The sequence below is a fragment of the Symphalangus syndactylus genome, chromosome 1 (assembly GCF_028878055.3).
Source record: "Symphalangus syndactylus isolate Jambi chromosome 1, NHGRI_mSymSyn1-v2.1_pri, whole genome shotgun sequence".
Taxonomy (NCBI): Eukaryota; Metazoa; Chordata; class Mammalia; order Primates; family Hylobatidae; genus Symphalangus; species Symphalangus syndactylus.
Genome location: NC_072423.2, coordinates 114,931,099 through 115,183,263, shown reverse-complemented (window position 1 = coordinate 115,183,263; position 252,165 = coordinate 114,931,099). Strand labels below are relative to the sequence as shown.

Below are 252,165 nucleotides of genomic sequence, written 5' to 3'. Positions count from 1 at the left end.
AAATGTCTTCTTTTGAGAAGTGTCTGTTCATGTCCTTTGCCCACTTTTTGATGGGGTTGTTTGTTTTTTTCTTGTAAATTTGTTTGAGTTCATTGTAGATTCTGGATATTAGCCCTTTGTCAGATGAGTAAGTAGGTTGCAAAAATTTTCTCCCATTCTGTAGGTTGCCTGTTCACTCTGATGGTAGTTTCTTTTGCTGTGCAGAAGCTCTTTAGTTTAATTAGATCCCATTTGTCAATTTTGGCTTTTGTTGCCATTGCTTTTGGAGTTTTAGACATGAAGTCCTTGCCCATGCCTATGTCCTGAATGGTATTGCCTAGGTTTTCTTGTAGGATTTTAATGGTTTTAGGTCTAACATGTAAGTCTTTAATCCATCTTGAATTAATTTTTGTATAAGGTGTAAGGAAGGGATCCAGTTTCAGTTTTCTACATATGGCTAGCCAGTTTTCCCAGCACCATTTATTAAATAGGGAATCCTTTCCCCATTTCTTGTTTTTGTCAGATTTGTCAAAGATCAGATAGTTGTAGATATGCGGCATCATTTCTTTTTTTTTTTTTTTTTTTTTCCGACGGAGTCTTGCTCTGTCCCCCAGGCTGGAGTGCAGTGGCGCGATCTCGGCTCACTGCAAGCTCCGCCTCCCGGGTTCACGCCATTCTCCTGCCTCAGCCTCCCAAGTAGCTGGGACTACAGGCGCCCGCCAACACATTCGGCTAATTTTTTGTGTTTTTAGTAGAGACGGGGTTTCACCATGTTAGCCAGGATGGTCTCGATCTCCTGACCTCGTGATCCGCCGGCCTTGGCCTCCCAAAGTGCTGGGATTACAGGCTTGAGCCACTGCGCCCGGCCTTATGCGGCATCATTTCTGAGGACTCTGTTCTGTTCCATTGATCTATGTCTCTGTTGTGGTACCAGTACCATGCTGTTTTGGTTACTGTATAGTTTGAAGTCAGGTAGCGTGATGCCTCCAGCATTGTTCTTTTGGCTTAGGATTGACTTGGCGATGTGGGCTCTTTTTTGGCTCCATATCAACTTTAAAGTAGTTTTTTTCAATTCTGTGAAGAAAGTTATTGGTAGCTTGATGGTGATGGCATTGAATCTATAAATTACCTTGGGCAGCATGGCCATTTTCACGATATTGATTCTTCCAACCCGTGAGCATGGAGTGTTCTTCCATTTGTTTGTATCCTCTTTTATTTCATTGAGCAGTGGTTTGTAGTTCTCCCTGAAGAGGTCCTTCACATCCCTTGTAAGTTGGATTCCTAGGTATTTTATTCTCTTTGAAGCAATTGTGAATGAGAGTTCACTCATGATTTGGCTCTCTGTTTGTCTGTGATTGGTGTACAAGAATGCTTGTGATTTTTGTACATTGATTTTATATCCTGAGACTTTGCTGAAGTTGCTAATCAGCTTAAGGAGATTTTGGGCTGAGACGATGGGGTTTTCTAGATATACAATCATGTCATCTGCAAACAGGGACAATTTGACTTCCTCTTTTCCTAATTGAATACCCTTCATTTCCTTCTCCTGCCTGATTGCTCTGGCCAGAACTTCCAGCACTATGTTGAGTAGGAGTGGTGAGAGAGGGCATCCCTGTCTTGTGCCAGTTTTCAAAGGGAATGCTGCCAGTTTTTGCCCATTCAGTATGATATTGGCTGTGGGTTTGTCATAGATAGCTCTTATTATTTTGAGATACGTCCCATCAATACCTAATTTATTGAGAGTTTTTAGCATGAAGTGTTGTTGAATTTTGTCAAAGGCCTTTTCAGCATCTATTGAGATAATCATGTGGTTTTTGTCTTTGGTTCTGTTTATATGCTGGATTACATTTATTGATTTGTGTATGTTGAACCAGCCTTGCATCCCAGGGATGAAGCCCACTTGATCATGGTGGATAAGCTTTTTGATGTGCTGCTGGATTCGGTTTGCCAGTATTTTATTGAGGATTTTTGCATCAATGTTCATCAAGGATATTGGTCTGAAATTCTCTTTTTTGGTTATGTCTCTGCCAGGCTTTGGTATCAGGACGATGCTGGCTTCATAAAATGTGTTAGGGAGGATTCCCTCTTTTTCTGTCGATTGGAATACTTTCAGAAGGAATGGTACCAGTTCCTCCTTGTACCTCTGATAGAATTCGGCTGTGAATCCATCAGGTCCTGGACTCTTTTTGGTTGGTAAGCTATTGATTATTGCCACAATTTCAGAACCTGTTATTGGTCTATTCAGAGATTCAACTTCTTCCTGGTTTAGTCTTGGGAGGGTGTATGTGTCGAGGAATTTATCCATTTCTTCTAGATTTTCTAGTTTATTTGCATAGAGGTGTTTGTAGTATTCTCTGATGGTAGATTGTATTTCTGTGGGATCAGTGGTGATATCCCCTTTTTCATTTTTTATTGCATCTATTTGATTCTTCTCTCTTTTCTTCTTTATTAGTCTTGCTAGCAGTCTATCAATTTTGTTGATCTTTTCAAAAAACCAGCTCCTGGATTCATTAATTTTTTGAAGGGTTTTTTGTGTCTCTATTTCCTTCAGTTCTGCTCTGATTTTAGTTATTTCTAGCCTTCTGCTAGCTTTTGAATGTGTTTGCTCTTGCTTTTCTAGTTCTTTTAATTGTGATGTTAGGGTGTCAATTTTGGATCTTTCCTGCTTTCTCTTGTGGGCATTTAGTGCTATAAATTTCCCTCTACACACTGCTTTGAATGTGTCCCAGAGATTCTGGTATGTTGTGTCTTTGTTCTCGTTGGTTTCAAAGAACATCTTTATTTCTGCCTTCATTTCATTATGTACCCAATAGTCATTCAGGAGCAGGTTGTTCAGTTTCCATGTAGTTGAGCGGTTTTGAGTGAGTTTCTTAATCCTGAGTTCTAGTTTGATTGCACTGTGGTCTGAGAGACAGTTTGTTATAATTTCTGTTCTTTTACATTTGCTGAGGAGAGCTTTACTTCCAACTATGTGGTCAATTTTGGAATAGGTGAGGTGTGGTGCTAAAAAAATGTATATTCTGTTGATTTGGGGTGGAGAGTTCTGTAGATGTCTATTAGGTCCACTTTGTGTAGAGCTGAGTTCAATTCCTGGATATCCTTGTTAACTTTCTGTCTCGTTGATCTGTCTAATGCTGACAGTGGGATGTTAAAGTCTCCCATTATTATTGTGTGGGAGTTTAAGTCCCTTTGTAGGTCACTGAGGACTTGCTTTATGAATCTGGGTGCTCCTGTGTTGGGTGCATATATATTTAGGATAGTTAGCTCTTCTTGTTGAATTGATCCCTTTACCATTATGTAATGGGCTTCTTTGTCTCTTTTGATCTTTGTTGGTTTAAAGTCTATTTTATCAGAGACTAGGATTGCAACCCCTGCCTTTTTTTGTTTTCCATTTGCTTGATAGATCTTCCTCCATCCCTTTATTTTGAGTCTATGTGTGTCTCTGCACGTGAGATGGGTTTCCTGAATACAGCACACTGATGGGTCCTGACTCCTTATCCAGTTTGCCAGTCTGTGTCTTTTAATTGGAGCATTTAGCCCATTTACATTTAAAGTCAATATTGTTCTGTGTGAATCTGATCCTGTCATTATGATGTTAGTTGGTTATTTTGCTCGTTAGTTGATGCAGTTTCTTCCTAGCTTTGATGGTCTTTACAATTTGGCATGTTTTTGCAGGGGCTGGTACTGGTTGTTCCTTTCCATGTTTAGTGCTTCTTTCAGGAGCTCTTTTAGGGTAGGCCTGGTGGTGACAAAATCACTCAGCGTTTGCTTGTCTGTAAAGTATTTTATTTCTCCTTCACTTATGAAGCTTAGTTTGGCTGGATATGAAATTCTGGGTTGCAAATTCTTTTCTTTAAGAATGTTGAATATCGGCCCCCACTCTCTTCTGGCTTGTAGAGTTTCTGCCAAGAGATCAGCCGTTAGTCTGATGGGCTTCCCTTTGTGGGTAACCCGACCTTTCTCTCTGGCTGCCCTTAACATTTTTTCCTTCATTTCAACTTTGGTGAATCTGACAATTATGTGTCTTGGAGTTGCTCTTCTCGAGGAGTATCTTTGTGGCGTTCTCTGTATTTCCTGAATCTGAATGTTGGCCTGCCTTGCTAGATTGGGGAAGTTCTCCTGGATAATATCTTACAGAGTGTTTTCCAACTTGGTTCCATTCTCCCCGTCATTTTCAGGTACACCAATCAGACGTAGGTTTGGTCTTTTCACATAGTCCCAAATTTCTTGGAGGCTTTGTTCATTTCTTTTTATTCTTTTTTCTCTCAACTTCCCTTCTCGCTTCATTTCATTCATTTCATCTTCCATCAGCGATACCCTTTCTTCCAGTTGATCGCATCTGCTACCAAGGCTTCTGCAATCTTCGCATAGTTCTCGATACTTGGCTTTCAGCTCCATCAGCTCCTTTACGCCCTTCTCTCCATTGGTTATTCTAGTTATCCATTCGTCTAATTTTTTTTCAAAGTTTTTAACTTCTTTGCTATTGTTTTGAATTTCCTCCCGTAGCTCGGAGTAGTTTGATCGTCTGAAGCCTTCTTGTCTCAACTCGTCAAAGTCATCCTCCATCCAGCTTTGTTCCGTTGCTGGTGAGGAACTGTGTTCCTTTGGAGGAGGAGAGGTGCTCTGCTTTTTAGAGTTTCCAGTTTTTCTGCTCTGTTTTTTCCCCATCTTTGTGGTTTTATCTACTTTTGGTCTTTGATGATGGTGATGTACAGATGGGTTTTTGGTGTGGATGTCCTTTCTGTTTGTTAGTTTTCCTTCTACCAGACAGGACCCTCAGCTGCAGGTCTGTTGGAGTTTGCTAGAGGTCCACTCCAGACCCTGTTTGGCTAGGTGTCAGCAGCGGTGGCTGCAGAACAGTGGATTTTCGTGAGACCACAAATTCAGCTGTCTGATAGTTCCTCTGGAAGTTTTGTCTCAGAGGAGTACCCATCCGAGTGAGGTGTCAGTCTGTCCCTACTCGGGGGTGCCTCCCAGTTAGGCTGCTCAGGGGTGAGGGACCCACTTTAGGAGGCAGTCTGTCTGTTCTCAGATCTCCAGCTGCGTGCTGGGAGAACCACCACTATCTTCAAAGCTGTCAGTCAGACGGGGACATTTAAGTCTGCAGAGATTCCTGCTGAATTTTTGTTTGTCTGTGCCCTGCCCCCAGAGGTGGAGCCTACAGAGGCAGGCAGGCCTCCTTGAGCTGTGGTGGGCGCCACCCAGTTCGAGCTTCCTGGCTGCTTTGTTTACCTAAGCAAGCCTGGGCAATGGCGGGCGCCCCTCCCCCAGCCTCGCTGCCACTTTGCAGTTTGATCTCAGACTGCTGTGCTAGCAATCAGCGAGACTCCGTGGGCATAGGACCCTCCAAGCCAGGTGCGGGACACAATCTCCTAGTGTGCCGTTTTCCAGGCCCGTTGGAAAAGCGTAGTATTAGGGTGGGACTGACCTGATTTTCCAGGTGCTGTCTGTTACCCCTTTCTTTGACTAGGAAAGGGAACTCCCTGACCCCTTGTGCTTCCCGAGTGAGGCAATGCCTCGCCCTGCTTCGGCTTGCGCACAGTGCGCTTCACCAACTGTCCTGCACCCACTGTTTGGCACTCCCTGGTGAGATGAAACCGGTACCTCAAGCAGAAATGCAGAAATCACCCATCTTCTGTGTCGCTCAGGCTGGGAGCTGGAGACCGGAGCTGTTCCTATTCGGCCATCAGTCTCAGGTAGTTCTTTACAGCAGCGTGAAAACAGACTAATACACAAAGGAATGCATGATCGTCATAGAAAAATTAGAGTAAGCAAGAATATCAGTAGCTTCTGCAATCTTGCTTTCCAATTATGATCACTTAAGAAATTTTGTATCTCCTTATAGTTTTTTTTTTAGTTATAGAGAAACCCAGGGAAATATTTAGTAAAGTGTAATGTCCATAAAAAGGTGTCCCTCACCTTCAAATTGTCATTTGTTTTTCAAAATGCTGTGAATCCCAGCTGATGTGGGAAAATATTGCTTATTAGAAAATGACACCTCCACAGGAACGTGTCAGCATGAGGGAAATAGTGATGGAAACACGTTGGTACCTAGTGATGGCAGCAGTGGGCCGTCTGGAGTGGCTGCTGCCATTGTGCCGGGGGTAGCAGGGAGGTGTGAGTGGTGGCGGCAGGAGCAGCAGTGGTGATGGTGAGACCCCTGTGCCCCCTGTCCTTGCGGCAGCCGACCGCCGCTCCCACACCTGTGTGGCCTAGTGGGGCCTGCCTCCAGGCCCGGAGCCACCACTGCTCTGGACCCTGGTCCGCGTTACCACCACTGTTGCTTGTTGTTGCCAGGAGGGCGGACAGTCCCGGGAGCCTGCCGCAGGGATAGCCCTGGAGCCTGTCTCCCTGGGGGCTGCTGCAGTGGGGCCAGGTTGAGTTGCCTGCCGGCGGGGGAGCAGCATGATTGTGCATGGAGGAGCAGGCAGAGAAGGGCCACAGGCAGAGCTGGGCCTGGGGTGGTGCCACGCCTGCACATGGAGCACGGGGGCCGTGCCTGGGGCGCAGAGCTGGGGCTGTCCTTTGGGGGCCTGGAGTGGGAAATGGGAGCGGTGCTCACTTTGGGGACCCAGCCAGTGGCATGGCCACTGCGCCCTCCCTGCTGACTGGCGCCGGATTCCTGAGCCTTGGGAGGAGGCTCTGCGCAGGGTTTCCCAGGGCTAGATCCCCAGGGTCTGCCCCACAGCGGGGTGACCGCTGAGCCTGTTGCTCCCTAGGACCAGGCCCAGGGCCTGCAATCCGCTCCTGGAGGCACTCCTGCTGGGCAGGGCTGTGAGCCAGGCAAAGGAGAGCCCTAGGCCACTCGTGAGCACTGGGACCACAGGAAGAACTTGTGATGACGTCACTCTTGCCTCAGATGCCAGCATGGGCCCAGCAAGGAACAGGAACCCATACCCCAGACTGCGAGGAGGCGTGGCCAGAGCTGCCTGCACGTTCCATGGAGCAGGTAGGAGACTCGCCTTCCCAGGCACAGGACCTGGGTATCTGCACTGTGCACCCTCGGGAGCCAGATCTCAGAGTGGGGTTGGGGCCGAAGCCGGGTATTGTCACAGCTCAGCAGGGTGTGTGCACACTTGGGGCAGCACTGAAAAGCCAGCTTCCTGCCACGTCGGCCCCCTCTGGACTTTGGGGACCAACAAGCACTGGTGGAGGGGAGGGGAAACTGAGGGGGAGGCTAAGGGTGTCTTGGTGCTGACCTGCAGGTGCCCCTTGGTGCAAGCAGTCTGGGCACCATGGATGGCTGCAGGAGGCAGACAGGCTCCTGGGCAGAAGGGGGCAGGTCCCTGGTGAGGCCCCACCTTCAGGCCACGGACGGCCTGGAAGCTGGGGGCTGGGCTGCCAATTCTGTGGACGTGACTGGAATGGGAACTTGTACCTTTTCTGGTCCCACCTATGGCTGCCCATGGGCCAACTGGCATGCAGTTTCTCCCTCCTGAGGCCCAGAAAGGCCCTGGGCTCAGCCAAAGCAGAGCAGAGACAATGGGACAACCAGCTGCAGAGAAGAGCTACCCACGCTGCTGATAGCTGAACACTTGGGATGACCTGCCTGGAGACAGCAGCTACCGTCTCTGCTAGAAGCTGAACACTCATCGGAACACCCTGGCTGCGGAAAGGAGCTCCTCTCTGCAGGTCTCCTCTGAGCTGTTCTATCACTCTATAAAGCTCCTCTTCATCTTGCTCATCCTCCACTTGTCCACATACTTCATTCTTCCTGGCCACAGGACAAGAACTCAGGACCCGCCAAACGGTGAGGCTAAAAGAGCTATAACACAAACAGGGCTGAAACGCCCCTTGCTCACCAAATTGTGCGCAAAGGAGAGAAGACCTGCAGCCCTTCAGGGAACCCAGACCTGGGAGTTCCCTGAGTCAGGGCTGTGACTCCCTCTTTGGGGCCCTGCAGTTCCTAGCATCTCCAAGCTTCTGGGCACTACCATCTTCCACACTGGCAGCCGTGGAAGCTGCTTGCATGCATGCCTGGTCCAGCTGCATCCTTGCAGAGAGCCCGCACCCATGCCAGCACTTGGAGCTGCCTGCCCCACTGCAGCAGCCGGTGTGTGTAACTGCAGTGGCTGAGCCCCACGCTTACACACCCCTTGCTGCTCCATACCTGACTTGCCCTTGGCAGGCATGGGATCCAGGCCCGTAGTGTGAGCCGAGCAGGCCTGAACAAAACACGGGCAAAGGCACCACTGGCCACAGAGGTTTCCAGCTATAAAACCAATACCCCAAAGATCCTGTAACATTAGGAGGACCCTCACTCATGTGGGAAGTGAGATGAAATTCCTTGGAAATGGCTCGCTCTTATGCCCATGTGCTCGATGTCGTTCTCTCTCTCTCTCCAGCTGAACTTTGGAGCACTTTTGGAGTAATGTGGGTTCTCTGTATTAACATATATATATAAACATATATTTTGAGGATAAATTTATATTATAATTATATATATATTATATATATATATCTCAGGATAAATTAGGGTAAATATTTTAAATATTGTCTTCCCATAATTCATTTTTCCAGTTTCTTAGTGAAATAATTTCAAAATTTGGTCATTAATTTGAGAATTAATGAGGTGTCATTGTGCTCCCAACCAGGGACTGCAGGGGATGTGTGATACGTTCCAGCTCTGAATGACCTCAGTGCATCTATCACTGCATAACAAATTACTCCAAAACTTACTGGCTTAAAGCAACCCCTATTTATTCGTATTTATCATCTCACAGTTCCTGTAGGTCAGGAATTTGGGCACAATTTAGCTCTGTCCCCCATTTCAGGGTCTCCCACAGGCGCCAGTCAAGATTCAGCTGGAGCAGGATCCACTTTCAAGATCACTCTCGTTGTTGGCAGGTGTATTAGTTCGTTTTCACACTGCTGATAAAGACATACATGAGACCGAGCAATTTACAAAAGAAAGGCTTGGGGAAGCCTCACAATCATGGCAGAAGGCAAGGAAGAGCAAGTCACATCTTACGTGGATGGTGGCAGGCAAAAAATGAGAGAATGAGGAAGACTGAAAAGTGGAAACCTCTGATAAAACCATCAGATCTGGTGAGACTTATTCACTACCACTAGAACAGTATGTGGGAAACCACTCCCATGATTCAGTTATCTCCCACTGGGTCCCACCCACAGCACATGGGAATTCAAGATGAGATTTGGGTGGGGACACAGCCAAATCATATCAGCAGGATTCAGTTCCTTGTGGGCTGTTGGACTGGTCCACTTGCTGGCTGTTAGCTGAAACCCTCTCTCAATTCCTTGCCACATGGGCCTGGTCAACATGGCAACTTGTTTCATCAAGTCAGCAAGAGAGAGTCTGCTAGCAAGGAGGAAGTCACAGTGTCTTTTTTTTTTTCTTTTTTTTTTGAGACGAGTCTCACTCTTGTTCCCAGGCTGGAGTGCGATGGCGCGATCTCTGCTCACTGCAACCTCCGCCTCCCAGGTTCAAGCAATTCTTCTGCCTCAGCCTCCCGAGTAGCTGGGATTACAGGCACCTGCCACCATGCCTGGCTAATTTTTCTATTTTTAGTAGAGACAGGGTTTCACCATGTTGGCCAGGCTGGTCTCAAACTTGGCCTCAAGTGATCCACCCGCCTTGGCCTCCCAAAGTGCTGGGATTACGGGCGTGAGCCACTGCACCCGGCCAACTGTTGTTTACGTTGAATGAATATATTACAATATATGTATTCATTTGGATCTACTTATGACGGTCACAAATCATTTTTTGTCTAGGCTAATATTGATGGATATTCTGGTTGTTTTTGGTGGTTTGTTTTTGCACTAAGTACTGCTGTGAGCATTGTATATGTCTCCAGCTCACACAGGAAATTATTTCTCTATGCTCCATGTTCAGTAGTAGAATTATAAGCCTGAAATATTATATAAGGTAACATGAAATTCTTTTCTAAATTGCTTGTGCCATTTATATTGTTCCCAGTTCCACATTATCACCAATGCTTGGCACTGTCAGACTTCCTAACTTTTTAATCCAGTAGGTATAAAAATCGTATCTCATTTTGGCATCTCTCAGATCACTAATGAGATTGAGCATCTTTTCATAGTTTTGACATTCTTTATATTTTAGAGAATAATTATCTGTTAGTTAATATACTACAAATATCTTCTCTCTGTTTTTAGCTTGTCTTTTCATTTTCTTATGATGACTTTTGATGAAAGAAGTGTATAAATGGTGTTCAATTGACCAGTGTTTTCCTAGCACATTTTGTGCTTATGTAAGACCACATGATGTCATCTGACAGAGTCCAGCGTTCTTTTTCCTGTAGAGTTAGCCAGTTGCTGAGAATGTTGTTGAATCTTGTCCCTCCCGGCCTGCAGTGCCACCCCTATCGTCTCTCAGGTCCGCTCTACTTGTGGGTGTTGGGTCTTTCTATTCTCATCTATTTGCCGGTATGTTGTCACTGCTGAGAACACATCTTGTTGGATGGTTCTGTCCCTGCCATGAGCCTGGGCTCCTCAGTCTGCTAGGCAGAGAGCTTGATGCCATGCATTTTCCTGACCTGCAGTGCAGTTTTGGAGTAATGTGGGTTCTCTGTGTTAACACTTGTTTTCTGACAGTGGATCTCTAGTGAGAACTGTTTGCAAACACTGAATTACACAGAGTTATCTAACCTGCAGGACTTTGGTCAGAGGTTTGAAAAATGACTCTCCTAGAGGAGGTATCGGCCGTGCAGCGGCACCCAAACTTTGTAGCCTGTGGAATCTTTTGTGCCTAGAGCATCTCGTAGGACCAGCCTTCCATGGGATTCATTTTGTGAAAGGCCAGCATGGAGGTGACTACTCTGGCCTTGAAGCTGAAAAACATGGGCTATAATCTATTTGGACCTCACCTGAGTGTTGAATCTGATGGCCCCTCAATTATAAATTTTAAAAATCTCATCCAGGTGGCAATTTCCTAAGAGCCATGCACACACACATGCACATATGCACACACCTGCTGAGAGATCCGGGTAAGTCTACGAGTGGGAAGTCTTCCCTGATGTCCAGCTCTCATCCTTTCCTGCCTCTGGCCTCATTCCTCTGGGCTGGACATCCGTGCAGAGGCTCCGTGATGTGATCTCATGGGGGGACCAATTAGTAAGGGGCTGTGACACATTCAAGTGAATTCCCTGGTCCCAGGTGAAGGAGTTAGATGGTCTGTTTGTTCCTTTTTTTTTTTTTTTTTGAGACAGAGGAGTCTCGCTCTGTCACGCAGGCTGGAGTGCAGTGGCGGGACCTCGGCTCACTGCAACTCCCAGGTTAAAGTGATTCTCCTGCCTCAGCCTTCCAAGTAGCTGGGACTACAGGCGCCTGCCAGCACGCCCGGCTAATTTTTTGTATTTTTAGTAGCGACGCGGTTTCACCATGTTAGCCAGGATGGTCTCGATCTCCTGACCTCATGATCCGCCCGCCTCGGCCTCCCAAAGTGCTGGGATTACAGGCGTGAGCCACCGTGCCCAGCCAGTCTGTTTGTTCCTAACACTTGCCTTGATAGATTATTCTGAGCATGAATTTGCTTTTTGTTTTTGTTTAGTCAAAGGTCCAGCTGTTCATCTTTCTCCATTCACCATTTTCAGTGATGCATGCCTATTTCCCTTTATTCTAGTTGTACAAACCTAAAGTATCATCCACTAAAATACTGTGTTAACATTTTATGTCCTAAATCAAGCTCCTATTAGAGTTGGGTTCAAATATAGACTGACATTAGGAAAAGTAGAAAGTGTAAGTGGTAAGTCATATTTAGCGGAATTTAGGATGTTCTCTCTGAGCTTCTGGGACCACACATTCTCCTGGGTTTTGTTTGTGTTTTTTGTTTTGAGACAGGGTCTTGCTCTGTCACCCAGGCTGGAGCACAGTGGTGCAACCTCTGCTTCCCAGGCTCAAGTGATCCTCTCATCTCAGCCTCCCGAATAGCTGGGACTCCAGGCATGCATCACCAGGCTTGGCTAATTTTTGTATTTTTTGTAGAGATGAGGTTTTGCCATGTTGCCCAGGCTGGTCTCGAATTCCTGACCTCAAGCGATCTGCTGGCCTGGGCCTCCCAGTGTTGGGATGACGGGCGTGAGCCACCACACCTGGCTGTTCCATTCCTTGTTGATCTCTCCTCTCTGCTTCACAGTGCTGTGAGTCAGGAATTCAGGCATAGTTTGGCTGGGTGATTCTTCTGTTTCAGATGGCACTGATGGAGGTGACTCAGTGGCATTCATTTGACAGATGGGCTGGTCTGGTGCCCAGGCATGGCTGGAAGGTGGACTCGGCTGGTCCTGTGAGCTGGAGTACAGCAGCCTCAGGGTGGTGGGGCTTCATTCGTGGCAACTTAGGGCTCCCCAAGCGAATGTTCCAGCAAACCAGGTTGAAGCTGCATGGCCACATGATCTAGCTTTGAATGTCAAATGGTGTCCCTTCCATCATATTCTTTTGGTTGAAGCAATCACAAGTCCACCTAAATACACAGACCCTATCCCTCCGTGGGAGAGGTGGAAAAGCACATGCGGCCATGTCCGAAAACACGTTGGAGTTCCTGTAGGCCTTGGTCACAGGCCCTCTTCATGTATACCCACCCTGGATGACCTCATTTAGACCTGTGGCATTAAATAACATCTCTCCACTGTAACTCCCAAATTTATGTCTCTGGCCCAGACGTAACCCAACCTCCAGATTCTTATGTTCAACAGGTTACTGGGTATTTCCACCTAATTCACAGACATCTCAAACTTCACACGGTCAAACCACTCTTGATTTTTACTCTGTAGGCCAGCTCTGTTCCCTGCTTTCCTCATCTCCAGAAATGGCACCAGCATCCCCCCAGCAGGTGAAGCTCTTTATCCCCCTTTCCCTCAGCTGGGAATCCAACCCATCAGCAAGACTTGGCAACTTTCCCTCCAAAGTATAGCTCAAGCTTGCCTATTTTTCTGCATATCCATTCCCACGTGCATGCTGCCATCATCTTCCATGGGTTTACTACAGTAGCTTCTGGAGTGATTTTCCAGCCTCCCTTTATGCCCCCCTCCCATCCATCCTCCATGGCAACAGTGATCTTTCAAATATAAATCAGATCTTGCCAGACCCCACCGTGAACCCTCAGTGGCATTCTCTTTCTCTTCAAGGAAAATGAAGCTCCTTGCTGTGGCCCGTGAGGCCTTATATGATCTGGCCCCCGCTCACTCCTCCAAGCTCACTTCCCATGGCTCACTTTCCCATTCCAACCACAGACCTCGTCTCTGCTCTTTCCCTCCTCAGGGCCTTTGCACTTGCTGTCACCTCTCCTGGACAGACCTTCTAGGAATTTTAATGACTTGTTCCTTCTTCTTCAAATTTCAGTTCACAAAGCTCCTCAACCGCTTAAAGTACTGTCCTATTAACGCCACCACATCGGGCTATTTATTTCCTTCTTAGACATGACCACAGTCTGTAATCATATCATAATTTGTTATGCATCATTGTCTCTCTCCTTTTCCAGAATGTAAGTGCCATAAAGGCCAGCGACTGTGTCTATCCTGTTCACCATGGCCCCCGGCGCATACCAAGGTACTGGTTTGTAATATACTAGTTGGGTAATCTCAAAAAAGGCTGATCCACCCACCCTGCAGGAGGGCGAATAATAGAAAAGTGATCCACATGTAAGAGACTGGTCAGGAAATTTGGGTTAAGAATTTACTATTTGTAGATGCACTTTTTGCCTTGCAAAGGGATGTGTAAATCTATTATTTTTTTCTTCCCCTGACTGATGTAGGGCAGAAAATCAGCTTAGTTAATTCTCTACCCCAGCTTTTCTACCTATAAAGTGGCATAAGTTAATTTTTCCAGGTAAAGTAACTCATACAAAAATCAAATACAATAGTTTACACACTCCCCTCCATCAGGCGAGGCTCTGAGGTCACATTCAAACCTAATGTGGTTCTGCACAGCCCAGGCCAAAAAGAGACGCTGAGATGGGCAAGACTGCCCGGCACACTCTCAAAAGGAGTGGCAAGATTCTGCAGCAATTCCAAGGGGCTCACATTCTGTTTTAAATCCAGCCGATTAGAAATTTTTTTTCTAACTTTTCTTGTGGACTCTGTCTCTCATCTTCCCATGATAGACTTCATCCACTGCATTGGTGCCGTCTCACGGGTTACATGAGAAGGTAAATGCAGAAAAGGGTGACAGAAAAAAAGGTTGGATGGATTTGCCCCCACTTATTTTCCATTTTTTCAAAATTAGCTTGTTTCTACGTGAGAGAAAATCTTGTGTTGAGAGAAGTCTTAAACTGTATCCAGTAAGTGACAAAAGCAAAACCAAAAACCAAGAACTGTGGATACACTTGCTTAGAGTTTTATTTACTATGACAATTGCTAAAAAACAAACAAATATTTCCCTACTCAATTTCTTGGAGCTAAATCAAGGTTTGCTACGTTTCCAGTAAAAAACAGAAAGCTTTCTGGAGTCCATGATCTGGCCATCGTGTCATGGCTACTACTAAGGGTACAGGGATGGAATGTCCCTTTTTCTCTCCAGCTTATTGGAGGGTGGGTGGACAAATGTTGACATGGCCACTTTTGTGCAGTACCTAGGAAATGGCAAAGAACATTTTTTGAGACAGGATTGATTACTGGCTCAAGAGGATTCTCGAGAAATGTTCTGTTCTTCATGAAATTCACAGAAATGAGACATTTTCATTTGGAGCATGTTATTCTGTAACAGTTGTGCTTCATCTGTTTAAGTTTAATGAGCAAAAACTATTCTGTAGAAGTAATTCTTCCATATAATTGGAAATGCTCAAAAATGCTTTCAAATTTTTAAGTCATTTTATAAAATGTAAATATTCCTCAATGTACTACCCATGTTCTTTTTTAAAGGGAGCCTCTCAGATATGGCTGCACATCAGAATCATCTAGGGAGTTTTTGGGGGCTATGGAGACCCAGGTCTTGCTTCCAGAAGGTCTGATGGGTGGCCCCAGGGTGTGGTGTGGGCATCTGGAGTTTTAAATGCTCCCAAGTGGTTGGAATGGGCTGCAAGGTGGGGACACTGAATAAGGTAATTATCTAGGACATTTATCTTTTCACTTCCGAGGCTACCTGGTGTTCAAGGCTTACACACCCCGACTGATGACTGATCCCAGGTGGCCCCAAGTTGTAAGATGGTGACTGTAAGTGGGGGTTGAGAGGAGGGCCAGATCCTCCAGGATTCAGAGCAGACTCGGTGCTGTGTTTGCCATTGAGTGTGCCGGCTCTTCAAGCCTTGACAGCAGATTTTTTGACATAAAAAAACCTTCTGATAAGAAGACTGAATCCACGGGGTAGATAAGATTGAATCCATGGGGTACATGCTGGTTCATACATTTGAAAGTCAAGTGATATTTATTTTGATAACTGGACAATCAGGTGAAGCTGGAAGTATTGATGAGATGGTCACTCAAGACAGTAGAAGACCTTTCTAAAGCCTATTTTTGCTATAAGAGAATTTTACAGCGTAAAAATAAAAAGATGGGGGTGGAGCTAAGATGGCCGAATAGGAACAGCTCCGGTCTCCAGCTCCCAGCCTGAGCGACACAGAAGACGGGTGATTTCTGCATTTCTGCTTGAGGTACCTGTTTCATCTCACTAGGGAGTGCCAAACAGTGGGTGCAGGACAGTCGGTGAAGCGCACTGTGCGCGAGCCGAAGCAGGGCGAGGCATTGCCTCACTCGGGAAGCGCAAGGGGTCAGGGAGTTCCCTTTCCTAGTCAAAGAAAGGGGAAACAGACGGCACCTGGAATATCGGGTCAGTCCCGTCCTAATACTGCGCTTTTCCAACGGGCCTGGAAAACGGCACACTAGGAGATTGTGTCCCGCACCTGGCTCGGAGGGTCCTAAGCCCACGGAGTCTCGCTGATTGCTAGCACAGCAGTCTGAGATCAAGCTGCAAGGCGGCAGCCAGGCTGGGGGAGGGGCGCCCGCCATTGCCCAGGCTTGCTTAGGTAAACAAAGCAGCCAGGAAGCTCGAACTGGGTGGAGCCCACCACAGCTCAAGGAGGCCTGCCTGCCTCTGTAGGCTCCACCTCTGGGGGCAGGGCACAGACAAACAAAAATTCAGCAGGAACCTCCTCAGAATTAAATGGCCCTGTCTGACTGACAGCTTTGAAGAGAGTAGTGGTTCTCCCAGCACGCAGCTGGAGATCTGAGAACAGACAGACTGCCTCCTAAAGTGGGTCCCTCACCCCTGAGCAGCCTAACTGGGAGGCACCCCCCCAGTAGGGACAGACTGACACCTCACTTGGCCGGGTACTCCTCTAAGACAAAACTTCCAGAGGAACTATCAGACAGACAGCTGAATTTGTGGTCTCACGAAAATCTGCTGTTCTGCAGCCACCGGTGCTGACACCCAGCCAAACAGGGTCTGGAGTGGACCTCTAGTAAACTCCAACAGACCTGCAGCTGAAGGTCCTGTCTGGTAGAAGGAAAACTAACAAACAGAAAGGACATCCACACCAAAAACCCATCTGTGCATCACCATCATCAAAGACCAAAAGTAGATAAAACCACAAAGATGGGGAAAAAACAGAGCAGAAAAGCTGGAAACTCTAAAAAGCAGAGCACCTCTCCTCCTCCAAAGGAACACAGTTCCTCACCAGCAACGGAACAAAGCTGGATGGAGGATGACTTTGATGAGTTGAGAGAACAAGGCTTCAGACGATCAAACTACTCTGAGCTACGGGAGGAAATTCAAAACAATAGCAAAGAAGTTAAAAACTTTGAATAAAAATTAGAAGAATGGATAACTAGAATAACCAATGGAGAGAAGGGCTTAAAGGAGCTGATGGAGCTGAAAGCCAAGTATCGAGAACTACGCGAAGATTGCAGAAGCCTCAGTAGCAGATGCGATCAACTGGAAGAAAGGGTATCAGTGATGGAAGATGAAATGAATGAAATGAAGCGAGAAGGGAAGTTGAGAGAAAAAAGAATAAAAAGAAATGAACAAAGCCTCCAAGAAATTTGGGACTATGTGAAAAGACCAAACCTACGTCTGATTGGTGTACCTGAAAATGACGGGGAGAATGGAACCAAGTTGGAAAACACTCTGCAGGATATTATCCAGGAGAACTTCCCCAATCTAGCAAGGCAGGCCAACATTCAGATTCAGGAAATACAGAGAATGCCACAAAGATACTCCTCGAGAAGAGCAACTCCAAGACACATAATTGTCAGATTCACCAAAGTTGAAATGAAGGAAAAAATGTTAAGGGCAGCCAGAGAGAAAGGTCGGGTTACCCACAAAGGGAAGCCCATCAGACTAACAGCTGATCTCTTGGCAGAAACTCTACAAGCCAGAAGAGAGTGGGGGCCGATATTCAACATTCTTAAAGAAAAGAATTTTCAACCCAGAATTTCATATCCAGCCAAACTAAGCTTCATAAGTGAAGGAGAAATAAAATACTTTACAGACAAGCAAATGCTGAGTGATTTTGTCACCACCAGGCCTGCCCTAAAAGAGCTCCTGAAAGAAGCACTAAATATGGAAAGGAACAACCAGTACCAGCCCCTGCAAAAACATGCCAAATTGTAAAGACCATCAAAGCTAGGAAGAAACTGCATCAACTAACGAGCAAAATAACCAACTAACATCATAATGACAGGATCAGATCCACACAGAACAATATTGACTTTAAATGTAAATGGGCTAAATGCTCCAATTAAAAGACACAGACTGGCAAACTGGATAAGGAGTCAGGACCCATCAGTGTGCTGTATTCAGGAAACCCATCTCACGTGCAGAGACACACATAGACTCAAAATAAAGGGATGGAGGAAGATCTATCAAGCAAATGGAAAACAAAAAAAGGCAGGGGTTGCAATCCTAGTCTCTGATAAAATAGACTTTAAACCAACAAAGATCAAAAGAGACAAAGAAGGCTATTACATAGTGGTAAAGGGATCAATTCAACAAGAAGAGCTAACTATCCTAAATATATATGCACCCAACACAGGAGCACCCAGATTCATAAAGCAAGTCCTGAGTGACCTACAAAGGGACTTAAACTCCCACACAATAATAATGGGAGATTTTAACACCCCACTGTCAACACTAGACAGATCAACGAGACAGAAAGTTAACAAGGATATCCAGGAATTGAACTCAGCTCTACACAAAGTGGACCTAATAGACATCTACAGAACTCTCCACCCCAAATCAACAGAATATACATTTTTTTCAGCACCACACCTCACCTATTCCAAAATTGACCACATAGTTGGAAGTAAAGCTCTCCTCAGCAAATGTAAAAGAACAGAAATTATAACAAACTGTCTCTCAGACCACAGTGCAATCAAACTAGAACTCAGGATTAAGAAACTCACTCAAAACCGCTCAACTGCATGGAAACTGAACAACCTGCTCCTGAATGACTATTGGGTACATAATGAAATGAAGGCAGAAATAAAGATGTTCTTTGAAACCAACGAGAACAAAGACACAACATACCAGAATCTCTGGGACACATTCAAAGCAGTGTGTAGAGGGAAATTTATAGCACTAAATGCCCACAAGAGAAAGCAGGAAAGATCCAAAATTGACACCCTAACATCACAATTAAAAGAACTAGAAAAGCAAGAGCAAACACATTCAAAAGCTAGCAGAAGGCTAGAAATAACTAAAATCAGAGCAGAACTGAAGGAAATAGAGACACAAAAAACCCTTCAAAAAATTAATGAATCCAGGAGCTGGTTTTTTGAAAAGATCAACAAAATTGATAGACTGCTAGCAAGACTAATAAAGAAGAAAAGAGAGAAGAATCAAATAGATGCAATAAAAAATGAAAAAGGGGATATCACCACTGATCCCACAGAAATACAATCTACCATCAGAGAATACTACAAACACCTCTATGCAAATAAACTAGAAAATCTAGAAGAAATGGATAAATTCCTCGACACATACACCCTCCCAAGACTAAACCAGGAAGAAGTTGAATCTCTGAATAGACCAATAACAGGTTCTGAAATTGTGGCAATAATCAATAGCTTACCAACCAAAAAGAGTCCAGGACCTGATGGATTCACAGCCGAATTCTACCAGAGGTACAAGGAGGAACTGGTACCATTCCTTCTGAAACTATTCCAATCGACAGAAAAAGAGGGAATCCTCCCTAACACATTTTATGAAGCCAGCATCGTCCTGATACCAAAGCCTGGCAGAGACATAACCAAAAAAGAGAATTTCAGACCAATATCCTTGATGAACATTGATGCAAAAATCCTCAATAAAATACTGGCAAACCGAATCCAGCAGCACATCAAAAAGCTTATACACCATGATCAAGTGGGCTTCATCCCTGGGATGCAAGGCTGGTTCAACATACACAAATCAATAAATGTAATCCAGCATATAAACAGAACCAAAGACAAAAACCACATGATTATCTCAATAGATGCAGAAAAGGCCTTTGACAAAATTCAACAACCCTTCATGCTAAAAACTCTCAATAAATTAGGTATTGATGGGACGTATCTCAAAATAATAAGAGCTATCTATGACAAACCCACAGCCAATATCATACTGAATGAGCAAAAACTGGAAGCATTCCCTCTGAAAACTGGCACAAGACAGGGATGCCCTCTCTCACCACTCCTATTCAACATAGTGCTGGAAGTTCTGGCCAGAGCAATCAGGCAGGAGAAGGAAATAAAGGGTATTCAATTAGGAAAAGAGGAAGTCAAATTGTCCCTGTTTGCAGATGACATGATTGTATATCTAGAAAACCCCATTGTCTCAGCCCAAAATCTCCTTAAGCTGATTAGCAACTTCAGCAAAGTCTCAGGATACAAAATCAATGTACAAAAATCACAAGCATTCCTGTACACCAATAACAGACAAACAGAGAGCCAAATCATGAGTGAACTCCCATTCACAATTGCTTCAAAGAGAATAAAATACCTAGGAATCCAACTTACAAGGGATGAGAAGGACCTCTTCAAGGAGAACTACAAACCACTGCTCAATGAAATAAAAGAGGATACAAACAAATGGAAGAACATTCCATGCTCATGGGTAGGAAGAATCAATATCGTGAAAATGGCCATACTGCCCAAGGTAATTTATAGATTCAATGCCATCCCCATCAAGCTACCAATGACTTTCTTCACAGAATTGGAAAAAACTACTTTAAAGTTCATATGGAACCAAAAGAGAGCCCACATCGCCAAGTCAATCCTAAGCCAAAAGAACAAAGCTGGAGGCATCACCCTACCTGACTTCAAACTATACTACAAGGCTACAGTAACCAAAACAGCATGGTACTGGTACCACAACAGAGACATAGATCAATGGAACAGAACAGAGCCCTCAGAAATGATGCCACATATCTACAACTATCTGATCTTTGACAAACCTGACAAAAACATGAAATGGGGAAAGGATTCCCTATTTAATAAATGGTGCTGGGAAAACTGGCTAGCCATATGTAGAAAGCTGAAACTGGATCCCTTCCTTACACCTTATACAAAAATTAATTCAAGATGGATTAAAGACTTAAATGTTAGACCTAAAACCATTAAAATCCTACAAGAAAACCTAGGCAATACTATTCAGGACATAGGCATGGGCAAGGACTTCATGTCTAAAACACCAAAAGCAATGGCAACAAAAGCCAAAATTGACAAATGGGATCTAATTAAACTAAAGAGCTTCTGCACAGCAAAAGAAACTACCATCAGAGTGAACAGGCAACCTACAGAATGGGAGAAAATTTTTGCAACCTACTCATCTGACAAAGGGCTAATATCCAGAATCTACAATGAACTCAAATATATTTACAAGAAAAAAACAACCCCATCAAAAAGTGGGCAAAGGACATGAACAGACACTTCTCAAAAGAAGACATTTATGCAGCCAAAAAACACATGAAGAAATGCTCATCATCACTGGCCATCAGAGAAATGCAAATCAAAACCACAGTGAGATACCATCTCACACCAGTTAGAATGGCCATCATTAAAAAATCAGGAAACAACAGGTGCTGGAGAGGATGTGGAGAAATAGGAACACTTTTACACTGTTGGTGGGACTGTAAACTAGTTCAACCATTGTGGAAGTCAGTGTGGCGATTCCTCAGGGATCTAGAACTAGAAATACCATTTGACCCAGCCATCCCATTACTGGGTATATACCCAAAGGACTATAAATCACGCTGCTATAAAGACACATGCACACGTATGTTTACTGCGGCACTATTCACAATAGCAGAGAGTTGAGACCAACCCAAATGTCCAACAACGATAGACTGGATTAAGCAAATGTGGCACATATACACCATGGAATACTATGCAGCCATAAAAAAGGATGAGTTCATATCCTTTGTAGGGACATGGATGAAACTGGAAATCATCATTCTCAGTAAACTATCGCAAGGATAAAAAACCAAACACCGCATGTTCTCACTCATAGGTGGGAATTGAACAATGAGAACTCATGGACACAGGAAGGGGAACATCACACTCTGGGGACTGTTGTGGGGTTGGGGGAGGGGGAGGGACAGCATTAGGAGATATACCTAATGCTAAATGACGAGTTAATGGGTGCAGGAAATCAACGTGGCACATGGATACATATGTAACAAACCTGTACATTGTGCACATGTACCCTAAAACCTAAAGTAAAAAAAAAAAAAGGAAAAAAAATAAAAATAAAAAGACATCTCCGGCCAATGTCCCAAGTGAGTGTGTCTTCAAAGATATCTGTGCGAATATATCCACAGAAACTCTCCAGAATTCCATGATCTCAAGGAAGCACTGGACGTTAGAGCAGGAATGGACTCGCTCACTTTAGGGGTAACCTTGACCTACTTTATTGAAGTTAAAAAAAAAAAAATTTTTTTTTGAGAAAAGAAATAAGACACAGAGACAAAGTATAGAGAAAGAACAGTGGGCCCAGGACCGGCGCTCAGCATATGGAGGACCTGCGCCGGCGCTGGCCTCTGAGTTCCCTCAGTATTTATTGATCATTATTTTTACTATCTTAGCGAGGGGAGTGTAGCAGGGCAACAGGTGGGGAGAAGGTCAGCAGGGAAACATGTGACGAAAGGAATCTGTATCATGAATAAGTTCAAGGAAAGGTACTGTGCCCGGATGTGCACGTAGGCTAGATTTATGTTTCTCTTTAGCCAAACATCTCAGTGTAGCAAGGAGTAACAGAGCAGTATTGCTGCCAGCATATCTCGCCTCCAGCCACAGGGCGGTTTTCTCCTATCTCAGAATAGAACGAATGGGAATGGTCAGCTTTACACCGAGACATTCCATTACCAGGGACGAGCAGGAGACAGAAGCCTTCCTCTTATCTCAACTGCAAAGAGGCCTCCCTCTTTCACTATTCCTCCTCAGCACCGACCCTTTACAGGTGTCGGGCTGGGGGACGGTCGGGTCTTTCCCTTCCCATGAGGCCATATCTCACGCTGTCTCAGTGGGGGGAAACCTTGGACAATACCCAGGCTTTCTTGGGCAGAGGTCCCTGCAGCTTTCCGCAGTGCATTGTGTCCCTGGTTAATCGAGAATGGAGAATGGCGATGACTTCTACCAAGCATACTGCCTGCAAACATATTGTTAACAAGGCACATCCTGCACGGCCCTAAATCCATTAAACTTGGATTCATTACAGCACGTTTCTGTGAGCACAGGGTTGGGGCTAAAGTTACAGGTTAACAGCATCTCAAAGCAGAAACAATTTTTCTGAGTACAGATGAAAATGGAGTGTCTTATGTCTTCCTTTTCTAGATAGACACAGTAACAGTCTGATCTCTCTTTTCCCCACATGGACTAATGCGATATCATAGATATGGTGTGTCTTCAGTTACAAGATGCGCTGTTTGAATTATAGACATTTTAGAAAACTTATGTACAGATGAATAATTTAAAATTAATTGTAAGTGGTATTTGTGGTCTTGATAGAGTTGGCCACGATGTCCAAATGTAATATTAAGCCTATGGGAAAGTCAGATCCACTTTTTTTTTTTTTTTTGAGTCAGAGTCTTGCTCTATCACCCAGACTGGAGTAGAGTGGCATGATCTCGGCTCACTGCAACCGCCACCTCCTAAGTTCAAATGATTCTTGTGCCTCAGCAGCCAGAGTAGCTGGGATTACAGGCCTGTGCCACCACTCCCAGCTGATTTTTTTGTATTTTTAGTAGAAATGGGGTTTCACCATGTTGGCCAGGCTGGCCTCGAACGCCTGACCTCAAGTGATCCACCCGCCTTGACCCCCAAGGTGCTGGGATTACAGGCGTGAGCCACCGTGCCCAGCTGAGATCCACTTTCATTCTCACCTCACAGTGGCTCCTGACTCCTTTTCCAATGCACCAAGACACCACGGAGGGATGTCTGCACAGACTTCTAATGTGGTTTGGGGTTGCAAACTGTAGTTGGGGCCATTTTTTGTAGAGAGGTCTGGTCCTGGGCCCACTGTCAGAGACCTTAGAGAAAGGATTGGGGCGTCCCAAACAAAGATCTTCTTTCTTTATAACTTGTCATCCTAAGATTTAAAGGGTGGAAGGGGAACACAGAAATTGCATATTCACTACAACTCAAAAAAGAAGAGAATTAATTTTGCACCACTGACAAACATGTCATCTTAGGCACTTCAAAACTCCTTAAATGGATCTAAAAATATTTGTCCTCTAATATTTTGGTATCTCTTCAGCCAAAAACAAAAATTGCTTAAATTTGGTCCCATAAGAATTATAGTCATATTTCAGTTTGTGATGTCCCTAATTCTAGGACTTTCCTGGAATGAAGGATGCAGTTATCTTTGAGACTGGCTTTCATAGCCTGCCCCCTTCGATGATGAGGAGGCAGGTGACGGGGAGGAACAGCCACCTTGGGAGGGTGTGCGTTCTCCCAAGGGAGTTTTCTTCCTGCATACCTTCCTCATCTTCTTTAGACACTCAGGAAGTTGACGGGCTGAGCACTCCTGGCTTAAGCATTTGAAAAAGCAGCGGAGGAGTTTCTGCCTGTAAATAGTATCTGTAAAACCGTGAGCGGCTGGGAAGCCCACATCTCAGGCCACGGGGGCTGCGTCTCCCCTTTTGAGGCGACGCCGAACAAAAGTCCCCAGGGCCACCAGGGGGATGCACATGGTGGAGGAGGCCACAAGCAGCCCGATGACAGCCAGTGCATAGGCCGGGTAATCTTTGGTCACGAGCTGGCCCTGAAAGGAGAGACTGAGTATCAGCAGAGAGCACTTGCTGAGAGCACTGCCCCTGGGCCTCAGGGCCCATCCGTGATGGGGAGGCGACATGACTTGGGCAGAGAGCATGTGGGGCCGGTGTCCTCACTCCTGGGGCCACCGGCTCTGCAATTCACTAGCAAATGTGCCAGGAGCCTAACTGCCCTCACCTTCTTTTTCTTCCATAAACTAGGAATAATAGTAACTACTTGAACCAGTGGGTGTAGAGCTATTGTTTGGAGCTACCCATAATGAATAACCGTGGTAATAATCAAGCACCTATGTCTAAGGCAAATTTCAGGGAACCTAAACTGTAGGCGACTACTCTTAGCCCGGAATGGAACTTTCCGTGAAGGTGGCAACGTTCTCTATCAGTGCTGTCTGCTGTGGTGGGCGCGGAGGAGAGCGCTGCTCAGGAGGTAGGAACTGGCGCCTTTGCAGCAGGAGTTTTTCTCAGCTTGCAGGGGACAGGTGGATGGGGAAGCTCTGGAGGAGTGCCTTCCTCTCACCCCACTGAAACACATACCTAAAAGCTCAAAGCCCAGCTCCTCCGTGCTGGACTATTTCTAAAATACCTCAGTGATATTTCCATGTCGTGACAAATAACCTACCCACACCATGGAAATAGTTCCCTGGTTTCGGAAAACGAATGGCCCATGCTTTTGAGTGGCCATGGGGGCCCAGCCCCAGCCCTACAGAGACAGCAGATACCTGGGAGGCGTCCCAGGCTTGATACTTCAGGGTCCCCGTGAGGATGTAGTCGCTCAGGTAGAAGACAAAGAGGCTGACAATCAGTAGTGGGCTTACGCCAGCCCACATCACCTTCCAGTACCAGCTTACAGCTCGGCCAGTCATGGCCTTAAGGTCACTTTCAAATCTATTTGGAAAACAGGGAGAGAAAGTCTGGATTATCTAGGCTGCGGAGGTTAGGGCGTCCAGCTTGCCTGTCCCTATTCACAAAGGAACATTCTGTTTTAGGTGGTAACTGATGTCTGAGCTTGGCCACTGGACTCCTCTGTGACACCTTCTTGAGAGACGAGTGCTGCGGTGGGGAGGGGAGAAGGGCTGAGGCTGCCCAGGAGGGATGACGGAGCAAGCAGCCCGCAGAGAGTGGACATCAGAAGATGCCTTCCTAATGCCAGCCTTCACATGAAGGCTGCTGGCATAGCCTAGAGGGCAGCTTCCAGGAATGGTGGGCACAGGCAGCACGGGATGGACATTTGTCGGGCTGGTCATCAATGACAGGGACTTCTTGGGTGGCTTTGCCCACCCCCCTACCCAGCCCGCTGCTGTCAATCAGTGACTCCCTTTCCCAGTAGAAACGCCACGGAGCAGAATCACTTGGTCCATTGAAACCAGAGTAGGTTTTCTGGGACAGAGGAAGAGCCAACCTCGGACTGAAGGACCGTAGCCCTGGCCTGTTGGAGCTGGTCTAGAGTGGCCAGGGCAGTGAGTCCCAAAGGCGTTGCCCACAGACACCATCACCATCTCCATCATGCCTGTAGCTCTCTCTTTTCCCTCTTCTTTACTTTTAAACCTACATTTAGCAGCAGCACAACAGCAGCCAGTTTCTCATAGACTTGACAAACTAAGTACATGTATTTTTGAATACACATACACAGTATAGAAAGTATCTTTGGCATTTTGGGAGATGTTGGCCCAACGAAACTCCCCATTTCACACAGAAGGAACCAAGGCCCAGGGCTGTGATGCCATCTTCCTTAGGGCTTGGTAAAGATCAGGCCCAGAACCTGGGTTGGCCTCCTGCCTCCAGCCCAGAGCCTTTAAACCTGCTCTCTAAAGCAGGAGAGGCAGCCTTAGCGGGAGGGGCTGGGGTGGTATGGGTGTGATGTCACCAGCTGCAGCCACAGCCCCTCCCTTCCTGGGACCTGCTGCATGTCCTGGGTGTCCATGCAAGGCTGTGTGGCGACCACCACCTGCCCTTTGCTGCTGCTGACGTAGTTGGACTCTAGGCTGCAGGCCATGAAGGCTCATGTATGTGACGTGAAAACCTGGGGCTTTCAAAATCGGACAGGTGAAAAAGTGTTGGGGGTCCTCTTGTCCCTTCACACCCCCATAACCTCCCACTTTCCTGGATGGAGAAAGTTGGGAAGAGCTGGCTGCAGAAAAGCCCCAGGACACTGTCGCTGGGTGGTCACTAGATGGCGGTATCCCCTGAGCAAGCCGAAGCACTCCCCTCCTGCCACTTACACGGTCAGTCCACCTACATCTCCAAGGCACGTTTGTTTCCGCCTCTGTCTCCCTTCACCAGCCTCTTTTTGATGGACTTGTGCCCCTCATCCATCTAGTGACCTCCAGCGGGCCCTAGGTTCTGTTCCTCTCTCCCAACCTTCTCTTTTTATCCTGAAACACTCACCCTCTCAGTGACCAATCTCTTTCTCCCTCTAGACTGGCATTTCCTAGGTGACCAGGGATTTTCCCAGTTTTAGCACTGAAAATTCCACATCCCAGAAAACCCCTCAATCCTGGGGAGACAGGGAGAGTTGGTCCCCCTAACACTAGTGTCCTCAAAATGTTAGTAGCTAAGGGTGGGAGTGGGGTGAGAGAAGGGTGAAAAGGCATTCCTTGACCAAGTAAGTCTGGAAATGCTGCAATTCTAACCCTCTCTTTGGGATCCGCAACTGTCTTTAAGACTCTGAGAAGTCCTACGGGAAAGACATCAATTTGGCTTTGTTTAACTTATGTCCTGATGGATCATGGGAGATCCCTCAGCATGGCACGGGACCCTGGCCTTTCCGGGAACACAGCAGGGAATGCTGCTTCAGGGATGCCTGCCTCCCAGTGTTGTCAACGTCTCCCTCCCCACCCCGAACCAACATGGAGGATCAAAAAGACTGGGGAAGAGGGCAGAAAACAACGTGGCACAGCCTCCTCTCCCAAACCGGCGCCCACTCGAGCAGCGCTGCCCAAACTGTAATGTGCCTCAGGCCCCCTGGACATAGTATGAAGATGCAGGATCTGATTCAGCAGGACAGGGTGGGCCTGAGCTTCTGCAGTCCCAACGAGCGCCTTGTTGCTGCTGCCCCCACTCTAGGGACCACACTTGAGGTAGCAAAGCTCTCTAGGCCAGTGGTTCTCAAAGCGTGGGCGCCAGACTCATCTGGGAACCTGCTAGAAATGTGAATTCTTAGCCCTCCCCTGGACTGCCTGATCAGAACCTTGGGGGTGAGTCCCGCAGCTGTGTTTGACCAGCCCAAGGGACTCTGAGGCACACTCGAGTTTGAAGGCTGCTCTAGACCGGTGGCTCTTGCCCCAGCTGCACATTCCATCACCTGGGGAGAATTAAAACATTCCAGTCCCGTGCTGTGCACTGGGATTGAGGACCTCACCGACTAAATTTTGAATCTGCCAGATTTTCTAAGGTCTAAGTTATCAACTGGAGTTTGGTCAGGGTTCTTGGAAAATACTGATGTTGGCCGATGATCAGAGCATCCAGTGCCTGGAGGCACAATTCCCTGCCCCAGTAAGCTGTGGGGGTCCGGCAGGGTCAACCCTAAAACAGCCTATGATACAAAGCAAAAGTACAGGGAATAGAGAGAAAGATATCCGCTGAAGCAAGCTGAGCATGGGATAGAGGCAGAGCATTAGCTGAGATCTGCCAGCAAAGAACAAACGTTGTCATGATGAGAAGCTTAAAGAAGAGGTGAAGATGTGCCTCAAGAAACAGCTGTTTTCCTTGAGGGACGTGGCCTCTATGGCTGTGTTTTCCATCTGCAAATGGGGGTCCTGGGCCTCCTCACCTCCTCAGCCCGTACACGTAGCACACAGCAATCGTCTCCACCAGCACGATGAGCAGCAGGGACAGCGTGGCCGCGTAGTCGTTGAATATGTCAAACCAGTAGTTCCCAGCCTCCATGGTGAACACCATGCCAATGGCACAGTTGACAAGGCACACCAGACCTGGGGGCCACAAGACCAGCTGCTCACCTGCCCGAGACCCCCCCCCCCCACTACAGCTCACCAGTTCTCTACAGGACAGTGGGGCCATCGGTCCTCAGGGGACTTTGGCTGATTGGTTCATCCACATGGGTTGAAAGAGCTGTCGTGGTTTGGACTCTGAAGGTGTGTGCCATGTGTGTGGGGCAGGGGGCACAATGGTGTCCCAAAGCATGTTGGCAGGGGTCACTGATGTTGACTCACTGAGCTGCCCTGCAGGGGTGGCAGAGCTTCAAGCTCAATGAACAAGCAGACGTGGTGGGCACTGCTATTCCAAGATCCTGCCCAGGCTGCGGGTCTTCAATTATAACCCTCTGTGTTTATCCCAACAACTCAGCCCTGGAGCTCATGAGAAATTAATTAGGGGAGGAGGCTTGAATATGGGGTGGCTCCATAAGGACTTCCTAGAGGGGACTTGCATCCACCCAGAAGGGGCTGGGGCGGGGAAGAGACAAATGTTCACCCGGATCCTCCCATGTGCCAGGCACTTGCAATGCGTTGGACACTTAGGCCTCCGAGGCAGGTGTCCGGAGCCCCCCTTTCACAGATGCGAAGGCAAGGCTCAGAGATGTCTAAGGCTCCCCTGACGTCCCCTAGCATGTCCGTGGCAGAGTGAGGATTCAGACCCAGCCCTTTAGCCTCCAGAACCTGGGCCTTCATCCCAAGCCCCTCCAGCTGCCTCCCCTGGGGACCCCATGCATGTCTGAGTCTAGAGCCCACACCTGCCCTTTCCACTACCACACTGTACACTGCCAGCTACCGAGCCCTCCTGCTATCCCGACGGGGACACACAAGGAGAAAGGGGCCATGGGCTGGCTGAGGGCTATGGGCACACCTAGTGTTGGCTACAAAGACCAGGCCTGAGGAGGGGGTCTAAGTGCTGCAGGACTCTGAAGAGGTGGGGGCAACTCCAACTGGAGTGGTCGGGGCTTGAAGGAGATGGCCTGGGAGCTGGGTTTGATTTGTCCTGCATGTCGAGGAATGGTGTTTTCAGAGGCAGAGTAGTGTAGGCCACGGGGTCCTCGAGGTACTGCCTGGTTGGAGTGGAGCAGTTGGGCCAGGGAGTGAAACCATGAGAGATGTAATTGGAAAAGCCAGCTCATTTCCTAATATCTGAAATGTCCACCAACAGCAGAATAGATAAAGAAACCGTGGTATGTGATCTTACAATGGATTATTATATAGGCAGAAAAAGGGGCAGACGATTGCTGCTCGAAACAACATGAGCGGGTCTCACAGGTAGATTATGAGTGAAGGCAATAGATGCGGAGTGTGTACAATAGGACTTCGTTCATACGAAATTCAACAGGAAGGCCGGGCGCAGTGACTCCTGCCTGTAATCCCAGTACTTTGGGAGGCCAAGGCAGGCAGATCACTTGAGGTCAGGAGTTTGAGACCAGCCTGGCTAACACGGGGAAACCCCATCTTTACTAAAATACAAAAATTAGCCAGGCGTCATGGTATGCACCTGTAATCCCAGCTACTCAGGAGGCTGAGGCGCGAGAATAGCTTGAGCCTGGGAGATGGAGGTTGCAGTGAGCCAAGATCGCACCATTGCACTCCAGCCTGGGTGACAGAGTGAGACTGTTTCTTTAAAAAAAAAAAAATAGGAAGAAAAACCCCTAAAATGTAGAAGTCAGAATAGAGGTAAACTCCAGGGGTGCATACTGCCTGGGAAGGGGTGTGAAGGAGCTGTCTAGGGTGTGGGAAAGGTTCTGTATCTTGACCTAGGTGGTGGTTCCTCGGGTGGATACATATGTAAAATCCACTGAGTTTGTACTTAAGAAATGTACACTTTATAATGGTCACACTTCAGGCCAGGTGTGGCTCACGCCTGTAATCCCAGCACTTTGGGAGTCTGAGATGGGCGAATCACCTGGGGTCAGGAGTTCGAGACCAGCCTGGCCAACATGGTGAAACCCTGTCTCTACTAAAAATACAAAAATTAGCCAGGCGTCATGGCGTGCACCTGTAATCCCAGCTACTCGGGAGGGTGAGGCAGAAGAATCACTTGAACCTGGGAGACGAAGGTTGCAGTGAGCCAAGATCACACCACTGCACTCCAGCCTGGGCAACAGAGCGAGACCCTGTCTGAAATATATATAATATACTTCAATGAAAACGAACAAAAACAAAATCGAGTTCTCTCCTAGCCTGGAGAAGTTTGAATGTCAGGTTGGGAAGTTGGGTTGGGGTGGCCACTCCACTTCCCTGTGATGTGGAGAATGGAATGCACAGGGTGAATCACGTGGCCCAGGTCCCAGGTTGTGAGAAGACATGGCAGGACCGTGGTGAGGTGGCTGCAGCCCCCTGTAGCCACCTGAACCAGCCCATGACCCCTAAGGGAGCTCTCCCCTGCTCACCCCCACGTCCTGGCCCTCCTGACCCCTGCCTCCTCCACTGGCTGACCCCACTGACCTGAGATGGCCTCCTTGGGCAGGTGGCTGGAGATGATCTTGCTGTCTGTCAGAGGGGTGAGGATGGCCGCTGTGTTCCCCAGCATGCTCCCAAGGCCCAGCATCAGCAGCATGAAGAAGTAGAGCACCGACCACAGCTGGGACACCTCCATGTTTTTAATGGCCTCCGTGTAGACGATGAATGCCAAGCCAGTGCCCTGGACGGCCTGCCCAGGGTGAGAAGACACCAGTTACATGCAAGAGGGACTTACAGTCTTATTCACGCACTCAGTGCTAAGCAACGTGAGGGACCTTGGAAGTGGCCATGAGAAGCCACATTGTGAGGTTGGAGCTTCCATCTGCAGACCAGCCCCTTACACTCAGCTGGGCTGAAACGAAATGGGAGCTGCCAGGAGCTCATATATGCAAAGCACTTGAGAACTTGAACTTGCAGCCAGCCTGCAACACTGAGTTCCCCTCTCCTGCCCCAACTTACGTAAATTCTGGATGAAAGATAATAAAACAATGGATAATTTCTGCTTCTAATGTGATGACCGACTAGGTGTCCTGAAATCTCTGTGGCTGGGACCTGAGGAGGGAGGGTGGGGCCAGGGCAGCAGGAAACAGAATTGTAGGGAGCCAGCTTGGTCAGCAGGCAACCAGGACGAGCAGGTGCTCAGCGGTCAGGTCCCTGTACTGGTAACGCTGTTGCGGAGATGTTAAACTATGGAAATTGAGGCTGGAACTCCTGCTTAAAGACAAATACCCCAAGAGGCTCAAAAGGGATAATAGGTTGTGCGTACTCTCTGGCTACCCACAGAAGAAGCAAAAACAAGCCCTCCCTGGGTAGAAGCCCCCCAGTTTAGACGCATAGGATTCCCAGGGATTGAGCAAAGTGCTCATAAACAGGGATTTACAAACCCACAAGGAGAGAAGTCACTATGAGTGAAGAACTAGCAAGATAAGAAATCAGATTTAGAACACCCCTTCCCGAGGTGGCAGATGTTGGACTGTCAGATTCAGAATTGCTATGGACTGAACCATGTCCACCCGAAATTTGTATGTTGAAACCCTAGCTCCCAATGTGACTGTATCTGGAGATAGGGTCTTTAGGGGGTAATTAAGGTTAAATGGAGTTATAATATTGGAGCCCTAATCTGACCAGACTGTAGCCTTATAACAAGAGGAAGAGAGAGAGAGAGAGAACTCTCTATCGTGTGAGGACACAGTGAGAAGATAGGTTCATGAACAAGGAAACAGGTCTTCATCAGAAACCAAACCCTGCTGGCCCTTGATCTTGGACTTCTCAGCCTCTAGGACTGTGAGACATAAATTCCTGTTGTTTGCTGGGCACAGCGGCTCATGCCTATAATCCCAGCACTTTGGGAGGCTTAGGTGGGAGGATTACTTGAGCTCAGGAGTTTGAGATCAGCCTGGGCAACATAGCAAGACCTCATCTCTACTAAAAGTAAATAAAAGAAAATAAATTTATGTTGTTTAAGCCACCCAGCCTATGATATTTTGTTATGGCAGGCTGCACTGACTAATACAAGAACACAGGTCAATTCTATAGTATACCAGTTGCTCAGGGGCATACTGAAAATAGTTGGCTTTATGTGCTGACAACAAGGGAGTGATCACTTGTAGAGAACTTAAAAACTATAGTAAAAATCTACAAAAAGTTGATATACTTTTTATTATTATCATGAGCCAGCAATTCTAAAGTGTTAAAATACTGCTTTCCTTCTCTTGCCTATGGCCACCCCTGAAACAGTTATGTATGAAATGTTTAAAGAAACAAAGGATAACATTACAAAAACAAACATGTATCAGGAAACTATTGGGATGGACAAGTAAATTTGAAAAAAATAGCATCTATATAAAAAATATAGTTATTGAATTAAAAGGCTCAATTGACAGTTAAATACCAGATTAGATGCAGCTGAAAAGAGACTTAGTGAACTGAAAGATATATCCAGAAATGAATCAATAAAATAAAAAAGGATAAGAAGATGGGAAAAATAAAAGAGAGGTTAAGAGACCTGTAGGACAGGATGAAAAAGTCACGTCTAATGAAGTTCCAAAAGGAGAAAAATGAGAGAATCAGAGACAATGATTATGAAATAATAGGTACGAATTTTCCAAAACTGATAAGAAACATTGGACCCATAGATCCAGGAAGCCCAACCTCACCTAGGCCTAGAGTGGATAAATAAAAATATATTCATGCCATGTCTAGATTGCAGAGGCCAAAGACAAAGAGAAGATCATGAGAAAGAGAAAAAGCTGCTTGCTTACAAATAATAAAAGAAAATTTCAAGAGCAACAATGGAAGCCTGAATCACATGGCAAACATCTTCAAAGTGTTGAGAGAAAATAACTGTTAACCTGGAATTTTCTACTCCGAGGAACAATGTCTTTAAAAGATAGATGCCAATTATAGAACAAAATTTAAGAAAACTGTTCTAAATGAAAGTATTTTAAGGAAAAACCTTTGGAGATGCTGGGATGCAAGAAAGAATGGTGAACAAATAAAATGGCAAACATGTAGGTAAATACAAGAGCTGTATAAAATAACAATAATGTCATGTCCAATGTATGGGGTTAAGGAGACAGAACTAGACAACAATCATTTAAAATGGGAGAGATAAAATGAAAGTACCCTAAAGTCCTTTTGAATTTGGGGAAGGAGGTCAAGATACTGTTTAACTTTAGACTTTATTAAGTTAAATATGAAACGAAAGTTTCAAGAAGAGAAATCAAGCAACCAAATTCCAAACAGCAGGGAATAAAGTGGAATGGGGAAAGAAAAGAAAGAAAGAAAAAAAGAACAAAAGCAACAGGAAAAACAAAGTCTAGATAAATCAATAACCAACCATGTAATTCTTGGCTGTAGAGCCAAGCTCAAAAGTAAGTGAGGAAAACTCCCAGGTGCCAAAACCATAAAGGAAAGTTGAAGTGAGAGCACTGAACAGGTGCTGAAGCCAAAGGACCTCATGGGTCACCTGAACAGGACCTAGGCCTTGAAGGCTGGGGTTTGGGGGCTAGGGTCTGATGCCTGCCTGGGGAAGCAGGCTCATGCCACAGGCCAGTACAAGCATGGAGCTAGGGCTGAACAACCAGGAGAAAAAAGCATTGCTTCACCCATGAAATGACCTACAGTGGTTGTACCCATGAAACAAAGTGCCAAACAAACCAAACCCAACCAACCAACCACCCCAAAAATATCAACCTGCAAAGTAGCTTACTGGCAACCAGAGCCACAGGCCCTCCCTACTCCCTATCCTTGAAAAGCATTACCTAGGAACACTCTCTAGAAATAATCTCTAGAAGTATTTACATTAAATATACGAATTAGACAAATATGCCCACTATCACTTCTACTCCCATATGCTAGAAGTCCTAGTGAATACAATAAGAAAAAGGGAATGAGATATAAGCATTGAAAAGAAAAATGCAAAATTCGATCTGCAGGCACTATGATAGTTTAAACAGAAAATTGAAGCAAATCTATAGATAAATATGAGAATTAATAAGAGAATTCATCAAGATTGCTAGATACAAGGTCAACATGCAAAATATTTTGCTTTCTTTTGCAACAAAAACAAACAATGATAGAAATGAGGGGGAAAAACACCATTCCCAATACAATAAAACAGTAAGGTAATAGAAATCTAATGAAAGATGTGCCAAGGTGTTCATAGAGAAAGTTAGCTGAAGACTATTTTAAAAGACTTGAGTGAAGGAGAGAAAGTATGTTCCTGAGTCAAATGTCACAATTCGAAAGGTACTAATTCTCCCCAAATTACACTATAAAATCAATGCAAGTCTAGTCAAAATTCCCTAGGAGATTTTTTTTCCCAACGAAACTTATCAAACTGATCCTCCAACCGATGTGAAAAAATAAAGGTCCCAGCACAGCAGAGATAATTCTGTAAAATATAAAGATGACTTTCAGTAGCAAAAATTAAAAAAACCCTCTAAATATCTATTAGTAAGGGAATGGATACACAAATCTCAGTATACTTGTGTGATGGAATAAAATGCAGCATTTAAATGAACAAATGAGGTTCCACATGCATTATTACGGACAGATCTCAAAATTAAAATGCTGAATGAGAGAAGTATCTTTCCAGACCATTTATGCCCATTTAAAAACTGCCGACATAGGAGTGCAAAAGGCTTGTTGAAAAAAGAAAAGAAAATAAAAACTGCCAACAAAACAATGATATTATTTAAGAACACATAGATGGGTAATAGAAATATAAAAATGAAGGTTCTTGCCTTTGGTGAGTAGGGAAAAAAAAAAGGGGGACTTTTTAACTTCATCTCTGAAACGTTCTTTTCTTTTATATAAAAAAATCTGAGCCCAAAATGACAAAATGTTTACAATTGATCTTTCTGAGTGGTATATATGGGTGTTTGTTATTCTCTCTACTTTCCTGTATTTTAAAAGCTTAGAAAGACAAAAGAAACGGGAGGCTGAGGCAGGAGAATGGCGTGAACCCCGGGGGGCAGAGCCTGCAGTGAGCCGAGATCGCGCCACTGCACTCCAGCCTGGGCGACAGCGAGACTCCGTCTCAAAAAAAAAAAAAAAAAAAAAAAAAGACAAAAGAAAAAGAGAGAAAGGACAGAGAGTTCCGCCAGGAAGTTTATTATAACTAGCATCCTCGAGCAGCCCTCAAGAGAGTGGTGGTAAAGCCTCTCTTCTCCTTGGAGTTGCAGGAAAAGTAATTCAGGATCTTTATTTTTATAGACCTTGCCTATCTCCCAAGTCAGCAGCTCACCAAGGTTCCCATGAGTGTGTGGAGAGAAGCCAGTCCTCAACCTTGCCTGGGCACCTTACCGTGTCTAGCTCCGACTCCAAGCTGCAGTTTTTGATGTGCGGGAATATCTCGCTGTATTTGCTTGGGTAGGCAGATGCGAGGTAGTCCTTCACTTGTTCCAGGTTGCTGGCTGTCAAAAAGCCATCTTCAAGTTCAAAAGTGTTGGTCAGCAGCAGACTCACCCTGCAGAGCAGACCATCGGATCAACTTTCACTGATCAGAAAGGCAGCTGTCACCAAAGCCTCCCATCAGCCTCTTCCTTTCTGATTAGGTGAGGAAAGGGAGTCTGTTGCTTGGTGATCTTTTAAAGGGCAGGGTAATTTTGAATGGCACTGAAGAAGCCTCAGATATGAACAGTGATGACAACAGGCACCAAACTCACACAGTGAGGCTATTTTAACCTCTGAACCAACATAGTCCAGCAGAAGTTTCTGTGCTGATGAAAATGTTCTCTATCTGGGCTGTCCAATTTGGTACTCACTGGCCACATACGGCGACTGAGCACTTAATGGTGGACACTGAGCAACTGATTGAAAGTAACAAGGGAATGTACTGAAATATGAATTAAGTTGTTTAAATGTGAATTAAGTTGCATTGATTTAAATGTAAATTTGTAAATAGCCACTTGTGGCTAGTGACTACCCAACTGGACAGCATACCTCCTGGATGATGTCTTTGTAATTTGGGCAAGGGGCCACAGAAAGTGAATCCTGTGATCTCTGTGGCTCAGCTAGAGGCTTCTTGGTTACTTTTGAGGTGGGGGAGATGGGGTAGAAGAAACAAAATTTGATTGTTGTATGTCCTATTACGCTAAGTGCTCGCAACACGTTAACGTGCCCTCATTCCTGCCAGGCAGATGTTGACATGCCCCAGGCCCCCCAGCAACTGGTGGTGGTGTAGGGAGTCCGAATGTGAGCCCTGGATTGAGGACTCTAAAACTGGTGCACTTTGCCCCAGCCCTTGCCCAGGCGACCCTTCAGCTCAGAGCTCAGGGAGGCCTGGGAATCGGTGGGACAGCCCAGGCTTACTTCTTCAAGCAGCTTTCATAATTGAAGGTGGCCTTGAAGCCATAGATGGAGAAGGTGACGATGCTGGCAAATATGGAGGTGAAGCTGTTGATGAGGGACACGATGATGGCGTGCTTCTGGCAGTTGTTGGATGGCTCATTGTAGCTGGCGAAGGCGATCAGGCTGCCGAAGCCCAGGCCGAGTGAGAAGAAGATCTGGGTGGCTGCATTGATCCAGGCTTTGGGGTTGGCCAGCTGCTCTATCTGGAAGGCCAGCAAGGACAGGGCTGATGATCCCTGGGTGGGATCCCAAATGCTCAGACTGGCAACAGGAGAGTGGCCCAGAGAGGGGAAGGAGCTCACCTACAGCACACAGCCATCAGGGGCACCCCTAGGGCTGGAGATCAGCTCTCCTGGCTCCATCCACTCCCTGGCAGATGAAACACACAGCTCAAGCTGCACACCTCCCAGGGCTAAGGTGCTGTGGAGAATACAGGTGCTATGTGGAGGATATAAGGTGCTACATATCCTCTACAGCACCTCAGCCATAGGAGGTGTGTAACCAGAAGCAGCTATGCTCACCACTATATGCCAGTGCGGAGGTGTGCAATGGAATACTGCAGGGTAAAATAGTTAAAACACAAATGGAGCCCTGATTCATAGGCAGTTACTGCACAGGTCTGGGCACTCAAAGAGATGGAGGGGGTGTGGCCTGGCAGGGGAGGTCTAGGTGTGGGTTGACTCTTGGCACTGACATTAGGGGGCGTTTGGAATGGGGAAGGGGAAGGAAGACACAGTCATTTTATTTCCAGGGGCTAGATCTGTCAAATGAAGAACTTGCCCCATCCCAAAGTCAAGAGTGCACCCTCCATGGATGAACCCTGGGTGTGGGGTGCATGGAGAATGGGTGGTTGAGAAACCCTGTAGGGAAACAGGTGCGTGGAACCATGTGAGCAGGCAAGCAAGATGACCAGAGTGGTGCTCATGGCGAAAAGCTTGGTCCACAGTCTGAAAGGGGCTTGAGGTGAGGCGGTGGCAGGGGTGCAGCAGATGGGGGGCAGTGAGGATGAAGAGGAGAGGCTGAAAGACTTAATGCTCCAGAATTAACAGGGAGTGGGGATAACCTGGCTGAGGTGGTGATCCAGCGACTGCAGGTACTCCACACTCCTGCCACACCCTGGTGGGCTCACATCAGCTTCCCTAGGTACAGCGTTGGCCCACTCTCCATCTTTCCCTCTTCCCACCCATCCTGGAAAGTGGCAGAATGAGTGAGGGGTGCCCTTAGGGCCCTTCTGCTTCAGCCCATACCTTGGGAGTGAACATGTACATGAGGCCATTGGTGGCTCCGTGGAGCGTGAGGCCCCTGACGAGGTAGATGATGAGCACGCAATAGGGCAGTGACGCCGTGAAATACACCACCTGCGGGCATGAGAGGGCAGAGTCGGCCTCCCGAAGCAGTGGGGTCCACGGGACAGACCCGCGCCCCACAGAACACCACCACATCTGGGGTATTCAGGCTGCACCGCCCAGCTGCTGACAGCTGGAAAAGGCATGGAGATTCTTGGTCACACACAGGCTCTGGGTGAGGGCTGGGGGAAGTGGGCTAGTGGAATGTGGTCGCTCACAGCTGTGACCAGCACGACATTTCTTATTCAGTAGAGAAGAGGCAAACAGGTACCGAGCCTCTGCCTTCCACCGTCCCTTCAACCTGACCTTATTCCGGAAAGGATTTGAGGTTACCCACAAAAACACATCAGTCACATTAACATTTCAAATTGCTAGATAAAGAAATCAGCATGAAAAAAAATATATGGGCAATCCAGTAATGAGCCCACAGGAAAAAGCAGCCCATAGAATCTGTGCATGAGTCTCTACCCAGTTTCTGAGCCAGATTCAGCTCTGAGCTTCCTGGTGGCCTACACACAAAGCAGCAACACAATTAAAAGGAAAAAAAATATCTGCAGCTTGGAGAAGGACAGATTTCCCCAGGATTGGGGCCTGAGAGCAGATTGGTCGTGAGTGCTCATGCAGGAAAGCAGAGACGTGTAGAGTAGAGGACAATGTCCCCATAATAAACACAATAGGAAATTCAGATCTGATTTTTATGGCAACCCTCCAGAAAGGGTTTACTTCCTTAGGCTTTAACATTACACCTGAACGGACATTTTTGTCAACCAGATCTTCTTTCTCCACCGACATGCATTGTAAGTTCAATGATGTTTTGTTAATATCTTCGGTGTTCATGGTAGCTTTAGTAGTCACCTGTCATGCTCTGGGTGATTCTGTTACAAAGCCATAGAATACAGACCTTCAAGTGCACGTGTGCCTATCCAGGAATGGATATTTTTCTGTAAATCAACTCATATGTGTACCAGAGCCTCATTTGTAAAGCAAATAAATATTTTGCAAGATTGTCCTTTGTGTAAGAGTTCCCTTAAAGTTTGAGTCTCTCTGTGAGAAATATGGCTGGTGGCCCATGTTCAGATGGGCTTGAATTACACTTGACCCTCCCTTCCTATTGAGGTGTGGTGTCATCTTCTTATCCATTTTCAAGGCCACCAGAATGGCACTCTGTACCCTGTCACCCAGGGGACGGCAGGTGGAATGTGGGGTATGTTTTTTATCACTGCTTTTATCACTGCTTCTTAGCTGAGGTTGTTGTAACTTGAGAAGAGTAATAAATCCACCCAAGATTATAAGAAACCAGATAACAGACAGAGATGAAAAGACAGAGCACTCGCTCATGACCAACATCTATCACAATGGGCACTAAGCAGGCTTTTAGGGCCAGCCCCGAGAATTTCCCTCCTTCCCCCAAGGTGAGCAAGTTTCCTGGAGGCTCATGGAGTCCCTACCAAAGTGACTCACTTCTCCCCAAGTGGGCACAATTGCTGGACACATGATCCAGCCTAACCTGTTGGAAGAAACCAATTCTGACCACTCTGCAGAGATTCTGGCAGGAAACAAAGGCGATTCCAACAGAGGACGCCAGGAAATGGCACATGGTCTGTGACAAGATTAGCTCCATTTACATAGAGCTGTTGGGGGCATTTTTCCCATGGAGAAGGGTGTGGCTGAAGCAGAGGAAATAGATGATAAGAATAAATACGTGTTTTATGGCATGACATGGTCTCATGCAACACATTTCTAAGTGATCAGCAAAAGGAATGGTCTCTAATCTCTACCTCTGCAGATGTTGCCCTCTGATCTTTTGGATCACGATCATAATAATCTGGCAAAGATAAATTACAAAAACATTTTTTATGAGCATGACAGTATGGCCAGGCTCTACGATGGGACTGAGTGGGCTGCTGCAGGTTCTAAGCTCTCTTGGGGAAAGAGCACCTGTGCTCACTCGTCCCTCTCCTCAGCCATGGCACAGGGGGCTTTGGGGGCTAAGAGGCTGGCCATCAGGGGGTCTTAGAAACCAAAATAAAATGTCCTACCAGGCATGATACTGGAGTTGTCCCATGGGCCCCGGAATACCATGGGTAGCTCTGGTCTAATGCCTCAAGACATACATGGGGGGTGGGGGGTGACTGGAGGAGGCAACTCAGGTAGTCAGAGGGTGAGGACATGTGGGCTCCTAGGACTCTCATCAGGTGACAGTTGGAATTGATGACATCATTAAGGCATAGAGAGAGCTATGTGGCTACCAAACCAAGACAATGGGAAGCCTTGGGGTGAGGCTGGGCTTTGCCCTCGCTAGCTGTGCCCTTGGGCAGGTCAATTTACCTCTCTAAGCTTCAGGTGAGTGGGATCATGAAATCTACCATGAAGGGCTGTTGCCAGAAAGAGACAATGTGGGCGCTCAAGCCATGGTGGGTCTACTGCGAGAAGTGACAGTGAATGAGACAGGGCGTGCTAGGCTCCGAGACATCTGCTGAAGCTTCAGGCAGGTGGTGGGTGACGGGAACACTGAAAGCAAACCTTCTACATGGAGCAGACTAGAGCTGAAGGAACATGTCAGCCCCAGTGAAAGCGTGAGCCTTGGGATACACCAAGAAAGGATTATGGAGATCAAGCCCGACAGCTCTGGAGGGTGATTGGAAGCAGCTTAGAACAAAGGGTCTCAAACTCAGCTGCACATTAGAATCACCTGGAGAGCTTTTAAACCTCCCCCCACCCCTCCCCGCCCAGTGCTCAGAACACACCCCAGACTGGTTACTGCAGAACTTTGGGGGCGGCAGGGCTAAGGCATGAGATTTTTGAAAGCTCTCCAGAAAATACCAATGTGCAACTGAGTTGGAGAGCCAGTGGCTAGGGTGTCCCCAGGACACATACAATCTTAAAGAAAAGCAAACTCATTGTCTGGTTATCTGGGTGGTATGGATTTGGGGCTGACTGGTAGAGAAAAACTCTTTTTTTTTTTCCTAAGAAAGTCCCTGTTTTGAGATTTAAGGTTGCAACTTTAACCACTTCTGGCCCTCTCTATAGTCATCTAGTAGGTGACTTGTCCCAGCAACACCATCTGTGCCCTCTGCCCTAACATAGCTGCTGCCTCTCCACTGCAGAGGGCACTCCCTTGGCATTGCCCAGGGTTGGAGACAGAGGCAGCTGCCCCTCGGTGCACCCTCCCACCCACCAGGAGCACCGGGCTTCTGTGCCTCGCTGTCCCACCTTGCCAGTGGACTCGGTGCCACGCAGGATGCACAGGTACACCACCAGCCAGGCCAGAAGGAGACACAGTGCCGGCTCCCACTGCACACCCCCGTTCTCCTGGAGGGACGGCGAGATATTGAGGGTTTTCCTGTACCAGAAGTACTGTGTGGAGGACGCCTTCTCGCACTCCTCATCGTAGCCCGTGTGGTTACCATTCAGTGGGCAGACAGACCACGGCAGGGGATCCTGTGGGACCAAAGCGAGTGTTATCTAGAGAGGTGAAGGCTGAGGACAAAGGCTGTGGCAGGGGTGAGGGAGGTGGCCCTGAGCGGAGACTCTTGGAAGAGAAGGGTGCTGGTTCCCGAAGGGCAGGTGGCTGGAGCCCCTGAAGGCAGACTGGGAGTTGCAGAGTTTGTCAGGGGGCACGGGTGAGGCAGGAAGGGGTTGGAGGAGGGGGCTCTACTCTCGTTGCAATTCTACAGGTGTTCCTTGAGGACTACTGAACTCTGTGGTGTGTCCCAGAGACTGAATAGCAAATGGACCACGGCCAGGCCAGCTATGATGATGGAACTCCGACCCACAACCTGTGCACAATCAGCTCAGGCAATTAAACCACACCCTCTGCAGCACTGGCCCAAATTGCTTAGGACTTGGTCAATGATTGAGAGAGTCCCTATTTTTTGGCCAACCCAGAACCAACCAGAGAAAGTGACAGAGAGCCCAGTTCAGAGTAGCTTAAGCAGATCAGAGTCTTACTGGCTCCACCCTGCAAAGTCCAGGAGTCTAACTGCTTCAGGTATAGCTTGACTCTAGCTCAAAGAAGTCACTAGCACCAGGTTCTCTCGGGCTCAGACAGGCAAGACAGCTGTGGGGCCTGAACCTCATCTCCTGCTAGCTTCCAAACCCAATGCAGGAAATGCCATTTGCCACCAGCACTTAGTGAGCACAGAACCTGAGACTTACGCATCTCAGGACTTGCTAGGGACTTGTGGAAATCAACAAAGACCACCCAAGTGAGAACAAGCAGAGGCTGTTTACTTAGGGCTTGCTACAGCAAGGGAGATAGCAGCATCGCTTGCATTTGGCAGGGACTCCAAGGCAGGTGGGGATTGGGAAAGCTTGTTAGTGAGAAAAGAGAAGGCTCCAGGTGTGCCCCATAGGAGGCTGCTGGCACGTCACTTATGAACAAAGGAGCCTCAGTGGTGCATGCGTCGTGACCATGACCCAAGGCCAAGTGGTAAACAGTGGTGCTGAGATGGGAGGGAGGGGAGGAAAAATTACTTCTGACTGTGGGGTAGGAGACCCCAACCCTGCTCTTTGAGGACCGGCCCCACATTGATCAGTTTTGCACATATGTGGGTTCTACAAGCCCAGATTTAATTAGACAAAAATGCATCATTAATGGAAGCAAGTCTGACCACCCCACTGGGCTCAATCTCATATTTCACAGGAAACAGAACCAAGGCCCGGGGTATCACCTGATGGGTCATGGCTACCGTGCCAGTAGGCAGCTGGAGCCCAGGTCTGCACTCCCAGACAGTGCTCAGGACTGTCCTGGTGAGGACCTCCATGCCCACCCCTGCAATACGTCCCCAGGGCCACCCTAGCCTATTGGAATGTGTGAGCTGGTTTCTTGCTTTGACCTATATCGTGTTCAAAGCTGACCACCAACAGTCCTTCCCCTTCCCACGTGCACATTTCTTCCATCCAGAAGTGGCGTCTCTTGCCTCACCCTGTGAGTCTGGGCTGTCCTCCGATGCATGCTGACCAACTGAATACGGTGAAGAGATGCTGTGTGAGTGACTTCCCGGCCCGGGCCTTCAGAGCCCTGTAGCTAGCCTCTCACTCTCTTGGAGACCAGCTGTGGGACATTCAGGCTAGCTTCCCGAATGATGCAGGTGCAGGGAGAGGGAGGCACATGGAGGGAACTGAGGTGCCTGGTGGCAGCCAGCACCAAGTCCCAGGCAGGTGACAGGGGTCCTAGTAGACATGAAGCCCAGTCGAGCTGCCCCGGCTGACATTCCCTTGGGCCATTTTACAGCCTGTGTGGGACTGACCTGAGTCTGTCCCCTGGACCACCTGCTGATGCCAGCCCGGGCCTGCTTCCCAGGCTTGGCTACATGACCTAAGGCACCTGGGGGTGATGCCCAAGCTGCACCCCCAGCGACTCTGATTTCATCTGTTTGGGATGGGGCCTGGTCATTGGATTTTTCACACCTCCCCACCCCACCCCCCACACTCTGCAACTTCATCTCCCCAGTGTGCGGCCAGGGTGAAGAAGGTTTAGAGCATAGGAGAACTTGTTAAATGGGCCACTTCCCAGTCTGACTTCCCTCACCTACCTCTGAACCAGCAGGTGAGGACAAGGATCCCCACATTTGCGTGCATAACAGCCCAGGTGCTCCTGCTAAGAAGGGCTGGACACAAGGCTGGAAAGCCCGGCCAGGGAGTGAGTAGACAGGAGCACAGACTCCAGGGCCAGGTCCCTGAGTCCAACCCCACCAGCTACGAGCTACTCGGTTCCCCTCTGCTCTGTGCTTAGTGTGCTCAGCCTCGTGAGGTGGCTGTGATGATTACATGAGTGAATGCTTCTAAAGTGCTGGGACCTATGTCTGGCCCAGAGCACATGTAAGTGAATGTCTGCAGCCACTATTCCTCTCATTATTATGGGACCATGGAGGAGGGCTTCAAAGCAGAGGGACTAAGGGATAAGTCCACAGACCTATGAAGGAGGGAATGAATGAATATTTAAGTGATTTTCAGGAATTGCTGGCCCCCATACTTCTATTAGAAAAAGGTACCCCTTTCTTAAGGCACTTTACTTTTGCTTTTGGGGGATGAGCAAATTATCCTGATTTTGTTAGGACAAGACAGATTCCTTCCACTTTTGGAAACTTGTCTAATATACAAATCTATAATGCTTACAATGTGTATGGCAAGCCCTTAGTTGGGGGTACTGTTGTTCAGTGCACAACCTGCCCAACCATACATGGCAGCCGTGCACAGAGGACAGGAAATAGTCACCAGGCTATAGAGTAAGAAGAGTTGCCCTGTTTCTACCGAGAAGGCTTGGGAGAGGCAGAGTTGTGGCCAGTGTTCATGAAACTCTAGGCTGAACCAGGGAAAGAAGGAGGGACTGCAACTAAGCTCAGGGCACATCTTTCTTGCCAGAGATATGTGCAATGGGGCAAGCTTGATGGAGCTCATTGGGAAGCCAGAGTGGGGTATGCCAAATCAGGATTATTGAAGTCATTCACCCAAGCATTCCTCACATCCCCACAGAGTCAAGGCTATGCCCAAGCACCCCAGAGGCAAACCCAGTTCAGTCCATAGTCCATGCCAGCCCTATCTTGCTTGTGGACCTTGGGGACAGGCATGTCCCATGAAGGCCTGGCTCAGGGGCAAAGGGTAAGGCATTGGCCTGGTTAGGTCCTGCCTCCTCCTCTGTTCCCATCTGGGAAGAAGCCAAGGTGAAGGTGGTTCCTGGAAGCAGGTGGGGGCAGTGGAGGATGGGGTTCCTGAGAGCAAAACGGTAGGAGCCAGGTAACAGAAATGAGCATGAGCAGGGGAGAGGAAAATTCCTCTTGTCCTGAATATAACACTAGCTCTCTGTGTAGAATTGGAGTTCTTGCTTCTCTACAATTTCCAGCCCCTTCCACGTTTTCTACAGTGTCAGCTGTAGTTATCATCAGAAACATGTGGTTTAAAATGTTTAGGAATGGCCCTATTGTGTTACACACTGACAATGGTCCTTCTAGGAGAACTTAGGGGTCTGCAGGGAAAAGCAGCAGCTCAGGCTGGAGTCAGAAACCTGGAAGCACAAGTGGCCCTGCGGAAAGTGGGAGGAGGGGACGGGGAGGAAGAGGACAGGCTGCTGCTGTCCTGCTGGATTGAGGGAATCCCTCCCCACCAGTCCTCTCCACAGATTTCCTCCTAGGCACACTGTGCAGTAGTTCTTAATAGTGTGTGTGGGGCCACATCTCTCAGAGAGAATCCACTGAATGCCATGGCCCTGCTCTGCAAGAACACGCACGCTCTCACCGGTGGACTCTGCTTCCAGTGTCAGGGGCCCGGGGAGCCCGGGTGCAGAAGCCCTCCACGTGGGTTGGGGTGCATGGCTTCCCCTCCACCTCACACCACCCACTGGCTCCCCATCCCGAGGCTGCTCACCTTGCCCCACACCCCCTCCCCCGAGTGGGTGGCCCTGTTTTTCTCTCCCTTTCTCCCTCCCACTCCTGTTCTGGCACGGGCCCCGGCTCACCTGGAAGGAGTGGAAGAGGTACCAGAAGGCCCAGGCGTTGACGACGTTGTAGTACATGGAGAGGAAGAAAGAGACCACCACGCTGGCGACCCCTGCGAGGAAGCAGAGGGCCGCGCTGAGGACTGAGGACGGCCCTTCCCCCTCCGCCAGGCCCAGCGTGTGCTCCCAGGACACACCTGTGGCAACCGCCCCGGGGACGGCGAGGCCTCCCTCCACCAGGTTTGTGTGGTTAGTATTAAGCGAGACAAGGCACCTGTGAACACTTAGTAAGGGTGATTTCTTTTTCTCCAATCTTCCTCCTCACCTTCTGGGACAGGAGGCTGATGACAGGTTTTTGAGATCTAACTGCCAGGCACTGTGCTAAGTAAGTACTTTATTCACCTTTGGTCCTCGCAACAGTATTATCTTCATATCACAGAAGAGAAAACTGAGGCCTGGAGCCTGCCCAAGACTACCCAGCTGGTCAGTGACAGAACTGGGTTCACAACCTCATGCTGTGAGAAGCACTGTTGCTGTGAAGTGCCACCTTGTGCCAGATGTACAGTTACACTCCCTCCTTGGCTCACCAGCGGTTGAGTCACCTGGTAGCCAGGAGAGGGGGTGTGAGGAGGCGGTGGGGAGGGGGCTGCCCGTAATTCAGTCAGGCCTGCACAAAACCCAGGGTGGGGCCTGAGAGCACAGAGAGGGGTGGGAGCCAGCAGGGCTCTGGGGCTGGCCCACACCAGCCCTTGAGAACCAGCGTCCCCTCCTGTCCCCAACCTCAAGTGCTGGGACACTCAGTAGTAGAAACTGGCCATGGTGCCCGTATTTACCCCACAGGCATCGGCAAATGCTATAAACCAGGGCTTCCCCTCCCCACTCCAACTCCACTCTGAGTGCTGGTTGTTAAATATTCACCAGCATCCCCTGGTTGGCACAAATATCTGGTATCTTTCCTATGATGCAGAAGATGCCTCTGAGAAGTCCTCTGTGATTGCTTATTCAGGCAGATTGTAAAACCACACACTTCTGTGTTAAAAATTAATAGCCTAGTGAAACCCCATCTCTACTAAAAATACAAAAAATAGTCAGGTGTGGTGGCGGGTGCCTGTAATTCCAGCTAATCAGGAGGCTGAGGCAGGAGAATCGGTTGAATCCGGGAGGTGGAGGTTGCAGTGAGCCGAGATTGTGCCATTGCACTCCAGCCTGGGCAATAAGAGCGAAACTCCGCCTCAAAAAAAAAAAATTAATAGCCATTCAAGACAAGGGGGCATTCTGAGTTCAGAGATGATTTGTGAGAACACTAGACACATTTCTTCTGCATCTGCAACCAGGTCACGTATAAGCTTCCACCCTCTTTGCTCCTGAAATTTCACTCTGCTTTCCTGCCTGCCTTCCTTTCTGGGGCGGGAGGGGTGAGCATCACAGGCCATGGCCACTTCTGGTCAGGGTTCCTTCTGCATGCAGAGGCAGCCCTGGGTCATAAGCAATGTGCAGGGCAGGTCGAGGCTGTCCTGGAAGTGCCTGGGGCTCTGGCTTAAGGTCACTCAGGAGAAGCATGAGATGAAACAGTTCTCTCCTGCTGTCCGTGCGGGCCTCAGCCTCACACCCCAGAGACATTAATGGCACTCCAAAACACCTCAGCGGTGTAAAGAAGATTAAACGAGCTCATGCACATATATCCTATAGGCTGGCTCCCAGCATGTAGTAGGTGCTCGCTAAAAGAGAGCTGTTATTTAGCAGGGAGCAGTTGGGTGAGTTTCCAGAATGGTTGTTAGCTAGGACTTGGGGTTTCAGCTGTTTCCCTTTTACAGGTAACCAAGCTGAGGTCCAGAGAAGAGAAGGAGGCTGGCATCTGTTCCCCAAGGGGCATGCATCCTCCCTGTCTTACTGCCCTGTGGGTAGGAAACCCAGCTCCTCTCAGCCCACATTCTATGACATCCCCACCAGGCCATTTGTTCACTCCAGGGAAGGGCTCTCTCTTGGGCCTTGTGCTCACCCCTTGATCCCGAAGCTTTGCTGATGGGATCCCACCCACACCTCCATGCTGCCCAGGTCTCTGGGTGACAGAGGACTGGAGGGGCCCGACTTACCGACACCACTGAGGTATGGGCTGATGGTCCTCCAGGCGCCGATGCTGCCCTGCCGCATGCGCTGCCCCACAGCCAGTTCCAGGTACAAGAGCGGCATTCCCTCCACGATAAGCATGATGATGTAGGGGACCAGGAAACTACCTGTGGATGTCCAGAGCTGAGAGCCAGGCCACCACCAAAAGGCTTTTCTCCACGACCACTCAACCTCTGTGCAAACATCCTTCCATCCTACTGTCTTTCCATTTGTCCATGCATTCTCCTACCTTTCCATCATCCATCCTCCTCTTTCTACTTATCCTTCATCCTTCTTTCATTCCACATTTTCATCCATCCCTCTTGCTGCCATTCCTCTCATCTGTCTACTATTCATTCACCCACTTTCCATCCATCCTTCCATGCATCCATCCATCCAACCATCCATTCATCCATCCATTCTTCCATCTATCTTTCCATCCTTCCATCTATCCACCCTACATCCATCCATCCTTCCTTCCTTCCATTCATCTATATTTCCAACCTTCCATTCATCTATCCATATTTCCATCTTTCCATCCATCCAACCATCTATCCATCCTTCCATCCATTCATCTGTCCATCCTTCCATGCATCCTTCCATCCACCCTTTCATTTTTTTATCTTCCTTCTCAGCCACCTGTCTGTTCGTCCATCCATCCGTGGATGACATGCAGCCATGTCAGTTGTTAAACTCTTTAAATTCATACTCCCTGGGAGGCAAACTGCCACTGTCCCAAGCTTCTTGAATGCCCTTCTCAATGCCTCCACTGTCCCAGCCCTTCTGCCAAACCCCACATTCCATCTTCTATTTCAGCAACTAATAGTTGATCAGGGCCAAGACAAGTGTGTTGTTAAATATGTCAAACATCATGCCTGGATCCATGCATTCAGCTTTCCACCTCTATGCACTTCCTTTGGGCTTTGTTCACAGCCCTGATGGTGCTCCACATGAGGTAGTGTATGAAACAGACACTTACTAAGCACTTACTCTGGGCCAGCCCCTGGCTGGTGTGGAATGGGAGAGTAGCAACCCTGCTCCCAGCCCTTAAGGTTCCCTGCTGTTGGTGATGGTGGGGAGCCAGGGAGTGTGAATTTTGTCAGGGTAAGCCTAACAAAATGTCCAGTGGGAAAAGAGGGCAGGACTTCTGATCAAATAAAACCCAGACACTACAACTGCAAAGATTGAGGGCTGATTACAGAGCAAACTGGATCCTCAGTTGTTAAGGTAAACAACAAAATAACTCTGCTTACATGAACATCTAATATTTACCAAAAATGTCTCCATTGTACACACGTACTGTCCTGTAACCCATTCTTCTCATCCTATGGCATTCCCCAGGCACTCTCCCAATCACAGACCTTTGCATTACCCCTTAAAGAGCTGCATGATGTTCTGCACTGAAAATGAGCCCAGAATGCATTTAATCGATTGTTAGACACTCAGGCTGTTTCCAGCTTTCTGCCATCCTAAACAAAGCTGTGAAATGAAGCCTGGTCCACTTGTTTGCATATTTCCTTGGGATACAAATCCTAGAAGTGGAATGGCTGGGGCAAAGACCAGGCAGAGCCCCCATGGCCACACCACAGAAAGAAAGGCACGAGCCGCTTGCATGGGCGAATGAGTGCCCAAACCACCAGGCTTGGAGTTCCTAGCTTCGTCCTGTTCATGTGGGGGCCTGGAACAAGTCCTGCCCTCTCATGTCCAGACACTGCTATAACTCCTCTAGGCCAGGCTCCCTTCCTTTCCTTCAGAACCTTGTTTCAGCACCTTGTGAGTTTCCTCTCAATATCAAAGGAGTCCAAGAGGTCATTGGTGGCTCCCAATTGTGAAATAGTTGACAATAAAGATTGGGCTCACACACTGAGGCTTTGAAGCCACATTCAAACCCTCAGTGGTTATAAGATAATCCTGTTTTTACGCAGGGTGTTAAACAGTAACTATGTAAGGCCTGGCAAGGTCCAGGGATGACTGTCTCTCTGACAGGGTCTGACTGCCCAGTGCCCATGGGTAGGGTGGAAATCTAAAACCTGATGCCAAGTGGGAACATGAGGGCTGTTTGGCCCTAGGTATTAATCATTTCTGTCACTCCTGCCCCAACCATTCAAATAAACACAGAATCCAGGTGAATTTGCTCTGTAATAAATTTTTCAAGAAATGATGCTAGAACAATTGAACATTCATATGCAGAAAAATGAAACTCAACCCATATCTCAAATTTTATACCAAACAAATCTCAGAATGGATTACAGGCCTATATGTACAACTAAAAGCTATAAAACTTATATAAGAATACAGGAGAAAATCTTTATGAACTTGAGTTTGAGGCAAAGATTTCCTAAATACAATGGTAAAAGCACTATCTATAGAAGAAAAGATTGATAAATTGGATTTCATCACTTCTTTGTGAAAGACACTGTTAAGAGAATAAAAACACAAACTGGGAGAAAATACTTGCAAAACCCGCATCTTGAGAAAAACTTTGTGTCAAGAATATATAAAGGATTCTCAAAACTCAATAAGAGAAAGAACCCTTTCAAAAAATGTAAAAAAAAATGTGAATAGGCATTTCACCAAAGAATACCTGTCTTAGTCTGTGCTGCTATAACAGAATACCAGAGACTGGATAATTTACAAAGAACAGAAATTTATTGGCTCATGGTTCTGGAGGCTGGGAAGTCCAAGAGCATGGTGCTAGTATCTGGAGAGGGCCTTCTTACTGCATCATCCCATGGCAGGAGGTGGGAGGGCAAGAGGGAGCAAAGGGAGCAAGAGGGAGCAAAAGGGGGCTGAACTCTCTTTTATAACAAACCCACTCTCTCAATAACAAAAACACTCCCAGGATAATGATACCAATCCACTGACGAGGCCAGAGTCCTCATGACCTAATCACCTCTTAATGGTCCCACCTCTCAACCCTGTTGCATTGGAGACTAAGTTTTCAACACATGAGCTTTGGAGGACATATTCAAACCATAGTAGGATGATTCCATTTATATGACATTCTGGAAAAGGCAAAACTATAGGGACAGAAAACAGGTCGGTGGTGGCCAGGAGTAGGGGAGTAGGAAGGGGTTGGCTACAAGGAACATGATTTTGGTGGTAGTTGTGATGGCTAATACTGAGGGTCAAATTGATTGGATTAAGGGATGCAAAGTATTGATTCTGGGTGTGTCTGCGAGGGTGTTGCCAAAGGAGATTAACATTTGAGTCAGTGGGCTGGGGAAGGCAGACCCACCCTTAATCTGGTGGACACAATCTAATCAGCTGACAGTGAATATAAAGCAGGCAGAAAAAAGTGAAAAGGTGAGCCTGGCCTAGCCTCCCAGCCTACATCTTTCTCCCATGCTGGATGCTTCTTGCCGTTGAACATCGGACTCCAAGTTCTTCAGTTTTGAGACTCAGACTGGCTCTCCTTGCTCCTCAGCTTGCAGACAGCCTATTGTGGGACCTTGTAATTGTGTGAGTTAATACTTAATAAACTCCCCTTTATCTCTCTCTCTCTCTGTCTTCCCCCTATTAGTTCTGTCCCTCTAGGGAACCCTAATACAGTAGTAATACAACTACAGGCCTTAAAGGCATGTGTGGAGATTAAATACAGCCACACATTCTTCAGCGCTCCTTCCCTGAAGAGGTGGAGTCTATTCCCCCACGCTGTGAGGCTGGGCTGGCCTTGGGGCTGGCTTTGTCCAATAGAATGTGGTGTCCATGTGGGTACCAGAGCCCAAGCCTCAGGATGCCTTGCAGCTTTGCCTTCCTCCTCTTGGAGGGTGCCTGAGACAGCCATGTACAGATACCAGACCAGGCTCCAGAGGACGAGAGGCCATGAGGAGGAGAACCGAGGGAGCCCAGCCAGCTCAGCACCCACTACCAGGTGTGTGAGGGATCTTTTGGCTGCATGAGCAAGGCCAGACATAAACAGTAAAGGAACAGCTCAGGCGCCCACGGAACTGTGAGAAATGATTAATTATTGTTGCTTTAAGTCACTAATTTTTTTTTCTTTTTACCTCTCAATATTTTCAGTGTGTATTTCCAAAAGCAAGAATATTATCTTATATAATCCCAGTGCAATGAGTAAAATCAGGGAATTAGCACCAACATCAAATTATTATTTTATCTGCAGCCCTTTTGCAATTTTCTTGACTGTCCCACCGATGTCCTCTAGGCATCCAGGCTCTAGCTCACAAGCACACAAGGCCTCTAGCTGTCAGGTTTCTTTAGTCTCCTTTAATCTTGGACACCTCCTTAGACATTTTTGCTTTTCTTTGTCTTTCATGACATTTCATGATGCTTTAGAGGAGCACTGGCCAATTACTTTGTGGAATGTCCCTCATTTGGAGTTTTGGCAGAAACACTAAAGTGATCCTGTGTCTTTGTCCAGAGGCACAAGATGTCAATGTGTTCCATTCACGGTGATGTAGACTTTTCTCGCTTGGTTGAGGTGGTGTCTGCTGGATTTCTCTGCTGAGAGTTACTATTCTCCCCTTAGAAATGATTATCTTCTTGGAGATATTCTGAGCCTCAGTAACTATCCTATTTCTCATACTTTTGCCCAGTAGTTTTGGCATCCAGTGGAGATTCTTGCCCAAAACAATTATTGCCGCACTGGTTGCCAGATGGCGATTTCCTAATTCCATCATTCCTTCCAAGTCCTGGAGTTTTTGAGTGGTTTGTTATGAATAAATAGGTAACTGAGGCACACATTGAGCCCTGTGGCAATGTCTCTGCCACTGTGAGTCCACATTACCCCAGATGAGTGGGACGCTTACAGTCACAAAATTATTGGAAGATGTAGACTCAGCTCAGCCTGGTGAATCCTTACTCATCACCACCTCCTTGGCACCCACTGTCACATCTCCACTGCACCACCCTCCAGGCAGGTCTTTGTGATTCCACCCTCCAGCCCCCTCCCTGCAGTTTGTTCTCAGATTGTGACACACCTGCCTCTTCCATCCCTAGCCTCTCACCTGGTCAAATCTTCCTTGGCTCCTCCTTCCACCTGGAATCAAACCCATACTCCCTCCCTTGACCTCTGAGGCTTGGGGAACAAGGCTCCCACCTTCCCTTCCCTGCCACTGGCCTCTCTCCATCCACTGCAGTCACACTGGCCTTCCTGCTGGTCTGGCCTCAGCACCTTGGTTCTTGCTGTTCCTCCTGCCCAGGATGCTTTCTCTCTTCTTTCAGTGCTCCGCCCAGACTTGGCTTCCCCAGAGCCACCTTCTCTGTCCACCCTCGCTAGAACAGCCTTCTTGCTATCTTGAACTCCTTACCCTGCTTGATTTACCTTCTGAACAGTTCCCTATGTGAATAATGCTATAATTTTCTTTGTTTACTTGATGTCTGCCTCTCTACTAGCAAGGAAGCTCTCCTCTTGTTCTCTGCTCTGCTTAGAACAGCACTGGGCAGAGAGCCAGAGTCCAGTGAATATTTGTTGAATGCAGGAAAGAATCCTTAGGGTCTCACTGGATCTTCCAGATGCATCACTTCCTCCAAGAGCCACCAGATCACTCAAAACTAAGACCCACCCTCTTGTCTTGCAAGCCCCTGTTGTTGAGGCACCTGCCGCTACACTGAATGTCTACTGCTCTGTCCACACCTCCAACTCCTAAACAGTCAGCTCCTTGAGGGTAGAGATGGGATCTGCATGGCTCATAGTTGATCTCTAGCTCCTAAGGAAGGACCTGGCACAGAGTAGGTGCTCAGTAAATGTTTGTTGAGTAACTGGCTCTACTGTGGTGTACACTGCAGACACAACTGGTGGAAAAGTACAATCACAAATTCTACAAGTCATTTTCCAAGTTGTGTACATTGAAAGCGCTCACTAGTCCTAGGTTAACTTGATGAAAACATTTAATACTTAGATATATAGCCTGTGATCTTTCAGAAATTATAAGATTCATATAATACCATATAAATTTATATAATATTCTAGGTCCATGATACCTAATAACTAATAAAAAATAAAATTGGCTGCAGAGTTCTCCTTTGCAGAAATGAAAATCTGAAAACAACAGAAAAGCATCTATAGATTTTTGAGTAAAAAACATTGTAGCCAACTCATGTGGCTACAAAGGACAGATGTTCTCAGACATGCTGAGAAAGCGAACCACCTATTTACTATTCCTGAAAAACTTAAGTGCTCATGAGCTGCATCCAACCAGTGTTGGATCAAAATAAGGAACTCAGATATGGGGTTGTGTTATAATAGAACTAACTAGTGGTAAATAAACCAACAAAACAGAATCAAGTCTGAAAATCATACTGTTAATATCATTGTAAAGTTATACAAATGGAAAATATAATTTCTGAATAAGAAGAAACAAAATATAAAGAGTAAAATAATCATAATGTGTCTGAAATCCTAGATTAGATCAACAAAAGTTGTTAAGTGGAATGGGGGTGAGGAAAGAAGCAAGAAGTACAAGTGTGCTAAAATTTTTTTCTTTCATAGGGTGATATCAATAGATGACATTTCATTCTTGACACTGATAACTAGAGAAAATAAGTATACTTTCCCCTCAAATTTAAATTAACTACTAATAGAAAAAATAGGAATTATACCTTCTAAATCACTTGAGAAAAAAAAGTGAATATATACTTCATATTGTAAAAGATCAAAACAAAATCCAACAATAATAACTAACAAAAAGGAAAAGTAAGGCAGTACAAAATGTGATGAAAAATAACAGCAAACGTAACCTGATAATAAATATAAATGGATCAAATTCCTCCACTAAAACATGAGGACCACTGGATTATAATAGCATAAAACTTTACGTGACTCAAACTTCCACAGTTGGAGAATGGTTAAGTAAGTTATGTTACCTCTGTAAATGGAATATTATGGAGCTATTTAAGTTTATATTTTCAAAAAATATTACATGATTTTGGAAAGGATTAAAATAAGTTAATTTTGAGAAAGCAAAATACCAAGTCACATATAAAAATATGGTTCTAATTTTTTACAGCAAAAATGTTAACAGTCATTACCTCTGGGTGGTGGAATTTCTGGTGATTTTGTATTTTATTATTTGTATATTTCTGCATTTTACAGAATTTTTTCCTAACTTTTACATTTTTAGTAGAGATGAGGTCTCACTATATTGCCCAGGCTGATCTTGAACTCCTGAGCTCAAGTGATCCTCCTGCCTCGGCTTCCCAAAGTGCTGGGATTACAGGCATGAGCCACCACACCCGGCCCTTTTACACAATTTCTACCATGAACACTCATTACATTTATAACTCCCAAACTCACACCATATGTTATTCTAGAGCATGTTGTTGCTTATTTTTCTAATTATCATAGCCAGTACGTTGTCTATTTGCTAAACCTAAGAATCTCACTAGAAGAGACATTCCTTTCTGTATGAAATGTATCACTGCAAGCCCTCACATCATACTCTGTCTCATTTGAGGGCCACAGAGATGCCAGTCCGAGTCGGTGCCTTTCCTGGGAAAGCTTACTCAGGTGTCCAAACTCTTTCTCTCCCTCCACTTACATATCTTTTTTTCCAAAAACAACAACAACAAAAAACAAACAAAAAACACAGCAGGGATTTTTTGTAAACCTTTTTTTTTTTCTTTCTGGGGCATGTGTGTGCTTGTGTATGTGTGTGCATATACACATGTTTAATGTAAGGAACACTGAGCACAAGCCCCCAGGGGGTGCTGAAGCTGCTGGCCTGGGGGGTTCCACTTTGGAAACCACTGCTCTATTCTGTGAGACTCTCCACCCCAGTGCCTTCCTTCTCCTCATTCACTTGCCTCCATCTTGGTCTTCCCCCAAAAGTTTCCCATTTGGAGTCAAACCCAGTCAACCTTTTGAAAACCAAGAACAAAGGCACAGGTGAGAAAAATTAAAGCCATCTTTACTCTTCCTGACTCTCACTGGTTTAAAACTTCTAGAATTCCCTCCCATCTGTTCTCTGCTCTCCTTGCCCATCCCCTCGGGCAGCATCACCCCTTCACCAGCTACCCAGTGCATCCCTGGCCTCCATGCTGGCAATCTCTGTAAACCACAGCTCTGGCTGTGCCACTTCCCTGCTTAAAATCTGGCTTTGCTGTCAGAGCTAAGCTCCACCTTCTTAGCCTGTTATTTGGGGCACTTAGGGACATGCTGACTCCTTTTTCATCTCCAGCTTCCTCTCCTGCCATTGCCTTAGTCCCTGCCTCACTTCTCACAGCCACCTGGGGTTTCTGACCATTCCCCTCAAATGTGTGCTCTTCTGTGCCTTTTGCATACAGTTTCTTCTGCCTGGAATATTTTCACCCCTAATTCTACATGATGAGCTTTGACTTCTCTTTCACAGCTGCTATTAAATGTTGCCATTGCTGGAAGGCTTTCTAGATCCTCTTGAGCAGTTAGTCCTTCTTGAGTTATTTCAGTGAAGCCTCTGAACAGTGCTTTGTTAAAGCTTTTCCTGCTTGGTCCACCCCCAACCCCTGTACCCCATAATCACCATATTTGTAAACTCTTCCCTCAGCGTTAGTCCCTGGCTTGCAGAAGATACTCAGTGAATATTTACTGAATGACTTAAATTGTCTAGAAGGTTTATATTATATATTGTTTGTAAGACAGTGATTCTCAACCTGAGTTGGACAGTAGAGCTCTCTGGGGAGTGTAAAACTCCTGTTCAGGCCACATCTGAAACCAATCCAATCAGGATTTCTAGGGGTGGGACAGAAGCATCAGTATTTTTTAAAGCTATGGGCTGATTCCAACACACAGACAAACAGAGGCTTCTCCACCAGTAGGCAGCCTCTATGTTCCTGACTGGTCACTCTTCCTCCCTACCAAGTGGGAGTGAGACATGTCAGACCCCACAATGCAACAGGCACAGGAGGGATGGTGTATCAGTCTGTTCTCACACTGCTGTAAAGAAATGCCTCAAACTGGGTAATTTATAAAGGAAAGAAGTTTAATTGGCTCACAGTTCCACAAGCTGCACAGGAACCATGGCTGGGGAGGCCTCAGGAAACTTACAATTACGGAAGAAGGTGAAGGGGAAGTAGGCACGTCTTACATGGCTGGAGCAGGAGGAAGAGAGAGAGTAGGAAGCTGCTACGCACTTTTAAATAACCAGATCTCACTGATAACTCACTATCACGAGAACAGCACCAAAGGGGAAATTCACCCCATGATCCAGTCACCTCCCACCAGACCCCACCTCCAACATTGGGGATTACAATTTGACATGAGATTTGGGTGGGGACCCAACTTATATGAGATGGATTTAGCCCGGGGATCAAAGGAGGGCTTTGTGGAAGAAGTCACCTTTAATTTAGGGAGGAGGTTTCCTGGAGAGGATGAAGAGCACACTGGGAAGATGCCAAACATTTTGGGGTATATTCAGGGAAGAGCAGGGGTGGAGAGGAGGTTGGAACAGAAGGGACAAGGGATCCTTGCAGGTGGACATCACATAGGCTCCTGGCCAGGCCCTCCTCCAATGTCAAGGTGAGCCATGGGTGACTGTCACAGGACAACCACAGGAAGAAGTACCCTGAGCCGTGGCAATTCTCATTTGGGGGTCCGAGAAAGGCCTGGACACCTGAGGAGTCCTGTCCTGCCTGTAGCAGATGAGTGCAGGGTGCTGGGGAGACAGCCCTGGCTTGTCACAGAAGTGGCTTGAGCCCCAGCTACTTCTCCAGAAGTCTTGTTCTCTCTGACTTGTTTCCTATCTGTAAATGGGGGTGACAGGACCAACTGTGGGCATGTTGTGAAGATCAAATTGAATTCCTTCAGAAAATGCTTCACATTATGCCTGGTACATGCTAGGAGCCCAACAGGGCAGATGTTACCAGGATTGAGTCTGGAAACCTTGGGTGAGCAGCAGGGGCCCCTGATCATGGTATTTCCCAACTACTGGGAGGCCCCACCCACTTTACAAGTAAACAGCTGCAGCACTGTTCCCTGATCCATCCATGGACTGACCTGCTGTGAATCAGTCCTAGGCTGGGTGCTGGCCTGAAGAGCTGTGGCCACCACAGCACCTGGCTCCAGACCGGCTCACAAGAGCCAATCGGCCCCACCTCTCCCCAACCCCACACTCTGGCACAATACCTTGGCAGTCTGAAACTAGCCACGGTGGGAGGATTTACATCAAGGTAATCTGCAAATTCTTGGAATTGGGTCCTGCTGTTCCACCAAGAGCCAATTGTTAAACATTTACTGGCACCCCACTGCTGGGCCTGGGGCCACAGAAGCAACCCTGACCCTTTCCTGAAGTGTGGTCCATGGACCAAGCCTTAGCCTTGCTAGGGAGCTTTCTAGAAATGAAGAATCCTGTCCTTCCCCACAGGCGTCTGGATCAGAATCCCTGGAAGTGGGGTCTAGCAACCTGCAGTTTATGATCCTCAGGTAGGTTACAGTTTGACATGCAATTCTCTAAGCAATTTGGGGTAAGCAGTACAGGCAGCTGAAAGAGCTGGCTTCCTGTCCCAGACAGCAGGGGCTTTGCAGGAATGTGGAGCATTCCAGTCTGAGAGTGACACTGTCCCGCTGCATAGTCAGGTGTCCTCTGATTTCCCCCTCAATATTGCAGAGAGAAAATTTAAGAGAAAAAAATCCATATTTCCACCAGTCACACAACTGTTCTCATCTCTCCATGTTTCTTCCGTGCACATGTTTATATAAAATAGTGTAGTATTTGCTTTTTACACCTTAGTACACACACACTTGCATCCCCGATTTCTTCCTGAACAACTACTGCCTTAGATTTTGACATGGTTGTCCAAGACCTGCTGACTTCTTCAAAAAGAGATTTTGTGAAGTTCTTTGAGCTGCCTTTTATTTTTTTTTCTAGAGCAGGCAGCCAGGGCTGTACAGAGATGATTGGTACCTGGAATGTAATCTTCAGAATTAACATTCCTCATGTTGGGCCTGGCCTGGGGAGCAGGAAGGAAACAAGCCTCTCCAGTCACGGGCAGAGTCCCATGGAGAGGGGCACAGATCCCTAATCCGTCTTATTCTGGGAAGTATTTTGGCACAGCCTGGCTCTGTGGTTTATAAACAAATTCTTTGTTTGCTGGGGGTATTTGCAGCTCTGCTTACAAGGAAGTTATACACCCGTCTGCAGCCTTTCATAATATGGCTGATTTTTACCTTCCAGTAAGGGATGGGCTGTAAACTGCCTGGGTTTGGGGCAACACAAATCACTTCTTAAAGGTGACTTTACTGTGCAGTGAAAGGCTTGGGAAAGCCTCTAGCATCCTCTAGCGTCATTTATTCTGTGGCTTTTCCTAATACCTTGCTCATTCACTCAACAAATATTTATTGGATGGCTCCTGTGACTCCATCGCATCACAGAGGTTGGGCCGGGGGGAGACAGAGAAACTGGAGAACAATGTGCAGTTCTTCTGACCAAGTGCTTATTTGGCCCGTGAAGTAGTGAGGAGAGTCAGAGAGCACAACGGAGAGAAAGCAACATTTGGTCCCACCTGGAGGGAACGGTTGGCGTTCTCCCAGCAACAATAGCATCTCAGGTGGAGGAAATATCTTGTGTAAAGGGTTGAGGCACAGAAGGAAGTGCTCATGGAAGTGTTTGGAAGGCAGGGGGAGGTTTGAAGCTATGTGGCAGGAAATGAGGTGGAAATATTGGACGAGTGGTCAAGTTAGGTGGTCAAGTGCCTACTGTGCCAGGTGGACCGTTTGGTCTTTATTCTGTAGACATGTGGCTGAGAGGGTGCCATCCACCAGACCCACACCCTCCTTTTGTCTGTGCACCTACTAATCCATGCATACACCCAGCCACCAATCCATGCTCTGCCCAGCTTCCACTCATCTATCTATCCACCCATCCAGCCGAAGCACCCTCTGCACCAGGCACAGGATTTCTTCTTGTTTCTTTTTCTTGGAACCTGAGGGTCTTGAGGTTTCCCTAGCAACCCCTTGATACATATTCAACTCTAGAACTATCAGCCCCACATGTATCCCTCTGCAGACTATTGAGGTGATGGTGGTATTATAAACAAGGAATTAAGTAGTCATGTGACAGTGGGGCTTACCTGGACTGATGACTGGGAAACATGTACCCAGGATAAAGGTATCATGAGTAGGTCTACTGAGCACAGAATGATGTGGAAATCTCTTTCTGACAATTCTTTTTAAGAGTCAGTTATAGAGCTGTTAGAGCACATGGTAATGCTGTTAGAGCATATGACAACATATGCCCTTCACATCATTATGGTGTATTTATGCACTTCAAATTTAAAAAAGGAATCCAGAAATTAAGAATGCACTGTTTTAAAAACTCTATGAATTAACCTTTTGTTGATTTGGGGTAAGGGGAGGAGGGAGCAGTGTTTAGCTCTTGGTCTTCTCAAATGGGTTCATTTTCGTAAATACTTTGGTCTAACATCTTTCATGATCTTTTATGGTAAAAAAAAATGCTGATTATAGAAGTCCTAATACACAAACACACACACACACACGACAAGGTAAACAAAAATCACCCAGAAATTTTGTTAACAATTTGATGTCTTTTCCCCATTCTTTTCTCTGCATATTTTTAAGTAATTGTTTTAAAATGTCAAATCCATTTTATATAGCTTTGAATCTGATTTCTCCTCCCACCACTTAATATAGGATACTAGAAAATACAATTTTTTTTTGAAAATGCCGCCTTAATGGCTGCGAAGAGCAACCTTGAATGGATGCTCTATAATTTACTGAACCAATCCCCTTTATCTGAGGGCTTAGGAAGTTGCCAATGTTTTGCTCTTATTAAATGATGGTGACCATCCTTCTACCTCTGTCAGAACTCTGACTTTCCTTTAGATACAATTCTAGAAACGAGACAACCAAGAAAAAAAGTGTTTTAAATGCTGAGACTTAAATCCCTCTTGCCACATTGCCTTCCAAAAAGGTACTTGGGCTTCACGAGGTTCTTGACATGTGTAGAAGGTGTTCCCAGCTTTCCGCAACGCTAGGGGAGTGCGGTAAGAGCGCGTGGCTGGCTGGCGTCCCCGGAGCGTGCATGATGCTTCGGAGGAAACATTTATTTAAGAAAAACAAAACAAAACAAAACAGAATGGTTTGCACTTCCTGCTTTCTGTCGTTCCAAACTCAAACCAATCTCCTTACAAAAAATTTAAAGAAATGGCTCAAGATCCTCTTAACCTGAGTTTCAAACCGTTGATTTAAGTTTCGGATCTGAAAGTTGTATAACGAGTTTCTGTTGATTAAGACAATTTCCTACTCACTTTTTACACCTAAATGTAAGGTTTACTCACTAAGACGTCAGACCATTGCCACTTCTCTCGAAGGAGGAGACCGCGTCCCCTGCGCTCTCAGAGCCGCAGCCTGGCCAACAAGGGTGAGGGTTGGGGGCTTGGCCGCCCCTGGGATGGGGCGAGGGGTTCCCGAGGGCTTGGGAGGGCGGCTTGGGATAGAGCTCCGGCTCCGGAACGAGGTGTCCTGGGAACACTCCCGGGTCTGTGACTTCGGACAAATAACGCTCGCTTTCCCGGCCTCAGTGTGCCGTTCTGTAACCTGGGTCTGAACCCGGCTCGTACAGACCGCGGGGAAGCGCACAGAGCGGGGCTGGGGCTGGGGCGCGGTGAGCACTCACCTCCGCCGTACATCTGGCACAGGTAGGGGAAGCGCCACACATTGCCCAGGCCCACGGAGTACGAGACGCAGGCGAACACGAACTGCAGCGGGTTGGCCCACAGCGGCCGCGCTTTCTCCATGGCCCCGGCCTCGGCGCGCTCGGCCCCGGCTTGGGGGTCCGGCACGGCCGTCTCGGTGCGCGGTCTCCAGGCGCGCCGTCCCGCCCCGGCTCGGCTTGGAGGTGGCCCCGCGCCTCCGCCGCCGACGCAGCTAGCTGGTTTTTAAATTGCTAATCTCATTAACGGCGCGCCCGTCCGAGAGGCGAGGCTGGTAAACGGATGACGGCGAGCCCCACCCCGCCCGACCGTCGCGGCCGGGAAGGCACCCGAGATTGCAGAGGACAGGGCGGCGTCCCCCGGGGTCCTCCGGCTCGGCAGGGCCTTTCTTCAGGCTGCGGAACTCCTCGGAGTGGGCGCCTTCCTTCGGCCACTCACCTGTCATTTATCAAGCGCCTACTGTGTGCCAGGCATTGTCTGGGGACACGGCTGTGAACCACTTCCCAGCTCCCTCTTGGAGCTGACATTCTGGTAGAGGGAAACACTTGAATTGGACTGCATGAAATGCCCCATTTTCAACCATTTTTTAATTTATAGAAAGGACAATGTCATATGGTTCAACCTAGCCCACGTATAAGACTGAGAGACGCGAGGAAGATACCTAAGGCAAAGTAAAGGGGTAGGCAGTTCCGGGGGGTGGCCAGGGATGGTTAGGGAGGGCTTCTCAGAGGAGAGAACATAACATTTGCTAGGGACCAGAAAGAAGTGAGGGACCTTCCCGGCAGTCCCGTCCCCTCCATCCACCCAACAGCTTGGTCCTGCGCGCCTACTGGGTCCGGGGACCTGATCAGGTTTTGAACTGCTGTGGGGGACTCTAGTACTCAGGCCAGCCTAGGGGCCAGAAATTTTGATTCATTAGGCCAGGGTAGGGAACTAAGAAACCTGGTATTTCTGCCAGTCTTACAATGTGATTTGCCTGAGGGTGGTCACTAGACAAGACAGAGCTTGGTTCTTTGCAGTAATGTGGGACCTGGGTTTGTATACCAACTCTGCTACTGACTTAGCTGTGTGACCTTGGACAAGGCACTTGACTTCTCTGAGTCTCTGTGTACTCCTCTGTAATGCTAACAGATATCTTCCCCTCTCTCCTGCCCGGCAAGGAAGAGCTCATGTGAAGATTAATTGGGAACTTAGCTTACTACCTGGCACAGAGTAAGTTCTCAATAAAGAGGCCATTATCAAGTCTCCAGCAGGCTGAATGAATGAATGGGTAACACATTAATACTAATGCCACGCTTTGAACAGTACCTGGTACATTGTAAGAGATAAGAAAATGCTAAATAATAATAATAAAATTTAAAAGAGATGAAAAGCAGAGTTGCTAGTGAAAATCTTACTTGAAGCCAAAATGAAATCAGTGCTCTAGGACAGCTCCTCGCTGGGCTTTCCCTGGAGTTCCTGTCTGGTCCCAGAGGAGAAGGGTGGGTAGGGTGAGGGAGGTGGAGGCTTCCTCAGACATATTACCTGTCCTGGAACTTCCTACCTCGAAAAAGCAAAGCAGAAAAAAAAGGCAGCACAGCAGGAGAAACTACTTTAATTTTTTAAACTTCAGATTCTAGATAAATGTATTTTCCTACCCATTGCCTCCTCCCCAAAGGAAACTATCATCCTGGTGTCTAACCCCATGGGTTGATTTTGACTTTGATGAAAATGGAATTAAATGGGATGTACTTTTTTTGTGCCTGGCTTCATTTGCTTTCCGTTGTTTGTGGGGTTCATTCATGTTCTAGTGTGTTGTGTAGCTGTGGGTCATTCTCTCTCACTGTAGTATAGTCGTTGGTGGTGTGAATATGCTCCAGTCTACTACTGACAGATGTCTGTGTTGTCTCCAGTTTGGGGCTGTCATGAATAGAGCTGCGATGCACATTCTAGTGCACGTTCTTCCGTAGATGAATGCACTCACTGCTGGGAACTTCTTGGCCTTAGGATAGGTGTGTTTGGCTTTAGCAGATATTGCCAAACTGTTTTCCAGAGTGGTAGTACCAGCTTACACTCCCTTTGGGTTTCAGTTGCTTTGCATCCTAATACTTGTCATTCTGTTTTTAAAGGTCTTCCCAGTCTTGTGGGTGTATAGTGATAGTTCATCGTGCCTTTTTTTTTTTTTTTGAGATGGAGTCTCGCTCTGTGGCCCAGGCTGGAGCACAGTGGCGCGATCTCGGCTCACTGCAAGTGCCACCTCTGGGGTTCATGCCATTCTCCTGCCTCAGCCTCCCGAGTAGCTGGGACTACAGGCACCCATCACCATGCCTGGCTAATTTTGTTTTTGTATTTTTATTAGAGATGGGGTTTCACCGTGTTAGCCAGGATGGTCTCAATCTCCTGACCTTATGATCCGCCCGCCTCAGCCTCCCAAAGTACTGGGATTACAGGCGTGAGCCACCACACCTGGCCCATTGTGCCTTATTTTAACTTCCCTCATGATCAGTAAAGCTGCATACCAGTCCATAGGCTAATTGGGCCATCTAGGTATCTTTTTTCATGAAGTGCCTATTCAAATTTTTTGTCAGTTTTTAATTGGGTTGTCTGATTTTTTTCTACTGATTTGTAGTTCTTTATATATTCTGGATATGGGTCCTATGTCAGTTTAGTGTATTACAAATTGCTTTTCTCAGGCTGGCAATGGGGTTTTCAGCTTAGCTGAGCCCCACTCTGAGTGCTCCTTGGGGCCTCCACTGCTAGTATGCAAGACACTGCCTGTGGAGCGGTCTCACTGTGCCCCATGTCACTCAGGACAGACTTACCTGCAGGATAGAAGGCTAGCATGCCTTAGTTATCTGATTTCTGGAAGGGGTGGAGACACTGGGGAGGGCCCTGACTCAGTTGTATGGGTGTGGGCTCCTGGGCCCGTGCCAGGGTTCCTGATTACCCTGCCGACCATGAAGGTCATGCTGCTTTCAATAATTTGCTCATCCTAGTGATTCCATCGTTACTTAACCACCATCAGTGGCTCCCAGTCACCACAAGATAAAGTCCAAACTCCTTAGCCTGGTTTGTAAGGTTTTGAGGATTTTTTAAATTGGGCCTTGAGGAATTTAACTCTTGCACACCTAGGTTCCAGGAGAAGCTAAACTTTTCACTTTCTGGAATGTGCATTTTTATACTTCTTGGACATCTCTCAGCCAAGAGCACCTCTGCTTTCTCAACCCAGAAAAATCCTGTCCTTTCTCTTGACCCAGATGATTTATTACCTCTTTTTAACATTTAAATTTTCACACATTAATTTTTTATAGATGAGGTCTCACTATGTTGTCCATGCTGGTCTTGAACTCCTGGGCCCAAGCAATGCTCCAGCCTCAGCCTCTTAAAAGTGCTGGGATTACAGGCCTGAGCCACTATGCTTGGCCTTTTACCCTTTTTAAGAAGCCCCAGAACCCCATCTGCAGCTGGAATATATTGCTTACTCTTCCCTGCCCCCAGGCCCTGGGTACATACCTGACTTTTTCTTTTTGAGATGGAGTTTTGCTCTTGTTGCCCAACCTGGGGTGCAATGGCTCACTGCAACCTCTGCCTTCTGGTTTCAAGCAATTCTCCTGCCTCAGCCTCCTGAGCAGCTGGGATTACAGGAGGCTCTCAAGATGTGTGGCAGCTGGCTTTGGCATTCAGCAGGGGGACTGGGGCTGGGGAAATCACTTCTGCAAGGCAGGGACAAAGGGAGTGAGTTCAGCTCAGTGGTGTCTGGTGCCCCATGGCACCAGACCCGGCTAATTTTTGTATTTTTAGTAAAGACGGGGTTTCGTTGTGTTGGTCAGGCTGATCTCAAACTCCTGACCTCATGATCCACCCGCCTTGGCCTCCTAAAGTGCTGGGATTACAGGTGTGAGCCACCACGCCCGGCTCATAGCTGACTTGTAATGCCTGCCAGCGCTGTGCTGTCATGAAGAGTGCATCGTATGTGTCCCCTCTGGACTATGGTTCGTATCATGCCTTACTTATCCTTTTCTCCCTAGTGCCAGGTACATGGTTGAATCTCAGTAAAAGTCAGCTGGTAAAGGAAAAACCTGCTGCAGATTCTAAGCATTTAAGTACAAGTTCATTTCTGTTGTTCACAGCTTTGGCAATAGTCAGATGTCTGCATTTCAGAACATTTCTTCAGCACATTCAAGTTCTTGACATGACTGTTCTCCCTGCTGCCCAAAGCACTTGCTCGCTATCCCTCAGGGAGCACAAAGACACACACAGTACAAATAGGAGTGTAGAAGCCACCAGGAGGAGATTCTGCAAAGGAAATGCTGGGGCTGCTGTGGGGACTTGCCTAGCTCAGGTGGTGAAGGAGAACCTGTGTGTGCACATGCACACATGTGTGCGTGTATGTATGTGTATGTGGTGCCAAGGAGGTGGGAATGCCCCAACTTTTCCCTGAGCGCTGGGACTCTCTTGGCTGCAAGTGGAGCTTCTGGCCTCAGAGCCCCGGTGTCTTAGAGCTGCCAAGCTCCTTGGAGCAGTGCTCCTCAAACAGCGAATCCCCTGGGGGTCTTGGTCCAGTGCAGATCCTGGCTCAGTAGGTCCGGGACGGCACCTGCAATTCTGCATTTCCCACAAGCCCCCAAGGGATGGTGGTGCTGCTGGTCCAAGGTCCTCATTCCAAATCAGACCCATCGATACTCCCATTCTCCAACCATGTTTGCCATTTTTGCCAATAGCCATATTTATCATGTTTGTGAACCATGTGGACTTTTATTTATCATTTTTTAAAAATTCACATTTCACTTAAATACATTTAAAAACAAAATTTTACATCACTACCATACATGTAAAGCTAGTGTTTTTAAAATTCATTTAAGATAAATTGATGAAAATTTAAAAAGTTTAAATGTCTATGTCTGGTGCTGCCTCAAAACACCTTAGGTACTTCCAGTGGCAGATGTCCCATATTGGGCACCACAGACCTTGCCCACGAACTGTGCCACAGAGCCCTAGAATTTCATGAATGTGCCTGTAGGACTGTGCCCAGGGCTTGGACAGGGTGGTGGGAATCCAACCAGAGTAGCCCCACCACCATATCTTGATATCCTGTATTGTGTTTCTGTGTGGAATTTTATTTGACAAAAAGGTAAGGTCCAAAACTATCAGAAACCTGCTGCTGAGCCCATACATTTGTTTTAGAGAAGCCCTGGAGTTTGCTGTCCGATATGGTAGCCAATAGCCACATATCTTTACTTAACTTTAATTAAAATGAAGTACAATTAAAAATTCAGTTCCTCGGTCCCATTTCAAGAGCACAATAGCCACATGTGGTTAGTGGCTACTGTCGGGACAGCACTTATATAGAACATTTCCATCACTGCAGAAAGTTCTATTGGACAGTCCTGACTTGTGGAAGCTGGGAGAAGAATTTGGCGATAATGCTTGCCACAGTCTCTTGCATTCTGGGCCTGGACTGTGGGCAGCTGCTTGGGATAATGTCCCTCACACTGTCCCTCTGTTCTCAGAGAAGAAAAGATGGGACCTTCCTTCTCCCCTCTCCTCTGCCTCTCATGATGCTGACCAGGGCATCATCTCCTGGCAGGAGGCCAGCTGTGCTGAAAGTGGCTCCATCCCTACAAGCTACTTCAGCTGCAAGATGGGAAATGCTAATACTATCTTTTGGACCTAGTCCCTACCTCTCCTGCTGCCTTTCAGTCTCCTGGGCCCCAGAATGTGCTCTTTGCCCCACTGGTCCCCTGTCTCTGGCCCTCCCTGTTTTCCCAGTGCCTCCCTCTCTGGCCTGGCCTTCATGGTTGGTCAAGTCCACATATCTCCCTCTTACTCATCTTTGCCCTCCGTTCCTTTTGCTGTTTCTCAGCCCTGTGCCACCCAAACTTGAGGATTTCTGGGCTCCCCAGACTGCTGCTAGGGACTTCTGGAAAGTCTCACAAAGCTATGACTGTATCTTCTGCAAGCATAGGTTGTGAGGCCTTGGCAGGGCCTTGCTGTTGCTCACTTCTTTGTGATCCACGCCTGGCTGTGGTTCTTTCTTGTGGCCCTGGGGCAGGGTTCCCAGATCTCCATATGCCTCAAACTTTTCTTTCCATACTCCTCATCCCGCTGATGACATAATAAAGGTCTTGGGAATCCCCCAGATGGCTAAGGGAACTACCCCCAAGCTGGGCCTCTACCTGAGATTCTCCCTCCTGTCCAGTCACCTTGAGTGTGGGCCCCCACTCCCTCCTGGGCCTTCAGCATCCCTCCCATCAGTCATTCCTCTCTCCCTGGCATTGCTGATGGCTTTTCTTTTCCTTTCCTTTCCTTTCCCTTCCCTTCTTCCTCTCTCTCTCTCTTGCTGTTTGCATAAAGACATTCTCAGGTTCCACTAGAAGTATCTTTAAAACCTCCTAGATCTGCTTACCATCAATCTTTAGACAACTGTGTGGTCCACATTCCTTACCTCGGTTCCTCATCACACCATTCATTCCTTTATCTCTTACAGGGTAGTAGTGTGGCACTCAGACCTAAGTTATAACAAATCCACTCTGTCAAATATACCCAGAAACATGACCCATCCTTTTTTCCTTCTGTTATAATGGAGGGGTTAAGGGAGGACGCTTCTTCCTGGCTAAGCCCCTTCCCATGCCAGGACTATGTGTGCCTTCAACTTCCTCTGTGTCTTCACACACCCAGGCTGATATAGGTATACAGTAATTTCTAAATAAAGACTAGATGACTTAACTTAAGGATATTAATATTGTTAGAGAATAGAGAAATTTGGAAAATGATGTTAATGAGTACTCAAAAAGATATTAAGTATATTCAATATTTTTCTTTTTTACTTTTCATAATGAAATGCACATAGAGAAAATTACACATAAAAAACTATACCTCAACAAATTATCATCTCCTTGTGTCTTTCAGATCCCAGCTTTCTCCCTGAAAAAGTATCCACTATGCTGACAGTCCTTTCTTTGCTTTTTTGTGTGGTCTTACCACTTAAGCATGAATCCCTAAACGCTATACTTTAATTTTGTCCGTGTTTGAACTTCATATTGTGAAAAAATAGAGTGGCTGTTCTTTGATGTCTGACTTCTTTTGCCTTACATTATGTTTTCTTTGTTGTTGTTTCATCTAAGTTGATATTGCAGCTATAGTTTTTACTTGGCCAGTCTATTGTATTTCTTATGTAACTACAAATTATTTAACCATTTTACTATTGATAGATATTTGGATTATTTAGCTTTTGGATATTATGAAAAATGCTGCTTGGAACATTCTGGTACATGTGTTCTGGTACACATGAACAAGCATGTCTATGTGTAGAAAGGCTGAAACATAGTGTGTATGTATTTTAAGCTTTGATAGATGATTCCAGAAGTGTTTCAATTCATTTATATGTATGTATTCATATAATATGGTGAGAGAATTCTAAGTGCAATATATTCCTGCATAGTTTGATGAAAGCAAAAAAAAGGAGAAAAGAGTTATTAAAAATTCAGGACAAATATAAAGCACAAAGTAAGACAGGAGAAGTATCAGTTCAAATGTATCAGTAATTACAATAAATGTAAATGGATTCAATGGACCATATGAAAGACAGAGACTGTAATGACTGGAATAAAAAATTCACACGTACAGTTACATGCTATTGACAAGAGATATACCAAACAAGCTCACAGCAACATTTACAGTAAAATGATGAAAAGAATATATTAGGAAAATGCTATCCAAAAGAAAGCCAAAAAAAATCATTAGTGATAGAAAGGACATATATCACCAGAAAGCTATAACATTTAAAAAAAATTACAGTTCATAAAATAGCTTCAAAAAACAACAAATTGATTTCTTCGTGGATTATGTGGATAAACTGACATATCTACCATCATGATGGAGATATCTGTACTCATTTCTCCATTTTTGATAGATAAAGCAGAAAATAAAAAGAACAGGGAGTGAAAATTGATTAATACAGATTATTAGAATAATCTAAAATGGAACTTCTACAAATAGCAATAATAGAAATTAAAAATTAAGTGCATGGATTTAAAAGTAGATGAGACACAGCTAAGGAGAGATTTGATGAACGCAAAGATATGTCAGAAAAAATTATGTGGCACATTGCACAGAGAAGCAAAAACCAAGAAAAAATTTAAGATATATAAATAAGCTATGTAGGACAATAAAGTCTAATATATGCTTACCTAGAATTCTGGAAGGAGAAGAGAGACTGGGACAGAGAAACACTTAAAGTACAACAGCTCAACATTTCCCACCACAGATTCATGAAGCCCAGTGAATCCTACGTAGGATAAAAAAATGTAATGCCCATCAAGATGCCTCATGATCATGCTCCAGAACATCAGGGTGAGGCCCTTAACCCACATCAAAGGTCTCACTGCAGAGGAGTGTTTAATTTGTGGCATTTTGAAAAAAATTAAAAGGTAGAACTTAAATCTTGGACAGGTAAAATAGCATACGACAGAAGAGTGGTAAGAGCGGAAATGTTCTAAGGAGGTGAACAACTTTAGGCTTTGTGAAAGTATGCAAAGCAAACATTTCAAGTTGTCCCCAGATTTCTTTTATAGCTTTCTAGGATAGAAAGAATTCATACACTGCATTTGGTTGTTATGAGTACAGTTGCTTTTAGGACAGTTTTCCCACCTTTTTATTTTCATGACATTGACTTTCTAAAGAGACTAGGCTAACTGTTTGAATTGTATAATGTCTTACATTCAGGATTTGTCTGATTATTTCATTATGGGGTCATTTAATATGGACTTTTCCCCCTGTAACTTGCAGAGAATGTGTTAATTTAGTCTTTATATGGCACACGCATGCGCGCGCACACACACACACACACATTATAACATCATATAGGCACTTAGGCAATTAACTATTTATTATTGATGCAATTTTGAATTTAAAAAGTATATAGGCTAGGTGCAGTGACTCACGCCTATAATCCAGCACTTTGGGAGGCCGAGGTGGGAAGATCGCTTGAGGCCAGGAATTTGAGACCAGCCTGGGCAACATAGTGACACCCTGTCTTTGCAGAAAATAATTTTTAAAAAATTAGCTAGGCGTGGTGGTGCACACCTGTAGTCCTAGCTACTTGGGAGGTTGAGGTGGGAGGATCACTTGAGCCCAGGAGTTGGAGGCTGTAATGAGCTATGAATGTGCCACTGCACTCCAGCCTTGATGACACAGTAAGACCCCATCAAATAAACAAACAAATAAATAATAACATAAAAAGTGTACAACCTTCCTGAGTTTACATTCACCAAATGGGGCATAGTGCTGACTTTCTTCACTGAGCTATTCCAAGCAATTTAGAATATTTGGCAAATATAACAAGAGGTAGAGAGCCTCCAGGATTGGAGGAACTGCTGGCCAGAGCTGAAGGCAACATGGCTACACAGAACTGGCACTGGGTTGGCAGCTGCAGGCTACAGCTCTGTGTTGCTGTGGCTGTTTCTGGCTACACTTCTGTGAGATATGATAACAACTAATGGGACACAGATGACTTGAATGGCAGTCTTAAAAATAAAGGAAAATGAAAAGACATCTAAGACTTGAAAGCAAAGAAAGCCTAACTTAAAATAATGTAGGGAAATACTAAAATAAATGTTTGAACTTGTACTTCACCAGTATATACTGGTAAAAACTCAGGGCTTCCTGAGCCTCTGAGTAAGGTTACAAAATGATTTTAATATTCTATATCCTTTTGCCTGTATGCCTACATCCAAAGGACAACGGTGTCAACTGAATAACCTGAGTGGATTTTCTGTGAATTGATGCCTATGTTGTCTGAAGTAACTAATTTGAGTAAAACAACACAAAGTGGGCGTCCTTTCTAAAGGAACAAGAGGAGTGGAACAAAGAGGCATTTTTCAGGTCAGAGAGAACAGATGCAGAAACGAGCTTGTTTAGAAAACATTGTGGCTTCTCACCACGATCACTCAGCTGATCCCCTGCATTAAGGAAGATTCAGCCACGTGCTATGAAAACAAGGGGCTCAGAGAGCAGTGTGGAATGCTTCCTTCCTTTTTGTTGGTCTTGGCTGAATTTATTCCTTCACCTCAAATATTTTTGCTGGGAACAAGCAATCAAGACCAACTAGAAGGCATAATCTGGTGGAGAAAAACAGATGGAGCACTGTGAAAATATTTTCAAGGGTCAGGGTATACCTGGGGCCATGCTGTCTCAATTAGTGACCCCTTAAGGAATTTCACTGTGTCCTGCTGCGCTGTTTTGTACTTGCTCTTTTCATTTCATAACAGGAGAAGCCCTGTGAATCTCACTCTGCCAGAAAACACACAGGCTTTATTTCACAAGCTCAGTGGTTCAAATTATATTTGATTTCTTTCCCTGCTCAATACTCCAAATGTGGCCTAGGGATGGGCAGCGTCGGCATCGCCAGGGCGCTTGTGGGAAATGCAGACTCTCAGGCCCCTCCCAGACCTCTAGAATCAGAACCTACTTTTAAAAAGACCCCCCCAAGGGATTTGCAGGCAGGTTAATGTCTCAGGAGCACAAAGGGTTTTTAACCCTGGCTGCACATCAGGATCCTATCTATGGAGCTTTAAAATACAGATGCACGAGACTCCCTGAAAAACTGAGCTTGGCAGAGGAGTCTCTTAAATGTTTGGCTTCTAGAAGCTTCCATGGTGGCTGATGTGGGATACCTTTCTCCAGAAGAGGAAGATCCCTACCAATACTGCCCTGCCACACATTATTAACATTTCTAGATCTTCTCCCCACTGGCTCCCCTCCAGTTTCCATATCCCCAATGTCCCTTGTTTAAGGTCCACCTCTGCCTGCTCCTTCCCACTGTTAAAATTTCTCTTCTAAAATACATTCAGAGTCAACAGGAAAAGGTCTTAAAGATAATTTGTCATAGATGCAACAACAATTTCCTCTCATGAACTTGAGGAGCCCAGAATCTTTTCCCTGCTTGCCAAGGTGCTATATTGTCTGAAAATAGCTCAACTGCTTGGGAATGGTTTTGCGAAATCGATTCCCTACTGTATTATAGGGAATGAAGTGCTCCCAAAACTTCCCTTCTGACTTTGTTTCCATTTCCCAATATACAGCCTACCCAGAATGACGTGTTATCATTGTCTGCCATGCTTTGTTTCACTTATGCTGTACTTTTTTGGGGGGTGGGGTGGGGTGGGGCGGATGGAGTCTCGCTCTGTCACCCAGGCTGGAGTGCACTGGTGTGATCTCAGATCACTGCAACCTCCACCTCCTGGGTTCAAGCAATTTTCCTGCCTCAGCCTCCTGAGGAGCTGGGATTACAAGCACATGTCACCACAACTGGCTAATTTTTTGTATTTTTTAGTAGAGACAGGGTTTCACCATGTTGGCTAGGCTGGTCTCGAACTCCTGACCCCAGGTGATCCGTCTGCCTCAGTCTCTCAAAGTGCTAGGATTACGGATGTGAGCCACCGCGCCCGGCCTATGCCGTACTTTTTGTGTTATAATACAGTATATATGGCATAGAGCATACTATGGAAAATAAATACATGTATAAATAATAATTATAAGACAAGTGCTCTTGTAGCCATCACCCAGGTGGTTGAGACTTGGTATAGTGTGTGGCCAGTTTTCATAAATATTCTGTATTTGCACAAAGAGAAAAAAAATTGGATGCTGCAGTTTGTTTTATTTATTAGGCCAAATCTGCTATTGTATTGTTCCTATCTTGTATAACCTTATGATGATTTTGTGTCTGTGTATTCCATCAATCACTGAGAGAAGTATTAAAATCTTCCCTTATGATTGTGAATTTTTCTATTTTCTTTTAATTGTGTCAATTTTTACTTTATAGAATCTGAAGCCATTAAGGACAAACTTTAAATTGTTATATCTTTGGAGGGTTAAAATTTTAATCATATGGAGTGGCTCTATCTCTAGCAGTGTTAAATTCTCTATTTGGATAATTCAGATTGTTGTGTGTTTTCTGCGTACACAATTATATCATCTGTGAATGAGTTTTTTTTTTCTGGCCTCATGCTTTGGTTTAGGCCTCCACCACTATATATATCTATCATTGCTCCAAAGTCTCCCTGTCATTGAAGCCTTAGTGACAGCCCTATGTAAAATGTCAACTACCACCCCAACATTGTTTCTCCTTCCTTCTTCATTGTACCCCTTGGGCACTATTTGGCATGTTATATGTGTTTCTTGTTTATCAAGCCCGATTTGCTCATTTATTTAAGAGAGTTATCGAGTCTATGTGCCAGACCCTGTTCTGGATATGGGGGATGCAGCAACAAACAAGACAACTGCAGATCTCAGCCCCCTTGGAGGATACATTCTGGTGGCGAGGCAGAAAAAAGACAAACACCATGCTTCTACTTCAGTGAGGCCTGTCTTGACCACCATATTTTAAGAAAAACATCCCTTCTCTTGACTCTACTTTCCTTTCTACCTACCTTATGCCCCCCCTTTTTTCTTTGCTCTGTTTTATAGCCCAGCCCATCAAGAGATGTCGATGCTTACTTTGTCTCCAAGTTTCTCTCGTTACTTCTCACAGTCATCTCAGCTAGGCCCCTCAGCAGTCCAACAAAACCGTCTTGTCAAGGACACTAGTGACCCCCCACATAGCTAAATCCAACAGTCAGCTGTCCTTTTCCTGGACCTGCCAGCTGCATGCCACCCAGGTAATGATTCCTTCCTGCTGATGTGATTTCCCCAGCCAGCATCCAGGGAGACGCTCTCTTGGTCTTCCTCTCACTGGCCCCTGCTGTTTCATCTCTTTTGCTGATGTCTCTTCTTCCCTGATTCCTTGGGGTTGGAGCAACTAGGGCTTCTCACTGACACACACCTTCTTGGTGTGCCTACCTCTTTAATGGTTTAAAAGCCCTCTCCACCGATAACTCCCAATGTTGTATCTCTAGTCCAGACCACGCTTCAGAGGTCTAGACTTGTATGTCTGGTGCCTCCTAACATCCCCATTTGGGTGCCTGAGAGGCATTTCATGCTTGTCTAAAAGAGGATTTCTGGCCAGACACAGTGGCTCATGCCTGTAATCCCAGCACTTTAGGAGGCCAAGGCAGGTGGATCGCCTGAGGTCAGGAGTTCGAGACCAGCCTGGCTAACATGGCAAAACCCCGTCGCTACTAAAAATACAAAAATTAGCTGGCCATGGTGGCGGGCACCTGTAAAAATTAGCTGGGCATGGTGGCAGGCACCTGTAATCCCAGCTACTAGGGAGGTTGAGGCAAGATAATCACTTGAACCCAGGAGGAGAAGGTTGCAGTGAGCCAAAATCGTGCCACTGCACTCCAGCCTCGGCGACAGAGCAAGACTCTATCTCAAAAAAAAAAAAAAAAAAAAAAGAGAGAATTTCTGATCTTTGCCCACTTCCCTTCCCAAAGCCAGCTCCTTATCTCTGTTGATACCAAGCCTAGCCTAGCAGTTGCTCAGCCCCAAACCTTGAAGTCATCCTGAGTCCTATCTCTCATCTCCTTTCAATCTGTGCTGATAGTCTATTAGTTTTCCCTTCAAAATATAGCCAGAACCTAACTCGCTGACACTGCTGATGGGAGTGTAAATTGGACACCTGGAAAATTTGGGGGGCAGTGTCTACTAATATTGAACATTCATATATGCTGTGATCCAGCAATGACACTCCTAGAGGTACATACCTACACCAAAAGATCCACACTAGATGTTTATATTAGCATTCTTTGTATTAGCCACAGACTAGCAAAACTCCAAATGTCCAGCAACAGTATGATGGATAAATTATGGAATATTGCCACTATACAGCAATGAGAACAAAAAAGCAATTGCTACATGCAACAATAGGGATGATACTCACAAGCACAGTGTTGAAAGAAGCTGGACACAACAGGGTCTATGCTGTATGATATCACGTACATAAAGTTCAAAAAGGAAGTCAGGAGAGTGGTTACCTTTGGAAGGAGATGGTGCCTGGGGGCCAGCACAGGAGGCCTCTAGGGGTGCAGATAATGAGTGATTCTTCATCTGGGTACCTTAGATAGTGTTTACTTTGTGCAAATTCTTTGAGCTGTACGCTTATGATTTGTGCACTTTGCGTACATAAGTTTTACTTAAATTGAAAAAGCAATCCAGCTTTAACCACCCTTATCGCTTTTTTTTTTTTTTTTTTTTTTTTTTTTCTGACACAGCTTTGCTCTTGTTGCCCAGGCTGGAGTGCAATGGCACCCTCTTGGCTCACAGCAACCTCCGCTTCCTGGGTTCAAGCGATTCTCCTGCCTCAGCCTCCCGAGTAGCTGGGATTACGGCATGTGCCACCATGCCTGGCTAATTTTGTATTTTTAGTAGAGACAGGGTTTCACCATGTTGGTCAGGCTGGTCCCGAACTCCCGATCTCAGGTGATCCGCTCCCCCCTTGGCCTCCCAAAGTGCTGGGATTACAGGCATGAGCCACCATGCCTGGCTCACCCTTATTACTTCTATATTCCTACCTCAGTCTAGGCCACTACCATCTTTCACTTGAATGACTACTAATATACTTTTTTTTTTTTTGAGACGGAGTCTCACTCTGTTGCCAGGCTGGAGTGCAGTGGCACAATCTCAGGTCACTGCAACCTCCGCCTCCCAGGTTCCAGCAATTCTACTGCCTCAGCCTCCTGAGTAGCTGGGACTACAGGTGTGCATCACCACATACAGCTAATTTTTGTATCTTTAGTAGAGACGGGGTTTCATCATGTTGGCCAGGATGGTCTCGATCTCTTGACCTTGTGATTCACCTGCCTGGGCCTCCCAAAGTGCTGGGATTACAGGCGTGAGCCACCACACCCAGCTGAGTACTAATATTCAGTCACCTCTTCACCCCTGCTCACAATCTAGCCCAAGGACAGTCTATTCTTTTTTTTTTTTTTTTTTTTTGACAAGGCCTCAATTTGTCACACAGGCTGGAGTGCAGTGGCATGATCACAGCTCACTGCAGCCTCCACCTCCCTGGCTCAAGTGATCCTCCCACCTCAGCCTCCTGAGTAGCTGGGACTACAGGCACGTACCACCTGCCTAATTTTTAAATTTTTTGTAGAGATGAGGTTTTGCCATGTTGCCTAGGCTGGTCTCAAACCGGACTCAAGTGATCTGCTCACTTGGGCCTCCCAAAGTGCTAAGATTACAGGCATGCACCACTGTACCCGGCCAACAGTCTATTCTTAATGCAACCAGAGTCATCCTTTTTAAATAGTATCAGGTTTTATCATTCCAAGGCTTACAACCCTGCTGCAATGGCTTCTCATATCCTTTGCTCAGTGTCTCCTCAATGAGGTCTATCCTGACCACCCTGCTGAAGCTGCGTCCAGCATCCCTCCAGCACTCTTGATCCTCCTTGTTCTACTCTATTATTATTATTACCAGAGTACTTTCTTCTTCTAACATATTATAGGGGTTTGAAAGGTAGCCCCCCAAAAGATACATCTACCCAGAACCTATGAGCGTGACTTCATTTGGAAAAAGGGTCTTTGCAGATGTAATTAAGTTAGGGCCTTGAGATGAGATTATCCTGGATTAGGATGGGCACTAAATCCAATGACAAGTGTCTTGAAGAGAAGAGGAGAAGATAAAAGGGAAGGTGATCTGAAGACAGAGGCAGAAACTGAAGTGATGTGTTTATAAGCCAAGGAATGGTGAGGATGGCCAGCAGCCACCAGAAGATACAAGAGGCATGGACTGCATCTCCCTCAGAGCCTCCAGAAGGAACCAGCTCCACCAGCACCTGCATTTAGGACTTCTGGCCTCCAGAACTGCAAGAGAGTAAATTTCTGTTGTTTTAAGCTACCCAGTTTATGGTAATTTGTTACAGTAGTCCTAGGAAACTAATACACATACTGCATAATTTATTTACTATTTATTATTTTCTGTATGCTGTCACTGTAAGCTCCTTGAGGGTACAGATTATGATTCTGTTCACAATCTATTTCAAATACCAATGCTTGACACACAGTAGGCATTCAAACTTAAAAATAATTGATTCTATTGATAAAGTTAATAAATATTGATTAAAGTAGTCTAAGATTTAGTTGGATAAACGAATTGTGACATATCTATACACTAGCAGGTACTACTCAACAATAAAAGGAATGAATTATTATATACACACCAATATGGATGAATCTTAAATACATTTTGCTAAGTGAAGGAAGCCAGATATTAAAGAGAATATACTGTATGATTTCATCATGTGAATTCTAGAAAAGGCAAATCGAAGCTGTCAAGAGAAAAAGCAGTTCGGTGGTTGCTCAGGGACCAAACAGGGTCAGGGAGCCTGGCTGCAAAGGGACATGAAGGGACTTGGTGAAGTGATGAAAATGTCCTCTATTCTGATTGTGGTGGTGGTTCCAGGGCTATCTATATTTGCCAAAACTCCTCAAACTGTACCTTTAAAAGGAGTACATGTTATTGTAAATTATACCTCAAAAAGGTGATAAAATAAGGTGGTTTATTTATTTAGAATAATGTAATAATTGTCTAAAGCAAATACCCAATATAGACTCTGGAGCAGGCCTAAAGGTGTCAGAGTCAAAAAATATATGGCAAGAAGGTACAGTAGAAGGAAGCAAAAGATATAAAACCCCAACAACAGAAAAGAGATAGCTGCTGATTATTGAGAGCTCTCCCAAGCATGTACGCACAAGAAGACACCATTAGCAAAGCCCACACTGTGGACCATGCAGTGACATCTCCCTTGCTGCATCAAGCCCCTGGAACACAAACCAGCAGCCTCCGTCATGAAAGATAAACACTGCTGTAGAGGCAGGAGGATGGCTTGAGCCCAGAAGTTCGATACCTGCCGGGGCAATACAGTGAGATCCCATTCTCCACAAAAAGGAAAAAGAAGGAAAGAAAGAAAATCTCTGTGGGGCAAACAGAGCAGCTCTTCTGGGGGATGCTGGTAGTTGTTTGTTATCCCCACCCACCTCACTATCTCCCTGTTCTTTCCTTCAAGATGGGCTTAATTCTGACGACAGATCACTGATTTCATTTATGAAGTGGAGTAAACACTGCTCAAAGTATTCAAAGGTTTCATTGAATATGATCAGGATCAAGCTCTTTGAAAAAGTTAATCAGTTATTGGTTCAGAAACACTGCTGGTGGCTTTCAAATAACATGTTTTATAAGAAAGAGAAATTCCAGACTAGTCTGTCTTGTGAAGATTGATGGAAAAGGGCCTGCATTGCCAAGACAATCCTAAGCCAAAAGAACAAAGCTGGAGGCATCACGCTATCTGACTTCAAACTACACTACAAGGCTACAGTGACCAAAACAGCATGGTGATGGTACCAAAACAGAGATATAGACCAATGGAACAGAACAGAGCCCTCAGAAATAATACCACACATCTACAACCATCTGATCTTTGACAAACCTGACAAAAACAAGAAATGGGGAAAGGAGTCCCTATTTAATAAATGGTGCTGGGAAAACTGGCTAGCCATATGTAGAAAGCTGAAACTGGATCCCTTCCTTACACCTTATACAAAAATTAATTCAAGATGGATTAAAGACTTAAATGTTAGACCTAAAACCATAAAAACCCCAGAAGAAAACCTAGGCAATACCATTCAGGACATAGGCATGGGCAAGGAATTCATGTCTAAAACACCAAAAGCAATGGCAACAAAAGCCCAAATTGACAAATGGGATCTAATTAAACTAAAGAGCTTCTGCACAGCAAAAGAAACTACCATCAGAGTAAACTGGCAACCTACAAAATGGGAGAAAATTTTTGCAATCTACTCATCTGACAAAGGGCTAATATCCAGAATCTACAAAGAACTCAAACAAATTTGCAAGAAAAAAACAAACAACCCCATCAAAAAGTGGGCAAAGGATATGAACAGACACTTCTCAAAAGAAGACATTTATGCAGCCAACAGACACATGAAAAAATGCTCATCATCACTGGCCATCAAAGAAATGCAAATCAAAACCATAATGAGAGACTATCTCACGCCAGTTAGAATGGCAATCATTAAAAAGTCAGGAAAAACCTTCAATAATTTATCAGCTAACTGGAACTAGAAAGATATAAAAAGGATAGTATATCATCACTGTCTTAGAACAGGACCCTTGTAAATTATACCTCAAAATAAGGGGGAGTAGACTCTGAGGCCAAGATTGTGTGCAGGATGTCGATCAGGAGGGAGCCTTGGGGCCAACAGGTGTAAAGGAAGTCAAGGCAGCAGGACTGGGCAGGCCCAGTGGCATGGCTGTCGGCCCAGTGGCATGGCTGTCAGCCCCGTGGGGAGCTCTGAGGATGAGACACACTTTGACACTGTCCCACACTGGGGTGAGAGAGTTATGTCTCCATTGATTGTTATTGGAGGCAGCCACCTTGAAAGACAGCATAAACTTGGGCAAGGTGGTTCTCTTCAGCTGGGCAGTGCTCAAGTGGCAGACAATGAAGGGCCAGCTGCTAGCAGGTCTTCCAGTGGCTGGGGCCATAGTCCCTTTATTCCTGAATGGAGATTAGGAATAATCTGCACACAGTGGCAGCCAAGGCAAGGCCAAATCAGATGGTAATGATATGAGCTGCTTTTAGTTTCAGGCAGTTGATTACTTACATAGACAGGGGAAGTAAGTGGGTAAGCCAAAGGTGCTAGGTTCCTGGGTCCTTCTCTCACACTCCAAAAAGGACAACACCTACTCAAAAGGGGAAGGATGACTGCAATAGGAGTTGTGGGATGCTTTGTTACTGGGGAGCCAAGCCTAGACTGCAGCTAAGTGGTTTTGCATTCTGCAGATCTATTCTGAGCACTTCAGAATCTCATCAAAACCCTCGCAGGAAAGACAGGGAGGCAAGAGGAGCTGGCCTCGGGGCAACTCCTCACAAGCCTCCCATCCTCTCTGTTCTGGGAGAATCATGAGGCATTTTGCCAAGACCTAGATTATTAATAACTGTGGCTCAACCCCTGCCCGTACAGCATCTGGGCCAGGATGGAACCGTTCTCTACAGCACCTGTCGCAACAACCAAGTGGAGTATGTTTCAGGCCTCTAAGGATAGTTTAACAGTAAGAAATTAAATATCATTCATAACATTAACAGAAAAAAGAGAAAAATTATATCATCTCAACAGATGCAGAAAAGGCATTTTGCAAAATTCAACACCCATTTATAGTTTAAGCTTTTCTAGCAGACTAGGAATAAAAAAGAACTTCCTTAATTTGACACTGAATATAGCAAGCATTATTCTTTTTTTTTTTCTGAGAAGAGTCTTGCTCTGTTGCCCAGGCTGGAGTGCAGTGGTGCGATCTCGGCTCACTGCAACCTCTGCCTCCCAGGTTCAAGCTATTCTCCTGCTCAGTGAGTAGCTGAGACTACAGGTGTGCACCACCACGTCTGGCTAATTTTTTGTATTTTTAGTAGAGATGGAGTTTTACCATGTTGACCAGGCTGGTCTTGAACTCCTGACTTCAGGTGATCTGCCCATCTTGGCCTCCCAAAGTTCTAGGATTACAGGCGTGAGCTACTGTGCCCAGCCTGCAAGCATTATTCTTATTGGTAAAATATTTAAAGTGTTCTCCCTGAGACTGGGAATGAAGCAAAGATGCTATCTTTTCTATTCAACATTGTACTAGAGGTCCTAGCCAGTGCTATAAGGCAAGAGAAGTAAATAAAAGGCACATAATCTCACTTATTCAAAATTATTTACCTGGAAACCCCAACTATTTGAAACAAAGCTGGTAATCTGGAAGACTAACATTCTCTTATAAAGCAATCTAAAAAGGTCTTGGAGCAGCAAAGATGCCACAAAGCCTAGGCTCTTCACACACAGAGTCCCTTAAGCCCTCATCCTGAGGCTACGTACAATCCTAATAAATGGCTCCATTTATTTTCCAAGCCTACCTTGGAAAATGGCAACAGAGATTGGCAAACCAAACAAAACCAGTGTTAGTTACCAGCCTAAAAGGAAAGAACACGCATAAACCATAAAAGGTAGATGAAGCAGTTTAAAAAAACAGTGCTTATAAATCACTTACTAAAAGGGCAAACAGCTCCATACCTCAGCAGCCCTGAAGGCACTGTAGTACAGGACAATAATTGACACTTGTAATAATGACTTTGAGTCATCAGGAAAAGATAAGATTATGCTTATGACTCACTGCTTAAGAAGGCAGGAAATTATATTTTGTGTTAAAGGTTTTTAATGTCTGATTTTGAAGAAGTTTGGGTTATTTATATGGAGAAATTTTAGTGTTAGGAAATTACTTTATAGGTAATATCTGATTTCTTTTACAACCTACCTACTAAGGTTTTTCATGGCTTAAGCAGTACTTGGCCAGAAACAGAAGTCAATTTCACAAGTGTTTGGATTGAGCACCTGTGATACTTGAGTCCATAATGACAGGCTCTGCTCCAGGCACTCAGTCCAGGGATGTTATTTTTTTTTTTCAGAGTTGTTACTATTTAAAGGCAGCTGTGGCCTGACCACGTGAGCATACCGGGCTGAAAATGCTGAGCAGGATATGTAATTTCTTCTAAGTTGAGTTGACCCTTTGATGAGTAAGTATTGAAAGCATGCAAATATTCATTGCATTTGCTCTTCTATCTTCTTAGTTCACTGTGGGATGAGATGCTATTATGTCACACCCAATTCCCCTTATCCCAGCCTGGAATGTGGCCTGCAGAAGGTTCTCTGTGTCTCTTCACCTGAAGCCCTTTCTTGGCTATGGAAGCATGTTCAGCCTAGGTCCAACAACAAGGAGTTAACATCTCAGGAGTAACCCTCATCTTGATAAATGAAGGCCTGGTAGATTCATTCCCAGCTTCCTCACTTCTCAGTGGCATTGAGCGCAGTGGTCCACAGTGCTAACCTGCTCATTAACACACCTTTTATCTCCTTTCTTCCCTTTCCTGCCTCATGCCTCCGTACCCTCACCCCACTTTCTGGGATCCCCTCCCCACTTCAACCAAGATCCCTGCCTCAGGGTTTTGCTTTTGGGGGAGCCGAAATAAAACATCTGGTGCCAGAAATGGCCCTAGAAAGTGGCCTCAAGATGAGACACTGGACTTGATGCCAGCCAGATGACAACAGGATCCCACTGCTAGTAGTAAGTGTAGTGGTGATAAACCCTGTCACACTACTGGGTCAGTTACCAACACTCCCACCTGGGTATGGATTGGAATGAAAGAAGACAGGCTCTGATTAGCCAACTATTACCTGAAGAGATGCTCTGACAACTAGAAAGCCCCCAGGTCTCTATTTAAAAGAACCCACATCTCCTATGTGCAGAAGCCAGAATGTACTGAGAATCTGGCCCATGATTGGATTACAGCGGTGATGCAGATTCAAAGGAGACCAAATTCACTTGCCCAGAAAGTCTCCTTTGCTTAAGTTAGGGCCCTGATTGGGAAGGAGTGTGACTCTGAGATATGAGGGGCCCATTTGGGCAAATGCCCTCAACAACCTTGGTACCCCAGATTCTTCTGAACCCTTGGGTCTAGCAGAAGTGGCTCACTCCCCCTTGCTAGAGGAGAGTAGCCTCCTATCACCTGGAAGCCATTCCAAGGCCTCTCTTGAAAGGAGACTGGCAAGATAACCTTGGTCTTCCTCAGGATCTGTCCCTACTTCCACTCATTACTTCTAAACCAATAAATAGGGCTGAATATCAGCATGCCCTATGCAGAGAAATATTATCCTGCTTTGAGAAGAAATGGATTAGTCCCCCAAAAGAACAGAACCTGGACTGGCAGAAACTGGAAGAACATGTATGGTTATGGATCTTGAGGATGCTGGCTTAGTGGGAAGTAGAAATGAAGTTGGATAAGGAAGAGTTTATTGACATAGACTGTCTTCTGTGACTCAGGATTTGGCATGTTTGTAAGAACACATGGAGCCAGTCCTAATACACTGCTGCAATGGGCCTTGGTGCTTGAGGATGATGGTATGCCAAAAACGAGGTGGAGATTCCACAATTGCTTAACAAGAGTGCTGAGGAGGGGTCAGAAGGCTCAGAGGGATGACATGCTAGAATGGATATAAGGTGAGAGAGCCCACCCATGGGCAGGGGTATTTCCTTCACTGAAACAATAAAGACTGCGTTGGTAAGGTGACAATAGCATTGTTGAGAAGCTCAGTGGTGGCTGTCTTCTGTTGGCTAGAACTGACAACAGAATATGCTGGCACATAACTGGGCCTCCTATGATAGGAAGGATTCCAGAACAAAAAACTAATGGCTGCACTCAGACATTAGAGGAATAAAATGAATACAGTAACCTAATGGGCCGCAAGGCCAGAAGAACAACCAGGGAGCTAAGGACCAGTGGCTAATAGATTATGGCGCTCCTAGAGGTGAGGTGAAAGGGCAGTCAATGAAGTTATTGTTATGAAACCAAGCCAACCAACCAAACAGCTGATGAGTAAAAGACCGATGTCAGCCACCACAGTGGAAAATCCTGATCTCTCATAGTTACCAGACCTAGTCAGTTCTCAGTTCCAGAGCCCGTGGATTGAAGGAGAGTCTGGGTCTCCTGAGGAGAAGCCCTGCAGCACTATAGCAATCTTAAATAATACACACTGTCTCAAATCTTTCCCAAAGAGCCCCATGGCCATTTTTCAGAGTAACTGTACACTGAGAAAGTAGAATATACACATCTTTCAAGAACTACTCAACACAGGGCCTGAGTGACATACCCAGGGAATCTAAAGCGCCATCACAGCCCTCTTGTTAGAGTGGGACATATAAGATAGGCAATCTATAAAGTTCTGACCCAAGGCTATCTCAGGGCAGATCCAGTAGGCCTGTGGGTCAATCCCCTGATCTCCCTCGTTTCTGAGAGGATAAATGAGATGAGTGCACTTAACTGAGAGACCCCAAAATTGGTTTCTTGATCTGAGGGATAAGAGCCATAATGGTAGAAAAGGCTTATTTAATGCTCCAAAATGCTCTCTCCATCCCACCCCCTCCCCACTCCTGGTCAAAATCAGAGGCAACATCCCAGGAGTATTGACAGTGATCCCCACAATATCCCATTGAATGGCTCCTGCAAAGCAAAACAGAGCAAAAGTGAAAGATAACAGTGGACTAGCATAAACCAAGAAGTAACTCCAATAGCAGCTGCTGTGCTAGATGTAGCATCCCTTCGAGTCAGCACTTGATATGAGGCTGGAGATGTGGTTAATGAATTCTTTTAAATCCCCTTCAGAAAAGAGAAGCAAGAACAGGTTGAATTCATCTGGGTCAGATAATACATTCACAGTTTTGCTCCAGGAGCATATAAACCCTCCTGCTCTGTTACAAAACAGTCCAAAGAAGTCCTTGATCATTGTGACATTCTGTAGAACATCATCCTGGTCCAACAGGTGGATGACAAAATGTTAACTGGACCTGGTGAATGGGAATGAACTGGCAAATAATCTGAGTGTTTCTTATGACACATGCACCAGAGAGAAGGAGGTAATTCCTACAAAGATTCAGAGGTCAGAGGTCCAACAATCTAGGGAATACTGGGACATCCTGCCAAGTCAAGAGCCAGTTATTACATTTTGTACCTTCTACTACTAAGAGAGGCAAGCACTAGGTAGTATTATCTGGATTCTGAAGTCAGCATGTACAACACTTAGGAATACTGCTCTGACCATTTCTTGGGTCACTCAGAAGGCTGCAAGTTTTGAGTACACAGTCAGAAGGGCTTTGTACCTCTCTATGGTTCAGGGTGTAGTGTAGGGGTACCTCTTGGTGATATGTGGGGGTAACAATAAATGAGAAATTTCACAAATACAGCAGGACAGGGGCAAAATGATCAGGGGCTCAGACATCTAAGAAAGGAAAGTCTAGGTCATCTCATGAGGCCAGCCATGCTGACCAGCAAAAGTGCTGGTTGAGGGTGAGGGGAATCTAGAATAAGTAGAAGAGGGAGATGATAAATGTTAATTATGGCTTCAGGACCAATACGCAACAGACAGGACTACAGCCTGTTCCACTAACCTTTTCGTTGATGTTTTCCTTTTTGTATTCATTGTTTTAAAAATATTGTGACCAGCCATTATCCTCGAGAGAAAGTGAACTTAATGTGGGACACCAGGCGGTACAGTAGAGCGGGGTGGACGGCTGGAGATGCTGGTGATTACTTCAACATATCCCCTTCATTTATTCCCAGAGGTTTTCTTTTTTTTTAATTGAGATATAACTCACATATAAAATTTATCATTGTAAAGTATACAATTCAGTGATTTTTAGTATAGTCACAAAGTTGTACAACTATTACAACTATCTAATTCCAGAACATTTCATCCCCTCAAAATGAAATGCAGTTCCCATTAACAGTCGCTCCCCATCTATTCCCGAGTTTGCAAGCAGACAGTTCCCATGCTTGGCTTCTGGAGGAGTCTCTTTGCCTGAGAGCATTCTCTGGAATTTGGTCCACATCCAGGCAGGCTGGACATGGCAAGGAATTAATACCTCAGATTTCCAACCTCAACCAGTGAGGGATGGAAAGTGGTGGATAATATTCCCAGCTACTTTGTCCTTCAGTGTAATAATTCAGAGATGTTTTCTGTACCATGTCTCAGAGGGTCCCCAGCAGGATTGGGTCCCAGTTGCCCACAGTGGTGACTCTTTCGATCTGTCTCAGTTCCTCAGTCTTCCACAGGATTTCCTGAAATCACTTCCCAAATAAACTACCTGCACCCAAATCCTTATCCTATAGTCTACATTTGGGAAAACCCACCTAAGATTCTTTTCAACAAGACTATCATGAAGTCTTTGTCAAGCACCTTGCTGAAATTCTGACATACTATACCTCTCATGCTTTTAAAAAGACAAATGAGGCCGGGTGCAGTGGCTCACGCCTGTCATCCCAGCACTTTGGGAGGCCGAGGTGGGTGGATCACGAGGTCAGGAGATCGAGACCATCCTGGCTAACGTGGTGAAACCCTGTCTCTACTAAAAATACAAAAAAATTAGCCAGCCATGGTGGTGGGCGCCTGTAGTCCCAGCTACTCGGGAGGCTGAGGCAGGAGAATGGCTTGAACCTGGGAGGTGAAGCTTGCAGTGAGCCGAGATCACACCACTGCACTCCAGCCTGGGCAACAGAGTGAGACTCCGTCTCAAAAAAAAAAAAAAAAAAAAAAGACAAAACGAGTTTAGGCTGCCATATGATGTGATCACATGCCACTATGCCCAGCTAATTTTTAAATTTTTTGTAGAGATGGGGTCTTGCGATATTGGCCAGGCTGGTTTTGACCTACTGGCCTCAAGCGATCCCCCCACCGGGAACTCCCAAAGCGTTGTAATTACAGTCATGAGACACCACAACTGGCCCTGCCGTACCTGATTTCTTACTAGGGAGATCCATGCTGGCTCCTGGTGGGTACGTTTCTTTTCCAAGTGCTCATGAAAATCCATTTAATAAGCTGTTAGTTAATTTGACAGGAAGCCCACTGCTATTTTACAAAACTATAAAGGATTTTCCAAGTTCCATTTTGCTTTGTCTAACAGTGGTTTTTTAATCTGTAAAAGTTAAAGGATGTATTATAGGTAAAAAAGAGACGAAGTTATACTTCATATAATGTAAGAGATTGACTACTCTTCGCATCAATTCATGTTTTACAATAGGCAATAACAGCGACACACTTACTTGGTGAAGGAACTGATGACACAATGCAAAAGACATCACAGCCCCCAACAAAAGCCTCCAAACCAGTTGTCACCAACCCACTCACCTCTATTCAAGACAGAGGTCATTACCTTTAAGTATAATATTTCCCCTTTTTCCTAAGCAGTTTTGAAAATGGTTTTGTCAAAATATTGTTGTCTAAATACTACTGTTTTGTCTAAATGTGAAATATCATTTTGCTGAAATCACTTTTCTTTCTGGAAGACTGGCTTACATGACAATTTATGATTTGTTTTTTTTTTCTTTTTTTTTTTATTATACTTTAGGTTTTAGGTTACATGTGCACAATGTGCAGGCTTGTTACATATGTATCCATGTGCCATGTTGATTTCCTGCACCCATTAACTTGTCATTTAGCATTAGGTATATCTCCTCAGTAAACTATCGCAAGGACAATTTATGATTTGAATATCTAGTGGCAAAGCTTTCGAACATAGGCATTTACACATAAGCAGAGGGAAATCATTAATGCCAAACTTTTGCAACCAATATATATCTAAAAGCACCAAGGGCTTAAAATTTGAGCATCTCTATAAATCTCTTTCAGTTAATCAGAATGGAAATAATGAATAGCAAAGGCTTTATCAAATAAGATTACACAGTCAAGGCAGGGCAGTATTTTTCTTATGCTGAGTTTTATAAGACATAAGCAAATTATCATTTAAACATTTATTTAATATAGGTTAAAATGTAATGCATAAAGAGAAAAAATGAACACTTAAATGTCAAACAGAAGAAAACCCTTTATATTTTATTTTGGTCAACAAAAAGTCTGTGCATAACTCAGCAGCAGGCCTGAATTAAATTAAGCCAAAGCTGCATTGTGATGGCCACCAATGTACAGACTGCCTGTCTGGCTTAGCACATCAAAAGTCTAATCAAGGCTCAAACAAACATCCTTAGAAATCCAATATATATATATATGAAAAAGGCTTTCTTTCTCAGTTAAATGAGATAAATCTTAAAGTTGGGAAACTACTAAAAACAATAAAAATTTAAAACTATTTTGCTAAAGGGTATAGAGTAAATAACAACAACAACAACAAAAATGACAAACCAGAAACACTGAAATGTGTTTACATGTGAAAGAATCATCACGTTGATTTACGTCAAAGAACATCATATTTGTTTATCTTAATGCTTGGCATAGTTGGTTTTAAGGTTTTAGAAATATTTTTGAATTCATTATTAAACAATAGGAACATACTGTACAGAATATTTCAAAACTTCTACCAAGAAAACAAGTACAAATTCTACCTAGCAATATAGGTTTCTTATCAACATGCCTTTTTTTCCTCACTGGTATCAAACTGACAAAGGTGTAGGGAGAAAATAATTGAATGGTTTCTGAAGGCCACACTAGCCCTTTAGCCAAGAGTTCTGCTTCTGAATTATATACAACATCTTGGTCCACAGACAATGGAATGGATTTTTGGAGAGAGTGTCAATTTAGGGCTAAAGAAATACAGGGTGAGAATGATGCCCTCAACAAAAGCTCCAAAAGGGCATAGAAACTGGTAAGTGACCTAAATATGGAGAGAGAGGTGAGGAGAAAATACATAGTAAATGCTGGCTTGTTATTGTATTTTATTCTCTCCCTTCTCTGATCCATTCATCTTCTTAAGACTGCCTTCTGTGTCCCTTTGCAGGGAAATTATCTTACCCTTTAACATTTGTTCCTTCACTATTTTAACAAAAAGCCTATAAGAAAAATAATAAATTCAAGGCTATTACTAAAAGCTTGAATAAAAATAACAACAAGCCCTATGCTCCAATCAGTAAACTCATTTCTTGGAATAAAATCTTCATTTGTGGAAGTGGAATGATGTCTCTTAGTAGATAGTGTTCATTTAGGGTGTGATACTCTTACTTTTAGAAGCAGGAAAAATTACTAAATATTAATATGTGAAAAGTAAGGACTTTCCTTCTGAGGGATTATTGCTTTATGGACTTGACTTTGTTTATCCTTATAGTATATCACTGCCTTACATAACTGTGGATATGATGCCCAGTTTCTACTGATTTGTCCAAAATCGTCTGAGAAAACCAGGCCAATAAAAATATAGTGAAAACCTCTTGAAAATACAATTATTATAGACCCACATAAATAAAGTCTAATCTGAAGTCTGACAGCTGATTTTATGTTGAACATAAGTCTTTTAAAAAGTGTTCTTATTTAACATAAAATGTAAAATAACATTCTGGAAACAAGTATAAATATTACATTTATTCTGAGTCCAGATACTTCCTAAACTGTAGAAGTGCAGGATGGATTTAACTTATCCATTAGTAATACAGACTCACAAAAAGTTATGCTGCAAAAAATGCTGAACCTCCTCTGATAAATGGTCTTTAAGATGCAGAGACTGAGGAAGCTAAGTGAATGTTCATGTTCACTGCTGTAAATTTTCCTTATAATTGGTAAAAAGGCTACCCATAATAGAATTCACATTTTCAATGAATTCATAGTTTATCATCAAATAGAATAAATGAATTAAGATTTTATTTTTAAAAGAGACATATTTATTTGTAATAACTATCTTTTTTTGGTAATAACTATCTTTAATAATGCTATTATTTATTTTTACCCATGGGGAATGCATAAGTACAAACATTGTTAGCTTCTTTAACATTTATTAAAAAGACAGACTCTATACTAATGCAGAAGGATAAGCCTCTTCTTCTCACTCTAAAAATCTCTTCTTTGCTGTAAAGAATTCTCAGTGCATGTGAGCTAAGACTCTGGAGCACTCAGTAGAGAGGTGTGTGGGATGACCAGACAGAATCACTAGGTTTTCTCTGTTTTCAACTAGCTGAAAATAGGAACTCTAGTTCTAAATATTAGAAGTCTAAATATTAGAAAAATAAGGAGAGGGGATATGACAAAATGCTTCAAAATACATGCCTGAGGTGAGACTGCTTGTATGTTTGCATGTGGTAGCTTCCAGATGAAATCTTCAGTTTTAATCTTCAGGTTCATATCTGGAGATATAAATTAAGAACACAATGTCAGGATACGTTTTGTTGTTGTTATTACCAAATAAGTTTACTTGAAGCAGTGGCACTATATTTCTCACTTCAAATTACTGCTATGGTAGAAGTTGGACACATTCAACTTTGTTTTGAGGTGACTCAGAGGGGATTTTTACGTCAGGTAGGAGGATAGGCCAGATCACTGCTAAGACTCCAGGTCTCTATATTTGGCATTTAGACCTGTGATAACTTCGTGTAATTACCTCAAGCATCATATTGACAAGAATAGTTGATACGACTATATGAGTAAAGGGCTAGCAAATCTACTTCTCTAAGGACAAATCTCACCTTGAATTCCCTTTCTAGCTCTGCTCCCCTGGAACTCTGATAAAGGTAAAATGTCAACTCAGTTTCCAGGCAAAATATCTGATGACCACATCTGGACCTGGAGGACTATGAATGAACTATAAATACGTGGTGGGAGCCACCACTTTAGGTTTCCCCCTGTGCGATGAGTTCTTTTAACTGGACATACCCTTAACTGGGTATCATGTGACTGCTACGAGAGATACTAATCCTATGTAGAACACGGACTTCTAAGCCAAGCTGGCTATGACACCCATCTGCATGAATCTCATTCTCTCCAACTTAAACTGTCACTTAGGGGAACAGTAAGACCAATTCTTGGACTGCTTAGAGTATACCACTGAGGAGAAGAGAACTACCTAATGCTGTCCTGCGAGCTTGCTGTGTTTCCTGTCTGACATCCTGCTAAGTGAATCCATTGCCAAGAGCAGCTTACTGTAGGCCTGTGTGAGTCTAAAGGCCTAGATGAACCTAAAAAGAAGCCCTGGTGGGCATTATAGATAAGGTCAGGCCGGAGCTCCTCCACTTTCCTCAGATGAAGGCTTCTGGACTAAATGATCCAGCCAACTACCACTGGCTTGACCTCTCTGGAACAAGCTTAGATTTAACAGAGAACAAACATCAATCCAGAGAGAGAAATCCAAAGGCGGGATCAGTGTGGCTTACTGTGCCAGTCTTTTCCTCAGATCTTTGATTTGGTCATTCTTCTTGGTAAGAATCTCTTTCATGTTTCGATAAGCTGCTGTTTGCTGAAATTTCTTTTCTAATTCCTGCTTAGTAAAAAATGTCAGCCCATTACTACAAAAATGGTTAAGGAAAGAGATAACAAATGTGAAAAAAATATGCAAGTTTTTTTGCTTGAATTTTACTAATATTTTGCTAATGATTTTCTAATTTCCTTAAAGGACACATTTATATAAAACTAAGACTATCCAAACTTTAAAAATATATACTTTCAAATGAGAAGCCATAAAATAGTAACATTTTCCCAAGTACAGTGTTGGTAAATAACTCAAGCCCTGGATATGATAAATCTATTTGAAATATTAAACTAATTTTCCAGTAAAATAAGCACACTTTTTTCCCAAGTCCCAAAGTTGTGTATTTTAGCAAAAGGATTTTTAATTTAGTTAAATTTTAGCTCCCATATTCTTTTTTCCCATTTTTTATATGAAAAAATTTTTAATTTTTTTATAGAGATGGGGGTCTTGCTATGTTGGCCAGGCTGGTCTTGGACTCCTGGGCTCAAGCAATCCTCCCATCTTGGCCTCCCAAAGTGCTGGGATTACAGGCACAAGCCACAGCACCCGGCCTCAACTCCCATATTCTTTTTTTTTTTTTTTTTTTTGAGACGGAGTCTCACGCTGTCACCCAGGCTGGAGTGCAGTGGCGTGATCTCGGCTCACTGCAAACTCCGCCTCCCGGGTTCATGCCATTCTCCTGCCTCAGCCTCCCGAGTAGCTGGGACTGCAGGCGCCTGCCACCACGCCTGGCTATTTTTTTGCATTTTTAGTAGAGACAGGGTTTCACCGTGTTATCCTGGATGGTCTCGATCTTCTGACCTCGTGATCCGCCCACCTCGGCCTCCCAAAGTTCTGGGATTACAGGCATGAGCCACCGCGCCCGGCCCAACTCCCATATTCTTAAGAGTCTAATCCCCAAAGTGAAGAATCTAGCTCTCTACATATTTTATATAAATTATGATGAAAGTATAGAAGTCCCTAAAAAAAACAGTCCCTCATCCCTCTGCAGGCTGTGGGAAGAAGGAGCAGAAGAGCAACATGGTGGGATGCAGGGCAGGATTCAAGCCACCTACAGAGGAGCATTTCACCATGCTGTAGGGGGGAGGAGATGTCTTATTATCACAGATATTTTAGTACCAAAGATGGAAGAATATCAGTGCCCAGAAATGATTAATCTTTAGAATATATTGGCTAATACCTTGAGAAAAAAAATCTGAATTTGCAGTTGTTCAACGTTTATCTTAGCCACATGTATTCCTCTATACTGTGTGCATTAATCGTACATTAACAGACAGATCCCTTAAACATGGTCTTCTGACCTTTTCAGCCATGTGCAGCTGCTCCTGAACCCTGAGTAGATCGTGCTTGGCTGTCGCCAGATTCTCCTCCAGTGACTTCTGGTTTTCTGTCTTGTCATTAAGTGTCTTCTGAAACTCACTCTTTAAAGCAGCGACAGTGTTTTCCAAGTTACTCAAGTCTTGGGCCTTTATAAAATCCTATGAAAAATAAATGCAGGGATGTAATTTCATGTTGATATTCTAAAAATAACTGTTTTAGAATGGTGATTCAACATCACAGGAGATGAAAAAAATGATGTATGTTGTGTGTGCATGCCAGCCTCCCTTGCCAGCCTAGGTAAGTGCCAGCCCCTTCAGAGTCACCAGTAGGCCAGTCCATTGTCAGCCCTGGGTACGTGGTGTCTTGCACACAGCCGACACTCAGTAGCCACTGAATTCCAAATACATAAAATATGATTTGTGAACCGCTGGTATTTCCATCCAAGATGTGTGCACCAGGGTTGAGATGGCAAATAGGTTTCATTTTGAAAAGCCAAATTTAAAAAAATCCTCAAAGAAGTTTGAATTCTTCAAAATGATAGAAAAAATGATAAAAGTAATATAATTTATACCAAAAACTTAATAGACATATGTTTTAGTCATTATTTACAAGGAAATAATATGAGAGCACAATTACTGATTACATGGTTTTCTAAATTTTTAAGATTTTAAGTTTTTTATATTTATGAGATATGTACATTTTTCCATACTTTGACAACTATAGCATAAGACAGGATCTTCTCTCTTCCTCGATCTTGCTTTTGACTGGATAAGATTCATGAAAGAAGAAACATTTGTATTGATAAGACAGTAAAATGGTCTATAATTGGTGAATATGTAGATGAAGAAATACTTAGTCCTTTCAGCCGGGAGCAGTGACTCACGCCTATAATTCCAATACTTTAGGAGGCCAAAGGAGGAGGACTGCTTGAGCCCAGGAAATTGAGACCAGCCTGGGCAACAAAGCAAGACCCTGTCTCTACAAAAAATATAAAAAATTAGCCAGGCATGGTGGCACATGCCTGTGGTTCCAACCACTTGGGAGGCTGAGGTGGGAGGATCACTTGAGCTTATGAGGTTAAGGTTGTAGTGAGCCATGGTTGCACCACTGCACTGCAGCCTGGGCAACAGAATAAGGCTCTGTCTCAAAAAAAAAAAAAAAAAGTACTCTCAACAAAAGAAAAACAAAATCTTTCCTCATTTTTGAAATCTGGTCTTTGAAAAAAAGATTTTATTTCATTGCAACTAATAAAAGAACTTATTCACTGGTTGTTCTTGTGTCCAAAATCTTACAGTAAAATTGGAGAAAAGCCCCAAAAAGCTTTTAAATAAATTCATCATCCAAATGTGTTTGCAATTGTTTGACTTATGAGAAATTATAAAGCTGTTCTGGAACATTTGTGTTTTTATAAATCTATTGTCATTGGCATATAATGGTTGAAAATCATTAGCTATGTAAGAAGTATCCTCCTATTTTAAAAATATCTACAGATAAAATGGTTCAATGTCTGAGATTTGCTTCAAAAAAACATGGCGGGTGGGAAGAAGAAAGTAGAGGTACAAATGAAACCAGACTGGCCATGCATTTGTAACTGCTAAATCGAGTGATGAGTGCATGGGGGTTCATTATACTATTCTCTCTACTTTTGTGTATGTTTGAAATTTTTCATGGAGAAAAGATTAGCAAAAGCCCAGTGAAGCAGATTTTGGGATTGTTTACCAGACATTTGCAATGAGAGTACGACCACTAGAAAAGCCAATGCTGTACTGAATATCTACCCAAATGGTCCTGCTCACAGGAAATCATACTGCAGCATGCACACTCAATGGAAAGTCCACAGCAGACAGACTGTACATATAATGACTTCCCGCAGGCAGAGTGACATTCAGTCATTACATTCAGACAAGCATGAAGAACTACAACACTGGATTTCATTGTACTCTACAGTGCCGGTGGGTACAGATGCATCTGCAGATTCCTAATCATTTTGTCACACTCATCAAAGGCAAACTTAAGTAATGTTCAGTATAATAAAATCCAAATATAAACCAATTAAAAACCTTTCTTTTCTTCATTTCCTCTCCCCTCCACTGTAATTGGATGTCAAAGTGAGAAGGGAAACTTAAAAAAAAAGTGAGAGTATCTTGCATACCAGGAAAATTGTACAAAAACTTAAAAAATAAATGTGAGAATATCTTGCATGCCAGGGAAACTGCAGGTGCGTGAGCTATGTACTGTCCCCTCTGCCCTGGAGGATGGACAGAGGGAAGGCCACTGGTTCTCACCAGGCCTTTTGGGGGCAAGGATGTCCCAGCACATGACGATAGAGGCATTCGTCTCAGGGAGTAGCAGGGGATGGGGTACAGTGAGCAGTAACTAAGACTTAATTTTAAGTTTATAACTTCATTCTACTTAAAAAATGTGAAAAAGGTAGCTAAAACTTGTTTCACCTTTTGATTTCCTTGATCAAGCTGTAAATCTTGCAGTGCTTTTTCTAGTTTTGACTTTTCATCCAGTGCATTTGTAGCCTACAGTGAAGTTTAAACAAAACACTTTCAGTATTTAGTCTGTAGGCAGTTCAATAATTGTGTCAAAACATTTCTCAGTTACCTGTATTTCAACGGTCTTCAACCTTGACTTCAATTTCTCATTCTCTTCTTGAAGTCTTAAAATTTCCTTTGTGAGTAAATTCAAGTTTTATTATATTAACCAAAATATTTTAATATTTGAAATTATTCCTTGTTTCACTTAAAAATCTAATTTTTAAATTTAATTTAAATTACATAATAGCTCAAAAATGCACTACTGATATTTTGGTAATATCCCAATTTCACCCAGCCTATCAGCCTCAGTATCTGTGAGTCAGCTTTGGCTCTACAACATCTAGTTTCTTTTCTTTCAGTTTCTCAGACACATCTTTCCTCTTTCAGTCCTCTGTTTTCAAGTTTTTTCCAAAGACCCCCTTCCCTGCCATCTCTCGTCTACTTGGTCCTGCAAATCCTGGGTCTATTCTCAGCTTACACTGCACACTGTTGCCCCTTATCCTGAGAACTCCTTCACTTTAGTACCATGCTCAAGCCCACAGATGCTTCTGACTGAGTTGAGGCCAAACACTTTTGCTCTTATACAGCTCAAACATTCGAATCACCTGTGTTATTTTTCACTAGACTCCAACAAACACATCAGCCCAGTCAGAGAGCACTGCACTCTGTTTCAAGTCATGCTGCCCCCTGTCTGACCACTGCCTGTTCTGTTCTCCTGCCCAACACACTCACTTCTCTTTCCTCTACAATTTAATTGGTCTTCATCCTTCAAGGCCCAGCTTAGGTACCCCCTTACCCAAGAGCCTGTTCTCACCTACTCTTATCCACACACAACTGAGTCTTCTCTGCTACCCAGTATGACACCTGTAGCACACAGGAGAGTATACTCTGGTCTCTATTTCTAGAACGTCAGTTCTACCTTCCCAATAAAACTATTACATTTTTGGCTGGGCACGGTGGCTCACACCTGTAATCCCAGCACTTTGGGGGGCCAAGGCGGGAGGATCACAAGGTCAGGAGATCGAGACCATCCTGGCTAACATGGTGAAACCCCGTCTCTACTAAAAATACAAAAAATTAGCCGGGCGTGGTGGTGGGCACTACTCGGAGGCTGAGGCAGGAGAATGGCATGAACCCAGGAGGCGGAGCTTGCAGTGAGCCTAGATCGCGCCGCCACACTCCAGCCTGGGCAACAGAGCGAGACTCTGTCTCAAAAAAACAAACAACAAAAAAACAAACTATTACATTTTTGAGGGCAAGGGAGCAGGTATTACACTACTTTTATTTCTAATAACATCTAGCATAATGTTGAGAATACAAGGGTCATGAAAAATAGCTGAAATCTGAAATGCTTCAAAATCAGAAACTTTCTGAGTGCTGACATGATGCTCAAAGAAAATGCTCATTGGAGCATTTCAGATTTCAGATTTTTGGATTTGGGATGCTCAACTGGGGTCTGTATAACGCAAATATTCAAGAATCTCAAATCCAAAACACTTCTGGTCCCAAGGATAAGGGATACTCAACCTGTGCTGATAAATAATTTTTTTTTTTTTTTTTTTACATGGAGTCTCACTCTGTCGCCCAGGCTGGAGTGCAGTGGTGTGATCTCAGCTTGCTGCAACCTCCACCTCCCGGGTTCAAGCAATTCTCCTGCCTCAGCCTCCCGAGTAGCTGTGACTACAGGCGCGTACCACCACACCCGGCTAATTGATAAATAATTTTTATAAACTTAAAAACCCTTCTCCTTGTTACCGTAGATCACAAACTTTAAATGTCCATCAATAAACGCTGTCCAAAATTTCATGCTCTTCACTTTACCTTGAAAAGGTGTGATCAGGAGCTACTTCAGGCTCTCTAGAAGGTTAAGTATGCCCTCTTCTGGCCCATGGGGTACCATCAAGTAAAACTACTGTAATGGACTAATTATCCTCAGAGGACCTGAAAAAAACCTTCCACTTCTGTTTCTCTACCCTAGGCAATGACGGGACAGAATTAGAGACTTTCCATTTCTCAAAACAATAATACTACCTTGTTTAGGAGTTCTGCTGTTCCACCTTCATTAAGTGGAGCAAGTTTTGGCTTTGTGACATCTAAGATGGGCTGAAATATAATAAAGAAACCAAACTGAAATCACCACAGAATAAAGCATGTATAATCATTGAACACTTGCACTGTGCAAATGGAAGATACTATATATAAACATACCCACTGGGATGTCAGTTCCACAGGTATGGAGATTTCTGTTGGTTTCATCCTTTGTTACTCCCAGTGCTTAGGATATGCCTGTCCTACAGTGCCCAATACATGTTAGAGATAAAAATAAAACCTATCTTCCCTATGTCTTTTAAAAAAATATAGATAGAAGGAAAATGGGGGAAGAAAGGAGGGAAGGAAGGAGCTCAAAGCCAGATCTGATATAGAGCCTAGCATCTAGGAACTAGAATTTTAGCCTGTGGGAGCTGAAACAGTGATTTCTACATGAACCTTAGACTCTGTGAAAAACAATAATATTGATGAATATCTAGGCAAGTGTACTACAGATAAACAATAACTTGGCACAAATAATACAGTAGTTTAGTAATATATATTAAAGATAAAATAATTCATGCCCTCTGATCCAGAAATTTCTTAGTCAGAAATATGACCCAAAGGAATAACTGGAAAGTGTTTTGCATGTGTATGTACATAGATTCATCTCAGCAGTATTTATCCAACAATGGAGTACTTACGGTGTGCCTGTGAAGTGGAATGGTAAGTGGTCACTCCAATTAATGAGAATGATTAGAAAAAGAAGTAGATAACTACTAGTATTGCCTCCATTTGTCAGATGAGTAAAATGAAGCTCAGCTACCTCAGATAACCTGCTCAAGGTAACACAGCCAGGAAGTGACAGAGCCAGGATGTATATACCCAGGTGTGGCTGACCCTAGAGCCTGTGCTCTGCCTCTTCTGAGTAAAGTATTTATGAGTGGGATTGAGACTGAATTTAGGGATCATGTGTATGTGTAAGCCATCACAGACAAAAGCAGTTTTTCATAGTTACTTCCAAAACATTTTTTCTTTTGCCTTAAAATATGATAGACAATTTCTGAATTTTACTCGTGAATTGAATGCTTTTCCTTAAGAGTTTTCAGTTTTGATCTCTGAATTCTTTGAGTGACTTGAGGATTTTAAATACTGGCTATTAAGATATGGATTTAGAATGACCAAAAAGTTACCTTTTTGTTTGAAGATGTAATCTCTGCTTTTTCAAATTCTGCAACTTGTTCTAATAAATCTCTTGAAGAAGAAAGCAAAGATAAAAATTATTCATTTAAAATAGATTTATATCACACAGAAGAAGAGTAAAATCACTGGTACCAACCCATTACATGCCAGAGAGAACAGAGCAAGGTGGACCAAACTTCACCATATCAAAAATGTTAGTTGCAAATGGTTGAGAACCTAAACCACATGGACTCAAATGTAATCATCCACAGCACCTGGCATTTTGCATCTACTAGGTATGCAATATCTACTGCTAGAAATAAACTACAATGTTAATACAAATATGAGGAAAAATTATAGTCAACTCTGTATTCTTGAGGTGCTATGAGGAGATTGTTTTATTACATAATATGTATTGTTAGCTAGTAGGTGTTCAAAACAGATTCTTAATAAACTGGCCTTAGAAAAATGAAAATAGTCCATAGTATCTACTGAAAAAGAGTACCACAAATTCCTAGGAAAGACAGATAGTGGGGGTGTGCCATCTGAAGATTTGCAAAGGCCAATGAGAAGTGACTATACACAAGCTTAGAGCATTAACGGCAGTCAGCTTCTAAGCTTCTTAAAGTGTCACCTTCTCAGAGTTTTCTCACCAGTCACCTACTGACAGTGGCAGAAGTTCAATGATTTTCCTCCCCAGCTCATAGGTTGTCCTCAGCGTTGTTCAACACTCTGCATGTGAACTGATGTGCTGTGACTGTGCTTAGAGCAGTTCACGGGGCTTGGTGGTCAGTTCTTCCTGATTTCCAGCATGCCTTTTCTTAAAACGAGTTTCAACTTTACCAATTTTACCATATTTTTTGAATTTGAGCTCTTAGATGTCCATATTATAAGCTTTTTTTGTATTTTATATTTCCTATTTTAAAGTTAATAAATGTATACTTTTAAATTCAATTATTTAGAAAACTTCCAATGCTACTGGATTGAATTGATGGTATTTATTATATTTGAATTGACTTTTCAACTGTCTCATAATCTTTATTTCTTAGTTGACCAATCTATAAAGACTGATGGTAATACTGACCAAGCTAGCAAAAATGCTGTAAGAAATAATTAATGATAGCCTGAAAAGCAATTTCATAAATCTCGATGGCCTTTGTAATACCTAGGAACAGTAGAAACAAAGAACTTTTAAAAGGGTGCTTAGTGATACCCAAGAGATCACTCAGTGACTCAATGCTTTGCTGCTACCCTACCCAAATTTCCCCACACACTAGCCCCAAGAAAATATGCAGCCAAAGATGTTCACTAACTTTTAAGATTATGCTTGGGCCATTATTGTCACAGTTGCAAGTTCAAATTTTATTACCGGTTTTCAAGTTCAGAGATGTCTGTCTGTAGCTTAAGATACCACTTCTCAGCTTGTGCAAACAGCTGTCGCAGAAGTAACACATTGGTATAGGCAGTGTTGATGAGCTCAGATTCCACCTCGCTATGAACCACAGCTTGTAATCCATTGAGGACTTCAGAGACTTCATCTATGGTGAAGGTCTCCTCCACCAGCCTGAAAAACAACCATGATCCAAAACTTATGGATAAACAACAAGAAAAATCTACAAAATACAACAAAATTAAGAAACCCACATTCATGTAATCTACGAAATTCAAAGATTACAGTGAAAATCTCTCTGGGAACTATCTTCTTTATTAATAAACATTGAAAATAATTTAAACTCAATTAATTTTTGACATCTATTCAAATGATTAAATTGTGCACATCCTTTAATACAAGTAAATGCTCAAACACATTCCCCAAACCATCATCTACTTTTTTCTTTTTTAGTATTACATGTCTTATTTCAAACTCCACTGAAATCAGTCTTATTACATTTAATAGTTTCAAAAGTCACCTGGAAGGCATAGTCTCATTTCTTTCTAATATTTCTCTAACATTTTAATAATCGTATGAACTATTCACAGGTTAGTAAACATCTATGGGAAATAAATGGTAATTATATATTGCTTCTCTTTGCATTCTTGAGACCCAAAAGTATAATAATAATAAACTAGCTTATCTTAAAGTTCCACTGAACACTCCACAAAAATGAATATCATCATCAACAACAGCATTAGAAATCTACTCTCAGGGCCAGGCATGGTAGCTCATGCCTGTAATCCCAGCACTTTGGGAGGCAGAGGCAGGTGGATCACTTGAGGTCAGGAGTTCAAGACCAATGTGGCCAACACAGCAAAAACTCTTCTCTACTAAAAATACAAAAAATACCTGGGTGTGGTGGCACATGCCTGTAATCTTAGCTACTTGGGAGGCTGAGGCAGGAGAATCGCTTGAAACCAGAAGGTGGAGGTTGCAGTGAGCCGACATCATGCCACTGCACTCCAGCCTGGGTGACAAAGCGAGACTCCGTCTCAAAAAAACAACAAAAAAACCAAAACTACTCAATGCTTGGTTTGGAAGAGAACTTTGGTGCCATCTTCTACAATCTCCTAACTTTACAGATGGGAACACAGGTTTGAAGAGTGGAGGTGACTTGCCTACAGTCACATTGGTGGTAACTAAACCCCACAATCATCTTCAGCAATGATGCTGGGCAAAGGATTCATGCCCAACAGCTGAATCCTTGAAAAAGCTTCTGTGTGTGCCTTCTAGTTTCAATGACAATATCACAGTAACACAGTCCTCTCCTCTCCCTACCTCTACCCTCCAAAGTCCCTTCTCCCTCAGACTCTCAGCAGATGAAAAGCAACTGCCCCAACCTCAGCTTTATTTTCTTCCTTACTTCCAAAAAGACATCATCAAGCAAGACCCAGTTACACTAAAGCATAATCATAGTTAAACTCAAGTTAATAGTATTTGTTTTATAATTCTTTAATGTTTCATCTAGCCAGCAGAATTTAGTCATTCTTAAAAAACCAAATTTTTTAATATAAATCCTTATTAAAATATTAATAATCTTTCTATATTCTTTAATAGAACATATGTTCTTGCCAATTAAATTGTTGCTTTCATCTGCTGGGGGTTAGGAAACCAGATTACCAGATGAGTTTAATGGACTGAATGGTCTAAGGCTGATGGCCTCTAATACTGAGACATTCATGGTTTTATGGCAGCTGGAGCTCACGTGGAGGTCTTTTTCACTTATGTCTGACTTGACACTCATCTCTTGCTACAAATCAGCTATGGTCCATCTATTATCATCTCATGCTAGAAATCAACTAACAATTTTGGTACTAGTCAGCATTATGATTTCCTGCTGTTTTCCTTTCTACTAATTATTCAGTATGAAACACAGAAGTGTTTTCTCACTAATTTCCATGTCTTATAGCTCTAACCATTTAATTAATAACTCAAGTAATTAAAGTTCTGGAATCTTTAATACAAGCCAATCATTAATCCACAAACCCTTGGCAACTTCCTGATTACCCTTCTGAAACTCTGCCATCCTACAATTATCACATGCATTTCTGACAATAGATTCATTGCTTCCACCACAATACAACTTCTTTTGTTTCCTATATCCATGAGGCTTAGTGTAGCTGCCCTTAGCAAATAATTGGTCATGATGAATCCCAGAAATTATCTGGTCTCTGCTATGGCACCCCCATACTGGCTACCAGAAAGAATCCATGTTCCTATTTGGTTTGCTTAGAGTCCTCCTCTGATACCTGCTCTCCTTGAGGTCTTGGAAGCAGGAATCTACAGTTTTGAGTCTCAAGCCTCTCTTTGAACGAGCAAAACGCATATAATTAATAACTTCATTTTGATGGTGCTCATTTAGGCCCAACTCTGCCTGAAAAAGAAAGAGGTAATTTAATTGTTAGTCTTGAAGATCTGATCAAAGAGCCAACAATGAAAATGCGTAAGATATCCTGTGGTTGAGACTGCTAGATCTCCATCGAATTCTATTCTTTCCTTCTTCCTGGCTGCATGGCTGCCCAGCTAGATGACACTTCCTTGCCCTCCTTGCCATCAAGTCACTGCTGACTACTTCTCAGCAATGAATGTTGTGGTCCAGTTCCAAAGACCTGGTCTTAAGATATGGAGTGTACCTCTGCCCCTCCCTGTTTCTCTGAAACCTGGAAGAGGTGGTGACTTGACTGAATCATGCAGACAACATCAATGCCCTAGAGGCTGGGGGAGCCGCAAGATGAAAGGGACCCATGTCTCTACCTCATGGAGAGGCACTGACCCTCTCACTGAACTGAGATGAGCAGTGAGATGACTGTTAAGTGAGAGAGAAATAAACTTCTCTATTCTTCAAGCCACTTAACCTTACAGCAAAAAACAGCAACTCTGTTATGGCAGCTTAACCCTTACTCCATTAAATACAGCTCTAACAAGTACATTTGATTTGGAAAGAACCACTAATTGGTCTGTACTTTAAACCAGATGACAGCTTGACAGATACTTAAGAGGCAAGCCGACGGAGGTAGGGCTAGCACCCAAATAATAGAGCAGGTCAGCAGTCAGCTAAGAGCAAGGCATCAGCCATGTTAGTTGGATTTGTAATTAAGCTGCTGACGAGCTTTACAAAGCAGTTTAGGTGGCATAAGTCTTTAAGGTCTGGAGGATAGAATGGAGATAGCAAGAGTTGAAGGGAAGTGAAAGGGAAATCTATAAGGCAGTCAAGTACAACAGGTTACAGTCACATATGCACCTGAGTTGTGACTGACAAGACAGATTTCTATTACACACTAAAAATAATTGACTACCTACATCAGAGACAATATTATCTCTGATAGTCACACATCAGTATGGGCAAGAATATCCTACAATTTAGAAATATCACAAAACAATGTCACAATTTGCTAAAAACAAAGCATAAATACAGATTCTTTTTTTTTTTTTTTTTTTAGAGATGGAGTCTCACTCTGTCACCCAGGCTGGAGTGCAGTGGCGTGATCTCTGCTCACTGCAAGCTCCGCCTCCCGGGTTCATGCCATTCTCCTGCCTCAGCCTCCTGAGTAGCTGGGACCACAGGTGCCCACCACCACGCCCGGCTCATTCCTTGTAGTTTTAGTAGAGACGGGGTTTCACCGTGTCAGCCAGGATGGTCTCCATCTCCTGACCTCATGATCCGCCCACCTCAGCCTCCCAAAGTGCTGGGATTACAGGCTTGAGCCACCGCACCCGGCCTAGATTCTTAATCATTATTCATTGTCTATAGTATTACATTTACACTCTTTACTCCTCAAAACCTCCCAAACTCTTTCTCTTACCCTGTTTCCCAGGTTCTACTAAATGAACACTCTACTTTAGCCACACTAGTCTGCTCATCAGTCCTGAAACATGACTTAAAATTTCCTGCCTTGACTTTCACTCATGTTACTCTGATCCTAAAGTATCTCTCCATTCCTATTTGAGAATCTGAATCCTACCCAGTGGTGTGATGGTAAATATTTAACAGCAGGTTTTCTAGGTAGGGGGGCCTGATTTGTAGCATTGCTGATTTCCATGGCATAAATACTTCCATCATGGCTGATTTCAAGCCACCAATATAATGTCACTGAATGAAGAGGTGAGAAGAAATGCATACAACTGGCTCTCACCAGCCAGTATACACATACTCCACCACATCACTGAATTCCTACCCACCCTTCACGGCCTAACCTGTTTCACCTACTCTGTGCCATCTCCCAATATGCCCTCAGTAACTCTATAGGTATGCCTTCCTCCAAAAGCTAGCATATATAATCTCTGCTACTTCTTTGGTACCGTCACAGGCTGATTACTACCTTGTATTATTGATTTTTTTTTTTTGAGGTTTTGCTCCTCCAAGTAGATTGTAAACTCTATGAGGGAATGAATCATTTCTTATAATGCACAACACCTAGCATAGTGCCTTGTGCCAGCAGGTAGCCAATTCCTATCTGTTCATTCCTTTCCCTCCTTTCAAGGAAAGTTAAGACTCTTCTAGGACCAAGAAGGAAAAATTACTCAAACTGAGAAGGGTAAATGACAGAAAAGTTCCTTTAAAATGGATTGGAATGAAGAAAGGGGGTAAAAGTAGACAACTGAGTTCAAAAGGAAAAATAGCATCAGCCTAGGAAACAGCTATTCACAAACCTTTACTTCCACACATATACTATATGTATCTATGTCAAATCATTAGAGAGGAAATGGAATAGGTAGACGTGTGGTATAATAGACAAAGCACTGGATTAGAAACCAGGTTTAGGTCTAGCTATGCAACTATCTACCTTGGTAACAGTCTGTTACCAAGTCACTTAACCCCAATGACATTAGTTTTACTATCTGCTAAATGAGAGGTGGATATGATGATCAGTCCTAAAATGGTTAGAAACAATGGGAGGTATCCAAGTGGGGAAGTCAGAATTTGTTTGAATTTTGTTGTAGAAATATTCTGTTAAAATAATAATAAAAAGAGCTGAAAACATATAGCAAGAAATCCTGCCAGAGCATTGCCAAGCTAGTATCTTGAGATTGTACCATAAATTGTGTATGTGTGTTTAGGGGGAAGGGGATATAAGAGAAGCGGGTAAGGTACCAGAAATGGTTCCCTGTTCTTAACCATGCCCACAAATCCATATACAATTTAAGAGAAGTACAAGGAGGAAACTGTAATGATAAAAATGAGCACAGTTTAATAATACCTATCAGATACTGATGCTTAATATTTTCACAGGTACTGCACTATTTATTTTATATGCATTATCTTACTTATCATATTAACAGTCTTGTGTAGTTATTATCTGCAATTTACTAATGAAGAACCTGAGCCTCATTCCAAAGCCTCAGTTGTTAATTGATGGAAAGGGATGACAGAAGATAGAACAGGAACAAATATCAATTTTTTTGTGATTTGTTTTCAACGTATTCTCCTGATATTTTAGGGAAATCAAGAGAATGAGTGGAGAGGCTCTAAACTCAAGAAGGGGAGGGAGCAATCTGTTTAGTTCACAGGTGTCTTCTCAGCTCCCAGACAGCGCTTGGAACACAGTGTGGACTAAATAGAAAATGTGGTTGCTGAGGTATTTCAGTAGCCATTTCAGGTGGTGCTCTCAACCCTGGTTTCATCCGTTTTCCTGAACCCTTCAGTGCTGTGCACTATTCTAAGTATGCCTGGTATTTAAGATGGCATGCTATACTCGCTGGAGGGATTAATGGTCGTTTTTGAGCAAGCCAAAACAAAGGAAATGTCACCCAAATTCCTCAGCTGTAAAATGGAGTGCTGGGATTCTTAAAGTTACATCCACATCAAAGAGTTGGATTTCAATCACACAGAAAGCTGGATTCGTTCTCCCTGCTCCTCTGGTTAACGTGTGTGTGTGTGTGTGTGTGTGTATGTGTGTGTGTGTAAACTTGGAGCTTCTTGAAATTGAGTGAGAACCCTGCATATGTGTTAATGCGTGTGTGTGCGTAAACTTGGAGCTTCTTGAAATACAGTGAGAACCCTGCCCTGCACCTTAGGCCGGCAGCAGTTTCCTATAGCTCTCTTCACCTGCCACCTTAGAGTCGTGCCTTGGCTCCGGCCCCCCCAGGCAGGCGAGAGAAACGAAGTGACGCGGCGGAGCTGGGCTGCTGGGAAAAGGCTTCACCCCGGATTACCCCCATAAGGGCTTGGGCTGCGGTTAACCGAACCTCTGGCGCCCGGCGCAGCCTCCCTTTCTCAGGGAGGCTGAGGAGCGGCCAGACCCAACGAGGCCACGTAATCATTCCGGGCCCACCCGCTCAGTGTCTCCAGCTCCGGCCGCGCTCCCTCCTGTGCGCGGTGCGGCGCCTGAGGGCCGGCTACTCACCATGGCGGGAGGCGGCAGGCGGGAGGCGGCAGGCGGCAGGAGGCAGCCTAAAGGAACTGGAGAGGTCAGGCGGTGCCCCGCCAAGCCTGGGATCGCCGAGGGTAGTTAAACCACAGAAGATGGGGAAGGAGGGTAGGTTGTTTAGAAGCCTCTGGTTGCTAACGGAAACCGAGGCACGTGGACTGCAATTATGCATTTTCATTGGTCCTCAGGATCACGCGACGGGAAGTATTGCGTAACCAGTTGACTGCCACATGCGCATTGGCTTCCAGGGCCGGAAGTCCCACCTTTTTGTGCTACGTTCACTTTTGGGAGCTGACTGCAGTTGCAGAAGTTAATGGGAACACTGGGCTGCCTGGAGTTGCCTGTGGCCGCCAATGCGCTTGGCGCCTCGGGGCGGCCACTTATGGATTGTTGGGAAGTTCTTGTCCAGAACTTCCTGTGGCCTAGGTGACCCCAAGGATGCAATGGACATCCCAGACCTTTCAATGGTCTCATAGGGCACGGCCTGGACATTTTTTTTTTTTTTTTTTCAGGAGTTCCTACCTGAGCAGCAGGGTGGCTGAGACAGGCCAACAACACCAACGCCTGCAGGTTCTCAAATAGAGCTTCAAACGACCCCTCCCCACGACTCTGCCCGTTATTATTACTGTTGTTGTTATTATCTTCTCTTATATTTCCAGTTAAAAGTCTCTAGCAACCTTTTCCCATTTAAAAAAAAATGCAAAAAGCATGGGTTTTCTCCAAGAGCAGTGAATTTCAAAAGGTTTCATATGCCTGGAACCACTATGGAAGCTTGTTGAACAAATTCCCAGGCCTCATCTCCGGAAATTCTGATTCACAAGTCTAGCTTGGGTCCTTGGGATCTGCACTTTTTAACCGATGTTCCGGGAGTGATCACAGATCAGGACCACTCTTAGAAACGCTGGCTTGGAAGGACAAGGGTAGGATGAGATCAATTATTGCAAATAGCAGGGACTCAGAGTCCTTCACTCAGATGATACAGAGGTGATATGCAGGCATTTGCCCACAGAAGGATCTCAAGCCTTGGGTCAAGAACAGTAAACAAGGTTCTCCTGTGTGTCACCTGGAGCACTCTAACATGTGGAAGGATGGCCTGGAGGCAGTGGCATGGGTATGCCCAACTTCAGCTTTGGCTAGGCTCCCTACCCTTAGCACTGCAATGGCATTTGGGCAGGATCCCTGTCTTCTTGCAAGATTCCTAAGGGCAGATTCTCTCAACCCTGCATATTAACCCCTTCAAGCTCAGTTAAACTTCCCCTTTACCATCCTATCTCCCCATTTCTGTTTAGTGAGTGTTGTTGAATTTGGTAACAATGGTTGCCATTATTTAGTGCCTACTATGAGCTATTAATAGACACATTCCATTCCAGTAGTTAATCCTCATAATACTTGGTTCTTTCCTCTGTAGACATTCGTTGTGTTCACCTAGTGAGAGGGTCACTTTACAAAGTGTTGTGGGTGCGAGATGAAGTTTATAAAAACTTTTATGACTGATCGGTAAACAAAGTTGTTCATCAGCTCGCACTGCTGAAAAGCTCGTTTATTTTCTCGCAGGCCAAATCCTGTGATTGCAAAGTGTTATCAATTCAAGGGAATGAAAGGAGTGTGTGTTTTTAGGGTACTGAATTGTAAAATAGATCAGCCTGTACATATATTTTATGCATTAATTAAAATCCTAATTTTTTGATATTTTCGTGAGTTTTTTCAAATAGTCAAAAATCTCCAAAAATTTTTTCAATATATTAATTGAAAAATATCCATGTATAAGTAGACCTACACAGTTCAGACCCATGTTGTTCAGGTGCAACTGTGTATTTCTGATTTCAAATATTTTTACAGGCCGTCGGCCCTGTGTCTAAAGTGCCTATTGATTGTTGGGAGAACAAAGATGAAGCAAGGTCCCTGCTCTCAAGGATGCTAACCATCCAGCAGGACAGACAGACCCATTAGAGGATCATGTCATGTCAACATAATGTGGTCACCTTTTAGGAAGCCAGGCAAGGGGCACCTAGCTCAATGTAGGGTTTCAGGGAAAGCTTTGAGGAAAATCCCTGAATTGAATCTTCAGGGATTAGCAAATGTTAGCCTGGGAAAAGCAATGCAGAAAATACAGAGGAAACATAGCAAACACGGGCACCAATACCTGAAACAGCCCAGCATGTGCACTCCTTACAAACCCCAAGAGATTAAATGTTAGGTGAGCTTCTACTTTTAGAAGTCAATATTGCCTGGCCGGGCACGGTGGCTCACGCTTGTAATCCCAGCACTTTGGGAGGCCGAGGCGGGCGGATCACGAGGTCAGGAGATCGAGACCACGGTGAAACCCCATCTCTACTAAAAATACAAAAAATTAGCCGGGCGTGGTGGCGGGCGCCTGTAGTCCCAGCTACTCGGAGAGGCTGAGGCAGGAGAATGGCGTGAACCCGGGAGGCGGAGCTTGCAGTGAGCCGAGATCGCGCCACTGCACTCCAGCCTGGGTGACAGAGCGAGACTCTGTCTCAAAAAAAAAAAAAAAAAAAAAAGAAGTCAATATTGCCAAGATGTCACTGCTTTGCTAAAAATATTAAGTAGAAAACAAATGACCTGGACAAGGAAAAAAACAACTGAACACACTAAAACCCAGGGTGATATAAAGAAAAGTTACATATCTGATCTATTGCTACCATTGAAGCTAAGACACCAATCTAAGGGACTAGTGTTAAGCTAATTGGAGAATGTCTTTCTAGGAATGGAGGGAATTTATCTGACTTCCACCCGGTCAGCGTGCAAAACTAACCCAAGTACAGGGGTAGAAGAAACGTGGTAAGAATGTCTTCATTAAATCATCCACAAATAGGACTGTGGAGAAAACTTTGAACAGCTAACATACACAGAACTGATACTTTTCATGTATAGAATTGAAGATAAATGGTTCCCAGTTGTTCTTATGTGATATAATTTGGTTTTACTTTAAAATAGTGAGACTGAATATAAACCAGAAGACAACATGAACTTAAATATCTGCATGTATAAGACAGAAAAATTTTGCATTTTAAGAGATTTAATGTATGAATTTCTATACTTGATTTTGTGTAAGAGAAGCCATCAAAACCATGGAGATAGTTGTTTTTACTAGGATCGCTGTTGTATCCACATAAGAAGGTTCTATTTGTGTGTTGAGAGATTTTTCCATGTGCCCATTGTATTTGTTACTTAGAATTTACAATATTGTGAAAACATTCCCCTTCAAAATAGATATATATTTTAAAACCTTCTGCAATGTAATTATATTTTAATTGATTGCATATTTACTGTGTTCCAATAACACGTTTCATGTCTAACTTGCTATGTTTAATCCTCAGTCTCATGAAATGCATACTATGATTACTCTTACTTGTGAAGAGAGAATGGAGGCTAAGTGAATGTAGGTAACTTTTACAAGGTCATGTAGTGAGTCGATGGAAAGACATGCATGAGTATGCAGAAGCTACCAGCCAGATACACAGTCTCCCCAGTCCCTGCAGAATGGAGGGACTCAATCATCTCATACTCACACCTCCTCCCAGCAGCACCACCATGGAGAGGCACCAGTACACCTTCACTGGGAAGCTCCATGTGGACCATTCCTTCCTTTTATCCATTCTCGGATGCCCTGATTCCTAATTCCCTTGATCCACATTCAATCATTTCAGTGTCTCCAAATTGCCTGATAGAAATCCTAATCAACACTTTTCCTCTCCAGCTTCCAGTGAATGCCTTGTGGGATTCGCAATATATTTCTTGATGTCCTGAGATCATCAGCTTTTTCCTCGAATACTCCTCACCAAAGAGGAAGCTTCCCTTCTCTCCACCCTCCCCCTCCCAACATCTGTACCTGTGGGTGGCTGGTAGTCTGTGCATCCTTCAAAGTCACCTCCTGACCCTTGAATGAAGCCAGACTCTCAACCAGCCCTCCCTCAATGAAGCTGTTTCTTGCTCTGCTGCTCCCTCTTCTCCATCAACCCTTCAGCATCCAGATCATTCACTCATTCAAGCATACTCAGTCAAGCCTTGGGATTTCTGCAGGTGACCTGCAGAATGGCTCCACCCTATCTTGCCATCCCTGATGGATGACCCACATAGCACCCCTTTGTCATGACTCTATCTGCTGTTCTTCAGAAACCTTCAGCTCCAATTCACTTCAGGACCTGTCTGCTCCCCACACCCCATCAGAGCCAGCAGCTGTTCCACGCCTTCCTGAAATTTTGAACTCCGAAATGCTTCTCGCTAATCATCACCAACTCTCTGATCATTGCTCTAACTCTCTCACTCCCCTTAAACCTTGCCTCTAACTTGATTGTGATTTAGCTGTGATTTTTTTTTTTTTTTTGGGATGGAGTCTAGTTTTGTCACCCAGGCTGGAGTGCAGTGGCACGATCTCGGCTCACTGCAACCTCCGCCTCCTGGGTTCAAGTGATTCTCCTGCATCAGTCTCCTGAGTAGCTGGGATTACAGGCACCTGCCACCATGCCCAGCTCAGTTTTGTACTTTTTGTAGAGACAGGGTTTCACTGTGTTGGCCAGGTTGGTCTCAAACTCCTGACCTCGTGATCCGCCCACCTTAGCCTCCCAAAGTGCTGGGATTACAAGAGTGAGCCACCGCTCCCGGCCAGCTGTGATCTTTGAAACTTCTATTTTCTTCTGGCCCATCAGTCCTCTTTGACTCATTTCTCTTTGGTCTCAAGTCAAGCCTTCGTGCAATCATTTAACCACGAGAAGTTTCTATTTCCCACCAGACAACTCAATTTTAACATACTGATGGATTCCAACCTTAAATTTTTCCCAGCCAGGTGTGGTGGCTCACACCTGTAATCCCAACACTTTGGGAGGCTGAGACGGGAGGATGGCTTGACCCTAGGAAGTGAAGGCTGCAGTGAGCCATGATCGCACCACTGCACTGCAGCCTGGGTGACCCTGTCTCTCATTTTTTGTTTTTGTTCTTGTTCCCAAACTAGAAAAGTCACATAACTAACTGTATTGACTTCATAAAAACTTTTTGACATTTTTCTCCCAATTTTCTCTGGGCTTTTTAGATGCCTGGACATTGTGGGTCAGCTCCTGCTTCACTCCACCCAAATGGCTGTCTCCTAAAGCTTTCCTAGTCCTGACACGTTCATCTCCCTCCCTTCTCTTAAATCTTAACATATAATTCTCCTGCTACTTTTCTAGAAGGGAAGTTCCCCTAATATCGCTAACCTTCTGCTCAAAGAAAGTCCCTTTGTCTATAAGCAAGGAAATATTTAAAGAGTATTAACACTCAGTAGTGTCTGGGGCATGAGGAAAAAGGCACTCTTAAAACTGTTGGTAGGAGGATTAAACTAGTATGACATTTTTTGGAGGACAGTCTGGAAATTGTCATCAAAACTGAAAATGTACACACCCTTTAAGCCAGCAATTTGCCTTCACTTCTAAGAATGTATTTAAGAAACAACAAGACCACAAAGCTGTATGTACAGAGATGTTTACAGCAGCTTTTTCTGTGGTAAAAAGTCTTGAGATAGTTTAAATCCTCTTATGGGGAAATTACTAAATAAATTATGGAGCAATAAAAGAGTAGTTTTCTGTAGCTGTCAAAAGAACAAGGAAGAATTCATGTGCACGGACATGGAAAAATTTCCATAATATATAGTGAAAAGAAAAAAAGTCAAAGAGAATAGTAAGATCCCATTTTTATAAACACACATACATGGAAATTTGGAAAGGTAAAGCAATAAATTCCTCACATCAAAATGTGGGAAGAGGTGCTAGAGTGGCAGTAGGGATGGGAGGTGGTTGATCCATACTTCATATATGTCTGTAACTTGAATTTACTTCTTAAGCAGACAGGCATTACTTTTACAGTTTAATGATGAAAAGAGAAAACAAAAGGTAAGACAAAAGCAGCTTTTGTCACTTTTTCCATTGTTTTATGTGCTCACCCCAATCAAGGCACCTTCTTTCTAAGAGCCAGTATTCATTTCTGTTCTCTTTAAATCAGAAGTTAGGCAGACATTTCAGGCCATGAGACCTAGATTGGAAACCACTCAAAGGAACATGCCCTTTCCTCTTCAAACACTGTTACCAACATTTAGATATTTTCATTTTGGTTGCAGCCCACTGTTTTTGGCTTTTTCTTCTTTTTTTCTCCAGATGGCTGAAGAGACCCAGGCCTTTCACACTGAAGGTGGGGTAGGTGGAACAGATGGAAGGGCTTTACTTGTGGTTGATTAATTGTTTCATAACCCTTTTCATGAGCTTTCTTTGAGCAGGCATGCTTGGCTTTGGTAAGGTCCTGTCAAAATTTCTTTGATTTGAATTAGATGCACTGGGCAGGTCCCATTCAGATATTTAATAGCAAAATTAAACAGAAAGTCACCATATATTTTTTGAGGGACACAAAGGTATATCATGTAGGAATATTATGAACATTAGGCTCACTTTCTTGCTACACTAGGGGAAACATCTTTTTTTGAGGCAAGGTGCATAGAAATTTTGGTGTGACTTACTTTGAGAGCAATGATTATCATTCATGGTTTACTATTTACTCTTTTCACAGATATAGAGAGCAAAATTATTAATGTGTAGTAAGTGTCATGGGGCTACAAAGAGATTCTAAGCTCTCATCTTTTCCTCTAGGACACCCATGTATTTTCTTCTCTTCTTGCTCTACTGATTCGTAAGAACTCTTGTCCAGGGTTAACTAGATCCCATTCTCATCTAAGCCCTTCTACCTCTGCTAGGACAAAGCTCCATCAATTATCCCTTAAGATTTTCCTTTTTGGCTTCTATATCTTCATTTTCTTCCCTTTTCTTTGATCCTTCCTCAGTTTAAAGTCATTCTCAAGTCTCCTCCACATTAAAAAAGAAGCAAAACAATGACAAACCATAAAAAATGATAATCCATAAACAATGCCTAACCAACCCTTTCTTTGTCCACACCTTTTCCATAATCAGCTGCCCTAACTTCTTCCTCCTCTTTATTGCTAAACTCCTCCAGAGAGTGGCCTCTGTTGACTTCTTGCACTTCACCTGTCATTCACTCTGCATTTTGGCTTTCTTCTCCTCCTCCCTACTGGAACAGACTTCTCAAAAGCCATCAAATGAGCTGATGGCTGCCAAATTGAATGCCTTGTCTCAGGTCTGCACCATTTTACACTATGGACACCTCCTCCTTTACAGTTTCCTGGGCTTTTGCTATTCTGTCCTCTCCTTTGTGTGGTTTCTTGCTGTCCATGTTTGGCTCCTCTGCTGCACACCCCTGAAAATTGGTATCCCTTGAAAATTCTCCTCAGCTACTTCGTCTTACCATGTATCCCCCTTGGCTGTGTAATTCCATTCATTCCCAGGCTTTCATCTGTTGCATCTGAGGATGACCATCAAATCTGCATCTCCGGCCGGGTGTGGTGGTTCACGCCTGTAATCCCAGCATGTTGGGAGGCCAAGGCAGGCGGATCACCTGAGGTCGGGAGTTCGAGACCAGCCTGACCAACAAGGAGGAATCCCGTCTCTACTAAAAATACAAAATTAGCCAGGTGTGGTGGCGCACGCCTGTAATCACAGCTATTCAGGAGGCTGAGGCAGGAGAATCACTTGAACCCAGGAGGCGGAGGTTGCGGTGAGCCGAGATGGTGCCATTGCACTCTAGCCTGGGCAACAAGAGTGAAACTCCATCTCAAAAAAAAAAAAAAATCTGCATTTCCAACCACACTTCTCATTTGCATTCCCAATTTATATTTGCAGGAGCTTACAGGTATTCTCCAAGTGGGATTCTCAAAAACTATTTACATTCAACACATCTAAAGAGAACTCATAATCCATCAGTGTGTCTTGGTCTCAGTCTACCACCAACCATTTTATCACTATCTGCCAATGAGATGATTCAGAGTTGCTTATGAGTTCTCCTCTCTCCTGCTGCTTCCAGCGCATCCTAGGATTACATCTGAAATAACTCAAAATCATCACCATTCCCTTCTTTATGCTAAGAGCTACTCTCCTTATCCCATTCATCTAATCTGGAATAATAATAAAAAAGCAGTAACAACCACCACCAAAACATAATTCTAATATGTCAGATGCACTTGTCAACTTACAGAGCTTTCTCCTGGAACTTAGCCTAGCTTCTTGGAAAAGTCACCAAAGGGTGGGTAGGGTACAAATTGATGGTTTTTCTCTGCCTTCCCTAGAAAATGAGAGTTCAAGTTAAAAATTAAGTTGTGTCTTAAAAAAATCAAAGGGGTATGATGAACAGCAATGCAAAAATCCTCAATAAAATACTGGCAAACCAAATCCAGTAGCACATCGAAAAGCTTATCCACCACAGTCAAGTCGGCTTCATCCCCATGATACAAGGCTGGTTCAACATATGCAAATCAATAAATGTAATCCATCACATAAACAGAACTAAAGACAAAACCCACGTGATTATGTCAATAGAGGCAGAAAAGGCCTTCAATAAATTTCAACATCCCTTAATGTTAAAAACTCTCAATAAACTAGGTATTGATGGAACATACCTCAAAATAATAACAGCCATTCATGACAAATCCACAGCCAGTATCATACTGAATGGGCAAAAGCTGAAACTGTTCCCCTTGAAAACTGGCACAAAACAAGTATGCCCTCTCTCACCACCCTTATTCAACATAGTATTGGAAGTCCTGGACAGGGCAATCAGGCAAGAGAAGGATATTCAAATAGGAACAGAGGAAGTCAAACTGTCTCTGTTTGCACATGACATGATCCTATATCTAGAAAACCCCACAGTCTCATCCCAAAGGCTTCTTAAGCTGATAAGCAACTTCAGCAAAGTCTCAGGATACAAAATCAATGTGCAAAAATCACAAACATTCATATACACCAAAAATAGACAGCCAAATCATGAATGAATTCCCATTCACAATTGCTACAAAGAGAATAAAATACCTACGAATACAGAAAACAAGGGAAGTGAAGGACCTTTTCAAGGAGAACTACAAACCACTGCTCATGGAAATCAGAGAAGACACAAACAAATGAAAAAATATTCCATGCTTATGGATAGGAAGAATCAATACTGTGAAAATGGCCATACTGTCCAAAGTAATTTATAGATTCAATGCTATTCCCATTAAACTACGATTGACATGCTTCGCAGAATTAGAAAAAAAAATTTTAAATTCCCATAGAACCAAAAAGGAGCCCATATAGTCAAGGCAATCCCAGGCAAAAAGAACAAAGCTAGAGGCTTTCAAACTATACTACAAGGCTACAGTAACCAAAATAGCATGGTACTGGTACAAAACCGGACACATCAACCAATGGAACAGAATAGAAATCTCAGAAATAAGACTGCACATATACAACCATCTGATCTTTAACAAACCTGATAAAAACAAGCAATGGAGAAAGGATTCCATATTTAATAAATGTGCTGAGAAAACTGGCTAGCCATATGCAGAAAATTGAAACTGAACCCCTTTCTTACACTTTATACAAAAATTAACTCAAGATGGATTAAAGACTTAAATGTAAAACCCAAAACTATAAAAACTCTAGCAGAAAATCTAGGCAATACCATTCAGGACCTAAGCACAGGCAAAGATTTCATGACGAAAACGTCAAAAGCAACCACAACAAAAGCAAAAATTGACAAATGGGACATAATTAAAGAGCTTCTGCACAACAAAAGAAACTATCATCAGAGTGAACAGACAACCTACAAAATGGGAGAAAATGTTTTCAATCTATCCATCTAACAAAGGTCTAATATCCAAAATCTACAAGGAACTTAAATACATTTACAAGAAAAAAACATTAAAAAGTGGGAAAAAGACATGAACAGACATGTCTCAAAAGAAGACATTTATGCAGCCAACAAACATGAAAAAAAGCTCAACATCTCTGATCGTTAGAGAAATGCAAATCAAAACCACAGTGAGATACCATCTCATGCCAGTCAGAATGGTGATTATTAAAAAGTGAAGAAACAACAGATGCTGGCAAGGCTGTGGAGAAATAGAAACACTTTTACACTTTGGTTGGAGTGTAAATTAGTTCAATCATTGTGGAAGACAGTGTGGCAATTTCTCAAAGACCTAGAATGAGAAATACCATTTGACCCAGCAATCCCACTACAGGGTATATACCCAATGGAATAGAAATCATTCTATGATAAAGATACATGCATGTGTATGTTCATTGTAGCACTATTCACAATAGCAAATACACAGACTCAACTTAAATGCTCATCAATAATAGACTGGATGAAGAAAGTGTGGCACATATACACCGTGGAATACTACGCAGCCATAAAAAGGAACAAGTTAATGTCCTTTGCAGGGATATGGATGGAGCTGGAAGCTGTTATCCTCAGCAAACTAACACAGAAACAGAAAACCAAACACTGCATGTTCTCACTTATAAGTGGGAACTGAACAATGAGAACATGTGGACACAGAGGGGAACAACACACACTGGGGCCTGTCGGTGGTTGGGGGGCAGGGAGAGCATCAGGATAAATAGCTAATTCATGTGAGGCGTAATACCTAGGTGATGGGTTGATAAGTGCAGCAAACCACCATGGCACACGTTTACTTGTGTAAAAAACCTGCACGTCCCAGGACTTCGAATTAAATTAAATTTAAAAATAAAAATAAAAGGGATGTTTTCCTCACACCTGACTTTTCGGACTGTTATACCAACCTAGGAGTTAATCACATTGACAAAATTGCCTAATAGACTAAAACTCAATTTTAAATATTTAAAGTAAATATTTTTTAAAACCCACTAAAGATGTCGTTGGACAAATAGACCAAAAGACAATTTTTTAAAGTAGATCTTATCCTTTGGAGAAGTTTTGGGTCCAAAACAAAATTGAGAGGAAGGTACAGAGATTTCTCATAAACCTTCTGTCTCCACATATGCCTCCCACTCCTTATTATCAGCATCCCCCACCAGAGTGGTACATGTGTTACAATTGACGAACTACATTGACAAGTCATTATCACCCCAAGTCCATAGTTTGTTTTTGGTTTTCATTTCTGCTATGTAAGGAAAAAAAGTGTTTTGTGGTTTTTCAAATTGGTTAATCATAATGATCATTTTATAAAGGAAATGCTGGTTTTAATGTCTGCTAATTTTGTGCTTTTCTTAAGAAATGGATTAAATCAATTTACCATAATTTTTAAAAAGTCTTTCCAGGATCTCACTCCTTTACACATTCAATTTTCAAGAAGAAAAATACTGTCTATATCCATTTCTGAGAACAGTAAATAAGTATATGAGTAGTAGATTAAAAATAAATATTACCATACTTGGTTCTTTTTAACACCTGTCAGGGTGTATTATCAAGAAAAAGCATCTCATGCTTCACAAGGTTATTTTGTGTTGTTCTTCCTTACTCTGAAAAATTCCACAGGGCTTATACTTGTAAATACTGTAGCCAGAATGGGAATTAACCCTTCAATATGACCTCCAAGGTCAAGGGAAGATCTGGAGGACTAGTGTACAGGAATGCTGGGGTAAGTATGGTGACACAGAAACAGTCAAAGTGACAGGTACTGAGCTGAATAATACATACTTACGTTTTTACCTAGTGTCATGGAAATAATTTATTATATCCCTAATATATTTTTTATCATTTGTTAAAGTTAAAATCACATGCTGTATTTTGTAAACTGTACTCATATGCTCTATAAACTACAGAATGAAAATTGAGCAACCTCAATGCTTTAAAAATGGAAATCTTGAGAAAATAAGAAGCTATAGACACAACTGTTTTGAAAGTGCCTTTGTTTAGATCCAAAAGAGAAAGATAGAGAATTTTGTTAAATCTGAACTTGTATCTCATTGCCAAAAAGTTGAGTCTGTCTTTATTAAAAAGCGCAAAGAGTTTTCCTATAATGTCATATTAAAAATATAATTCTAAGAATTGTTGACTTGAACCTTGAGGATACAAATATTTGTTGAGATGTTTGCCACAGAAATTGGTGTTTGTTAACTTAAAGTTTTAAATTGTGGTTTTCACAGGAAGTTGATTTTATTTACTCACCTTGTGATTAATGCACAAACTGTGAACTCTGGCCTCTAGGAAGCTCTCCAAGAAATAGGGACATAGCTGGAGGTGTTGCTACTTGTAAAAATTATTTCACAGGTAAAAGTAAAAATGGCTGACAGTAGAATCTAAAAGAAAAGGCAGTATTTCTATTCTCCTGGATGGTGCTCTTTGATGATACACGACATGTGAGGCAGAAATGGGAACTAATCTCTTCCTGTTTTTAAAAATTTGCTATGCAGAGATAATTTTCATGTAATAATGAACTTAAAAGTCTGGTCTAAATATTCTACTCCATTCATATCTACCAGAAGGACATCTGACCCTCCCAGGCTTGAGTGCAGTGGTGAGATAACAGCTCCCTGCAGCCTCTAACTCCTGGCCTCAAGTGATGCTCCTGCCACACCCTCCCAAGTAGCTGGGACTATAGGCATGAGCCATGGTGCCTGACTATGTTGTTGTTGTTGTTGTAGAGACAGTGTCTCGCTTTTTTGCCCACGCTGGTTTCAAACTTCTGGGCTCAATTGATCCTCCCACCTTGGCCTCCCAAAATGCTGTGATTACAGATGTGAGCCACTGAATGTGGCCTATGCTGGTACTTTCACCAACAAAAAACACCAATGAAGTAGTTTTCTCATTTTCAAATTAATTAATGAATGAAAGTGGATCTTTCACAGAGAACATTACATGGCTTTTTTTTTTTTTTTTTTTTTGGCAGAGTCTCACTCTGTCGCCCAGGCTGGCGTGCAGTGGCATGATCTTGGCTCACTGCAACCTCTGCCTCCCAAGTTAAAGCAATTCTCATGCCTCAGCCTCCCAAGTAGCTGGGATTACAGGCTTCCACCACCACACCCAGCTAATTTTTATATTTTTAGTAGAGACAGGGTTTCACCATGTTGGCCAGGCTGGTCCTGAACTCCTGACCTCAAGTGATCTGCCCATATATAGCATTCTTAATAATGTACGGAATTGAAATAAAATTCACTTCATTTTTGAAAAATAAGAATTTGGAAAATTTGAAATAGAATGGCATTAATTATATATTAATCATAGAATGCAACTCTAATAGTCTTTAATGATCACAGTATGATGATCAGCCATTGTAATTTTAAGGGAGAGAAAAAGAAAAATTTAATGTAGATTTTAAAATGTATACTTCTTGGGAGGCTGAGGTGGGAGGATGGTTTGAGCCCAGAAGGTGGAGTTTGCAGTGAGCCAAGATTGCGCCACTGCACTCCATCCTGGGCGACAGAGCCAGACACTGTCTCACACAAATAAATAAATAAATAAATAAATAAGTAAAAATAAAATAAAATGTATACCTGCAAGAACTTTTTTTTTCGAGAAATTATGCCATGAGAAGAGTGTGTGCCCATGAGTCTATATAGGGGTATATGTGCACATAGGCATGTGCAAGAATGTGTGTGTATGTGTGTGTGTTAGTTGGGAAGAACAGCAGTGAAAAGGAAAGGACTTTGGAATCCTAAGGTAATTCAGATGGTGGATGGACATTTATCTTATAAATGCTTTTTTATTTTTTTGGTAGGTGGTGAAAGTAGTAACACCAGCATATGTGAAAAATCTGCTTTTCTCTTAATAAGATTGTGAGGTTCCCTTTGGAAGGCAAACTTTTTCTTTGCCTGAAATTAATCTCTTATTAATTTAGATTTTGCCAAAATAATTAGGCCAGGCTCATATGCTTCAGTATGAGGCCACCATGTGACAGACCACATGGAACATGCAGTGTCATCTTGAAAAACGAATGATGAAGACAGGACAGGCTCCGGGTGGAGCTTTGGAGTGTAGGAAGAGGTTGCATTCTCACCTAGTCTCTTAAAGGATTGCCTCAACAAGGAAACCCAACCCAAGGAGTTTAAGTAATAAGTATGAAATCGTTGACCATTTTCATCTTTTCCCATCTTAATTTTAAAAATCACATATTTTTCCTGCTGCTAGGAGAGATTTTCTGCTGAAATCTTCCCACTGACTTCTGATCTAGTCCATTGCCAACATGTTTGTGCTTGACTCTCATTTGGGCATATTTCTTCTGGGTCTTTTAGTTAGGATTATTTTTAGAGAGAAGATAAGAGAAAATGAAATACCTCTATTCAGCACAGGGTCGAAGTACACTGGCCTTGTATAGATGTGCTTAGGAAAGGCAGGGATGGACACTAGAGAGGGCCCAGGAGTGGCATTTATTCCAAGCCTGCCTAGTATCAGTGCAGAGACTGCCTGTGGGTATTATAATTATTTTGAAAGACTGTGAAGAAGCAAAACGAAAAAAAAAAAAAAAACCCAAAAATCTCCCTTCCAGATCAAAACTTCAGAGGGCAAAAGTTCAAGAAAGGATTTATTTTTAATGTTGAAAGAGAAGAGATTGTGAGTAAAATCGAGAACAGTGATTAAAATGCAAAAGCCCAGGAAGCTCAGAAGTGCTGTTTGGTTTGCTGAGTGTTTGTATTTTCTCAGTCAGAAGCCAGCCAAATATACCTGCCTTATTCCTGAAAGGTTTTTCTAACTGGCTGCTAGCCTACAATAAAAACCATTTTCTACAGCCTTAATGTGTGCTGAGGAGGGGTGGGGGAATGGTTAAAAGAAGTCCTATGAGTAAGTAGACCTTGTGATGATGCATTATAGCATTATATTTGCAAAGATGTGTGTGTGTGTGTGTGTGTTTGTGCCTCTCTGTGCATGCGTGTGTGTGTGTGTGTGTGTTTGCATTCTTGTGCCTGCTTACAAGGGACAAAGTCACAGATAAGTAGGAGCATAGCTGAGACCATAAACTAGCAGTAAAGCACATAACTGATATGAATTCTACCACTTTCTTAGGCTTCATAACTTACGTCTCTTAGTTTAACTAACTAGAAGAATTTACTTACCCCTTGCCTAAAAATGAAATCTATTTATAGAAGCCAAAAGCTATGAGGGCCATTTATATCATTTGTTACAAACCTGTCCCGTGGAAAACCAAGATCCAAAAAAGCCATGTAGCTTGCCTAAGGTACCGAGTTTTTGTCAAAGTATTTTATTCCCCACCTGGTGGTCATTATCTTTGTCATTCTTATGGAGCTCATTTTTCCTGAGAAAATAAAAATCATATACGACCAGCTATGGACTTTTGGTAATCAAGCTCGTTCATCAAATGTGTATTGAGCACCTGATATATATATGAGGCACCATCTTAGGCTCTGGTGTCACAATGATGAAAACAGACATGGTCTCTGTTCTTGGGAGGTAAAGTGAGTCTTAAAGCTGCGTGAATTGGTTCTATGTATTTTGCTCTTCCTTTGAAGAAACTTACAAATTAATTGTAGCCTCTGCATCCTCCATCTGTACCAGCCAGGAACAGGCAGACCAGCCTGGAAAAACCCTTCAGCCTCCACTGGAGGGGAACAAACCTTGGCCATGCACCAGGTGAGGATCTGGGATGTGGTGGCTTCCCTTCAAACAGATCTGCTTCCCAGGGAAGTGACCAATAATGACACAGGACAAAATCAAAGTGCAACCTGCAGGACCATGCAGGGCATGGAGGAGATGGGATTCCCCACATTATCCTTCTCAGGAGTGATTTTCACAATAACAATAACACCGTTCTCTTCAGCACTTCTTCCACCAACCCTCGGGGGGAAACAGTGACTTACGGAGGGAACCATCTGACATGGGCTCTGATCCTCCTGGTTCTACAATCTGTTTCATGGGAAAGAAAGCTTACTTGCTGTAAGTAAGAAAAAAAGAGTAATGGCTTTGGAGGCTTAGAAACATCTTAAAGTACGGGCTGATCTACTAGCTTTTGACATTGGGTCTGAGTTTATGCCAGCCGCAGTTGAAACATTGCTGACAACCAGCACAGAGAACTCTCATGGCTTGCATCCTTCCCTCAGGCACTCTTCTGGAATTCTCCCATATCTTGAAGATGTGGAGGGAGCACAGATATAAATAATAATGACAGTAATTTATTAGATGATCTTGCCTTTGTTCTGTAGGAAAGTAGTTCTTTCCAGAATGTTATCTTTGGAGCTACTCTTGTTTTGAAACTTTGTTTTAAATCAAACTCAGTTCTGACTGCTTTGGCATCTGGTGAGAATAGTATTATGAGACCCAAGAATAATTCAATAAAAACACACGCATTGAATGTATATTCATGAGTCCATAATGATACTCAAAAAGAATACTGCCAGAAGAAACTCATTCGAGGCAGCTAATACCAATGTCTTATTTTGACAGTGTGTAACTGAAAGAAAAGTGCATCTAATGTCCTTCAGGTAGGAACTATATTTCAAGGTAAGCAAGTAGCTCCAGTTGACAACATAAAGCTTGAAGAATGCGAGCTAAATGTAGAGGGATGAAAGTCATAATCTTGCAATTCCTAATGAGAGGGATGAAAGTCATAATCTTGCAATTCCTAATGAGAATGTAGATCCAGGCAAGGACTATCAGCCTGTGCTTGAGGACCTTAGGTGAGTGGTTGATGGGACTTGGACATCCGTATGGTGCCAAAATAACAATATGATGATGTGGTTCTGGTCTTCAGGAGAAAAACAGAATTGTACAATGGATGGATCAGACCACCATCACCCTCACCTAAAGGTTGATCCTAGCATCAGGAATAGTGGGACAACCAGTTATTCCATGTCTCCTGGGGTGATGAATTCTGATGTCACAGCCTCCCCTCTGATGCAGCCTAGCCAAGGATGTTTAACTTGGGTCTAATCAATATGTAGATGTAACTTCTAGGAAATACAAGAGAGAGAGGAACAAGCTAAATGACACCACTGGCAAGCAATGTAGGGGGCCTCTATAGGTCACTGGCCAAGCAGCTGCAATAAGAAGCTACCCATGAAGAGACTGCAGGCTGGATTAAAAGATAGAGGACATAAAAGCCAGGTGCAATGTGTGGTCCAGGATTGGTTCCTGGTTTGGACAAAGAAGCTGGGAAGGACATTAAGGGAAACATTTGGTGAATTTGAATAATATAATGGCTATTAGATGATATTAAAGAATGATTATTAATTTTAGGTGTGATAGTGCTATTGTTTGTCAAGCAGGAAAGTGTTGTTTTTTTAAGAAATGTATTTTGGGGGCAATGTCATGCATGGTATCTCTAACATAACACACAGCTGGACACTATGTGTGAGACTGACTGTGATGTTCAAGTCCCCTGTGGAAAGGTTGAACAAAAGTAGACATTTAACCAACATACTTGTCAGAGACTAGCAGGTAATGTGTAATTATAAATTGCTATCAAATTACTGAGTAAAAGTTTTGGGAAACATTTTCTAAAGTTTGAGAGTAAAGAGTAAAAAAGAGTAGCATATTAGTTTAAAATAATGGGGAAGGCATTATCATAGGAAGATAACAAAATTTTAAGATGTGATACCCGATTTAATTTTAATATTGCTACTAGAACCTAATTTCCACTTGTCATAATGAATAATTTTTACAGCTTTTCTTCACTTATTGCTACTCAAAATCTTCATCTACTAGTAAAAATCTTTCAACCACAGGGCAACTGTTATAAATTATGGTATGTCCATATCTGAAATATTATGAAGTCATTAACAATTAAGATGTGGATTTAATATTTGGTTAATATTTAATGACATGTAAACATATTTATGCCAATGTTCAGTGTGGAATATGCAACTTTATTATAATATAGTCCTAATTTTATGTATTAATAAGTGTAAAAGATTTAGCCCCCAGGTTATTGCTGAGAGAGGGATAAAGAGGTACCATTTAATGTAGTCCTAATATCATTAATTATTAAAAGAATATAAGAGAGAAAAAACACACATGAGGAGACAGTAAAAAACTGTTTAGCTGACCAAGCGTGTGTTGCATTATTGTCTGTTTTAAACAAGGGAGTAGATTTTCTCACCACATTCAGCCAATGTGGTAAATTTTCTAACATGATAAAAAGAAACTCCCAATTTTACTCATTTCCAAAGCCGAAAGTTGAAGAGTTGAAGCCCTTTTGCCCTTCTCAGAATGACTACACTTAAAGTGAGCTTCCTCACCACCAAGTACCAGAACAAATGGTGGGCCTGGAAAGGCAATTCTGCTCTGAGGAATGTGAAACAAGCATAAACCTAATGTGATGGCAGAGCTGTCACACCTTGTGGCCATCCATTACATTTCCACTGACTGTTCTTTCACTCTCCAGAAGGGTGGTCATGCCTGTGCTGCTCCCAGAAGACTCAGATCCACTGAAAGAAATGCAATCCTTCCCCACAGGCAACCTTTCCTGAGGAGAAGAAGGAGCTTCTCTAACTGTCACATGAATAGAAAATGTTGAAGAGACCTGCCTTTTTCAGAGGAAGGGTAAATAGTATTCTAACCACATTGAAAAACACCTCTTCCCTCTGCTTATTGAAGTAGGATACTCAGCAACAATTCAAAAGATTGAGGTTTACATGCACTGATGAGGAACGACCTCCAAGCTTCATTGTTCAGTGAGTGAAGCCAGAGTTAGAGCAACAGAGCTCACAGAATCTCACTTACACACACGTACATGCTTCCACGTGCAAACACGTGCACATGCACACACATGCACAGACTCTTGCAAAGAAAAGATGAACACACACCAAACTTTTAGTGACAAATATGTATGAGGAACGAGGAAAGGGATGGAATAAAAGAGAACGTTCACTTTTCTTACTCTATATTTCTGAAGTTTTTGGATTTTCTTTCTATAACAGGAGGTAAACATTTAGTTCTTATGTAATTTTAAAGCGAGGGAACAATTAACTCATACACTTCTGGTAGAAATGTAAAAATGATAGTCATTTGAAAACAGTTTGGCAGTTCCTCAAAAAGTTAAACATAGAATTATCATATGACCCAGCCATTTCACTCCTGAGTGTTTACCCAAGAGAGAAAGAAATACATGTTCCTGCAAATACTTGAGCGTTTATAACAGCATTGTCTGTAATAACCCCAAATCAGAGGCAACCAAATGTCTACAAACCAATGAATGGATAACAAACTGGTATAGGCCACATAATTGAATACTATTCCACAATAATAGGAAACAACTATTGGTACACATGACCGTGAATGCATCTCAAAATGATGCTGAGTGAAAGAAGCCAGAGAAAAGAGTATTTGCTGTGTATTACAATTTATATAAAATTCTAGAAATGCAAACCAAACTATAGTGACAGAAAGCAGATCGGTGGTTGAATGTGGCGAGGGGTGGTGGCGTGGAGGGAGGAAGGAATAACAAATGGGTGCAAGGACACTTTTGGGGTGATGGATATGTTCACCACCTTCATTGTGGTAATGATTTATCCGTTGTGTGCTACAGGAAGGTTCATCCAATTGCATACTTTAAACATGTAGTTTATTGTGCGCTAATCATAACTGAATGAATCTACAAAAAAGTAATACATGCTTAATATAGAACATTTTGAAATAATGTAAAAATGAAGACGAAAAATTTAAAAGCCCCTACTCTTTCGAAAAGTAAACCGTTAACATTTTGGGGCTTTTTCTTCCAGGAAAGTTTCACGTCCACCATACTGTCAGCTCTACAAGGGCAAGCCTGCCTGATTCACCAGCTGTATTCACAGAACTATGCTGGAAAAGGAATTGTGGGATAACTAAGTTTGGACAAATAAATGAATGTGTAAAATAGCCTACCCTTTTCATTTCATAGTATATAATGAGGGCTTTTTCATGTCACTAAAAGTTCTTTGAAAACATACCATGGCTTCATACCCTTCCACTGCCTGGATCTACAGTAATTGATTTTAGACTTGGGTTGTTTAGAGTCTTTCAATATAACCAATAGTGCTGTAATATTCAGCTTTGTGTATACCACAGAAGACTCGTATTCACTATAGAGGCTATCCCACAACAATTAATGGATCCAATTAAGTAGATTAACAATTTGGTTTTACACTATGTAGCTAAAAATAAGATAGTTGCGGCCAGGTGAAGTGGCTCATGCCTGTAATCCCAGCACTTTGGGAGGCTGAGGCAGGCGGATCACTTGAGGTCAGGAGTTCGAGACCAGCCTGGGCAACGTAGTGAAACCCCATCTTTACTAAAAATAGAAAAATTAGCTGGGCATGGTGGCACATGCATGTAATCCCAGCTACTTAGGAGGCTGAGGCAGGAGAATCGCTTGAACCTGGGAGGCTGAGGTTGCAGTGAGCCAAGATCACGCCACTACACTCCAGCCTAGGTGACAGAGCAAGACTCAATCTCAAAAAAAAAAAAAAAAAACCCAAAAGATAGTTACATTTTTCATCTTTTAAATTAATCTGTTAATTGCCTTCTCTTTCACTCATTTTTCCTTTGGTAAAATGGGAGTAATAATAATATCTTCCTCTCAAGGTGTTGTTAAAATTTTAAAATATGGTGTAAAAACTGCTTATGACAATGCTGGCAGAGAGTAAACTTGTAATGATGGGCACTTCTGGGCCATTCTTGTGCCAGAACTGTCCTTGGCTCCTGCCAAATTCCCGCAATTCAAGTTTTTTTTTTTCTTGCACCTGATAGTCTGAACACATCCATCAACCTTGCTTGAAGAATCTTTGGGGTGAATTGGAATTAAAAGGCAAGGCTGGAAGTTTATATTGTTACTATTTAGCACTTCTTTAGAAAACTCATCTTAGGCTGGGCACCGTGGCTGGTGCCTGTAATCCTAGCACTTTAGGAGGAGGAAGTGAGAGGATTCCTTGAGCCCAGGAATTCAAGACCAGCCTGGGCAACATAGTGAGACTCATCTCTACAAAATGTCAAAAAATTAGCTGGGCACGGTGGTGCATGCCTGTTGTCCCAGCTACTTGGGAGGCTGATGTGGGAGGATCACTTGAGCCTGGGAGGTCGAGGCTGCAGTGAGCTGTGATCGCACCACTGCACTCTAGGCTGGATGACAGAGCAAGACCCTGTCTCAAAACAACAACGACAACAACAAAGAAAACTTACATTAGCCAAAGATAAATGTCAGCCCCATTGGAATGGGTTCCACATTCTGTCTCCTCTTGAAAGAAAATTGCTGCCCTTGAATCCTTCTCATCACCAGAGCTATCCAGAGTGCAGCACACCAGCATGGCACATGTATACATATGTAACAAACCTGCACGTTGTGCACATGTACCCTAGAACTTAAAGTATAATAAAAATATATATATAAAAAATTTAAAAAAAGTATTTTAATTTTTTTGCAAAAAAAAAAAGAGGATTTTCCCCAGCTTTCTACTGAACTTGTGCAAACTTGATTGAAACCACTTGCTTCGTAGAGTTGTAGTAGCAAACCATAAATCATTCTGGGTTCCCTGAGAAGTTTTTCAAATCTTAGAGAGCCAGATGACTCTTAACAAAGCCGTTTCATTAAACAGTTTTAGAGTGGATTTTTAGCCAAGTTCTGTTTCTAGATTCTCAGCATTTAGCAGAAACGTTTAGTGAGTTACTCACATACACACATGTAAAGCTTTTGTTCACTTATGTCAACAGAGAGAAAAATGAATATGTAAATATGTATTGAGTCAATATCTGCAAATATAGCTTTGTTTAAATAATAGTCTCTCATTTTATAGTTAAGAAAAGTGAGGCTTAACAAGATTGAGTGACTTGCTCAAATTCTCAGTCAGTGGTAGAGGGGGTAAACCCAACTCTCTCTGATTCCAAAGCAAGTATATCATCTACATGATAGAAAATCATAATAACAGCCGATATTTTCCCAACATATTACAGTTTACAAGCCTCTCTGATACATTGTCTCATCAAGCCCTTATGGTCCTTCTCTGTTTATAAGGCTACCATGGGGCAGGCCTTCTCCCCACATCTCCCAAATGTGGATATAAGACTCCCTTGACATCCAAATGTGGTCCTGGCCCAGCATCGTGGGCATTGCCTGAAAGCTTGTTAGAAATGCAGACTCTCAGGCCCCACCCCAGACCTACTGACTCAGAATCTTATTTTAATAAGATCCCCACTTTGAAGAGCATTCCCACAAAGTCAGCCAAGAAATGCACGCATGATGACCACAGCAGAGAGAAGGCAGAGTGTCCCTCAGGCTAGCAGGTCTTGTGTGACACTGACTGAAGAGCTAAAGACAGTGCATGTGCATGGGCAGGAAGGGATGGCCAGAGCACGAGATCACAAAGATCACCACTGGCATTGCTCAGGGATGGAGGACCATGGATAAAGGCCATTGGCAAGGTCAGTCCTGCTGTGCGAGGAGTGCATGGGCAACCAAGTCTACTGATGCTGTATGTTTGTTATGGGAAACCCTTGGGATGCTAGACTAGGCAGAATGTAATCAATTTTCATTGTTCATTTCCTGAAGACTTTCCTAGAAGCAGGAAGAAGAAGATGCCATGCTTCCAGTCATGCTCGCTTAAAGCCATGCTTGCTTGCTCTTCTATATTTCATTTAGAAAACATGGTCAACGTTTCAATGAAGTAGTGGTTGGATATTACCCTGGGCCCCCAAGTTCTGCCCTCCTTAGCCTGGTATGGGACACAGCTATAAGAAAGAGCATACTTCCTCTGGTCCACCTCTAACTTTTAAGGGAATGCAGCCAACTCTGAGCCTACACTCCCTTGTGTCATTGATGTGCCCCTCCTTTGTGGAAGGTGCCTGGAAGCAGTGTGGGTAATGCCTGGAGATGGCTGGGCATGGCCTTGGTAGGGAGTGATTCGTCTCTGTCTTTTTTGAGCCATAAAATCCCCATCTTATTGAAATAAAAAGAAATTCAGGTATGTCTGGTCCAGACAGAAGAGGTCACCCCCAAATCTGGGACATGCAAGATGACACCCAAGATGAAAGATGATGTCATCATCAATCCTCTGGTTTAAAACTATTTCCCTCAGGATTGCAATTTTGCTCCTCCAGTGGTCTGCCCACGGAGGGAGAAAGAGCGGTTATGTCAACAAAAGTACTCGAGTTCCCATGACATCTGCTTTTGCATTTTCCTCCAACTCTCCATGTCTTTTTGTCATACAACAATGCCTCATTAAACGAGGGGTATAAACTAGCAAGTTGTAATGAAGATGTTTCTTGAAATGATTTCTGCAGACCAGCAACTTTCCAGGCACCCCACTTTCTCTCCAGTGCCCGCTCTCAAGCTCAGCCTGGCAGGAGGGGCAGGGTAGCATGTTACAAGGGTGCTCACGAGGGCATGCAGAAAGCTATGTGGTTTGGGGTCAGGAAACCAGGTGCCTGGCTGTCAGGCTACACCCACAGACCCAGGCATCACCACCAAGTCAGGTGTCTCTTGGTTTTCGCTGCTCTAGAATTATGAGTTGACAATCAGATGGCACAGAAGCCTAGAAACTAAGTTATCAATCAGAAAGGTCTGCTTGCATGTGGTTCAGACATCCTGAGGTGGTAGCACAGTGTGGCATAGGGTGGAAATTGCTATCCCCAGGGTGAGTTATGGTGTCTCTGTGTGTGTGCACATGTGTGAGTGTGTGTTTGTGGTTGAACACAGAGAAACTATCTTTCTTCTTAATGATCAGATGAACAATGAGTGCTTTTGACAAATGGGATGATTTTATAATAATATCTAATGAAAAGTAATTGTATATTTGTACAAATACAAAGCCTACTTAACATTTAAGACAAGCAACAGATTTTCCAATGTTATTCGACAGATAGAAATACTTATAGGAATCCTAAAATATTTAATGTTAATTACACAATTAAGCAATTTATTCTTGAAAACACTCTCATAGTAAAGCATTCATTGATTACAGACAAACGAAACGTCTCCTTCACCACCTTCCACCGCCCCCTGACTTCTTCCAGGAGCTAAGCACCGTGGCTATTTGGATGTTAATCCTTCCAAAGGCTTTCTCTGCACTTAAAAACATGTATATGTTCCTAGACAAATGGATAATGCTTGAGTGTTTTGTTTCTCTGTCAGAAATGCCATCATATTGAACATACCATCTATTATACAAGTTGCTTTCTTTGTTCAGAAACATGCCCTGGGAATCTTTTTATGTTAGTACACGTAGATCCACATTAAATCTTTTAAATGGCTACATAGTATTCCATAGAATACCATCCTTTATGTAATCACCGTCTCCTTGATGAACATGTAGGTGGTATTTCATCTTCACCCACATAAGCAAGGCAGCCGTGATCTCTGTTACAATGCCTTCTTAAAGAAATGCATTGAATTTCTCCAGAGGGGATGCCAGAATGGAGTTGCTTTAATACAAGGAATGCAAACTTTGTATCTTAGCAGATATCGCTGTCATCTCTTTCCAGTGTGGCTGAACCCATTTTTGCACCCTCAGGAATGGGTGAGAGACCATGATTCCCAACCACAGTGCTTGATATAAACTCATAATGATTTGCCTATTTGAAGGGTGAAAACATTGTTTTTATGTAACATGCATTTTCCTACTACTAGCTAGATAGAGCACCTTTTCATATGTTTTTCCCCTCATCTGGGAAGAAAACTTTTGCACATTTGAAAAATATGGGTTATCTTTTTATTTTTGTTTTGCAGGAGCAGAACTTCTTTTCTAAGAGAAATTGCAAAAAGCAATTGGCAACATACTAGACATTTTTCTTTATTTCAGAAAGTCATAAAAGCAATGGCTTGCACAGAAATAGAGAAAAAAGGCTGTGGTGTGTGTATGTGCATATTTTTTTTTCCATAGAGTGATGCTAACACCCACACACCTTTAGCAAATGAAGTGAAGCCCCCAAAGATTGCAAAGGCAAAGATGAAAGACAAAGAAAAGAAAGGCAGTTCTACCAGGTGCTTTATAACAAGAAAAGCAACTTTCAACCAGCATCTGAAATCTGGCTTCCATGTTCTGCAGAGGGCTTTGTTTGCTTCCCAGGGCCAACTATTTCCTGTAGAAATCCTTTCTATAGCGGGAGCTTGGGATTTGGCTGGTGTTTATCAGTTGCCCACGTAAGGAAGTGATGTCAGCCTGTGGCCCCCACCTGGGGTTATCTGAGGGGCTCATCGCTTACTGGTACTGACTGAGACGGAGAAGCAGCCAGGCGGCAGCAAGGAATGGCAGGCCTAGGCTCATCAAATCACCCTCAACCGCAGCAGAATTTATCGCCACAGTGCATCTCTTGGGGGAAAGCTGAAGTCTGGGGGCTTGAGCGAATTAGGTGTAAGAATGAGGGGTGCCAAGGGTCCAGAAAGGAAGGGGAAGGAGCTCCATCCTCTCTGGAGTGGGTTCTGATGCATGTGGAGGAGGCTATGGAGCAAATACAAGTATAAACCCCAAAGCGGGGCTCTGGTGTCCATCAGTGAACTTGAGGTGTGTAGCACACCCGTTTAAGCTTCTGTTTAGTGTTTTAAAAGTTTGGCAAGGGAGAGGTCCAGACATTTTAGAAAACATCTGTGGGGTAGATTGTGTTTCCACTCTTTGTGAATGTGACTAGTAAGCTGAAACTCTCACTGAGGAGATGCTAATTTATGAGCCCAGTGAGATTTGCAACAAACCAGCCCAGGAATAGAACAGGGGATGGGTTGGTGAGCATGAGGACTTCCTGGGGGACTTGTTGAAGTGCAGATTACTGGGTCCCATCCGTAGGGTTTTTCCTTCGTAGGTCTGAGGCACCTCACAGCGCTAACAAATTTCCAGGTAATACTGATGCTGCTGGTCTGGGACACACAATTTGAGAACCATCGGGCTAGCGATGACTAGCTAGAGAAACTTTTAACTGGGGAGACAACAGATGCTGTGACCTTTTGTAGATAGTTGGTGGCTGTGGTCTCTTCTCAGGCTGATGGGGGAGGGGCTTCCAGATAATCAGAGGAATTGAGAAATGCTTTTATGACAAAGTTTGCAGATGGCAGATGAGTAACAATGTTTGCCTGAGGTGCTTCTAAAGGCAAGTGAGGCTGAAGTAGGGCTGTGATGTCTTAGAAAGAGTATTCTAATCTAAACTGAGGGCCAGGGCCAAGATAAGATTAAGTATTAGGGAGAAAAAGAGCATATTCCACCCAGTACTTATTTTTTAAATTATTAAGGAACTTGTAAAATCAAACTAATAAATACCACGACCATGGCTAAACAAACTTGTTCCTTGTTCTACTTTCCCCACTGCTAGTCCTACTCCCCAAACCAATTCTTCAAGCTTCTCAAACTTTACTGAGTACACAAACCCTGGGGATTTGTTAATGGCAGATTTGATTCAGTGGGCCTAGGGCGGGGCCTGAAATTCTGCATTTCCAACGAGCTCCTAGGTGATGCTAGTGTTGCTCTATGGGCCATGCATTGTACTGGGAGGTTTTAAATAATTCTCTTAGCTGTGTGTTTTGCTAATGAATGTTAGACATTCTTCATTTATTTCCTGCAATAATTTATGAACATTTCATTTCTATGTCAGCCTTACTTGCCTTCCCATCTTTATATTACAGTTATATTTAGTATTTTTTATTAATATTAGTAAACACTGCTATAGTATAGTGACTGTAAAATTGTTCACTGCATAGTAAAGCAGTGAACTACTATAATTCATTTCTCATACAGCCTTTTGTTTTTCCTGGAGTTTCTAATTGTCTTTATTTTCTTCTTACAATGTCTTGCTCATAATAATCCTGTTTCCCCTCTCCCCTTGATAAAGCTCGCCATAACAGCTCATCTATAAAGTCCTCTTTTCTCTGGAAGACCTCCATCTTTCCACAAATTCAAACCAAACTAAACCAAACCAAAACAAAACCAAACCTCTTCCTGCCTCTGAGCATTCCACAAGCTGTTCACTCCTCCTAGGATACCATCTCCTCTCTCCTATAATCTTCCCCCACAGGCTTATGTGCCACCTGTTGAAGTGTTACTCATTGCTCTAATCTAATATAACCTTTGTAGTCAGTTTGCTTCCCTATCACCATCAGTAGTGATGGCTCCCTCTGCTTCCCTTTACCTCGTTTATTCCTCCATCACATGTGCACATGCATGCACACATGTATATATATACGTATGGGGGCCTCATCCACTCACTAATTCTACAAGTACTTATTAAGAGTTTACTACATGTCAAAGATGTTTCTGCCTGTCTCACCATCTCCACTTCCTTTCTTGCTATTAATCTCTCCCATCTTCATTCTTCATTAATATTCCCTTTGCTTTGCTTCCTATGCATCCTCCTCTTTCCTACATCTCTATTTTGGGAGACATATTTCTCTAAGGGTTGACAACTATTTCATGAAAATGATAGCCACTGAAAAAATCTGCATGCTTTCAGTGGCCATTTGGGGTTGTGGGGAGGTGAAGGGATGAGCATTTTGATGTTATACTATGTTGCTGTCCTGTGTAATTGCTGCTAAGTCCTTTATTTAATATATGACCATGCAACAGGTCTGTGTGCAGGATGTGGACATTTTGCTATGGGGCGTGTATCTTTTAGAATAACTTCTTCTTAGGGGATGCTCTTTCCTATGGCTTTGAATGGCTCTTCCTTCTCATACTTCAGCTCTGAGAATAAATGTCAGCTCCTCAGAGAGGCCTTCTCCCATCTGAAGTAGGTCTATTCCCTCCCCTTCCCACCACTCAGCCATTCTCTATCACATCACCCTGTTAGGTACATTAATTTCATTGATATCTCCAATTAATAGTCTCCCTGTATCCATACCCTTTGAAATGGACTTTGTAGTTCTTCCCATTGAGAGGTAGTGTCCATCTCCCCACACCTTGAATCTGGGCTGACTTTGTGACTTGCTTCGACCAATAGTATGCAACAAAGTGATGGTGTGACAGTTCTGAGCCCAGACCTTCAGAGTCATTGTGTACTTCTCTCTCTAGAACCTTATCATCATCACCATCTGTCCAAACCCAGACTAGCCAGCTGGGGGATGGGAGGCACGTGGACCAGTGCTAACACCATCCTGTACAGCTAACCCCTAGTTAACTTTCTAGCTGGCTACAAACACCTGGGCTAGCAGGCCCAACTGACGTCAGCTAAGGTTAGTTGAAGAACTTCTCAACTGAGCCCAGCTTAAAGCACAACTTGTAGAATCGTGAGCTAAATAAATAATTGTTGTTCAAGCCACTACATTTTGGAGCAGTTTGTTATGCAGCAATAGCTTACTGATACATCCTGTTTATTTCCTTTAGAGCCCTTATCACTGTCTAACGTTAGCTCCTTTATTTGTTTACTTTTTATCTCCCTCTCCCTTTGAATGTGAGCTCTATGAGCTCTATCAGTGTATGCCCCTTGTCTGTTTGGTTCATTACTGTATTCTTAGTATTTAGAATAGTGTCTGACTGTAGTAGGTGCAAAATCAGTTTTGAGTAAATGAATAAACGAATTAACATACCATTTGCAAATGCCTAGTGTGTGGCTATGTATCGGGGAGTATCTAATAACTCAGGTAATGGAAGAAAAGCAGAATTTTGAATTAGTTCTGGATTCAAATCCTGGCTCTAGCACTTATTAGCTATATGACCTTGGACAAATCCCTTGATCTCTCTGAGTTTCAATTTCATTGTCTATAAAGCATAAATACAAAAATAATATCTGGCCAGGTGCAGTGGCACACGCCTGTAATCCTAGCACTTTGGGAGGCCAAGACAGGTGGATTGCTTAAGCCCAGCACTTCAAGACCATCCTAGGCAACATAGTGAGACTCTGGCTCTACAAAACATACAAAAAAAAAAAAAAAGAAAGAAAGAAACAAAAGCAAAAACAATATTCATCTACATAGTGGTTGTGAAGATCAAACGTGAAAATTATTTTGCAAATTGTGAAATATCGTACCAATTTTATTTGTTGTTTTAAGTTTGACCCAGAGTAGAAGGTTTTTTATTCTTTTACTTTTTGGTTCTCTGGTTGAAGAAATGCCCTGAAGTAAATTTTTAAATTTGTGGAACCAAGTGTCTCTTTAGAGGATGTGACTTATAGAAAGGAAGGGGAGGAAAAAATTATGGCCTTTGAAATTAGTTGAATCCCAGCTACCACTACTGTGTGATCTTAGGACATTCGGCTAGCTGCTCAAAGACTCAACTTTCTTTTCTAAGAAGGATGCAAACTCTCTTATCAACTTATTATGGGATTTGAATAAGATAAAGTTCGTAAAGCTCTTGGCACAAACTCGGTGCTCAGACCATTCATTTGCCTTCTCTTTCCTGGACCAGGGTGGGAATCACAGTCAAGTGAAGCCTGAGGCTCTTGACGCTCAGGGACATAGGACAGCTCAAAGGCTCTGGGATGTTCAGGAAGGAGGGTTGTTTGAAGGAGGAACCCAGGGTAATTTAGTGAGACACACCTTTCATTTGGTTGGATTTGAATAATGTTCCTGCATTGGTCATTTATTGGATTTCTCTGTAGTGTTTAGAAATGAAATCTTTTAATAACAAAAGGACGAGGGTTGTTGCTTTGGCACCGTGTGAGTGCCAAACTCACAGATTACAGCAATCCTAGGGAATAGTTATTAGTGTCCCTGTTTTACAAAAGAGAAATCTGAGGCTCTGAGACACAGACCACCCTGCAAGCAGGTGTAGAGCTGGATAGACCCCAGATGTAATCATGATACCCTGACACACTTCAGTAGAAAGTACCTCTACTGAGCCTTGCCATGTGCCAGGCGCTGACTCGACTCTTTCCTGTATTAGTTCTTCTTCCTGTCACAGCAATCCCTTGAAGGGGGTAGTATCATCCTATTTTATAGATAAGGAAAATGTCTTGCCCAGCGCCACCTAGTAAAGCACAGTCTTGACACCAAAGCCTGCGATCCTGGCTCAGTTCATCTGTGCCCATTCTTGGAGGTGTGGGGTGGGGAAAAGTTCAAGAAATTTGGTAGATGGTAGAAACCTTAAAATGAAAAGAGAAATGAGCTAAATCTTTGAGGTAGAAAGGAAGGCTGGACCTGGCTAGGTTAGTCACAGGACTGGGGAGTGGAAGGGTAACTATTCCCCCAGCCTTCCTCCGGGCTTTCTTCAAAGCCTCCTGGACACAAGACAGCACGGATGGAAGCCAAGACAACAGCTGTCTCTCTCTTAGGTCATCTCAAACATAGGGCGAGGAAAGGCTTCCTCAATGCATATCAGGGGAAGAGAAAAGTAGGAAGGGATCCCAACTCCTGCAGCCCAAGATATAGCGAATAAAATCGTGAAACTATTGAAAAATAAACTCCAAGTTTAAAAGATACTAAACAGACCTCTTACCAGTAGGGCTTCTCAGAACCTGTGAGTGCTGCTTCATCTTATTCACAAAGCACCTCTTTTTTTTTTTTTTTCTTTTGAGACAGAGTTTCGCTCTTGTTGCCCAGGCTGGAGTGCAATGGTGCAAGCTCGGCTCACTGCAACCTCTGCCTCCCGGGTTCAAGCAATTCTCCTGCCTCAGCCTCCCAAGTAGCTGGGATTACAGGCACACGCTACCACGCCTGGCTAATTTTTGTATTTTTAGTAGAGATGGGATTTCACCATGTTGGTCAGGCTGGTCTCGAACTCCTGACCTCAGGTGATCCGCCTGCCTCGGCCCCCCAAAGTGCTGGGTTTACAGGCATAAACCACGGTGCCTGGCCACAAAGCACCTCCTTTTGCTGGATATCTGCCCACAGAAGTCTGTTTGGGAAGGCTGCTAGGCATTGTTTTGGTTTTTCTTTGGTAAATTTTTTCCAAATATGGTTAATACTGAAAATTGGGCTGTTATTTCTAAGGTGAAACTCCATGAGTAATCTGAGTCCTGTGATGGGGTCTTTTTTTTTTTTAAAGCATAATTTATTTATTAGGTTTTTTTTTTTTTTTTTTTTTTTTGAGACAGAGTCTAGCTTTGTCGCCCAGGCTGGAGTGCAGTGGCTTGATCTTGGCGTACTGCAATCCCTGCCTCCCAGGTTCAAGCGATTCTCCCGCCTCAGCCTCCTAAGTAGCTGGAATTACAGGCACCTGCCACCATGCCTGGCTAATTTTTGTTTTTTTAGTAGAGACAGGGTTTCACCATGTTGGCCAGGCTGGTCTCAAACTCTTGGCCTCAAATGATCCACCCGCCTCGGCCTCCCAAAGTGTTGGGATTACAGGCATGAGCCACCGTGCCCAGCCCATTTATTAGTTTTTAACTGACAAATAATAATTGTATTTATGGGGTACAATGTGATGTGTCTACATTGTGGAAAGATTAAATTAAGCTAATTAGTATATTCCTCACCTCACCTACTTATTTTTTTTGTGGTGAGAATGTTTAAAAATCTATTCTTTCAGCAATTTTGGAATATGCAAAACATTATTATTAACTATGGCCAGCACCAGCCCGAGGCCTGAAGATTTCCTCTGGGTCTCCACTGCAGGGGCCTGACCTTTTGATGTGATTGTTTTGATGTGGCCATTTAGAAACTGAGGCTATTTTCATGTAGCTATTTTGATGCTGTGGAAATTTTCTGACTTTTCAAAAACTAGCCACTGAACTTTCAGCTTTTGAAAAAGTGATCAAGTGTTAGTATACTATAGGGCCAGGGACAGGGCAGGGGTTGGTGCTATGGACAAAGTGGGGCAGGGTGAGGCTGGGGGATGGGGCCCGTTTCTAATGTACATTTCTTATTAAAAAAAAAAAAAATGTGAAGTTCTGATTTTTAGGGTCACAAAGGCCCTTAAGTGAAAAAAAAAACCCCTCTATGAAAGACACTGTTAAGAGAAGGAGAAGACAAGCCCCAGACTGGGAGAAAGTATTTGCAAAAGACACATCTGATAAAGGAATGTTATCCATAATATACAAAGAACTCTTAAAACTCAACAATAAGAAAATGAGCAACCCAATTAAAAAACAGGCAAAGACCTAAAGAGATACTTCACTGAAGAAGATATGCGGATGGGAAATAAGCATATGAAAATATGTTCGACATCATAGGTCATTAGGGAACTTCAAATGAAAGCCACACACCTATTAGAATAGCCCAGGCCCTGAACACATAACACCAAATGCTGGCAATGATATGGAGCATCAGGAACTCTTATTGCTGGTGGGAATGCAAAAAGATACAGCCACTTTGGAAGACAGTTTGGCAGCTTCTTACAAAACTAAACATATTCTTACCATATGATCTAGCAATCATGCTTCTCAGTATGTACCCAAATGAGCTGAAACTTATGGCCACACAAAGATCTGCACACAGATGTTCACAGCAGCTTTATTCATAATTGCCCAAACCTCGAAGGAATCAAGATGTCCTTCAGCAGGTGAATGGATAAATAAACTGTGACACATCCAGACAATAGTATGTTATTCCAACACTAAAAAGAAATGAGCTAGCAAGCCATGAAAAGACATAGAGGAAGCTTAAATCCGTATCAGTAGTGAAAGAAGCCCATCTGAAAAGGCTATATACTGTATGATTCCAACAAATATGGCATTCTGGAGAAGAAAAACTGGAGACAGTAAAAATGTCAGTGGTTGCCAGGAGTAAGGTGGAAGAGAGGGACGAATAGGTGAGTACAGAGGATCCTTAGGGCAATGAAACTATTCTGTATGATATTTTAATGGTGGATACATGTCACACATTTGTCCAAACCCACAGAGTGTTCAATACAAAGAGTGAACCCTAATGTAAACTGCTTTGGGTGATAGTGATGTATGAGTGTAGATGAACTGATTATAACAAATGTGCCACTCTGATGCAGGATGTTGATAGTGGGAAGGCTGCACCTGGGCTGCGGGAGTGGGTATATAGGAACTCTCTGTACCTTCTGCACAATTTTGCTGTGAACCTAAAACTGCTCTAAAAAATAAAGCCTATTTAAAAAACCCAACACTATTAACTAGAATTAATGATAAAAATATGTATTAAAAAAACCTATCAGCACTTCTCAGTGAATAATGATGATCATCACTGCAAACGTTCCCTGGGTGACATTTAGTGTGTGTGTCCTCCTTCCATCGGGGTGGCAGGAGGGAGGGATGTAAGCACCCCGAATCCACCATGATGCCTCCGTACAGGCAGAGGTCCAGAGAAGGGACAGTGACAGGCAGAGCTGAGGGTGGATCCTGCGGTGGCCTAGGCCAGCCCAGCCAAGGAAAGGCTCTCATCTAGACGTTTGGTTCTGGTGCCTGCAGAACCAAAGGTTTTGCTGTTTTTTTTTGTTGTTTCCCATGCAGCAGTCGGTGATCTGTTAAAAACGGAAATCGGGCCAGGCGCGGTGGCTCAGGCCTGCAATCCCAGCACTTTGGGAGGCCAAGGTGGGCGGATCGTGAGGTCAGGAGTTCGAGACCAGCCTGGCCCACATGCTGAAACCCCATCTCTACTAAAAATACAAAAATTAGCAGGGCGTGGTGGCAGGCACCTGTAATCCCAGCTACTCAGGAAGCTGAGACAGGAGAATCACTTGAACCCGGGAGGCGGAGTTTGCAGTGAGCTGAGATCATGCCACTGCACTCCAGCCTGGGCGACAGAGCAAGACTCCATCTCAAAAAAAAAAAAAAAAAGGAAATCAGATCGTGTTATCACCTATATAAGTCCCTTGGGTAGCTTTCCACACACCTGGCATCAGGTGAAAACTACTGACCCAGCCTCAAAGCCCAACATGCTCGTGCCCCTCCAGCTTATCTGGCCGCCCCTCACTGCACGCTGTCCTCCTGCATGTTGGTCTTTCTCATCCTTGGACATGTCAAATTCTTCCTGCCAACTGTTCCCTCTGCTGATAATGGCTGCTCCAATCTTCACATTGATGGGAACTTCTTGTCATTCAGGCCTTAAGTGTCACTTCTGTAGTGGGCCTTTCCCAGACCATCCAGTGTGAGGGCCCCCCTCCCACGCCACTCCCTCTATCACCTCTCTCTGTACTGATTCTCTTCATGGCATTTGTTGCTATTTAATGTGCTCTGTCTTGCTGACTGCTACATCCGACCTCTTAGAGCAGTGACAGCAAGCAGTAGGAGCTTGACAAATACGTGTTGAATGAAGGATTCCAATGAGATCTTTCAATGAGATAATGCGTGTGAGGGCAGAAGGGATGATTTTTTATCATTAATAGATGAGACAAATCAAAATTAAAAATCCTCTGACTGGTCTCATGACTCAGGTGCTGCGAGCACAAAACCTCAGGAGTTGAGGATGACACATATTTCCCTTATAAACAGCTTGCATTCTGCAACAGCTTGGCAGCCATACCACTGAACTCTTGACCTCCCCTCTGAGTTGCAGTGGAGAATATCTAACGACCTGCTAGACACCTTCACTTCAACACCTCAGCCATATCACATCCAGTGCTACATGCATCACTATCTGCCGAAACCAACATTTCCTCCCATGCGCTTGCTCAGTTAAAGATACCCGAGTCTTCCCAGAGCCTCCAACTGGTTTTGCTGTCTTCCTCCTGCAACTCTCATCATTTGGCAGCTCCTGCGGGGCACTTGGTCACGTCTGTCCTGTCCCTCCCATTCCTGCTGCTGCTGCAGGGTGTGGGCCCCTCCTCCTCTCTCTCTCACTCTCTGAGAATTGCCTCCTAGCTGACACTCTGACCTTCAAGGGCTATTCATGGTAACCGAATTTAGCAAAAATGACTCCTTTCTCCTCATTCCTGTCCTTTAAGGGTTTTGATTGCTAACTGTGACACACGAAGAATGTAAAGTATCTACAGGTAATCTAGAAAACCAGTATAGCTAAAGCCTGCCCTGGGTTGAGTGCTGCTGGGGAAGGAAGAGCTCACCCTCAGCACCCTTCACCCCCATGCAGAGGGGAGTGAGTCTGCCACAGGCCAGCTGCCCTGGCTTTCATCATAATGTGAGCTATGTAAGGCTAGGGCCGAGGTAGAAATATTAGCTGCTGAATAGTAGGTTGGTCTGGACCTGTACAATCCACTAGAGTGGGCACAGGCCATGTTGGCTGTTTATATTCCCATTTAAGCTGATTGAAATTAAATAACGATTTTAAAAAGATCAGTTTCTCAGTCACACTAAGCACAGTGTCGTGTTCAGTAGCTACATGTGGCCACACACTGGACAGATAGCCATAGAATATTTCCACCATTGAAGAAAGTGCTATTAGATGGCTCTATTCTAGATCCCCAGGACTTATATCAGGTTAATTTTTTGCATTAATTTAGTCAGAAGATGTTTAATATTCTCCTAGAATATGCTGCTGGGCTTCAACCATGGCCAGTATCCACGTAGTCCCTTTCCTCATGGATTAGTGGGGAAAAAAGGGTCCTTGCAGATTTTATTCCTTGGAAATTTGGACCTAGGACTCTTTATACCTGCACTGATCATAATGTCACCACCAACTACTAACTGCCTCCAGACACTTTGGCTTTCCAAGTCAAGATAAGGCGTTAATCAATGAAAAGTAGAAAGATAGCATTGTCCTCTTCCAAAGATCCCAATATGCTTTTGAAATATGACTTTCCCAGTATGTATGGGAGGCTAAGGAAGGAGGAGAACAAGATTACAAATCTATAGTAGTTTTCAATTTGGGGAACCTGAAAAGTAGAGGACTGAAGTAAAATTAATTTTTTCTGTGCCAGAGACTATGCTAGACACTTGGTATATTGGAATGAACAAGACGTAACCGATTTGATCATATATTGGAATGAACGGATTCAGCACTCCTGTTGGCCCCTGCAACAAAGTCAGCTTGGGTCTTTTCTCTGTTACAGGTATCAGGGTTGTGGATTGCAGTTTCTAGTCCACAGTTATTCCTGAAATGCTCGTCAGTTGCCAGGTACAGCACTTGGTCCAGAACCCAAAGGGGATGCTTTTATTAATACTATTATTATATAACATTTAAAAAAATAATTACTTTTCATAGAATGCATTTTTGTACTAGAGATTCCTATAGTGGGAAAATAACAATTTATAACTTATAGTTTTATATTTGTAGACAGATCGTTTTAGAACAATTAAAACTCATTTGAGAATGAAGTCTCAGTTTAGAATTTGTAATATTTTGATAATTCTACAAGGGGGACCTTGCTCTTAGATGGAACTTTGCTATACTCAGAAGCATTCCAAGCTTTTCTTCCTAAGATTTAGAAATTCATAATGTGAGATATCAGCATTTCCTAATTTTCAACTTCCCCTAGTATATGTAACCATCAGTAGCTGGTGTCTACTGAATAGAGAGGGAAGTTTTTGAAAATTAAACACAGTCTCATTTTCTGCAAAGTTTTTATTCATGAATTAACAGTGTTTCTCTTTGTCCGTTATTCTCAAGGCAAGTACAGAAGAAATTTGATCATGTAGTAATAGTAATAAAGCTGGATTCTCTTTAAGAGTTTGATAAATTCAAAGGCAAAAGCTCATATATCATGTTGAGTTATATGTGAGTCTTGTAAGTTATATGTGAGTCTTGAGTTATATGTAAGAAGCTGGGAGGCAACCCCATTAACTCACCAGAATACAGACCTCAGTCTCACAATTTCTTGGACATAATGCCTTTCAAACCTTTTCCTCAAAGATTAAATTCTGAAAATAGTCTCGTGATTAAGAGAAGAAAGCTGTCCACCAATGGATTTATCTGTTATTTCTTCCTTATTGTAAGTTGAATGGCATGACAAAGTGAAAGCAAAGAGGCATGCATTAATTCTTCAAAGTGTAAGTCAAAAAGGTCAGCGCTTCCACAGTGTGGCAGCATCTTTGCAGATGCCCGCGTCATGATAGTTGAAAGAGCAAAGCCCAGCAAAGGCTAAAGCTGAAAGTGCCAAAAGGCCTGCCTTGGCAGCTTTCTGCAATGCATCCCCATGAACACAGTCAGGAACAACTTGTCCAAGGCCCCAAGACCATGAAGAGTGAGGGTTGCAGCCACGGAGTAAGCCATCACAGAGCAAGGATTCAGATAAGCAGCTGGAAGCAGGCCCAGGAGCAAAACACTGACAATCCTCTCACTAGTCCAGTGGAAAGACACAGCCTTGGAACCAGAAAGGTGGCTCGGTGACAAATAATGTGCTGCACTCAACGCCATTCTGGGGTAGGTTGGGTCCTGAAGAAATCCTGAGATCTGAGCAAGTCTGACAACAGGGGCTCGCAGGAACAGAGCTCAGCCTCCTTGGGCACCACAGAGGGCACTCAGCCTCTAGAGAACTTCCATCTCTTCCCTCAGGGTATGCTTATACTGCCCTGTCCTCCAGAACTCACCTTTGGCAGGGTGAGAATGCAAGAGAGAAATAGCCCTTAGAAAAGGGGACCAGCAACATTTTATAGTCACCCAGCTCTGAATTCTAGTTGCAAAGAAAGAAACACAGCAAAGAAAACAAGAGGATAGGGCTTTTTTCAGGAATGGACCTAAACTAGATTGCAGCAAAGGGAGTCATATTTGCACAGGCTCCTTTGAGAAAGCGGAAGTTCTCTCTATGACTTCCTTGTGTCTTCCCTTCTCCCCAGCCTCATGATCCTCTCTGCATCCCAGGAGAGGGCATGTGAGTGCTCTAGAGCAGCTCTTCCAGACCTGGATGGAAGAACCTACCTAAGCTTCCCCACCTGACTTGGACCACAGGGGCCCATGTGGAGGGGGAATCTTCCCACCCCGGTGCATTTACCCCTTCTGCTCTTCCCTGACCGCCAGCCTCACTCTCCTTCCTCCCCCAATCCTCACTCCAACGGTCTGGGGGCAAGCAGTGTCTACCTTGTATGCTCTTACCTGATGAGGAAACAGCCTGAGTCAAGAGAAGGGAGAAACACAGCCTTTTCCTCACCCAAGGCACTTGCAATAGTGCGTGTCTCACCTTGCTGCAAGCTTTCCAAAGACGCAATCAAACACGGGGGAGAAACAAATTCAGCCAAGAAAGTCAAGTAAGGGAACATCTTCTTCCCTCTAGCACCAGTTCCTTTTGTGTCTTTATTTGCCAAGTGAGAGGGAGGAGTGAGATGCCAGAGCATCTGGCTGGTTCTCAGCTATGTATAGTTTCAGACACCATTTATTTGCAATGAGCGCCCGCCGAGGGAAGGGAATTTCACGGCTCCCTTGCACCGCCGTTCCTTCAAGGCTGATGAATCAGACATCTCTTTCATTCTTACTGTGCATGCCCTCTACCTTTCAGATGACCTATTTGTTGGCCTTTTTCCATTTAGACAGTAAACCCAAGCGCACCTTCTGCATCCCTTTGCTCTATGGGAACTGAGGGTGATGAAGGGGACATGTGCCTGGGAGTACCACACCATGACAGAGCAGCATTGAGTCCTTGGGACAATGCATACACTGAGAGGTGGAAATTAACATCCACAAGAGTGTAGTCATGATTTTCCCCCAGAACAAATATATAAAAGGGATCTTTGTCATAACAATGACCGGAAATCATTAATCACATCAGGATTGAAGTCCCCACTGTAGCAGTGGATGGGAAGACTTCGTCTGTGAGCTTCATTAAAAATGCAATATTTTGTATATTTAGCTTTTTTCAAAGTTTCACCAAAACACCTGTAATTAATACAATTTATTGTATTATCTTTGTTAGTGTATCTGATGTGCAAAACCTTACTAGATTTGTCCCAATTTGAAGGTGTCTGTGGCTTTCCAGCACTCCATGTGTTCCTAGCTACACCTCACAGGCAGGCTTTCTAAAGTAGTGCCTTTCAATAGCACTGTTGGCAACGATGGACAGGTTCTATATCTGCTTTGTCCATTGGGATAGCCACTAGCTACATGTGGCTATTGAGCACTTGAAATGTACCTGGCATGACTGAGAAACTAGTTAACACTTAAAACATTTTTCTTTTTTGATATAGGGTCTCACTCTGTTGCCCAAGCTGGAGTGCAGTGGTGCAATCTTGGCTCACTACAACCTCCGCCTCTTGATCCTTGCACCTCAGCTTCCCTGAGTATCTGGGACTACAGGCACGGGCCACCATGCCTGCCTAATTGTTTTTGTGTTTTTTGTAGAGATGAGGTTTTGCCATGTTGCCCGGGCTGTTCTTGAACTCCTAGGCTCTGCCTAGTAATCTGCCCACCTCAGCCTCTCAGAGTGCTGGGACTACAGAGGTGAGCCACTGCACTGGCCCTAGTTAGCACTTTAATTAATTTGAATTTAAATAGGCACATTTGCCTAGTAGCTAGTGTGTTGGATAGCACAGCCCTCCAGGGTTCTGGTACATCTGTCAAGGCCAGAAAAGGTATGTTGTGATGGATAGTGCTACATCTGCCACGGGGTGGTAACCTAATACAGGCCTCCTCAGGTGACACCATCCAGAGAAATCTCATCAATGTGCACCTCTGGCAAGCCTGACAAGGCTGACTTCTCTCGACGGGACCCTCAAATTTCCCCATTCCCTGTAAGCAGCTGTGCTGTCTAGGAAGAGAATTTGCTCTTAGATCATCAGTCTGTATGTGCGTCTTCAGAGGAGACAGTTTACCCTTATCCCAGCAGTTTTCAGCTTTTTGTTTCTGGTTGCAAATGATTGACTCTGCTGATTGCTGGAAGCTACACAGGCGACTCCCCACCCTCTTGGGCTACCCCACCAGTGACAGCATAGGCAGGGGTGGCCTGGCTTCCTTTCCGGGTGTTGTTATCGGGTAGCTGCCTGCTCAGAACCCACAAAGCCTGCCCCTCATCCCAGGCAGAGAGCAACCCAGCTCTTTCCCCAGACACTGAGAGCTGGTGGGGCCTGCTGTCCCCAGGAGAGTTGCATCGCCCTCCACGGTGAGTATTGCTCTTCTTCTTGCTGCCCCCAACCCAGTGTCATCTTGGCCCTCAGTTGTGTGCTGCTATGATGGCTTCTAAAACCTGGGCTTGCACTCATTTGTTCAGAGGTCGTGGGCACCAGGCACTTTGTTAGAAACTTCCAGGAAGGTAAATGGGAATTGGTTATGCCCAACCCAGGTTTCTTGTAGGGCGAGTAATAAAACTCCCTCACCACTCACATACATGAAGCTTAGGCTTAAGGCAGTCTGTGATTTATACCTTAAAGGAAGGACAAGCAGGTGCTGGGTGACAAGATGGTGGCCAGGGGCTGGGTAAAGGACGCACCCATGAGGTCCTTGAGTCTGAGACACTGCCCCATGGAAAGGATTCTTTGTAGCAGTGAAAAATTGGAAACAAAGAAACTACGCACCAGGAGGCGAATGGTTAAATGAATTGTGATGTATCTAGACAATGGAATACACAGCAGTCATCCAATCCTATGATATGGCTCTATGTTGAACTGGCATGGAAGGTGATCCATGAAAGATGGGCAATTAGAAAGCAAGATAGAAGATAATGTGTGTAGTCTGATTTTCTATTAAGTGTGTGTGTATCTATGTGTGTGTGTGTGTGTGTGTGTGTGTGTGAGGTTGTGTTACAGAGAAAAAGTCAGAAAGGAAGTATCTCAGAAACTTAACAATGGCTAAGCTAGGAAAGGGTGCTTGAGGAGTTTTTATTTTCTATATTATGTATGTTGGCATTTTGGGGATTTTTTGTGCATTGTAAAAATACTCCTTTATGATCAGAGTAAAGCAAAAAGTTATTTTAAATGACTCATCAGTGGATGCTGGTTTGCCTTTTCAAACACACCCACCCTCTTTAGTTCTGAATTAGCTGTTACTCCATAGACGGCTGGCAAGTCCATCCAGAGTGGTCACTGTGTGCTGAACTGGAAGGGCTGTGCAGCAGCCAGTCTGTGGGATCCCATCTCCTTATTCCCTTTCCTGAAAGAGCAAAAGCTAATTTACTATTTCAGCATCTGGAATTTCGGAGTCCTTTTCTTCCAATATCTGCTTATCTGTTCTGAAGCCCCCTTGTGTACGCCTCACTCACAGGCTTGTGTTGGGAGCCCCTGGGCCCCGTGCAGCCGCTGCTGGGTGGTTGGCAGGCATCTGATCTAGGCTTGGTGAGTGGATTGATCTGATAGATGGCTCAGAGACCCCGGCCCGTGTAGGGAACAAAAAGCAGAGCTATGAAAAAATGTAAGAGATAATTCAAGCTCCGTGTAGCAAATTGTACAAAGATCAAAGTAAAGACCTGCATTCCTGACTCATGTTAGTATCCGATTTGATGTTAGTGCTGTGAGCATCAGAGGCTATAAGTGTGGGGAGATGCTGTGTGCACAATAACCCCATGCTGATTTTCATGTTGGCTACTTAGGAATGTTAGAGAATACAAAAATAGTGATTGGATAATAATAGGTTCCAAGCTAACTTTTCTAATAGGCAATTTTCTCTTTTGGAGAATTAGCAACTCTCTCCCTTCCTTTATCTCCCAGGTCCCTGCACATACCCCATGCTTTCTGACTTTCATGCCTTAGTGCATATGTTCCCTCCCCTCGTTGCATGTCTCCATGCTCTTCGGCCTTCAAGGACCCACAAAACGTCACCTCCTCAATGAAGCCCTCCTGGATTTTCCCCAGAGCTAGAGACATGGCTTCCTCCTTCCAATTCCTACCACAACTCATAGCATTTTCCATTTGTTGTTATTTGCAGCCATGACTTACTCCCTGTATTTGAATGCAAGCTTCTTGAGGATATGGATCATGTCTTATACATTGTTTAAGCCAAATAAATATATCAGGTACACAAGGCACATTGAATAAGTGGGTTCGATGGGCAGCCCATGGCACCTGCAACAAGGCCTCACTGAGCAGCAAGGGAGAGGTTTGCCGCAGTGCTGGGTCAACTGTCCATCCACTCCCGACAGACCACTGAGATGGTCCTCACTCTCAGTATGTTTGGTCATATGTGGGATATTCCCCCCTATATTTTTCCCGCTTTCTCACTGGCAAGACGAAAATGAAAGCAAGCACTGAGACTTAGTAGCTGGGAGAATAAAATATTTGAGAAGTATTCTGACAAAAATGAAAGAGAAATAGATGGCAAGGCTGCCTGTGGAGGTTCTAGATGTGGACTCTAGGGAGGGGTATGTCCTATTTTTACTCTTCGGCTCTCTCCAAATTTTGTATGAGCCAGAAGCAGATGCATATTTTATAAGCTGTAATATATTACATTCTATTATATACTATATTACATTATATATACTATTTATTTGTTTATTTATTTTAGAGACAGGGTCTTGCTCTGTCACTCAGGCTGCAGTGCCGCGGTGTGATGTTAGTTCACTTCAGCCTTGAACTCCTGGGTTCAAGCGATTGTCCTGCCTCAGCCAGCTGAGTAGCTGGGACTACAGGGTAGGCAACCATGCCTGGCATATTTTTAAATTTTTTGTAGAGATGAGGTCTTGCTCTGTTGCCCAGGCTGATCTCAAATTCCTGGCCTCAAGTGATGCTCCCGCCTCAGCCTCCCAAAGTGTTGGAATTACAGGCATCAGCCATCTTGCCTGGCTTGTGTTTATATATTACCTTTTTTTTTTTTTAAAAAAAAAGACAAACCTTTATAGAAAGCTAGTGTACAACTTAGTTGCATAAAGTAGCCTCGGTGAATGTAATTACTAGACTTGCTCTTTCTGCGGTAGCTGGAGCAGGCTACAAGTTCCTCCTCTAGATGAGTTTTGTAAACAGGTGTGCTGAACGTTAGCGCATTGGGCTTCTTCTTTTTTTTTAAATCTCACAAGTTATTTTTATGACAGCTCTTAAAATACAATTTTACACACTTGGTAAGATATTTAAATAGTTTGCAAAATCTAAATGAAAACATGAAAGTTCATTTTCCACTGGTCATCGTGGTTCAGTCTTCTTCCAGAAAATGTTTCGGTGCTGGTGAGCAGTGCAGTGTATGTCTTTTTCTATTTTTTTTTTTAAAGATCGCACAACATAAGTCTTCCTACATGTTGCATTTTAATCTTATAGTCTTGGGGACCTCTTTTCTATCAGCATGAGGACCATCCTTGTTTATTGGCTACATGTGGTTTATTGGATTGATGTGTCATAATATTACCAATTGCTGAATATTTAAGTTGTTTTCCAATTTTTGTTCTGCTCCAACATATATCCCTATACCTGGACCCTTGTGTTCTTTTGTGAGAATACCAGTAGGGCAAATTCCAAGCAGATGCGCTGCAGAGTCAGAGATGTTGTGCTTTGTAAATTTTGGCAGATACGGCTTAACTCTCCAAAAAGATCACATAAATTTATACTCCTCACAGCAGTGTGGAGGCCTTTTTTCCAAACTCTTACCAACATCATTACCATCTATTGCTATTTCCAATCTGAAACTTGCTATCACTCACTATAACCAAAGCCATTCTTTTCTTCTTTTTGTGGTTTCTTTCTTTGGGAATTTTTCTCAGGTATTACATGATTAATATTCAATCCTTTCATGCAAGCAAAAAGGAGGTGACATAAGCCCTGGGTATTAGAAATATATATATATATATATATATATGTATATATATATATATATATATATACATATATATATATATATAAAGTGTTTTCTAACTGATATCTCAAAAATCAATCTCCCTATTCCCCAAGCTGTAATAAAATAAAATTTGCTGAGGTGAGGTCTTCCAAACTCAACTGGGCATTTTTCATCTGGGGGAAAAAAAGAAGAGTAATGCTCAGCTCCAAAGTGGCTGCTTTTCTGCTTGCTGGGTGAGTTTCTTATTTCAAAACAGAGGCTCACTGGGCTTCTTGATGGCACCTGAAGTCATGCCAAGCAGGAAGCAATCATTCCACAGAGCTGAAGATGTCAGAACAGTTCAGAAATACTGCCTGGGGAACGTTCTTGGTTCTTTGGCTTAGGAGGAAAGGGGCAGAATACAATCTTTCTGAAGAAAATGCATCTTTCATTCACCTGGGAAATATTTCAAAATAACTATAAAAAGAAGTTAGAAGCAGGTGAATTGCCCCACAGAGGGGAATGTTTAAATGAATTGGGGCACAGCCCCTGTCGGAATGCCAGGTAGCTGATGCCTTCACCTGTCTGAAGAATGTTTAATGATGAAAGAAGTGCTTATAATCTGTTAGGTGGGAAAAAGAAAATAAAAGTTCAAAGTGTACGAATGCATAGAAACACAGCTGGGAGGGAAAACAACAGAAAGTTAAAAGTGGTTGTTTTAGGGCAGGAAGATTATGGGTGATTTTGATTTTCTCCTCTTGGCTTTTCTGTATTTGCCAAATTTCCTGCAAACATGTGTGCTACTTTTGTAACAAAAAAAGTCATTTTTCAGATAAATGCCAGTGTTTCCCTGGCCCCCAGAGGGCTGCAGTGAATTTCGGTGCATGCCCAGGTGGCTGGGTAAGGTCACGGCTGGAGGCTGGGGCTACTCATTTTTATTTCAGACACAGTCCTGTTCCAGGCTTTCTTGTGTCTTAGGGTCAATTGCCAAAATATTTTTTTCTCTTGTTCTAAAAACTTATTGTGAGTCTTACTTGCATCTAATTTCAAGCTTACTGAAAAGTGAAGAATTGTGTAAAGAATGCTTATAAACCCTTCACCCAAACCATTGTTTTCATTGTGTCCTACTGGCTTTATTCTTCTTCTTCTCTATATATACATATGTTTTCATTAATTTTTTTTGCATTTTTTGCATATTTTTTGAATCCTTTGAGAATATGCCAAAGACACGGTGCTCTTTTGCCCCTAAATACTTCAGGGGATAATTCGCAAGAACAGGGGCATTCTCCTGTAAAACCACAATGCAGTCAGCAAAATCAGGAAATTTAACACGGATGCAGCACTATCACCGAATTCACAGCGCCTATTGTAATGCCCTTAATTTCCCAGTAATGTCCTTCAGAATTTTTTTTTTTCCCCACTCCAGGACCAAATCCAGGTTCTTGCATTGCATCTACTTGTCCTGTCTCTTTAGTCTCCTTCAACCTGAGATGGTTTCTCAGTTTTTCTTTGTGTCACTTGACCTCGATATTTGGCCAGTTACTTTGCAGAAAGTCCTTCATTTTGGTTTTTTCTGATGCTTCCTCATTCTTTGATTTAGGCTGATCTTTTTTCCAGGAATAAAGATGCTTTGTCTTCCCTCCTCAACTCTTTAGGACAAATGTGACACTGGTTTGCTTCCATGTTGGTGGTACTGGGTTTGAAGACCAACTTAGCTGGTCTTCAAATTCAACACCGTCAGTGTATAGTTACGTGTCTCCAAGGAGCCCTGGCTGTTTTAGTGGAGAAAGATATTTAGACTCCAAGATCAGAGCACTAGGCGCTAATTATGCTGTGTATCATTGCTTTTAGGTCCTCCCAGCAGACAGAGCCAGGAAATATATATGTGAAACACACATACATATACATATACAAATTACCTATCTATCTGTCTAATTTAATCTTAAAAACATATGGGTATAAAGACATGTGAACATGTATGTTCATTCCAACACGATTCACAATACCAAAAACAAGGAATCAACATAAATGTTCATCAACGATAGACTGGATAAGGAAAATGTGGTACATATACATCATGGAATACTACACAGCCATAAAAAGAACAAGATCATATCCTTTGAAGCAACATGGATGGAACTGGAGGCCATTATCCTAAGTGAACTAACACATGAACAGAAAAACAAATGTCACATGTTCTCATTTATAAATGGGAGCTAAATGTTGAGTACATATGGACACAAAAAAGGGAACAACAGACACTGGGACCTCCTTGAGGATGGAGGGAGGTAGGAGGGTGAGGATCAAAAAACTACCTACCAATCAGGTGCTATGCTTATTAACCTGGGTGGCAAAATAATCTAGACACCAGCCCCCAAGACGCGCAATTTACCTGTATAACAAACCTGTACATATACCCCTGAAGCTAAAATAAAAGGAAAAAACCCACAAAAACAAACCAAAACAAAAAAAAGCCACGTGGGTCCGTAGTGATCTCTCAAGTTGGCTATAACAGCACAAGGCACTCCAGTGCACTTTTGAAAAGCTACCGGCAGAGAGGTTACCAGGAGGAAGTTCTGGTTGCTTTCCTCCTTAGGGCCTGCTGACAGCCGGAGATGACACTGAGAAGTGAAGTGCCAGAATGCTTTCATCGTACTTTGCTTTTCCCTGCCTCACTTGAACAGCTTTATTGAGGTGCAATTATAATAAACTGCAAATATTAAAATGCAGAATACAAGTTCTGACGTACATACACCCCTGCGAAGCTCTCACACAACCCAGACAGTGAACATATTTATCCCCCACTGAGGTTTCCTTTGTACCCACCTGCCCTCCTGCCCTCCCACACTCCCCTTCTCTCTCTCGCTTTCTTTTTTTTTTTTTTTTTTTTTTGAGACAGAGTCTTGCTCTGTCACCCAGGCTGGAGTGCAGTGGTGCAATCTTGGCTCACTGCAACCTCTGCCTCCCAGATTCAAGTGATCCTCCTGCCTCAGCCTCCCGAGTAGCTGAGACTATAGGCGCACACCACCACACCTGGCTAATTTTTTGTATTTTTATAGAAACAGGGTTTCACCATGTTGGCCAGACTGGTCTCGAACTCCCAACCTCAAGTGATCTACCCACCTTGGCCTCCCAAAGTGCTGGGATTATAGGTGTAAGCCACCATGCCCAGCCACCTACCCTTCTCTCTCTCTATTGCCAGGAAGTCAGTGATTCTGCTTTCCATCAGTATAGATTAGTTTGCATTATCGAGAGTTTTATACAAGTGAAATCATACAGTATGAACTCCCTTTGGTCTGGCTACTTGGCATAATTTTTTGGAGACTTGCCCATGTTGCTATATGATCGGTCATTCATTCCCCATTCCATTGGATGGATATTTCACAGTTAACTTATCCATTTACTACTTGATGGACATTTAGGCTGTTAGCAGTTTTTGGCTACTACAGAGTAAAGCTGTAATGAACATTCACATACTGGTCTTTATGGGGACATATACTTACAATTTTCTCGGGTGAATACTTAGGAGTGGGATGACTGGATCACATGGTGAGTGCATGTATAACTTCTTAAGAAACTGCCAGTTTTCCAAAGTGGTTTTACCACACATTATGCATTGGAAACGACTGTACTTTCAGAAAAGCAGGGTGGGGTCACGATGTTATTATGGAAAGGAAGCCAACAGGTTGGGACCGGATTTATGAAAGAGACTATTTTTTTCGAGAACCTTGGGGTGTGATGCTGGACAGGTTTCCTTGAAATGTACTTGCCAAGGGTATAAAAGGAAATGCCCCAGCTCAGGCACAGACTCCGTCCTCGAAGGCAGTCAAGCTGTTGTTTCTTTGGTTATGTAGGGGTGGGCTTTAAAGAAATTCAAAACACATGAAAATGACAACTCGAGATTTATTTCAGTCAGTTCCGAGGCCCTGTGCATTAGGGAACTAGAACTCATTTTCTTTAGTACACAAACCTAGGACTTCCTTTTCCTGCTGAAGTCAGGGTAAAGAGGAGAAAGGTGGGTTCTGGGGGCACCGGGTCTTTTAGGGAGGGGGCCCCGACCCCAGCGGGCACCACCCAGCCCTCATGTTCTTCTTGCCACCTGGTTACTCAAAGGCCCTTTTCCTGGGGAGTCCAGAGCCCAGGGCATTCTCAAAGCGACCACTGTCCCGTTAGCTTCGGTGAGTCCCTTAGCTGATAGAGCAGGGGGAAAGGGAACCAGTCAGCAAAACAGGACTTGACAGAGAAGCTGAATCAAGGGAAAGGGAGCTAATGTAGAAAGGATGGGCAGGAAAAATGTAACAGCCCGCCTGCCATTCCTTATTTGTGGATGGGAGATGTACTAATTATTGTTTAAGTAGAAAGAAAACAAATTCTAGAATCAGGTGACCCTCAGAGTCAAAGAAGTGAATGATAACTTCAAAGGAGAGGTTCTTTCATTTCTGTGTGGATGACTAAGATGATTCTGAAATCTAGAATACTATATACACTCTAATTCCTGCTTGGAATATTTTTTTCAGAAGAATAAACAGATTTAAAATTTAATCTTCATCTTTTTGGCATTTGGTTGTTACTATACGTTTACAAGCCAGTCCACTTTTTGGTTTTTGTGCCTTTTCCAGGAACGGGCTTGCATCTGACTGACCCACCATGACACCCACAGACTTCACAGTGAGTACAGCCGAGCTCTTCTGGCTCCTCAAAACACACGCTCGTCTTCCCTTTTTAGGGGGTGTGGGAAGGATCCACTGTGGGGGAAGGATTTATCTGTGTGGTTTCCTAGGGTAAGATCTCTGCCTGGCAATTCCCATTGCTGGGTAGGTTGTTGTCCAGCACAGAGGGTTTTCCAAATGCAAAGAGGCAGCTATGCTTTGGGGTATGTTGTGGAGACAGAAGAAAATGTGGTGTTATAAATAGCTAAGGATTTTTAACCATCTTTAACTAGGGTGTGCTTAGTTCCATATGCCTGTTCTAAAACTCAGACAAATGAGGCAAAGGGAGAATTCATGTAATTTGCTTTTAAAAAACCCACAGTGGGCACATTAGTTGTATTTCTTGCATAACATTATGTAGACCTTATGAAAACACGTAACGGTATACATTCCCCTGAAAGAAACCAAGAGCTGAACAAAAATTAGTGAGTCAGGCTGGGCGTGGTAGCTCACGCCTGTAATCCCAGCACTTTGGGAGCAGAGGCGGGCGGATCACCTGGCCGAGGCCGGGATTTCAAGACCAGCCTGCCCAACATGGCGAAACCCCATCTCTACTAAAAATACAAAAATAGCTAGGTGTGGTGGCATGCGCATGTAATCCCAGCTACTTGGGAGGCTGAGGCACGAGAGTCGCTTGAGCCTGGGAGGTGAAGGTTGCAGTGAGCCAAGATCACGCCACTGCACTCCAGCCTGGGCAACAGAGCCAGACTCTGTCTTAAAAAAAAAAAAAAAATCAGTGAGTCAAATAATAATCCAGAGAATCTTTTTTTCTTTTACAGCCAAATGTAACTAAGTGTAGAATCAAATTAATTTCCCATGCTTTTGTAACATTCATAAATGCCTTACAAAATTACCTAAGGGCTTTGATTTGACTTTTCTCCGAGGGAAAGCCTGGGTTTTACATGTAGATAATTGAAATCCAGACTTCCTAGCAGGCGGGCTAACAAACTGCCTCACAGTACATTGTAGGTTTCCATGATCTATGGAGAGTGGTGGTTGAAACAGTTTATCAACTAAATTATTTATGATATGCTAATGATTCATTAGTATTACATATGTATAGTTACCTAATTGCACCTGTATCCATAACAACAAAAAAGTAATTAATTTAGTCCTGGTGAAATAACTATTCTTCTGACCAAAAGTAGACTCTTCAGTTTCTCCTGCATTAAATTCACCTTTCAATCCCTGAGGTTGTGGAAACAGAAGTAGATGAAGGCAGCAGAGCCAGGGCTGCTTCTGAGCTTGCCAGTCATTTGCTTTTACCATTTGGGATCTTGGATAATAGCCAAACTCTGCAAAGCAGCCCCAGATAAGAAGGAAACTGCACCTCAATAATGACCTTCTCTTGTCAGAGGAGTCTGGCGCCATCTAAATGGGAAGAAGATGGGACCCCTGTGGCCCTGACTCCCATATTCCATGGAAAGTAGCCGTGGCACCCTGTGGCCACCTTTCTGAGGATGTGCTGGGCCAGTCACCCATGCAGGTGCCCTACATTCCCTCGGTGTCACAGTAAAGGCAGAGTCCTTTATACAGATGAGGAGACCGAGACTGGGGAAGGTGGTTTGAGTTCAAGGTCTTATAGAAATTTGGAGGAAGAGCCCTTGAGGGGTGCTGTTGGCAATCATAGCTTTGCTGGTTCCTCCCTCAGGGTGAATGTCAAAGCACTGAAATCCAGGTCTCGATGTTGGGATTTAATACTTTCTGAAGTGTGGGGCCAAGTTGTCTGCCAGCGTCCCTGCTGATAACAAATTCATTTTTTCCCCACCTCCCTCCTTCTTGTGCCCTCTCTTATTCCATCTCCCCCATTGCCTTGTGCCCATTCTTGGTGCTAAGGCACAATGGAAGCCTTGGCAAGCACAGTCCCTGCCCTTTCTCTGTCCATTCCCCAGAGAGGGGAATCTTGAGCCTGGGTTTGGCTGAGGGTTTCCAGAGAACACATGAGCCAGAGAAGGAGGCCCTGGAAAGCTCTGGGACCTTCTTCCTGCCCTGGGTGTTCACAACTGGGACGCCTGGGCTGCTGCTTCTGAGCCCAGGTCTGCTGAGGGAAGAGGACGTGCCTATGTGGGAGCAACAGCCTGTGGGCTCAGAGGCTTGTTAGGACACAGACAGGCAGGATGGGCCCCTTGCCCTGGCTGTGCACTGAGGTTTGTTTACATTTACGGGGGGATTTCCAGAGGATTTGATGTCTAAGATCCATCAGGCATGTGCAAAACTATGAGTGTGAGTCGTGACACAGGGGGTGTTGTTCCAGGATTCCTCTTGTGGTCCTGACAAATTTTATATAAATCTAGATTTGGGGTGTAAAATTCAATCACTTAAAAAATATGCCTGGGGAGTCCCTAACCTAACTAACTAAGTAACTTCATGCAAAAGCACAAGGTCCTTAATCCTCACCCAGCAGAAAAACTATGCCCCCTGGGCTTCCAGAGGACACAGTGTCCTTGTCTGGGATTCAGTCTTGGGAGTGTTGGCTGTGCCTGCTCACCGGGCAGTGGAGAAAGCTGGGTCACCCAGGTTCTGGGATTTCTGCACAATTTCTCCTATCCTGCGCCTTCTGCAATCTCCTCCAGGCCCTGCTCCAGATCACCTTCCCTCGCTGGCCCAGGAATCCATCTCCTTCCAGCACCTTAGCCCAGGACTAACACAGCTAAGTGATGCTGGCCTTCCCACCTGCCCCGTCTCATTTTCTCCCCAGGAACCAAAGCCGTCTCTTGTGCTTGTCATTCTACCAAGCATGCCCTCTTTCCTCCCTTGCCTTCTTCTTTCTTTCTTGTCTGTCTTCCTCTTAACATGTCTTTAAAATCCGTGCTGCTCTTCGCTACCTGGAGCTGCAGCAGGAGGAGAGCAGGCTTGCTGGACCGGAGAAGCAACTCCATGCAGCAAGAACCCTGGGACCTCATCTGTGAGGCTGCTTGCGATTTGCTTCACAGCCTTGGGCTCAGGCTCATGTGAGAGTCTATTAAAGCTATTTGACCAAAAAAACCAAAAAACCAAAAAACAAAAACCATCAACCCACAAATAACAAACAAAAACTTCAAAAGCAAGTTTAGCACTTATTCATCGTGTGGATTCACAGTCGGTATTTGCTCATCTGCATTGTTTTACTGAGGTTCCTCCAAAAGGTCATCCTCCCAACCTCTTAAACCTGCTGTGGTGTCCATTGTGGGGTCTCCATGCTCTTCACAGTCTTCCTTCTATCCTCAAGTTCTTCTTTAACTCAAAGTCCACTCAAACCTCGCCTCCTATAGGACGACTGTCTTAGTGGGGCCATGATTGCAGCTGGTTCCTGTGTCCAGCATTGGGAGGATTCTCCTGGCATGTTTCTAAAATATGTGTCACCTAGGAGGTCTGTCCTCTCGAGAGACTGGGTTTCCAGACAAGGGCCAATGCCAGAAGAAACATCTCTAAGTGTAAACTGAAATGGATTAATCAAGCCTGGGGACTAATCGCATGTAAAATAAGGAGACGAGTTTTCTTTAGTTCTTTGTGTTTGTGCGTGATTTCCAGCTGCCCTGGCCTGAAGAGCTGCCTCCAGGATCCTGCTCCTGGGTCCCTCTCTTTGCAGTAGGATTTTCTCTTGCTCATATATTGGAGGTGGAGTCAGGACTAGATGTCAGATTTTCCCAGTTGTCATCCAAGTTACCTTGGGTCCTCCTGCTACTTCCTGCCAGCCAGGGCCCAAATAGGACTAACATCTACTGTCCTTTATCAATCAACTCAGTGAGCCCTGATATCTAAGAAGCCCTCCACAAACACACACACAACAGGTTCTATGTTCTAATAAGTTTAGAAAACATTGTTAAACAAAATTCAACAGATTCTGAAGGATTTCTCAGAGTCTTTACTGTGCTAGTGTGCAATTAACAAGTTCTGGGCCGGGCACGGTGGCTCACGCCTGTAATCCCAGCACTTTGGGAGGCCGAGGTGGGCAGATTACGAGGTCAGAAGTTTGAGACCAGCCTGACCAACATGGTGAAACCCTGTCTCTACTAAAAATACAAAAATTAGCCAGGCATGGTGGCACACGCCTGTAATCCCAGCTACTCAGGAGGCTGAGGCAGGAGAATCGCTTGAACCTGGGAGGCAGAAGTTGCAGTGAGCCGAGATGGCGCCATTGCACTCCAGCCTGGGCAGCAAGAGCGAAACTCCATCTCAAAACAAACAAACAAACAAATAAATAAAACAAGTTTTGTAGGACTTTTCAGATCCTTCAATGTGCTCAGGATTATTGTGAATTTCAAAGAAGGAATATGCAGAGATTCTCAACTATTTTAACCATTAGTGTTCCACCTAAAACATGGTTTGGGAAATGCTAGTCAGATCTACTAGAAATAGATAGATATTACAATGTATACAGATAGGGAGAGCCCAGCTAACAGGAGGTAGAGAATATTTTGTTATTTAAATATAAACATTTAAGTACACAAAATCATCTTTGTAGTTATATATTTGTTAATATTAACTGTTCAAAACAAAATAAAAACTTATTGTGGATTGGGGGTGACTTCTAGTCCAAATGCATCCAGATGAATTGAACTATTGCATTTGCCTCAGGAGAAATAAAAGTAGAGATGAGATTTGGCAAGGAATGTCCCTCAAGGAAAGGGAGTGAGAGCTGGTAGTCCCTGGTGGAATTTGAGAGTCCTAATGGGAGCCCTCGGAAGGAAACTGGTGGGAAGTAAGAGTGCTTGAGGATCTGTGGGCAGAAGTTTTGGAAGGAATGTAGCAGGCGTGGCATGGATTCTCCCCTCCTCCTCCATCGGCAGTCCACGTCCTTCATTCCCTCCCACCCCAGGTTTGACTCAAGGGCTTACATCTCAGGGTCTCATTTCCAGCCCTCATTTCCTGTTTCCGTAGCAGGGGTTTTAGGATGGCTTCTGCTTCAGGAACCCAGAAAAAGTGTAAGAAGTGTATGTGTGTATGCGCGTATATGTGTGTATATATATGTGCATGCATGAGTGTGTACATATGTGCATGTGAGCATGAGTGTTGGCATGTTTGTGTACATGAGAGCATGTGCAAGTGCATGTATTATGTGTATGCATGTACATGTGAGTGTATGTGCTTGCTGGGGCCAGCTTCATGGCTGTGCAACCCACACAGTCACACAGGGGCCCTATGCTTAGAAGTGCTGCTTGTTTGATTGAATGCTGGATGTGTTGAAATTCCTAATAATTTTTAGACCACAGGTCCTGCTAACTATAGAGCAGGTCATGGTGCTTGTGTGTGTACGTGGGGTTGAGAGTGTCTGTGTGTGTATGTGTATGTGGGTGTATGCTGGTGCTCCTGGAGCTTTCAGGAAACTCAGGGGACTGGGATCCAGATGAGTTTAAGAGCCCTTGCTGACCTTTTTAGGGTCAGTGAAAAACTGAATAGTTAGGAGAAGGACGATCACAGTCATCCCCACAGTTTGATAAAACTGCCCATCAGTAGTGTGGAGGCACTCTTACCCCATCAGAGCACTTGGCATGCACACTATAAATGTTCATTTGCGTGTCTGGTTGCTCTATGGGTAGGTAAGTTTCCTGAGAGTGAAGCCACACATCTGACTTATTTATTACGGTTTCTTTGGCACATAGCACAGTAGCCAACATACAGTATGTGCTTAATAAACATATGTTGAATAAACAAATATGTCACAACCCAAGCAGATGTCCTCAGAATGCCTACGTGTCTTTGGCCTTATCATAGGTGTTTGGGGTTGGACGGGTCAAGAGGTCCATGACTCTGCCATCAGACAGGACCTTCAAAATATTTTCCTTGACCTAATGCCATCTTGTGTCCCCTTGCAGAGCCCTATTCCTAACATGGCTGATGACTATGGCTCTGAATCCACATCTTCCATGGAAGACTACGTTAACTTCAACTTCACTGACTTCTACTGTGAGAAAAACAATGTCAGGCAGTTTGCGAGCCATTTTCTCCCACCCTTGTACTGGCTCGTGTTCATCGTGGGTGCCTTGGGCAACAGTCTGGTCATCCTTGTCTACTGGTACTGCACAAGAGTGAAGACCATGACCGACATGTTCCTTTTGAATTTGGCAATTGCTGACCTCCTCTTTCTTGTCACTCTTCCCTTCTGGGCCATTGCCGCTGCTGACCAGTGGAAGTTCCAGACCTTCATGTGCAAAGTGGTCAACAGCATGTACAAGATGAACTTCTACAGCTGTGTGTTGCTGATCATGTGCATCAGCGTGGACAGGTACATCGCCATTGCCCAGGCCATGAGAGCACATACTTGGAGGGAGAAAAGGCTTCTGTACAGCAAAATGGTTTGCTTTACCATCTGGGTATTGGCAGCTGCGCTCTGCATCCCAGAAATCTTATACAGCCAAATCAAGGAGGAATCCGGCATTGCTATCTGCACCATGGTTTACCCTAGCGATGAGAGCACCAAACTGAAGTCAGCTGTCTTGACCCTGAAGGTCATTCTGGGGTTCTTCCTTCCCTTCGTGGTCATGGTTTGCTGCTACACCATCATCATTCATACCCTGATACAAGCCAAGAAGTCGTCCAAGCACAAGGCCCTAAAAGTGACCATCACTGTCCTGACCGTCTTTGTCTTGTCTCAGTTTCCCTACAACTGCATTTTGTTAGTGCAGACCATTGACGCCTATGCCATGTTCATCTCCAACTGTGCCGTTTCCACTAACATTGACATCTGCTTCCAGGTCACCCAGACCATTGCCTTCTTCCACAGTTGCCTGAACCCTGTTCTCTATGTTTTTGTGGGTGAGAGATTCCGCCGGGATCTTGTGAAAACCCTGAAGAACTTGGGTTGCATCAGCCAGGCCCAGTGGGTTTCATTTACAAGGAGAGAGGGAAGCTTGAAGCTGTCATCTATGTTGCTGGAGACAACCTCAGGAGCACTCTCCCTCTGAGGGGTCTTCTCTGAGGTGCATGGTTCTTTTGGAAGAAATGAGAAATACAGAAACAGTTTCCCCACTGATGGGACCAGAGAGAGTGAAAGAGAAAAGAAAACTCAGAAAGGGATGAATCTGAACAATATGATTACTTGTAGTCAGAATTTGCCAAAGCAAATATTTCAAAATCAACTGACTAGTCCAGGAGGCTGTTGATTGGCTCTTGACTGTGATGCCTGCAATTCTCAAAGGAGGAATAAGGACCAGCACTGTGGAGCACCCTGGCTTTGCCACTCGCCGGAGCATCAATGCCGCTGCCTCTGGAGGAGCCCTTGGATTTTCTCCATGCACTGGGAGCTTCTGTGGCTTCAGTTCTCATGCTGCCTCTTCCAAAAGGGGACACAGAAGCACTGGCTACTGCTACAGACAACAAAAGCGGTGAAAATGTCCATCTTTGGGAAATTTTCTACCCTGCTCTTGAGCCTGATAACCCATGCCAGGTCTTATAGATTCCTGATCTAGAACCTTTCCAGGCAATCTCACACCTAATTTCCTTCTGTTCTCCTTATTCTGTTCTGGGCCAGTGAAGGTTCTTGTTCTGATTTTGAAACGATCTGCAGGTCTGGCCAGTGAACCCCTGGACAACTGGCCTCATCCACAAGGCATCCAAAGTCTGTTGGCTTTCAATCCATTTCTGTGTCCTCCTGGAGGTTTTGACCTAGACAAGGATTCCACTTATTCCTTGGTATGGTGACAGTGTCCTTCCATGGCATAAGCAGGGAGATTATAATGGCTGGGTTCGCAAGAGCCAGCCTTGGCCCTGTTGTAGGCTTGTTCTGTTGAGTGGCACTTGCTTTGGGTCCACCGTCTGCTCCCTAGAAAATGGGCTGGTTCTCTTGGCCCTCTTCTTTCTGAGGCCCACTTTATTCTGAGGAATAAAGTGAACAGACATGGGCAGCAGCCAGGGAGGGCAAAGGGGTGAAGCACAGGCCTTGCTGGAAGGCTGTTTACTTCCATGCTTCTCCTTTTCTTACTCTATGGTGGCAACATTTTAAAAGCTTTTAACTTAGAGATTAGGCTGAAAAAAGTAAGTAATGGAATTCACCTTTGCATCTTTTGTGTCTTTCTTTTCATGATTTGGCAAAATGTATCACCTTTGAAAATATTTCACATATTGGAAAAGTGCTTTTTAATGTGTATATGAATTACTTGTCACTTTCTTTACCCTGTCTCAATATTTTAAGTGTGTGCAATTAAAGATCAAATAGATACATTAAGAGTGTGAAGGCTGGTCTGAAGACAGTGAGTTATCTCAATCGGATTGTTCACAGTCAGTTACAGATTGAACTCCTTGTTCTACTATCCCTGCTTCTCTCTACTGCAATTGACTAGTCTTTAAAAAAAGTGTGAAGAGTAAGCAATGGGGATAAGGAAATAAGATCTCCAAATACCTTAAAACCATCATGGCTGACAAGTTTTTATTTCTCCTCTGTCCAAACTTACTCCTCAGGCTTTTCCGTGTTAGTCAAATGGAATTTCCAAGCAGGACTATTGGAACAGCACAGTAAACCACCCCTGGCTTTGCCACTTGCTTTAGAGGAAGCATCTAATTTCCCCAGTGCCTTGGGGATCGCTGTGGTTTCCGTTCCAATGCAATCCCTTCCCAAAGGGGACACAAAAGCACTGGACCCTGCCATTTCACCCTTCTTCTCCCTGCCCACTTCTAAAGCACATGAGAATGAGGAATAAAGTGAGCAGACATGGGCAGCAGCCAGGGAGGGCGAAGGGGTGAAGCACAGGCCTTGCTATCCCATCAACATGCTGCCCGTGAGGGGGCAGTGGGTGGGAAGAAAGCATTGGCCTGGGACCAGCAGATCAACATGGGCTCAGCACAGGCACTGCATCCATAGTTAAAGGGAGGATAACTTCTCCAAGGTCACTTATGAACACAGCCATCCATTGACCATTTCCAAGAGGACACCCAGATATTTACCCTTATAGGAACTTGAGAGAATAAAAAAGATGCATGAGCCACTTCTAAATAACATTGTGCAGTTAGGTGCAAAGAACACAGCTGAGTTTGGCTTTTATTTTTAGAAACTGCGATTCTGATGCTCTGTCATGGGAGTCCCAGTGGTGCTGAGCCTCACACAGGGCAGCCTCACTAGGACAATTATGGAGCCTCCCCAGGTGGGAGCCCAGACAATTAGCTTTGTGTGGATCTGTTCTGATCATGTTTTAAATGCCTCGCCTCCTCATCACACACAAATGCCTTGTGTGGAGTAGGAACAATATAATGAATTAATATCTTTATAAACATTTAAAATTAATCATTTCTCAAATATGTACTTCATGTGTCAGAGTTTGGCAGCTAGAAAACTTCTAGAAAATAAAGATTGCCAACCTTGAGCATTGGGACATTACATCCTTTGGGCAGTGATATTGTCCTGCTATCTATAGGCAGCCTGGGGGACTGGTGGTCAAGGAAGGAACTGACTAGACCAGGACTGGATGCCAGTGCTTTTCCCAGCTTTGGTGTTCAGGGCTTTGGCCTTGTGAGTTGCCCTGATTGCTTCCTGAGAGAGCTGAGTGGCTATAACTTCTTCCATTTGCCCATTGTAGTTGTTACAGAGAATCCTGAGCAAGGAAGGAAGCAGCCCACAGTGAGCTCCTTCCATTTTGGTCTTGTGGACCTCCCCCAAGGCCATCGCCATTGCAGTATAGCTATTATGCGTGGTATCTTTGTTTCTGTGATGGTGTTGACTTGAATACAAAGCCAAGGCTGTCGTGAAGCATTCATGAGTTGACACCTTTGGACACTGCCACAGTCTTTCTGCTTCATCAATGCAAAGCTGTCTCACACTTCTAGATGGTTCTTTTGTGCTTGCAAACTTTGGGTTTGCTTGGCTTTCCAGTTCTAAGTTGGTCTCACAAGAACTGGGGCTTCTTGTGGGGTCCAAAACAAAGCACAGCCAAAATCATCCCCCAGCACCAGCCAGTGCCAGATCTCCCCAGCACCAGATCCAGTGCCCACAGATCTCTGTCCCTCACTGAAGTTGGCCACTCCAACTTCACCGGAGGGTTCTTCTCCTATACACTGGTCAGCTTGTCTCAATGTGAGGTCTGTTCAGGGGCTCCCCGTGACTTTGAAAAAAGACTAGTAGTCATGGGCTCCAGCACCTGCACTTTACATGTTTTAGATACTCAAAAAAATCTTTCTCTTCATTCACCGAAGAGTCACTGATTGTTTAGTCACTGTGTGTGGTTAGTAAGTACTACAGCCTTAGAATTCCCCTCCCAGCCAAGACACACCATAGTGCTTCTGCAATAAAGTCTCTCTCTCTCCCCATCTCATGTGCTCCTCCCTTCCAGTTGAGGTCCCTATTCAACGTGTTCCTAGGACAATGAGCTAGTTCTCTAATAACTCCTACATTATTGGAATAGACAACCCAGACAGCTAATGACCCATTTAATGTCTTTCTTTGACTTTTATATTATCAAAGCCTAAAAATGACATGCAAATATGGGTCTTTCCAACAAGTGATTCCTTATGAGGTCCTCTCCACATATTTACTTGTATACACTCAATTGTGGCATCACAAGCTAAGCAAAAAATCTCTATGGTCATACGGAGATGCCTCAAGAAAGAACTTGTAGGGAGTGTGGTCGGCACAGGCCCTCTGGTTGCCAGTTCTTCAGGGCCTGTCTCCGCTGCAGAGCCGCCCTGCCCAAGCCAGGCCTTCCCAGGGTCACCTGTCTCTGGTGCCTGTGAGACAGAGAATAGCGTCATCTCAGCCCGATGGTGGCACTCTGATGGGCAGAATCCACTCCAGGGCACTCTGCCAGCACACCCTCATGGTACACTTTTGAAGGAGGGAATCAGCAGGGCCTTGGCTGTCACATGTCACTATTTAGCATTTGCATGACATGGTCAGGGAGAGGGGTGCTGGCCAACCTCGTGCCTGTCAGTCTTTTTAGCCCCTGCTCCTCAGAACAAAGTCTGGCTTGGCAGATGCTGGTTGACTCTCCAAAGCCAGGGCTTTGTGGAGCCTTCATGGCAGTTCAAGTTCTCTCTCTGCTCAATCATGCTTCCTCTCACATCCCTCCACAGGCATTGATTCCTAATAAACACCTTGCACCCCAAACTTCACCTCAGTACCTCCTTCTAGAGAAGTCATCCTGCAACAATTTTCTCACCAGGGGCTGCCAATTCCAAGAGCCCTCCTAAGGCTGGATGGGTAAGAACACTGGGTATGCAGGAGATCCATAGCGTGGCTGGGTGCCAGTCACAGAACTCCCCTAAGAAGGCTGAGAGCATGGGTCCTGTCTCATTACAACCTAAGCATTCAGTAGATATGCTTGGCCACCAGCTGCATGCCAGGGGCCCCATGGTGTATGAGACAGCCATGATCCCTCCCAGAATTTTGAGCACCATTGCTAACCCTGATTTACAGAGGAAGGAGCTGAGCCTCAGAGATACTAAGTAACTCATCTGAGCCCACACAGTTAGTAATTGGCTTTGTCTGACATGGTCAGACAAATCAGCCCTTGCTTTGGAGGGTTGACCAGCATTTGCCAAGCCAGACTTTGTGCTGAGGACCACGGGCTGAAAAGATGGACAGGCACGAGGTTGGCCAGCACTCCTCCCACTGACCATGTCATGCAAACGCTAAATGGTAACGTGCCACAGCCAAGGCCCTGCTGACTCCCTTCTTCAAAAGTGCACCATGAGGGTGTGCTGGCAAAGGACAATGGCGTCATCTTCACAGAATCGAGAAGGTTCCTGGCTGCTACCTCTCCCAGGCTCTTCCCCAGACACACATGGCTGTGGAGCCTTAATTCCTTCATGAAGAAGCCACAGATTTCACTGGAGATGTGCGTGTGCAGGTCCAAGGACCCAACACCCGGGCCCAGGCATGCGTCTGAACTGTAGAATTCCTGCTGTTGGCTTTCCTCCTCTCCCTGCCCCATTTCCCTGCGTCTCCCGTCCCTGGCTCCCCTCTATCAGATGCAAGACCCATGAATAACTTTTCTGGGCCTGGTACAAGATGTGGCTTTAGGTCAGATTCCCTGTGTGGGATCCAGGCATTACTCACTGCTGTCCCCACGTGGCCCCAGATCTCCTCTGCAGCCAGTCAGATGATCTCAAGGGGCATGCTGGCCTCTCAGGTTGGCCCTGTCCACCCTGCCCATGGCCAGTGGTCTGCAGGGCTGGCTTCTGCCCTGGCTCTTCCTCTCTGGGTCTAGGTGGCCAGGCTTAGGCCCCAGTCCCGGCTCTGCCTGGGCTGGGGCTTTCACCAGACCCCAGGCTCAGATCTGAGAAGTGCCTCCAAGCCTCCTCCCCTGCCCAGGGACTGTCATCTCCTTCTGGGAATCACCCTCCAGGCTTTCCTGAAAAGCTGTGGCTGCTGTCTGGATTCCCTGGCCTGATGACGGCCCTGCCTCTGACCACCTGGACAAACACTGTGCCTGCTCCCCAGCAGCCCTTGCTCAGGCCAGGCTCTGCGGCCAGGTAGGTGGTTCAAGGAACCTGTCTCTTCCTGTGTCTGCTGCAGCATCCTTCTGCAGACTCTCCACTTTCTAGACCTCAAATACACATTTCAAGCACATCTGAATTGTGTCATCTGGAAATTTCTAAACAGTGTAAACAACCCTCAGTCAAGAGCTGGCCGAAGCGTCCCTTCTCGTATTAAAAGGTACTATGGCAATTGCTGATGTGGCTCGCTGCGTGGGCATGGCAAGATGGCGTGGCAAAGTCCCAGAGTGACAGTTAGAGCCCTGTTATCTTCCTGTGTGGCACACTGCTTGTCCCTTTCCTTCACAGCACTCCTCTCATTTGTAATTCGCTAGTATTCTTCTTTCTACTGATTGACCCTCTGACTCCTATGTTTGGACCCTCAGCAACAAGTAGCCACGGACTGTGCGTGTTCTTGCTCACGTGTGTCTGCCCGGCAACAGGTACAGTGCCCAGCATGAGAGCTGCATCTCTAGCATTTGCATGATGTTATGACAGTCTTTGAGGCCAGAAAGAGCTACAGCATTGGAAAATGTTTGGAGACTTGGAGAGTTAGGCAAGAAAGATAGGGACTGAACTCTGAACAGCTGCAGACAGTGAGTCAGCTGGGTGGGTTAAGGATGACCTATAGGAAGCAGGGGAGAAAGGAGCAACAGTTTATTTGACGCTCCTCCCATCAAAACATGGGGTTGATGTCCCCTCTCCTTGAGTCTGGGTGGGCTCTGGGTTTGCTTGAACAGTGGAATTTGGTGCAAGGGATGCTGTGCCAGTTTCTGGGTGCAGACTCAGAAGGAGAGGCTGGCAGCTTCCGCATCCTGTGCCGTGGGAGGCTTGCTGTGGAAGCCCTAAGCTGCCATGTCAGAAGTCTGCCCACCCTGAGACTACCGTGCTGGAGAGGCCACAAGTAGGCCCAGCATTTCAACTGTTGCTGTAATTAGCCTCATTCAACATTTATTGAGCATTTAGTACATGCTAGGCACTGGGCAAGGTGGTGAGCAACGGCAGACACAGGCATGGTGCTCATGAAGCTCACAATCACAGACACAAGTCACACCATCACAGGAACAAGCTGATGGTTATCAGTACGGGATGCTAGAGAGTGTGACAGGGGACTCTGATCTGCTCTGGAAAGGGGAGGCAGGGAAGGCTTCCCTGAGGAGGTGGCATTTGAGCTGAGAGCTGAAGAATGGACAGGAATGACCTATAGGAAGCAGGGGAGAAAGGGGAGGAGGGCAGTGTGTGCCAAGGCCCTGCAGCACTCATGCCTGTGGGACATCACTGTCAACTCTCTGATGAAGTGTCCATGCATGCAATTGGTTTGGGACTTCTCCACTTATGTTCTTTTCTTTTTAAACGTTTTAATTACAGAAATTCAAAAACATACACAAAAGCAGAGGGAATAGTATTAATGCAGGGGTCCCCACCCCCCGGGCCATAGACCACTACTGCTCTGTGGCCTGTTAGGAACCAGGCTGCACAGGAGGAGGTGAGTGGCAGGCAAGTGAGTGAAGCTTCGTCTGTATTTATAGCTGCTCCCCATCGCCTGCATCACTGCCTGAGCTCCGCCAACTGTCAGATCAGTGGCAGCATTAGATTCTCATAGGAGCACAAACCTATTGTGAACAGGCAAAGGATCTAGGCTGTGCACTCCCTATGAGAATCTAATGCCTGATGATCTGTCACTGTCTCCCATCACCCCCAATGAGATCATCCAGTTGCAAGAAAACAAGCTCAGGCCTCCCACTGATTCTACATTATGGCAAGTTGTATAATTATCTCATTATACATTACAATGTAATAATAATATAAATAAAGTGCACAATAGATGTAACATGCTTGAATCATCCCAAAATCACCTCTCCACCAATGCTGCAGGTCCATGGAAAAACTGTCTTCCACGAAACTGGTCCCCAGTGCCAAAAAGATTGGGGACTGCTGGTATAATGAAGATCCACATACCCCTCACCCAACTTCAATAATGATCAACATTCTGTCCATTTTTGGTTTCAGCTACACTTCCCACTTTTCTTTCCTTTCCTCTTCTTTGTTTCATGTGCTCCCTTCCTTCTTTTTCCTTCCTTACCTTCTTCCTTTTAAAAACAAGTTTCCTGTAGTATTTTAAAGCAAATCCAAGACATCATGCAATTCCCTTAAAAACTCATGCTCTTATCCTTATAAAACCCCAAATCACTGGCCGGGTGCAGTGGCTCATGCCTGTAATCTTAGCACTTTGGGAGGCCGAGGTGGGCGGACCACAAGGTCAGGAGATCCAGACCATCCTGGCCAACATGGTGAAACCCCGTCTCTACTAAAAATACAAAAATTAGCCGGGCATGGTGGTGCACACCTGCAAACCCAGCTACTCAGGAGGCTGAGGCAGGAGAATCACTTGAACCCAGGAGGCGGAGGCTGCAGTGAACCGAGATCGTGCCACTGCACTCCAGCCTGGGCGACTGAGTGAGACTCTGTCTCAAAATGAATAAATAAATAAATAAAACCCCAAATCACAATTTTAAAAAAATAAAATAAGAAATGGAGACTGGATGGACTCTTCCTCTTTGTGGTTAGGCCACCACTCACCAAAGGAACCGAAGGAGGGACGGAGTCCCCTGGGGATAGAGCAGCAAGCTCAGAAAGGCCTCACGCTGTGGGTGGCACTTTCTCAGTGGGGGTAATCTCCAGGTGGCTCAGAATGCCCTACAGAGGCTGATAAAGGCCGCAGTGAGCTCCAGAGTTTCTCTTGTTCAACTTTTGGAAACCAGGAAGTCTCTAAGGACCACAGGAAAACTGATGTTGCCTGAGACGAAATGGGACCATCACCCCTAATTCTCACAGGTGTCTCTGAGCCAGGAAAGTGATCAACAGAGTTAAGTGGCTAAAAGAAGAGCCATTGGTGATTGGAGGGTTATGAGTGAGAGGGAAGTCAGATGGGAGAGGAAGGTAGGGGCGCTGTTCAGGCGCAGATGATGAATTTTGATTTATTCCACTTCAGGAAGATTTTTAAGTGGGGTGTGGCATGATCCAATTCATGTTTTAAAGATCTCTAAAGCCCCCAGGAGAAGAAGGGTGGTGGCTGGGGGTTAGGGGTGGTGCAAGGAAGCAGGGAGGCCAGTCAGGAGCTGTTGCAGTTGTTCAGGAAAAAGATGATGGTGGCGGAGTTGGAGTGAAGGTGGTGGTTGTGGTGTAGAGAGATGGATGGCTTTTGACTTCCTCTGGGGGTAGACACAATGGTGAAGATTAGAATTGAGAGAAAGGAAGGAATCAAGGATGACTTGGGTTTTGAATCTGCATGTTTGGGTGGTTGCTGGTGCTGCCCGTGGGAGGGGAGGATCAGCAGAGAACAAGTCTGGGGATGCCACCTGGAAGATGGTAGCCATGAGCATGGGAAGAGCTGAGGTCAAGAGAGAGTGGAGGCTGGCAGCGACCTGGCTAGAAGCAGCTTCCCAGGCATCAACAAGGTAGACTGTGATTGGCTGAGGAGCAAATTAATGGGAAGTGAGGATGTGGAAAGAGGATGTGTAGGCGAAACTTGTGTCAGGTTTGCTATGATAAATTATCAGGAGTAATCCAATAAAACAAAAAAAAATTTTAGATGGATCTCTTTTTAGTTCATTTGCAATTCAATGAAAGAAGTGATTCTAAGAACCTTGCTCATATTCAATTCAGCTGTGTCCTGGTAACTATTGCCACAAAATTTAGTGGTATAAAAGCAATAACCATTTTATTTTATTCACCATTTTGTGGGCCAGGAATTTGGGAGGGGCTCAGCAGGGCATATTTAGCTTGGGGTCTCTCGTGTGGCTGCAGTTAGATATTGGCTGGGGCTGTGGCCGCTGGAAAGCTTGACTTGGAAGGCCGTGCCCCAGGGCCAGTAGTTGATGCTGGCTGCCGTGCAGGGCCCCAGCACACGGCCGCTTCAGCAGGGAGGGCTCAAGGTACTCAGACCTTTTACACGGCAGCTGGCTTCCCCTGTGCAAGAGAACCAGTGGGAAGTTGCAGGTCCTTTTCTGACATGGCACCAGAAACTACACAGTGTCCCTCTGCTCTTCCACTGGTCAGAGCAGCCAGAGGCCAGCCTGGAGTCAAGGGACTCAAGACTCCACCTCTTACGGGAAGTGTGTCAAATAACTCTGGGGCCATGTTTTAAAATCACCAAAGGTGGCTACTCTGTAAATTAACTCATCTTTCAATGATCCCAATCACTCAGTCCCTCAACTTGACTAGCTGACTAATGCCCAGAAGGAATCAAAAGAGCCAAGAGAGTAAAAGGGATTGGACAAGGTGTGGACGTCTTTCTCAATGATAACAGCTATCACATTTTGAGGCACAGAGTAGCTAAGTGACTTGTCCCAAGCCAGAGGAAGTAGGTAATGGCATCAAGAGTTGGATCCATGTCTTTCTGATTCTAGAACCCAATCTCTTAGAGGCTGTTGTACTTTCTCCCCAGTTGAAGTTCAAGCACTGATGTTCCAGTGGTCAGTTTGCACCATATGATCTGGATATAGCTCTTCTCACAGAGGCCCAGAGTCAGGAGGACAGGGGGCCCTAGCTGGGCCAGCCCCTAGGCAGGGGAAGAGGAACACTGGCCATATTGTGCCTTCCTCCCAGGCCCTCCCTGCTCATGGCTTTATGCCGTTCAGCTTCGCTGGTAAGTAGGTCACCCCTTTGGTGAATGCAGAAAGACATCAACAACTGTGTAATGACTCCAGCATATAGGAACTGGGCGTTTGGTTTTTTACTGGCAATTTGAGATGGCCGTAAGATGATGTGAATGTCTTTTTAGAAATTAGTTTTCACATTTTAAAAGTTAAACTGACACCTACTAAAAATACTTCATTTGACATAGAAAGCTATGAAGAGAAAAGTAAAAGCATCTTATTCCTGCCACCAACTCCAAAGCCCCACCAGCTCCATCTGCCGAGGCAGCCACTGCTGTGTCCAGCGTCTTTGTCAGGAAATGTCGTATGGGTGTGAATAGTGTTAGTCACATAGTCTCCCAGGGTGTCGTCATACACTGCTTCAATCCAACCCACTTTGAACAAATCCTTTCCTGTTTTTTGCTATCACTGACATTGTGGCCATGAAGATTGTTGCGTGTATTTTTGCGAACTTGTATGAGTGTATCTGGAGGAGAAGGTGGGTGTTTTACTGAAGATGAAAATTGAGGTGGAAATATGTGCAAGAAGGGAAGATTATCTGACTCTTTGGTAGAAGTATTACAAAAATGGTCCTAATTCTCTACCCCTCACTGTCCCTGTGCCCTTTATAAAGTGACCTTGCAGTTCCTCCCATCCAGAGGAGTCCCTTTTCCCACACCTGGCATCTGGGTTGGCCTGTGACTTGCTCTGACCAACAGAACACTGTTGAAATGATGCGCCAGGTCTGAGACTGGGCTTTGCGAAGCTCGGGCACTTTTACTCACTCTCTTGGAAACCTGCTCAGCGGCCATCTGAATAAGCCCAGGCTATCCTGTTGGGGCCAGGGAGACCACGTGGAGTACAGCCAAGTTGTCTGGCCAAGACCATCCTAGCCTAGCCAGCCTTCCTTTGACCAACTGACAACAGATGTAGGAATCAACCCCAGCCACGATTAGCCAATGAGCAGCCAACCCTCAGACATGCGGGAGCACAGCCTCAATGCGCAGCTGACCACGGGCAGACAAGGGAGTGAGCCCACCAAGAGTCCAGAGCCCCCAGTCAACCTGCATATTCATGAGCAAAATAAATCTTCAGTGATTTAAGCCATGGTTTTGAGGTTGTCAAACTTCAAATAATGCAGAACAATGCAGCTTGATTCTGACAACAGGTAACTGATACAGCCTTTTGTATTAACAATCATAGTAAAGGTCTGAAGGTCAAGGGCTGCCATAGCAAATCCTGGTTTAGGGAAAAGCTTTTTATAAGTCATCAGATAATCTATATTCAAGTAAAATGAGAATGGTTTAGAGAAAACCACTCCTACAGCTGTCTCAGCATAATGCAGTAGCAGTAACATGTTCTGTAAATGGTTCAGACTTACCATCTTCCCTGGGTCTTGGTTCCTCATCTGTAAAAGCGGCTGACTTACAGCAAGAGCCTAGCAAATTATACAATTATACAAATTAAACAATGCTACTATCATTACTATTAACAAACCAGTGCTGCAATGAGCTGATCTTTCTCTTGTTTTTCATGAGGACCTGCCACAACCTAAAGATACTTAACTTTTTTTTTTTTGGCCTCATCCACAACTTTGACAATCTGACAAAGCCTATAGCCTCGTTCTCAGAATGTTTTAAAATGCAAACAATAAAATAGAATTACAAACCAATTAAATTGATATATAATTCTCCAAATATTAAAGCAGATATACGAACTAGTAATATATGTGTCTCTTTACTAATGCATTACATAAAATCTATCAGATCTAATGACAACCTTGATTTCAGAGTGGAGATAAACATAAATGATATTTTGAGAGTCTGCAGAAATTGTCATGTAATATGAAAATATCTGCCATTTCTACTGGTGACAAAGTGACGACAGGTCTTGCTAATACTAGTGTGGCATGTTGTCTCTAGTCATAATTGAAGGAAGACTTAAATTTTAATTAGTAGTTAGGGTAAAGATGCCATTTTTCCCCCACCCATTTTCAAAGACCTTTGATTCTGTGTACGGACCAGCTTAGGAACTCCCTCCTAACCTGACCTCCCCAACCCATACCCCTGGATACTTTCTCCATTTCTTAAAATTTGGACATGTATGAAACTCTTCTGGATTTGGGGAAGGGGATGTTTTTCCACTCAGAAATGATCTGCCAGTTGGCACCAGAACCCTTGAATAAAAATATAAGCCATAAAAAAGTTATGGTTGTAAACTATTTTACCCTTAGAATAGTTTTATACCAGGGGATTCATTTAGAAACATCCTCCTCTCCAAGACTGAAATTTCCATCATTGCACCCTAGTGCTTGGGCTAATGGATTTGAGGAAGATGGCCTGGTTCCAAGATGCAAGGATCACTGGTAGAGTTAAATTAGGAGACAGATCAATTAGTTCATTTCCTCCTTTCCTCAAATTCTAATCAAAACAGTGGTGACGCAGCAATGCTCACCAGGACCACTTGCTCCAGCATCACCTGGAGGACCTATGAATGGACCAGACCTGATGAGCTGGAATTGAAATGGGTGGTGCCCATGGATCTGCATTTTGTTTTTTTTTTTTTGAGACAGGGTCTCACTCTGTCCCCCGGGCTGGAGTGCAGGGGGCAATCACAGTTGCAGCCTCAAACTCCCAGGCTTAAGGGATTCTCCCATCTCAGCCTCCCCAGTAGCTGGGACTACAGGCGCCTGGCTAATATTTGAATTTTTTTTGGTAGAGATGGGGTCTCCCTATGTTACGCAGGCTGGCCTCTAACTCCTGGCCTCAAGTGATCCTCCTGCCCCAGCCACCCAAAATGCTGGGATTATACGCGTGAGCCACCACACCTGGCTGGATCTGCATTTTAATAGGCCCTCAGGTAACTAAAGCAAGAGAACCTTCTTCTAAGAATCTCTCTGCAACTTCCTTTTATTTACTGACACCTAATACATGAACAGTTGACTCTGGAGCAAAACTGAGCCCTGGGTGAGTCTTGGGCTTTTCCTGATGGCTCAATATCTGAAACTTTCATAACCAAAGAAGATGTGGGCCTGATCCAGGACCAATTCTGGTCTCCCTGTCCTTCTTCCACTGGTCACCTTCAGGGCATGAATGTGTGGTCCTCTTTCTGAGACCACCCAACAGCTGGGTGGCGTCCCTGCTGGTGGAGAGGAGCTGCCTCTTCCAAGACCTTGGGTTCCACATAGGAACCCTGTCGCTCGTTCACAAGCCTCGTGGGAGGACTGGACTGAGGCTGCTGCCCCTGCTGCTTGTGAAAGCATGCAGGGCCCTGTTTGTGAGAGCTTGCAGGGCCCTGAAGCCACCTCTGAGGCAGAGGAACAAACTGGCCTTTCTTTCCACATTGGTAGTCACTGCCTTTGGTGTCTGTTACCTCAATGGTCCAGGCTTCCTTACATTAAAGTGCCGCCTCCACCAGATGCATGGGGCAGCTTCAGCCACACCGACACTGTCATTTCTCACTGCCCCTTTCTTCCAATGAGAAAGACGGCTTCTGCTAAGCAGCCCTGGGCCCAGCCCTCCCTGCAGCCTTTGGGGAGGCCCTTTCTATTACCCCTCTTTTCTCATCACTGCTTTGCTCTCCTTTTATCCCTGCACCTCCCCCTGCAACCCTTCTCCCTCACCAGCTTTCCTCTCTCAAGCCAGGGAGAAGACAGCACCTGCCCCACTGACCTGGAAGACGGACGCTCTGGCCTCCCAGAAATGGCTTCCTTCTCTCCTCCGAGGCTCAGTCAGAGTCGGCCTTGGGAGCAGAAAGCGGGAGAGACCTCCTGAAATCACTTTTTCTGTGATGATTCTATGGACCCACAGGCCCGAAGACAGACCTGTTCTAGAAACGAGGACTTCCTTTTGGTAAGGACACTCATGCATCTCAGGTTTTGTTCATTTTTTAGCTAAAAAAGACTTAATTCATTCCAGGCTTTAGATGGGGCTGTGAACTCTTAGATAACCTCAGTGCCAGCATGGCGGGAGGTGTGTGGAAACCACACTAGTCTCCGACCTCCCCAGAGCTTGCATGATGGGGGCGGGAGGAGGGGACACACATCAAAGCCCAGAGGTTGGCCATCACCTTTCTGCTCGCGTTACCATCCTTCTTCAGAAAACAGCGGGTGTGGGAAAAGTAAAAGGCTGACCTTTCTCTCACCCCTAACCCACTTTGAATGTCTTTCATAATCGCTATGCTTCCCGCCCCCGCCCCCCGCCCCGCCCCGCCCCGCCCCTCCCCGCCCGGCTTTTGAGGCTTCAGCTTCAACTGCTGTCTCAAAAAAAGTCCGTTTTCTCATCTTGGGCTACTGGTTTCACCATCTGTTTGCTCTTCAGATGTGTGTGGGTGGCAAGAGCAGATTTTTCCCACGCATCTTCAAACTGAAAGGGCTGACCTTGCTGTGAGGAGCCTTCTGAGTCACCCGGGAGTCTCTGCATCCTCGGCCCTCACCCAGCAGACGTGGCAGGGTGGGGCGGGGCACCTCTATGTGCCAGAGTCTGTGAACACTGAACTGGGCCCGGATTACCTGGAATCAAGCGTGGGGCTTGGAAATCCTCCAGCAAAGACTTGGGTCATCTTGAGTTACTCTGCAGTTTAGCAGCGTGGGGTGAGGTGGAATGGAGGATTTTGACCTGGAGGTCCCCAGATCCCAGCCCCAGATGCACAGCACACACATATATGTATGTCTCAACTGTTTCTTGTTCTAGCCCCCAGCCCATGAGGCCCCCAAGCCTCAGGAACGACTGTTATATTAACAAAGAAACTCTCCAGCTGTGTCATTTGGGGCAGGTGGAGTAACTATCTGCCATTACTTCAATCTGGTTACTAGACAGAGACTTGATTTGAGGGCACCTTTTTATTTTTTTGAGACAGGGCCTCACTCTGTCACTCGTGGAGTGGCACAATCTTGGCTCACTGCAGCCTCTACTGAGTTGGGACTATAGACATGCACCACCACACCTGGCTAATTAAAGAAAAAAAAATGTAGAGACTGGGTCTCACTGTGTCGCCCAGGTGGTCTCGAACCTCTAGGCTCAAGCAATCCTCCTGCCTTGGACTCCCAAACTGTTGGGATTACAGGCGTGAGCCACTGCGCCCAGCCCGAGGGCACCTTTGACATAAGAGGGGGTACAGGGGGTGGGACTGAGTGACCAGCTATCATTGCCCATATCTCCTCCTGCAGGCCCGCCCTTTCCCTCCTCTGCCACCGGAGTGTTTCAGGAGCCTCTATTCCTGGCAGAGTTAGTTGCCAGTGGGGATGTTGATGACTTTTTGGCTGACCCAGGGCACTGGGACTGACCCGCGAGGTCAGTTCAGTATTTTTTGAGTCCCTTCCTTCCTGGCATGTTGCTCGATGCTGCAGTGGGGAGAGAAGGGAGGAGGGAGATGAAGATAAAGATGAAGGATTCACTGTCTTTTATCCTTGGGAGAGAACCAGAGTTACAGAAAATGTGACTTCTTCCATGGAAGAAGTCTCTACTTCTTTAACAGATTAAAGAAGAGGCCAAACCAAAGTTTGGCAGCAGGAGAGGGCTGGCGGAGGAAGGACGGTGAAGGGGTGGTGTGGGAAGGTGTTCTTTTGAGGCGCAGAGCGCTCCAGGGACAGAGCCCTGGTCATCCCAGGAGTGGGGGTGTGAGGTGAGTGTGGGTGGGCTGCCCAGCCTGAGCTCAGTCCAACATCCAGCAGTGACCAGGGCATGCCCCTCTGGACCTCTGTCCAGGCTCTTTGCTGACCCAGCCAGAGAAAGGTATGCGAGAATGGGAGGGCTGACTTCTTCCTCTGCCAGCCATCTCGGCCTGGCAGTCTTGCCTAGCTTTGTACCTCATATTGACCAATCATGGTTTTAGGCCATCCATGATGCTTCTCCCCAGCCCCACTGTTCCGGTAAACTCAGAAGTCTGCTCTTTGCTCAACATGCTCTGTGGGTGCCCTGGGAGATCTGGACATTTGAGCTGAGGCTAGAAGCCCATAGGGCACAACAGCATGGATTGAAAGACAGGCTGTCACAGGCAGGTCTAAACACCACCCTCACAGCAGGCCGGGAAGCAACCAGGTGCCAGGCCACCTGGAAACTTCCCAGAACATCTGCTGGCTCAAGTCCTCCTGAAAAGCCACCATAAAAGATGCTCTATTTCCCAGCAGCACAGCTCAACTCCAACTCAGCTCTGTATAACTTTGTGGTGCACTTTATGTCCCAAAAAAAAGAGAGACAAATGTCTAAATGTCATAGTGTTTACTTTATTTAAATCCTGAGGTTAAAAAATAAAGTATTTCCACATGGCATGGCAGACACTATATAATAATATGCTTAGGGATACAAAAGTTTTCCACCCCCATTGTGCAGGTGGGGTGCTGGTATTTGATGTGCTTCTAGGTAATTCTTTGGCAGATAAGAATGAATTGGGGTCCCAGACCCACCATCCCGTAAGGCCACATGAATTGAGGATTAATCAATTAAAGTGCAATTCCAAATGTTAAGCCTTCCAAATGAGGCTTGGGTGTTGCTCTGCAGCCACCAGAGGCAGAGTGTCTCTGCATAACATACGTCAAGCAGCCTTTTTTTTTTTAAATCAGAGATGCCTCCCAAAATTTCAAGATGTACTTTATTATTTTAAAAGTGCTTAAGAGGAAAGAGAGAATTATTAATTCAGTCTCTCCTGTTTCCTTGGAAGAAACGTAATGAAATTAGAAGTACTAAGGTTCCCCTACAAAGTGCTTTCTTGGTAAGAGTTTTGTAAACAAGAATGGCCATCTCGATGGTCTTTGTGTACATGACCATCCTTGGTTCTAAGCATCACGAATGGCTTCTCTCTGCTTTAATTCCCAACACCTCTGAGCCAAGGACAGTTTCTTGGCCTAAAGAATTCTCATATGTAGAATCATGTGCACTTTTAAAAATGAAACTCCTTTAAGATTTCATCAGTGGACATCCAACCATATCATAAAACACAGGCTCTATGATTTCATCCCCACCTGGGGATTTCCTTTCATTTGGGCCTGAAATAGTTTCACCACCTTCGATGATAATTTTAAAATTTCCAAAACACCATTTATTCTTAAGTTATATGATGCGGCTTTTCATTTCTATTTTCCAAACCCTGTGGAGTTTTTCAGTTCCCGTGTCTTTGCCTGCTCTTGGTCCAGTCCACCTGGAATCCAGTGTGTTGAGGTCAAGCACTCTGTAGAGTCCACTTGGACCTGGAGGACAGCACTTTGTGCCAAACATGCCTCCTTGTTAGTGGGTAAGTGCGTCTGACAGAGGTTGGCATGTTCTTGAAGGTGGTGAGTGGCTTCGGTGGCATGATGAAGAAGGCATCTGGTATCGATATGAAGACATGACTGTTATTCAGAGAGATGAGCCATCAAGGGGCTGCCCCTTTTTAAAAAAAAAAAAAAAAAGTGATCTGGGATCCCAAGGACGCTTCCTTCTGGCTGATTTCTAGTGTAATTCAGTCTAGCCAGGGCTACCACCTGCAGCAGTGGTTCTTCAATTGTTATTTGCATTTTTTTAAAGTACCCCAGTCCTTAATTCTCAGTAAAGTTGGGAATCTGATTAATACCAGAATAAAGCTATTTATAAAAGCCACTCTTAAATATGCCTAGATGTTCTGTAGCTGCAGAGAGCACAGCAAACTTGAGCTTAAACAGCAACCTAATAAAATACAAATGTCCACCCAGCACAAAAAATAAATTCGCTAATGAAACCACATAGTTAGGAAGTCACCTCAGGGCACGGGGCAGTCCTCCGAATGCAGCAAAGGCTTTTTTTTAACAACAGCAGTCAGCGCTGAAGGTGGTGCGCACAAGACATCCAGCTCTCCTGGAGGAGTGGTTCTGCGTAAGCTGCAACTGGTCCTCTGCTGTGATGGCTGACATGTTCAGGAAGGACCCCAGATGGAATGTCCCAGGCCCCATACCCGTTAGCTACTCAGTGAATGGTGGTTCTTGTTGCATATGGTGCCAATGACACTTCAGAAGGTCATCAGCTTGGCCAGAGTCTCCGCAGTATCCTTGGAAAGCCAAGCACTCAAAGATTCTAGATTGCTCTGGGTTCTCTTTTGTTAGTTTCTTTCTAACAGTGAACAAGCTGACTTCTGATAATCCTTTGCAAGTGGCTGGATGGATTCAAAGTTAGCATGATTTGTTCTGAATCATCTCAGGCCACGTGGCATGCCTGTGAGGACAAACATGAGGCCAAGAAGAGTCACTGGGGGCCTGGCCACTTCTATTCCAGTACTAAGCATGGTCAGAGCCTTGGCCAGGGGAAGATGATTGAGCACCTGATGGCTTTCTGCCAGAAGAGGCTGCTCCAAGGAAGCCGAATGCAAGAGGCCCAGCTTTTCTCTGGGCAACCTCTTTGAAAGGTTCTATTTCCCGTTCCCCATGCCTTGCTTAAAAACTGACTGGAAGTGCCCAACTCTCCTGTTTAAAGGTCTGAGTCCATTCCAGAAATGACCTCTTACTTGTGGCCCCACAAGAGTCCTCTTTGTTGGTGATGAGGTTGTGGCTGCTGGTGTGTGGTGGGTTTGGGGTCTCTGCTGGACTTGGCCTGGAGTACCTGACCCATTCTCAAGCCCTCAGAACCAGCCAGACCAGGGTTATGACAAAGAGAAACTTTGGGAAATGTGTGACTGGATTTGGGTCACAAGGGTAGCTGGAGGAATTGCCGGGCCCAGCTCTCAGATTCTCGGATAGCCTGTCTGGTGCTCTCTCTCTCACCCCTGGCCAAAGTGGGAACTTTTGTCAGATGCTCTGTTCACCCATGGAAGAACCTGGGGCCTGAATGCGGGCAGCTGGTTCCATGAACAAGGAACGAAGAGCTGTCCAAGGTGAGCTATCTGTTGTGGGGGAAGAAAAGGACCACAGAGAACAGGGAAGATTAACTAATTCTTGTCTGGGAACAGGGAACAGGATCTCTCTGCCTCCAGGGGGGATGTCTCCTGGAGGTCTGGTGTGGGCTGAGCAGTGGGAAGTGGGCAAATGGGCTGTTGGGGAACCTGTCAGGAGGGGAGTGGGGCCCAGGGATCCATCATGCCTCTGTTTACTCTGTTACTTTGGTTCTTAAGTTATCAAAGACTTTTGTTAAGAAGGCCCCAATGTTTGAAAGTGGTTCTAATCCTGGCTATGATCATTAGTAAACATGTCTGCAGGTGGGGCAGAAGCTCTTATTTATATAAACAAAAGTGGGCCATCAGCTGAGGAATAGCTGTAAAGCCAATGCACAATCCTGCTCTGTGGTCACGACATCCACACTGGCTGGCATTTGGGCATTAGATGTAGTGTACACACAGCCACTGCAGGCCCCAAGTACAGTGGGTTTTGTTCTTGGATTATCTTTACTTCTGATTCTTAGGGCAATGCTTTGAGCTGTGGAGAGGCCTGGCTGAGTGAAGGGCTTTATTTGAGGACAGAATCACCCAGACAAAAGGGCCAGAAAGAGAGTGTAGCTTAGAGGCCCTTCCAACACTGCTGAGTTCTGGAGCAGCCTCCAGCTTACTGGGGCAGTGAGGGCAAGAGCATGACTGGAGGAGTTGGTCAGGATCTCAGGGGGGTCCCCTGGCACCCTGACTTGCACGATGGCTGTGTACCTCCTTTTCCCGGGAGTACCTGAGGGCGTCACAGCCTGAGGATTCACAGGGCATGGCCAGGGCACCCAGCTCAGGTCTCCAAGATGCAGGGCCCTGGTGGGGCAGGGCAGAAAATCTCTCCACGGGAAGAAGTTGGAATCACCCCTGCCCATGAAACTCTCCACAAGAGGCCTGTAGCCAACCGTGCTCCCAGGAGAGGCTGATGGTCTCCTGGGTGTTTAAACCTTTGGCAGAGCATCCCTTTGGGTGTGAGAACAGCTGAGTCTCTACTTAATGGAAACATTGCCTGAGCCCTTCAAAGCCTCGGGGGCTAAGAGTGGCCGGTGCAGAGTGCTGAGCACAAAGTGCTCCCCGGACGCCGCCTCTGAGGGGCAGCCCAGGGGCCTCTCTTCCAGAGGGGCAGAGTTGATGATTTTGGAGCAGCTGACTTTTTAAAAAAATGCTTTATGTGACAGGTGAGGAAGAGTAGTGTTTCCTGTGGATAAAGTGAAGTTACTGAGGTGCTGAAGCTACAGGAAATCACTTCCATCGTAGATCACAGGCCGATCAACCGTCAAGTGATAAAATACCTTTTTAGAGACAAACCTGAGGAAACAGAAATGGAAAGGGAGGGTGTTACCTGAGAGCTGAAAGTCCGAGGGGTGGCAGCTGCTGCTGAGGCCTCTGTGGTCACTGCAGTGACCTGGTTGGGTGTGGGTGCTGGAGCCCCGTGCCCCATTTCCTGTCTGTCTAGTGGAGTTCTCTCCCTGTGAGGATCAGGGGGTCTCGGGACATCACCGTGGACTCTCCTGAGGCTTGGGTGCAGAAATACCCTTTTGGTCACAGGCTGTGAATATCACCTCCCTTACCTGGCTGCTCTGAAGCAGCTGGCAGTGCGGACTGCACAGTGTGTGTATGGTGGTGTGAGGAGCAGGCAATGGGAGGAGGCATATGGCGGAGGCCAGCACGGATTTTTTCCGACTTGGCAGCTAACTCAGTTCTGATATCCATAGTTTGGAAATCTCAAGTAGGCCCCTGAGATGACCTCAATGCGCCAAGGCCAGAGTTTGTCACAGCACCATGGCCACCCCCAGGGGTAACTAGGAGCCTGCTCGGGCTTGGGACGGTGCTCTGCCCTCATCACACCTCTCCTCGGTCTCTCCATCAATCCACAGTGTGGCTGCCACTGCAGAGTAGGAAATGGAGACTCAACTAAGGGCCGCTGGGGGAAGAGTAGAGCTTGGGCCTGGTGGTCCCCAACCCATTCTCCTAACCACTGCCCTATCCTGTTCAAGAGGGGCTGGGGCTCATGTCCAGTCTTGGGGTAGAGGGTGGCTCCAAAGAGAGCTCTCTGGCCATGATAGGCCTATGCCATGAGGTCCTGCTAACTCCAGGGGTGCTTTCATTTCCACTTGGGAGTGTAGGGAGGGGCAGGAGGGGGCGAGGTGGGAAGTTCATCTTCCAATCCCTCCTCTAGTGGGCACTCTTGGCCACAAGCCCTGGCAGTTCAAGGCCTGGAAGTGGTGAGGGGATGACTCAGGTTTTCCCTGGTGTCCTGTCTAGTTATTCTGCTAAGAGCCAAGTACCCATGCTGGGGATGTGACCAGTAGCCCAGGACCTTGCTCAGAGAGGATGTGGCCAGAAACAGATCAGGAAGTTCTCTCTAAAGAGCCGGTTCCAGTTAAGGGGTCTGTGCTGAAGCAGAAGACATAAACAGGGGCAGGTGCCCAGCCCCTGTCCACATGATTGGCAGATACTCAGTCAATGCTGGTCCTCTCTCCACTCCCCTCCTGCTGTCCCTCTGGCCTCATCTCCCTCCATTCCCATTCTCCTGTCCAGCTTCTCCCCCATCTCCCAACCTATACACTCCTGAACCTTAGCTGGTTCTCAGAGTGCTTCCCAGAGATGGCACCTGCCGCTCCCGCCACATGGCCAGGGGCTTTGTGGTGCAGTTTCGGGCCTGCTTATCTCAAGCTCTGCCCTTCCTTGTTTTATTTCTCCCTTTCTCATTCATTCATTCATTCATTCAGTCCTTCCATCGTATTTCCTGAGCCCCTTCTTTGGGCAGGGCAGTGGCAGAGCAGTGAGAATCAATATGAGAGAGAGGGAAAGGGCACCTTGGTTATTAAGAGTTCAGACTGGCCAGACTGCCTGGTTCAGATCCGGCTCCACCACTGGCTGTGTGACTTAGGAGTGTCACTCCTCTCCCCCTCAGCAGTGACATGGTGAGACTCTGCAAGCATGAGCCTGTGTGTCACAAAATCTCTAACGAACACTGGAACACCACGGGAGAGGGGTCAACAAAGAACGATTAATAATAAGTTACTGACAAATAATTGGTTTTGAGGGTCCACCTCTGCTCTTGAGAAGAGGTGGAAGAGAGGCCTGGAGACATGGAGCTGGTGCCTGAGGTGGCCCTACCTTGAGAAGGTATTGTCGAAGATGAGCATGTAGATGCCGGGCGTGCGAACCTTGAGCTGGCCCCGGATGTTCTCCTTGTGGGAGTTGCATCGGGTCATGGGAATGAGGACCTGGGAGGGAAAGCAGATAGGCAAAAACATCACAGAGGCTGAGACCAGCCTGACCAACATGGAGAAACCCCATCTCTAATAAAAATACAAAATTAGCTGGGCGTGGTGGCACATGCCTGCAATCCCAGCTACTTGGGAGGCTGAGGCAGGAAAATTGCTTGAACCTGGGAGGCGGAAGTTGCAGTAAGCCGAGATCGCGCCATTGCACTCCAGCCTGGGCAACAAGAGTGAAACTCTGTCTCAAAAAAAAAAAGAACATTCCACCCAACAACAGCAGAAGGTACATCCTTTTCAAGTGCACTTGAAACGTTCACCCAGGTAGGTCACATTCTAGGCCAAGCTTGTCCAACCCACGGCCCAGGAAGGCTTTGAATGCAGCCCAACACAAATTCGTAAACTTTCTTAAAACATTATGAGTTTGTTTGTTTGTTTTTGTTGTTGTTGTTTTTTAGCTTATCAGCTATTGTTAGTGTTAGTGTATTTTATGTGTGGCCCAAGACAATTCTTCTTCCAACGTGGCCCAGGGAAGCCGAACGATTGGACGCCCTTGTTCTAGGCCATTAAGAAAACACCTCTCAAACTTCAAAGGATTCAAGTTATACAAAGTATGTTCTAGGTCTACAATGGAATTAAATTAGAAATCAAGAGCAGATCTCTGGAAAATCTCGAAATATTTGAAAACTAAACGACAAACTCAAACATGTGGATCAAAGGGAAATCAAAAGGAGAATCAAAAAGGCACGGGAGGGAGGCGAGCATTGTGTTCCTAACACAACAGTGTGCTTGCTCAGGCTGGCAGCTGGTTGTGGTGAGGGAGCAGGACGGGCCCCTGACAAGCCTGGATGGGACAAAGGTGTACAAAGAGTGTACACTGAGGGCCTGATACGCGTAGGCTCTCTGCTGCCTCTTCTGCACATGACATCTCGTTTACTTCCATTAATATTCTATCACATTCTAGTTCCACCAGGGACTAAGAATCCCGGGAGAGTGAGGGGTTGGTTCTGTTTCTGTGATCCACAATCTAACAACTCTGGCCTGGTCTCAGACACTGCAGCAGGGGTGTATGGAAAGGAGCTGCTGGAGGGGAAAGCTTGCTGTGTGCATGGGGACCTTGGTGTGCCCACCCTGCACACCCTCACACCCACTATCTTGATTACAAGCAACATCAAGAGCTCCTTAAGGCAGGTCCCCTGAAGAGGACATGTTTAACATAGATTAATGTGTGTTCTTGAAAATGATACTCTTCATTTCTTTAAAACATCTTATTCTGTAGCCTTTTCATTCATTCCAGCTGTTTTTCATTCATTCCATTCACATGAAACATCTAGAATCAGCAGATCCACAAAATAGATTAGTGGTCACTGGGGGCAGAGGTTGGGGAGTGACTGCTAATGGGCACAGAATTTCTTTTTCGGAGTGATGAAAAGAATCTAAAATTAGACAGTGGTAATGGTGGTACAACTCTGTGAATATACTAAAAACCATTAAACTGTACATTTCAAGTGGGTGAGTTATATTTCAATAAAGCTATTAAAAAAACAAAGTCAAGGGTCCTTGCTGTCAGCTGATTCCTCCTCTGACTCCCTCTGAAGCCCACCCAGCAGGCCATCGAGCTTCTCTGGCCAAAGATGGATCTTCTGCCCAGAGAGAGGACAGGGTCTGGATCCAATTCTCTGCTTTGTCCCTGGGCCTCAGGCCAGCGGTGTGTACACTGGTAACCTGGTTCATAATTTCTTTCATCAAGTGCCTCCCCTAGATTCACACTCTGTAATCTCAGTGTCGAGTCCATGACTATAATGGAGGAAGTGGGCCTGGAGAGAGGGTGGCACAGGGTGGGGAGTGTCTGACAGGTGTCCCTAGAGACAGGGCTGTCCTTCTGCTGTGCTATTCCATCTACCTGGATGCTTCTCCTCAAGCCTACAGGCCCCTCACCTCACCTCACAATGCTGCTCCTGGTTTCCTCCACTGTGGCCTTCATCATTGCCCAGGGCTCTCCTTTCCTCATCTCTGTTCCCCAGGCTGGGCTAGGCACCCTTCCCAGGGGTACCCACAGTGCCCGCCCACCCCTGACATGAAACCACCTGGAATCACGAGTGTCTATTTATTAGAGTCTCTCTCCGATTACACAGTGAGCTCCTCAAGGGGAGATCCCATGTTATCCCTTCATCTCTCTCTATCCCCCGCAGGCCCTACAGAGTCCAGTATACAGCAGACACTCAATAAATGGTTGCAGATACACAGCATAGTTCCTTGTGTCTATACCTCCATAATCATGAAGTCTGAGTGCTGCAGTTTGCACTGCACCTGTCATTTCCTCTAAGGCCCAGCCTGGTCAGGAGAGCACCTGGGGAGTCCTTGGGATAGATATTGAGGGCACATGTCTGGAAACAGGCTACACTGGCCATGGTCTCTTTGGGGGACCCCATCTGTGGCTGGTGACAGTGGCCTGTGAAGGCAGAGGAGCACCTGAGCATTCTGTACACGGGCCCCTTCTGCCCCCTGGTGTCACTGTGGAGAAAGGCAGTGGGGCCCCCTGGAAGCTAGAGGAGGAAGGCTCAGTAGGTACCCAAGTTCCTGATTCCTGGTAGAGCCACACAGGAACCCCAGGCTCCTGAGGACTAGGTGGGTAGAGACTGAGCAAGGGGAGAGGCCCACAGCCCAGCCACATATGGGCAGGGAAAACAGCAAAGGCCTGGATCCCTGATTTCATCCCTTCCCTCCCTGCCACAAACACTCATGGTGTCTGATCTGGGTGGATTCAGAGCTGGGGGCCTGGTAGGTCTGGGGAACGTGATGGTGAGTGGCAAGGGCAGCTCTTGGCAGTGCTGCCGTTTGTTAGTGTGGAGCTGACAGGCATGTTGGCCGCGCCAGGACCTCCTGGGTGGAGGCTCAGAACTGCTCAAGAAGGAAGGGCTCCAGAGGTAGGTATGAGGAGCTGCCTACAAGCCCCAAAAGAACAAGATGGGCAGAGAGGTTTTAAATAAGACAGAATATGAGACTCCAATAAACAAAGCCAACCCAAGGGAGTAGAGTTACATTTTGAGAGTGAGTTTGAAAAGCAGAGAAATGACAAAAGCGATCCCTGCAATGAGCAGATTCCAACAGGGCAGGATGGCAGGAGAGCAAGCCCAAACGGGTATGTGCTCCTCTACGGGATGCCAGCACCAGAGCAGGACTGCTGTGTCAAATGGGCACGTGTTCCTTTATGGGATGCCAGCGCCAGAGCAGGAAGTGCTGTGTGGCCCAATGTGCCTCCTAGCTGGGTTCTCCTGCTCCGGGCCTTCCTCATCCCTCAGCCTCAAGCCCCTCGAGGGCACCCAGTGGACCAAACACACAAGGGACTATTAGATGTTTCTGCAAAGACTTCACAGAACTCTTGTTTCACATGACTTCAGCTTGCTTTTCCCTATCTTGATCCTTGCAATTCTTGCAAAATGGAGATTTCTGCAGTCATATTCCCAGGCTAGGATCCATTTTCAGCTCCAGTCCAGCAGGCCCAACTGCTTTTACCATTTCTTTCACTCAGAATGATTCAAATGGAACTTGTGTTTCCATCCAAACCGTCTCTCCTCCCCATATCCCTCTGCACCCTTTCTCTGCAGAGATGCAGGCATCAAATTCAGACCTCAGGCATGGGTCTCCCTCCTCCTTGCCCCATACTGAATCAGCCACCCATGGAGCCCTGCCCAACCTCTGCCCCTGTGGTCTGGATTCCACCTCATCCTTTCCACTTTGGCTTCAACCCCCTGATCTACACCAGTGATTCTCAACCTTGGCTGCTTACTGGAATCACTTGGAGATGTCTGGATCCCACCCCTAGAGACTCTAATTTGCAGCCAAGGTCGAGAACTGCAGTCCAGGCACTGTCGACATTCCATGCCTAGAATGTCTTAGGAATTTATAAACCGGTACCCGCCATCAAGATTTCAATCTCGACCACCCAAGTGACATTGGGGTTGTCTCTACTGACATCTTTCCGGGTTGAGATGCATCCTAAGCTAAAAACTAGAGGAAGAGAGGTCACCACCTCCCAAGGTGACTCATTCCTGCTTTGCACAGCTCTATTAGAAAATGATCCTTAAATTGAGTCATATGTCTGTATTCCTCTTTCACCTACCCATCTATCCCAAGGGCAGACTGCACCTGTTTCACACAGGTGTGACCTTCAGACATTTGAAAACAGCTTTCCAGAACTTCTGGGTCTTTCCCTCCCCAAACTGGACAAGGCCCAGGTGCTCTGCCTTCTCTGCATGACACAGCCCAGAACATTCCAGGTAAGGCCTGCCCAGCAGAGGGTAGGATGGCCACTGCCCTGCTTTGAGAAAGGCCTGCCCAAGTACCCAGATGTGTGTGTAAGAAGCCCACAGGCAGGGAGCCCAGCCTTACCTTACACTGATCCAGCGGTGTGTCCTCGGCCTCCTGGAAGACCACGCTGAAGGAGATGCTCTTGGGGTCAGAGGAGAAGACCCAGCTGATGGTGAGGCCTGCCTCGGCCACAGTGATGGGGATCAGGCTGTAGGTGCTGGACCTCACAAACAGCTCCCTGCTACCCTCCCCGAAGCTGGCGATCTCATCCACTGTGAGGGGTACTTTGATCCTAAAATAAAAATACAGAGAGGGACCTGATTGACTGGGCAAAGTGTTTGTGTCCACTGGCCAGGTCATCTGTGGCTCAGAGGTGGCTGGAGACTTCAGAGGCTCTTGAGAGGACAAGCCCTGGGTAACCTTGGCCAACATGCTTAATTATGGGATGGGCAGCTCACTCCAACAAATGTTTCCTGAGCGCTTACTACATGCCTGGCATAGGTCTAGGCACAGAGGAGACAGCTGTAAAAAATACAGATGACATCTTTGCTTGTGTGGAGCTTAAAGCCCATGGGAACTAAGGAACTGAGGATGGCCTGACCTGCTCCACGGCCCTCATGGACAGGAAGCAAGTGCCGAGGCACAGCTTTCTGCTGCTCTCCTGAAGGTGCCCTGCTGCTCAGCCATCTGTTTTTTCTCTGCCATTTCTCCTTCCAATTCCCTGCCTTGCCCTTTCACCCAATTAGCACAAGCCTCCCAGCCTTTTGATATAGTCCAGCTTCTCAGCTGCATCTGGCGTCCATTGTAAGATTCCACACAGGCACCCTGACCTTTCCTCAAATGCCAACATCCCATACGCTTTATAATGCAGGGGTGGTGCAAGTAATACAATGGTTTGGGGAAGAAAAGCTTGTTCTTACTCTCCCTGGGTAGATAAAAGCTTCTTCAAGAAGTTTACAAGGTTCATTGACAGTGAGTTCCTCTGTTTTTGGGGTTCTGTGCTGGACCCAGAGTGTGATGTGAAGAATGTGAGGTTAGGGGCCAAAGGACCTGCCTCACTGCATCCCTGCTGCAGGGCTTACCCTCTCATAAGCCTCAGTTTCCTCATCTGCCAAACAAGGACAACCACGCCTGCCTTAGGACTGCTGCAAGGACTAGATTACAAGATGAACCCAGGGAGCTTGCTCCTCAGGGCCCCTTCCAGGCCGAGTGGCACCCCTCCTACACTGTGCAACTCTGGAGGCAGCTAGGTGAGCTCATGATCATGGAGACAGGGCCTTCAGTGCAGAGCTGCAACTTAGGAGCAGTGTGGCCTTGGGTGAGTCACTCACTCACTTCGGGTCTCGGTTTCTCAACTGTGAAATGGGAAGGTGGCAGCCATCACAGGCCACGCCCTGTGCTCAACAATTTTGCATGTTACTGCAATGGCTCCACGAGGAAGGCATGAATGTTGCCATTCTACAAAAGAGGAAACTAAGATTCTAAAAGATTGAGAAATTCAATCCAGGCTCACACAGGTCTGAGGCAAAGCCATCATCTTCCTATCATACCAAACTGCCTTTTGTGGAGAAAACGTATTACTATCCCCTTTAACACAGGGGAGGGAACTAAGTTCAAAGAGGGTAGGTAACTTGCCCGACACTGCACAGCAAGTGGTGGTGCTGAGGGTTCATCTGCCTCCAAAGCTGTGGAGATGAATGGACAGACTGCCCAAAGCTAATGAGAAGGGTAAGAAATGATTAAAAAACCAGGATGCTTTAAAGAACAGCTCCAATACTCACCTCTGTGAGAATTCAATTCAATGCGATACTTCTCCATGTGTTAAATTTTATTTCTAATTAAGAACCCTCGACCAATATTTACAATTTTCAAGAATCTGAGGGCAGGTGTGGGGGTCCATTCTGGAACAGACATCTTTCTCATAATGTGGAAATCTTACCATATTACCATGTAAAAAGTCACTTAACCTGACATAATGCCCCATTAATGCATTAATGCTGGAGCATTTTATAATTTTATGCTCCAGAATTCTCCCCTGGCACCCAGGTATTTGGATTGTGCCTCAATCATCCATTCTAGACATCATCTAGACATCATCTATTCAGTGACAAGGACAATATTCAGCCTCTCCAAAGGAGATCTTAACAAAAACAAATCAAAGGTTTGCTCAAATATAATATAATCTTAAGATGCCTATTGTCTATGAGGCTCATGTCACAGATGTGAATTCCACTGAGTGGCCTGAGAAATTCCCGTTTACGTGAGTCAAGGGGTACCAACACATTCACAGTGTTCTGAGATAATCCCAACCTTTAACATGTTTTCAGATGCTCTCACAACGTGGTTGCTAATCCTTAGCTTGCTGTCACTCTCTTTGAAAGAGGCAGAAAAAAATAACTTTCAAGTCATTCTCCTTGCATTTTATTCCCATGTCCAGCCGACCTATTCTCGGTACTATCTTCTTCTCCTCAAGGATCTGCCTTGGGTCTGTGTGTTCTAGTTATTTCTAAATCTCATAACTTTCCTCATCCCTTTACTTGAGGGTAGGTTTTTTTACAAGTTTTATTATAAATGATTTCAAACATTTCCCTGTTCTTTCCCATTAAATGCCACTAAAAAACCTGAAAATGATTCAGCAGTTGTAGTAAAAGTGAAGGGCAGGAGAAGGAAGGCGGACTGATTAAGGACCCCCAGAATATGAGGAAAATCATAACAGCTTAGCGTCTCTGAGCTCCCCACCTCCACATAATAAAAAACCACTCGTTGTCGTAAGAGCCAGGAAAATCACAGTGTGCATGAGGAAAGACAATCAACAGAAGCCGACACTGACATCAACCAGATGCTGGAGTTATCTGTCAAGGCTTTTAAAGCAGCCATCAAAAAAATGCTTCAGTAACAACTTTAAATGTTCTTGAAACAATAAAAAAGTGGAAAACTCACACCAAAGAAACAGAAGATATAAAAAAGTACCAAATGGAAATTTTAGAACTAAATAATTACAATAACCAAAATAGAAAAAAATCACTGGACACTCAATAGCTGAATAAAGATGACAGTTATACTTGAAGAGAGAAAAACAGAAATTCCTCAATCTGAACAACACAGGGAAAAGAGAACTGGGGGGCGGGGTGCAAGGAAAAAGAACAGAGCCTGAGGAACCTACAAGACAAGGATGAAAGATCTCACATTTGTATCACTGGAGTCCCAAATGGAGAGGGAAAATAGAGTGCATCTAAAAAAATGTTCAAAGAAATGATGGCTATAAACTTCCCAAATATGATGACAGATAAGCCTAGAGATTTAAGAGCTGAGTATACCCCAAATAGGAAAAACCCAAAGAAATTCATGCCAAGACCCATCATAATTAAACGTTTAAGAACAAAAGACAAAGAAAAAACTTGGAAGCAGGCAGAGAGAAATAATGTATTATTTATGGGGGAATACCAATTTGAATGCCAGGGGATTTCTCATCTAAAACCATGGAGGCCAGAGGGAAGTAGCAGCACACATATTTCAAATGCTGAAAGAAAAGAACTTTCAATTCTACATCTGGCAAAACATCCTTTAGATATTTTGTCAAATCCAGCAGTGTGTGAAAAGAATTATATACCACAGCCAGTGGGATTTATCCCAGGTATGCAAGGCTGGTTTGATATATGAAAGTCAGTCAATGCAATCCATCATATCAACAGGCTAAGGAAGAAAAAGCCTATGATCTTATCAATTGATGTAGAAAAAAGATCTGGCAAAATTCAACAGCCATTCATGACCACCCAAGTTCTCTGTTACTATTTCTAATTGTCACTGCTGTGAGTAGCATGCAAGGGACATTTTGGTAGCTTTATCTTTGCACATCTAGTCATTATTTCCTCAGGATAAATTCCCAGACATAGGCCCATTGCGTCAAAGAGAAAATGCAATTCTTGAACTTTTGGTACATTCTGCAGCCAAGTTGCTCTCCAGAAAGGGTGGCCCTGACACTTCATACTCCCCCAGCATCAACAGCTTGTGAGTGGGCTAGCTATTTAATTCTTCCTGCTTGGTCTGTCCTATAATTCAATATAGTGTTTGTCCAAGTGTGGTCCAATATAGTGTTTGTCCAAGCGTGGTCCAAGGTCACCTGAGGACTGGTGGAATAGATTATTCTCTCACGACCACATCTAAACCTTCAGGAAATTCTGTCTGCACCACCTTCAAAATAGGTTCAGAATTTGCCCTGGTCTCTGCCTTCTCTGCCAACACTTGGTCCAAGGAACAAGGATTCCTCTAATACTCTCCCAACTGGTCTCCCCACTTTTGCTCTTGTCCTCCATCATCTATTCTCTACATGGCAATCAGAACAATCCTTTTTCAAATGTAAATTACATTAAGTCACTCTTAATGCTGCACACCTCATTTTGGGAGTCCCATTTCCCTCAGATTCAAAGTCAAAGTCCTTACAATGGCCAACAAGACTCTATGTGCTGGGACCCTCATTTCCACTCTGACTCCACCTCCTGGTTCTCTCTGCTGCAGGCATGCTGGCCCTTTTCTCGGCCCCTCAACATGCCAGGCACCGTCCCATCTCAGGGCCTTTGTGCTGCCTGTTCCCTCTGCCTGAAATGCTATACCCACAGAGTATGCCTGGCAAGTCTTTCACCTCCTTCAAGTCTTATCTTCTTACTGTCACTCTATTTAAAATGGCAAATTCCCCTTCCCTGTTATCCTACTTTATCTTTTTCCATAGCAAGCACCACCTTGTAACATTTATACAATATTGACTTATTTAATTATGTTTATAGTGTATCATCTGTCAACCCCTGCTGGAATGTAAGCTTGATGAGGGCGAGGGGTGAGCCTTTGTTGGTTTTGTTTACTGACATGCTCTAAGCACCTAAAATAGTACCTGGAACATTGTGATAATTAATAAATATCTGTGAATGAGTGACTGAATCTATTTAATGACAATTATGCGGCCACTGGACACAACACTGGAGAACTCAATGATACAGGAAAATACTCATGCTATAGCAAGTTTTAAAAGACTACAAAATAAGATTTAGAATATTTGTGTCAAAAATTATATGTATATATGTGTATAAAAAAGACTGGAAGGCTACATGCCAAAATGTTTTGCTTATCTCTAGTTCCCTAATTTTTTACAATGAAAGTGTATTGCTCATACAATAAAAAAATTAACAAAGTTATTTTGAAAAAAGAACATGAGGTGTGGGAGGAATATTATAAAGGGGCAACTTCCTAGGGTGAGGGAACTGTTCTATATCTTAACTGTGGTAGTGATTACACTGTATCATTCATGAAAATTCAAGCACTGTATACTTGCTTGAATCTTAATGTATATAAGCTATACCTGAAAAAAAAAGAATAAACGAAGCCCCACTGGTATTAAGTTAGAGCCCCGGAGGTGGTCCCCAGCACCGGCACTGGAGAGGCCAGTGCTCCTCCCAACGCCACACCTGGGGAGGACCCAGGCAGCAGTTGCCACTTACATCAGTTCTCCAGACTTCAGCAGGCAGATTTCCGCATCCTGCCCCACGGGCATGTCTTCAGTGTCCTCAGGCGTGAGCGAGGTTGATGTAGTGTCCCTGAAATGTCACAAATGAGAACACAGTCATTTAGCTATCAACACACAGGGTCTCACATCCTGGGGTCCACAGTCTTGGAGTCACAGGCAGCCAAATCCAGATGCATGGGGGATCCTTTAATCATAGAGGCCATGACAGAGACCCCGGCAGATTTTGTGGGTAGAGGGAGGGCTGCAGGGGCCAGGGCCAAGCAGGTGGACAAGGAGAAGACAATAGGGCTACAGCAGTTTCCCTGGAGCAGGGAAGACACCTCCTGCTATAGGAAGGGTGAGTGGAAACACAAATCGACCACTCTCCTAGCCCACGCCAGCAGAGCTGTTGGCACGGGACTAAGGTACCAGCACCACTGGGTTCTGCCTTCTTAGTGCCAGTGCACAACTAGAGAAGCCTCTGGCCTATCCCGGGGTCACAAGAACAGACACCCAGGGGAGGTTTTTAACACCTTCTGAATTACGGATCCTTAGAACGTATTGGCAGATTGCAGTCCCTGCACTTCACTGATGGGGACACAGAGGCCCAGGCAGTTCCTCAGAGGCAGAGCTGGAGCCAGAACTAGATACCCTGACTGCAACTTAGTGCTTTCCCTGTGGGGTTCCAGGTCCAGCTAAGCCATGGACTTATACAATCTCAGGTGCCTTAGAGCCCAACCAGCTCCACTCCCCAGTTCTGCCAAAGAGGAAACCTAGGTCTGGAAAAGAAAAAATGGCTTTGCCCTCATGTGAAGGCATCAATGAGGAAGATCTCCTACTCAGTGTGGCTTCTTTTTAAATTGCTGAAACAATCTGTGCTCTTCCAGGAGCTGAATGCCACCAGCCCTGAGCAAGTGGGGCTCCCTCTAGCTGGAGGTGTCTGTGGCCCCCAAGGGCAGGGGATGTGGTATGACTGTGGTGGGGTCCATTGTGGTTTCAGCTTCAGCACTGTGACTGTGTGACTTATGGTGAGCTCTTTCCTCCTGAGACCCCAGTTTTCCTTCTCTAATGGAAGCAAATGGAACCAGACGGACTCTGGGTTCTGATGGCTTGAAAAGGCTGTAAGTTTTAAAGGACTCAGAGGCGTTTTGCGAGCCCACTGGCTGAGAAAGAAGTGGGCTTGCTCTGGTCAGCAGCTTCCTGCCCGCGGCCTCCGCTGCTCTTCTCAGGGAAGGTGCAGGAAGAACGCAGGCTGCAGCACCTGCTGCCACCGGGGGCATGCCTTGTCACTCTGGCATTTCTTTTTCTTCCTGGCCCCAACCCCCTCTCTATCTTCCTCCTTGCCTAACACCTCCTTCTTTTTGCTTTTCCAGCTGATGGTTTCCAGGCCCCCACCCTCACTCCAGGACAAACAGAAACAGGAAACATCAGTGCAAGAAGCTGCTCAAGGAGCCAGCTCGTGCAGCCACCCACTTGACAGCAGGGAAGCAGAAGTCCAGAGGAGACAGGCCAGGGTCACTCAGGCCTGCTTTTGTTTGCTTTCATCCTTGTCCAAGGCGCAAATACCATAAACGAGATAAAGAAATAATACAGAATGAGAGAGACGCTGAAAGCTGTACTTGGTTGTCCCAATTTTCCTGCATTCAGGATAAAAGATGTCCTAATCTATGATTCCCTCTCTTCCTCCATTACCCTCCTCCCTGACCACAGTGATGACAGACAACACCTGATTACCTGCAAGCAGATGATTCACAGAGCAGGTTTCCCAGACCCTTGCTGGCCCCTGCATGAGTGAGGTGGGAATGGGACAGGTGGGTGATGCAGTCTCAAAGGTAACAATTACGGCAGATGGCTTTCTTTTCAATAGGTTTTCAAACTGTAGGTCATGACCCATTTAGTGGGCTGTGAATCAATTTAGGAGGTTATGACCAACATTAAAAGAAATAGAATAAAACAGAAAATACAATAGTATATTGCATGTTGTGAGGATAAGTATTTATGAGGCTCTTGGGTTTTTTTGTTGTTGTTTTTGAGATGGAGTTTTGCTCTGTCGCCAGGCTGGAGTGCTGTGGCACGATCTTGGCTTACTGCAACATCCGACTCCCTGGTTCAAGTGATTCTCCTGCCTCAGCCTCCCGAATAGCTGGGATTACAGGCACACACCACCACACCCAGCTAATTTTTGCATTTTTAGTAGAGACGGGGTTTCACCATGTTGGCCAGGATGGTCTCAATCTCCTGACCACATGATCGGCCCACCTCGGCCTCCCAAAGTGCTGGGATTACAGGCATGAGCCACTGCGGCCAGCCTCGAGGCTCTTGTTTTGACCATATGTGTACACACATGCAAACTAGGTAGCCATGCAAAATGTATTTCTTACCGTGAGATGCCGTAGAAAATGTTCGAGCAACTCAGAGGATGTCAAGGGATGTTAAGAGCTTGAGAAAGGACAGCAACCAAAGCATGACCACTAGAGAGCACCCCACCTCCTACTACAGCTGCTTCCTTTCCTTGCTATTAAGGCAGTCTCAGCAAAGATACCAGATACTCACTGCCTACGCGGCCTTCCTCCTCCCCTTGCTCTGGTCATGGCAGCCTACTGCTAGCTTGGCTGATGGCATGCCACCCTTTCCTTCCGAGTTTCTGTCTGGAGCCTGTGGTCAGTTGAGCTAAATATCTCTCGAGCACACATTCTAGTCCATCAACTTGTCTGTCCCTTTGTGGGTGCCATCCTGGCATTCCTGGGCAGCCTGCTATGCACACAGCCTATGCCCAGTGAATGTCTACATTATTTGTCTCAGAGTAAGGTTTTCTTCTGTCTCAAATGCTCCCAAAGGAGGATATACCCAAGGCTCCGCATTAGAAGCGAGTCAGAATAAAGTGGTAAGCACAAACCAGGCACTGCAGTCCTGGAGTCCACACCTCTCTGAGTCATGGTGGAGCCCCTCCAGCTTGGTCTCTATAAATGGGAGTCTATAGTCCTTTCCTGTCATGAAGCAAATGGCCTCAGGCTGTTTGTTATGTAATTACTGCACAACTTTAATCCTGCCTGCGGTACAGATCTGCTTGTTTAGAAACTAGCCGAGGGAGGAACGGATGCCTGGAAAATCCCTATGGCCCAAGGTGCCTTGCCGCCAATCTTCCCCAGAGGGCGCCATCTCCCCTCAGCCTCGCTAAGCCCCGCAGAGTGAGAAGTGTTGTTTTCCTGATTACACAGGCTCCTATCGTCCCTCTGGTCAGCCTCCATCTGTGAACAGTCTCCTGTGAAATGGAGATGTCTTCAGTTTAGAACTGCACTCTTCAATACAGTAGCCACTAGCCATATGTGGCTATATAAACTTAAATTCATCAGATAAATTTAACTAAAAATGTGACTGCCTGGTGGCACTAGCCACATTTCAAGTGCTCAATTATCACCTGGACTGGTGGCCACTGTGTTGGGCAGTGCAGGTACAGCACAGGTCTCTCACAGCAGAAAGCTCCACTGACCAGTGCAGGTTTGGAAGGTTGGGCTGAACCACACCACACACATCATATTCACTCTGTGATCTGGGGGCATCTTTTAATTTTGCTATCAAATTATTATTATTGTATTAACTTGATTTTACTTTGCTAATCCATTGCTTATAAATTCCTAGTGTTAGAGTAGGTAGCTAGGCAGACATGAGCAGGTTAGGAGAGGGCCCCCCTCCCCCAGGAATGTCAGGTGACCATCAAGTAATGGTCAGGCAATTGTTAAGCTGTCTCTCTAAAATAACTGGTTGCAGCCAGAGCCAGAGAAAGAGTCTCCCAATAGATAGAAAACATCTGAAGCTGGTAATCAGCAGCTCCCTGACAAGATCTCAGGAGTTGGGCGAGTGGGCTCAAGCATGCACACTAAGAGGCAAAATGGCAGTTTAACCGGTATAAGACCTTCCTCTAGAAACGACTGATAAGGGAAAAACACCTCAAATGAGCATGCATACACCTCCAGTAAACACTCTGAGCATGCAGCTCCTCCCAAGTGCTGGCAAGCCACCAAGCCTGCGGACAGCCTGCTCCAAGGGAAGAGTCGGGGAAGAAACACAAACCCTGGAACCATGCCAATGGATAAAACCTCAAGTCAAGGGCCGGACGGGGCACTTGGATCTCTCAGGTCACCTGCTTGGCTCTCTTCCAAGTATACTTTACTTCCATTTGTTCCTGCTCTAAAACTTTTTAATAAGCCTTCACTCCTGCTCTAAAACTTGCCTGTCTCTCCCTCTGCCTTAAACCTACTTCTGCCCCTCAGGCAAATTCCTTCCTCCAAGGAGGCAAGACTTGAGTTGCTGCAGACCCATATGGATTTGCTGCTGCTAACATACTTTGGTGCCACATGACTAAGACACATTCCCTAGTGGTAAGACACTCCTACAACTCACCTTCTTCCGCTGGAGGTAGTCAACCCCTGTACGCAGTTTCCTTCTCCTGCTCTCCTGCTTATAGAACAATTGTTCCTCCAGAACAATTCCTCTCAGCCATAGTGGCTCTGTTCCCACCAGATGATCTATCAGCTCATCCTGGTGGCTTGCAGGAGTACAGGTTTGCCGGCTATGTTGCCCAGGCTGGCCTCAAACTCCTGGGCTTCAAATGATCCTCTCATCTTAGCGTCTTGAGTACTGGGACTATAGGTGCCCACTGCCACGCCTGGCTGGTTAGGCTACTTTTCTGTGGATCACAGCCCATCATCCAACAATGCCTTGCCAACAACAGTAAATGTCTCATCCTTGAATCCTGGAACTGATAACAGCTCTGCCAGGTCTTCAGGTAAGGAGAGCAGGCCAACAGTCTGACTTCCAAGATAAAGCTGCAGCAGGTACGTCTGCCACTTCCCTTTTACTCTTCCCTCAGTTTTATTTAGAAAATGTTTAGGTATTTCTGGGGAAATCTAAGACATAGATGATTGGGTTCCCACCCTTAGGAAGTTCAAAGTTTTGTTTCAAATAAAAGTAATGCCCTTAAAACAATTAACACTAAAAATTGGCAGTTAGTAAAAGGCATTTTGTAAAGCGATTATAAAACAAAATTTTAGCCCCAAACCTGCAAGTGGCTCAGCCCCTCAAAATTTAGGTGAAAGTCTTTTGTACTATAGAGAAGTTTCTATTAAAGAATGGCCACGATAAACAAGCCATGCTTTCTCAAATACACATATCACCATATTGACATGTACACACAGGCATGGAGGGCCCCAGGTGCTGGCTTGTTTTTCCCCACGGAGTAGAAAGGCTTGCTGAGAAAAGCATGGCCAAGGGTGCTTGATGAGGCTCAGGCCATTCTAACACTGCCCTATGGACCTGTCTTGAATGGCATGGTTGGCTTGTCCCTGGGTAAAACTCAGCTCTCAAAGCTTAAAGATTCCTAAATGTCAGGCAGGGTTACATTAAATTGCCACCCTGCCTTGAAAGGTCTCTTTCAGGAAGACAGGTGCGTATTTGGCTCAGTCTGTTCCTTTATTCATTTGTCCACCATTCCCTACATCCATCTGTCCACCGGTATGTAGTCTATGCGGCCTCATGGTTCATGCCCATAAGGAACACCTCACTCATTTGTACCAGTTTGGTAGAAAAGACAATCTGAAAGAATTCATTCAAAAAAGGCCTGCAAACCTACTAGAGGTCTTCAGATCTTTTATCAGGGCCCCCTGGCACAGCTCCATACTCAGAGCAGGGCAGGAAGCACTGGCTTTGCAGCCTGACAGTCCTGGGTGACTGCTGGGGATGTGTGTTCTTGGGCAAGTGGGCTAATCTCTCTAATCTTCTGTTTGCCTATCTGTAAGTGACTAGGATTAGATGGCTGTACATAGAAGCATCCAGCATAGGGCCAGGCTTGCAGTAGAACCGAGTGTTAGTCTCTGGATCCTGAGGCTGCTCCTAGTCCCTGCTCCCAGTGCTTGACATTTGCCCTTAGGAAGGGCCACATGAGGTTTGCCTAGCAGGTGGGAGAGAGCAACAGCATTGGAGAGAAGCAGCCTGAACGGGAGTGCAGAGCCAGAGAAGGGAGGCCAGGCACCTCCACAAGAAAGCAGCTGCTTCTGGGAAAGCAGACATCGAGTCCATGCCTCTCCCTAGTACCCTCTCCACTACAAGGCACTGGGGCATGTGACCCAGGCCGACATGCCTCCAATTCCTGCCTTCCAGCGTTATTTCCCAGAAGGGTCAGTAATGTTAGATCATGGAGACTGACAACTAGAACTGTACTGAGATCAAAGTAGTCAACATCTGGGGAATTCCAGGAGTACAGAGGGCAGCCCAAAGAAACCAGATGATTCCAGCCAGGCTAGGCAGGGTGGGTGGGCACTGCCTGCTGAGGTGCCTGAGTGGTGTGGGCTTAGGAGGTGGGGCTGCACCAGGCCCTCTGGCAGACCCATCATCATCCTGTTGATTGGTCTGGTAATGACAGAGACCTGAGTGTGTATCTTCGATTTGCCAGTTTCTAGCTGTGTGCACCAGGGTTTGTTATTTTGGCTATGATCCTCAGTGTTCTCATCTATAAAGGAAGGATAATATCCACTGCAGGGCTGCTATGGGGCTTAACAGCTATCACATATGCTGGAGCTGCATGTGCACGCAGAACCCAGTCCATGCCATGGACTCAGCATTGGCCCAGACCCCAACTGTTCCAAAAAGATGTCTGACTAGTGAATGAAGTAATTTTAAGGTACAAATGCCACCATCTTCGGTGGATGGCCAGAGCCAAACCTCCTTATTGTTCCCCTTTAGTTTACGAATAAAGCCCCTGTCAGGCCCTGACAGAAGAATCAGCCCCAAAGCAGAATGAAGGGAGTGTGGGGTATCAGTCACCCATCCATCTCCGACCCACGCATTACACAGGGGCGGGTTGGTCATATGGATTCTGATCTGAAGTACGGGAGTAGGGGGTGGGTCTCTTATAGTAACCAGCTGAAGGCTCTTAAAAATGTTCAGCGGAAACATGAACCACATCACAGAAGTAGAGGCAGACCTTGCTTCATGAGCAAGCTCATCTCTGGAACAAACTGGCAAAGCATCTCTGCTGGTGAGTCATTTGTCTTACTCTTTATATTGAAAAGAAGACAGGCAGGACTAACCCCAGGTATTGTTGGTATTCTCAGATTCCTGTTTGTAGTAGGGTACAGTGCAAAATGCCAGGCTATGGAGCTCAGCTGCTCTTTGTTCAAATTCCATCACTGCCATTTGCTACTGTGTAGGTTAAACTAGAGAAACATGAAAACTACTGAACGTGTTTCCAGGCACACAGTTAGTCCTTGTAGGCTGATGGTACTGCTAGTAACGGCATAGTCAGACCCACCCAGGGAGATAAGGAGAATCTAGTTATTGTCTATATTTGCTCAATGAATAATCTCTGTTTTCATTTCTTTTGCATAAGACAGGCTGTTTTATCAGATTATCATTTATGTTCTTTTTTCAATATAAATCAATATACTACTGTAGAAACTTTGAAAACTATTTTACAAAAAGGAAGAAATAAGTCACCCATAATTCCATCAGCTGGAGGCCAACCGATAATAAAATGTGATCATTTTTTCCAGGTTTCTAAAAGTACGGTCAGTCAAAATCACATAGTTTATCATGAACTCTTAAGTGAGGGCCCACAGAATACATGGCAGAGGGATTCAAGGGATTCATGGACTCCCAGAATTGCAGAGGGGTGTGTGTGTGTGTGTGTGTGTGTGTGTGTGTGTGTGTGTACATTATTTCTGAGAAAAGGTGTGCAGTTTTTAGGAGATTCTCAAAGGAGTTTATGGTCAAAAAAGGTTAAGAATCACAATTAATTTTATACCCTTTTGACATCTATTTGTTGTAATAGTAATAGCTAATACTTATTTTGCATATTTGTGTTTACACTGTTCTTAGCAATTTAACTGTATTGCATTTTCCAAAATCAGTAAAAATACTTCCTAAACATTTAAGTATATTCTATTTTATGTATGAATTGTAATTTGCTTCATCATTATCAGACTTTTACACTATTTCCAAAGTTGTAGATTTTTTTTTAATTTTCAGAAAACAAAATAGGATTTTGATTATAGAGGATAAAGAAATGAATGTTTTCAGTTCACCTAGAAGGGAAAGTAATTTTGAATACTCTATTTGCACAGCACTGTCCAGGCCCAATCTGTTTACCAATTATTATACATCAAAGTTTACCAATCATTACACATGAATTTGCACAGGTCCTTTGAGGAAATGTGTAATGGCAGCATAAGGGACCAGCAAAAGCTGGAACAGGAGGATACCAAAAAAAGGCAAGAGCGAGTCAAGCAATAATGGGGAGCTGGACATTATTCTTAAGAGCAAAGCCACCTGTTTCATATTTTAAATGATGAAAAAATATGTTTTTGCCCATGTGAATCAATAACACATACACATCACCTGACCTACTTAATATAGTGCCCCAGAGAGCCTGTGGGGGGCAGGATGTCTACTGGCTGACCTATCACCCTTAGAGATCTAACAATCGTGGTCTAAGGGCAAGGATTTTTATTAAGTAGTCTTAGCCCAAAGGCAGCATCCTTCCTTGCTAGAGAGAAAGGGCACTTTAGTCCCTGGAAAGACAGAGGCAAGCAGCAGCATCGGAGACACTGCTCCCAGTCAGGACTCAACATCAGGGACAGAAGTGTTTCTAAGTGGATTAGGAAAGGTAACCTCATCGTTTATATGCCCTTGTCTGGTCAGGCAATGTTTTGACTTTGCTGGCAGAGATTCTGTCCAAACACTTGCTCTTCTTCATACATCTTCTAGAGGTGCTGGCCAGACATGGCTCCAGGTCACTGGAAATGAGCTGCTGCATGCTGAGTATCTGCAGTCCAGTAGCAAGGGCAGGCTTGGCACTCATGGGCTGATGTTGCCGCAGCTGCCCCTGCTCCCACACCACAGGTTACATGATCCCTTGTCCTGTCCGTGGTCTTTGGCAGGGTCACAGGGCAGAGGGAAGGGTCAGAGAGAAGTGACATCTTGAAGGGCTGGTGCCCTGGGTAAGAAAGGTTGCTGCCCATCTGGCACCCCATTTCAATTGGGTCTTCTGCTTGTTAAATGAGGCCCCTAAATCCTAACCAGCCAATCACAGGAGCTAAGGCAAGGTTCCGCTTTGGGGAAATCTACCTTTTAAGAGACTTCTTGCTCAGAAGTCTTCAGGAAATGAGGCTCTGATGGTGGAATGCCATAAACTGTGTTAGATGATGAAGGGGAAAGTTTAGTTGGGAAGTGAGGAGAACCACCCAATGCTTTATCCATGAAGCCAGCTCAGCCAAAGTGCTGGGCAGTCATGGGCTTTTCTATGCTTTGTTTCCCCATTAGTAGCCTTTGAAAATCCATGCAATTGAGGGGAAGTAAAGGCAGGAAGGACTATCTACCCAGGCAGAGCAGTCTTGCCATCCCCAAACACCTGTGGTCTCCAGGAGTCTCTTTGATAGGAGAGCCCCGTGGTAGGGGCACTTGCTTTAGCTTTCACAATTTATTAGGAAATGGGGCTCAGGATGGGTGGGCAACTGTGGTGAGGCAGGGGGAGATGAAAACAGGCATGTCCCATTGATGAGCTCAGATTATCAGTGGGCTCAACCATCCATCATCGGTGTTGCTCTTCCAAAGAGCACTGTGCCCATCTGACAGCAAAGTGACTTTTGCTTTCAAAATAATTGAGCACAGGATTTTATGGAATGTGCTTAGGGGTCAGTTATGAGTTGTCTCCCAGATGGGTGAGATCCTGAGAATTTTCAGGCTAATGGAGAGTCCTTGTCCTGTCTGAGCAATTTCCCCTCAGAATTGGTTATCTTCAATATACTGGACTGTGCTGTTTCTACACATCCCAGTGGGTGGGTTTAGGAGATGACTATTTGCCCCCTAAATGTGGTCAATGGGACAGCAGGAAGACAGAGAATGCCATCCTCAGCCCCAAATATAATTCCTGGGTTCTGACTCACAGGTGTTCATCAGAAAAGACACCATGGCAGAGTATGATTACCATGAAGACTATGGGTTCAACAGTTTCAATGACAGCAGCCAGGAGGAGCATCAAGACTTCCTGCAGTTCAGCAAGGTCTTTCTGCCCTGCATGTACCTGGTGGTGTTTGTCTGTGGCCTGGTGGGGAACTCCCTGGTGCTGGTCATATCCATCTTCTACCATAAGTTGCAGAGCCTGACGGATGTGTTCCTGGTGAACCTACCCCTGGCTGACCTGGTGTTTGTCTGCACTCTGCCCTTCTGGGCCTATGCAGGCATCCATGAATGGGTCTTTGGCCAGGTCATGTGCAAGAGCCTACTGGGCATCTACACTATTAACTTCTACACGTCCATGCTCATCCTCACCTGCATCACTGTGGATCGTTTCATTGTAGTGGTTAAGGCCACCAAGGCCTACAACCAGCAAGCCAAGAGGATGTCCTGGGGCAAGGTCACCAGCTTGCTCATCTGGGTGATATCCCTGCTGGTTTCCTTGCCCCAAATTATCTATGGCGATGTCTTTAATCTCGACAAGCTCATATGTGGTTACCATGATGAGGCGATTTCCACTGTGGTTCTTGCCACCCAGATGACACTGGGGTTCTTCTTGCCACTGCTCACCATGATTGTCTGCTATTCAGTCATAATCAAAACACTGCTTCATGCTGGAGGCTTCCAGAAGCACAGATCTCTAAAGATCATCTTCCTGGTGATGGCTGTGTTCCTGCTGACCCAGATGCCCTTCAACCTCATGAAGCTCGTCCGCAGCACACACTGGGAATACTATGCCATGACCAGCTTTCACTACACCATCATGGTGACAGAGGCCATCGCATACCTGAGGGCCTGCCTTAACCCTGTGCTCTATGCCTTTGTCAGCCTGAAGTTTCGAAAGAACTTCTGGAAACTTGTGAAGGACATTGGTTGCCTCCCTTACCTTGGGGTCTCACATCAATGGAAATCTTCTGAGGACAATTCCAAGACTTTTTCTGCCTCCCACAATGTGGAGGCCACCAGCATGTTCCAGCTATAGGCCTTGCCAGGGTTTCGAGAAGCTGCTCTGGAATTTGCAAGGCATGGCTGTGCCCTCTTGATGTGGTGAGGCAGGCTTTGTTTATAGCTTGCGCATTCTCATGGAGAAGTTATCAGATACTCTGGCTGGTTTGGAATGCTTCTTCTCAGGCATGAACATGTACTGTTCTCTTCTTGAACACTCACGCTGAAAGCCCAAGTAGGGGGTCTAAAATTTTTAAGGACTTTCCTTCCTCCATCTCCAAGAATGCTGAAACCAAGGGGGATGACATGTGACTCCTAGGATCTCAGGTTCTCCTTGATTGGGACTGGGGCTGAAGGTTGAAGAGGTGAGCACGGCCAACAAAGCTGTTGATGGTAGGTGGCACGCTGGGTGCCCAAGCTCAGAAGGCTCTTCTGACTACTGGGCAAAGAGTGTAGATCAGAGCAGCCATGAAAACAAGTGCTGGCACCACCAGGCACCTAACAGAAATGAGATTAGGCTCTGCCTCACCTTGGGGCTTGACTTTTGTATAGGTAGTTGTTCAGATTGCTTTGATTAATCCAGAATAACTAGCACCAGGGACTATGAATGGGCAAAACCGAATTATAAGAGGCTGAGAATCCCAGTGGTCCATGGAATGCTTGAAAAATGTGCAAAACAGCATTTAAGACTGTAATGAATCTAAGCAGCATTTCTGAAGTGGATTCTTTGGTGGCTTTGCTCATTTAAAAATGAAATTTTCCAATGTCTGCCACACAAACATATGTAAATGTATATACACACACACATACACCCATATGTTATATATTACTAGCATACGAGTTTCATAGCTAAGAAATAAAACTTTTAAAGTCTCCAAACTACTTTTACACTTCGGCACATTCTATTTTAATGTGGTATGCCTGGAATATACAAAAAAGTTACTTTTGGGCTCAGAGCACGGGAAATAAGTTGTAAACTTTCAGGGCAGTGCTCTATCACGGAAATGGAATACACCAGTGATAATGACCCTGCTCTTTCACTGTAGTTTCTAACCTCCTGTCCAAAGTGTGGGGCACATTTGTTTAACTTCCAGAATGTGGTCACAGGATGAGGCATAGTTTTAAATGTCAGATTTTATGCATGTTTATTAAATCCTGGCAGTCTGTTCAATAGGCTTACAGATGTTTTTTGGGCTTATGTATCCCAAAATCACTCACCAAAATATGGAGAACCAACTGACAACAGCTAAGTAGAATGCACAGAGAAGTAGGCCAGAACTGACTTAACAGTGTGGTTTTGGGGGCTGAATAGAGACCAGAGTTGAATCCCTGCCACTCACCAGTTTGTAAGACCTTGGGCGAAATCTCTTAGCCTCTGAGCACCTGTTTCCTTTCTTTTTGGTGAAACATGGATCATAACAGCACCACCTCTATGGGTTGGTGTGAATACCTGAGACACTGAATGTAAAACACTTGGCACAGTTTGCATTTGGGGAGAAAAGGTCCAAAAAATAGCAGTAGTTATTATTTCTTACAAGAACTGGTGACACAAAATGGAAGCCCTCCATGTCAGCTCCATGGGTTAGTGAGGCGAGACAGGGTTTGTATGGTGCATTCCAGGTGTGTGGCATACCATGTGCACCTGGTGCAGCTGAGCACAGGCTGGGCCTTTCAGAGACCACATGATCCTACCTACTGTTTCACAAACATGCCTAAATGCATCTACAAGCAGAGTTTTACTGTACTCAGGCCACATGGACCTCCAAGTGCTTCCTCCAACTACAAAATCTGCCCTTTTAGGGTGACAAGGCTGACATTTATCTTTTAAGTAGCTTGCAAAGAGAGTTTCTGTTATTCCCCCTTTGTGCATTCATGTTAACCTGGAACACTTCTGACAGAGGGGCCACCAGTCCCTGGTATCCCTGACAGTGTCCCGGCCCAAGGGACAGAGGCAGAAGTAGAGTCAGGAGACAGGGCCCGGCAGCATCTCCACGAGTCCCCATGGAGAGATGCAGCAAGGTGTGATGAGAATGCAGGCTCTGGGTTCACTCTGACAGTGTTCAGTGACAGCTCCACCACTATGTACCCCTGTGCAGGTGATGCAGTACCCCTAACCCAAGCCCTGGTTCACCACCTACACCACTGGCTCATGACGGCCTTCCCTTCTGGGGTGCTTGTGAGCACGGCCAGCACACTGCAAGCACCATGCTTGGGCCTGCCTGGCCACAGCAACAGAAAAGCAGCGCTGGGGCCATGGGGCTTTCCCTGACCAGGTGCCCACCCCCTCCCAGGGTCCCTGCACTGGCCTTTTGTAGCTTAGGAAAGCCCTGCCTGCCTGGCCACAGGAACAGCACAGCAGCAAAATCTTTCTTTGCCTTCCCTGCCTCCTCAGCCACTAATTGATCCTATGTGTCTGGGCCCTTACCTGCCACTCTTTGGAGTAGATGTCAGTTTTCCAACCCCTTCCCCTGGATAGGGGAATAAACGCTGGCACAGCACCTGCAGATTACAGACGGCCTTCATGTCTTGATCTCACTCCATCCACACCACAGCCCACGAAGCAGAAGATGCTATTGGTACAGGCTCCATTCCACAGAGGAGACTGAGGTCATGTGCAGGGCAGAGCCAGTTCCCAATCTCAGCCCACCCTTCTCCCTTCCACTTGGCTCTCCCTTCCACTCGTCCACACCAGCACATGGCATCAGAGGCCTTGGAGGAGGGGATGAGACTGGGTGTGGGCTCTACTTGAGTGCATACTGCCTTGGTGTGTGCTCAGGGTTGGAGGGTAAAGGATGTGCTCTTTCCCTACCAAGTTCCCAACAGCTGGGGGTGGCTGCAGTACTTATGGGCTCCAATCCCTTTAGAGATATGGCAGAGGCCACTAATGGCCACATCATCTGAGATGTGGGGAACACAAGATAACACTGACTCTAGGGGCTACCTGGGAGCTAGGGGCCCAGGTGTCCTCCGTGGGTGTTCTGGACTGAGGAGATGGTGCCATAGAAGGGAAAAGCCTGGAGCTACCCCTACTGGAGGGGTGGAGGCAAAGCAAAGAGGATGGGGCCCAGGAGTGGTCAGGGCAGTCATTCTGGCCTCCTCCTCCAAGGGGCTCTCAAAGCAGCACCCCCTTCCAGCTGCCTAGTCCCTGTTGGTCCCTGGTAACTAATGCCATTTTGTAGAAGGCCTGGCCTATCATCCCCATTTTCAGATGAGAAAACTAGTTCAGAGAGATTAATGCCTGCTAAAGCTCACACAACAGAACTAAGACTACAACCTCAGTAAACAGCCTTTCTTTGCCCAGAAATGTTGGCTCCAGGAAGGTTTCCTGCCACTGACAAGCCACAGGGTACCTGTCACCTCTGTATTCAGCTGAAGGCAGAGATCTTGGGTCAACCCACGCACAAGGTGGCTTTGTAACCTTAACCATTCACCATATCCTGTTCTCATTTTGTTTCTGAGATACCAAGCATCAAATCTCCTGGTGGGTGACAAATCCACCACAGCTCCCCTAAACACTCTGACTATGAAGCACCAGTTCTGAAGCAATTACTGGCAAAGATGCTCTGAGGGTTCAGGGATCGTTTCTGTGGGAGAGTTTAAGCTCACTTAGGGTCATCTGGGTATCTGAAGGATCTTCTTTGGAAGAGATGACTGGGCTGCGCAGTGCAAGGTACTGAGGTGGTAGCAGTAGCACGCACAGCTCAGCCCCTGATGACACAACATCAGGAAAGCAACATAACTTCATGAACGTCTTCCCAGGCATTAGGCACTGGGCTGGGCTCAGTGCTCCACACACACAGTTCTCATGCAATCTTCCTAACACCCCTGGGGTAAGTGCTGTTCCAGTCTCTTCGGTATAGGGGAGGAAACTGAGTTCGTGGGCTGCACTGCCTAGAGCCATGGAGCCTGGAGGTGGCAGACCAGGTATGTTTGATTCTGGAACTCAAGCTCTTCACCACCATCTGGTAGCTAGAGGGGGAGACTGGGCCTCAAGGAGGCCATGACTGGGTAGAGGCTGAGCAAAGGCTGAAGGAGCCACAGCCCAGTGCCCCTGCCAGCCCTTACTCCACAGGCCTGGTTCACCAGCTGACAAGAGCTTGATTTCCTTCTGCCTCAGTCCAGAGAACAGCTGGACACCTGGTCAGTGGAGATGGCGGAGGGTGGGCCTCAATGACTGAAAAGGGGGTGTGCATGGGTGTGTCTGGAGGGCTATGACAAATACCACCTTTTCTCCAGAAGTCAGGGGTTGTGCTCCTGCTCTGCACCACCATTCTAGCTCTGAGCCACACACAGGGACCACTAGGAGGTTGCTTAGGGAGTCCCACCATCAGGCCACATCTCCCTGGCAGGCTGGACTTTGGGACCCCTTCCTGACCCATCTCTGCCAGGAGGAGGGGCAAGGCAAACAACTTCCTTAGCCCCAAAACTGTGTACCTGTGTGAAAGAGCGAACATGAAGGCAGGGGAGATGGGCAAAATGGGGACATGGGACGGAGAGAAGAGAGCTGAACTCTTCCAAATGAATCTTAAACCAGTGGACTGGAGGAAGGAGTCTAAAGCCTAGTTCTGGCACCTCCAACAACAGAAGTTATCCAGCCTCCTGAGGCTTCAGCTTCTTTGCCTATAAAATGAGATAATTCCCACTCCCTGATGGGCTGCACAGGGACTAGTGACGTCATGTGTAAGAGCAGCTGGTGCAAGGAAGGCGCTCAACAGCATCACTTTCAACAACACTATTTCCAAGTGGCCTAATATTCCTCATGAATTTGGACTTAGTGTTTAATCTCTCCCGGATCCCTTCTTACCTGGATTTGCTTATTTTTTCCCGAAGTTTCTTGCCAGTGATGCTTACACAAATCTAGGGCTCTAGATCTCCCACACTTTCTCAGACTCTCGGTGTTTTTGGTTTAGGTCTTAAAACTTAGGAAGAAAAGGTATGTAGGAAAAAGCTACCAGAAATGCCTGGGTTTATCTCTAGCTAATGCACAAAAAAGTGTCTGACAATGCAGCCTTTAACTGACTTGGAAGGGTGGCTCTTCACCCTAACAGAAGTGCAGGGATTACAGGTTCCTATCAGTTAGTCCCAGATCCGCCTTGGTGGCCATAGACCAGTACACTGGCAGTTTCCTTTCCCTGGAACAGTTCCTGATTTCCCAAGACCAAAACCACACATATTTGTCAGCAGTCAGAATGCCTTCTGTTTTTGTTCCTACTGGGCAGGGGAAGGTGAAGGGTGAGGAGAGAGAGAGCTGTAGGATAGTCACTTTCTCACTCAGGCAAGAGGAAGCAGCAAGACACCTTCAAGCCAGAATGTCCTCCCAGGCCCCCAGGTTCCTGGTCCTGCTCACTTTACCACCTACCATCTACCCACCTGGCTTTCCAGGTGATGGAGGCAGAGTGTGGCTTAGTGCTAATGGAATGGAACATGCCCCAGGGACCACTGAGCCATGGGGGTTGGGAGAACACTGCAGGCTTACATGGTCATGGGTTGGAGGGGTGTCCCAGGAAGGAAAAGAGAAGCCCAAAGTCACAGAAGTGACAGTAGTAGACATGATCTTGGGTCTGGTGAGTTTGGTGATCAGTCTGGCTTTATCCATGAAGCTACAACATGATGAGTTCAATCATTCTCTAGTCAGGGAACAGAGGATTGTGGAGATATACGTAAGCCCGAAGTCCCTTCCATTGGCAGAGTCATGAAGATTAAAGACATGCAGCAGAAATCCTGAATGATCAATCTGACAGATCAGTCCTAGCCCTCCTCCGAATTTTGGGCAGGAAAAGAGGGACAGATCTCAATGTTGAGGCAGGAGCATCATAAAATGTCCTTAACTAGAGGGAAAATGGGACAAGAAACGTCTGGGACCTGGGACCCACATAAATTCTTTCTTGAGGTTCTGAACAGCCAGTGCTTTTTTGTAAACTGCTCTAAAGCCAGACAACAGGGGCTCAGAAACATCAAGCAAGGACCTCCTTTTCTTATGGGTCCCATGTCATAAACTCTTGACATTTTAATATGGTGGCACTTTATACAATTCATATTTTTAAAAACTGACCTTGTGAAACTCTCCTTGAAAACCTTGGCGGCAAATAGCTACACTAGAAAAATGAGAAGGCCAAGGGAGAATAAGTAATTAAGGATATCCTTGCCGTGGCTGCTTTGTCCCTCTCAAGACTGCTCTGCCTGTGTAAGCTGCAGCATTCTTGCAGCAGTCAGGAAGGTTCAGTGGATCCAGGTCACTGATTAAAAGCAGCATAAAATACCAGTGCTAGGGCAAAGTGCAGGCTAGGTGAGTGGAAAGTCCCTTGGGTTCCACAGGGTACAGAGTAATAGGCCTGTCCATATTTTTCTTACTGCTAAAACTTTGAGGCTTTGAGTGGGTTTATCTGCAGCTACAGGGACCTCTGAGAGGACGGATCTATCAGAGACAATTGCAACTAAATCCGAGCTTCCTCTCTCATGGCATCCTTACCAAGCCGATTAGTGTTTCCAAAAGATGAACTAAACTCACCGTGCTGAAGCCTCATGGACGAAGCCAATCCAATCACCAAACTCGAGACCCAAGACAGCCCCTACTCACTGTTGCCTCTGTGACTTTGGGCCTTGCCTTCCCTTCCTGGAACACTTTCCTCTGAAGCAAGCTTATCCAACCTGCAGCCCAGGACTTTGAATGTAGCCCAACACAAATTCATAAACTTTCTTGAAATGTTATGACATTTTTTTTGGGGGGTAGGGCGATTTTTTTTAAGCTCATTAGCTATCATTAGTGTTAGTTTATTTTATGTGTGGCCCAAAACAATTCTTCTTCCAGTGTGGCCCACGGAAGCCAAAAAACTGGACACCCCTGCTCTGATGCGTTCCCTGACAGTATTAGCCTGCAGTGTTCTCCCAACCCCTATAGTCCAGTGGTCCCTAGGGCATGCTCCATTCCATTAGCACTAAGCCACACTCTGCCTTCATCACTTGGCAAGCCAGGTGGGTAGGTGGTAAGGTGAGCAAGACCAGGAGCACAGGGGCCTGGGAGCAAGGCTTTTAAAGAGCAGCATGTTGCTCTGAGCAACTGCCAAGGGTGGCCCAGCAAGGGTTGCTGTTATAGGCTGAACTGTCTCCTCATGCCCCAAATTATTCACATGCTGAAGCCCTAAGCACCAGTACCACAGACTGTGACTGCATTTGGAGATGAGGCCTGCAGAGGAATGATTAAGTTAAGATGATACCGTTAGGGTGGGCCCTAATCCAATCGACCAGTGTCTGTAAGAAGAGGAGATTGAGAGACATGGAGACACACCAGGGGCATGCAACAGGGGACAGCCACACGAAGAGGCAGTAAGGGGGCAGATATCTGCAAGCCAAGGAGAAGCACCTCGCAGGAAACCAGCCCTGCCAGCACCTGACCTTGCATTTCCAGCCTCCAGAGCTGTGAGAAGGTAAATTTCTGTTATTTAAGCCACCCGGTCTGTGGTATTTTCTATGTCACCCAAGCAAACTAATATAGTCGCTCAAGCCAAGAAAGACAGGCCTTAATAGTGATGTGGAAACCTGGGGCCACTGACATCTCCCAGGAACTCTCTGCAAGGCTCAACACTGACCACTTCCCGAGCGCCAATACTCTTCAAGGCCATCGCAAGCGCTGTTCTCAGGCACCTTCCCTTAGGCAAGGACAGTCAATCCCGCTTCCAGTGTCTCACTTTCCTCATCCTTTGATAAGAAAGCACAGGGGCCAGGCCTGTAATGAGCACTCAGGAAATGGGGGTGACCTCTACTCACTGTTCAGCCACATTTGGGTCAAGAGAATCAGTTTCAGTGGGTGTTTCAGGCAAGGAGGAGCCGGACTCCTGTATCTGGCACAATTCCTCATCTGTGATGATATCAAACACAGCGTCGTCCGGTGGCCTGTAGTCTGTATTTGCTCCTGGGAGGCAGAGGCAGATCAGGAGAGAAGAGACACAACACACTGTTATGCACAGGCTGGGTAAGGGCCCTTGGGAAAGTGAGAGAGTGCAGCTATGCAGAACAAGCTGCTGAGGCACAATTTAATTGGTCACTCAACTGACAGCTATTCTGTCCAGAGTTGAGAGAAATGGTTAGTTGCTGGAACATTCCAAAAAAGTAGAGGAAGGCTTACAGACGAAATGGAATGTACAACCTAAGAGACTTCTCAAAGTCAGGGGCTTAGAGAGGTTTCAACCTCTTGCATATTCTCTGAGGTCCCTTATTTAGAAGGAAAAATCTTCTTAAGAAAGAACCTAACAACAGAAAACACACTTCTATGCCACTAAATCCTTGCTCTGTAAGACACAGGCAGTACTTATTCATGTATTTTTGAAAGCAGGAGTCTGTCTGACCTGCATTTTCCCTTAATCCACTGATGTGTGGGAAAGAACCTCCCAGTGCTCAAGGACCTGCAGCAGGCACTGGGTTTCCAACCAGGGGCCTTGTGTCCGACTGTACAAGCCACTTAGTAGGAAGGCCACTGTAGAAATGTTCCTGTACCAGTCATCCGCCCACAAACACTCTCCAGCATATGTCACGGAAAAATGTGAGAGCAGGTTTGAGGCAAAAATGAAAAAAAACACTGGGTGCGGTGGCTCATGCCTGTAATCCCAGCACTTTGGGAGGCTAGGGTGGGTGGATCACTTGAGGCCAGGAGTTCAATACCAGCCTGGCCAACATGATGAAACCCTGTGTCTAATAAAAATATAAAAATTAGCCAGGTGTGGTGGCGGGCACCTGTAATCCCACCTACTCGGGAAGCTGAGGCACGAGAATCACATGAACCCAGGAGGCAGAGGTTGCAGTGAGCAGAGATCGTACCACTGCACTCCAGCCTGAGAAACAGAGCAAGACTTTGTCTCAAAAATAAATAAATAAATAAATAATAAAAAAAAATTAAAAATGAGCAGACAGGAAATGTCAAAAATCAAAACAAGTGACCGCAGCACTCTGTGGTCACTAATGAGTCAGGGCAAGCCCATGCAAAGTTCCTGGGGTGTTTAGCAAGAAAAATGGTTCATGTGAGCTTAAAGTTCCCACCTGGACCTGCCACATGACCACTAAGGCAGGCTCTGCTTTAGAAGTGAAGTTCTTCTTCTTGTTTCAAGTCTGTGTAATAGAGAGCTTGAGGCATAGGCTGAAAAAAGGGGCCAGGGATTGTTTTTTTTTCCATCAATCCAGCCACACTCCTGAACCTGCCTTGTAAGGCTGGCAGAGGGAAGGGAAAGCAGACAACAGGGATCTAAAATGATGTCCACTGAGAGAAACCAAAGACTTAAATAACTAGAAAGTTGTATCATGTTCGTGGACTGAGTCAATTTTATTAAGATGTCAATTCTCCCCAAACTGAACTAGAGATTCAATGCAATCCCAATTTAAATATCATCAGGATTTTTTGTAGAAATTGACAAACTGATTCTAAAACTTATATAGAAAAATAAAAAACCTAGAATAGCCAATACTTTGATAAAGAACAAAACTGGAGTCACTCTACGTGATGTTAAGATGCTTTATACAACTATAGTCATCATGACAGTTTGGTATTGGTGAAAGAATAGGCACATAGATAAATGGAATAGAATAGAAGTCCAGATGTAAATCTACACATATAAGGTCAATTGCCTACTTTCTCATGGCAGCATCAAAAAAAATAAGGTCGGTTTTTGACAAAGGTGCAAAGAACAGTCTTTCAATCAATGGTGTTGAAATAACTGGATGGCCATACAAAAAGATGAATCTCTATTCATACCTTGCACCATACACAAAGATAACTGAAAATGAATCATAGGCCTAAATGTATAAGCTAAAGCTATAAAACTTCTAAGAGACAACAGAAGAAGGTCTGTGAGTCCTTGGGCTAAGTAAAGCCAGACATGACAACAAAAAGAAAAACATTCACACATAACAGAAAAAACCTGATACATTGGACCTCATTAAAATGATAAACTTCTGCTCTTTGAAGACTTTTTTGATCTTTGAAAGAAAATATAAAAACAAGCTATAGATTGGGAAAAAGTACTTGTAAAATACATATCTGACAAATCACTTGTGTAGAGAATATACAGAGGACTCTCAAAATTCAATACTTAAAAAACATTTTAAAATGGGCAAAAGATTTGAAGAAGGTAAACTAAAGCTGTGCAAAGTACACTCCCCATCCTCATCAGTTCTTTGTACCCAACAACATAATGGGGCCTGCCAACCACTTGGCAATCCACTCAAACAAAAGAGGAATGGACAGTATTTCTAAAGGCTGGCTGGCCTGCATCCAGGCAGAGGCCAAGGAGGAGATCACAGGGACCAGCTGCAGATGGCAATGATGCTCAAGCTGAGACAAGCTGAGACCACTTCTGGCTGTGCCGTCTCAGCTCTGCCTCCCTGTGCTCCACATCCAAAGTCCAGTGCCCTGAAGGGCAGCCCGGGCCTGTCTGTTAGGGTGTGCTCAAAACAGAAGCAGCAAAACCCAAACTCTACTTCCTTCACTGGGCTGAGTGGGAGGACACAAAGGAGATTACATCCTCCTTGGAAATGAAGGAAGAGCGAGCTTCAGGAAGAGACTGAAGGATATGGATGGTTCCAGACACAACTCCTGGCCTTGAATTACTCTGGATGCCAAGGCTGCAGCTCTGGTAGACAGCATTCTCCAAGGCGTGGGGTGTATTTCATGGATGTGCATTAAGAGGTACATAGACTTCAGGTTAAATCACACTGAATCTTATCAGGACAAAGTTATTCCTTTTTCAATTCTCTTTCAATCCTAATATATCAAAATGAAAGTCTCAACTTGGTGGTAATATATTTTAGCACCTCTTTAATACCTAAGTTTAGAAAACACTGAATTCAGCTGATTAGCACTAACTAGCCACAACATGGGGTGGGAGGAAGTGGCACCTAGAGAACATCGTAGGCAGTAGTAGCAGGAGACTGACCTTGGCCTCCTGTGGCCTGGGGCCCAGGTGAGGCTGGTGACAGTGCAGGGCTGGGCTCTCCTTGGCTAGTGCCTGAGCCACTGCTATCAGGGGAGCCAGGGCCTTCACTGAGCTTCTGGAAACAGGCTCGGCAGCAGCGCTCCTTTTTGCCACTGTGCTTGCTCAGGACATAGTTGTTGCAGCAGTAATAACAGAAGATGCGGCCACATATCCTGGGAACAAAACAAGCCCAGGCTGTGAGGATGACACACTATGATCTTGTATGATCTGCTCAGCACCCAAACTGGGCTCTGGATGCCATGTGACTCTCATCAGACCTGGCTCTGCCCTCACGTTAGTATGTGGCCATGAGCTCATTTCATAAGATTCCAACAAAGCCTTGTCAGCTTGGTGAAAGCATGGTTTACTTCCTAAGGTCCTGGGAGGCAGGGAGATAAAGTGTGGCTGAGCCCACCTTCCCTGCCACCAAGTTGTAGGTATGCCTCCCATATCTCAGAAGCTTAGGCTCTAAGAGACCACAGACCTTCACAGCTATGCTGATTATTCTGCACCTGCCCCCAGCCCAGCCCGAGATTCATCTTTATCCATCCTTCTCTGGCCTTTGTGCCCCTGGCACTGCCTATGTCCCTCTAGTGAGGTTTCAGGCCAGCTCTTGCTGGCTTCCAGTAATGCTGCTCCCCTCTGGTCCCTATAGGAATGGTAGAAGAGCTACTCGGAGAGGCTGAGGCAGGAGAATGGCGTGAACCCGGGAGGCGGAGCTTGCAGTGAGCCGAGACTGCGCCACTGCACTCCAGCCTGAGTGAAAGAGCGAGACTCCGTCTCAAAAAAAAAAAAAAAAAAAAAAAAAAAGAACTGCTAGTCTCTGGGTATGCCCCATCCCTGTGGGGCCCCCTAATTCCATCCACATCTCTATATTCTTTCCTTTCAGCGAGCCCTGAGTGTCTTGTTAGGATCCCAACTAATACACCTTCCTCACTTGGTTCCCTTAAAGCCAAAATGCAATGTGCTCTTCCTAAATGGCCATGGTGCCAACACCTATCAGGGTCCTCTTTCGGAGCTGTCTGCTCTGGTCCTTGTTGGTGCCAACCCACAAGCCCCCTGCTGACCTGCAGTGGTGCCGCCGCACCATCCAGCTGAACTCCCGCTTGCAGTCGAGGCAGTGGTTTGCCTCCATGTCTCCGAGCCACCTCTCCTCAGCACTGAGCTTCTGCTGGAATTCCAGGGCATCTGACTTCTGCCAGAGAGCATCCTTGTCCCTGAGACAAAACCACGTTGGAAGAAAAGAAGAGAGAATCCAGGAAAACAATAGGATGATCCTTGCTTCATTTCAAAAGACTGGTATCAAATTTCCTAAGTCATAGAAAGAAAATTCACTTTCACCTTGGAAATATGCCCCAGCCCACGCTAGGTCTCCTCTATCACCACTCAGGCACCTAAATAACAGTGCTGGAGACCACTGGGAGTTTAAGCTAAAACGTGCTGCCATGCCGACTGTGTGCAGTAAGCCCAAGGACCATGAATGTACTTCCCACCCGCATCTTAATGTGCTTGGGGCCCTTTATGTTTCTATGGTTGATCCAAGTAACAATTAATCAGTGGAGAAGATCAAAGATTTCCTAGTGTGAAAATCTGATCAGATGTTAGCCTCCTCTGCCCCTCAGAGAGACGGTAAGGTCACTCCAGGAAGCCAAACTGAAAGAAGTGTGAGGCTTTCCAGAAAGGTCTGGCAGTGTCAGAATGTGCCTGATGCGCTGGAGGGGGGGGATGTGAACAGAGGCTTCCTCAGGGATACTAATGAGCATGTTCAGGCTTGATGGTTTCTGACATGGGAAGTTTAGATCTTTCTCATACGGAGCCCCAGCTGGCATCCTCAGGGCTAATGTGGCTCTAGCAGCACCTCAGCCTCCGGTAATGTGACAGCCGAGCCACTCATGTCCTGAGAGAGACAGGCTCCATCACTGGCCTGGAACTCCCAATCATCCCCAGGTCTTTTGCCTTAAATAAAAAAGCTTGAACATGGGCTTGACTGGCTTTTTCAAGGACACTTGAAATTGTCAGGAAGCAGGAAGACTCATTCTCTGAAGCAGCCTCATTCTCTAGGCTGGTCCACCTACACTTTGGGAATGTGGAATGCTGCCAGGAGCTGGTGTTTTCCATCACACGCCTCAGGTCACAAATACCCTGAGTTCTAACTCTGTATATTGATGATAAGAAGGCAGAGTTTTTAAACTTTCAAATTGCTTATAATTTTAATATCACTGTTTTATAACACTTAATGAACTAGCATATCTAGGCTTTGCTGATCCACGGTGCTGCTAACATCACAAAAACAGGGCTAATCAGATCGTATTGTGCCTCTTGAAGGAAAGACCCCAAACTACGAACCAATTCTATGAAGGCTTCTGGCCAAAATTTTGAACCTGAGTCTAAGCAAGCTGCCAGTAGAATGATGGTTCTCAGCTCTGGCTCACTGGTGTCTGAGTCTCACTCCCAGAAATTCCAATTCGGTTAGTCTGGGTGGGGCCTGGACATGGGCATTTTTAAATTACTTTCCTAGTGATTCTAATATGTAGCCAGGGTTGAGAACCACTGCAATAGTTCTAACTATGGACTCACAGGAAATGCAAGGGATGGATGATCATGTTAAATGACACCATGAGGATGCAATTGGCAAAAGTAGAGAGATGATAGGGAAACCCATTGACTAAAAGGGATGTAAGAGACATAGCAATTGCAATAGATGAATCTAATTTAGATCCTGATTAGAATGACCTGAAAATATTCTAAGGCAATCGGAAAAATTTGAAACTGACTAGACACTTGATGATATTAAGAAATTATACTTCATTTTTTAAGGTGTAATAAGGACACTGTGGTTGTTTAAAATGGAGGGTTCTGGGCCAGGCATGGTGGCTCATGCCTGTAATCCCAGGACTTGGGAGGCTGAGGCAGGCAAATCACTTGAGGCCAGGAATTCAGAACCAGCCTGGCCAACATGGTGAAACCTGTTTCTACTAAAAATATAAAAATTAGCCGGAAGTGGTGGTGCGTGCCTGTAATCCCAGCTACTCGGGTGGCTGAGGCACAAGAATTGCTTGAATCCAGGAGGAAGAGGTTGCAGTGAGCCAAGATCACGCCACTGTACTCAAGCCTGGGCAACAGAGTGAGAATCTGTCTCAAAAAAAAAAAAAAAAATTCAAAAAATAGAAAATAAAAGAGTCCTTACCTTGGAGAGGTACATACTGAAATCTTTATGGATGAAATGATATGTCTGGGATTTGCTTCAAAATAATCTGGGAAGGTGGATAAGCAGGTGGGTCTACAGATGAATCAAGACTGGCCCTGAGCTGAACACTGTTGAAGCTGGGTGACAGGTACCTGGAGGTGTATTACATGATTCCATTTTTGTATATTTGAAAATTTCCATAAGGAAAAGTTAAAATAAGTTTTGAATGACTTGTCAGCATTAAAAAATCAGGACACTTCACATTAAAATCCAGGTTTCCACCTTCTCTCAAGAAGTAAGGTGGTCTGGCAGTTCTGGGCCAAGACATATGGCAGAAGCAGAGCCCAGCTGTGTCCTCAGTTTCTCACAGTCCCCTCCTGATACAAGCTCCCACTTGTATCAGCTGCCTGGTACCTGCAGGCACTGGAGTTTGGGACTCTAGTACTGGGGAAAGTGAGATGGAGAAGGAGAGAGGGGCTCCTGAGACAGGAGCAAGAAAATGGGGAAATTTCTGAAGTATGCTTTCAAGAACAGCTGCATTTCTTTAGAGAAAACCCAAGTGTGGGGAAAACCCCAGCTGCTGGTCTGACTCAGCACTCACCTGAGCAGCTCTATCAGCCGCTCCTCGAGATACTTCTTGGTTCTGTTAAGGTCATCCAGGTCAGCAAGCATCTTCTGGTCATTCCTCTCGCGGTTTTTCACCTCCTGGCAGAGTTTGTTGTAATACTCTTGGATTTTTGTTGTGGCTTTTTCGAGTTCCTTCTGGGTCCTGGGGGAGGAGTGGTAAGTTTTCTTGATTAGCCAGGACTTCCAACTTCCCCAGGGCTCGAGGCTCACCCAAGACTCTAATGAGGGGTGCTACTGCCCTCTGCCATGGGGGAGCCCCTTGGTATCTGCTCACAGCTTATGCAGTCCCCTAGCTTTTGAGACTCTCCTCTCACCCCCACATAAAAAGGGGCATTCTGGGAGGGAGGGCAGGCTGACCCCACGTTGCCAGAAGCACCTTAAGTGAACAGAACTCTGCACCCCTTGGCTCCTGGACAGGGGCTGGGCTTGCAAGAGAAGCCTGATAGGCAAGGCTCATGGGCTGGTGATGGGGAGGATGGGCAGGAGGAGAAAGGAGTCAGGAGAGGCAGGACAGAGGTGTAGCTTCCTGGAGGTGGCCACAGGGAGGAGGGCCTGTCTTCCACACGTCCTTGGGACTCTACACATGGGGCATGGCCCTGGGCCCACAGCAGGCACTCAGTCTTAATCTGCACTGCCAGCTGTTCTACCTGATAGCCCCCCTGAGGCCCAAGGAATTCCGTTTTGGATGCTGCAGGGTGTCTCAGTCTACAGCAGAGGGAGCTGGCTGAATCTCACTGTCTTCCTCACCCCACCCACTCCATTTTTAATGCAGCTATTTCCTAAGGCAGTGGTTTTCCAAGGATGGTCCAGTGGGACATAATAAAAGCTCCATTAAACAAAGGGTTCTGCAGAGAGGCTGATTAATTTACACCTTCCACATCTAGTATAAAGTTGCCAGGAAGTTGTTTACTAGACCCTGTCCACCAAAATGGCCTTATAGGTGCACCCACACGCACAGGTGGCATACGTGTGTGCATGCCCGCACACACACCACACACACACACTGAATAAAATAAGTTGGCAGATAGACTGTGCAGCTTTGAGCAACTGAAACAAATGCTCTGAGATCTTACAAATAACCACTGTTTATCATGTTTTCATGCCACCAACTCAGGCTCTGTTTAAATTGTCATATGAACATGACTTAACTAAGGGCAGCCAGTGCCCTGTAGGATCTGAACACTAGAAGGGTAAGATGAAAAATGTATGTCCAGGTTACCAAATGTCAAAGATATCCTGGATCTCCTACTGAGCCAGAGCCCAGGCCTAGAAGGCAGGTGTTGGGAAGAGGTAATAGATAAATAGAAAAGTTAGAGACTTGGGACAATTTGGTGTGCTTATCTTTGCCGGTGGCACACATGCAATTCGATTCCAGCAACTCCTCCTTCCCTGCTACACCTTCTTAAAATCAGGTCTTCCTCCCTGTTACATCTTTTCTTAATCAAGTGCTGGCTCAACTAGCTGTGTCCCATGACCACATGGTGGACTTAGGCTCACAACTCCACATGGCCCCAAGCCTGAAAATGAGGGGGTCAAGGAGGCCTTGGGGTGGCAGCGTGATCTGCTCTCCACAGATATGGCATCAGAGAGTCTGCACAAAGACAGGCTGATTCTGGTCCTTGGCACACTCATCTTCCTCATCCATAAAATGGGGATAGATGATAACACCTTCCTCATAGGACTGTTAAGAGGATTAAATGGGTAAATGTATGCAAAGTATTCAAAACAGAGTCTGCCACGTTCTCAGCATTATTTAAATACATGCTGCTACTATTACCATTATTATTACGATCTAACTTTTATTTCATTTTAGTTTCTCCAAAGCTTGCAGTTACTGAAGTATGCACTGCCAGAGAGAAGAAAATTGAGTTAGGAGAAAGGTGCTTTAGCCGTGTATAGGTTGTGATGGGCAGGCAGCCAGGTTCTCTGTGGCATGCTTCCAGCACAAGCACTTTCTGAGTTTGTGGCTTTTCTTGCAAAAGGACTCCCTAAACCTAATATCAGTGACTGACTTTCTAAATGACGAGACCAAACACTCCTTCCCTGAAGACTACTGACAGCTGCGTAGGTGGACTGTGACTAACCTTTCTAGGTCTTCACGCAGGGCAGCCCCCTCCTTGTCCTTCCTCAGCATGGCCGCCTGGCACTCTGCAAGATGGTTGCTAGTGCAGCTCAGCTTCTCTCCCATGTCTGCTTGGGTGGCCTGGCACAGGACATCAGGGAGAAGACATTCAGCTTGCAGAAGCCCATGAAACGTACCATAAAGTGGCTGGTGTGCCATCCACCCCATCTGGCTGGGTCACTTCTAAATGGAGGGTTGTTTTCTATTAAGTTCAAGAGGCCATGAACCTCTGCTCTATATTTGTGGGGCCTCAATTGCAACTAGTTGTGGTGGTTGGCAAGTGGCAGGTACCAGAATTCCCAGGGTGACACTGAAGGTAGGGGTGGCAAGGAGCAGGATTCACCTGAACAAGTCACTGCTCTGAAGACTGTAGGTCCAGTGCCACCCCTGCTCCCACCCATTTTAGAATCACTGGCTGGCGATCACCCATAGAGATGGCCAAAGAGGACACTTATTTCCTTTCTGCATTTGGCAGCTCCGGCCAGGTGTCCAGGGAATGAATGGAGGGGGTCAGGGTACAAACTGAGGGTGTCTACAAAGGTGAACTGAGGATGGCTTCAGCTTGGGAATCTGGAGGCATGCAGGGAGTCCTCTTAAATGGTCCAGTCAAAACCACACCAGATGCCCTCTTCCTGACAGGTCTACACCACCATGGCCTACCTTCAGCTTCCCCACAGCTTCCTCAGCAGCCTGCAGCTGCCGGCCTTGCTCCTCAAGCTGGCCCCTGAGGCTCCTGCATTCTTCGCCAGCATTCTAGAGAGGACAAGAAAGGGATCATAAAAGTAGGGTCCTTGCTCTGAGGATCCCTCAGCCCCCTCACCCAAACAGATAAAACCAAGCTACCTTTCTCTAACCGGCTCCTCAATGAGCTTTGGGTTTATTAATAGTGAAACACTTTCAAGCTTACTAAGAAAAGAGACTTAGCCTGGTCCCCAAACTTAGAACTTAATTTCTGCAAGTGAAAAAGTTGGCTATAAGCCACATGGAGTTTCACGGAGTGGGGTGGCACTGGGTGGGGAGGCACATCTGTGGCAGTGCGGTGGAGCTGCCTCAGAGAGGAGGGTTAGGAGCAGCCTGAGAGTGCACAGACCTTGATGCAGACAGACTAGTGGCAAGCCCTGGAAATCAAAGCCCCAGGCCATTCTGCCCTGTCTTCACTCTAAACAGTCCTTAACCCCTCATCTTTGTGCACTATCAAAGGCACATAGTAACTGCTCATCTCATTAACTTGTCTGTCCCAAGGGCCTTGTAAAAACGAAGTGAGCTGGTTCCCTTCCCTGTATCTGCTGTCAGGAGAGCACCTGATGGAGTTGGTTATTCACTAAGAACCCAGAGATAGGACATGAGGCAGCTGTGAACTCATGTCCTATCTCTGGCCCTCTGCAGGGGTTTTAGAGGCCAAGTCAGGGCTCTCACACTCACATGCCCGGCGGGGTTGGGCAAGCACAGAAACCAGTGTAAGGAAAAGTGCAGAGGATGTGTGCCTTCTTTAAAGTGGGCAGACAACCTCAGGTTCCTGCTGACTGCTGCCACAGGGCAGGGGCGGGGTGAGGATGCAGGCTTTCAAAAGCCCTCAAACTGTATTTGTAAACACCCCGCTCTTTCAATGTTGGCTACTAATTTTACAAACTTCTGCGTGGGCTAATCTTGTTTGCAGTGGTCTTGAGTTTAGACTTCTAGGCTAAGGCATCACTCCCAATGTTCTGCGCCTAACTTATTCCTGCAGAGAGAAAGATGTTACTGGGAACTGTGATAGGACAGGGCGACAAGGTGTTTGCCTGTACCCACAGTACATTCTCCAGCCCTCACCTGCCTCATGGCTAAAGGTGCATCCTCCCATGGACCCACCAGGCCTGCCCAGGGAGATCGGTAGAGCCCAAGTGGTTGAAGCTAGGATTACCTTAAGTCTGCTCTGGTAGTCCATGATTTCAGCACTCAGCTGGAACTTCAGGGTGTCGAGCTCCTGGTGTGCAGCCTCTTGGAGGCTCTGGGCCCGCTGCTCGGCCTGGGCGAGCTGGGCCTGCAGGCCAGGCAGTGAGCCAGCTGCTGCCTTGGCCGCCTTCAGCTTCTCCTGCAAGCTCTCCTTCTCTTGCTGCAGCACAGCTACTTGGCGCTCCAGGCTCTCTCGCTCCCTTAAGGCTGCCTCTTTGGCGTCCTGGAGCTCCTGGACAGCACAGGCCAGTGCCTCCTCCACTCGCTCCTTTTCCATGGTCAGTGCGCAAACCTGGATGCCCAGCTCAGCTGTGTCCGTGTTGGCCCGGTGCAGCTGCTCTTGCAGCTCAGCGTGCTCCAGTTGTGCTTCCTCGGAGCTGCATTTGGCATGGGACAGCTCCTCCTGCAGGGCCCGCAGCTCCTCCTCCCTCTGCTGGGCCTCACCGGCCCTCTCCTCCTGCAGTGCCCCTTCACGCTCCGAGCACTGCAGCAGCTCTTGGACATGGGCTCTGTTAAGGGCTTCGTTCTGCTCCTTCAGCTGCTGCACAAGGGTTTTGTGCTCCCTCAGGACGGCCTCAGCCATGCTTAGCTGGCTCTGCACCTTGTCCTGGTCATCCATGGCTGCCCGCATCTTGGCCTGGAGGTCCACCACCTGAGCCTGCAGCCGTTGGGCCTCCCCCTGATGGACTTCCAGCTGCGCCTGAGACAGGGCTAGCTGGGCAGCCAGCTCACAGGCTTCATTGTCAGGGGATGGGCCAACTCCCTGTTGGCCTTTCTCTGCTGTGAGGACCTCAATCAGCTGGGTCTGCTGCTGGCACTGGCTCTCGAGAGCCCTAAGCTCTCTGTGCTGGGCCTCTGCCAGTTGCCGGCACTGCTCCACCTCCTCCCGCAGCTGCCGACACTCGCCCTCCTTGCTCTGTAGAGTGGCCTCCTTCTCTGCCACCTGGGCTTTCATGGCCTCCTTGGCCTTCCTTACAGCCAGCAAGCTCGCCTCCATCTGGTCACCGAAGTGCCGGATGCTGGCCTGCTCGGCCTCCAGGGAGGCCAAGGAGCCCTGGATGGCTGCTTCCCGCTGCTGCAAAGCCTGGTAGTCAGCCTGCAGGGCTTGCAGCTTGCCCTCCAGGAGCTGGTTACGCCCGACCACATTCTGTAGCTCCTTCTCCAGCTCCCTGTTGGCCTGCCGGAGCTCTTCCTCCTGGCTGCCCTCTTGCACCTTGGTATCGTCTAACTGTGCCTCCTGCAGGCCCCTCTGCTCCTTCTCTGGCTTCCCACAGGCCTCTTGCAGACTGGAGTTCACAGGGACCAGGGCCTCATTCTTCTCACCTGCCACTGGCAGTTCTGGGCCAGGCTGCCCAGCAAGCCGCTCGAGCGCACCCACCTTCTGGCTGAGATGGTCTTTGTCCTGGATGAGCTGCTTCTTCTGCTCCTCCAGGTCACTCACATGTTGGCTCACCTGTGCCAGCTGGGTCTCCAGGAACTGCAGCTGCTGGGTCAGAGACCTGACCTCCTGCTCCAGCAGCTCCTTCTCCTCCTGTTGCTGTTTTTTCTCCCGCCTCAACTCTGCTAGCTCCTCCTCCCAGGAGCTCGAGTGGGCCAGCAACTCCTGCAGCCGTCGCCAGAGCTGGTCTGCCTCCTGTCCCTTCCCAGACAACTCCTCCTGGAGTGGGGCCATCTCCTTCACCAGGCGCTCCAGGCTGGCCCGGGCATCCTCTTTCAGCTGCAGCTCCTTGACCAGCTGTTCCAGTTGGGCACTCTGCTGTCTGTTGACCTCTTCGACCTTGGTTCTCTCCTTTTCTAGGGCTTGAAGCTTCTCCCCTAGCTCCTGGATCTCCTGGGCCGCATCGCTGGGAATAGGTTCTTGCTGGCCCTTTGTGTCTGATGCCGTATCTGCCTTCTGCTGATCCATGGCTAGCCAGTCTGGGACGCTGGCTAAATGCTGGTTCTTCTTGCCCAGTGAGTCCCGTGTGGCCTCAAGCTCCTGTGCCAAGGGCTGCAGCATGGACTCCAGCCGCCGCAGGGCTGTGTGGTAGTCCTCCTCCTTCTCTGCTGCTCCTAGCTCCAGGGACTGCAGGCACATCTGCAGCTCCTTCACAGTGTTCTGGGTGGCCTGGGTGACCTCCCACTGCTTCTGGAGCTCAGCCACCAAGCAAGTGAGGCGAACGTTGTCCTCTGCTGCAGTGCGCCCCCTCTCCCTCTCTGTCTGCAGTTGCTCCCCTTGCAGGCTGACAGCTGCCCTCAGCTCCTGGTTCTCTCTGTCCAGCTGCTGCATGCGCTCCTGTAGCTGCTTCTCCCGCACCTCCAACTGGTCCAGCTCTAGTCGCATCTCATCAAAGCCCTCCAATGCCTCGTTGTTTAGGGGGCTGTTCAGGTCAAAGTTGGACACCATCTCTTGAGTCTGGGAAGAAAAACACAAAAGACAAGCGGCTTTAGGATGAAGCTACAGGGCTATTCAGAAAAGCTTTAGAGTTTAATGAGAGCAGAGGTAAAAATACAGGCATTACCTGCCCTAAGGTTAGTCTAAAGAACTATTCAAAAAACTAGAATCCCTTCGCTCAAAGCATCTGCCACAGATTCAGCAGCACATTCCAAAGCCATGAGGCCACCCATGTGAGCTCCACTGAGATACAGACTTGCATTTCCCATCCAGCCTTCTTCAGTCTTATTAACTTAATGGACGTTGTCTCTGAGATAAATTCAGTTATATCGAAGCTGTTGTTCATTCCTTGTGCCATACCCATACCTGCAACTCCTGGCATGATTAAGCCACAAAATAAGGTAAAAGATTCATCTTTTTTCTACTCTTAACGCTCCTTATATTGATCATTTTAATTTTTTTAATTGCTGTTCAGTTTCCACAGAACTATATACAGCTGTGATAAATTCACATTTCTAAAAAAAATTAACAAACTGCCGCTACCTACTAACATTGACTGAGCCCTTGCATATGTCAAGCCTGTAAGTACTTAACATATGCTTAAGAACTGCACACGCACCCCTCATTTATTAGCTAGAATGAGTTTTATTATCCCCATCCTGTGGATGAGAGAGCTGAAGGTTAAGTAATTTCTCCTTGGTCACAGCTGGTAGGTGAGAGTCAGGATTTGAGTCTGTCACTTTTAACCACAGTGCTAAACTGCTTCTTTTAAAATACTTTAAAATCATTTAAAAGAATTTAATTTTAAGAGAGCCTAGATTCTATTTGGTTGAAAAACCCAGACTCCAGGGAATAGCAGCTATAACTGAGTGGTTCTATTGCTCTAGCTGGAACAACGGGTATCTGAGAACATCACCCTTGAGTTGCTAGGGGCAAGGACATACCCTGGTAGAAGCTACAGTAAGATAATTCCCAGCCTTCCTGGCCTTACCTGCAGATAGCTGCTCACCAAACTGCTCATGCTGGAGCTGCGGCTAGGGGGTTTCCACAGGTAAGCAGAAGAGCCAGTGGCCAGCGTCCTCCTGTGGGGCAACAAAACAGACATACCTGTATTCAGAGCAGGAAATCTACACACATGGTGGTCTTGCTGGTCACTAGGCAACCAGGTGGTGGTGGAGGCTGCCTTCCCAGGTAGAATGTAAGGAAGTCAAACCCAACAGATTCCACCAAAGAGCACAGCTACACTGGTCTGTAACAGATGAATTCCATGGCTAGAGTTTTACCATCATGGCTTTCCTCCCACTGCCAAAAAACAATTAAGTGAACATGTATTTCCCAATATTTGGTTTAAATTTTCCTCAAGCTTTTGGTGCCTGCCTCAGTTTGTCTGCCAGTGAGGAACAAGCAGCAGTCAGTTTGGTAAATAAGAGTCACACTGTGCTTGGGGGCTCAGCTGCCCGCTCTGTATGACACAGCAACAGTGTGGCTGGGAGGCCTGCTTCTAGGTCACACAACCAGGCCGGTCAGTGCAGATACAGAACATTTCCCTCATGCAGAAAGTTCCATTGGATGGCATTGCTTTAGAAATACAAAGGCTTGTGTGATAACTCTCGTTTAGCAGGAACACTGGAAACTAAACATATTTTTACTTCATCAGAATCATCTCCTAAATCTAAAATTATTGCGTGTTCAAACTTAGTCTCCAAAACCCAGCAACTGCCCTTCATAGTATCTTCCCTGAAGACAGTCACACATGTACATAAGGAGACAGTGGGGATGCTCTTGGCAGCACTGTAACTGGAAAAACGGAAACCAAACAAACTCTACACTGCTAGGGAAAGAGATACACTGTGGCTTATTCACCCAACAGAATTCTCTACACCATGGTTTGGCATTCTTTTTTTTTTTTGAAAAGGGCCAGATAGTAAATAGTTTGGTCTTGTAGGCTATATGGTCTCTGTCCCTCAACTGGCACTGTTAGCATAAAAGCAGCCATGGACAACAGGTGAATAAATGGGCAAAGCTGTGTTCCACACAGCCCTCTGGGCTGTGGTTTACCAACCCAACTCTACACTTACAGAACTCCATGTACAAACAGATACAAAATCTCAAAAACAAGGCAGAATGAAAAAAGCAGGTTGCAAAGGATAGCTATCACATGATTCGACATGTGTAAAATTTTAAAACATTTACAAAATAAAACTATATATATACACATATATAAAATATTTACAAATACACAAGTAATAATGAAAGCATAACATCTGGGAATGAAATGCATTGATTCAATGATTACTTCTGAAAGGGGAACAAAGGAGAAAGGATGGCAATGGGGTGGGGCTTTACCCGATCTATAATATTTTATTTCTTAAAAAAAGTATCAGACATAACCAAACCTCCCCACAAGAGCCAGCTTGAAGGGGGCTCCCCACTGGGGTAATTGGATAAATGGGATAATTTAAGCTTCAAAATAAATAATGACAGTGACAGAATGCAACCTATTGAATAAAATAAGAATCCATGAGTCAATACTGCTATGAATGAATAAATGGGGAAAAAGAAAAGATCTTCCTTACAATAGAATGCCAACTAATAATGTAAAAGAAATAATGGAGTTAGAAAATCACTCTGGTAATGATGATGGTAATAACTGCTTCAGGCAAGAATGATCAAATGGTATTAAAACTAATACAGGACAGATTTAAGAGAAAAAAGGATAATAATGTAATTTCAACATGTCTTCCCATAAGATATATACTCATTACAAAGGAAGAAATAGTAACTTTTGGAGAAACTTGGCAAGCACCGCCTTACCCAAATGACCAGGGTTAACCTCATTAGTAATGAAACAAATCAACACTGTGTGCCTCCAGATACAGTGTGCTGACAAGGACACAACAGTTAAGGTATTCTTGCCAAAAACACTTAGCCTAAATCCAATAATGAGGAAACATCAGACAAACTCAAATTAAGGAACATCCTACAAAATAACTGGCCTGTATTTTTCAAAAATGTCAATGTTATGAAAGACAAAGACTGAAAAACTATTCAAAATTAAAGTGGACCAGAGAGGCATAGCAATTAATGAATTAACAATTAATATGTGATCTGGGATTGGATCTTAGATTATGAGAGACATTATTGAGATAATTTGTAAAATTTAAATGAGATCTGTAGATTAGATACCAGTATTGTATCAATGCTAATTTTCTGATTTTAATAACTGTACTGAGTTATATAACAGGATGTCCTTGATTTTAGAAAATACATAATTAAGTACTTAAGAGAAAAGAGGATCAAGTCTGTAATGTACTCTCAAAAGGCTTAGGAAATAAATCAACATGTAAATAGAAAAAATGATGAACAATTATAGTAAAATATCGATAACTAGGGAATCAAGGTGAAGGATAGATGAGTACTTTGTACTATTTTTGCAACTTTTCTGTAATTCTGAAATTATTTCAAAATAAAAAAGTTTTAAAAAGAATATCTGGGCCAGGCGTGGTGGCTCACACCTGTAATCCCAGCAGTTTGGAAGGCCAAGATAGGAGGATTGCTTGAGCCCAGGAGTTCAAACCAGCCTGGGAAAGATGGCAAGACTCCGTCCCTACAAAAAATAAAAATAAAAAAAGGACATCTGAATATGGCAAAATTAAATCCTAGTGGTTCGCATGTGACTATCATATTCACCACTTTTCTCCATATGTGAATTATTTCCTAATAAAAAATATGAATGTTAAATTTTAAAAGCCTTATAAACAGAAAGCAAAGCAAAACAAAACAAAGAACACTGGATTTGATTTTAACCCAAGTCAGGTGTCTCAGGCCTGCTGCCCACCAGCTGGGTGACTTTGTCAAGTCCCCTGATCCTCTGAGCCTGTTCCTCACACCTCCTTCCTGGAGCTCATGTAAGGACTCTGGTGGTATGTGAGTGCCACACTGGTGTAAGATATGGCTGGCTTGATGGCCTCAGTAAAGAAAAAAAGAAGAAACAAAAATGCAGCAACCTTTCCTGCAACCCTTATGTGGATGAGCTGTGGCTTTCACTTCCTCTCCTACTGCTTAAGAGCCTTCTGTAATAACTCCATAAGAACAGGCACGGGAAAAAGCCCACTCCTCCCCCAGTGCCCATAACAACAAGTGCCTTAAAAAAATTTTTAAAGCCTTGGCTTTTGCAATACAAATCTCCACTGACTCATGCCCTGGCCAGTTAAGTTGGTTTAAGGTTGGAGCCTTCAGATGTTATTGTTAGTCATGATTCAACAAAGTCTGTAAAAGGAGCTGGAATAAGAGTTGAACAGGTTTGTGTAATTTACTGAACAAGCAAAATTGCTTTGAGTAGACTGGTGGCAATCTTCAAAACTTCAAATGTCTCTTTTCCTGTTTTTTAAACCAAGCAATCCTTCAAAGTACCTGGCAAATGTTGGCCAGGCAGCATCCAAGTCATAGCCCCTCGACGCCAGGTCAAACTGAACCTCAGTCAGCTCATAGAGTTGGCCCACAATGTCCGAGCTCAGCTTTGGCTGCAGAAAGGGGCTTCTTGCATAGTACCAGTCACTGCAGAAAAACAATTATAAGAGTAATAAAGATAAAGAAAGTGTGAATTTAATCAGTCCTCCCACTGTGGCTCTGCCTCATCGAATTCCAACTCAGGTTACTAAATTAAAAGACACAGGCACACAAACAAATTTCATTTTCATGGTAGAAGAACATAACTCTCAAATAAGCTTGCTCTTCTTCAAAGAAATTACTGCAATGATCTGGATGCTTATTCATTTATTATGTATATCATATCTACTTCTCAGAAAGGATATGGGAACCTTAAACATCAATCATTTGCCAAGAAAGGGCAATTGTAGGAGAAAGAAAACTTCTTTTTTGAAAGATTACTTTCTATTCCATTTTCAGAACTCAATATGGGACACTAAACTCACTGCTAATTTCTGTCCAGATACCAATTTAAAAGCCAAGGAACAAACTATTCAGAAATGGTTCAGCACCATAAGACAGGGTCAGAAAAAATAAAATAAATGTTATCTGCATTTTGAGGTAGTGGTTGTTTCATTTCAGGCAAAGTAACAAGAATTTTAAAAAGATGCATCAGAACACAGTTGCTCATGCCTGTAATCCCAACACTTTGGGAAGCTGAGGCAGGAGGATAGCTTGAACCCAGGAGTTCGAGGCCAGAGTGGGCAACATGGCAAGATCCCATCTCTACCAAACAAACCAAGCTGAGCATGGTGGCATGTACCTGTAGTCCCAGCTTCTCAAGAGGCTGAGGCAGGAGGATTGCTTGAACCCAGGAGGTAGAGGCCACAGTGAGCCATGATCGTGCCACTGCACTCCAGCCTGTGTGACAGGTTAAGACTACCCTAACCCCCTACCCCAACCCCCGCCCAAAATGAAAAAGATGGCTGGGCATAGTGGCTCACATCTGTAATCCTAGCACTTTGGGAGGCCTAGGCAGGCGGTTCATTTGAGCCCAGGAATTTGAGGCCAGGCTGGGCAACATAGTGAGACCCTGTCTATATAAAAAGTAAAAAATTAGCCAGACACAGTGGTAAATGCCTATCCAGCTACTCAAAGGCTGAGGTAAGAAGATCACTTGAGCCCAGCAGCTTGAGGTTACAGTGTGCTGCACGCCCGCATGGGCAAAAATGTGGGACATTATTGTCTGTGAACTGTGATTAAGTCAAGCTGTTGATGACGATCTTCACCAAACATCTAAAACAAAATAACCTTCAAATCAAATATGCAAACTTCTTCAGCTCACATCAATTCACAAGGCCTGTCACATGCATGAGAAATACGAGTACATCTCTATGCAAATCAATCTTTAAGGTGACATAAGGTTTAAGGAAACTAAAGGTTTTCCCTTTGTAGTTTTTTTAGATTCAAAAACTTTTGAATACTCCAAAAGGAAAGGGGCCAGTCAAGAGATGCTGGAAAACACAAAGAGGTTTAGTTGACTGGTACCTGATTTGCAGCTTCTAAGCTGACACCCATTCTCCCCTTTATAGACTCAATCCCTGCCTCTCTCCTCCCTTCTCTCTTCCCTTTTGAGGCTTCGGCACTACCCGCACAAAGGCTGACTGCACACCTGACCTGAGCTCTGCAGTGGCTCCCAGTCCTGGCTGCCCACCACAGTCTCCAGTGTGTTCACTCAGTATGCCAGGTGAGGACCCAGGCTCAGTAGTGTTAAAAACCCCACAGGTGATTCTGCTGAGAGGCCAAGGCTGTAACCTGTCTGTCCAGTAGTGCTGGCAGCAAGGACATGCCATCCACCGGGGAAAATGCCTGGTATCGGGAGTTAAGAAGCAACGGGTGAGGCCTGGAGAAAAGCATTAAGCCCCTCTGAGCCTCACTGACCTATAAAAACTCAGTGCTACTTGCCCACATGTGTCAAGGACTTTGGGAGGAGGGGTGGAAGACAATGATAGATGTGGAAGGAGTCTGCAGTGTCATGGGGGACACAAATGAGCACTACTGTTGCAGTTGTCATTATTATTAATGAACTTTAGTTCATTTCTGCATGGGATGGTGCTAAACCCCAGCCCTGTCCTGTATTTACCTGGTCACTTTGGTGTTCATGAAGCACTGCTGTAAGGTGTCTGCCAACCTCTGGTGCACCAAGGAGTAGCGAATAAATGCTCTTCCTTTCCCCAAGGATGTTCGGAGCTGGAAAAAGCAGATTACATAGAGCCAAAGAGCTGTCAGCCTAACTCCAAATATAGACCTGGTCTCATAGATGGCTTGTGAAACACAGATACAGGACAAAAAATGTCACCCAATTTTACCCTATACGTTGTCCTTCAAAGGACACAACACATTTGATACTCTCACTGCAGAGAGTAAGGCTTGAAGTGGGTGAACTACTTGCAGGCCTTCATCTGAGAATAATCTGCAGACTCCAGCAAACATATCATGGAAGATATATTAACAAGAGGCTACCAAACACCTGTGGATTCTATTGGAATGTCACTTTCCCTCCTCTGCTCTATCAGAATCTCTGGGTTTGGAGTCAGATAGGAACCAAATAAAACTCAGTTTTACATTAGAGTAAAACCTGGAAGTAGGTAAATGAAGGACTTCTCACATCAGAAGTCAGCTTGAAGAGGAAGAGATGGTCTCAGCTCAGCTAATGCTGGTTTGTTTTTAAGGTGTGTGGGAAACAGGTGCAGGAGAAGGGACTAAAGGGCTTGGCAAAAACATGTGCAGAAGGAGGAAGAGAGGGACAAGGGCAGAGGTGCGTGAGTGCGGCCGTGTAACTGTCTCATCTGTGTTCCATGAAACCATCAGTAAAATCTACAAGTCTGCCAACGCTTTCCTGGTTGGATTTCCTGTTCTTTATCAGATATGCCAAATCACTACATTGAATCAGAAGGAGCCTAGGGGTGAGACCAGGGGTGTCTCTAGGCAGCCCAGTCACACCGGGCTAAGGATAAAATGGATATGGGTCTGTCTCACAAGTTCGGCATGTCTGGCATAGGAAGGCCCAGGTGCAGGCCTGTCTTGAAAACCTCTCCCCACAGAGCTTATACCTGAAATCCAATTCAGAGGAAGGAGAAGATGTGACTGTAACTGTTTGAGGCTTAAATTCACCACTCAAAAGCTTGTTGTGATGGAGATGGGATATGTTGGCCAGAGACTCTGTCATGAGGCTGCAAAGCAGGGCTCTGTCAGCTGGGAGCATACAATGGCCAAGGCGGATGGAATAAAAGGGACAGCCACAGAAGACACTTGGGCAAGTTTGCAAATTAGGATTCATATTCCTGATAGGTCAGCGCAGAAACTCAAGAAAATAGGCAGGAATTCAAAACCTCCTGACCTACCACATGTACCTGCTCTCTCAGGCTCTGGCTCTGGGTAGGGTAAGCTGGGACCAATACCCTCCCCACCCCTTCAAAGGTCAGAAATATTTACAGTGTGTATATGTGATGGGAGAAGGGGGAGCAGTGGTTTGCCAGAGGGTTCCTATACCTCATACTATTCAGATTTTAATTCCGACACTATATTGAGTCAGGAAATACTGGCATTAAATGCCAGTGCTTGAGGCTGTACCACATATTTCCTGATTCAATGGGGTAAACATCCTGGTGTATAGCACCTTTTAGCTCAGAGCTATATTTCTTCTTACTGCTGATTCAAGGAAATGATACCATATGAAGTAGTTTTAAAAAACAAAAAGGTGTTAACTCTCTTTAACTACAGAAGCTGTAAGACATTTCCCCATGTGTGTTTTGGGTACAGCCAGGCCACCTGGAAGTGAAGGCAGACAGCAGCCTGGTTTATTGGCTTTATAAAAGCCACCATGACATGTCTGCAGATAGACGATCTCAGCAGATGCGAAGGGGAGAATCTTGATGGTATATCCTGTCTAAATCAGTTTTCCGCTGACGATTGAGGTGAGAACAAAGTGTTTAGTGGTGATAACCAGGAAATTCAGGCAGTTGGAAAGAGGTGAGCAAGGCACTGTGAAGTGAAGCGTGTCAATTATACAAACACACACCCTGCAGAATTTCATTAAGACCCTCACATCACAGCCCAGGTCTGTAAGCTCCCAAAGACAGGAACTTGTCCTTATTTTTGGCCAACTTACCATTATACTAGCCTTTAGAACATCAAAACTTTTTTAATGGCAAACATTTGAGGCTATACTTTTAATCAGGCCCATTAACTGAATTAATTATATATATATAATTATATATATAAAGAGAACTATATATATATTATTTTTATATATATAATATTTTATATATATAAAAGAATTTATATACATAAATTATATATATTATATATAAATTATATATTATATATTATATATAAATTATATATATAATATATAAATTATATATATTATATATTATAAATTATATATAATATATATTTTATATTATATAATATATATAATATATATATAAAGAGAACTATTTCTTTTAAAAGGTATTTTTAGGGGGAAGGGAAGGCCACCCTCCTGGGCAACAAGAAGGACTACTGGGATTACTTCTGTGCCTGCCTGGCCAAGGTGAAAGGAGCCAACGATGGGATCCGATTTGTCAAGTCTATCTCGGAGGTAAGCTGAGCAAGTTACCTTACCTTGCTTCAACTTACCTCAGCTTCAACTTGTTGCCCAGGAGGGTGGCCTTTTATATATCGATATAATTTTATATAGATATATAAAAGAACTAATATATATATATATATATATATATATATATATATATAAAAAGAGAACTATTTATTTTAAAAGGTATTTTTAGGGGGAAGGGAACAATAGTTCCCTTGTACTGCAAATCAAAATGCTGCCTGGCCTTTTTATGTTTTGAGATTATGGATCCATTTTCATTACCTAATTCCTTAATTTTTTTTAGCTTTTAATCAGAACCCACACACACCATCCCGAGAAGCAATACAATGGCAGCAAAGGACAGAAAATCTGCAGGGTACATGAGAGCTGATTCTGCTTTAAACCAGGTCATTGTGCCATGAGCCCGACGATGAGCTACACCCTCATCACAGTGAAACACAGTCCAAGCTGAGCCCATACTGAATCTCCAGAAATGGTTTCTTAGAACCTTCACCTATTTTAGCCTAAATAGCTGCCTCCTACCTCAAAGGGGTCTGAGGGGACCTATAAATGCTTCTTATCCATTAACTCTTACCCTCTCGGTTAAAGACCCAGATGGCTACTTGATTATTAAAATTAACCAAGTATCCAGCAACTCACGTAGCCTAGGGATGTTCCAAGCCATTCCAACCAATGATGCCCCAGAGAGCAGTCTTCAACCGAGATGAAACAACTGGACCCTATGGGAAGCAGAGCCTATGCCAGCCACTAAAACACCAACATTCATGCAAGCAAGGAATGTTTTTTGCTTCTAGAAAGTCAGTTTCCATGGCTTCAGACTGTCTAAAGATCTGTCTGCATTATGAGAAAAGAAGAAGAAACTAGGCAAAAAGTAGATGTGTTTTAGCAAGCATTTCATAATCCTGGGGAATGGGGATTCAAACTAAATTTATTTCCAGACTTCAGCTGACCAAAGTCATAAAGTTAAAGGCTTTAGTTGCTCTGATGCAGTGGCTGAAGAATGAAGACAGGAGAGTGACAAAGAGAACCCCTTCCACATTTATGATGCATTAAAATTAAAATACTGCTCTACCTCATGCACCCAAGTATCCCACCAGACCTCACAACACTCATCCACACTAACATGGACATTAAAGAAACTCGCAGAACCAGCCCTTTAGAGCCAGGATCCTTCCTCATTGTTTCAGATGTCAGAGGGTGCAAATGGTGGGAAATGTCCAGCCATTGATGTCAGCGTATCTAACACCATCATTCTCTATAAGAAGAAAGTCATTCAGCTCCAGCTGGCGTGGTTGGTGAGGAGCCCTTCCCAGAATACCTAAGGCTGTGGTATTTGTGGGCAGCCAGCCAAGCAGCAGGTGTGTTGACTTTAAAGTGACTTCACACTTACTGAAAAGAAAGAAGAAATGTACAAACCTCCTGTCTCAAATATAGGGGTTTACCTGCTCCCTGATATGCAAAGTTCTGCACTCCTGGATGGAATAGGCTGACGAGAGAGAAGAAAGATTCTCTGGGGGTTGAGGGTGGAAAACAAACAGAGAGGAGAGTGTGAGTGTGTATGTGAAGTATGTGTGTGTGTTTGTTGTTCTGGAGTTTTGTAAAAGAGCAAAGCCATGGCATTTTGCTCTAGAGGGGCTCAGAATTGAAAGTAGAAAGTTGGCACATCACTATTTTAAGAAATGTCTCTTGAGATCCCACATCATTCTCATTTCAAATCTAAGTTTCCTGGGCAAAGTGTAGGGAAAGCAGCATAGCAAACTCTAAAGAATTTTATCTCAGAAAATTAGTTTTTTAAAAAAATGGAGCCATCCTACGCTTTACACCTCAAGGGCTGCCATTAGCAGACTTACAATGTATGTGAACAGGCCACCTTGTTAAGTAACATGTGGGTTGTGGCCTAAGGTACATTCAGGACTCAGCATTCTTCCTCTTGGTAAACACTCACTGAAGTGGCTTCCCCAAGCTTGAGCCACTGCAACAATGGGCATTGAGTATACCTGGACTAGATTTCTTTACCACCCATAAACTCCCACTTCCTCATTTAGCTGTCTGCAGCAAAGGTCTCTGCAAGAGCTGCTTTAGGCAGGCAAAAGGAAAACACGAAGTTGTTGGCTGCTTGCTCAGCTTACCTCCGAGATAGACTTGACAAATCGGATCCCATCGTTGGCTCCTTTCACCTTGGCCAGGCAGGCACAGAAATAATCCCAGTAGTCCTTCTTGTTGCCCAGGAGGGTGGCCTTCTCTTTCTGATCAAACTGGGGAGGGAAAGGGACAGGGAGAGGAGGTCCAAACCCACTGCTCTTCATCCCAGCATTTAAATGATAAATAATAACAATAGCTTCTTAGGTGCCAGCACTGGGTGAGGTCCTTTATTGGCATTATTTTTATTTATTGGCAAATCAAGGTGTGTTAATACCCTGTTCATACAGCTGGGTGGAAAACCACCAAAGGTGTTATTAACAGATGAGAAAGAAATACAAGAAAAGAGTCTTGGCCAGGTGCGGTGGCTCACGCTGGTAATCCAGCACTTTGGGAGGCTGAGGTGGGTGGATCACCTGAGGTCAGGGGTTCAAGACCAGCCTGGCCAACATGGTGAAACCCCATCTCTACTAAAAATACAAAAATTAGCTGGGTGTGGTGGCGGGCGCCTGTGATCCCAGCTACTGGAGAGGCTTAGGCAGGAGAATCACTTGAACCTGGGAGGCGGAGGTAGCAGTGAGCCAAGATTGCACCACTGCACGACAGCCTGGGCAACAAGAGTGAAACTCTGTCTCCAAGGAAAAAAAAAAAGAAAAAGAAAAGAGTCTTAAGGGCAATATGAAGAGTGTTAACTATGCTTCAACTTAGGGAAATAAGATAATGACCTTTTATCCCAGTTACTCAACACTTCAGTTTCAATATTGTTTTAATACACCTACAATAAATTTAAATAAATGTCAGCTCTGAGTCATTTCAAATCCAAAACCAAAATGGGCTTAATTGAAAAAAAGAAAGGCTCAAAAACATTTTTACAACGTTAAAGAGCCAGCTGAAATGTCATGAGAGAGGCAAGCCCTTCAGCACGTTAGGGGCCTTTCCTCTAGTGGGCCCGCATACTACGTGCTTTGGTGGGATGTGACGTTGCAAAGTAATGGTGTTCACAATGATACAGGTATGTCTTTCTATAACATTTTATAGCATTTTTTTTCTGATTACAGAAGCAAAATATGCATATGTTATTAGGATATCTAGATAAAACAAAACACAAAAATAGAAAAAAATTTAACACCTAATACCACTACCCTAAAATAACTTTTAGAGCATTTCTTTCCTGACTATTTTAGTTGCATGCATTTTTCCACATCTGCAGTGTTTTTTACATCAGTACTTTTTGGGCTAAGTAGGGATAAGAGTTATACCATCAATATGTTAAAAGAAAATATTCCAGGCTGACCCCAAAGATTCTGATTCAGTAGGTGGGGGTGGGAGCCAAGAATATACTACAAATAAGCTCCCAGAAGATGCTGATGCTGCTGGTCTATGGACTGCACATTGAGTAGCAAAGCTCTAAAACAGAAGCCCATGGATAATCTTTAGAGGGTCCACACACTCTTAGAATCTGCCTGCAAAAATGCGTGATTGTGTGTATACATACACGAATGTCTTTTTGGGAAGAGTCTATAGCTTTCACTAAACTCCCAAAGGGGTATGTAACTGTCCCAAAGTTAAGATCTTTGCCATACAGTAACCTTCTGACCTACCTTATAATGACCTAAATCTCTAAAGGATGTTCTTGATTCTCAAAGCCATCCTAAGGGGCAACATTGCAATTCCCCAAAGGATCACACTTGGAGGATTGAGCTGGCACTGGGGACTGCTCTGACCTTCAATCTAACCACGAGGGCCTACTGGCTCCTTGGGCTTTCTGAACCATATCTTGAATGCTGATGAGTCACCCAAGGGGGAGAAAAGAGATATCAGTGCAAAAATCAACACATTACAGGCGTCACTTACTTGCAGGAGATACTCAAGTTTATAAGAAAATTTATGCAAGCTGGTGCTGTCATCCGTGATGGGTTCCCCTGCTTCCTGAAATTCTTTGCTTAGTTCTGTCACAGCATCTTTAAGACAACAAATAGGAACATGTAACCAGATAGTGACTAAACTCAGAGAGAGAAGCAGGAATAACCCAGGAAGCATGAGGAGCAAGTGGTCAGTGACACAAAGCACCTCTGAAACATAAAAGGGTATGTAAGTATCCATGAGATGTAACTCCAAGTCAGGGAGTGTTGAAATGTCCCGAGAGCCCACAGATACTTTACCATGCTTGTTGACTGGGCACATTTCTTGTTCACCCTTGTCTGTCCACCACCCAGGGCTAGTAATTTGCATATAGTAGCTGGACAACAAATGTTTGCTGTGTGGATGAATCATTCAGTCCCCGAGTACTGACTTCCAGAAAGCTTTACCTTTATTCTAGCCGTATTTCATGTTCTTCACTATAATCCTACTGCTCATTATAGGTAAGTGCAGGATCAGAATACCCAGTATGTGCAAATAATAGTAGTGATAATCACAATTCCAACAATGACAACCACACCTGCTTCTGGTAACTGAGTGTCCTTGAGGGGCTAGGCCTTTACATGTATTTCTCTCATTTAATATGGCATTGAGAGGCAGGGATTGCCTTATTTCGATGAATCTATGATGCAATTAATTATAAGATACATTCCAGTTTCAGAGCTGTTAAAATGTCAGAAAAAAAGTACAATTTAGAATCTATGAAGTCTGCTATGATTATCCCCATTTTGCAGATGAGGAGTGTACAGAGAAATCAGAGCACTTGGCCAAAGATCATGGGTGGCAAACAGCAGAGCTGGAATAAGAATCCTGGTTTTCTCAAGAGCTAACTCCAGAGCCCACCTCTTAATTTCTAAGAGAATTCACCTCCCTGTGTAGAAAAGAGGAAAACCCACCTTTGACTCTCACTTATTGCCTCTGCTGTGGGACAGAGGGACTATTGAGACACTGGATTTGGTTTAGATCCTGGAAAACATTTCCCCAGAGGAGATGGTTGGGATGTGCTTGACAAAACTATCTGCTTCTCTGGCAATTCTTAAATTCCTAACCCCTGCTCCCAAGAACCATGGTTTGAAGCAGACCTTTCCAGGACTGAAGCCAAGCCTAAGATGGCTGAAAATGTAATCAACACTGACCCCTCAGGCAAAGATTAGCAAATAGTGGAGACAGGGTCTTGGGACTGATTCTTACAAGTGACTGTTGTCCAGCTGTACTTTGCTAGAAGTGTCTGCAATGGCTGGCACTGACAGCCAGTGAGCCAGGGGCCTGGAAGAGACAAAGAGCCTTCCTCCTCCACCCTCCTGCCTCCTCAGGCCAGGTAAACACTTGCAACCTGATCTGGGAACTCCTGAAACTTTGAAGGAGTAGACTCTGGACATGAAATATGAAAATTTCAGCTCTAATCTCTGATACTCTAAGTAATATTAGCTTTGCAGGAATTACCATTTGATTCTTTCAATAATCGTGAGAAGTGGGTGTTATCATCAAACACACCTGGCACATGAAGGAAGCAACTGTGCATTGGAAAGGTGAAGGGACTTGTCCAACATTTTCCAGGGTTAAAAGAGAAGCCAGAAGCTGAGCACAACCCTGCCTGACTCCAAAGTCTTTGAAACTACTGTCACCAAGAGGATAAGTGGGCTGCCCTGCAGAGGAGTGAAGGCTGTGTACCACACAAAGATGCCTCAATTAAGGACACTCCACTCTCATGGTAGATGCTGTAGATTTGTATGCTTATTAAGACATTTACCAACAGATGAAAGTGGAGGGTACTGAGAAAGTGGCACCTTTCAAGAATTCCCACCAAAGTGCTCTGTGGCCTATGTAAAGGACATTGAAATCAGCCCAGGATGTTGGGGGTGGCCAGACTCAGCTGGTACATGGGATAGACAATGGTCTAGATCAGAAGCTCTACCTGAGGGTCCCCTATTTCACCCTCTTCCCTCCCAATAAGGACCTCCAGGTCTCAAAGTTATCCTCAAGAACCAGATATTGAAACACAGCAAAGATTGCCTACTTTATGGAGAGAACTCTTAAGGCCAGTGGCAAACTCAGATTTGCAGAGACTGGCATTTCACTTTCTCTGCCTCTCTGTGTAGACTTAAAAAAGCATCTAACGTCTTAGCTGAAAGTAGACTAGAGTGGTTAGGAGCATAAACTGGTGCCAGGCTGTTGGTATAGAGAGTGCCTGGTGCACATGAAATGCCATGAAATTGTTAGCTGTCAGAGGCCCAAGGCATGGTAGACACAAGATTAAAAGCCTGAGAAAGTGTTTTTTATCTTGTTGACTTTGGAACTTCAGAATGAGAACTGCACTGTGGCCGTGCTAGGCCAATGGCTCCTGGTATGGAAGATAACTGCTTGTGGTGTCCAAGCAGTTAGGAGCCTGGGCCTTTAGTCTGTCAGGAAAGTGTCATAGCAGACTCTGCAGGCATGGAGGAAGTGGTCAGCTTCAGACTGTGTGGTATCAAGTGTCCTAGAGCTCTGAATAGCTTAAAGGTCAGCACTGGTGATGAGTGGGGATAGAAAACTTATAAAAATTCTGACTCCTGGGACAGCATCTGAAAGAGTGAAACTTGGAATTTGCAGCCAAAAAGAAAATAGTCCGTTTCTCCTGAGTCTATCAAGCTTTATCTGCACCTTCCTATGCCTTGCTTTTCTCCAGTGAGATAAGGGATACAAGTCATAGCCTCTCTCAGTGGACAATGCTGAGCTCAGGGAAGTCTGGGAGGCAGCAGGCCTGGACCTACAATGCACCCCAGGCAATGGGCCATCCGCCAGCCAGGACCCGGTGGGGCAGCAAAACAAGACAGGTCCTTCCTGCTCAGGGGGAGAAAGAACATTCTTTTCTAAAGAAGCCAACTTCATCAGAGCCCAGAAGTTTGGGATTTAGCCAAAGACTTAACAGGCAGCTTCAAAACACACACATGTGCACTAATGGAAATCAGACCCAGTCCCGGAGCTGGGTGTATGATTTTGTTTACGAACTGGCTTTACAGTCCTCTGAAAGGAAACCAGGCAAGCTTTCCAAGCCTTACACAAGGTGGATATTTGAGACCCAAATATTTCAATATGATGTGACCTGAGGACTCCAATTACTCGTTGTGTGAACAAAAATGAAAGGGTTGAATTTCAACTGGCAACAGCAAAAAGCCCTGCCACAAGTCCCTCAAAACCAAACTCAGTCTGCCCAGCAACCTACCATACCTTGCAAGTCTCGGATGATTCTCTGGAGCTGGCTCTCTGCATTGGTGGAGGCCATGGTGAGTTTGCCTTTCTTGTCTGTGTGTCTCCTGCCTGGGTCCAGAGGAAGGCTCAGAATTTCGGCCCTCGGTGGCTGTCTGCTCAGCAGTGGTCAGACTCCATGGTGGCACCTGCACAGAGGAAGGGGAGGCCATGGAGGAAGCAGACACAGACACAATTTAATGACAATATTAGAGAACTCTGCTCTGGGCGCAAAGGTCGCCCTGTCTGGGTGTATTCCCTCAACAGGAGGGCTTGACCTTTCTGTGTGGGCCTTGTTCTATGGGCACTCTGGTTTGTTTCTGACACACTTATATTCAGACACAGTGACCTGGTTTGGGGTTAAACAAGAAATTAGATCAATCAAATTGCAGCCTATTCTTTTTGAGCTCGCTTTCCATTCACCTTAGATAGGACTGCCTTACTTTCCTTTAAAAAGCCACCCAGTGGCTCTCTCCATCCCCTTATACCAAAGGCTACATGGAATCAGTACAGCCCAGCTTCAGACAGCTCTGCTAAGCCTAAGGATCCCCATCTCCCCCACACTCAGCCCCACACCCTCTCCACCTTTCTTTCTCTGAAGAATGGTCAGTCTCTAGCCAGGCAGTGCTAGTTGGGGGAGAGGATGAGGACACATACCCTCAGAACTTCTGGACCAAGGAAAGCCGGGCTTGCCTGGCAGGGTCCCCTTCGTCGGGAGGCTTGCAGCCTCCAGCTGCCCAGAGTCCAACTCAGCCTGCGTGTGCAGATGCTGCCTGGCCTTCTCTCCAGAGGCCTGCACAGCCCCTGTACCAGGCAATGGATGTGTCTCTATTTTTAAGTTTGGTTACAGTCCTCTCCCAGCTGGTGAGTCCTGAGTTATCAGCCCTACTTGGGCAGCTGTTGAAGTGATTTAACAGTAGGGCTGAAGGCCAACAGAAGTTAAAGAGATGTGAGCACATTGGAGAGAGGTCTGGACATGCATCTGGAGATCCTATGTCCTTTCAGAACCTCTCATTCTTCCCTTAGATATCCAGTGCAAAGTTGTAATGTTTGCTGGCAAAGTAGATAGTGAGACCAGAGTAGGCTGTGGCGGCAGCCAGCACTAAACGAGGGTCTATTGCGTGCAGGGCTCTGTTACGTGCTTTACACACATGATCACTTTTAATTCTCACAATCACCCTGGTGGAGCAGATAACATCGTCCCTGTTTACAAAGGAGAAAATGATGCTCAGAGGAGTCCTGTAACTTGTTTAAGGCCACGGGCCAGTAAGGCAAGGAATCACAGAGACTGAACTCTGGTCAGTCTGATTTCAAACCTGGTGGTTTTTCCAATAAGTCCTACTGACTTTTTAAGACTCAGCCACTGTCACTACAGCAAATGACCAACCACTTCCACCGGCTCGAGGTACTACCATGAACTCCAGCATCTCCCAAGTAATGTGAACACCCTGAGTGTTCTAACACATGCCACCTCTCACTCTCCCACTGCCACCTTGCCCTCATGGCTCCAGGAGTCCAGACAAGCAGATCCTGGCATGGAAACCACCCCGGCCACAAGCTCCTCCAAATATTTACATAAGGATTCCTGCCTCTGCCCGAGGAGAGGGCCTATTGCAGGGCGGAGATAACTAGAGCCTATTTTTAACTAACTAGCCAATGTAGCTGTGAATCAGTGCAAACAAGGCCCAAAGAGGGCTTCTCTGGCTCAGGAGGAAGCAAACAGACACATGCCTGTACCACAGTCCCAGGAATTCATGAGTCCCAGAGAGAAGAGCTTCAGGGGAGCCACAGAGAACCCCCCAAACCTCCCAACAAGTGTTGGCACCCATCCATCAGGGACACCAAACTGAGGATGGGAGTGCTTTATGAGAAGCCTGCCTGCCCATCCCAGGGTGTCTCTCCAGGTCACCAGCCGTACACAGGGCCTGAGCAGGGACCAGCCGGGGCCCTAGAGAGAGCCAGAGAGAATAAGGACCTCCACTATCAACACACAGCTGCCCCAGCACACTCCGTCAAGTGTCTACTACATGCAGGCTGGGGATACAGAGGCACACAAGACACAGCCCAGCCCTGGAAGAGCCTGGCTACCCATCAAGGAGACAGATGGAAAAATATCACATATCCAGATACAGTGGAAGAGGCTCACGTAGAGATATGGATAAAAAGTCATGGGCACTCAGTACTGAGAAGATATGAACTATGGGCATACAAAACAACATGGAGGAATCTGAAATGCCCTGTGCTGAGTCAAAGAAGCCTCTCAAACCACCACAACTGTGCAATCCCATTTATATGCTATTCTGGCAAAGGCAAATCATTAGGAGAGAAATCACATCAGTAGCTGCCAGGGTCTAGGGGAGAAGGGAGGGTCTGACTACAAAGGAGCACAGGAAAATATGGGGGGCAATTCTGTTTAGTGCCTTGATCACGGCGATGGTTACATGACTATATGTATTTGACAAACATATACTTGTCACAACTCATATAACTATAAATTATATCTCACAAAAAAGCAGCATTGGGATGAATTTATAAAAAAAAAAATGCAATGGGATCTGAGGAAAGGAAAATTTAATTCAGCTTGGGGAAGGGAGAGGTGCTAGACACTCTGTGATGGCCAGGCCTAAAAAGTGAACAGGCAGTCACTGGAGAGAGCCAAGAAGAAAAGGATGCTGGGACGGAGACACACAAGAGTAAAGGCTGTTTCTCTAACTGCATTCCTCTTATTTGGCTGCTGCCAACACAGAGGAGTTTGCAGTGTCTGAGGGAAAAATCCTGGAGAAAGACGACTGGAGTGATACTCTGTGAGTCTTTAAATGCAGCCCACTGGGTCTGTGTGTACACTTCTGACCATGTCTGTGGAGAGGGTGGAGCTCGGGAAGGAGGTGATAGCAACAACAGATCCTGAGTAGCTCATCCAGGCTGTGGCCAGGACAATGAAGGAACCGACCAGCTGGATTTTCTGGAAACCAGCCCTAACTGGAGTCTGGCACAAGGGAAACAATGTCCGCAAACCCAAACCAGTATCTTGGCATCATAAGCCTGAACACAAATGGCAACACACTCCTTTAAGACTTCTTGGTGCTTTGGTGACACTGCCCTTGTGTCAACTCAAGGCAGGAGACCTTCTCTGTCTGACCTTGGGAGTGTGCTCTTGGCTGGTGTCAAGTTCCCAGGTCATGGGGTGAGCTGTTCCGAGCCACTCATTACACAAGCTGATTTTTCAAAGAGCCTGTGTCACCACCAGCGTAATGAGCCCTAAGAAACTGCCTGCCAGGCCTGTGGGGTGAGGTGGGCTTCCCCACTCTGGCTCTGGGTCATTACCTCACAGGGATTCAGGAAGTAAATCAGAGCTTCCATAGAGAACATGGTCACCATGGGGATGCTATTTTCAGGAACTCAGCATCTTGCCCTCCTTGCTCCTCCGTCTCGGTCTGAGGGCATTACTAACCAACAAAAGGCACAGAATGGGCACGATCACTCTCCAAACGTGGCCAACTTCCTTGTGTCTCTAGATAAACTTGCCCTTTCATTGTGGGAATCACAGACTCCTGGCATGAACCAGCCTGATCCTGACATCTACAACCCATTAGCAAATGGCTCTCCTAACTCAGGAGACACTCAAAGCTCCGTACACACTACCATGGCTGCCTCAGCACCGGCGTAAAGACTCCAGGACTCACACACCTCACAGGGCCCCCAGTGTGCCAATCACCTCATAAACCCACAGTCCTTGTTGCACAACATGTAAAAACCTTCGTTGCTGTCTCTGACAGGCTCTTTCAAATATCAGAGAAATGCATTTTATAAAATCTTTGGAAGCATTGGATTTCCTTGCCAACAACTCAAAATTATGTTTAATCCTCTCCAAAATGTCTGAAAACATCCAATTTTCTGATAAAGAGGAAAAGGGACTCAATGCATTTTTTAAAATTCTTATTTTTCACTTGGTACTACTGTATGAGTTCCTAGTCATGACCTAGATATCATTTTAGAAGTAAAGGACCTTCTCTGACCTCCAAGTTTTTTCTATACCTGCCCAGATGCCCTAAATGCCTTAAACAATAGCAACAGCAATTTAGTCAAATTAAGATACAAAGATGCTGACTGACTCATGTAAACTTATTTATGCTATGGTGCAAGTGACTAATACTCATAATACTGCCCAGAAACTGGCTCAGGCAGCATCTGAGTAGTCACACAAGGAAAGAAGAATCATCAGGGGAGGAGGTTGGAGGCGTGGAAATCAACCTTTCTCCACCTTCAAAATTTTGCTCCCAACACAATAGCTAAGGGCTGACCCAGAGAGGACACCTTACAGTTGGATTCCTCCCCCAGTCCCAAATAAGGAGGAACCTACCAGTTGAAAGTCTCCCCTGACCAAGAAAGAATATTAAGGACAAGGACAGTTAAAAAGGCAGAAAAGCCTTTCTGGAAGAGTCCATTGCCTAGGCCTGGTTCAGCACACCCAACGGCATCTATCTAGTTACCACCTACAGAAAGGGAGGCACTTGGCTGGTACCTGCAGCTTCGAAGGCCTGGAGGTCCTGCTGGCCCAGGGGCTGGAACAATCAGTGGGCAGGCAGACTGCCCTTCCCAGAGCTTCAAGAGGGTGGCTAGGACAGTGCTCCAAAGTTTGCCAGAGGCCAGCTCAGAGGCAGGCATTTCAGCACATGTGAACAAAGACTCATTAGGTGACCCAACCCCTTGGACCTATGATTAAAGTGTTAATCCACTGCATGCCTGGGTCATCTTTCCCAAACACTCCTTCTTGCTTGTCATCTTCTCTCTTTCTTAAAGGGAATGAGAACTTGAGGCTTTGCCATGGCTTCTTGAACCTTCTCTTGGTCCCCTCCCCTCCACCAACAATAGCAGGTTCCTTGGTTGCTCTCCCAGAACACACACAAAACAGCCCCTATTCCACTCCATGGACCCCAGAGAGCAGGACTTAGAGGGCTCTGAGGGGTTGCTTTTGGATCTGGGGAAGCCAAATCTTTTTTTTAGTGAGGTGGGCAGTTGCTCAAGGGAGGAGCCACACCTCTGTACTTGAGGCTGTGGGGCTGAGAAAATATCCAAGAGGTGACAATGACAGGCATGAGAATCTGGACAATCTCTGGAACAACTGCATCAATAATTGAGAACTCAACTGGTGCATCCACTCCTGCTCCAAAGAATACAGGCCCAACCTAGGTGGGGAAAAACTACAGATCTCCAAAATTACATGCTCTGGGACCTCTCCTGACCGAAGTGTCAAGGGGGCCAATCCAGCTAGTTATAAACTAAGAACTGAATCTCTGATAGAATATGACATAGCCACAAAACCCGGCCTTGAGGAAGCAGCAGGCAACTTCTGTGTGCTAACAAACTGCCAGCCAGGTAAAAGGTATTTTTTGGCAGCACGATTAAGAGGCAAGCCTGAACCAGGAGCCAGGGCTATAGCTGTGAAAAGGGGCAGTGGGTGGAGCTCTGACCTTTAAGGAACTCAGGCTCAGCAGGAGAAATAGATAACATATACCCCAATAAAAACTAGTAAGAAGGAGCACTTGAGGCCTGGTAAGTGCTTTGATAAGAACAAGTGAACATACAAGGTATCACACTGTACTCCGCTCATGATTCTCAGCCCTCACTGCAGAGTCTCACCTTATGCTTCTGTGGCCATTTATCACAATGGTAATTTTTTGTTGAATCTCTATTCTTTCCACTTGTCTGTAAACTTCATTGCTGTTCATGATTTCCCCTAGCACAGTTCTGGCATATGGAGAGCCCTCAATAAATTACTGCTGAATGAATGAATGAATGAATTAGACAAAACAAAACACATAGATCCTTGCTCCACCAACCAAACTAAACTTTGAGGCATAGAAATGTACCAAGATGTAAATACTACTAATCTTTCAATGGTGGCAACATGAGCACTTTTTTTTTGAGATGGAGTCTCGCTCTGTTGCCAGGCTGGAGTGCAGTGGCGTGATCTCGGCTCAACTGCAACCTCCCCCTCCCAGGTTCAAGTGATTTCCCCTGCCTCAGCCTCCTGAGTAGCTGAGACTACAGGCACACGCCACCACGACTGGCAATTTTTTTTTTAATGTATTTTAGTAGAGACAGGGGTTTCACCATGTTGGCTGGGATGGTCTCGATCTCCTGACCTCGTGATCCACCCGCCTCGGCCTCCCAAAGTGCTGGGATTACAGGCACGAGCCACTGAGCCCGGCCATCATAAGCACATTTTTTAAAAATATTCTATTTCTCTGATTTTTCAATTTTCCTTTATTAAGCATAAATTACTTGTATGTTGACTAAAATAATGCATTTAAAACACCACGTAGAAATTGTGAACATTATGTTGTAATTATTGTAAAAATATTGTGAGCTATTATTCCCAGAGTGAATAGAATAATATAATTCAGGGATAGATGAAGTGTGTCTACTCCACACTGCCTACCTAGCCTCTCTTTATAAACGGACCTCTGGGGTCCTGAGATCTCAGGTGACTGCTGTCAGACGGGTACAAATCTCTTAACCCAGCTTGTGAGGCCCTTTACAGATGTGCTGCCTGACCTCGATAGGGATAGGCCCATCTTCTTGTCCCTCCTCCTTCCCTTTCTCCCCTCTGCCTATGTTCAAGCCTCCCTGCGATGCCCTTCTGTGGCTGGGCCCTGCCTCCGGGGTTTGGATGCTCTGCTCCCTCTGCCAGGGCCATGCCCTGCCCGGCTCATGCTCCCTACACCTTCCTCTGGCCAGCTGCTCCAGTCTCTCTGGGTTTGGTGTGGACAGGAGGAAGTGTGAACCACAGTTCGGTTCCCGAGGAAGCCTTACTCACAGCCTCCTTCACCCCATCCTGGAAAATGAAAAGCACCGCCACCCTCACAAACAACCCTGCTAACCCAAACCTCCTGTCAGGGGGTGAATTGTGCACCCCACCCCATCACATTCCGATGCTGAAGCCCTAACCCTCATACCTCAGAATGTGACTGCGTTTGAAGACAGGGCCTTTGAAGAGGTAATGAAGATTAAATGAGGCCATGAGAGTGGGCCCAAATCCAACTGGACTGGTGAGTTTATAAGGGGAATTCTGGACACACACAGGAGATACCAGGGATGCAGGAGCACAGAGGAAAAGCCGTGTGAGGCCACGGCAAGAAGGTGGCTGTCTGAGAGCCAAGCAGAGAGGCCTCAGGAGAAGCTAAACCTGCCAATGGCTTGATCTGGGACTTCCAGCCTCCAGAACTGTGAGAAAGTACATTTCTGTTGCTTAAGCTGCTCAGTCTGTGGTATTTTGTTATGGCAGCCCTAGCACAAACACACCTCCCAAGGCCCTTGTTACTCCATTCCTGAAAGTGTGCATCTGACACCATCAACAAGACAACCTGGGGAGGGGAGGTGCTGGTGGGCCTAGATTCTGTTGCACTTCTTGGTGAGAAGCATGACAACAGCAGTGCCAGCCTGGGTGCAGAGAGGCAGGGGGGTGGGGCCATGCCACAGATGGGAGGGGCAAGCAGGACCCAGGATGGCTCTGAAGCTGGAGTTGGAGCAATGAGCAAGATATTTTCTTCTCTCTTACCAGTGGTAGCCAAGTTTTGTCAAATTGGACCCTATTTAGATTTTGGAATCAGACTAGTTACGTGAACTTTCCATTATGTATTATGCAACAAATAATGCAACAAAGATCATGCCGTGGTTGGGTGAGACCTAAGGTATATTTAGCTTACTCAACTATTTTTAGGCACTCTCTGTCCTGGGGAAGTCATTTGACCTCTTCCTACCTTTCTTTTTTCAGATGCAATGTTGAGAGGTAAACTTCCTTCATGTGAATTAATTAAGAATCGCAACCCTTGAAGGAGGTGGGAAAGGAGGGTAACAGACATTCTCAGTGGCTAAGTCTTCTAAGTGTCCCCTCCCTGCTCCTGACCAAGTCTACAGATACCCTGGAAAAAGCATCTGGGGCTGCAGAGTCAACTTCAGGAAATTCCTTCCAGCTCCATTTTAAACCACTGTTTCTGATTCGGCTGTCCAGCCCTATCCTGAACTTCACATAGGGATTCTTCTCTTGGCCTTGCCCCCTGCATGCTAATGGTTTTCTTGGGATGCTCTTTTGGTCCAAGCTTTTATTCTGTATGCTAAGGACTTCCCCTAACTCGGGTTCCTGGGACTGGCCTAGGGTACAGTACTCTAGATTTCTGAGGTAGTTGGCCAGATCAGCCCTTGGGTCCCAGCCACAGGGCCACAATACTATACCCAAACCACAGATTCTCCTTAAGTCTTTCATCAGAACCACACTGATGTACACATCCTCCAAATGGCATCCGGCCTAATAAGAAACAGGCCCTTGGTGCCTTTCAAATGCCACAGAGACCCAAGTGAACAGGAAGGACCACTAGAGGTTACTAAAACCAACAGGCTGACTGGCTCCAATGTGAGAAAAGGGATAAAACTGCTCTTGCCCAACTGAGCACAGCTTCTGCCATCCTCCTCTTCTCAAAGACATGGGGCCCATTTGCTCCAAAGCAATGGCTCTTATTATGGGGGTAGTACAGATATTTCAGCCATTTTTGTGATGTATCAACGAACAGCAAGAAGGTAAACGGTATTTCCATAGGTAGAACCACAGAAACATTCCAATTCCCACCCTATTGATTTATTTAATTGCTCAAATAGAGGCTTTTATACCAATAAAGAGTTCTTATTTTCTTGAAATTGGCATTGAGATCACAAACAAAATACTGTTTATCTTTTGACTAAGACAAGAACATGGCAGTCACGACGTGAGCAGATGTTGCCCTGATCATAATGGACTCATCTGTGCTCACAAGTTGCCTCTGTAATCACAGGCACCAGTTAATGACCCTTACCTGCTGCCTAGGGCTGCTTGCAGTGAACATGGCTCCTAACTCTGGGTGCCTACCAGTGATTTCCACCATAAGACCACAGCTAGACAACACACTTCCTCTGCCTCATGTTTAAAGACATTCTAGTCTTGAGTCACCAAAGCTGTGTCTTTGGAATCTTCAGTAAACAAAAGTTACCTATCAGCTAAACATCTCCCCTAAACGGAAGCAGGGTGGGTGGGGGTGAGGGGGCTGCCATTTCTTGCGTACCTACTTTGTATTCTTGAGTCAGCAGCCCACAGCCTCGGTGACCAATATGGGTCAAAGCTACCAGCTGCTCTGATCTTGCTCTGTTATGGGTGATTCCTCTCATCACAAACATCTATGGGGGCCATCCCCCTCAGAAAGGACCAGGTTAAAAACTTGACTCCTGAAATTATACTGGTGCTCCAAACCCAGCCCCAAGGGGCAAAGGTCATCCAAACAACAGCTAAAGGATCACTGCCTGAGACTGTTACCAATCTCTAAAGTAACTGCACAAAAAAAATCAAAGTAAAATATTAAGAATCGAGCATACGGATATTCACCATACAATCCTTTCAGTGATTCTCTATGTTTATTTTTCTAATAAAATATTAAAAACAATTTAAAAAGTAAATGAAGTGCTACACAAAGATAGTCACTTTGAACATAAACAGATAAACTTTATTTCCTAAAGCAAGAGCCTTTAGGAGAGATCCTATTAATCAAAGGAGGCTGAGATCCATCACTGTGACAATTAGCTCTTATTTCCAGGGTGATAATAACTACGGTGCACAACTAGTATGGGGCATTCAATGCTTTCAGAACAGTGGCTGTCACAGAAGGGAGGGTCAAGTGGAGCTCACTCAACAGTGGTCCACTTCAGAAGGTGGGAACTACTGAAAGCAGAAAACCCTGGCATGATAGCTCCAGCTCCGCACCCTTCCCCCACACCAGCCCCCAACACCCTCCAGCCGCATTAGGCAGATGGCAGGAGAATTAAGCTTGCTGCCAGAGACCACAAGGCCTGCAGGGGCAGGAGAACCAGTGAGCAGATTAAGCCCTGGATCCTCTGCCCCCCCCAAAAGCCCCTGACCCATTTCTCTGTTGGGAAAGGAAACTGCTGTGGTAAGACAAGCAGAGGGGCTGAGAGGCTCTGGCCAACACAGGCAGTTTCAACAAGTGTTCTATTTTTTTTCTGGAGAGGACACCCAATGGGAACGGTGAAGAGTGACAGGGACATCAGAGAATACATGTGCTTTAACAGGGGGCCACGCGGTTAACGCGTCAATCACATGTGCTTTTCTTACAAAAAATAAAATTCCGCCATCCTCCCCGCTCCCCGCCCCACCCCCGCCAGGTTTCAACAGCACGGACTCCAGTCCAGGGCAGTGCCGCCACACCAGAGACAACAGGTGTTTCGGGAAAAGACCCCTGAGGGCTATCTCGAGACCCTGCGCATGGGCACAAGGGGCAGTGGATAGTGAATAGGCCTTGGCCAAAGGATGGGGCGGGAAGAAAGAAGCTTCCCCTCCTGGGAAGAGGGGAGAGATCCGCGCACCAGCGGAGTCTTGCAAAGTGAAGGTCTGGGCTGTCCCGGCCCAACTGGGCCAGAAACTAAACTTCCTAAAGACCACGCAGGCAGGAACTCTGGGGCCTGCCCCATCCTGTGCTAAGGCTTCCAGGCTTGTTCTGAGATGCCGCACGGTGGGCTTCTTTCCCTTGCGGCCCCTCGGCCGTCCGGGGTCTTGGAACTGGTGTTTGGGGTCTGTCTTTCTAACCGACCAACAGAGGCAGGCTGGGTGCCTGGGCCGGCTTCCACCGGCCCGAGGTGCTTCCCGGCCCGCTGGGCAAGGACGGAGGGGGCCTCGGGCAGGGTCTGAGGGAAACCTGGGATGGGCGGGCACTGTAAGGGCAACAGGTGACAAGCGGCGCCCCGAGCGAAGCTCTCGGCTCCGGGATCGTGAGTGACCCAGGTGCCCCCAGAGTCCAGCCGGTCTCCCGCGGCACTTACGCGCTCGTGGGTCCACAGCCGGGCAGAACCGAAACTTTCTGGGGCCAAGCGGAAGAGGACGAGACCGCGGTGCCGACGGCCATGACGTGCACACCAGGCGGCTGGAGGGGGCGAACTACAACTCCCGGCGTGCTTCCCGGGGCTGAGGCCTACAACTCCCATCGGACTCCCGGGGCTCCGACTACAACTCCCGGCGACTTCGCAGGGCGGGGGTTAACTGCTCCCACCGCCCAGTCCCCGGACCGCCCGTCCCACCCCCGACCCAAGCTGGCCCCAGGTTAACCCTTGCAACCCCGGAGGGCCACAAATCAAATGTCTGGGATCTTGACAACAACACTGTTCTTGAGCTACATTTGGAGGGCTAAGGAGCACTCCAAATGTAGCTAGTTCGAGTTGAATCGTGCACGTGCTCTAAGTGTGAAATACACCTACGTACCAGAGTCCGAAGAATGTTAACTAGCTCTTTAATTTTTAGTGATTGCATGTTAAAATGATAATATTTTGATATATTGGGAAATAGAAAAACATGTATTGGTGGGCCTAATTTCCCATCTTTTAATCCCCCTTATTTCTTAGTATCAGGGTCTTACTTAAAATTAGTGCTCAAAAACTACGTGTTTATGAACTACCAC

General features: G+C 45.1%; 4 protein-coding genes, 3 long non-coding RNA genes and 1 pseudogene across 41 annotated transcripts; 5 read left to right on the top strand and 3 right to left on the bottom strand.

The window, feature by feature from the left end:
* Nucleotides 1-8,658: 8,658 nt before the first annotated feature.
* SLC6A20 (solute carrier family 6 member 20) lies at nt 8,659-61,301 on the bottom strand. Of its 7 annotated transcripts, none has more exons than XR_008657904.2 (12): nt 60,846-61,012; nt 47,265-47,405; nt 45,193-45,284; nt 40,950-41,177; nt 37,638-37,748; nt 36,352-36,593; nt 35,344-35,506; nt 30,520-30,724; nt 27,906-28,065; nt 24,856-25,021; nt 23,246-24,126; nt 8,659-8,850 (listed from the first exon to the last, which is right to left on the bottom strand). XR_008657904.2 is itself a non-coding variant. In XM_055280029.2 (11 exons), the coding sequence occupies exons 1-11, from the start codon at nt 60,964-60,966 to the stop codon at nt 23,977-23,979; spliced, it is 1,812 nt and encodes a 603-aa protein (XP_055136004.1). In that variant the 5' UTR covers nt 60,967-61,301; the 3' UTR covers nt 8,659-23,976. The 7 variants fall into 7 exon arrangements, 4 of the variants coding, with proteins under 4 accessions (XP_055136004.1, XP_055136044.1, XP_055136034.1 ...); XR_010113962.1 differs by having other exon boundaries at nt 8,659-8,847; XR_010113961.1 differs by having other exon boundaries at nt 8,659-23,451; nt 23,842-24,126.
* On the bottom strand, nt 47,268-251,632 carry LOC129483098 (leucine zipper transcription factor-like protein 1). 24 transcript variants are annotated; one of them, XR_010113929.1, is made up of 29 exons: nt 251,534-251,632; nt 240,656-240,822; nt 237,383-237,489; nt 235,519-235,644; nt 230,873-230,979; nt 228,715-228,858; nt 225,293-225,383; nt 221,896-224,322; nt 220,656-220,748; nt 219,958-220,076; nt 217,848-218,015; nt 215,127-215,276; nt 214,021-214,232; nt 210,866-211,010; nt 192,144-192,239; nt 186,736-186,946; nt 182,240-182,349; nt 173,938-174,007; nt 171,648-171,704; nt 101,340-101,464; nt 99,025-99,219; nt 97,667-97,727; nt 96,477-96,548; nt 94,513-94,578; nt 94,353-94,430; nt 91,884-92,060; nt 90,488-90,591; nt 89,388-89,464; nt 84,812-86,316 (listed from the first exon to the last, which is right to left on the bottom strand). XR_010113929.1 is itself a non-coding variant. In XM_063610782.1 (28 exons), the coding sequence occupies exons 2-28, from the start codon at nt 240,708-240,710 to the stop codon at nt 89,446-89,448; spliced, it is 5,385 nt and encodes a 1,794-aa protein (XP_063466852.1). In that variant the 5' UTR covers nt 240,711-240,822; nt 251,534-251,632; the 3' UTR covers nt 87,099-89,445. The 24 variants fall into 24 exon arrangements, 17 of the variants coding, with proteins under 17 accessions (XP_063466852.1, XP_063466858.1, XP_055136063.2 ...); XM_063610782.1 differs by lacking the exon at nt 84,812-86,316 and having other exon boundaries at nt 87,099-89,464; XM_063610788.1 differs by lacking the exons at nt 84,812-86,316; nt 90,488-90,591 and having other exon boundaries at nt 87,099-89,464.
* LOC129483162 (uncharacterized) lies at nt 105,775-108,261 on the top strand. The gene is made up of 3 exons (XR_008657920.2): nt 105,775-105,884; nt 105,971-106,028; nt 108,185-108,261. It is a non-coding gene; the product is annotated as an uncharacterized lncRNA (long non-coding RNA).
* LOC129483155 (uncharacterized) lies at nt 119,786-125,116 on the top strand. Of its 4 annotated transcripts, none has more exons than XR_010114021.1 (6): nt 119,786-120,092; nt 120,825-120,899; nt 121,087-121,202; nt 121,710-121,747; nt 123,649-123,806; nt 124,985-125,116. It is a non-coding gene; the product is annotated as an uncharacterized lncRNA (long non-coding RNA). The 4 variants fall into 4 exon arrangements; XR_010114019.1 differs by having other exon boundaries at nt 121,710-121,766; XR_008657914.2 differs by lacking the exon at nt 121,710-121,747.
* LOC134731590 (succinate dehydrogenase [ubiquinone] cytochrome b small subunit, mitochondrial-like) lies at nt 129,141-144,533 on the bottom strand (annotated as a pseudogene).
* CCR9 (C-C motif chemokine receptor 9) lies at nt 144,422-161,391 on the top strand. Of its 3 annotated transcripts, none has more exons than XM_055280127.2 (3): nt 144,422-144,970; nt 153,159-153,207; nt 159,044-161,391. In XM_055280127.2, the coding sequence occupies exons 2-3, from the start codon at nt 153,187-153,189 to the stop codon at nt 160,130-160,132; spliced, it is 1,110 nt and encodes a 369-aa protein (XP_055136102.2). In that variant the 5' UTR covers nt 144,422-144,970; nt 153,159-153,186; the 3' UTR covers nt 160,133-161,391. The 3 variants fall into 3 exon arrangements, with proteins under 3 accessions (XP_055136102.2, XP_055136093.2, XP_055136113.2); XM_055280118.2 differs by lacking the exon at nt 144,422-144,970 and adding an exon at nt 151,437-152,554; XM_055280138.2 differs by lacking the exon at nt 144,422-144,970 and adding an exon at nt 152,470-152,717.
* LOC134731607 (uncharacterized) lies at nt 173,986-179,243 on the top strand. The gene is made up of 2 exons (XR_010114025.1): nt 173,986-174,117; nt 174,586-179,243. It is a non-coding gene; the product is annotated as an uncharacterized lncRNA (long non-coding RNA).
* Nucleotides 199,443-203,138, top strand: CXCR6 (C-X-C motif chemokine receptor 6). The gene has a single exon (XM_055280000.2). The coding sequence runs from the start codon at nt 202,110-202,112 to the stop codon at nt 203,136-203,138; it is 1,029 nt and encodes a 342-aa protein (XP_055135975.2). The 5' UTR covers nt 199,443-202,109.
* Nucleotides 251,633-252,165: the final 533 nt, after the last annotated feature.

Coding starts and splice junctions, on each gene's coding strand:
- SLC6A20 (XM_055280029.2), bottom strand. CDS start 60,966: ATGGAGAAAGCGCGGCCGCTGTGGGCCAACCCGCTGCAGTTCGTGTTC. Junction 28,066..30,519: donor GCCCAAGGAGGCCATCTCAG/GTCAGTGGGGTC, acceptor TGTGGCCCCCAG/GTCTGGTGTGCCTTGTCAAC. Junction 25,022..27,905: donor TACGTGTACGGGCTGAGGAG/GTGAGGAGGCCC, acceptor TTTTCCAAATAG/ATTTGAAAGTGACCTTAAGG.
- CCR9 (XM_055280127.2), top strand. CDS start 153,187: ATGACACCCACAGACTTCACA. Junction 153,208..159,043: donor TGACACCCACAGACTTCACA/GTGAGTACAGCC, acceptor GTCCCCTTGCAG/AGCCCTATTCCTAACATGGC.
- CXCR6 (XM_055280000.2), top strand. CDS start 202,110: ATGGCAGAGTATGATTACCATGAAGACTATGGGTTCAACAGTTTCAAT.
- LOC129483098 (XM_063610782.1), bottom strand. CDS start 240,710: ATGGCCTCCACCAATGCAGAGAGCCAGCTCCAGAGAATCATCCGAGAC. Junction 220,749..221,895: donor ACTACCAGAGCAGACTTAAG/GTAATCCTAGCT, acceptor TGTCCTCTCTAG/AATGCTGGCGAAGAATGCAG. Junction 218,016..219,957: donor CTGCGTGAAGACCTAGAAAG/GTTAGTCACAGT, acceptor CTCCTCCCCCAG/GACCCAGAAGGAACTCGAAA.